We start from the raw sequence: 207,276 nt of genomic DNA on the forward strand, positions 1-207,276 counted from the left end.
TTTTTATCCTTAGGGTATATCCCATTCCCATTAGAAACTTAGAGTCAAATTTACTCTCTTTTGAAGTTCACTTGAAATCATTTGTCTCCATGTGATTAAGCCATTAACTCAGTACACAGATCCATTTATTTCATGTTGCTTTTGATTTTTAGATATTGCTTTTTAAATTTTTAATTTTGTTTCATAATTATGTAAGACATTGGCATGGTTCTAAAGTTACATCTCTAATTCAAAGTATCTTCAGAAAAAAATCTAGGTTCTGTCTCTCTACTCTATTTCCTTCCTCCTTCCATTTTATTTATTTTATGACCTATCATCACATTGTCTTTTAAAACATTTTATTTATTTTATGATCTATCGTTACATTGTCTTTTAAAAATATAGGTACATACATATTTGCCTCCTTCCCCCTTCTTAGATAAACTGTGGTAAACTATGTCCTTTTATTTTTCCACCTTGCTTTTTATTTTTTTACTTAATATTAAATCCTGGAGAATACTTTATAGCAGTGCATAGAAATATTCTTTGTTTTCCCTTGCATTTAAATAGTATTCATTGTATAGATGTATCAGAATTTATTCAGCTAGGCCCCCAATGGGCATCTGTGTTGTTTCCAGTCTCTTGCTACTATAATTACTGTTGCAGTAAATATTTGTGCTTTCATCTTTTTATAGTATACTCTTGGGATAGATTCCTATAAGAGGCAATACCAGCAGAAAATGTTGCCAAACTTTTGGATTTTTGCTCACCTGGTAGGAGAGAAAAGGTACCTCAATGTAGTTTTAATTTGCATTTCTATTATGAGCAAGAAGAACAAGTAAATTGATCGTTTATATCTTTAGCCTGTTTTCTAGAATTGTTAAGTTTTTTTCTTCCCTATTTTAAAAAGCTTATCGTATTATATATTAGGGATAGTAACGCTTTATCTGTATTACAAGTTGCAAATATTTTTTCCCATTTTGTCATTTATCTTTTTATTCTATCTAAGGTGTTTTGGGGTTGGTTGTTTGGTTTTGCATGCAACAGTTATTTTTTTTAATTGAAGTATTGTTAATTTACAATGTTGTGTCAGTTTCAAGTGTGCAGCAAAGTGATTCAGTTATACATATATATGTATTCTTTTTCAGATTCTTTTCCATTGTAGCTTATTACAAGATACTAAGTATAGTTCCCCGTGCTATACAGTAGGTCCCTGTTGTTTCCCTATTTTATATATAGTAGTGTGTATATGTTAATCCCAAACTCCTAATTTATCTCTCCCCACCGGCCCCCCATCCCCTTTGGTGACCATAAATTTGTCTTTTATGTCAACAACAGTTATATTAATGTAGCCACATTTATCTATTTTTTCTTTATGGCTTTTGTATTTTGAGTCATAGTTGTAAAAGTTTTTCCCTCTCTCAGATTGCAAGGCAGCATTGCTACTTTTAAGTCTGATCCCCAGATCAGTAACAAATGTGTCACCTGTATTCTGTTAGAAATGCAGAATCTCTGGCTCCTTCCAGATCTATTGAATCAGACTCCATTTTAACAAGATCTCCCTAGGTAGTAAATTTGCACATTCAAATTTGAGAGGCACAGTTCTAGAGAATTTCACCCACATTTTCTTCTAGAACTGGTGAGGTGGATGAATGGTTCTTAATTGGAAGTTATTGGTGAGCCCTTATCCACAGCTGCTGAGGAAAAACAGTGAAGAAATGAAGCCAACACCAGCAAAGGCTATAAATGGAAGGCTATCTAGACAACGAATATTATTAAATACAGAAATGGAAATCTTTTATTAAAATGGTCTTTAAAAATATATCTTTTGCAGTGCTAGGATTATTTCACTGATTTATCAATTCATCATTTTATGAAACATCTGTGGACAATATATTAGTGAAAAGTGGGCTTTGGTTATTTTCCAAATGAATAGCACTGTCTCCTGCTGTTAAGCTTTTCACAATTCTCATGACCATGGACTTTGCAGAGGAAAAAATAAACCTCTTCAAGTCTTGCTGTACTGCACCAGCAAATTCTATTCCTCTCCCACAAGCGGCAAAGATGGTCATGTGACCTACGCTAACTAAATGGGTGGGTAAAAGATTCCATAGAAAGATTCTTGTGCCTTTGCTTCTAGCACCATGTAGCTGTTTGTCAGTAATTTTCATTTCTGCCAGAATGTGTTATTCAATCTCCTTTGCCAATGGGTTATGTACAATTTACTCAATAAGAATGAACACACTGGAGAATTAGATCTTGACTCAGCTGTTTATAACAGCTTTTTGCATTTTTCATTGTCTTGGAATGCAAAAAGGTTTTACAGGAATGATTAAAGCAGGAATCAGCCATGATAATATGGTGCTGTCATTCATTTTTAATACATGAGCTTGGATTCAAGAGCCACCCAGAGTTCCAAACACTATTAGAGAGAAAAATAACCACTTTGAAGTCCAGAACTGGGCCTGTGGACATGAGGAACAGGCCGGTATCAATTTGACAAATGATTTCTTGCTCTAGTTCTCTTTTGACTTTTGTAGTATTTCTGAAGCAAAGTTCTTAAATTTTAGTATATCATTTTAAACGTAGATTTTAGGTTCAGAGAAAGGTTTAAAAAATGTGTGTGGAAAAACACTTCATAAACTATAAAGCAGCAACTTTATTTTGGTTATTGTAGTGGGATTATGGTTCACATTTCACATCATTCCAAATAATGAAGGAAACTAATATTCCAAATAAGGAAGATTACTTGGTTAATGAGCCTCCCTAAATAAAGTAGCAGCTTTCCACAACTTCATGGAAGGCATAATCAGCCTGACTTTGCCTCACCTGGTGACCTATGCTCGTAGGAACTATTTCATGGAATAGTTCTAGAATTCTAGTTCTAGAGATTTATCCTACAGAAATATTTACACATGTGTGAAATAATGTATGTACAAGGTTATTTTGAACAGCAAAGATTAAAAACAACCTAAATACCCATCAATGGGAGACTAGTTACATAAATTATGGTACATCCACAGAATACCATGCAACTGTGAAAAAATAGGAAGAAGCCTTCTTCATAGTGATTTAGAAATATATCCAAGATATATTGTTAATGGAAAAAGCAAGGAGCAGAACAATATAGAATGCTACCATTTAGGTAAAAGGAAAACATTATATGTACATACACAAACACAAAAGAGAAAATATGCATACATAAAGGAAAAAATATATATATATATACATAAAAAGCAAATAATATTGCTGTGGAGGGGAAAACTAGATGACTGGAGGGCAAAGATGTAAAGGAGACTTTTCACTGTAGACCCTTCTACACTTTGAATTTAGAACTATGAATTCATTACTTATTCAAAATGTTTAAATGTTTAAAAAGTCTATATATACATCTGTACTTGTCTATTTCCTTTTAAAGCACAGTTTCCTATAGATTGTGGAGGAGTGTGACCAGTTGGCCATGTTGCCACCCTTTTGTTCCTTGATGGTTGGAAAATTTCTCCATCAGAGTCACTTCTCTGGGTTATGCATGACCCAGCTGATAGCCCACCTCTTCCCACACAGCTCCATCCACTTTGGCCCAGTTACAGGCTCAGCCTGACCCCAGTCCTAGGATCAAACACACCCCCCTCCTTGGATAAGAAGGTGATAGAAGACCCCTAGTGCCATGCTGGGACCCAGCATCAAGTCGACCCAACTGTTATTTGACTCTTATATGAGGACCAGTAAGGGGATGCCCACATTGTTCCTGACATGTGGTCACCTTCCTTGTCCTGGGTATCCAACCCTCACTGTTGATAATTTGCCCTCTATAGGACTGGGTCCTGCCAGGCTTTTGTCAGTACTGGTTCCAGGGACTGAAGTCCGTGCATCTGCTGGCAGATGTCTCTTAAATAGACTCCCTGCCTGTCCTCCCGCCTCAGTCTCGGAACATTGCCTTCCCCTAGAACCTTGGTCCCCAAGTTCTGCCCTCTGGTTGAGAAACCCCATACCTCTGTTCCCATGTTTGGTCCTCCCATGCTGATCATCTTTGTTTTTCCCTGTCAAACTCTTTAGTATTGTTACCATTATTACTTCCATGCTGTGTTAGACCTGCTGGAATGAATTTTGTCTTTGCGCCTGGAGCTAGGGCACGAGGGCCAAGGTGCAGCCCATCCCCTCCCAGGCTGTCTCATCTCATTGCTCAATACCATACAAGCTGGACACCGGGAGCAACTCCACTGTTAAAAATGTACATCCCTTACTGGAGGGTCTTCTGTGCGTCCTCTAAAATTTAGCCTGATTGAAGTTTTGTTTAAATGTCTATAATCCCTCAGTTACTCATTGGCAACAGACACATTTAATGGAGGCTTAAGATTTCAACTTTTAAAGACAATGCCAAGAAATAGATTAACTATAATCGCTCACCATCACAAGAGATTAGTAGAAGCCATGGAAGGCATTACAGGGGCTTAGGACACTGCTTCTCAAACTTTAGTGTTTATCAGGAGGGAGAGCCCCACCTCCTGATGTTCTGATTCAGTATGCCTGGGGTGGAACCAAGAATTTGCAGTTTTTAAAAGTTCCCAGGTGATGGTAATGCTGCTGGTCCAGGTGTAGAGGTTAAGATGAGAAAACTGAGGTATAGAGGGATTATATGACTTGCCCGAGGTCCCAGAGCTAATAATGCATAGTGGAACCAGAACTTTGAACCCAGGTATTCTTACTCTAGAACCATCACACCATCACTACCTCATTGTAGTCTTTTTGGTGAAAACAAACAAAAAAATACAACATAAACTTAAAATCTAAAGCAAAGCATGATCATTTTTGAAGGATCATTGTGATTTAACACTATTAAATGCATTGAATTTTTGGCAACATCTATTTTTTCAGGAGCCTGGTAGTCTCTGATGCTATTAACCATTAAACATGTTTCCTCTAGAGTTTTAATTATTTTCAATTTAGAAGAAAAATATTTATTGAGCACCTGATATGGTAATCACAGATAGTGATTGTCAACGTTGCACTTCAGAGAAGCCTCTACTCCACTCAGCAAAATAACAAATGATTTAAATTGTTTCTAGTTGAATTTTTAACAGTTTAGCGCAAAACTATAATTTCATTAGCAATGATCCTGTTGAACTAAAAATGTTCCTTGGGACCTTTTCTGCATTTCTCACAGTGGAATCTTTATGCATTTGAAAATTTTGAAGTAAGAAATGCAAACAAGTCAGCAATTGTCCTTACCCTTAAAATAATGTGTCTAGCCAGGTACTTACTCTATCAATTACATGATTAAAAAGTCAACTACAATTCCTTCCCCTATAAAAAGTGCCAGAGTTATGGTACTATCATAAAGCAGAGCAAAAATCTTTAAAGTATCACTAAATTTTACTGACATGTGACCAAAAGGGTCATCCATGCAGATAACACACAAAAAATATAATTATCACTTGTTTTAAGATAATCCTTTATCTATTGATATATAATGTATCTTATAACGTGTAATTCCAACTGACTTCCTCATACTTGCAGCTAAGAAATGGCCAATTATTAATCTGCCTCTGCCTCAGCACTTTATCTTTACTTTACCAACAAAGGCATCAGAATCATTTAGACTGAAAAGCCAGCAAGATTAGAAAGCATTGAGAAATGCTCTTGACACACCAGTGAACTATAGGTAGGCAGGCTCTCTGTGTACATGCAAGCTTTGTTCCATTCCAACAGTGGGGGCATCAGTAACAAATGTAACAAATGTGTTCATTGGTGAAATGGAGATTCTGAATTATTCAAGGTAATTTTCCCAATAAAGTGATCTATTGTGATACCAATTACATGTGTGTGTTCATATTTTCATCTTACTATATAATTGGATCTAGTAATACTTAGAACATTAGACTTAAATGAAACTGCAAAACAAACAGAATGCTTTATTACTGGATAAGCCATTGGAATAGAGATTAGATAATTTAGAACATATACGGAATTTCACCCTCACTGTTGTTCAGGTCACCAAGCTGCACAAAAAAATAAAATTTGTGGGTATGTACCATAATGCAGTAGACAGAATTCTAGGAGCTGCAGAAATCTGCATTGAGGTCCCACATGCACAGAATGAAATACTACATGGCTGGGCAAAGAACAACTTCTGAAGAAAGAATTTCCAGGAAGTTGTAGTCAATCAATTCCCAGAGTTCACACAGGACCAGGGATCTTCAAGTTCTTACCAGCCTGAGTAGATAGACTTTGGTCCCAGAAATGTCATACCTGAGGAGTATGGCTAATCTATCCCTAAAGAAAAGGCTATTATAGACCCACCCTAAAAATTCTTAAAAGAAAGTCTTGAAGTGATCAGACTGACCTACAAATAACATAACTACCTGCCAAAACAAGTCCAATAGTATTTAAAGTAATACGGCAAATTCTAGGACTCAACTGTGTAAAATTCATAATGCCTGACATCCAATCAGAAATTACCTAGCATGCAAAGAAATAGAAAATATAACCCATAGGGAGGAAGATTAGTCAATAGAACCAGAAACAGGAATTACAGAATGATAGGGTTAACAGACAAGAATGATAAAACAGCTATTGTAAGTATTCCCAATATAGTAAATTAAAATTAGGAAGTACAGTAAAAGAAAATATAGGGCTTCCTTGGTGGCGCAGTGGTTGGGAGTCCGCCTGCCAATGCAGGAGACATGGGTTCAAGCCCTGGTCCGGGAGGATACGACATGCCGCAGAGCAACAAAGCCCATGTGCCACGACTGCTGAGCCTGCACTCTGGAGCCCGTGAGGCACAACTACTGAGCCCACATGCCACAACTACTGAAGCCCACGTGCCTGGAACTCATGCTCCACCACGAGAGAGGCCACTGCAATGAGGGGCCCATGCACCATGGCAAGGAGTGGCCCCCGCTCGCCGCAACTGGAGGGGGCCTGCATGCGGCAACAAAGACCCAATGCAGCCAAAAATAATAAATAAAATAAATAAATTTATTTTTAAAAAAGAAAATATAAACAGAATGAAAATAGATATGGAAGATTTGGGGGAAAAAGAGCCAAATGGAAATTCTAGATATGAAAACACAATACTTGAATTTACAATTTCGCTGGATGAGATTAACAGCAGATTAGAAACCACAGAAGACCAGAGACAAGACTTGAAGACATAGCAATAGAAACTATCCAAAATGAAAGACAAAGAGAAAAATGGCTAAGAAACAACACACAGAGCCTCAATGATGTATGGGAAAATATCAAGTGGTTTAACATATATACAATTGGAATCCCAGGAGAGGAGAAAGAAAAGGAACACAAAAATATTTGAAGAAATAATGGCCAGAATTTTTTCCAAAATTGATTTTTACAATCCAATAAACTTCAGTAGGTGAATGAATAAATAAATTGTGGTACATCCAGACAATGAACTATTATTCAGCGCTAGGAAGAAATGAGTTATCGAGCCATGAAAAGATATGGAGGGATCTTAAATGTACATTACTAAGTGAAATCTGAGAATGCTACATATTGCCTGATTCTAACTATATGACATTCTGGAAAAGGCAATACCATGGAGACAGTGAAAAGATCAGCAGTTGCTGGGCAGGGACAGGGGTCAGTGTGGGGATGGGGATGAATAGGCAGAGCAAAGAAAATTTTTAGGATGGTGAAAATATTTTGTATTTATTATAATGATGGATATATGTCATTATACTTTTATCCAAACCCACTGAATGTACAATGCCAATAGTGAACTCTAATGTAAACTATGGACTTTGGGTGATTATAACGCATCAATTGTAGGTTCATCCTTGGTAAAAAAAAAAATTGTACCATTCTGGTGAGTGATGTTGATAATGGGAGAGGCTATGCATTTATGGGAGCAAAGAGCATATGGGAAATCTCTGTACATCTCAATTTTATTGTAAACCTAAAACTGCTTTTAAAAAAGTAATCTTTTTTTTAAAAAACATCATATAAACTCACAGATCCAGATAGCTCAAGGAACCCCACACATGACAAACACAAAGAAAACCACATCAAGACACACCCAAATCAAATCATTAAAAACCAGAGATCAAGAGAAAAATCTCAGCAGTTCTCCGAAAGGAGACTCTCCGATTCATGAAGTGTTAAATAAAGTTGTTTGTATCACCTAAGATTAGAGAGAGAGAAAATCTTAAAAGCAGCCAGAGAAGAAAGGCACATTATGTACAGATGTACAAATGTAAAAATGGCTGTAGATTTTTCTTTAGAAACTATGAAAGGCATAAAAGCAGGTCTTTACAGAGCTGGAAGAAAAAAAATGTTGACTTAGAATTCTCTACTCAGAAAATATATCTCCTTCAAAAATGAGGGTGAATAAAAGAGTTTTCAGACAAACAAAAACTGAGAGGATTTGGCACCAGCACACCTGCACTACAAGAAATGTTCAAAGTTCTTCCAAGGGATATGATACCAGAAAGAAACTTAGATCTACACAAAGGAATGAAGAGTGCTGAAGTGGTAAATATGTGGTTAAATATAAAAGTCATTTTCCTAATTTTCTAATTCTTTTACAAGATAACTGTTTAAAGCAAAAATAATTATGATGTACTGTGGGGTTTATAACATATGCAGAAATTAATACAAAGGCCAGGAGAGAAGAAAGGGAAGTACACTGTTGTAGGGTTCTTACACTATATGTGAAGCGATATAATATTATCTGAGAACAAATTGTGATAAGATAAAGAAGCATTTTGTAAACCCTAGAGCAAATACCTCAAAACAAACAAATAAAGAGAGGTAGAGAATAAGCCAAAAGTGGACATAAAGAGGAATACAGAAGTACTCAACCAATCCAAAAGAAGACAGGAAAAGAGGAAAAAGGGAATAAAGAACAGATGGACAAGTAATAAAACAAAGAGCATATGTTAGATTTAAAGTTAATCATATTGATACATTAAATGTAAATGGTCTAAATGCTCCAATTAAAAGGCAAAATTAGCAGGCAGGTTTTGAAAAAATAGAAAAGCAAAACCTCCTTTATGCTGTCTACAAGAAGCAAAAACCAACAGAGGAGAAGTGAAAGAAGAAAAAGAGAAAGCCAAAATTATAATTGGAGATTTCAACATAATTTCCATAGTAATGATAGAAAAGCAAACAGGAAATTGATAGGAGTAAGGAACACAACATAATCGCTCAACTTGACCTAATTAAAGTTAAAATTAAATTTAATATTTAAATTAAAATTTAAAATACTCCATACAGCTACAGAATACACGTGCTTTTCAAGTGTACATGGATCATTCACCAAAACAGACCATATGCTGAGCCATAAAACAAGCCAATAAATTATAGAAGATTATAATCATAGAGAGCATGCTGCTTAACCACAACATGCTACTTAAACACAAAAATCACAAGGAAATTTTATAACTTTAAATACTTACATTATAAAAGAAGAAATGTCTAAAATGAATGATCTAAGTTTCTACCTTAAGAAGCTAGAACAAAAACTCAACTCTAATTCAATTTTTTAAAAAAGAAGCTAGAAAAAGAACATATGTGACACAAAGAAATTAGGAGAAAGGGAACAGTAAAAATAGGAACAGAAATCAATAAAATAGAAAATGGACTTCCCTGGTGGCACAGTGGTTAAGAATCCACCTGCCAATGCAGGAGACAGGGGTTCGAGCCCTGGTCCAGGAAGATCCCACATGCCACAGACAAACTAAGCCCGTGCACCACAACGACTGACCCTGTGCTCTAGAGCCCATGAGCCACAACTACTGAGCCCACGTGCCACAACTACTGAAGCCCGTGTGCCTAGAGTCCATGCTCTGCCACAAGAGAAGCCAGTGCAATGAGAAGCCCACGCACCCCAACCAAGAGTAGCCCCTGCTTACCACAACTAGAGAAAGCCTGCACACAGCAACGAAGACCCAATGCAGCCAAAATTAAACAAAATAAATTTTTAAAAAAGAAATAGGAAAGAAGAAAAACCCTATATCAATTACCAAAATTGAATTCACAAATAATCTTTCCAGAAAGAATGCTCTAGGCCCAGATGGCTTCACTGAATTCTACCAAACACATAAGGAAAATATAATGCTAATCCAACTAAAATCTTTCAGAAAATAGAAGAGAAAGGAACACTTCCCAACTCATTTTATGAGACTAGCATTATCCTGATACCCAAACCGGTTAAAGAGATTACAAGAAAATAAAACTACAGACTAGTATTCCTCATAAACATAGACACAAAAATTCTTAATAAAATATCAACAACTCGGGACTTCCCTGGTGGTCCAGTGGTTAAGAATCCGACTTCCAAAGCAGGGGACAGGGGTTGAATATCTGGTCGGGGCACCAAGATCCCACATGCCGCGGGGCAACTAAGCCCATGCACTCTAGAGCCTGCTCGCCACAACTAGAGAGCCTGCGTGCCACAGCTAAGACCCGACGCAGCCAAATAAAAAAAAAAAAAAAAAAAAGAAATGATTAAAAAAAAAAATCAACATCTCAAGTCCAGCAATATATAAAAGGATACTACACCTGACCAAGTGGTATTTATCTAAGGAATATAGGTTGGTTTACAATTTGCAAATCAATAAAATTGGTCATATTAACAGACTAAAAAAAATTGTATGGAAATTCCCTGGTGATCTAGTGGTTAGGATTTGGTGCTTTCACTGCCAGGGCCCGGGTTCGATCCCTGGTGAGGGAACTAAGAAAAAAAAATTGTATGATCATATCAATACAAAAAACCCCCACATTTGACAATGTTCAACACTCATTCATTATAAAATCACTCAGAAGGCTAGGAATAAAAGACAATTTCCTTAATCTGATAAAGAATGTCTATGTAAAACCTACAGCTAACATCATATTTAATGTTAAAGAATAAATGTTTTCCCAGTAAGACAAGGAACGGGACCAAAATGCCAGTCTTCACTATTTCTACTTAATATTGTACTAGCCAGTGCAATAAATCAGGGAAAAGAAATAAATGTCCTTTAGATTGGAAAGTAAAAGGTAAAATTGTATTTATTCACAGATGACATGATCATGTACATAAAATATTCTAAGGAATCTACAGAAAAGCCACTAGACCTAATAGGTGAGTTTAGCAAGTTTGCAAGAGATATGAGACAAAAATACAAAAATCAACTATATGTCTATATACAAGTAATGAACAGTGGGAAATTGACATTTGAAAAATACCATTTACAATAGCATCCAAATACATGAAATAGGAATAAATTTAACAAAACATATTCAAGACCTAGACACTGAAAACTTCAAAATATTACATAAAGAAATTAAAGAAGACCTAAATAAATGGAGAGCTACAGCATATTCATGGATTAGAAGGTTCAATATTGTGAAGATATCCGTTCTCTCCAAATTTATCTATAGAATCAATGCAATCCAAATAAACATCCTACCAGTCTTTTTTTTTAAGAAATTGACAAGCTATTTCTAAACTTTATGTGGAAATGCAAAATAACTAGATTAGCCTAAACAACTTTGAAAAAGAAGAACAATGTTGGAGGATTTACATAGCCTGATTTCAAGACAGTAAACCACTGAATATCCATATGGGAAAAAAAAAATGCAGTTTTACTTTGCCTTACACCATACACAAAAGTGAGCTCAAAACAGATCATAGACCTAAATGTAAAACCTAAAATAGAAAACTTTTACAAGAAAACATAGGAGAAAATTTTTGTGATCTTGGAACAAGAAGAAATTTCTTAGATAAGACCCAAGAAATGTGAACTATACAAGAAAAAATTAATACACTGAACCTAATCAAAATTTAAAACTACTGCCCATTAAAAAGCAATAAGAAAATTTAAAAACAAGGCACTGAGAGAGAATATTCCCAATATATAATATATATACCTGACAAAAAATTTGTATGCATAAAGAACTCTTAAAACAGTAAGACAGGGCTTCCCTGGTGGCGCAGTGGTTGAGAGTCCGCCTGCCGATGCAGGGGACACGGGTTCGTGCCCCGGTCTGCGAGGATCCCACGTGCCATGGAGCGGCAGGGCCCGTGAGCCATGGCCGCTGAGCCTGTGCGTCCGGAGCCTGGGCTCCGCAACGGGAGAGGCCACAACAGTGAGAGGCCCGTGTACCGCAAAAAAAAAAAAAAAAAGTAAGACAATCCCCCAATATATAGGAAAACAACTTGAACAGATACTGTAGTAAAGAAGATATACAAATGGTCCATAAAAACATGAAAAGATGTTCAATATCACTAGTTAATGAAAAAATGTAAATTAAAACCACTCACTAGATTGCTAAAATTAAAAAGGTTAACACCACTAAGAGTTGACAAGGATATGAAGCAACTGTAATTCCCATACCTCATTATTGGGAATAAAAAATGCTACAGCTGCTTTGGGGAACAATTTTGCAGATTCAAAGTTGAACATATACTTACTATACAATCCAAAAGAAATGAAAACATACAAACGAAACCACACATGGACTTCCCTGGTGGCACAGTGGTTAAGAATCCGCCTGCCAATGCAGGGGACATGGGTTCGGTCCCTGGTCCGGGAAGATCCCACATGCTGCGGAGCAACTAAGCCCATGCGCCGCAACTACTGAGCCTGTGCTCTAGAGCCTGCAAGCCACAACTACTGAGCCTGGGTGCCACAACTACTGAAGCTCACGTGCCTAGAGCCCATGCTCCGCAACAAGAGAAACCACCACAGTGAGAAGCCCACACAATGCAATGAAGAGTAGCTGCAACTAGAGAAAGCCTGCGCGCAGCAACGAAGACCCAACGCAGGGGAAAAAAAAATTTTTTTCCAATTATTATTAAAAAAAAATAAAACATACAAAGATTTGTGCACAAATTGTGCATAGCAACTTTATTCATAGTGACCAAAAATTGGGAACAGTATGAAAATCTATCAATAGAAAAATGGTTAGACAAATTATGGTATATCCATATGAAGGAATACTATTTGGCAATAAGAAAAGAACAAACAACACAGATGAATCTCAAAACATTATAATGAGTAATAAAAGCCAGACATACTATATGATTCCACTCATGTGAAATTCTAGAATGAGCAAAACTAATCTATAGTGGTAGAGAACAGGCCAGTGGTTGCCTCGGGCCAGGAGTGAAAGTAAACATTGACTGAAAGATTAACAAGGGAACTTTTCCAAGGGCTAGAAATATTCTACATTAAAGGCTGACAAGGACTTCCCTGGTGGTCCAGTGGTTACGACTCTGCGTTTCCAATGCAAGGGACGCGGGTTTGATCCCTGGTCAGGGAGCTAAGATCCCATGTGCCGTGTGGTGCAACAACAACAAAAAAAAGGTTGACAGACTTCACCTCCACGGGCCAAGTATGGTCTGTAGTCTATTTTTGTACAGTGAGCAAAAAAAATCTTTTACATTTTTCTTAGATGGTTGAAAAAATGCGGAAGAAACACATGAACATTATATGGAATTCAAATTTCAGTGTCCATAAATAAGCTGTTATTGGAATGCAGTTGATTCTCTATTCCAATACAACCATGCCTATTCGTTTATGTACTGTCTATGGCTATTTTCAGGCTACAACAGCAGAGTTGAGTAGTGGCAAGAGAGACTGTATGGCCTACAAAGCTAAACTGTTTACTATCTGATCCTTTACAGAACATTTTGCTAACCCCCGGGCTAAGCCATTAAATGCCATGCAGCTTCCACCTTGCTCACTAAAATACTCTCTGAGCCCTGACCTGCCACGTAAGAAGTCCGACCACCCGGAGCTACCGTGCTGTGGGCAGCCAAGCCACAAGGAGAGCCAAATGTAGGCACTCTGGCAGACAATCCCAGCTGAGCCCAGACTCCAAAGTATCCTATCCCAGGCACCAGACATATAAATGAAGTCTCCTGGTGATCCTTTCCCCCAGCTGTTCCAGTCATCCCCAGACATTTCAGTCTCTCAGCTGAGGCCCCAGGCATCATAGAGCAGAGACAAGCTGACCCCACCATGTCCTTTGTGAATTCCTGATCCATCTGTAATAGAATACTAGCTGTTTTTGCCACTAAATTTGGGGTGCTTTGTTAAGTAGCAATGCATTACCAAAATAGGTAAAGCCTACGTTAATAAGAAAAAAATGGATAATTATGAATGTGGTTTTAAAGCAAACACACACACACACACACACACACACACACACACACACACAAACATACTCACACAAGGAACCAACCAGTAAATCTTTTTAAAGATTTTCCCCATTTGGGTTATTACCTCTTAGAGAATGAATTTTCCACAAAATTCCAGCACATAACATCAAAAATATTCAAAGCTCCAGAGGGCTGCCATTATGAGTCATCATGACGCAGTCTGGGTAGAACTGGCAAAGGCTGCCTTTTATTTTTATGAAAAGGGATATGTTTATTTCAGAAATGCAGGACTGGTATGCAATTTGAAAGTAAATGCTATTCACCATATTAACAGAATAAAGGAGCAAAATCATGAGTATCTCAAAATACATTAAAAGCATTTAATATAACATTCGTTCATGATAAAAAAAAATTCTTAGAAAGCTCCAAATAGAAATGGGTTTCCTGGGACTTCCCTGGTGGTCCAGTGACTGAGACTGTGCACTCCCAATGCAGGGGGACCAGGTTCGATCCCTGATCAGGGAACTAGATCCCACATGCTGCAACTAAAGATCCCTCATGTCGCAACTAAAGATCCCTCATGTCGCAACTAAAAATCCCTCATGCCGCAACAAAGAGCTCATGTGCCTCAACTAAGACCCAGCGCAGCCATATAAATAAATAAATAAATTTTTTAAAAAAATGGGCTTCCTTAAAGTGACACCTCCTAAAACCCTATAGCAAACATCATACACGATGATAAAATATTGAAAGCTTTAAAATGGGAACAAGACAAGGATATCTACTCTTACTATTTAATCACCATTGTAATGTAGCCAGCACAATAAAGCAAAAAAGAATAAATAAGAATGCATCGTGTCTAGCAAGGATGAAATAAAACTGTCATTATTTGTTAGCAGCATGATTATGTACATGGAAAGTTGTGTGTGTGGAAGATCAGCAAGGTGCAGCAGAAATTGTTAAAATACACACTGAGTTGCATTTTTATATGCCATCAAAAGCATAATTAGGAAATGACACCTTAAGAGAAATCATTTGTATTAGCGTCAAAAACACTAAATACACAAATCTACCATAGTTGTGCAAGAACTCTACAGAGAAAGCTATAAAATACTATTAATAGTGTTAATAGAAATGTGTGGAAACCTGGACTGGAAGACTTAATATTGCAAAGATAGCAATATTCCACAAATAGCTAAACTTAAGCAGCTATGTATCGTTTATAAGAGCAGGTTGGCCCTTCTTTTTTCCTAACATTGATTTTAATATTTAAAGTTACCAGTGCTGATAAGCAACAAGGATATATTGTATATCACAGGGAAATATAGCCTTTGTTTTGTAATAACTTTAAATGAAGTACTATCTATAAAAATATTTAATCACTGTGTTGTACACCTGACACTAATATAATATTATAAATCAACTATACTTCAAGTAAAAAAAGAAAGAAATTTTTGAAAATAAAGTTACCTGGACTTCCCTGGCAGCCCAGTGGTTGGGACTTCGCCCTCCAGTGCAGGGGGTGTGGGTTCAATCCCTGCTCGGGGAGCTAAAATCCCACATGACTCGTGGCCAAAAAACCAAAACATAAAACAGAAGCAATATTGTAACAAATTCAGTAGACTTTAAAAATGGTCCACATCAACACGTATACACTGATGTGTATAAAATTAATGACTAATAAGAACCTGCAGTATAAAAAAACAAACAAACAAACAAAAAAACAACTAATACTCAACTTTCTTTGGATTATTTGTATGGAAGTATGTTAATATAAATGTTTCAGACATTACATGAAATTTCTAAAAATCTTATATGTTTTGGTATAATGTTATAAGTCATAATTCTAGTTATTACTTTAAAATGTATATCTCAGAAATAACTAAATTTCCTTGTCAACTGCATTATTATGAACTTTCATCAAATCTTTAACCGTGGTCATTTTTAAGTCTTTTGTCATTTACAGACAGTTCTGGGTGTAGTCTGATGCTTTCGCAAAAAATGCTCCTATAAAAGCGTTTCATCTCAAGGAATTCATGGAAAAGACTCTGACAAGTACAGGTTTCTGGTAACTGACTATACTGCTGAACTGAATGAATAAGCATTTTCAGAACTCTAATGGAAAACTGATGAATTCATACACGTGCTAACAAAAGATCAAGATGAAAAAAAATTAATTACATGGGACTGAGGATGATTATAATTTTTGTGACTTTCTGTTTGAATAAAAAAAAAATGGTCCACATCAAAAAACTAAAATCTTAAATAAATAAAATTACCAGTGCTATTATTGAGAACATTAAGATGCTTTCATGTTAAAATGATTAAAATGACATTAGGAATAATGAATGACATGTAATGCACAAATAGACCCCAACACCTTTTTTTTTAAGTATAAAAAGTATAAACAACTATAATGGAAAGTCTGCATCTGTAATGGAAAGAGGCATTCTTCTGGAAGACTCAGGGCTGGGGGACCAGAAACACAGGGCCAGAGGGTCCTAGCAGGTGATCTACTACAAGACTTGGAGGCTCACCACCTACCTAGAAGGATACAGAACACTCCCAATAAAATGAAAGGGAAGTTGAACTGCTTTGGAACTCAGTATTCATTTTCTTTCTAATCGTTCAATGACTAAAAATGCTTGTTAAAATAGGTCTTTATATTCTGCCAGGGAGAGTTTGCCAAGGTTGGCTGATTTTGAACCCAAATATTGCTTAAGCATTTAGGGCAGAGCTCCAAATGTATAGCGTTTGTTTCTCCCCCTTACCAAAGTTGCATCAGGTCCTTTCCAAAGACATCTTAATTTCATTTTTCCAGGAGTATAGGTCACCCACAAAGTGATGCTTTTGGTTTTTGCAATCAGAACGCAAAGGTACCATCCTGCTCCAGGAGGGAGCCCCTATGGTGATGAAGGTCAGCTGAGCCCAAGCCTTAGCAAGGAGCCCCTCCCGTGTGATGGCAGGTTGGCCTGCTGGCCTGGAGAAGGGTCTTCCTTAGGTACCGCTATAAACAGTTTGCTAACCCACTAGAACTCCCGAGGCAAAACTTCATGGAAGAGCTTGGCAGGTACATTTCCCTGTTCCCACCCCCAATGCACCGCAAGGCAGTAGGACGGACTATGAATCTTTGATCAACAGGGTCTAGTTTAGTTCTGGAATAACCGTGAGGTAGAGGTGGAGATACCGCCACTCCTGCACCCAGCCCCCTCACCGCCCCCCCCAAGCCTCTCATTTGCCACCAGAATGACCTTTTTCCTGCCTTCCTGTGGGTTGCTTGACCGTTTTTTTAGAATTCCATTTTGACTTATCTATAGTGTTCTTTGGGTATATCTCTTTGTACAGCATTTTTAGTGGTTGCTCTAAGTATATATATACATAATTTATCAGTCTACTGGTGTTAACATTTTATCATTTGGAGTAAAGTACAGAAACTTTACTTCCTTTTACGACTCTTTACCCTCCCCCATTCATAATATAATTGTCTTAATTATTTTCCTCTACATACATTGAGAACTACATAAGCCAGTGTTATAATTTTTGCTTCAACCATCAAACATAATTTAGAAAACTCAAGAAAGAAAATGAAAGTCTATTGTATTTACCCATATCTTTGCTCTGTTTTTCTTACTTTCTGATGGGCCAAGATTTCCTCTTTTATCATTTTCTGTCTATTTAGAGAACTTCTGTTAGCCATTCATAAGGGTAGGTCTGCAGGCAACAAATTCTCTTAGTTTTTTTGTCATCAGAGAATGTCTTGATTTCCCCTTCATTCCTGAAGGATATATTTGCTAGCTATACAATTCTGCTTAGAATATTCTTTTCTTTCAGCACCTCAAAAATGTTATGCCATTTCCTTCTATCCTCCATGGTTTCTGACGAGAAGAAATCCACTATCGTTCAAATTGTTTTCCCCCATAGGTATCTTGGCATGGATTTCTTGAGGTTTATCCTGTTTGGGGTTTGTTTCAACATCTTGAATCTGTAGGTTTATGTCTTTTGCCAAATTTGGGGGAATTTTAACCATTATTTCTTCAAACACTCTTTCAGCTCCACCTTCTTACTCCTCTCCTTCTGAGACACCCATGATCTGAATATCAGTTTTTTGTTACAGTCCTATATGTTCCTGAAGTGCTGTTCTTTTTTTCTTTTCTTTCTTTCTTTTTTTTTCAGTCTATTTTCTCTCTGTTGTTCAGATTGGGTAATTTTTATTCCATCCTCAAATCCTCAAATTCTCTGACTCTTTCCTCTGTCCTCTATATTCTGCTGTTGAGTCTATACATTGATTTTTTAATATCCGTTATTGCAATTCTTAGGTCTAAAATTTCCATTTAGCTCTTCCTTATATCTTGAGTTTCTTTTCCGAGATTTTTTTAAAAAATTTCTTTCAAGCCTGTTTGTAATTGTTCATTGAAGTACTTTTATGATGGCTGCTTTAAAATCCTTGTCATTAGACTTCCCTGGTGGTCCAGTGGTTAAGACTCCATGCTCCCAATGCTGGGGGCTCTGGGTTTGATCCCTGGTCAGGGAACTAGATCCCACATGCCACAACTAAAGATCCCGCATGCAGCAACTAAGACCCAGCACAGTCAAAAAAAAAATAAATATTAATAAATATTAAAAATAAAATAAAATAAAATCCTTGTCAGATCATTCTAACAATTCTGTCATCTTGGTTGTCTTTTCTCATTCAAATTGAGATCTTCCTGGTTCTTGGTATGACCAGCGATTTTTTTTTTAAATTTTATTTATTTATTTAATTTTGTCTGTGTTGGGTCTTCGTTTCTGTGCCAGGGCTTTCTCTAGTTGCGGCGAGCGGGGGCCACTCTTCATCGTGGTGCGCGGGCCTCTCACTGTCGCGGCCTCTCTTGTTGCAGAGCACAGGCTCCAGACGCACAGGCTCAGTAGTTGTGGCTCACGGGCCCAGTTGCTCTGCGGCATGTGGGATCCTCCCAGACCAGGGCTCGAACCCGTGTTCCCTGCACTGGCAGGCAGACTCTCAACCACTGCGCCACCAGGGAAGCCCATGACCAGCGATTTTTGATTGAAACCAGCACATTTGGGGCAGCATAGCGTTATAAGATTCCAAGTATGATCTAAACCTTGTATGTTAGAAGACCTCCTCTGAAGCTGCTCAGGCAGAGGAAGTGTGCACACTGCCCAGGCACTGCCAGATGGGGGTGAAAGTCCAGTTTCTCCACTCGGGCTTTGTTACTGCTGAGCAGAGGTGGGAGTTCAGGCTCCCCACTAGGTCTCTACTGATACCTCCCTGCCTGGGAGGGTTAAAGGTGCTTCATTACTGTCCTCACTGACGCCGTGGTGGGGGGTGGCATCATAACTTCTGAGCCATGGTGAAAGTCTTGATCCTGCACTAGATCTCCTCTGACACCATCCTGGAGAGAGGGAGAGGGGTTCCTTGCTACTGCCTTGGAGGGGAGGGGGTGAAAGCTCAGGCTCCCAGGTGGTTTCCATTGGCACCAAGGGGAAGGGGGCTCCTTATTACCCAACAGTGATGTAAGTCCCACCTTCCCATTCAGCCTTCTCTGATACCAACTGGGTGGGAGAAATGGATGGTTTGGGGCAGTTTCTTACAGTATGGCAAACGTGGAGGTCCCCACTTGGTCTTTGCTGGAGCCACAGTTTTTGTTCTGTGGTGTTTGCTTGGAGTAGAGCGATAATTGTCTAAAAGTTTTGCTAGGCTGTCCTTTTCTGGGTCTTTTGGCTAGAAAGGGCAGGCTTTTCTTAGAATCTCTCTTTTTTTTTTTGGTCTACACCTGCTGATGTTTCTGGGATGCTGGCTTCTCCAGCACCCAGTCAGAGAGATGTGAGACAAAATAAAACTCTGGGAATTTACCACCGTGCTGTTGCTTGGGTTCTGAGGCCCCTAGCTAGTCTACCTTTTTCTCTCCACCTTTTAGAGTCTTTTTATGCTTATTTTACATACGAAGTCTGCAGAAAAGTACATTTACTCCGTCTTCCCAGAAGCAGAAGTCTCAAAGGTTGCCTTTTCTTTTTCTTTTTTAAGCCATGCCACACAGCTTGTGGGATCTTAATTCCCCGACCAGGGATTGAACCCGGGTCCTCCACGGTGAGAGCATGGAGTCCCAACCACTGGACCGCTAGGGAATTCCCACAAAGGTTGCCTTTTGATATTAAGCCACAGTCAGGAAGTGATTGTGCCATTGCTCTATATTTGGGTTTGGTGGGCCTTTTCTATTGTATGAGAATCCATGTGTGAATGAGGAACAGTCTCAAAAAATGAATTATTGGATTAAAAACAACTTGAAAAAGTGAGTACCTGCCAAAATTTTTCTGTCTCCCTGCTGTCAAGATTATGTAAAATAACAGATCCACTGTTGGAGGCGGGAGGCAGTTATGAACCCAAGTTTCTTTGCATGTTTTTATTGAGGTACAATTGATATACAAAAATCTGTACATATGCATATTTAAACTGCACAATTTGAAAGCTATATATATAGTTTTATATTTAATATATATACGTATATACCTCCAGGAAATCATCACCACAATCAATGTAGTGGGCATACCTATTACTCTCAAAACTTTCCTGGTGCCCCTTTGTAATTCCTCCCTCCAGCCCCTCCCCCCCACCCTTGCCCCAAGCAACCACTGATCTGCTTTAAGTCACTATAGGTTATTTTGCATTTTTTAGAATTTTGTATAAATGGAATATATACAGTATATCCTCATTATTGTCTGGCTTCTTTCACACAGCATAATTAGTTTGCAATTCATTCATGTTGTTGCCATGTATCAATAAGTCATCCCTTTTATTGTTGAGTAGTATTCCATTCTATGGGTACACCACAATTTGTTTATCCATTCACCTGTTGATGGACATCTGGGTTGTTTCCAATTTGGGGCTATTACAGATAAAGCTGCTATGAACATTCATGTACAAGTCTTTGTACGGATGTATGCTTTCTTTTCTCTTAGGTAAATGCGTAGGAGTAGAATAGCTGGATCATAAGGTAGGTATATGTTTAACTCTTAAGAAACTGTCAAATATTTTACAAAGTGGTTGCACCATTTTACATTTCCACCAGCAGTGTAAGAGAGTCCCAGTTCCCCTGCATCTTCGCCAGTATGTGGTATACTCGGTCTTTTTAATTTTTGCCATTCTAATAGGTATGTGGGGACTTCCCTGGTGGTCCAGTGGCTAAGACTCCACACTCCCAATGCAGGGGGACCGGATTCAATCTCTGGTCAGGGAACTAGATCCCACATGCTGCAACTAAGAGTTCGCATGCTGCAACTAAAGATCCCACATGCTACGACTAAAAGATCCCGTGTGCCACAGCTAAGACCCGGCGCAGCCAAATAAATAACAAATAAATATTTTTTAAAAAATAGGTATGTAGTGTTTTCTCATGGTTCTAATTTGCATTTCCCTAATGGTAATGATGATATTGAACATCTTTTTTCAAGTGATTTTTTTTGCCATATATATATATATATATATATACATACATATATATATATATTTTTTTTTTTTGGCTGTGTTGGGTCTTCATTGCTGTGCGCGGGCTTTCCCTAGTTGTGTCAAGCGGGGGGCTACTCTTCGTTGCGGTGCGCGGGCTTCTCATTGCGGTGGCTTCTCTTGTTATGGAGCACGGGCTCTAGGCGCAGAGGCTTCAGTAGTTGCAGCACGCGGGCTCAGTAGTTGCGGCTCATGGGCTCTAGAGCGCACGGGCTTCAGTAGCTGTAGCTCCCAGTAGACAGCTAGCAGGGAAACACAGACCTCAGCACAAGGAACTGAAGTCTGTCAACAACAAGAATTAACTTAGAAACACATTTTTTCCCTAGAACTGCCAGACGAGAACTCTGCCTGGCCAACAATTTCATTTCAGCCTCTGACAACCTGATCAGGGAACTAAGCCACGCTGTGCCTGACTTCTGACCTATACGACTATGAGCTAATAAACAGGTGTTGTCTTAAGCTGCCAAATTTGTGGTGATTTGTTATGCAGCAACAGAAAATAACTACAGACATTTTTTAAATTTTGGTGGTTGTCTTAGGGTTTATAGTACACATGTTTAACTTAGTCTATGTCTAAGTGATACTATACCACCTCACTTATAGTATAAGAACCTTACAATAGTATCCTTCCATTTCTCTCTCTTGGTCTTTATGCTATTGTGGCCTGCACTTAACTTTTACATATGTTGTAAATCCCATAATACATTGTGATTAGTTTTGTTTAAATAGTCAATTGTCCTTTAAAGAGATTTACGTAATAAGAAAAAAATCTTACGTATTTACCTATGTAGTTAACTTTTTCTAGTGCTCTTCATTCTTTTGAGTAGATCCAGATTTCCATCTGGTATCACTTTCCTTCTGCCTGAAGGACTTCCTTTAACATTTCTTGTACTGCATGTGAGCTGGTGATGAATTCTTTCAGTTCTCAGGTGACTGAAAATGTCTTTTTATTGCTTCACTTTATGAAAGATACTTTTCCCAGGTATAGAATTCTAGTTTTCTTCTCATTTCTTGTGTTTGTTGAGTTTCTGGGATCTGTGGGTTTATAATTTCCATGAAGTTTGGAATGTTTTGTCTGTTATTTCTTCAAATATTTTTTCTGTCCTTCCCCCCTTTCAGGGGCTCCAGTTACCATATACTAGACCACTTAAAAGTTATCAAACATCTCACTTATGCTCTTCTAATTTTTTTAAAATTTGGATAGTTTCTATTACTATGTCTAGAAACTCACCATTTTTTTTCTTCTCCAAAATCATAAAGGGCACCTACAAAAAAACCTACAGCTAACATTAGAGTTAATAGCGAAATATTGAACATTTTCTCCTTAAAAGCAGGAGCAAGGTAAGGATGCCGTTCTCACCACTTCTATTCAACATGGTACTAGAAGCCTGAGCCAGTGCAACAGGCAAGAAAAATAAAAGGCATACAGACCAAAAAGGAAAAAGGAAAATTGCCTCTCTTTACAACTGACAGGATTGTTTATTTAGAAAACCTTCAGGAATATACACAACTACTACCTAATTTTTTAATGCACAGATTACAAAGTTAATTTTTAAAAATGCAATTGTATTTTTATATGCTACTAGCAAACAATTGTAAACTAAACTTTAAAATGAATTTCACGTATAATAGCATCAAAAAGCATAAAATACTTAGGAATAAATTTAGTATATGCAAGATCTCTACACTACATAATATTTTTGAGAGAAATTAAAGAAAAACTGAATAGATAGGGAGATAAATCATGTTCATGAATTGGAAGACAATATTGTGAATCTGTCACTTCTCCCTAAATTGGTCAATAGAGTCAATGCAATCTGTATCCAAATAACAGCAGTTATTTTTATAGATATTGAAAATCTAGCTCTAAAGTTTATATGGAAATATAAAGGACAAAGAACATCCAAAGAATGTGAAAAAGAAGAACAAAGTTTGAGAACTTACACTGCATGACTTTAAGGTTTATTGTAAAGTTACACTAATTAAGAGAGTATGGCACATAAATTGACAAATAGAGGGAATAGAGAGCTAGAAATAGACCCACACTTACACAGTTGTTTGATTTTTTACAAAAGCACCAAGGCAATCCAATAAGGAAAGGAAAGTTTATGCAACAAATGATGCCATAATAACTGGCTATCCATATGGAAAAATATTAATGTCAACCGCTACATCACACCATACACAAAAATTAATCTGAGATGGATCATACACCTAAATGTAAGTGGTAAAACCATATATTTTCAAAAGGAAACCTTAGAAGAATATCTTCATGATTTGGGATAGGTAAAGTTGGCTAGCAGGTCACAGATATCAGTACCATAAAAGAAAACATTGATAAATTAGATTTCATCAAAATAAAAAACTCTGTGCCTATACCAGGCAGTTCCTGTTATAGAATAAGTACTCAATAAGTAAATTTGTGTTGAATGAAAAAACAAAAACTCTGCTCATCAAAAGACACCATTAAGGGGAATTCCCTGGTGGTCCAGTGGTTAGGGCTCCACGCTCTCACTGCTGAGAGCCTAAGATCCCACAAGCCAAGTGGCATGGCCAAAAAAAAAAAAAAAAAAAAAAGACACCATTAAGAATATTGAAAGGCAACTGCACCACATCTCTTGCTTAGTTTCTACTAGGCATTTTAATTAGGTGTTAGCATCTTTAGGGTGGAGGCTGTTTCATTTATTGCATCTAATATAGCATTTAGCAGAGAGCAGAACTCCTGTTAGGGTGAACCAGGTTGTGCCCAAAAAATCAAAATCTCACCAGCTTATAACAACAAAAGAATGTTTATCTAGCATGTTGAATGACCAACATGGATCAATGGGGTAAGAGATTCTGTCACTGTAGTTGCTCATGGACCCAGGATGATGAAGCTTCAATCAAAAAACAAGATTTCACAAAATAGAGTTGTCACATGATCCTGCAATCCCACTCCTGGGCATATATCCAGAGAAAACTAATTCGAAAAGATACATGCACACCAATGTTCACAGCAGCACTATTCACAATAGCCAAGACATGGAAGCAACCTAAGTGTCCATTGACAGACGAATGGGTAAAGAAGATGTGGTAGATATATACAATGGAATATTACTCAGCCATGAAAAAGAATGAAATAAAGCAATTTGCCGCAACATGGATAAACCTAGAGATTATCATACTAAATGAAGCGAGTCAGAAAGAGGAAGACAAATACCATATGATATTACTTATATGCGGAATGTAAAATGTGACACAAAGGAACTTATCTATAAAACAGAAACAGACTCACAGATGTAGAGAACAAACTTGTGGTTGCCAAGTGGGGGGTGGTAGAGGAGGGATGGTTTGGGATTAGCAGATGCAACTATCATATATAGAGTGAATAAAAAACAAAGTCCTACTGTATAGCACAGGGAACTATATTCAATATCCTGTGATAAACCATAATGGGAAAGAACATGAAAAAGAATGTATGTAGGGACTTCCTTGATGGTCCAGTAGGTAAGATTCAGCGCTCCCAATGCAGGGGGCCCGGGTTCAATCCCTGGTTGAGGAACTAGATCCCACATGCATGCCGCAACTAAGAAGTCCGCATGCTGCAACTAAAAGATCCCACATGCCACAACTAAGACCCAGCGTAGCCAAAATAAATAAATAAATAAATAAATGAGGGTATATTTTAAAAGAAAGAATGTATGTATATGTATAACTGAATCACTTTGCTGTATAGTAAAAATTAACACAACATTGTAAATCAACTACACTTAAATAAAATAAATTAAACAAACAAACAAACAAACAAAAGAATATTGAAAGACAATCTACAGACTGGGAAAAATATGCAGAGAACATATATCTGAAAAAGGACTGCTGTACAAGAAATAAAAAGAACTCTATACTGTAACTCAGTAATAAAAAGACAAACAACCAAATTAAAATGGATAAAACAATTGAACAAGTACTTCTCAAAAGAAAATAAACAAATGGTCAATTATCACATGAAAAAGTGATCAAGATCATTGGTAATTAGAGAAATACAAATTAAAGCCACAATGAAATGCCACTATACACCTATTTCAATAGCTAAGTTAAAATGACTGACAGCCCCAAATGTTGGTGAGAATGTAGAGAAACTGGAACTCTCAAGCTCTGTATGTGAGAATGTAAAATTGTATAACAACTTTGGAAAAAGATCCGGCAGTGCCTTATAAAACTAAAGGTTTGGTACCCAGTAACCCAGCAATTCCATTCCTAGATAAATATTTACCCAAAAGAAATGAAAACATATGCCTACACAAGATTTGTACATGATTGTTCATAGCAGCTTTATTCATAATAACCAAGATGAGGAAATATCAATAGGACAATCAATGATCCCAGGTGTCCGTCAATAGGAGAATGGATAAACAAGCTCTCGTATAGTCATACAGAATACTCCTCAGAAGAATACTCCTCAGAAGGAGTGAACTGATACATGCAACAACATGAAGAGTCTGCAAAATGTATTGTTGAGTGAAAGAAGCCTTAGACAAAAGAATGCATACCCTATGATTTCATTTATATGAAGTTCTAGAATAAGCAAAACTCATCTACAGTGGAAAACGTCAAAACATTTTTTGCCTCTGGCAGATGGGGTTGGATAATGATAAGAAGGAACATAAGAAAACTTTTGTTACCAAGTCCAAACTCCTACTGCTGTACTTCTTGCAGTACACAGGCCAATAAATTGAAAGACGACTTGTTGGAATAGCAACTTTATTCGGAAAGCCAGCAGACTGGGAAGATAGTGGACTAGTGTCCCAAAGAACCATTTTATCCAAGTTAGAATTCAGGCTTCTTTTATACTTTTTAGATTGGTTGCAAACTTCTTGGTGCCAGAATCTTTTGTTCTAGCAGCTGTCCAGGTAGATCTGGTCACAATGTTCCAATAAGCTTCCAACAAGAGGTTTTATTTTCTGTTCTGCAACTTTTTATCTCTATATGAGTGGGAAAGTATTATACCCTTAAAAGTCAGAGCCTTGAGAATGGGCTATCACGTATATTTCAGGCTACATTCTTTTACAAAGGTGCAGAGCCAGCATGACTAAGCACAGGCAACAGAGCCCAAGGATTAGAGCTAAAAGAATAGACCCAATACGGAGTCCAGTTTGTTCTTCTCTGATACAGTTTCATGAGTGATGGAAGTGTTCTATATCCTGATAGGGGTTTAGATCACTAGTCATTTGTCAAAACTCAGCAAATGTACTCTTAAAATTTGTGTCCCTTATTATAGGTAGATTTTATATATTAAAAAAAACTAAAATGTTCTACTCTAGTTAATTATCTGCCTGCTGAAGTATTTAGGGGGACATGTACTGATGTCCACAATTTAAAGTGCATTAAAAATAAGAGATTAATGGATGGAGGAATGGATCAATAAATTTGTCATAAAACAATCTAATAAAATGTTAATGGTAAAATCTAGGTGGGGTATATCAATGTTCACTATAAAATTCAACTTTGCTGTATGTTTGAAAATTTTAATATTAAAATGTTGAGAAAAAATTAAAAGAACAGAGAAAAATATGTTGTAAAAAGTAAAAGTCCCCCTTTTCCCACCTCAACCTTTGCCCCTTTCCAGAAGTAACCACTATTATTAACAGTTTGGTATGTATCATTCTGAATCATTTTCTTTGAATTTGCATATATGCATATGTTGAAATATAGAGTGATCTGTTTAAAACACAAAGGAGATTATACTATTCACATACTGAGTAATTTGCTTTATTCACTTGACATTTTGTCTTGGAGAGCATTCTGTGTCAGCACATATACATCCGTTTCTTTCTTTTTAATGGCTTTTTAATACCCCATAGACTGTGCCATAGCTGACCCATTCCCCAGCAGAAATTTAGGTTGCTTAAACTTTTTGGCTGTTAAAAACTTACTTTCCAAAAAAGCTGGGCCAAATCACCTATAATAAGGGTCTTTTTAAAATATTCATATCAATGCCTGATTCCCCACACTCTTGCCAACACTGATTATTATCAATCTTTTTCATTTTCGTCTGTCCAATGGGTGAAAAATGTTTTGCATTTTCCTGAGTGTTGGTGAGGTTGTAAGTCTCAATATTTTATTGGCCATTTATGGTTTTTCTTTTGTGAATTGCCTTTTCATATTCTTTGCCCTTTTCTCTATTAGGTTTGACTCTTTCTAATTGATTATATATTCTGGATATAATCCTTTGCCAGTTATCATGCTGAAAATATAAAAATATTGCCTCCTAGTTTGTGGCTTATGGTTTCACTTTCTTTATAGTGCCCTTTGATTAACAGAAATTTTAATTTAGGGATATTCAAATGTATAAGCCTTTCTTTATGGTTTGCACTTTTTGTCTTATTTAAGAAATTTTCTACTATCGCAAGATCATCGAGATATTCTCTTATATTACCTCCTAAAAAGTTTTCCAGATATTTTTTTTTCTCTGCAGATACATAATCTGGATAATAAGAAAACAGGATGACATCATGCATACTGTTTCATAGCCTGTGGTTTTGTCATTTAGCAATAGATTTGGAACATCTTTTCATATGAAAAAGAAACAGACCCAGAGACAGAGATTTGTGTGCAAGAAGTTTATTAGGCAGTGCTTTCAGGATCAGCATGTACGGGGGAAGGGAGTGAGGCAGGATCAGACAGGAGGGCAAGCTAGACAATGGTGCAGGAGCAACAAGGGCTCCAACTTTGTAGCTTAGAGGGCCCCGTAAAGCTGTCCGAAATTGAAGAAAGACAGCTAGGCCTTTATACTCCCGAGTTGTTAGATGTGGCCTTCCCCCACCCCGGGAACAGGGCATGGTATCCTCAAGATAGCTGACAGATGAAGGCTGTCAGCCTGTAGCACTCCCAATAGCTGGGCGTCCTGAAGGGGTATCTGAGTAGCACATCACAGAATCCACCTTGGTTAGGGACACTTTTGACTCCAAATAGCAGAAAACCCGACCAACTCTTGCTAAATAAACAGGAGTCAGTCTCACTTAACAGAAGGTCTACAGTCAGTGATTGCTGGCATCAACAGTATCTGTCCTTTTTATCAGGAAAGCAAAAACTTTCTTAGAAGTTCCCAGTAGACTTCCCCTTCTATTTAATTGGCCAGAACTGGATCACAGGTCCATCCTTAGGGGCAGAGGAAGCTGGGAAAGTGGGAACAGGATTGTCAGGATTTTGTGCCTGGAGCACTGAACATTCATTGCTACCTGAACAACCTCTGGGTTCTATTAGCATAGAAGAAAAGGGAAAGGATATTAGACACGCAGCTAACAAGGCCTGCCACAAATAGATCCCTACAAAATTATTTTGGAATAATGGCATATGGGTATAACTTATTGAAACGATCTCCCTACTGCTGGACATTTGGTTGTTTCCAGCTTTCTGCTATCATCCACTGTACTACAATAAACGTCCTTGTAATTTTGCCCATATGCTCACTTATTCCTTCAGGACGAAATGCTGTACATGTAATTGCTAGGCAGAGGGAATGTACCGTTAAAAAATGGTTGATGCAGATTGCCAGGATGTAACTTAGAAAGGCTCAACAAATTTATGTTTTACTTGAGCAGTGAAGAAGAAGCTTAACCTTACTGACACTGGATATTAACATTCTTATTAATTTTCATCAGTTTTATATTCTTTAAAAAGTACCCAGTTTTAATTCGCATTTTGTATTGATTTTTAGTAACCGTTTTTGCTAAGTTTTGCACTGTGGTCTAAAAATTGTGCTTTGGACTGTCTTAGCTTCCTGGAAAGTATTGAGATACAATCAGTGTTTTGCTGTCATGCTCTGGGGGTTAATTCCAGCAGGCCTGAGTTGTTTTGCTGGTCAAGACATGAAACATACTGATTAACAATGTTTCCTTTTAACCTTGGGTCCAAGGAATTTCAGGGCATTTTATGACCTATAAATTGCACTCTGTATAAATGCAAAAAATATTTTTCAGAGATCACTCGGAAAGGTAAAAGATGGAGAAAAACTCATTTTGCTAATTAATCCAATGAGGAATGACATGTGAATTTAGAAACATATGCCATAGCTATCATACTGGGAAACATGGCAGTGCCATTTTTTTGTTTATTTATTTATTTATGGCTGCTTTGGGTCTTTGTTGCTGCACGTGGGCTTTCTCTAGTTGTGGTGAGCAGGGGCTACTCTTCATTGAGGTGCACGGGCTTCTCATTGCAGTGGCTTCTCTTGTTGCGGAGCACGGGCTCTAGGCGCATAGGCTTAGTAGTTGTGGCGCACAGGCTTAGTTGCTCCACGGCATGTGGGATCTTCCCAGACCAGGGCTCAAACCCGTGTCCCCTGCATTGGGAGGCAGATTCTTAACCACTGCACCACCAGGGAAGTCTGGCAGTGCTGTTTTAAAAACATTTACTGAATATGTAGTTCATGAATAATACATCTCTAACTCCAGATTGTATTTTCTTAGTGAAAAAGGGTTAACCTCTATTATTAGAGCAAAAATAAAACCATAGTGCTATAAATCCAACAAAATAACTTGAATATTTTATTATCTCTAAATATATGAATATATTGTACTAAAATTTCTGGAATAATTTTTATTGTATTTTATATGACTTTTGTATGATCGTTGCATTTTATAATTTTTGCACACATTATAGTCGTGCATGTAAGTACTAAGTATTTACCGGCTCAGAAAAATATTCTTTAAGTCCGCATGCACTTAAAGATATAGAAAAATAAATTTAAATAGTCAAAAAAATTGATATAATTTCTAAATTAATAAGAGTTTTCTCTGAAATACAGAGTAATAAACTAACAGTACTAAAGCATGATGTGAAATTACATGGCCACTACAAGAATATACATAGATATTACAAATTGTTGGAATAGTAAAGATTAAAAAGAGACTACTCAATTCAGATGAGAATACAGATTAAATGTAAGGCAGTGTAGTTCTTCTGTGAACCAATTTAGCAATATATAAATAGAGCATAAAAACTATTCATACCTTTGATTAATAAATCCGTGTCTGTAGTAGTCTAAGATAATAATCCCACGTCTAGAAAAACCTGTATACACAAAGATATTTGTTGCAGCATTATTTGTAATGGTGAAAATTATAAGCAACTTAGATGTCCAAAAGTTGGAGAAGAATTAATAAATGATGAAACCATTAAAATGTTATTTAAATTATAATGTATCTATAAAACAGAATTTAATGAAGCTCTAAAATGGAGTAAGGAAGATCTCTGTGTGTTGCTGTTAGGTGATTCTGTAAGAGATGGTGCTAACTGAAGAAAAGCAAGGTGCAGAAAAGCTGAATAGTAGGGAATATGTTTTGAGAGTATAAATATAGGCACATATTTTCTGATATTTTTCAAAACAAAGCAATGGAAAGATAAAGCAAAAACTAATACAATAAAAGTGGTTTCCTAAGGGGGGGAGGAAAGGAATGTGGAAAGCACAAAGATGGAAGCTAGACCTCTTTGAATATATCTTGTTTTATATTTTTGCTTTGTGTAAAAGATGGCCTCCAAGGATCCCCACCTCCTGGTATTCACATGCTTATAAGGTTCCCTCAACATTGTACCAGGGTTGTTCTGTGTGGCCAAAAAAATTTGGCAGAAGTGATGGTATGTAACTTCCAAGATTAGGTTCTAAAAGACAATATGGCTTCCGTTTTATTCTTTCTTTCTCTCAGATCACTTGTTCTGGGGGAAGGAAGTTGCCCTGTTGAACAGTCAGTCCCATAGGGTGAGGGTCTGAGGTCTGCCAAGAGCTATATGGGTGAACCATCTTGGAAGCAGATCATTCAGCCCCAGTTAAACCTTGAGATGACTGCAGCCCTGGCTGACATCTAGACTGTATTTCATGAGATACCCTGAGCTAGGACCATCCAGCTAAGCCATCCTAGATTTCTGATCCTCAGAAACTGTGAGATAATGAATATTTGTTACACCGCTGTTTGGTTTAATTTGTTATGCAGTAATAGATCATGAATACACGTTGGAGCCATAAAATTGTTTTAAATAATTAAAAAACTGAATATAAATAAAAGGAAAAAAAAAAGCAGTCCTTAAAAATTCAAGACAAAGGGAAACAAATAAACCTAACTATCAAGCTGGTGGCAAAACTACACAGACAATAATTACTTCAAGTAACTTGCAAACAGTATTTTTACCGTACATCCCTAGTGGGATAGATCCTAAGGACAAAAAGAACTGCAGATAAATCTTAAATGACATTCAGCGGTCTAATTGCAAGCAATGATATTGGCGTTGTTACCATGACACCATTCTATCTATATAGTAGAATTAAAGCAAATAAGTCGTTATGTTAACATCATTAAGAACCAAGATTGTATACATGAGATAAAAAAGATACAAACACAAAATCAAAGAAATAAATAAAAATCCTTTGCTCTTTAATTTGGATTGGAAATAGCAGTGTTAATTCATTATTTTTTTTTCTCTAAAAAAAATGTCTTTCCTAGCTCTGTGCACTCAAAGACCTAAAAGAAATAACAACATAATAGCAATAAATACACAGCAACAAATACATATTTGTGGTGACTAAATATAACTTAACACAAATAAACATGCAGATTTCTTTAGGGAAATGGCTAATTTCAATTATGAGGCTGGAAATATAAAAGATGAACCTGGAATATTCTGTCTTACTAGAAGTTAAGGACTACAAGAGTCAAATTAAACGACTAAGGAACCAACTTTTGAGGGTTTCTCACTGGCCGAAGATAGGATAATTTGAGCATCAAAAAGCAAAATGACTGCAAAGTAGTATATGTATTTATACATCAAATATTTTAAAACTCCATGAGTTAATAATGATACTAAAAAATAAATAAAACCTCACTGGTCACTTTTTGGAGGCTGCTGGACTCCAACTTATTAATCATAAAATTGGCAAAGAATGGAAAAAAAATAAACATTTTTCCTGCCCAACTGTGTTTCAGAGCATCCAGGATTTATGGGAAAGTTCTTCATTATAAAAGAATTCAAGCTCTCAAAGAATGTCAGATTTGGAAAATCACCATCTCATGAAGGAATGGTCTGGGTTATGGAAATGCTTTAATAGCTTGATCTAAGTGGTGGTTTCATGGTTGTATAAAACGTAAATATTCTTCCAGCTGTCCACTTAATTTTTATGTATTTTATTGTATGTCAAGTATACCTCAATTTAATAATTTTACCTCAATTTAAAAAAAATCCCCATTATACCTTCCAATGAGGTGTAATAGGAAGTACACAGCACCCTATGAAATATCCTTGGCAAAGAACTGAACCTGAATCTAACCAGGGCTCCAGGTGTAACTAACAGCTCACAGAAAATAAAGAGGACAGAGGGACTTCCCTCGTGGTGCAGTGGTTAAGAATCCACCTGCCAATGCAGGGGACATGGGTTCCATCCCTGGTCTGGGAAGATCCCACATGCGGTGGAGCAACTAAGCCTGTGCGCTGCAACTACCGAGCCTGCGCGCTAGAGCCCGTGTGCCACAACTACTGAAGCCCACTCGCCTAGGGCCCGTGCTCCGCAACAAGAGAAGCCACCGCAATGAGAAGCCCGTGCACCACAATGAAGAGTAGCCCCCGCTCACCACAACTAGGGAAAGCCCGCATGCAGCAATGAAGACCCAATGTAGCTACAAAATAAATTAATTAATTGAAAAAATAAAAAAGAGGACAGAGGAACATGTTAAATGATACCAAGAGGGTACAACAAGACAAATTTAGGGTATGGGACATTCTACAGGACAAAAGATGTGGTTTCTTTGGTGAATTAATGATATAAAAGGGAAAGAGAAACGGGAAGGAAGTGTCATAGATTAAAAGAGACTTAAGAGATGTATTAACCAAAACGATATCTGGATATTGTTTGGGTCTTGATTGAAACAAACCAATTCTAAAAAGTCAGTTTTGAGACAATCAGAATCATTTGAACACGGATGATATTAAAGAATTACTGTTAATTTTGTTAGGTGTGATAGTTGTATTGTGTTCCTAAAGTCTGTATCCTGGTAGATACTTAAGTTTTTATGGGTGAAATTATATGATTTGCTTTAAAATACTATCGGGGAAAAATATGGAGGGGAATAAATGACTCAAGAAAGCTACAGGGGGCTGCCCTGGTGGCGCAGTGGTTGAGGGTCCGCCTGCCGATGCAGGGGACACAGGTTCATGCCCCGGTCTGGGAAGATCCCACATGCCGCGGAGCGGCTGGGCCCGTGAGCCATGGCTCACGCTGAGCCTGCGTGTCCAGAGCCTGTGCTCCGCAACGGGAGAGGCCACAACAGTGAGAGGCCTGCGTACCGCCAAAAAAAAAAAAAAAAAAAGAAAGCTACAGGGGTAATAACTGTTGAAGCTGAGTGATAGATAAACTGGGGCTCCTTAAACTTGTCTCTTTATTTTTGTGTATGTTATTAAGCTCTTAAGCTATTAAGCTTCAAACTCACCCTTCTATCCCTTTTGATTCTAGGGATGGATTTCTACCATCCACGTTTCTGCTTTTCCAACTGCTCCCCCTCAGACTCTGACTATAGTGGGGTGATAGAGGGAGACTGCAGGGCTGGAGAAGAATGAAGGAACTTAAACTCCTTTCTGTTCTTCCTTGTTCCTTCCTGCCAGCTTTCTGCCTCTGTCAGCCTCCCCGCAGGAGCATTTCTTCACCCCTAAACCAGCAGCGCCTTTCAGGTCTACAAGCTGAATCCAGTTTGCAGTTTTCCAACATTCACAGAACGAGACTCATCAAACCCCCATCACAAACACCAGCATGAGGTCTGGGTCCCAGCCCCATGGAGCCCATCCTCTAAGCTTCTAAGTTGTAATAATTCCATTCTCTTTCCTTTGTACCCAAGCCCTGGGGGTGGTAGCAGCTTTCTGCTTTCAACTCCAAGATACCTTAGAGCTCTTTTCACCATTTGAGTTACCTACTTAACAACTTTATGACTACTTCACATTTTTAAATTTGAAATCCTGCCTCTTCAAATAACTAATGTGGCTTCTGCCTTCTGACTGGTCCCTGACTGAAAGGTACACCCATCAGTCATTGGTTGAAGGCTGCTTCCAGGGAGGTTCATTCCCAGCATTTCCTATCAGCCACAGGGGTGGCAAAGTCGACACCTGCAGCAGGGCAGGCTCCAGTGGCAAGACAAAACCCTCAGGCAAAGTACTCCAGGAGCTAGCACTGGAAGTTGGGCCAGTGTGCACTAAAGTGATAACGGAGAGGGAACAAGGGCGGGACGGGTGTGGGGTGTGACAATGTTTGCTACACAGCCAAATGCCTTTATAAAAAATTAATTTCTCATTACATAAGCATTCATTATCTTTGAAAGACACTTAGTCATTAAGCATAAGGCTAAAGTCCTCTCAATCACCAACCCCCATCCTGATTCCCTTCTCTTCCTTCCTCCCTAGAGGTAACCACTGTTATCAATTATCATTTATTGATACATGTGTTTTTCTACATATATATGAATATAAAACATACATGACATTATTTTGTATGTTTTTCTTTTTATTTCATAGTATACATGTCTTCTTGCAATTTGCTTTATTCACAAAACAATTTGTCTTGGAAGTCATTCCATATTATGACACGTAGATCCACCTATTTCTTTTTAACTGCTGCATAATATTCCCTAGTGTGCACATGCCGTTGTTTATTTCACTGTCGGTCTATGTTCACAATTAACAAAATTCTATGATTAATATCCATGTCTCTGTGTCTTTGTACCAGTTTAGGAGTGTTTCTCTAAGTTAGATACAGAGTAGTAGAAATGCTGGGTCAGGGAGAATGCATATTTTTAAACTTGCATTAGATGTTAAAAATATGTCTTCCAAAATGTAGTTCCAATTTACAAGCTGTGATATTGTGGTTTATAATAAGAAGTATAGGACTTCCCTGGTGGCACAGTGGTTAAGAATCCGCCTGCCAGTGCAGGGGACACGGGTTCGAACCCTGGTCCGGGAAGATCCCACATGCCGTGGAGCAACTAAGCCTGTGCACCACAACTACTGAGCCAGCACTCTAGAGCCCGCGAGCCACAACCACTGAAGCCCATGCGCCTAGAGCCTGTGCTTCGCAACAAGAGAACAAGAGCCCACGCACCACAACGAAGAGTAGCCCCCGCTCGCCGCAACTAGAGAAAGCCCACGCAGAGCAACGAAGACCGAACGCAGCCAAAAATAAATAAATAAGTAAATTTATTAAAAAAAAAAAAAAAAAAAGAAATATACAGTTGGTCTTCATCCTCATTTCTAGCTGAGTTCTTAAAATGCTTGGTATTTCCTAAGTGATGAGAGCAACAAAAGTGTCTTTGTTATGTTAATGAGGTGACTCCAGAACTGCACCTAAGGATGGGGGCTGGTTGCCAGGGGAACCAACCTTGTGATTAGAGGGTTGGCACTTTCAGTCCCACCTTCTAACCCTGGAGGAGGAGAGGGAGGGGAGGGGAGCTGGAGGTTGAATCGGTTGCCAATGGCCAATGATTTGATCAATCTTGACTAAGTAATGAAGCCTCCTTAAAAACCCAAACTGGTAGGGTTCAGAGAGCTTCTGAGTTGGTGAGCACGTGGTTATCTGGGGAGAGTGGTGCTCCTGGAGAGGACTTGGACGCTGCTCGTCCTTTCCCTACGCCTTGCCCTAAGGATCTCTTCCATCTGGCTGTTCCTGAGTTATATCCTTTTATAATAAACCAGTGATCTAGTAAGTAAATTGTTTCTCTGTGTTCTTTGAGCTACTCTAGCAAATTAATTGAATCCAAGGAGGGGGTTATTGGAACTTAGCCAGTTGGTCAGAAGTACAGGTCACAACCTGGGCTTGCGACTAGTTTCAGAAGTTGGGGGGGTGGGGGTGAGGGTCAGTTTAGTAGGACTGAACCCTTAACCTGTGGAATCTGATGCTGTCTCCAAGTAGTGTCAGAATTGAGTTGAATTGGACACTCTCCTGGTGTCCGAGAATTATTTGGTGTTGTGTGGGAAGCACCCCCCTCCCACCAAAAAACCCACATGCATTCAAATTGGGTCCAGGAATCCAAGAATGGGTGTCAGTGAAGTGGGATTTGCTAGAACGGCCCTGTCTCATAGAAACTTGTGTTTTGGGAAGAGAAAGAATGAATGGGGGTGGGGAGGTACATCTAACCTTGTTGTTACAAAATTGTGGACTAGTTTTGGGCAGTCGTAAGGAATTTGCTATTCTGCTTCCCCTCAAGGGTCTTACAGATGCTAATTAAAAACTTTAGGTTAATTAACAAGAGAATGGGAAGACACTGAGAGGAGAGGAGACTTTTCTTCCCTATTAGGTGGAAACTTTTAAATTGTTCTTAAGAATAAGGTGAATATTGACTGGGGTGAAACAAAGAGGAATCACAAAGGAGAGTCCTGGGACTTCCCTGGCGAGCCAGTGGTTAAGACTCCGCGCTTCCACTGCAGGGGGCATGGGTTTGATCCCTGGTCGGGAAACTAAGATTCCGCAAGTCACGCGGCGTGGCCAAAAAAAGCACTAGAAATAGATGGAAATTCTGGAATGATAATTAAATAAATAATAGCTTTAAGGAAAAAAAAAAGGGAGAGCCTCGGGGACTCGTCCCAGTAGGGTGGGACTCTTTAGATGGTTATTAAGAAATGGGATGAATAAAACGGACATTGATGGGGTTAAAACAAAGATTTATTTTATTTATTTATTTTGACTGCGCCGTGCGGCTTGTGAGATCTCATTTCCCTGACCAGGGATTGAACCTGGGCCACGGCAGTGAAAGACCAGAATCCTAACCAGTAGGCCACCAAACTCCCCAAAACAAAGGTTTAACATAGCACTACCTAAGGTTGGGTGGGCCAAAAGGACCCCTACTTACCCCCAATATTAAAGGGCCCCAAACAAACCTCAGTCTGGAGAAATTTTAAAATCTGGAAAGCAGGACTTCCCTGGTGGCACAGTGGTTAAGAATCCTCCTGCCAATGCAGGGGACACGGGTTCGAGCCCTGGTCCAGGAAGATCCCACATGCCGCAGAGCAACTAAGCCCGTGCGCCACAACTACTGAGCCCACGTGCCTAAAGCCCATGCTCTGCAACAAGAGAAGCCACTGCAGTGAGAAGCCCAGGCACCGCAACGAAGTGTAGCCCCCTCTTTCCGCAGCTAGAGAAAGCCCACGCGCAGCAACCAAGACCCAAGGCATCCAAAAATAAATTAATTAATTAAAAAAACAAATCTGGAAAGCAAACATCATAATGAGAAACATGACCAGTAATTGCTTGGGGCAGTACTTAGGCCTATTAATCAAGATAAAGATTGACAAAAGGGTCAGGGGCCCTAGGCTCGACCACTCACTGGGGTCCTAAAGCCTTTTACACAAGAGTGAGTAAAATGGTCAGGGGGTGGAGAAGAGAAGTTTCCAGTACTCATTGATATGAGAATCCCATGAACCCATTGGTGAAGCCCTTACTCAGGCTACGATTAGAAAGAGAGAAAGTAAAAATGTAGTGGTCGATAGAATCCTGAAAGTTGAAATGTGTAAGCAGGTATTATGTCAAGAAGTTGTGTCAGCTTTACCTGAATGTTTTGTGGGAATGGCTATTATGTCTGGCTAGGGAACACTTCCCCTCCCTGGTGCTGTAAACTCCAAACCTGTGGAAGAAGTCCTAAGAGAGGCTACACTTAGGAACATAATTGATGATGGAATTAAGGTAAACGTTTGTAGGAGAATTGGTATTTTGGAACAGGCTTTATGTGAAGTGGTGGTGTGTCTTTTACCTGATTGTGTCATGGGGATGGACATTGTATCTGACTGGGGAATGTTCCCCCCACCGAGGATTGTAGAACAGAAGGCACGTAACTCCACTCCTCGAGCAATATTAATGGCACTTGCTAAATGGGAACCAGTAAGACTGCCTGAGCCCACACAGCGTGGAATAGAAGCTGGAGTGCCAGCAGGGACAAATCCTCTGTGCCATAGCCCTAAGTGGAATGTAGACTGGGACTTATGGCAAGAGTGCGTGAGCACTCCCGGCAACAGCAGGGACTTGGAACTAGAGAATTCCCGTCTGAGGGCTATTTACTACCTTGTTATTGGGCATTATTAATTGAAGCTACCCCTATGACTGAAGGATATAAAATGATCTTGAAACCGGAAATACCCACAATGTCTCGGGTCATGTCAGAAACACTCTAAGGGGGATGGAGCGCCCAGAAGAGTTCCAGAACAATACGGAAATGGGTCACACAGGATGTTGTTATTGGGAGAATGCAAGGAGGAGATAGGAGCAGGAAGCCTCTCTTCTCTTAGGATTGACTCTGGAACTGTGTGAGGAGCTGCTGGATTCTATCATCACTTGGACAGTGCCCTGTAAACAGCTCTCGACTGACAGAGAAAGAGCTGCTTGGTTTGTGGACAGCAGTTCCACAGTAAATGGACAACGTCCTTGATCGAGGAAGGTAAAAACAAATCAGCTTGGTGGGCTGAATTGCATGCTGATTTCCTAGCAGTGATGGAAGAATTGAACAATATTGTCTTTGGGTTTTTACTGACACATGGGCACCGGCCAATGGCCTGGCCATACAGTCAGACAGAGGGCAATGGAAACCTGGCCTATTAAAGGGATGCCCATATGGAAATCACTATGGGAATCTGAGGGGTGCATTAAAGGAGGGCGTGTCGATGCTTGTCGGAAGAACCCCCTTCCAGGTCTGGGAGGTGACTGGAATCAACAGCAGATATTCACCCCTGTGTGCTCGCTGGAGGTGGCCAGCTGGGTCCGTGAGACGAGTGGACATGGGGACGCTGCAGCAACACGGAGATGGTCTGGGTCTCCATGAAGTCTTCTTGTTCCCTCAGAGGCCCAAGATGCCAATGAGAGCTGTTCTGTCAGCAAGAGAGACAGAGTGCGGAGGGCTGCGTGGCAGGTTCTGGTGGGAAGGCCTTGACCATAGCTGGCAAGTGAGGCTGAGGCTGGAAGCGCTGGGGGCTCCAGAGGGGTCCCGACAGGCACGATGCTGACTCTGGCCTGGGCTGTGCATACCCGGCGGTAGACGCAAATGCTCAGGGTGTCAGGAAAGAACCCGAACACAAGATAGCGCACCAACTTGGACATCCGAGCATCGTTTCTTCAGACCAAGGAGCACACTTCACCAGCTCATAATGTCCAAGGAGGGACAGTGATGTATCCTCCTCAGAGTTTGATAGAGAGTCAAAAGGGGCAGTTAGAACAGTGGTGGTCTATAACGGGGGATAGAAGCCTGAAGGGCTGGCTTCCACGCCTTCACCACTCACATGAGTGGGGCTTTCCTCACTGGGTAGATCTCTCTGTTTTTCTGGTGGATCTGGGGGGAAGGGGAAGGTGCTGGTATTTTTTCTCCCCACATCACTTCAGCTTTTTCTTCTCCCTACTTGATGTAGGGGTCACAGGACCAGGGCTGATTCCTGAGCAAGAAACTATAACTGTGTTTTTAACCTCTGTGTCAGAATTCCTGAGGGCCTGACGGCGCAGGATGTGCCTTCACCCCATCTGACAAAATTGGGATTAATAGTGAATGCAGCTATATTGCCTGGAGGTAAAGATAGCCCGCTAGTTCTGTGCCTGTGTAACTTTATCTGACTAGATGTGCACTGAGGGGGAGGCGCTTTCTAGACTAGTATTGCTGCCTGCGATCTAGACAAGCACTGTGACCGAACCTAATGTCCCTTCCAAAGGTAGGAAAATTTAGATATAAATGGAGAGAAGGAAAAAATTGTAGCTGAGGGTAAGGGAATGACTAAATAAATGGGTTATGTAATGAGGGACATCCAATATTATGTTAACATCTCAAAAGGGGCTCAGAGCAAGAGGTGATATTGTCTCATACCAGATGCCTGAAAGAATGAAGCCATATACTGCTGACACCGCTCCTGCTTTTGGAACCTGACAAGATCAAATTGAACATTGCAAACCTGAGTGGCCTCTCCCTGTGAGACATTTTCATACGATCTGATGCTGGATTGGGTATTTATTAATGACTGAATGGGATTCTAGTAATAGGCCAGTATCTTTTGACTTTTATGATTGTTTTGCTGTAGGGATCCATATCTGAAGATGGATAGATATCTTTGGTCCCCAATTCTGGCAGTTACTAAAACCTTTGGAACTTCCTAAGTGATGAGAGCCACAAAGGTGTCTTTTATTATGTTAATGATGTGGCTTTTGTACCTAAGAATGGGGGTTGGTTGCCAGGGGGACCAACTTTGATCAGAGGGTTGGAACTTTCAGTCCCACTTCCTGACATCAGGGGAGGAGAGGGGACCTGGAAGTTGAATCCATCACCAATGGCCAATGACTTAATCGATCGTGCCTGTGTAACGAAGCCTGCATAAACATCTAAAAGTACAGGGTTCAGAGAGCTTCCGGGTTGGTGTACATGTGGAGACATGGGGAGAGGGCTGAGCCTAGGGAGGGCATGGAAGCTCTGCACCCTTTCCCCACACCTTGCTCTATGCATCTCCTCCATCTGGCTTCCTGAGTTGTAGCCTTTTATAATAATCCAGTGATCTAGTGAGTAAAATGTTCCTCTGAATTCTTTGAGCTGCCCTAGCAAATTAGTCGAACCCAAGGAGGGGGTTGTTGGAACCAAGCCAGTTGGTCCGAAGTACAGGTCACAACCTGGACTTGGGACTGGTGTCTGAACTGAGTTGCCAAGGAGGGCATGGTTGGGACCTCCAATCTATAGCCAGTTTGTCAGAAGCACAGGTAACAGCCCGGACTTGTGACGGCATCTGAAGTGGGGGTGGGTTGGAGGCAGTCTTGTAGGACTGAACCGTCAACCTGTGGAATCTGATGCCGTCTCTGGGTAGATGGCGTCAGAACTGAGATGACCTGAGTTGCATTCTTGGACACCCTGCTAGTGTCCGAGAATTGCTTGTTTGTTTGGGGAAACCTCCCCACATTGGAAATTGGATCTCAGAGCACCTAAAAGGCAAGAGTACTAGGAGGGTGCCAATGCCCTTCTCACTACAGGACTCAGTAGAGCTGCCTTAGCCTACATTTCCCTTCTGGGACTGCCCTGGGCCCCTTTAGCAGAGGATAACCCAGTGGGGAGAAAGCTAGCTGTTCACCCCAAACACCCCACAAACCACCAGGCATCTTCTGCACCCTACTGTCCATGGGGCTACCAGGGCAGGACTAACTGTAATGCCACAGGAGTCACCAAAGGGGTGCCTTCAAGAGTGGCAGCAGTGTCTGTGGTGTCCCCTGAGAGTAGTCTCAAAGAGACTGTTGATATGGGCTTGTTCCTGGGCCTATGGGACAGCCCCCTAACTACTCCAGGAAATAATTACAGTAAGTCCACTACATACAAACGAGTTCTGTTCCGAGAGCACGTTTGTAAGTCCAGCAAAGTTAGCCTAGGTACCCAACTAACACAATCGCCTATATAGGACTGTACTGTAATAGGTTTATAATAGTTTTTACACAAATAATACATAAAAAACAAAAAATAAACATTTTTACTCTTACAGTACAGTACCTTGAAAAGTACAGTGGTACCGTACAGCAGCTGGTGCTTCTTAGCAGTACCAGCTACATCACCGCCGCTTTTACGCTTGCTTCTGGACATCCCGGGCCTGAAATAAAGCTACTGTACTGCTGTACTCTATACAGTACTGTACAAAGTACACAAAAGCACAACCACCTGTACAGGATGCACGCACGTGACAGTGGACGCCAGACACATGAATTAGCATGCGAATGCACGTTTGCATCTTTGAAAGTTCGCAACTTAAAGGTTTGTATATAGGGGACTTACTGTAGTTACATTTGGGGGGCTCTGAAGTCCTTGCTTGATGCCGGGGCAGAGCGATTAGGTTACCCATAGCTTTTGTTTTATGCCGCTAACAATGGACCCTGTGCCAGTGGGAGTGGCATCTGCAGGAGAACAGCTAGACCTAGGGGTTTCTTTCAATTACCCCTAGGCATACCTGGGGCTGGGATCCACGGTGTACTTGGCCATGTCAATATCTGGAAAAAAAATTTTTTTCAGGCAGGGGAAACAACAAAGGCCTAAGATCTGAGGTGAGAATATGCTTATTGTGCTGAAGGAATGGTCCGAAGGCTGGTTGATTGGGATACAGAGTGAGGGGGGCAAGTGGGATATGGGGTCAGAGATAATGATGGAGATTGGAGAGTACATCAGCTTTCCAGCTCACTCCTGCCCAAGGGTTGTTTTAAACCTCCAAGCTTTTCCAGACTGGGCTCTTGGTTTCTTTGGCAATTCAATTCCCTCAAACCTGGGTAGGCCTCTGATCTTTTTGCTTCTAGGCAGCTTCCCGTTCCGTAACCATATTCAAAGTTCTTTCCTAGACATAGTTAAGTCTGCTTTATGTATTTGCCTCCTTCTTCCCATGCTTTTCCCTTTTCAAATGAATGGTGGCTATCTTGCTGCCGTCTCAAAAAACAGGCTCAGATAAGAACGAGGGACACCACCGCCCTTAATCTGATTTAAAAAAAGAATTTTTAAAAATTGAAATATAGTTGATTTACAATGTTGTGTTAGTTTCAGGTGTAGAGCAAAGTGATTCAGTTATACATATATATATATTTTTATAGGTTATTACAAAACATTGAGTGTTTTTGGTTTTTTTGTTTTTTTGTTTTTTGCGGTACGCAGGCTTCTCACTGTTGTGGCCTTTCCCGTTGCGGAGCACTGGCTCCGGACGCACAGGCTCAGCGGCCATGGCTCACGGGCCCAGCCGCTCCGCGGCATGCGGGATCTTCCCGGACCGGGGCACGAACCCGTGTCCCCTGCATCAGCAGGTGGACTCTCAACCACTGCGCCACCAGGGAAGCCCTGGTTATCTATTTTATACTCAGTCTGATTTTTGCTTCAGGGCAGAGTCCCTCTGTTTAACTGAGGAGTCTTCTTTTTTTTTTTTTTTTTTTTTTTAAGTGAGGAGTTTTAATGTGCCTTTGTGTCAAGTGCTCAAGCAGTCCCTAAGCTGCGGCCTGGTGGCTGATACTATTGCAGCTGTTAGGCTGGTAAAAGATAATGAGTCCAAATGCATTTAGGTTGTATATAACAGAGACCACATAAGCGAGATCAGCATGGTCTCCGCTCCCCATGTCCCTAGTTCCACAGCGTAACACTAAATACAAGGAACCGAATGACAGACCACTGGCCTGCTAAGTCGTTCCGCTGGGGAGAAGCCAATTCTAAACTACAGCCAAGCAGTTTTCTAGACAGCCACGGAAGCCAGCAGCTGAACCATAGCGGAACAGTGGGGAGGGTAGAAAGTGTTGCCTTCCCCAGAACCAGGGAGATGGGTGAGAAATGGCCTTGTGACAGTCTCCCACAAGATGGTGGGCAGAAACTGCCTGGCAGCCCCTCCTGTCCTTATGTCCCGCTGTTCCAGGAGGAATCACAGAGCCTTCTGCCAAGTCCAGTCAGGCTGCTCACAGGCCTTGCTTATGTGACCTATATGGCGATGTGCAAGACCACCAGCATGTCCTAATAGCACCTGTCCTTTACACACTGTCACACAAAGCCTTTTTCGGTCTTCTCTCTTGTTTTTTGGGATTCAAAAACGGCAGCTTTTCTAGCCCTGTATTCCCCAATTTCTTATCTCTGTTCCTTTTTGCCCTTGAATCCGCCAATTCTGGCCTGAGCTTTTCCTTTTCTTGTAATAATACCTTGTTAAACACAGCAAGTAACCATCAATACATACTATTAACATTGCTTTCCATCCTGTTTCCCTAAAGCCATCGGCTCAGGAGGCACTTGGCCTGACTTCTTTTTTTTTTATTTTATTTTTTATTTTTGGCTACATTGGGTCTTTGTTGCTGCGTGCGGGCTTTCTCTAGTTGTGGCGAAAGGAGGCTACTCTTCGTTGCGGTGCGCGGACTTCTCGTTGCAGTGGCTTCTCTTGTTGCAGAGCACAGGCTCTAGGCGTGCAGGTTTCAGTAGTTGTGGCACGCGGGCTCAGTAGCTGTGGCGCACGGGCTTAGTTGCTCCGTGGCATGTGGGATCTTCCCGGACCAGGGATCAAACCCGTGTCCCCTGCATTGGCAGGCGGATTCTTAACCACTGCGCCACCAGGGAAGCCCCCGCACTTCTTTTTAATACAGGTGTTACCTTAATCGAGCATTTTGCTGCCATTTAATAAGACTCTCCATCTTTCCATCCTCCAATATCAGTTTCCCATTGCCCACTGGCTCAACCAAACAAATTTCTTTATTGCTCATTTTAGAGTACTGGGTAGGTGAACAGGTCACTGGGACAGTTCTCCATGCAGTCATTCAGAAACCTAGGCTGACAGGACTTCGCTATCTTCAACACATGGCTACCAAGGTCATCCATAGGGGTAAGGTAGAGAGCAATCTCTATTGTAGCAAGCTGGAAAGGGAGAAAGAATATACGAGTATGCTTGGGAGTTTTACATGGTCAGGCTAAAAGTGAAACATGAAATTTGTTCTTACATTCCGTTGTTTATAATTTCATTGTCTGGCCATACCTAACTGCAAGGGAGGCTGGGAAATGTGCCCCAAGAAGAAGCGGAAAGCCTGGATTAGGTGAGCAGCTAGCAATCTCTGCCGCAGGGTGCTATGGAATAGTGTATTGGCAGTGCGGGTGGTCAGAAGTGGCTGAATTCTGGGTTTATATTGAAGGTAGAGGCATCAGAATTTGTTGATCCCAAGGTTTTTGGCTTGAATAATTCGGAAGAACAGATTTACCGTAAAAGACTATTGAGAACTCAGTTTTAAGCATGTGATTTCTTAGGTGCCTGTGAAACATCCACCTGGAGACATTAAAAAAGCAGTTGGGGGACTTCCCTGCTGGCGCAGTGGTTAAGACTCTGCAATCCCAATACAGGGGGCCCGGGTTCGATCCCTGATCAGGGAACTAGATCCCATGCTGCAACTAAGAGTTCGCATGCTGCAACTAGAGATCCCACATGCTGTGACTAAAAGATCCTGCGTGCCACAACTAAGACCTGGCGCAGCCAAATATATAACAAATATTTTTTTAAAAAAGGTATGTAGTGTTTTCTCATGTTCTAATTTGCATTTCCCTAATGGTAATGATGATATTGAGCATCTTTTCAAGAGCCTTTTTGCCATCCATATATATACATTTGGTTTTTTTTGGCTGCGTTGGGTCTTCATTGCTGTGCACGGGCTTTCCCTAGTTGCGGCGAGTGGGGATACTCTTCGTTGTGGTGCGCAGGCTTCTCACTGCGGTGGCTTCTCTTGTTGTGGAGCACGAGCTCTAGGCGCACAGACTTCAGTAGTTGTGGCACGTGGGCTCTAGAGTGCAGGCTCAGTAGTTGTGGCACATGGGCTTAGTTGCTCCATGGCATGTGGGATCTTCCCAGACCAGGGCTCGAACCCGTGTCCCCTGCATTGGCAGGTGGATTCTTAACCACTGAGCCACCAGGGAAGTCCCTTATTTGGTGTATTTAGACCACTGATGTTTTAAAGTGATTATTGATATGGTTGGATTAATATTATTTATTCCTGTTTTCTACTCATTGTCCTTGTTTTGTGTGTGTGTGTATGTGTGTGTGTGTGTTTTGTCTTCTCTTTTTCTGCCTTTTTTCTTTTTATGAGATATAACTGACATATAACATTATATTAGTTTCAGGTGTGCAACATGATTTGATATTTGTATATATTGCAAAATCATCACCACAATAAGTCTAGTTAACCTCTGTCACCATACATAGCTACAGAAAAAATTTTTTTCTTGTGATAAGGACTTTTAAGATCTGCTCTCCCAGCAAGCTTCAAATATTGCAATACAGTATTATTAACTATAGTCACCATGCTGTATATTACATCCCCATGACTTACTTATTTTATAACTGGAAGTTTGTACCTTTTGATGCCCTTCACCCATTTGCCCACCTACCACTAGCCACCCCCCCACTGGCCCCCACCATCTCTGGCAACCACCAATCTGTTCCTGTATCTACGAGCATGGTTTTATTTTTTAAAGATTCCACATATGAGTGAGATCATACTGTATTTGTCTTTGTCTGACTTATTTCACTTAGCATAATACCCTCAAGGCCATCCATGTTTGTGCAAATGCCAAAATTTCATTCTTTTTTATGGCTGAATAGTCCGTTGTATATGTATATACCACATTTTCTTTATCTATTCTTCTGTTGATGGACACATAGGTTGTTTCCATATTTTGGCTACTGTAAATAATGCTGCAATGAACACGGGGGTGTTGCCTTCTCTGGTTTTAACTGAACATTTTATATGTGACTCCATATTCTCTCCTCTCAGCATATCAGTTATACTTTTTTTTTAGTGGTTGCCCTAGAGTTTGCAATATACATTTACAACTAGTCCAAGTTCACTTTCAAATAACACTATACTACTTCATGAGTAGTGCAAGTACCTTATAATAGAGTATTCCCAATTCCCCCCTGCCCCATTCCTTATAATATTGCTGTCATTCATTTCACTTATCCTTTAGCTATCACACGTATTGAGTGTTGCTATTACTGCTAACGTTGCTATTATTTTTTTGAACAAACTGTTATCTGTTAGGTCAGTTAAGAATAAGAAAAATAAAACATCTTATTTTACTTTCATTTATTCCTTTTCTTTTTTTCTTTTTTTTTTTTTTTTTTGGCTGTGCCACACGGCTTGCAGGATCTTAGTTCCCCGACCAGGGATCGAACCCAGGCCCTCATCAGTGAAAGCACAGAATCCTAATCACTGGACCACCAGGGAATTCCCCATTTATTCCTTTTCTAATGCCCTCCCTCTCTTTCTTTCTTTCTTTCAAGTTTCTAAACTGTGTTATTTTCCTTCTTTCTGAAGAACTTAATTTTAACATTTCTTGCAATGCAGATCTACTGGCAACAAATCCTCTCAATTTTCTTTGTCTGAGAAAGTGTTTATTACTCCTTCACATTTGAAGGATAATTTGGCTGGATATCAAATTCTAGGTTGGTGGTTTTTTCTTTCAACACTTAAATATTTCACTCAATCCTTCTCTCTTCTTGTTTGCTTGGTTTCTAAAGGGAAATCCAATGTGATTCTTATTTTTGCTCCTCTATAGGTAAGGTTTTTTCCCCCTCTGGCTTCTTTTAAGATTTTGTCCTTGGTTTTCTACAATTTAAGTATGATATGCCTAGGTATAGATTTTTTTGGTATTTATCCTGCTTGGTATTCTCTGAGGTTCCTGGATCTGTGGTTTGGCGTCTGTCATTAATATTGGAAAATACTCACCAATTGTAATTTCAGACATTTCTTCTGCTCCTTTTTCTCTTTCTGTTATTCCCATTATGTGTACGTTATACCTTTTATAACTGCCCCCACAGTTCTTGGATATTCTGTTCTGTCTTCTTCATTCTTCTTTTCCTCTTTGCATTTCAGTTTTAGAAGTTTCTGTTAACATATATTCCAGCTCACTTATTCTTTCCTTGGGCATGTCCAGTCTACTGATAGCCCATCAAAGGCATTCTTCATTTCTGTTATAGTGTTTTTTATTTCTAGCATTTCCTTTGGATTCTTTCTTAGAGTTTCCAACTCTCTGCTTACATTACTTGTCTGTTCTTAATGTTGTCCATTTTTCCCACCAGAGGTTTTAGCATATTAATCATAGATTTTTTTGAAAATTCCTGGTTTGATAATTCCAACATCTCTTCCATATCTGAGTTTTGTTCTGATACTTGCTCTGTCTCTTGAAACTGTTTTTGTCTTTTGGTATGCCTTGTAACTTTTGGTTGAAAGCTGGACATGATGTACTGGGAAAAAGGAACTGTGGTAACTGGCCCTTTAGTGATGTGGTGTTAAAGTGTGGGGGAGGGGAAGCATTCTATAGTCTATGATTAGGTCTTAGTCTTTTAGTGAGCCTGGGCCCTTGAACTGTGACCTTCACAAGTGCTCCTCATCCTTTCCCCCTCCCTCCCTTTAGGTGAAACAGGAAGGCTAGAGGGGACTGGAGTTGAGTATTTATCTTCCCTCTTGTAAAAGGCTAGAGGGACCAATGTCCCAGCCTGCATCATTTAGGCTCTAGTAATACCCAAGGTAGTTAGGCACTGTTAAAAAAGTTTCCCTTGAGGGCAGGCCTTTGTTAAGAAGAACAGACTACTCTGGCCATATCTCATAAAGGTTACTTTTCCCTCCCCCTACTGAGAGGCAGGAGGGGATTTTTCTTCAGTCTGCACAAAACATGGTGGAACTCCTAGAGGTAAAACTTATAAAATTATGGGGGCCCTCCTAAGATGGGACCCTCCCCACCCCAACCTGGCACTTTTAGGTCTCTAAATAGCTTTTCCACCCTGAACCTCCAGTGATTTATCGATTACAGTTTAAGTTTTCCTACCTCAGTTCTGTGGTAGGAAACAGAAGCTGTGGGCTTCTGTTCCAAGGCTTCTGCTCTGGTAAACTGTGATTCTGTGTATTTGCCTGTCTCTCCAGTTTGGGGGGCAGCAGTCAGCCCTGTGATCTCAGTTTTCTGACGGATTTAAAAGGAGTTGTTGATTTTCAATCTATTCACCTTTTTTTTTTGTGAGGATGGGAGTAATGAATTCTAAGCTCCTTACATGTTGGATGGAAAACTGGAAGTCAGCATTTTCTTATAAGAGCAAAAGATTAAAAACATGCCAAATATGCATCAGTAAATGACTGACTATCCAAATTATGCTGCATCCACCTAATAGAATACTATGCAATCAAAACAGTCAGCTCTAGATGTCTTAATACGGAAAGATCTGCCAGATAGTTTAAGTGAAAAATGCATGGTGCAGAAAAGAAATAGCATGCTAACATTTGCTGAATGTTCTTTGAAGTGAAAGAATGTTTGTTTTAAAAAAAGGGTACGTATACACACCTATTATTTAAAATAAAGAAAATACAACTTTAAAAGATTAGTGGAGGGACTTTCCTGGTGGCCCAGTGGGTAAGAACCCACCTGCCAATGCAGAGGATATGGGTTCGAGCCCTGGTCCAGGAAGATCCCACATGCTGCAGAGCATCTAAGCTTGTAAACCACAACTACTGAGCTTGCACTCTAGAGCCCGCGAGCCACAACTACTGAAGCCTGTGCACCTAGAGCCCGTGCTCCACAACGAGAAGCCACCGCAATGAGAAGCCCGCACACCGCAACGAAGAGTAGCCCCTGCTCGCTGCAACTAGAGAGAGCCTGTGCACAGCAACAAAGACCCAATGCAGCCAAAAATAAAGAAATAAATTTATTAAAAAAAAAAGTTTAGTGGAAAATACACCAAAATTATAGCAATCACATTTTAGCGTTATGGGGTTTATTTTTATTTGTTTCTCAATTTTCTAAACTCCTTTAATTTAGTTACATTATTTCTATAATTTAAAAAAAAACACTTCATACAGAAAAATCTAGAAGGAAATACTAAAAAATAATAGTGGTCAATGGTTTTGGTGATGGAAGTAAGGCAAATTTCTCCCGTTTGTCAGACATTTTGTAATGTCATCATATTACATTTACAGTAATGTTTGTTGTTTGTGACACACATGCAGGTTTTGTTTGGTTTAAGCTTCTGGTGTCTAGATTAGGTAAACTAAGTGAAAAGCCCTTTTAAAGAACAATGCTCGGACCAGGCCTGCTTCTTTTGGTTATACCACCTATTACACTACCATTTTTAGCACACGTTTAAAAGCTATCATAAATCACTATTTTGATATGCAATCCCAAGTTTGTTGAAGGACTTGACCAAGCAGAAAAGACTGGCTGATTTGGAAACAGTGCAGTTTTTCTCTCCAGTACTTGAGCAAACTAAGTGAGCAACACAGCCGCAAACAGTTATTTTGAGTCTGCAATCCCAAGACCAGAGCCGTGATGTCCTCTGCACTATGTAGTCAACCCCCGAAAGAAGCGAGAAGTCCTTAACATATACACACTACTATATATAAAATAAATAATTAACAAGAACCTACTGTATGGCACAGGGGACTATACTCAATATTTTATAATAACCTATAAGGGAAAAGAATCTTTTCAGATTCTATATATATATATAACTGAATCACTATGCTGTACACCTGAAACTTAACACGACATTATAAATCAACTATACTTTAATTAAAATTAAAAAAAGAAGAGGTTTCCCTGGTGGTCCAGTGGTAAAGAATCCGCCTTACAATGCAGGGTACACGGGTTTGATCCCTGGTCAGGGAAGTAAGATCCCACATGCCGCAGGGCAACTAAGCCCGCGCACCGCAACTACTGAGCTCGCGCACCTCAACTAGAGAGCCTCTGTACAGCAAACTACAGAGCCCACGCGCCCTGGAGCCTGCATGCCACAACTAGAGAGAGAAAAACCCGCACACCAGAACTAGAGAGAAGCCTGCGCACCGCCATGCGGAGCCTGCACGCCGCAGTGAAAGATCCCACATGCCTCAACGAAGATCCCATGTGCTGCGACTAAGACCCGACACAGCCAAAAATAAAAAATAAATAAATTAATTAATTTTTAAAAAGGAAGCAAGAGGTCCTGAAATGAGCCTAAAAATATTGAGAAAGGGGCTTCCCTGGTGGCACAGTGGTTGAGAGTCCGCCTGCCGATGCAGGGGACACGGGTTCATGCCCCAGTCCGGGAAGATCCCACATGCCGCGGAGCAGCTGGGCCCGTGCGTCCGGAGTCTGTGCTCCACAACAGGAGAGGCCACAACAGTAAGAGGCCCGCGTACTGAAAAAAAAAAAAAAATTGAGAAGGGAAAGAATTGATGCTCAGTAGTTGACAAATCATTGTTTGCGTTCTAAAAAGAATAAATCTTATCTAAAAGAATGTGGGAAAAAATATACCTAAGAGCCAAGAAAAAAATAGCTGTTTCCAGCAGTCAAAAATACAATGTTTAAAATACAAAAATAAATAAGCAAAAACAAACCTAAAAACCTCACCAATTTTGGTTGAAAGTAAGCCTTTTTGTGTGTTTGTGAAAAGTTTGACTTGCAGAATATATTCAGAGAAATAACATTTTTATTATATATTAAATATAATATAATTATATACTAGAGTATATATTACCTTTCTTAACAGATGAATTCTGTCTTAGAAGTCCTAAAGGAAGTGAATCTCAAACTTTGGTAGCTTGCAGTACAGTCACCCAGGGGCCCCTCTTTAACTTGCCCTTTCATTCTTTATTCTAGAAAGATCTGTGTGGAACAGAACATTCAAGTCATTCCTATGCTGGTTTCAAATGCCTTAGAGAAGCTACTTTAATAAGTAAGAATGATTTAGGAGTTTAGTATTTCAACAGAATTTTCTAACATGTTCAGAACAACTGTAGTGAGAGACTAGATTGTAGATAATTCTCTCATAATTTTGTTTATACTGTTGATGTCACTAATGCCTTTTTTTCATTCCTCCAATGACAGGGCAAGCAAAAAATTCTAGACAGTTTCTGTCTGAATACCGTGTTTTAATTTAGTAAGATTCAGATTAATAATGCTGTAGTATATGAATTAGTAGCAAATGAGCATATTTGTTTATAAGCTTGTGACATTGTGATTTATAAGAAATATATATATTTTGTTGTTCAGATGACCAAAATATATTTCTCTTATATATGTTTGGTTGTTGTCCATGGTTCCTGGCTCACAGCTTTCAAAATCCTTGGGATTCCCTGAGCCATAAGAGCAATGGGAGCATCTTTTGCCATAATATTTGGTCTCTTGTCCTCAGTTCCTGAAACTTTATTGCTTCAGAGCCGTAAAGGTAAAATGGGTGTCTTGTTATTCATAACAAGCCCCTTTCCCCCACAACTGGGTTTATGTTAATGAGGTGACTGACTTTTGGAAAGCACCTAAAGATGGGGGCTGCCAGGGAAACCAACCATGTGATTAGGGGATTGGAACTTTCAGTCCCACCCCTTAACCTCCAGAGATGGGGAGGTACTGGAAATGAATAGATTGCCAATGGCCATTAAGCTAATCAATCACGCCTATGGTATGAATCCTCCCCGAAAAAGAGGGTTCAGAGAGTTTCCATGTTGATGAACATGCAGAGATTCGGGGAGAATGGCACGCTTGGAGAGGGCATAGAAGCGCCATGCTCCTTTCCCATACCTTATCCTAAGCATCTCTTCCATCTGGCTGTCCCTGAGTTTTGTGCTTTTATAATAAACCAGTGATATAATAAGTAAAATGTTTCTCTGAGTTCTGTGAGCTGCTCTAGCAAATTAATCAAACCCAAGGAGGGTGTTGTGGGAACCTCTGTGATTTATAGCCATTACCTCAGAAGCACAGGTGACATTCTGGATTTGTTGATTGGCTTCTGAAGTGGGGAGAGGAGACAGTCTTGTAGGACTGAGCCCTTAACCTGTAACCCAAGGAGTGGGTCGTTGGAACCTCCAATCTGTAGCTGGTTGGTCAGAAGAAGCACAGGTGACAACCTGGACTTGCAATTGACATCTGAGGTGGAGGGCAGTCTTGTGGGACTGAGCCCTTAACTTGTGGGATCTGATGCTGTCTCTGGATGGATAGTGTCAGAATTGGGTTGAATGGTAGGACACCCAGTTGGTGTCGGAGAACTGTTAGTTGGTGATGTGGGGAAAGACCCTCCCCCCGGCCCCCATACATGTTGAAATTGGTGATCAGAGCCTTAGAGCTTAACAGTGTTGACTTTTTTCTGGGATAAGCAATAATATTTCCAAACTAGAGTAGACTTTGAAGAAACACAAGGAAAAGGAAGAGTTGGTTGAAAATTTGCCTTTTTACAAAACTTCCAGGCTGGCTGAGAGATTTGGAAGGTGTGCTAAGGCAGAAAGCAAGACTGGAGCTGAAGTTTCACCAGGCTGCATGTAGTAAGAATTTAACTTGCTGTCTGACTTGAATTACCAAATGGTTGAGCTGGGTGACTGCAGTGCAGTTTTGATTGTGAAAATGGTTGAGAAAATCAGGCTGACTTTGCAGGTCCATATTTAAATCATATATTTTAGCTAAGTAAGACTTGGAAAATTTGGAATCTTCTGGACAGACACGTGGACAGAGCTGAGCTATACCACTGTTAAGGAGCTCTGAGTTTATTAGAGCTAGCATAAGGGCAGGAGTGAGGCATAATTAGCAGCCCTAAGTCACTCTAAAGCAATTCACCTGTCTTCTCCAGAGGCATGGTTGTTACTCTCCAACAGGGAAAATATGTACTACTTTGGCCTAGATGAAATAAGCGAGACTGTGCTAGTAAAAACAAATTAAAAGGATCAGATTATTTTGCACTGTGGTGGTTTACATAAAATATATGAAATAGAACGCTTCAAAATTTAAATAAAACCCAAGAGATCGAAAAGCTCTAGAGTAAAATAAGTGAAATAATACCCTGGACTGTGTCCAAGTCCTTAGCTGGGAATAAGTCCATTTCAGAGAGATCCTCTCAGAGCAGGATGGACAGGCTATTTTTAAGCATGTGTGTTCTAGGCACTGGTGTCTAAAATTCAATTGAATATCCTTGAGCACAGGCATGTTATCAGCTGAGATCTTTTATGTTGTACCTTGTTCTCCCTAGCTACATCCTCTGCCTGTTGTCATGAAGGAAGATGAAATGGGACCATCTCCTCAGATTCTTAGTTCTCATATTTTTATGTTAAAAATAGTCATTGTGGACTTTCCTCATTCCATTCAAACCACAAAGCCTTCTCTAGGGGACATATTATCAAAGCTCCCTCCTCTTTTATATTAGCTTAGCCATTAACCCAGAAGACATCTCTGCAGGTATGAAGCATTTAACACTTGTCTTCAGAACTTTGAAATGTGTAGCCCTGAAAGTATTAAATAATAACAACTTATCCAGGAAATTCTGTCTATTTTTTAAGGTAAGTGTACTCGTAAAAAATGAATATACTTTCAAGCTTTTCTGGGGGGAGAAATAAGAGTGCATTGGGAAATTTTATGAGGAAATGTCATATAATATAATAAGGCTTTGCTCTACTGAGTCAGAACCAGGAAGTAAAAAATTAGTTTTAAAGCTAAAGGACAGGTGTTAGAAAAGAGAAACCAAAACAAAAGACATAAGAAGGAAGGCCTGGACTATATGGATTTTGAGGAGCTGCACTGTGACATTGAACCTATTCTTTAAACTTAGAACTGTTCATCTCCTATCCCATTAACTGAGTGGAAGGTGTCAAAAGTGGGCAGTCCTGTAGGCCACACCCACCCTGGGAGCCACGGTGCGCTCTGGGTAGCTCCACAGAGCATAGGAAGGAATGAGTTGCTGGTGAGCTTGACTTGATAGACTAAGTCCCCCTAGAACTACTGGTGGGGTTATAGCTTATAGGCTAAAGCATATGAAACTGATTTTTTCCCACTGTAAAAATAAATTGTAGTAAAATATATATAACGTGAAATTTTAAAGTGTACCATCCATTGGCTTAAAGTACATTCACAATGCTGTGCAACCACCACCACTTTCCATTTCCAGAATTTTTCATCACCCCAAACAGTGTACCTGTTAAACAATTACTCTTCATTCTCTCCTCCCCCCAACACTGGTAACCTCTATCCTACTTGTTGTCTCTATGAATGTTTATTATAGGTACCTCATTAAGTGGAATCATACGATATGTGACCTTTTATGTCTGGCTCCTTTCACTTAGCATAATGTTTTCAAGGTCCATCCATGTTGTAGCAGGTATCAGAATTTCATTCCTTTTTAAGTCTGACTAAGAGTCCATTGTATGTTTATACCACATTTTGTTTTTCCACTCATCTGTTGATGAACATTTGGATTGTTTCCACATTTTGGCTATTGTGAACAATGCTGCTAAGAATGTGGGTGAACAAGTATCTGTTTGAGTCCCTGCTTTCAATTCTTGTGGGTATATACTTTGGAGTGGAATTGCTGGGTCATATGATGATTTTAAGTTTAGTTCTTTGAGGAACTGCCAAACTTTTCCACAGTGGCTGCATCATTTTACATTCACCACCAGCAGTGTACAAGAGTTCCAATTTCTCCACATCCTTGCCAACACTTGTTATTTTCCTTTTTTTCTTTCTTTTTTTTTTTTTTTGCGGTACGCGGGCCTCTCACTGTTGTGGCCTCTCCCGTTGCGGAGCACAGGCTCTGGACTTGCAGGCTCAGCGGCCATGGCTCACGGGCCCAGCCGCTCCGCGGCAAGCAGGATCTTCCCGGACCGGAACACGAACCCGTGTCCCCTGCATCGGCAGGCGGGCTCTCAACCACTGCGCCACTAGGGAAGCCCCTTCCATTTTTTGATAATAGCCATCCTAATGGGTGTGAAGTGGCATCTCATCGTGGTTTTGATTTGCATTTCCCTAATGACTAGTGATGTAAATCATTTTTTCATGTGCTTATTGCTAAAAAGCCAGCTGGGATTTTGGTAGGGATTGGGCTGACTGAAGATATATTTGGAGAGTACTCCTATCTTAACAACATTAAGTCTTCTAATCCTTGAACATGGGCTGTTTTTCCATTTATTTTGGTCTTTAATTTCTTTCAATGATGTTTTGTAGTATTCAGTATACAGATCTTGTCCTTCACTTAAATTCATTCATTAGTATTTTATTCTTTTTGATGCTATTGGAAGTAGAATTGTTTTCTTAATTTCATTTTCAGATTGTTTATTGCTGGTACATAAAAATATAATTGATTTTTAACATACTGACCTTATATCCTGCAACCTTGCTAAACTCATTTATTAGCTCTAATAGTTTTTTATACTGGATTCCCCTGGATTTTCTATATACAAGATCATGTCATCTGCAAATAGAAGTAGTTTAATCATTCCTTTCTTACCTGAATGCCTTATAGTTCTTTTTCTTTCCCTCATGTGAGCCACAAGTACAATCTTGAATAGAATTGGTGAGAGGGGACATCCTTTTAAAGGTGCATTTTTGATAGGGTTTAAAGACCTATGTTCAACATTTACCAGTCCTGTCTGGTGACCATGGGCAAATCATTTACCCTTTCTGTTATCTAGACTCAGTGATAGTAATATATGTTCTGGCTATCTCACCGGGCAGGTTCTGAGGATTAAATAAAACAACCATGCACTTAGCAAACTTACAGTGTACATGGATGGTAGTCTACTCTTTAGGAGCTCATAAGCTAGTGGAGAAGACAAGCCATTCATGGAAATAATTACAAAAACAAGATAAAATGTGGTGTGAATTATTAGGCCTATGAATTGTGTCTTGGACACCTTATTAGGTGATTTTTATGGTGAAAACTTTGTGTAGTCTACTGCTATATAGGGAAGTGGTTTCAAAATTTAAGATACTGGTATCACTGTGCTCTCCCAGTGTTACCCTAATCTAGTTTGGATTCCATTTTAACAACTTTGTACTACAAAGTAACATAATTATAGCGTAACTAAATCCAACTCTGTTCCACACAAAATGTTTTATAGGGTTTTGCTACGATTTTGCATGCAATTTGGTGTCCACAAGCATTTTTATGTCAAAAGGATATCCGTGCTTAAATTAGGAGTTGCATTTCTTTTCTCTTCATTTGGGCAGCCGAGATTGTATTGTTCCTTGCACTCCATTTATTTGAGATTAGCCTGATAGGCTTCACGTTGGAATATAAACATGTAGAAAATAGTCCATGACATAATGGATGTCATGGGTTCATAAAGCCCTTCCGGGTTCTAACACTGAATTGTGTTAATGATTTGGCAAAAAAAGGCTAATCTTGGTACACTTAGTACTGCCTAGTGGCTATGCCATCAGTGGCACCTTATAATTTTTTCTTTGCTGCTGTGTTTTAAGGCTCTTACGGCCAAAAGGTGGTCGGTCACAGGCTGTGAAGGAGCCCAAGTGCTTTCAGGTACGGGTGCTGCAGAATCACGTGAATGAATTTCTCAGAGCACCTGCTTCTTTGGAGAGGGAGAAGGTTCCCCACTCCCAACTCCCCCCTCCCGCCGCAGGAGAAAGCCACACCTTCTCCCTATCGGCGAGGAGCAGGTGGCTGGCCCTCAGCACCTCGCACCGTTGCCCGCCCCCCCCCCCACCAAGGTACCCGCCCCATGCGCCTGGCCGGCTCACAGGACATGTAACGAGGGTCAGCTCTGCCGCCGGGACCCCCAGCCACCGCGGGTGCGACCGCCCAGCGCGTGGCATCGAGATCCGATACCCCTCCCCCCACAATCCCGGAAAAAGGGGAGGCTGGTGACGTCATCATCCGGGCACTCGGCGGCGGGGCGCCGGAACACAATGGAACAAAAACAGGCGGCCCAAGTCAAATTCTGAGCGACGCGACTGTGGCTCGCGCGATTAACTCTGTCTTGGCCACGCAACCTGCCAATCCCGACCTCCCAGCTCCTTCCCCGGCGTGGTATGCCAGATCCTTTCGGGCCTCCCCTCCCCCACTTCTGCCCGCCCTGGTGCCGCCTCTGCCCTCACATTGCTCCAGAGGCGAGGGGTATGAAACACAGTTCCTGGCCGTAGTGCGACCCTGGAGGGGCCGGCCGAAAGAAACAGTACTGCTTGAAAAATCTTTTCCGCATTTTCGTCCCTTCCCCCACCCCAGCTCCCCGAATTCCTAGCGTCTCACGCCTGGCCCGGCTTTCCCGGACGCACGCGCCACTCCTCCCTGGCGGAAGGCGGCCCCGGGTGGAGGGGGACCAGAGGGAGCATAAGGAGCAGGTGAGGGAGAAGGGGGGTGGGGTGGAGGAGAAGGAGAAGGAGGGCTGGGGGGCGGGCCTGGTGCGGGGCGGGCCTAGAGCGGGCGGGCTTCGTGCGGGGCGGGGCTCGACGGGGGCGGGGAACCTCAGGGCCTTGGGCGGTGCTGGGGCTGGTGGGAGTCTGCGCCGTCTCGCTGCTGCCTCCACCGCCGCCACTGCTGCTACCGCTACCGCCGCTGCCACTGGCCGAGCGGTTTTGTTTTTTTTTTTTTTTTTTTGGTTTGCCGGATCCGCCATATTGAGGAGGACGGGCAGCCGCGGCTGCGGAAGCTAGTCTCCGCCGTCGCCGGAGCCGCAACCTCCCTGCACCCGGCCCGTCCGGGCCTCTGCCGCGCGGAGCCCCTCCCCGTTCAGCTCACAGGCCTCGCGGGAGGCGGCCGCCTCAGCGCCCGGTGCTTTGCTCGGCGCCGGGAGCGAGGAGCAAGCCGCCGCAAAGCGACCAGGCCCGGAGCGGGGACAGAGGCGGCGACCAGTGGAAGGTGAAGCCGCCACTGCGGGAGGAGGAGCAGGAGGAGGTGACGCAGGAGAAACGCACCGCCCGGAGCCCGTCTGCGCTCAGAGAGAGCCCCAGCCCGAGGCGAGAAGGGGGAAGAGGGCCGCCGCCGGCTGAGGAGGAGGAGGAGGCGGCCGCGGCCACCGCTGCTGCAGGGCGGGCGCGGCGAGCAGCGAATTCGGGCGTCGCTGTGCAGCCCCCTGGTTCCTACGCCTGCAGCCTCTCGACACACTTTGTCGCCCGTCACCCTTGGGCCTGGGATGCACCCACGGTCGGCCTTGTCCTGGGACTGAGCCTTGCTGCCGCTTCTGTGTATCCTGCTTCTGAAGAGAAGACGCCTGTGTCGTGCGGTGGGTAGCTAGCCACGCCGGGACTACGCGCTTTTCCGGGGCCAACAGCTGGATCGAGGGGAGGGAAGAGGGCGAGGGGGGTGTGCGTACGCGCGGTTCCTCCCGCGGCGGCCGCGGGCCGGGCTGGGGGCTTCCCGGCTCTCCCGCCTGGGCCCCGGGCGGGGCGGGCGCGCGCGGCGCGGGGCGGGCCGCGGGGCTCCGTTCCATGCCCAGCCGGCGTCCCGGGAGCGTGTCTGTGTGTTTTGGACTGTAAGGGAAAATGGCTGACGGCTCCGTCCCTCCTCCTCCTCCCCCTTCCCGTCCTGTCTGGGGCCGCGTCGGAGGATGGAGTCTCCGGGCGCGGCGTGCAGCCCCCGCATCCGCAGTCCGGGGCCGGGTCGGCGCCGGGGGATCGTCGCCCCCAGGTCCCGGGGTTTGCAGCCCGGCGCTCGGCGGGCTCGCGGCCGGTTTCCTTCCCGGTCTCGTTCTACTTGACACCAAACGCCATTACTGAGGTGGAGTGATTTGGAGCCGTAGAGCTAGGCCTCGGCTACGCCTGGCTATCGGGCCCGACGACTTGTCCGCCTCCCCCCGCCCTCCTGCGATAACCCGCAGCTTCTCCTGGGCCCTGTGGTCTGGGAGACGGAGCCGGGTTCCGGGTTATCGGCCTCCTTCGCTTCCTTCGCCCTCTTTTATTTACGGAGGGCCAAAGCCGCGAAAGATGTTTTGAGGGAGAAATCGCTTCCAAGCGAGCTTGGACCGACCACCTTTCTATTTTTAACTGTTTCTGCAAAGAATATTAGCATGTACGAGTTTGTTAATGATAAAGCCTTCAGATTCTTGTGATGTGACGCTTCGGGTTTGAGAAACGGTTTATTTTTCATTCATTGTGAAATATTAAGTTAAAGAGTTATGGAGCAGGTGTATACGTGTTTTGCAATATTTGTATGGATTTTTGGGGCGACTGGAACTTACGCAGTGACTTTTAAGATCTTCAACTGAAGCTGCTTAAATTAAGCTTATTTTTTTTGCAAAGTCCATAGTTATAACGTTAATTGGATTTTGCATCGTGCAGTTTACAGGTGTGTGTAATTTCTACAGACAGTCTTTGAATTTAACTGAGCGAGTTCTAGGTTAAATTTTTATGCTTTATTTTGAGGGGAGGGAAATATATTTGTAGCCATGAGTCCCCATGAAACCCATGAGTCTAAGTCTATATAACGTTTGTAAACCTTAACTTCTGAGGAAGAATTCGGGGTTTTTTAGATTAGGAAGCTTTTCAGCAGACAGTTAACCTCTCTTGGAGCTCATTCTCTATTCTTAGTGATTATATGGTAAGGATTCGTTAACCGTGACTAGCTTGGCTTTTTTAATCCGTATACTTGAACTTAAAAATAGAGACTACAAACTCTTTTAGATCTCATTGGTCTACTGATTCAGTGGGCTGCCATTTTGGTTTCAGCAAATGCCTTCCTAGTTCTGAAAGATTTACGTGTTAAATACACAGAGATGTCAACATTTGTTTTCTCAATTTTATAACCCATGTGCTTTGTCATACTTGTAACAGTGTTTGGATTTGAGTGAAAACCAGAAATATTTGAGATTGGTGTACCAAGGGCAAACTCAAAATGTTTCTGATAGCATGTTATGTTTTGTTTTCTCTCATTTAAAAATAAGACTTTTGAACTATATGTATTTTTTTTGCCTTTTTTGAATATTTCTTGCATGAACACTTAATTTGCAATTCTTAACGTGTTATTTTAATGTTCTCATGCCTTTTCTTCCTTTTATTTGCTGACCTTGGTAGTTTCTGAGAAGGAAAATTTCTGGAGGGATTAAATAACACCAAGAACCGTACATGTGAGAATCTAAATTCCTTAGAAAGTAGCTTTGAAGGGCAGATTTTACCTTTCACCAAATTATTGGAATCTCTTGGTGTTCCATAGTTTCCTTGTTTTATCAGTGGAATGCTTCAGTAGGATTTACTTTGGATCTTTTTTCTTCCAGACTCTTGAAATAAATTTTCTGACATCTCAAGAGGATGAGAGATTTTATGAATATCTCCTGAAAGATAATTTTTCTGATATGATATTAATAATGCTGCTTAGTTTTTGAAAATGGATGTTTCTAGTGAATTTGCTAGTCATCAAGTTCTTGATTAGTTGGACACAGCAAGCATTCTTTTAGCTTATTTTTTGTTTCATAAGGTCAATTTTAAAACATTGTTTTTGTACTTAAGTTTCAGAATTTTAATATTGAACCAAACTTTGTTTAAATCAGGTTATATTTCCCCTATTGGTGGTATGTTTTCTGAATCTTGAAATTTTTTTCCCAAAAAATTGGATAACAGGGTTTTAGTTCTCTGAGGATCTGTATTTTTGATAGGTATCGTATTTATTGTTAAATTCTTTTCTAATTTTAACATAGAGTCTAACATTAATACTTGCGAAAGGGTTAATGTGTTGGACCTCAACCCTGACTGCACGTTAGAATCACTGGGCGGGGGTGGGGGTTAAAAAAGTATATACTGATGCCCGCGTCCCATTCCTGGAGACTTATTAATTGGTCTGGTATGGGCCCTGGGCAGCGGTGTATTTTAAAAGGATTATGAGAGTTATGTACCACAGTGTTCATTGCAGCACTCTTTACGGTAGCCAGGACATGGAAGCAACCTAAGTGTCCACTGACAGATGAATGGACAAAGAAGATGTGGCACATACATACAATGGAATATTACTCAGCCATAAAAAGAAACGAAATTGAGTTACTTGAAGTGAGGTGGATGGACCTAGAGTCTGTCATACAGAGTGAAGTAAGTCAGAAAGAGAAAAGCAAATACCGTATGCTAACACATATATATGAATCTAAAAAAAAAATGGCTCTGACGAACCTAGAGGCAGGACAGGAACAAAGACGCAGATGTACAGAGTGGATTTGAGGACACGGGGAGGGGGAAGGGTAAGCTGGGACGAAGTAAGAGAGTAGCATGGACATATATACACTACCAAATGTAAAAATAGATAGCTAGTGGGAAGCAGCTGCATAGCACAGGGAGATCAGCTCGGTGATTTGTGACCACCTAGAGGGGTGGGATAGGGAGGGTGGGAGGGAGACGCAAGAAGGAGGGGATATGGGGACATATGTATACATATAGCTGATTCACTTTGTTATACAGCAGAAAACACAACACTGTAAAGCAATTATACTCCAATAAAGATGTTTTTTTTTAATTTAAAAAATAAAAGGATTATGGGTGATTCTCATGCAGTCAGGGTTGAAAACCATTGTTATTGCTGTTAGCATGTTCTTGTTGAACTTTCCAGTGGATAAATAAGATGGTTTTCTTCTTCAACTGTTTTCAGTTATCACTACAATTGTCATTTGGTGACTTAATTATGTGCCAGCACTATGTTAAACACTCCATTTATCACTGTATATGGATCATATTATTTCCATTAAACAGATAAAGGACTAAGGTCTGTCAGGTTCAACCAGTGGTGCTTCGACTGCTCTGCCATGTTAGTGAAATGACACTGATTACTATTTTTTTAAAAAAATGAGGACTTTTGCTTTGTTTCCTGTACCAGAGAGGCTTTAGATTAAAATTTTAATAAAAATGTAATAGTCTGCAATTTGGGAAGTATCTTGATTGACCAAGGGAGATGCTAAAACTTCGCAGCAAACAGGTTCTTCCCCTTCCATATGTCTCCCAACATGTTCAGGTTGATAGTTTAATTGGTGGGTCTTTTTATGACTAAAATAATGTAAGGCAACTTAACATTCCTAAAAGATGCAAAATCTAGGCATTTCTCTCCCAGTGATCTATTTAAATCATATCCCATAAGTGAACATTTAGTATCATGTGAATTTTTATTATCTCAATTTGAGAATTCTGAGTTTTATTTAGCTTAGTTTAAAGTCAGTGTAATTTTCACAAAAAGTTTTCAAAATGAAAGGTTTTATTTTGCATTTTTGCAATATTGGTTGGTAATTTTATGGAATGAATGAAATAGTAATAACATCTTTATTTGGTGTTTGTTTCTCTTAATTTCCTTGGTCTGTTGTGCTAAATTCTATATTGGGGGGTTGCTAATGTAGAATCTATGAGCATTCTTAATGTGGCACAAGATTTGTCAGAGATCTTTCTGTTAAATTAATGATCACTGTCCTATTTTCTATGTTATAAAGTCTGTCATAAGGAAAAAAGAAGTCATGAAATGCCTGATATTTATGTATATTGGAGTTTGAATTTACCATTCAGTTATTACTGTTGAGTGGAAAGTAATGATCAATGTAATACGCTTTTAAGGAATAAGGTGTGAAAAGGCATACTATTAAGACGAGATATCTCACTTAAATTTATTCTTCAGTGTGCCTGTGCTAACCTTTTGGGCTTCAGTACACTCTCACACTCTACATGCATTTGATAGCCAGTGGGTTTCTAATTCTATTTTCAGTCACTGTCTAACAGTAATTTTCTAGTTCAGCTGTGTATCAGAATCACCTGTGCAGCTTTTTCAAAATGTATTTGCTTAGGTCTTACTCTGGGGAGATTATAATTGAGTAGGTTTGGGGTGGGAACTGGGCATTTAATTAAACTCAAAATATTCTGATGAGCAGCTAGGTTATTTTTTGGCAATTTATTTTAGAAAAAGAGATCTGAGATTCTGAGTTTATACACACACATTTATTTATTATCTCTTACTGAGCATCTTAGAGTTAGGGTTCCAGCTCTAATACTAACATTATTAATATCTGTTAAGGCATTAGCTTCCTTTTCATCAAATATTTATTGGGTATCTACCCTGTGCCAGGCACTGTCCTAGAGATTACTGTTGTCTAGAAGCTTACGTTATATGAAGTGAGGGCCATTGGACTAGCTGGTCTGTATAAAGTCCTTCCTAGCTCTAATTTTGTCATTCCTTATTGTGCTTCGTAGAAGGGGACTGAATTAAGTTGTTATAAGAAATATACTAGTTTTGGTATAAGTTGATGGAACTTTCCTTTTACCTTTCATCTTTTTTAAATAAGTTAAATAGAATTTCCTATGAACGCCAGCCTTCTCTAGTGAGCCCAAATGTCAAGTACAGTAGAAATGGATTCTTTTAGTATTGGCTTTAGAAATAGCTATACTTACGATGCTTTTAATTTTGGGCCAGTAACTACATACTCTGGTGTCACCTGTTCCTCCTGCCATTCCTTTTCTGTATTGATTCTGTCAGTTATCTCTGCACTGCTTGTGTGTTTTTCTGTTTGTTTTACTTATTTTGTTCAGATGCTTTGATTAAATTTGTTCTCCAGATTCTTTTAGGTTGGTGGCATCCGTCTGGTCAGACTCAAGATCCTAAGTCACTGACATATCCCTAGCACCTAGAAAGTGCCTGGCACATAGACATTCAATAATTATTTGTTGGACGTTCAGTTCATCATTTTCTTGTATGATTTCTCTATGTCTTTGGGTTTTGTTTTTCTAATTCTCTTTATTACTTGGAGTCACTTAACTTGACCTAATAATCCTTTTATGATGAGCAGCCCTGGAAGGAATCTTAGATCTAGTCAAACTCCTTGTTTTTCAGATGAGGAACATGGCTCAACGAGGTGAAGTAACTTCACTAAGATAGTGTACATAGACTACCTTCTGTGTGAAGCTATTTCCGTATCTAACAAGTCACGTTAATTATTAAATTCTTTGAATTCCATGACCTTTGTAGTCACTCATATAATTCACACTTAAATCTCTTCCTAATGGATAAATAAGGTCAGGGATTCTGTCCTTTACCTTTATGTATTACAGAGTGCATAGAATAACATTGTTTATTGGGACTTCCTTGGCGGTCCAGTGGCTAAGAGTCCACGCTTACACTGCAGGGGGCATGGGTTCCACCCCTGGTCACGTAGCTAAGATCCCACATGCCATGCGGTGTGGCCAAAACAACAACAAAAAAACCCCATGATAACATTGTAAACAATAACTTTGCCTCAAAGGCAAAATGTGGGGGAATGTTTGATTTCTAATATCTATAACGGCTTGTATCATAATATTATAGCCCCTTTCTGTTTATCCTTTCTGTAACTGATCAATCATGTATGGTTTGAACACTTTAGACCCATATTGGCCAACCGTTATCGAAGGAATTATTTTCCTTGGGACAGTTTTGAGCTGGTAAGTCTTGGATCCCATCTTCAGCTACCTACCTGTGAAGTGGGAAGAAGAAAATTTAGGAAGAGAAAAAGGAGTAGGAGAAACCTCTTTTTCCTGTCCTATTGTGTTCATTTCCTTCCTACTGACTTTGGTGGTTACTGAGAGTTGTAAGTTTAGGTTGTTGGTTACATCTCTCTTTTCTGGTCTTTTTTCTTAGCTGGTTACTTAGAACTTCTACATAAGTCTACTCGATTAACTTGGACAGGGAAATTATATGGTGTTAGACCCATGTTCTGCCTAACAGAGTATTCCTGATCAAGGTAGTGTAGAAAGATTTGGTTGCTCTCCTTGATAACACTGTCAGGGTTCAGAGCAGGGATCAGCAAACTTTTCTTGTACAGGGCCAGATTGTAAATATTATAGGCTTTAGGCTTTGCGTTCTTAAGAGGCAAAATCGAGGTTGTTAGGTAAATTTTTCATTGATGAAATTCAAAATATAATGATAGTTGAGTACAATTAATTGTAATTTAGGTCTAATGAGAAGAAGAGAATTGCGGGGGAGGCCAGTAATACAGTATTTTGCCTATTTGGGGTTTAAAGTTCATATTCCCTGTCATCAGGTTGATTGTAAATGACGCTGTGTGAAATCCATTCTCAATTTTGTGGGCTGTACAAAAACAGGAGGCTAGATTTAATCTGTGACCATAGTTTGGCAGCCCTGGTTTAGAGCAGTGGCTCTCAAACCTGGAGGACTTGTTAAAACAGATTGCTGGCTCTTGCCCCCAGAGTTTGATTCATTAAGTATGGAATGGGGCCCAAGAATGTGCATTTCTAACAAGCTCCCAAGCATGGAACTACCCTTGGAGAATTACTGGTTTAGAGATGAAATCCAGCATATCCTATTTTTTATCAGGCTGATCACTTTGTTTAATTTTTCTTGAATCTTTATTTTGTACTTTGTTTTAAATTCAACAATTACTTGTTAAATGCCTGTTATGTGCTAGGTATTATACCAGGTAACAGGGATACACAAGATGAGCAAAACACAATTGTCCCTGTCATACATACTGGTTAGAAGGAGTTTAAAAATTAATTTCCACAAACCCTTTAGAGCTAGAGTCTGGGGACAAAGAGCGCCATTTGGAAAGCAGTGCAGTGGTGTTTGATACTCATGTTAAAGGAAAGCTAAATTGGAAAGAGGCATTATCAAACTATTTCATTAAATACTTTAACCAATTTATTATTTGATAGAAAGCTTTCTAAAGATGTTATATACTTTTTCTTTATAACTTCTGTCTGATTATGAGATTATTGTAATCTATTCGATTAAGAAAAAGTTTGGGTAGCATAAGGGAATAAAAGCAAAGAGCAAAACACACAAACCCCACCTCTAATAATTCCATCATGTAGAAGTAACCGTATTATTAGATGTTGGATGTGTGTTAGATCAAAGGTTCTTAGCAGTTAATCAGTTTACTAAGTCATGTTTCCTCATGTCCTCTGCCTCCACTTCTGCTTCAGGACTTCAGAGTGTGCCATTTGTTCATCCTGCCTAAAGACACCGTTTTGGGGTCCTTCCTCACTCCGCTGTTCCTTTTTTAGATACTGTTTTGGTAAATACTGCTCAAAAATCTCACCGTGAAGTTGGTTTTAATATAACTTTCCGACTTTCCCACCGTTTAAAATTTTCTTTTCCGCTGTTCTCCATTCACTTGACTCAGGATTCTCCATACACTTCCTATGCTTTCCCACTTCTGTTGCTTTGTTTTTTCAATCTCCAAAGGGGCTTCCTGTTCTTTGCCAGTGGCAGTAACATCGAGAGTATAATTTAACTGTTCTTTGGCCTGTTTCATTTTATGCATTTGTTGCTTTTCTTCTTTGGTGGCTATTGAGGTTTAAGGATGGTTCACATATATACTAAAAGGCCCCAGGCTTTTCTTGTTTTAATTAATTAATTCATTTATTTGGCTGCGTCGAGTCTTCATTGCAGCAAGAGGGCTTCTCTCTAGTTGTGGTGTGCGGGCTTAGTTGCCCCGCGGCACGTGGGATCAAACATGTTCCCCGACCAGAGATCAAACCCGCGTCCCCTGAATTGGAAGACGGATTCTTAACCACCGGACCACCAGGGAAGTGCCGGCCACAGACTTTTTTGAATTAATGTTTTTGTGTTTTTGTTTTTTCTTAGCTATCTCATTTTCTCAGTAATCTTTATTTTCACTGTTGTGAGTCGTGGTTCCAGTCTAATCCTCCCCACCCCACCCCCCAAAAAACGTTCTGTGGACTGGGAAAGGAGGTAAGAGTTGTATATTATAATTGTGACTATATAAAGAGGAAGGATTTCTTAACAAGAACTTTGAGCTCTGATTATTTCTGTACCTTTTCCACTTGAAACATGTTAGTCCTCAGCTGTGATATATTTGACTTTTGTATATTCAATACTTTAATATGCTATAAATACACTTAATACACTTGACTTTTTGTGTGCGTGTGTGTGTGGTACGCGGGCCTCTCACCGTTGTGGCCTCTCCCGTTGCGGAGCACAGGCTCTGGTCGCGCAGGCTCAGTGGCCATGGCTCATGGGCCCAGCTGCTCCGCGGCATGTGGGATCTTCCCGGACCGGGGCACGAACCCGTGTCCCCTGCATTGGCACGCAGACTCTCAACCACTGCGCCACCAGGGAAGCCCATACACTTGACTTCTTTAAGTCAAGTTCAGACTTCTGTCCATTAGCTGAAGTGTCTTTTTATTGCAGGGTGGTATTGCCTGCCTGAGAACTGTTCTGTTTCAGCAGTTTTGCTGTATTTGTACAGCACTGTCTTGTGTGTTGATTTGTAAGTTCAGTTGTATTTTGCCCTTTTATAAGTGAGTGGGAAAACAAAAGTGCATCAGCTGGGGAGCTCAAACCTAATATCTTTGAGATGGGACTGGTTGGGGATATGAATCTTTAACCTTACAGGGTTAGGTTGTGCTCATTGGTTATGTTGGTTGACTTTGTTCAGTGGTGAGTGAAATAATTAGAACGAAACAGGAAATTAAGTATGGCGAGTATGTAATAAAGCTTGTATGTGAAAGGTGAGGTGTAACTAGGGATTTTACAATACTTTCCTTCACTCTGACTCTGAGAGTTGGAAAAACCCCTAGAAACATGTGAATCTATCGTTTGGCTTTGAAATATTTGTCTTCTATCACATTTTCAGGAATGCGTTATATATGAAAGGAGGGTACTGCCTATGCACAGTGTTTGCCTAGACTCTTGTGGAAATGACTACAGAAAGTCTCATTTACTTATATTTAATCTGTCTGTATATATCTGTTTACTGTGTTCATCGTACATAGATAGCAATTAGTTACGCAAAACTCTTTTTTTATTGACTATAGTTGATATACAGTATCAGTGTACAATATAGTTATCCAAAATTCTTGAGAGTTTTTGACTTGGAGCATGCTGAACTAGGGTGAGAGGGATTGTGGGTCTAGACTGAGGGTTGGAGAAGCCTAATGGAGTGCTTGTAGGTGTATTTCTTGTCTCATAACGGATGTCATTATCTGAGCCATATGTCAGCTATCTCAAATTACTCCTACTTGAGGATTACCTTAGTTATCCTCAGTGCATCATGGGAAGAAGAATCACATCAGTGAAAGGAGACTAATGGAAGGATTCTTTGGCTTCTGTTCATCTACACAACCACAAAAATCAGGTTCTTCGAGTACCTCCATTTCTCTTCCTGCTCTCTTCCCAAATACTGCTGAAAACTCTCACCATGTCGGCTCTACCCAGACTAGGTCATTTTGATGTAATTCTGGTTTACTTTTCTGAGGTTATTTCTTGTTCTCTCATGTAATCAAATTATCCATAGTTGATGTGGATGCTCCAGTCTTTCCTATTCCCGTGGCTTTACTCTTGGAACTCCGTCTCCCTTTTGTGGCTAGCCACCTAGCCATCTTCATGAACTGTTTCCTGATTCTCTCCAGTTGGAAGTGGTCGTCATTTTCTCCGAACTCTGGTAGCATGTACCACCCCCCCATGCTTTTCTTTTGGCATTCCACTTTTTATTTTTTAATTGATTTATTTATTTGGCTGCGTTGTGTCTTCGTTGCTGCGTGTGGGCTTTTCTCTGGTTGCGGTGAGCAGGCGCTACTCTTCGTTGCGGTGCACTGGCTTCTCATTGCAGAGCATGGGCTCTGGGCACGCGGGCTCAGTAGTTGCGGCTTGCGGGCTCTAGAGCGCAGGCTCAGTAGTTGTGGCGCATAGGCTTAGTTGCTCCGTGGCATGAGGGATCTTCCTGGACCAGGGCTCGAAACTCGTGTCCCCTGCACTGGCAGGTGGATTCTTAACCACTGCGCCACCAGGGAAGCCCCTTAGCATTCCACTTTTTTTGTTTCTTTATGTTTCTTCAAAAACAGCCTCTGGGAAGGTGGCTCTGAGAAGTTTCCTGAGGCTCAGTTGATAGTGTCTAAATCTGAACTGTCCTTTGTAGGTGGTCAGAACCCCTCTCAGCCTGATTGAGAAGGTGTAGTTGGTAGTAAAGAGCTCTAATCTCGGTCAAAGGGCTTGGGTTATGATTGTAACTACTGCCAGTTAGTGAGCAAATTATTTAACCTAGATGAAATTGTAAAATGAAGGATTTGGACTGGGTGACTGCTATCTTATAACGATTGAATTGAACTCATTTTATACTATTCTGGCACAAGGGGATATAAAGATAAATCCTTACCTCCTAGGCTCTAACGTCTGTTGGACCAGACTATATAGTGTGATAAGTGCTGTACTAAATAGTGGTGTGGAAAATAGAATGGTAAAAGAGATGAAGAGGGACTTCCCTGGTGGCTCAGTGGTTAAGAATCCGCCTGCCAGTGCAGGGGACACGGGTTTGAGCCCTGGTCCGGGAAGATCCCACATGCTGCGGAGCAACTAAGCCCATGTGCCAGAGCTACTGAGCCCACGTGCTGCAACTACTGAAGCCCGCGCGCCTAGAGCCCGTGCTCCGCAACAAGAGAAGCCACCGCAGTGAGAAGCCCACGTACCACAACGAAGAGTAGCCCCCGCTCGCCGCAACTAGAGAAAGCCCGCACGCAGCAACGAAGACCCAAGGCAGGCCAAAATAAATAAGAGAAAAACAAAAATCATTCTAGTTTGGTGTTGAGTGAGGTTTGTTGGTTTTCAAAGGTGCACTATTTTGGTGGCCCTGTGAATTAGAGCAGAGACTTCTGGGCAGAGAAAGCAACTTGAGATCAGGGTTTTTAAACTTCAACACTGTTGATAGCTTGGACCAGATAATTCTTTGTTGTAGGGGTGCTCTCCTGTTCCTCTCTGATCTCTACCCACATAATGCCAGTAGTACACCACCCCCTCAGCTGTGACAGCTAAAAGTATCTCCAGACATTGCCAAATGTGCCCTGGGGGCAGTATTTGAGCGCCACTACTTGAAATGGACGAATGGAAGTGTGAAAGTGTAATGTTTTTACAGAAAAGCTGGTAGTAGAATGTAGAAGAAACACTGGAGATATTGGGAGGGGAGGGGGATTTGGGGATATGACACTAGAAAGGTAATTTGAGTAAGGCTAGAGCACAAGGGACGACCTTAGTGCCGCTTTAGGGCACTTTTGTTTTGCGGGTAATGAGATGGGCCTTCAAGTTTAAGTGAAAGGTAGAGATAATTAGATCTGTTGTTTATTTCTGAAAGATAATTCTGATGGCATCATGGTGGACATGTTGGAAAGTTGGGTAGCAAGGGAATTGAGACAGTATTTGTAAGGGTTTCGCTGAAAGATAAGAGAATGGTTTAGGGAATGGAGTAAAGGAATGAGGTACCTGGGACTCCACTTGTATGAGGATGGTGCTGCTAATTTGACTTCGGCTTCTCTGTCACTGAATGTTATACTTAACTAAAAAGCTAGACACCTTTATTATCTTCCCCTTCAACTCTTTCTCCCCACCGAGAGCTTCTGTCTGTTGAGATCTATTGAAAGGTCATCAGGAGAAAGGAATCTGGGTTATAGAATGACTGTTTTCCCAATGTGGCTCCACTACTTAAACAGTGGATTATCAAAGCACATGCCTTTTTTTTTTTTAACCACCCCCTCCCCCAGCATGTAGGGGACTACAATCTGGCATCCAGTTGAGTGTTAACTGTAGGCTCGCCATGGTTTGTATAGGTGATACTTTACAGCTTTTGAAATAGACTGATATACAAAAATAGATGAATAAAGTTATTGTTTAAATAGTTGCAGTAATCCCATTGGCTTCTATTTTGGAGGGTTTTTTTGTTTGTTTTAAAAAACTGCTCATATTTGAAGTGAAAATAACACAGTCAGTGGAAATGTACTGAATTTGGAATCAGAAGGGCTGTGTTTTAGTTTTAGAATCCTGCCCTCTGTGAAGTCACTTAACAGTGAGGACCCAAAAGGTTATTAGTTACCTGTAAAACCAAGGTGTTGGATGAGAGACGACTTAAGGTACCTTTTTTTTTTCTTTTAAAGTTAGTAAATTTTCTCTCTATCCCTAAAGATGTGGAAAAAACTGGAGTGTAGAGAAGAGACATTTTCAAGTAAAGGAACATAGGAAAGGTTTTAAAAAAGGGTTCATAGGCTTAGGAGTTAGTATTGGATTGACAGGTAAAGGGAGGGATAATGTAATTTGAATGTTTCCCTTGTTTTTCGTGTGTGTGTGTGTGTGTGTGTGTGTGTATAGGGCTTTATTTTATTTAGTATCCTGTGGGTTAATTGTGTTTGCCCAACAGCTTGTAGTGTGAATTTAGGGACTACAGACTTGGTAACCAGGGGTAAAATTTCTTGGCTGGCAGAGCAGCTTAAAGTTTGGTTAAGTTTTCATCTGAAGTCTAGATTAAGCTTTAAGAACGTACTGCTGTTAAAAAGTGATGTGGCCTGCAGGGGGAATAAAATTTAGGGGAGATTGTTTTTTTCTGAATTGAGAATGAAAGTATGTGGATAAACAGAGTAGCAGTGATTTTTGTCTGGCACAGACGGTTTCAGAGAAAACGTTGATAACCTTGTTTTTCATCACTGTAAGAGAAGTAGCAAAAGAAGCCTATCATTTTTATTGTGTATCAGTAGGCCAGTCATTCTTAAACTTACTGGTCTCAGGACTTCTTTATAATTATTGAGGACCTCAAAGAGCTTTTGTTAACATAGGGTTCTATCCATTGATATATATTACTATATTAGAAACTAAAACAGACATTTAAAATTTTTATGTGTGTATTTAAAAATAAAACTCATTGCAAGTTAATGTAAACAATACTTTTATGAAAAATAACTTCCAAAACAAAAGTTAGTGAGAAGAGTGACATTGTTTTACATTCTTGCAAATATCTTTTATCTGACCTAATGAAAAACAGGTGGATTCTCTGTCTCCTTCCTTCAGTCTGTTGTGATATAATACATCATGTAGCCTCTGGAAGAACTCCACTGTATACCTGAGAGAGAATGGCAGTGAAAATGGCAAATAATGTCTTATTATTATGAAAACATAATCTCTGGGATCTGCTGAAAGGGTCTTAATGGACCACACTTTGAGAACCAGTGCCTTAGACTCCCAAGGGAAGTTTGACATTATGTTTTGAGTGGCTTACCTACTATACAGTTTCACTTTTTTTTTTTTTTTTTTTGCTGGGCCGTGCTGAATGTGGGATCTTAGTTTCCCGACTTAGTTCGAACCTGTACCCCCTGCATTGGCAGCACAGAGTCTTTAACCACTGGATTACCAGGGAAGTCCCCAGTTTTGGTTTTTAATTGAGATATAACTTGCATACAGTTTAAGTCCACAAGTCTTAAGTGTGTGACTTGATACAATTTTATAAATGTATATATCTGTATAACTATCATTCAGATCAACATATAGAACATTTCCAGAATCCTAGAAGACTCCCTTATGCGTCTACTCCTCCAACCCCCTGCCCCCCAATATTCTGACCCATATCTTTCAATGAATTAGTCATGCTTGGTTTTGAATTTCATATAAACAGAATAATACAATATGCACTCTGCTTCTGGCTTTTTTTGCCCAACAGATGATTGATTAATTTCTTCTTTTTCATTAAGATGTCATTATTTGAAATATACCATTATTTGTCTATACATTCTACTGTTGGTGGACATTCAGATTGTTTACAGTGTTTTCACTAATTATAAAGTGTTGCCATGATTGTTTTAGTATGTGTCTTCTTTTTTTTTTTGCGGTACGCGGGCCTCTCACTGTTGTGGCCTCTCCCGTTGTGGAGCACAGGCTCAGCGGCCATGGCTCACGGGCCCAGCCGCTCCGCAGCATGTGGGATCCTCCTGGACCGGGGCACGAACCCGTGTCCGCTGCATCGGCAGGCAGACTCTCAACCACTGCGCCACCAGGGAAGCCCTCTTCTTTTTAATTATTACTATATTTTTGGCCGCACTGTGTGGCATGCGGGATCTTAGTTCCCTGACCAGGGTTCAAACCTGTGCCTCCTGCGTTGGAAGCTTGGAGTCTTAACCACTGGACCTCCAGGGAGGTCCAGTATGTGTCTTTTGATGGTCTCTTTGGTATACACCCAGAAGTGAAATTGCTGGGTTATAGGGTATATGTGTGTTTAGCTTTAGTAGATGCTGCCAAACAGATTTCCCAGAGTAGTTGGTTATATTAGTTTAGAATCCTATCAGCCCTGTAGTTTGATGTCATTGTTCCTTAGCAGCATTTAGTACTGTCGGTCCTTTTAAGTTTAGCCATTTGGGTGGAGATTTAGGAATATCTAATTGTGGCTTAAATAACCATTTACCTGTGTTTAATGCCGTTAGAACCTTTTCATATGCTTATTGGTGAATACATCTGGAAAGATCTTTGCACTTGAGAGATTCAATACTTCAAATTAAAATATGGCCTTTAGAAATAAACCAAGAAGACAAGATATAACAAGTGTTGGTGAGGGTATGGAGAAAAGGGAACCTTTGTGCAGTGTTGCTGGGATGTAAATTGGTGCAGCCACTGTGGAAAGCAGTATGGAGGTTCCTCAAATTAAAAATAAAAGCTATAGGGCTTCCCTGATGGCACAGTGGTTAAGAATCCGCCTGCCAATGCAGGGGACACGGGTTTGAGCCCAGGTCTGGGAAGATCCCACATGCCGCAGAGCAACTAAGCCCATGCGCCACAACTACTGAACCTGCGCTCTAGAGTCTGCAAGCCACAACTACTGGGTCCGCGTGCCACATCTACTGAAGCCTGCGTGCCTAGAGCCCATGCTCTGCAACAAGAAAAGCCACTGAAATGAGAAGTCTGCGCGCTGCAACGAAGAGTAGCGCCCGCTTGCCACAACTAGAGAAAGCCCACACGCAGCAACGAAGACCCAACTCAGCCAAAAATAAATAAATAAAATAAATAAATTTTTAAAAAGAAAGAAAGAAACTGGTATGATCTATCAATTCCACTTCTGGTGTTTGTCCTAAGAAAGGGAAAACACTAACTTGAAAAGACATATGCACGCCCATGTTCATTGCAGCATTACTTACAGGAGCCAAAACAACTTAAGTGTCCATTGATAGATGAATGGATAAAGAGATTGTGGTATGTGTGTATATGTTACTCGGCCATGAAAAAGAATGAAATTTTGCCATTTGTGACAACATGGATGGACTTCATAGACATAAAGACAAATATGATCTCTCTTGTATGTGGAATCTTAAACCAACCCAAGCTCATAGATACAGAGAACAGATTGGTGATTGACAGAGGTAGGGGGTGGAGTGGGAGAAATGGGTGAAGTGGGTCAAAAGGTAAAAAAAAAAAAAAAAAAAAGTAACACGTTCATTATCAAAAAAGATATAAACCAGGGCTTCCCTGGTGGCGCAGTGGTTGAGAGTCCGCCTGCCGATGCAGGGGACACGGGAGCTGCTGGGCTCGTGAGCCATGGCCGCTGAGCCTGCGCGTCCGGAGCCTGTGCTCCGCAACGGGAGAGGCCACGACAGTGAGAGGCCCGCATACCACCACCAAAAAAACAAAAGATATAAACCAGGAAGCTTATTCCATTCTACATTCGTTCCACTCTCCAGGACTTTTTTAATGTATCCCAACAAATGTCTCTAAGCTTAGCTCTCATTCTTTTTTGTGTGAAATTCATGGTTATGAAATACATTTTAAAGAATATACTTGCTATTCTGTTCCTTTGGTAGTGAGGGGGCTAGACAGGTGAATTCCTTAAGGGCAGAAACTGAGTGTTGTTTACTGTTCTATCTCTTCAGGGTCTGGTGCGGAATTGGTATTCTATAATGTCACCAAGATAAACAGGTTTGCATAGATTTTTTTTTTACCCTACCTTTAATTATTTAACCAGATTTCACCTATATAAACATGCTTTAAGGGATGGGCAAGGATAGAGATAACTATTGAACACCCTTAAGAATATCCGATTTGTTTAAATAAGATTGCATATGTTTTACCACCAGTGAACTTTTTGTATAGGCCAATTTTTTTAATATGTATGTATAAATTTATTTATTTTTGGCTGCATTGGGTCTTTGTTGCTGCACGTGGGCTTTCTCTAGCTGCGGCCCACGGGGGTTACTCTTCGTTGTGGTGCGCAGGCCTCTCATTGCGGTGGCCTCTCTTGTTGTGGAGCACGGGCTCTAGGCACACGGGCTTCAGTAGTTGTGGCTCGAAGGCTCTAGAGCACAGGCTCAGTAGTTGTGGCACACGGGCCCAGTTGCTCCGCGACATGTGGGATCTTCCCGGACCAGGGCTCAAACCCGTGTCCCCTGCATTGGCAGGCAGATTCTCAACCATTGCACCACCAGGGAAGCCCCTAGGCCAAATTTTCTTTGTTAAAATTTTACACTTGGGGACTTCCCTGGAGGTCCAGTGGTTAAGACTCCTTGCTTCCACTCCAGGGGACACGGGTTCAATCCCTGGTCAGGGAACTAAGGTCTAAGATCCCACATGCACTGCGGCACCCCCCTCCCCCCCAAAAAATAATTACAATGCCAGAGGTGGGAGAACCAAGGTTATGGATGCCACCCAGTTATGCATACCATCAACCTTACTTGGTAATTGGTGCTGGTCTTCTGTTATTTTGAACTACTGTCACATTGACTGCATTAGGCTATTCCGTACTGTTTCTTATGCCTTTTTTGCTCCATCCCTACACACATTTACTTGGCGTACTACTCATCTTTATTCTGTAAGATGCAGCTCAGATATCGTTCTTCTAAGAAGCTTTTGTAGATATTCTCTACTCTCAACTAATTTATTTTCCCACCTTCCCAAACTTTTTATTAAGGAAAAATCAAACATACATAGATGTAGATAAACTCCCATCAACTGGCTTCAATTCATGGCTTTTCTTTTTATGTACCCCCTCCATCTTGAAGCAAATCTCAGGCAGGATTTCATCTTAAATATTTTAATATATTCCAGTTTAATTTAGATGTTTTTCCTTGGTGCTCACGTTGCCCTTCTGTGTTGTAAATTATAGGTTTTTAATTTAGTTCTTAGATATTCTTGTATTCTACTTTGTAAACCTCTCGTAGCAATAGCTAATACTTAGTGCCTATATATATTGTATATGCATAAATTCTTTATGTTCTTACAGCAGTCTTGAAAAGGTAGCTGCTATTTTCCTCATTTTATATTTAAGGAAAACAAGATATAGATGTTAAGGAACTTGTCCAGCTTGGACACCTAGCAAGTGGCAGAACAGGAATTCAGACTGAGGCAGTTTATCTTCATTCTGTACTCTTATTAACCACTACCCTGTATAGTGTCTGAGTAAATGAGTTCTGTTAGTATTTTCCCCTTGTTATTAATTCGGCCTTCTTTTGCCTTGCAGTTGCCAACAGCACGTAGACATTAATTGCTTTTTCATAAAACATAGCTAAAGGGACCTTAGCGTGCAGCTCTCCCATTTTAAAAACGAGGTTCCCTTGCTTTTAGCACTTCTGCTTCTCATTTCATTTGTGATCTGTCAAAAATACTGCTGACGTCTGGCCTCTTTTTTTTTAGTAGTGTCTCAATATACTAAGGGGGGGTGCCATAATTGAATTAGAATGTTTTAGTTTTATATTTTGTATACCACATTTTAAAAAAACAGTTTATTTCCTTTCCCTCCCTCCCTCCCTCCCTCCCTCCCTCCCTCCCTCCCTCCAGTCTTCGTTGCTGCGCCGGCTTTCTCTAGTTGCGTTGGTGAGTGGGAGCTACTTTTCGTTGTGAGGGGCTTAGTTGCTCCACAGCATGTGGGATCTTCCCGGACCAGGGCTCGAACGCGTGTCCCCTGCTTTGGCAGGCGGTTTCTTAACCACTGTGCCACCAGGGAAGTCCCTATATACCATATTCAAAGTTTTTAATGTTTTCATTTTCAGTAACTTCATATAGCTTTCACTTTTGATTTGAGCATCAGCCTTCATGGTATACTGTAGTGTTATTTTGAACCTTTAGGATTAATTGTACACAGACATACAGAGTTGGAAGGATAGCTCTTTTTCATACATCTCTCTTAATGGAGTCTACATATATAAAATCATACTGCAGAATAATGTAAATGTCCAACTAATGAATGCCTAAATAAAATGTGTACCATTCAATGGAATATTTTTCAACTATAAAGAGAAATGAAGTGTACTGATACATGGTACAATTTGGATGAGCCTTGAAGATAGTCATGCTAAGTGAAAGAAGACAGTCATAAAAGACTCCATGTTGTATGATACCATTTATATGAAGTGTTCAGAATAGGCAAATCTATAAAGACAAAAAGTAGATTAGCTTGGGGCTGGGGGTGAGGGAGGAGGGAAGGGGGAATGATTGCTGCTAATAGGTATGGGGTTTCTTTTCTTTTCTTTTCTTTTCTTTTCTTTTTTTTTTTTTTGCGGTACGCGGGCCTCTCACTGTTGTGGCCTCTCCCGTTGCGGAGCACAGGCTCAGCGGCCATGGCTCACAGGCCCAGCCGCTCCGCGGCATGTGGGATCTTCCCGGACCAGGGCACGAACCTGTGTCCCCTGCATCGGCAGGCGGACTTTCAACCACTGTGCTACCATGGGGTTTCTTTTTGGGGTGATGAAAATATTCTAAAATTGATTGTGGTGATAGCTGTACAACTCTGAATAAACTAAAAGCAGTTGAATGGTACACTTAGAGTGTTTTATATAGTATGTGAATTATATTTCAAGACTTATTTTAAAACTATAATATGTAACTTCAAACATTCCTTCAATGACTAGAAGGAATTTCAAATTCTTGGTTTCCTTTTCAAATTCTTTACATTTGTGATTCGATCTCATTGTGGAAGTTTCAGGCAAAAAGAGTACCTACTGGATGCACATTGAAAATGGTAATTATCAATAATGTGTCTGCCTTGCTTAAAATATTGATTAAATGAAATGAAGTCTCTCTTTTCAATGTGTTGGATCAGCATTTCATGATTGGATTAGTTAACTTCTAAAAGTGTTAACTAATTTTGATAAAGATTGGTAAGAGCTATTAATAAATAACTGAGTTTATCTTAATCTGTCCTTTAACAAAGAGTAGACTGATAAGTAGGCATACCTTCTGTGACATTTGGTATGTGACTGTGTCTAATATTTTAAGTCAATGTTGCTCGATTTTATGAGTAGGTTGCTTTGTTTAGGGACTAGAATTTATTGAGACCTTGCACCCTTTGTAAAGATTTAGTAAATAAAGGAATATTTAAGTAAAAGTATATCTTTTCTTGAAAAGTGACCTGGGTGTGTGTACACTATAAATCTCAGTATTTTGAAGGATTGTAATTTAGAAAGTGGTGAATATTAACTTTTGTTTCTGTGGGCAGAACTATAAGCTATAGGTATCAGTGACAAGGGAAATAGACTTTAGACTCAGTAAAAGAGAGACCTTCTTGCTGATAGCAATGAGCTTCACAGTGTTGTAACCAAAAACCTTTAAAGGGAAGATTTAAATGTAGAATTTCCTATAATTGGAGCAGTTAATTTCCAAATCTTAATAGTCTTTGAACACCTCTCCCTGATTGCCTCCAAGATTCTAGCCTTCAAAGTATCTCTGGTGCCCTTTTTGTGCTCAAGTTAGAACAAGTATTTTCTTTTTAAAACAAGTCTTTTCAATTTTATGATATTCTTAAACGTTAGTACATGTGCTTTTGAGTACCTGGATGATTGTCTCATAATCAGGAACCGCCACACCATTTCAACCACTGATGTTAGCTTTGTGTTTTTAACACGTTGATGCTCAGTTGTACAATTTAATTTGTCAGATGAGAGCAACAGAAGCAGACTTAACACAAAAATGATGTGTTGGTGTGAAGGAAAAATGATGTCATGGCAAACCACGTGTACAGAGTGATGTAGTAATTCAAGTAGGAAAGCTGTGTTTCCCACATGGTACATGATAGTAGTAGGTTAGCCGTGCAAAACTCAAAGGAACCTATGCCTTAGCAGTCAGCAGTATGCTGCCATCTGTCACATATTATTAATATTAATAGTTTTGTTTGTATTTAGTTTGCAAATTTGTAGAAGAGCAATAAGCATAAGGAGTTGAATTCTGATTTCATTTATGCACATATTTAAGCAGCATTAAAATAGAAAGTAATTTAAGTTTTTAAAATGCTGTTAAGGTAGAACCAGGTTTGGCAAACTTGAGCCAGCTTAGTATACTGTTGATAGAAACCTGGTGCTTGGAGTCAGATGACTGGAACCAGGACTCCAATTCCATATTTACCAGGTTATTTCCCTATTTATTGAATGAAAAATATACTTATATTTCTACCTAAAAGGGTGGTTCATTTGTCCATTCTTTTACTCAACAGATAATTAGTTTACTTACTGTGTAGCACTGCATAATTTTGATGTCTCTTTGTTACCGGTTTCTTTTTATTTTTTAAATTAATTAATTTTTGGCTGTGTTGGGTCTTCGTTGCTGTGTGCGGGCTTTCTCTAGTTGCGGCGAGCAGGGGCTACTCTTTGTTGCGGTGCGCGGGCTTCTCATTGCTGTGGCTTCTCTTGTTGCGGAGCACGGGCTCTAGGCACACGGGCTTCAGTAGTTGTGGCTCTCGGGCTCTAGAGCGCGGGCTCAATAATTGTGGTGCACGGGCTTATTAGTTGCTCCACGGCATGTGGGATCTTCCTGGAGCAGGGCTCGAACCCGTGTCCCCTGCATTGGCAGGCGGATTCTTAACCACTGCGCCACCAGGGAAGTCCCTGCTGGTTTCTTTAGTCTTCCTATTGTCACGTTTTCTTTAGAGCCAGCACAAATTCTGATACGAACGCTGTGCTGTGAATTGTCTTACAGATGGTAAGATTTGAGTTGAAACTTTTTAAAAAGTAGGGCAAACTTTTGAGATATGGTAGGATTCTGTGTTAATGTAACAGAATAATAAAAGCAGCTATATTAATATAACTGTTGAGGCTGTTCATTCATTTTAAAGTTCAACCTGTGCAAGTATAATATGTATGTCAGGAGCATAGAATCCTGGTAATTTATAATTGGGAGAATACTTTTCCTCTGGACTGATTTGGAGATCATAGGGCGCCTGGGAATAAGAATTGTTGAGCGTACATAGTAATCTAATTAGCATTTCAAGGGAGAAAAAACCAGCACTTGTTAGAATATCTATTATTTGTCGTGTGCCTTCTGTGTACGTGGCACTTCACATACATTCTTCCATTGAAGCTTCCCAGCAATCTCTGAAGGTATTAGCTACCTTGAAAGAGAGAAGAAGATACTTGGAGATTAAATGTGATCTGTTATAGGTATATCTGTTATATTTCAATGGCTGAAAAGCCTCATGTTCTGCAAAAATCATGCACCAAAAAGTAACAGGGCTTATGGGGGAAACAGGATTGAGAGCAAACTGATCACTCAGAAGCTATGTAACTTTGTAATTAGAGCACTAACAAAAACAATAAGAATTTCAATAAAATAAACAGCACAGTTTAAAAGATCCTAAACTCCTGACAAACTATGGTAAATGTAGGACTTTTTTTTTTTTTCTTTTTTAAGGTAACCTAATAGAACCCTTCCATATAGGGAATGGTTGAGGTTACTGAGTTAGGGACACAAGGCTGAAATAAAATTAAAATGCACAAAGGTCAGGAGGAACAGTATACATACTTACAAGACAGAGCATGCGGCCAGACCGAGCCAAGAAAAATGTAGGGTGATGGCTATCTGGTCCAGACCTTTATCCCCAACACTCATGCTGCATTCAGCTGCTGTTACTTGGTGCAAAACATTCATGTGTTGAGGGGGAAATTGCTTATGAAGTAACATGATTTGCAGGCGTGTTTACTGGCCAGTGAGCTAGCCATTTTTTTGTTTGTTTGCCAGTGAGCTAAATACCATTACAAAACTACAGGTATACCTTACTTTATCACGTTTCGCTTAATGCTCTTGGCAGGTAATGTGTTTTTTGCAAATTGGAGGTTTGTGGACACCTTGCATCGAGCAAGTCTGTTGCCATTTTTCCAACATCATTTGCTCACTTTGTGTCTCTGCCACACTTTGGTAATTCTCACAATATTTGAAGCTTTTTCATTATTATATTTGTTACGGTCATCTGTGATCAGTGATCTTTGTTACTGTTGCGAGAAGATTATGACTTGCTGAAGGCTAAGGTGATGGTTAGCATTTTTAGCAATAAAGTATTTTTGAATTAAGGTATGTACATTGTGTTTTTAGACATGATGCTGTTGCACACTTAATAGACTACAGTATACTATAAACATAATTTTTATGTGTACTGGGAAACCAAAAACTTCGTGTGACTCGCTTTGTGATACTTGCTTTATTGTGGTGGTCTGGAACTGAACCCACAGTATCTCCAAGGTATGCCTGTACATGTTTTGTAGCAGAACAGACTTCATATTTACCAAGTCTTTTTTCACTCCAAAACCCTCACACATGTTCCGTCCTCAGTACTAAATTACAAATAGTTGTCTTTAAAGTGTCTCCCCTCCAGTGGAATGTTATTTGAGAGGAAAGAGAACTAATACTTAACTGGACGGCTCTGTCTGACATTTAAAGATAATCATTACCTCATTTAATCATCAACAGCCATAGCCTTGTATCCTCAGGTGAGGAGACTAAGTCCCAAAGAGGTTTGGGAACTTTGCCTAAGGTCACACAGTTAAGTACTAGAGTAGAAATTTAAGTTCATATATTTCTGGTTAGAAAATTGGTTTTGTATACCACACTGCTTCTGGCAAAATAAGTTTGAGATCTTTAACAAGAGTGGTTGACTAACACACTTAATAGGATTGATGAAGTACCTCTGTTTCTCCCCTCTATGGTCTCTCCTCCTATAGCACTGAAATAGAAAGAGCAATGTAGCATAGCAAGGGGATAAGCAGAACGGTTGGTACCAAGGTATCTAGATTTGAAATTTGATTTGCTAGCTTTGTCCCCTATTAGTTACTTCATTTTAGTTAGATTATCTTTATGTACCTCAGTTTTTTGTCTGTAAAATGGTAATAATGAGTACTTACCTTTTGAGATTGAGTATTAAGTGAGTTAATAGATGAAAACTTTTAAATGGTACCTGGCACATGGTGACTGCTCAATAGGTGTTAATTGTGTGTCACTCCTAATTGCTTCTCTCATTTCCTTTTTGGTTCATTCTTTTTCTACTGTAATTCTATACCGTTTTCCTCATTTCTCTCTTCCCCTCCCCATCTCTTCATATCATTGATTTGAAATAGATTAAATATAGTTTGTACTTATGACTATTGATGTTTCCATCACATCCTAAGTTTTCATTGATGTTTTGGGTGAATATGTTTGGATGCCTGTTGTTTGTAGGGCTGGACAGTTTTTAAAAATAGTGATTGTGAGGACTTGTTTTGTTTCTTAAGGTAAGTGCTGTGAAGCTATTTTAGTCTGACCTTTTTGTGTGCCGAAGTTTTTAACATTAAGCAAGAAAAGAAGCAGTGTTACGGTATATTTCAGTGAGAACATCTTACCTTAGTTTTTTTTTTGTTTTTTTGGTTTTTGTTTTTGTTTTTTTGCGGTACGCGGGCCTCTCAGTGTTGTGGCCTTTCCCGTTGCGGAGCACAGGCTCCGGATGCGCAGACTCAGCGGCCATGGCTCACGGGCCCAGCCGCTCCACGGCACGTGGGATCTTCCCGGACCGGGGCACGAACCCGTGTCCCCTGCATCGGCAGGCGGACTCTCAACCACTGCCCCACCAGGGAAGCCCCCCCTTAGTTTTATCTTTAAGGAGAATTCAGAATTTTTATTATTTGTAGATGGCAGGATTTTATACCAGGAAAATCAACTGAGGAGCTAGTAAGTGATTTAAATGATTACCATGGCAAAATATATCTATTTAATTTTCACATGCTTGTGAAATTTCCTTTGGATGAATTCTAATTTCATTCCACTGTGTTCAAAGAATATACTTAACTTTCAGTCCCTTAAGTTTATTGAGACTTAATTTGCAGCCTAGCATATGGTCAGTCCTGGAGGATGTTCATGTGTACTCAAGAAGACTGTATATTCTTGCTGTTGGGTAGAGTGTTCTGTAGATGTCTGTATGATCTAGTTGGTGTATAGTTGTTAAAGTTTTCTGTTTACTTGGTGATCTTCTGCTTAGTTTTATCCATCATTGAAAGTGGGGAGTTGAAGTCTTCTCTTTTTTTTGGCCCGCACCGTGCAGCCTGTGGGATCTTAGTTCCCCAACCAGGGATCGAACCCGTGTCCCCTGCAGTGGGAGTGCAGTGTCTTAACCACTGGACTGCCAGGGAAGGCCCTGAAATCTTTTAACTATTATTGTTGGATTGTCTGTTTCTCGCTCCTCTGTCATTTTTTGCTTCATATGTTTTGAGGCTCTGTTAGGTTGTGTGTGTGTGTATATATATATATATATATATATAATTGTCATATTTTCTTCATGAATGGACCCTTTTATTATTGTAAAATGTTCCTCTTTACCTTTAGTAATATTTTTTTGTCTTACAGTCTTTTTTCTCTGACAAACATATAGCCACTCCAGCTTTCTTATGGTTGCTGTTTTGCATGATGGATATTTTTCCATCCTTTTGACTTTCAACCAGTTTATATCCTTGAATCCAAAATCTGTCTCCAATTGACAGCATGTGGTTGGATCTTTCTTTTTTTTAAAAAAAAAAAAAATTTATTTCGGCTACACTGAGTCTTAGTTGTGGCACGTGGGATCTTCATTGTGACATGTGTGATCTTTTAGTTGCAGCACGTGAGATCTTCTTTTAGTTGTGGCATGTGGACTCAGTTGTGGCATGCATGTGGGATCTAGTTCCCCCACCAGGGGTTGAACCCAGGCCCCCCCTGGATTGGGAATGCAGAGCCTTACCCACTAGACCACCAGGGAAGTCCCTGGATCTTTCTTTTTAAATCCAGTCTATCTCTGTGTTTTGATTGGATTTTATGAGCCATTCACGTTTAATGTCATTATTGATATAGATGGATTTACATTTGCCATTTTACTTTGTTTCTATATCTCATGGCTTTTTTCTTCCTTTCTTCTTCCGTTACTGATTTCTTTTGCCTTAAGTGAATGTTTTCTAATGTATTTTAATTCCTTTTAATCATTTTTTCCACTATGTTTTTTGTTAATATTCTTTTAACAGATTTATTGAGACATTCACATACCATACAATTCATCCATTTAAAGTGTACAATTCAATGTTTTTGTCCTATCAATAATTTTTTTAAATTGTGTTGAAATATATATATATCACAAAACTTACTACTTTAACCATTTTAAGTGTACAATTTAGTGGCATTATTTGCATTCACAGTGTTGTACAACCATCACAACTATTTCCAAAACTTGTTCATCACCCCAAGCAGAAATTTTGTAACTGTTATCCAGTAATTCTTCATCTTCCTTTTCCCCCAGCCCCTGGTAACCTCTACTTTCTGTCTATGAATTTGCCTATTCTGGATATTCATATAAGTGGAACCATACAGTATTTGTCCTTTTGTATCTGGTTTAATTCACTTAGCATGGTGTTTTCAAGGCTTATCCATGTTGTAGCATGTATCAGAACTGTATTTATTTTTATGACTGAAAAATATTCTTTTGTATGGATACACCACATTTTGTTCATTCATTGGTTGATGGACATTTGGGTTGTTTCCACATTTTGGCTAGTATGATTAATGCTGCTATAAACATTTGTGTACATGTTTTTGGTGTGGACGTATGTTATTTCTCTTGAATATATACATAGGAGTGGAATGACTGGGTCATTTGTTAATTCTATGTTTAACTTTTTGAGAAATTGCCAAACTGATTTTCAAAGGTGCTGTACCATTTTGCATTCTTGCTAACAGTGTATGAAGGTCCCACTTTCTCCACATCCTCGCCAGCACTTGTTATCTGTTCTCCCCTTTTTTGGGTGGTAAAATGTACGTAATGTAAAATTTATCAGTTTAACTTCTGTTTTTGTTTTTTGGCTGCACTGTGCAGCACGTGGGATCTTAGTTCCCCAGCAAGGGATCGAACCCGTGCCCCCTGCATTGGGAGCTTGGAGGCTTAACCACTGGACTGCCAGGGAAGTCCCCTCATGGCATTTTTGTGGGTAGCATTGTTTCAGTTTTAAAGACCTGGAAAATTAGCGTAGTTGTTACTGGCCTTTAAGATAGGGCAGCTTGTAAGTGGCAGAGGTGAGATTTTGAACAAGAGTTATGTTTGAATCCAGAAGTTATTTTTTCTTGCTCTTAATCTCTCAGCCTAGCACATTAAGGAAAAAGTATCCAATTCTTATGTGATGGTAGAGAGATGACTGTTAAAAACAGCAGAATAGAGCAGAGTATGCTATGCTGAGACCTGCTGTACCTTCCCAGCAGCGTTGGAAATCTAGAAATATGGGGAACTTAGAGGTAGAAGAAACTGAGAAACCAAGAGACAGAAAGGTGAGAGTATATAAGGGATATGGATGGCAAGCAGCTTGAGGCTTTGCCAATAGAATACTTTGCAAGAAGCAGAAGGTGATTTAGTTCTGTGGTCTGAGAGAAAGGTATTTTCTTTGGGGAGAGGTTTCATTCAGACTGCCACCTTTTCCATTTACTTTAATGTTATTTTGTTGAAAGGGACAGTCCCTTAGTTATCCACAGAATGCTTTTGTCTAGAATAATTTGTCCTTTGACTTTTGCCAGATATTTTTGATTTGTCTATGGATGGAGAGTTATTGGGATGCATATAGATGGAACAATGTTGAGCATAAAACAACACGAGAATATAATTTTAAGATGTTTTAACTCAAATAATCTAATGTTAAAGAGTGCAAAGCAAGAGAGCAGTTAGTGCCGTGTGTGTGTGTGTGTGTATGTATGTTTTTTATTGTGGGAAAAATATATAAACAATTTTAACCATTATTAGGTATAGTTCGGTGGCATTAAGTGCATTAACATTGTGCAACCATCACCACCATCCATCTCCAGAACTTTTCATCTTCCCAAACTGCAACTCTGTACCCATTAAACAATAATTCCCCATTTCCTGCTCTTCCCAACCCCTGGTAACCACCCTTCTACTTTCCTTCTCTGACTGTAGGTACCTCATATAAATGGAGTCATGGAATATTTGCCCCTTTGTGACTGGTTTATTTCACTTAGCATTACATCCTCAAGGTTCATCCAAGTCAGAATTTCCTTCCTTTTTAACACTAAATACTATTACATTGTATGTATATACCAAATGTTTATCCATTCATCCTTGGGTTGCTTCCCGGAAATAATTTTTGAAGAGCGATAGGATTGGTTTAGTGGACAAAGTAATAGAATTAATTTTTTAGACTTACTTTCTATCTGTGCTTTGGTCAAGGCACCTCTTAGAGCTGTGGTTTTCTAATTTATAGGAAAATGCCACATTCTATGTAAAGTGTACGGATTTACCTTAAAAACACCACTTTAATTTTGGTGTGCCTCAGGGTTTCGTCCCCCCTCCCCAACTTGCCCGACACTTGAGAATATATTATGCTATTTCTTCCCACCCCCCAAGATTGTGACCCCCCTCACTTTCAGAAGGAGGTGTGTATTCGGGGGGCTCCCAGATGATGCTAATGAATCCGTCTCCCACTCTTGTGAACATTAACGTTCTGTTCAAGACCCCCAAGTTCTCCTTCAGTTCCTGACTTACAGAGTCAGTTGTCTAGTGGAGGTTTTCACCTCTGTTTCAGTGTCGAAAACTGTATTTGTCGCTGACATCACTACTACCTACTATTCTCTACCCTCCCCTTTGAAAAGAAGTAGAAAGGAAAGGAAACTTGAGTCCAGGATTGTATAAGCCAAGAAAGCTCAGAGCTTCAAGAAGGGAGGTGGGGGTAGTGGCAGCCAGTTGTGGCTAACGCTAAGAAGAGGGCAAACATGGTGAACAGCAAGGGGCACTCATTTGATTATCAGTTAATTGTCAATTAGTAGAGCATTGATGATCTGTGAAGCAGACCTCCCCCACCCCCAAATGTACATATTTACAAAGCTTTGCATGTAATTTTAGGGGAGTTAATCCTCAAACCCATCCATAGACCTCAGTTAAGACCCAGTGGCTTAAAACAGTTTTGATAGCTTAGATACAGCTAGATGATGAGAGAGTGGAAGGAGTGAAAGGGAAGGGAGAAGCAGAGGCATTCTTTTTAAGATTTGGGGGGAAAGGGAAGGACAGAGGTTGGTGATTTTTCATTTCAGTAACAAAGATTCAAGCATATTTATAGGCTAAGAACAAAGTTTCTGGGAAAAGATTGAGGGAGCATCATTCATTGGGGATCATGAGCAGTGGGATCAAAAGAAAGAGATTGGAGCAAATTTGAAGTAGAGAGAATGAAGTTGAATTGGTTAGCTGATATTTTGAGTGGTAAGAAAAAAAAATTTAAACAATTTGCCAGCCAACCCAAAGTGGCTGAAGATTTTGATAGGTGGGTTTTTCTGGGTTTTAAAATTGTCTACTTCACATAAAATTTTTTGTTAGTGTATGTAGGTTGTATAAAAATGGAAAACAAAAGTGAAAGGGAGGGTGTTCAAGCATGTTACCTTTTAATTGTTTTTCCACTTTATGTATTAAAGATTTTTCTGTTTTTAGCCTCCCCAGTACCCGATGTTACCAGTCTTAAGCTTTTTATTATGCCAATTTGATAAGTGAAACAAAATCTTGTTAGAACGCCATCTCTGGGTTAAGTGATTATATTTAAGCTTGAAGTAAATACCATGGACTAAATGGAAGTGTAGTTGCCTTATAACCAAAGATCTATAAATCAGTCAGCTGAGGTTCTCAATCTCGTGGTACATTAGAATCAGTCATGGGGGAGATTTTTTGAAAAGTACTGATGCCTAGGCTTAACTCCCGAATATTGTAATTTATTCAATCTGGAGAGGGGTTTGGACGTCAGTGTTTTTAAAAGCACTTTGGATGATTTTACTACACAGCTAAGAATATAGAATTGAGGGTTTGGTGGTATTCCTCTATACACCTTTGCTAGATTTCTGCAAAGAGGAATTCCATTGTTAAACAGTTTGGGTCTGTAGCCCTGTCATGGCTCTGGGAGTGCCTGTGGCCAAAACCTTCCCAAAAGGGGAGAGTCAAGGTCATTTGACAAAATAGGTCGTATTGGAGGAGTAGTATACAGTTAACAATCAGATTTTATTACTTGGTTTATGTCTTAAATACATTGTAGGAATGTGTATATTCAAGGCATTGGCAAATTGAAGACAGTTTTGCCACTCCATAATTGAATTGAAATGACAACTAAGTGAATACCTTGATAATGTCTCTGGAATCCCAGGAAGAAACTGAAATATCATAAGGCTATACTTGTATGTTTTCTTGACATAACTGCTGATGTACTATTATCAGTTTATTAAGTTAAATATAGTATTAATGAAACTTTTCAGCTTTGTCCTCTCTCTCATTTATATAGCCACTTTCTCCTGACTAGATTCACTGGTAATATTAAATTCGAACAATTCCTTAGTTCATGTTTTTTATGTCTAAAACAATGTGCTTTTTTTCTTCTACTTGTAGGTTATGCAATGGTCTCTGCAAGATGGTTTATTCTTGAATTGGAGCTTTTTAAGACTGACAAATGCTGGTACTTCATCTTCTATAAGTGGACTATAATTTCTTTTTTCAAGACAACTACATAAGCAGACAAAATTGCAAAGATCTGCCCTGTGTCGAGTATGACAGCCACGACTCGTGGCTCTCCAGTAGGAGGGAATGACAGCCAGGGCCAGGCTCCTGATGGACAGTCTCAGCCCCCCCTCCAACAGAATCAGGTAGGATGTTTTAAGATACTAGTTAAAGCTACATTGGTGTGTCTGTTATGGGATATTAAATAATGGAGCATGTTCTGAATAATTTGTGAAGTAACCATAAAACTGTTATTTTAAGAAATATAAACATAGGTCTTACATAGTAACAAACTCAAGTGCTATAGATGGTGATGCTTGGGTATGCAGGTCTCCCCCCCCCCCCCCGCTTTTTTTTTTCCTGGTGTCTTATACTATCAGTAATCATTAAAATCAAGTATTTAAGCCCTGTGTCAGTTCCAGAGCAAAGCATTAAATCATTTGATGTAGCCTATGGTTAGAGTATGGACTCGAGTCATATTGCTTGTGTTCAAATTTTAGCTTTGCACCATGCTAGCTTTATGACTTTGGGTAAATTATATGACCTTTACACCTCAGTTTTTTAGCTATAAAATAAGGATAATAATAGTATAACTACATAGGATCATTAAGAGGATCAAATGAAATAATGTTTGCAAAGAGCTTAAAATAGATTTCGGTATCTAGATTTTTATGCTGGCCTCAAAACTCATAATATTCTTCTTCTATTCTCTGGATGAATTTGTATAAGACTTCAGTTATTTCTTCATTAATTATTTAGATTTTACTGGTGAAACCATCTGGCCTGGGGCTTTATTTGTGGAACGGTTGTAATTGCAGATCCAACTTTTTTTTTTTAAATAGGGGAATTTTCTGATTTTTTTGTTTTTCTCGTGGATTTTGGGAATGTGTTTTTCAAGGAATTTGTCCACTTCATCTAGATTGTCAAATTATTGGAGTAAAACTTTATAATATCCTTTTTTGTTATCTTTTTAATGTCTTAGGGCCTGTGGTAACATCTCCTTTTTCATCTCTGATACTGCTAATTTGTGTTCTCTCTCCTGATTACTCTTTCCTAAAGGATTTATCAATTGCATCAAACCTTCCCCCAAACTAATTTTTGGCTTTAACTCTCTTCGCCCTTCCCACTTACATGCTTTTTTTGTGTGTGTGTGGTACGCGGGCCTCTCACTGTTGTGGCGTCTCCCGTTGCAGAGCACAGGCTCCAGACGCGCAGGCTCAGCGGCCACGGCTCACGGGCCCAGCCGCTCCGCGGCATGTGGGATCTTCCCGGACCGGGACACGAACCCGTGTCCCCTGCATCGGCAGGCGGACTCTCAACCACTGCGCCACCAGGGAAGACCCCACTTACATGCTTTTAACTCTTACTTCTTGTTCCCTTAACTTCTTTTGGGTTTGGATTGCTGCTCTTTTTCTCATTTCTTGAAATGTAAGTTTAGATAATTAATTTTCAGCTTTCTATTGTATGTAATTTTATACTGGGACATATTAAACCACATAAGACAAACATTAAAACTTGTGATATGCGGCTCAAACAGCACTTAGAGGTGAATTTGTAGCTGAGGTGCATGCATGTGAATCACAAACTTGCTGCTTACAGTTGGTACATGTTTGTGTAGAATTCTGTATGGATAAGTTTTTAGGCAAAAGTACTGTTATTGTAGAGTACTTACATTTGTCATTTGTGGTTAAGTTCTTATTGTCCAGCTATTATAGATTACGTATTCTCTCTCTTACAGGTATGATAGGAAAGAGCTGTGTGTGTGTGTGCGCGCGTGCGCTGGTGCACTTTCCCTCCCTCCCCCCTTCCCCCCTTTCATCCTCTCCCTCTGCCATTTTAGAGAAGTGAGCAAGTCAGGTTTTAATGTTTTTTTCCCCAAATAAATGTCAACTTTATTCCTTTTCCTCTCCAGTTCCCACTTTTGGAACATGTAATACTTAAGAATATGGCCACGAGTCTTGGACAGAGTTGTTAAGTCTTTCCTGTGTCATAAATTTGTTAGCCAGTACTCGTGTTTCTTTAAACATAGTCTAAAGTTTGTGTTGGACGCCAGAGATTTATATTTTTAAACCAGGAGCTTGTAGCTTGAGTTCCAGTATCTTGCTCTCTTCTGTTTCATACCTGCATCGTGCATGGACTTTTAACATCTTCTGCAGTGTTTGTGGTTTGCATGGCTTTAGACAGAAATTAAACCTCTAACCTTACTTTTATTTTAAGGTGTACTTGATAATTCTAAGAGCTCTTAGGTTTGTGATACTCAGCTTAATATTATGTATCTGCATTATGTCCTCTTCCTTTAAATAGCTCTTTACATTTTTGAGGATGAATGATAATTAAAAGAAAAAAGGGAACAAACAAATTGCATTCTTTTGGTGGAGGGGGCGCGCGCCACTCGGCTTGTGGGAACTTAGTTCCCCAACCAGGGAATGAACCCGGGCCCTCAGTGAGAGCACGAGTCCTAACCACTGGACCGCCAGGGAATTCCCACAAATTGCATTCTTAACTATCTGTAGAATCCCTCTTTCACTTTCTTATTCTCTACTTTTTAATGTTAGGATTTTAGTTATTTCAGAAGGTTTGACACTTACTGGACCAAGAGGAAGCAGCCATAGCATTAATCACTACCCAACTTACAGCTTACTTTGAAAATGCTTTTTCATATTGGCATAAAGGGAATTTCTAAAACCAATCAGATTTTTCACTTAATCTGTAATAGTTTTTAAAAGAGTGTTTCCATAGGAGAGAATTTTAGGCTCTAGTATATATAATAGTAAAGCCCAGTGATAAATGAAACAGCCTTGGCAAAGGCCCTATGGGATGAACAATCTTGGGAGATGTTCATGGGAGGGTGCAGACTTTCTGGAATGGAATTTAGTAAAATATATGTCAGTAGCCCTAAAAGAAATAATTTATACTGTTGTTGTAGTAATTATATCTCCAGGGTTCTGTCCTAAGGAAAAATTGAAGTTCAACACAAAGATTTATATATAAAAGATTCAGTATAGTTTTGTTTTATGTTAGCAATAAAAATTGCAGAATGCTAAATGTCCCTTAATTTTGTTTAATTAATACTATGTGGCCATTAATCAGCTCTTTAAAAAAGATTGTTTATGATGTGGGAAAATACTCAAATGTTGAATGGAAAAGGACACAGACTTAAGCAAGTATAATCCCAATTTTATTGAAAATTTATACATATATAGACAGGATTTTGGGGGGGTCACATAGAAGAAAAAATGCAAGGAAATAACTGAAAATGTCATTGGTGCTTATCTGTTGATGTGGTATTGCGGGTATCTTAATTGTTATTTTTGTCTTTAGGATTTCTGTGAGCATGTATATAATACATATATACCAGGGGAAATGGGCCTTTTTAAAAAGTAATGAAGCAGACTTCCTAAGTTACATACTTGAAATGCAAATATTTTTATTGGGCTTCTGAAAAAACTTGAATTCTGTTCTACAGATTTTTGCCTTGAAACTAGCCCTATAGCACCTGCGTAGTGTTCGCCATCTTAAGTAAAAGTTTGCTATTTACTTGCAAATTGGCTCTATGAGTTCATATATAAACTTTGTAAGTAGAATATATTAATGGTATACCCACCTGTCTTCAATACAAGTACTTATTTATGCATCTGTTCAATAAATGCTAAAATGATAGGGAAAGGGGCCTTCTTTAAAAGGGCCATCAACCTACAGTAGGTAGAAAATTCAAGAATATACGAGTAAAAGTCAGCTTAAAATTTAGATTAGTCTCAATTTGAAACAGAAAAATACTATCTGCTTTCAAAATTAATAAGGGTCATAAAAGTTCATTCACTTAATTGTGGAAATATTGTACACAGCTAAAGTATGGGGGGAAAGAAAAAGAAGCACAAAGAATGAAGAATGAAAGAATAAAATGAGCCTTATTAGTTGAAAATGGTGTGACTTATTTAGAAACCACAATGAAGTTTTAATAATTATTTGGATAATAGTTGGAGACTAGGGGAATTGTGGAATAAAATTTATTTTTTCTCTTCAGAATGAAAAATAAATGTTATATCAGAAACTTTTTAATCTGTAAAATGTGTACAATAATTTCTATCATGAAGGGCTCATATAATGGGAAATGTGGGCGGAGAAGCAGTATACACTGTGGATAAGAACTCAAACTTTAGAATTAGACCTGGATTCAGATCCTGACCACAGAATTGGAGCTTATTGTCTGAGTTTGTTTTTTTCATCTGTTAAGTGGCAGAAGAATACTTCCTTAGGCTCTTGAGGATTAAATGAAATTATTTTAAAGCGTAGTAGCACAGAGACTGCCTGAAACATCATAAACTTACAATGATCATATCTTCTTTAAAAGCTTACATTATTTCCCCCTAATCTGTGTTGGTGTTTGAATTTAATTAAGACTTCATCACCTGATTCTTCCAATGAAAATTCCCCGGCAACTCCCCCAGATGAACAAGGTCAAGTTGATGCCCCACCACAGCTTGAAGATGAGGAACCTGCATTTCCACATACTGACCTGGCAAAGTTGGATGACATGATCAATAGGTGAGTTGATTTTGTTTTGCTTTTTAAGTGTGTCATACACAGGAAAAACAAAAGTATTTCAGCTCAGTGATTAGTACTAAGAAAAGAGGAGGAGTGGATAGGAATATCCCAGTAACCATACTGCCTCCTTAAATAGCCTTAACATCTTAGTCATTGCCAAGTACTTTGCAACCCATGGTTCTTAATGGATTTAAAAAATGAAAGGAAGTAACAGTGTCAATAAAGTGTTCAGTTTAATGATGATCACCCTAGCTGGTGTGTTACTGAAGTAGAACCGTATGTGTGATTTCCCGTTTTTTTTTCTTATTAGCATGTGGGTTACTGGATGACTTTAATACTTTTTGCATGGCCCTGAGGTAAACCAGGTCATAAGAAGATTGAGTTCCTCAGAGCCTGCCCCTTTGTGAACCCTTGATTAGTTTGAGACATTTAACCATCTCAGCTATTTGCTTCTCCTGATCTTCATCTCATGGGGGTGGTTCAGAGTATACATTTTCATACTCATAGTACAAACATTCACCCACACCCACCTCCCTGCCCCATGCTTTGATTATTTGGAGTAAGACTCTGAGAGTGTGAAAGTTTAAGCTTGTGTGTATGGGAAGGAAAAGATTTAAAGAAGATAAGGGAAGAGCGTTTCAGGGAACCATCCTGCATGTCTGTGGTCTTCACCAGGCTGTGAGCTCAACAAGTGAGTCCTAGGGAGGTGTGACACATCCCTCCAACCCCCCAAAAGAAAAGTAAGGAAAATACACTTATAGGCACTTACTTGCCTTAGTAAGTTTACTTTTAAAAAATCAGTTAACACCATTACATATATAATGTCAGGGGAAATAGAAACCCTTTGCGTTTTTTAAAAAACATTCTGATTACATAAGTAATATAATGTAAGTACATCTTGTTAAACATAGAAATATATTATGTCAATAATGTTCTTTGTAATTTCCTCTGTAGATACACACCTCCCAACCAAAAGTTGCTACTAACAATAAGGTGTACATTCTTTCAGGTTGTCTTTGTGTTTATTATCATATGTGCTGCTTTCTGTACAAATATGGAATTCTTACTATAATACCATTTTATAACTTGTTTTCCTCACTTCATTTATTTTAAATATTTTTCCTATTAATATATATTTAACTCATTGTTTTTAAAGGTATATTTGAAAGAACACATTAAATGTGATTCTTTTGGCGGTTGCCTGTAGTAATGGCATATAATGAATTAGTCAAACAAACAAACAGTTGTATAAAGTTGTAATGTCCCTGCCCATTCTTTGTAGCAGAGTTATCATAGCAAAAAGTTGTACTGTTACTTTTCAATTTTTGTCTGGTGGTTGCTGATGATAAAGTGGACTTCTTACGCTCACTCAAGGGCAAAGTTGCATGTTAGCAAATCTGCAGGGGGAGAGAAACACAAGTGATGTTTTTTTATGTAAATAAAAACAATGAGAAAGGGTGGTATACATTGGTTTCTAATAGATTATGTGGTCATGGAGCACTTTTTATCAAAATGGGGTTTTTTGGAGCACTGGGTAAGTTGGGTGGTAGTGAGGGATGAAGGGGTAGGAAGAGGATGGACTCCCAGATGGTTGGGCCGCTGGCACTGGGAGCAGAGAAAGCACCACCTGGGTGTATGCTGCATCGTTGTTTGAGGGAGGAGGGTGCCTGTGGAGGCATAAAGACTTGGAGACCTATGTCTAACTTAACCTTCAGGAAAAGTTGAGGCAGAAATTAGTCATTTGCCACCTAGATTTTTTCTTCTTTGTGAGGAAGTGGATGGACAACTAAGAGGTTCATCATGTCTCCTTTAACCTGAATTCTGAAAGAGCACTTTCCTATGAACTCTAACAATAGGTATCCATTTAAGTGATACTTGATTATTATAGTAGTTTTATATTCTAGTGATACTTGATTGTTATAGTAGTTTTATATTGTGTTATTAAAATAATTTTATTTTCCCTTCTCTCATTGCTATATCTTTTGTTTGTAGAGACAACAGATGATGCTTAGTCCCACAAAGCAGATGTTCTGCCAACCTTGTGGTTTTAATATTTTAGTTTCATTTTAATATTTTCATGGTGCACTGAGTGAGTAATTGTAATTAGTAACTCATTTATAGTGCCTCGTTCAGTGTTCAACCAATAAACATCTTTTTATGTTATTAAAACTCTTAGGCCTCGATGGGTGGTTCCAGTTTTGCCGAAAGGGGAATTAGAAGTGCTTTTAGAAGCTGCTATTGATCTTAGTAAAAAAGGTAAGTTTAAATGGTCTTATGCTTTCCATAATGTATGCTACTAGCTAATAGTTTCACTTCATGCCTGAAGACTTTTTCTGTGTATTCCTAGACTAGAACATTTAACAAGTTTTCTTGCTATGGCTTATGATTTGTCCCTAGAGCAAGGGTTCACTATCCTTCGGACAGCCTTCAAGGATGTTTGTGAACTCTCTGAAGTTATACGTAAAATTTGTATATATTCATATTTAAACTGTTTAGCTTATGTTTTGATTATTCTTTAATACACAGAAAAGGTTTGGATTTTCTCTAAAAGAAAAAAAGACCTGAAAGATGAGGTCCTGTGTTTTTTTAAAAAAGTAACCCAATTAAAAGGAGTCATGCTGTTATTCTTGTCTAGAAGTCAAAGCTTAATTTTGGAATTAATCATCATTTTTTTTCAGTGACTAGTTTTCTTTAGGTGCAATTGAATTCTCTTAGCAAAGGGCTACTATTGTAATATCTACTCATTTTTAAGGCATTGGAGATTAAAATAAACAGCAATAACATTTCAATTTCTGAAATAGGGTAGCCATGGATGTGTTCTAATTATCAATAGGAATCATCACAATTGAAATTAAATGTTGTAAAAATTATTGTCTTTAGTACCTTGCTTAAGTCTGTCTCATTCCACGGCAAGGGTAAAATTTCCTTTGTCTTAGAGTAATTACCCTCCTTCATTTAAGGAACGTGTTGTTACACCTTACTAATCTTAGAAAACCAATCTAATGAGCTATGAAAATGCATTATCAGATAACCATTGTTTTCACCACTCAGATTTCTTTTGTTCATTTACACATTTATTCATCAATTCAGCAGATTTTTGAAGGCTTCTGTCCTAGACATGTTTTAGGTCCTGACTGTACAGTGATAGGTAAAAACACACAATGGTATTTCATTTAATATCATTGACATTCATTGGAAATGCAATCCCCTCCTCCTCCCCATATTTCTTTGGGACCATGGTTTATTTTAATTTTAAGCAAGGTTCAGATTTTTTAAACTACAGTACTGGGCTTAAATGTCATGTCTGTTGTACAGCCAAAATCGAATAATACTCATATGTTCAAACTGAATGGCTTTTCATTTTGTCATCAAGAGTTAAAGTTTATTTTGTGTGTCTGGGGGCATGTAGCTCTGTTGCCTTTCTGAAATCAGGTGAAATTAAAAGAAAGATATAAAGAAGCATAGATGTTGAGCCAGTGGAAGAGACTAATACGGAAGATGATAATTTATCTTTAATCGATGAAACTCTTCTGTAGAATAGCAGAATAGTATTTGATGTCAAATGGATAATGTACAACCAAAATGAGATTTTAAAAATAGTTAAGAAACGTCATTTTTTAAAAAAAATTTATTTTGTTTATTTTTGTCTGCGTTGGGTCTTCATTGCTGCGTGCGGGCTTTCTCTAGTTGCGGCAAGCCGGGGCTACTCTTCATTGCAGTGTGTGGGCTTCTCGTTGGGTTGGCTCCTCTTGTTGCGGAGCACAGGCTCTAGGCGTGCGGGCTCAGTAGTTGTGGCTCACGGGCTTTAGAGCACGGGCTCAGTAGTTGTGGCGCACGAGCTTAGGTGCTCTGTGGCATGTGGGATCTTCCCGGACCAGGGCTTGTACCCGTGTCCCCAGCATTGGCAGGCGGATTCTTAACCACTGCGCCACCAGGGAAGTCCCCGAGAAACGTCATTTTAAAAATTTTAAGATTTCTTGTCAGGGAGTAAAATACTGTGAAGTATTTAAATCCCCTATCACATGGTACTCATAACCATTTTGTATTTAAGGTCGGTCCAGTGTCATAATTTGAAATAGTTTTGATTCATCTTAATATTACTTGGATTAATGTACTCTTATACAGTTAAGTATTTTTGAAATTCATTGAAGATTATTTTTGTTTCTGAATCTGTTACCTTTTTGACCTCTTATACATAATGCTGTGAGTTTTGTTCCAAATCTAGTCAGCATTTGTTAGCTGTTACTGAATATTTTACAATTATTTTTATCTTATAATTGGACACTGTAAGACAACCAGAGAAATATTTTGTTTACATTAATTTTTCTCTCCTTTTCTTAGGCCTTGATGTTAAAAGTGAAGCATGTCAGCGATTTTTTCGCGATGGGCTAACAATATCTTTCACTAAAATCCTTACAGACGAGGCAGTGAGTGGCTGGAAGTTTGAAATTCATGTGAGTCTTTCATTTAAATTTTGAAACTCAAATTTATATAGTGATGAGTGTGTTTTCTTATATAGTATATTTGGTTATATATTTGATCCATTAATTAAAGGATTTTAAAATGAGAAACTTTAAAAATTTATTAGTTATAATTTCTGTTGAAAGAAGCATGATCATTTAGAATGAGTGTGAGATTTAGAGTTAGAAAACATTGGTTTAATCTGTCTCCTTGGTTCTCAAGTGCCTTGTGACTTTTGACAAGTGACCGTATTTCACTGAAAATATGACAGTTGTGAAATGCACCACTCACTCACTTTATGTACCACTGAGGAAGGAAAACACCCAAGATGGGGAATCTGTTATCTGAGACACAAAGGGTCAATGCAGAGAAATAAACTTAACATACAGAAAGAAACACCAAAGAAACCTGCACATTTCAACTTTGGCACCTGGTAGAGGGGGAAAAAATCTCTTAAAAACTTAAACCACAAGCTAGTATTCAAACAGTTTTGAAGCCTGAATTCAAATCAGAGTTGTGATACAAAAAATATCAGATGGGGAACTTAAAGTGGTCTCAGGTTGGTGGTGTCCCCAGATGACTGGCAGAAACCAAGACAGATCTCTACAAATACCTTCAGTCTAGGGAAATGCACTATACATTGATTATGTGATACAATCAGATTCCAGAGATCTTAAAAAGTGATAAGAAATGTGCATTTTTAGATTGAAGTACCATAATTACTCCAAGTCTCTGTTCTTGTTTATAATATGGAAATATGGTTATAAATTGTGAAGCAGGGCATATTTTTATGCCCTGTGAACTATTTCTCAAATATAACCATAGCATAAAGATACCAACATCTTCTAATTCAACATGTAAGTTTTTAAGTATAGAATGGAAAGTTTGGGAGTGGTATCAGACTTTTGCATTGAGGCGTAGATAGCAAACCTACTCCACCTGGGATATTTGATGATACATTGTTTAGATTTTAGAATTGTTGCCTCTAGTCAGAAAATTGCATAGAGAAAGCAGTGGTAATTTGCATCGTCTGGGGACATAGAGCAGTGCCTACTTCATTTTGTAAGTCATTGCAAATAGCTTTTGAAATTAGGTACTATATAAATTATAAAGTAAATGCTAATTTCTTTTTTGATATATAAATTTGATCCCAATATTAGTAAAATTAAACATAACTCAAAAATGATCGGGATAGCACAATTGAGAGGTCATTATTAAGATATAATTAATCAAGGGCTTCCCTGGTGGCGCAGTGGTTGAGAGTCTGCCTGCCGATGCAGGGGACACGGGTTCGTGCCCCGGTCCGGGAAGATCCCACATGCCGTGGAGCGGCTGGGCCCGTGAGCCATGGCCGCTGAGCCTGCGCATCCGGAGCCTGTGCTCCGCAACGGGAGAGGCCACAACAGTGAGAGGCCCACGTACAAAAAAAAAAAAGATAATTAATCAAGATCAGAAGATATTTCTGTTTGGGATGGTTTGATCTCATTAATTATTCTTTATATAACAGAGGTGTATTATCAACAATACTCATCGCCTGGTGGAGCTATGTGTGGCCAAGTTGTCCCAAGATTGGTTTCCACTTCTAGAACTTCTCTCCATGGCCTTAAATCCTCATTGCAAATTCCATATCTACAATGGTACACGTCCATGTGAATCCGTTTCCTCAAATGTTCAGTTGCCTGAAGATGAACTCTTTGCTCGTTCTCCAGACCCTCGATCACCAAAAGTGTGTTGGTTTGTTATTTTCAAAGTTAAATATTACAGTTGTTTTGCTCTGCTATAGAACTTTAAATGATCTGAACCTACTGTTAACATGGAGGAGGTTAATTTCACATTGCTCTTAAAGGGATTTTGCATTATTTTGTAATTTTTTTTTTTTAATTTAAAAATATTTTTGGCTTTCTCCATGTAGTTAGTCCCCATTGTCTTCTGCCCAGCCTCTTGGGAAATAGTCATAATTTGGGTTGGTATGAAACAGAGCATATTTTTCCTTTTAAATAAGAGTAGAGTAGGAGATTACTTTTTTGACCAAGGCCTGGCTAATGTGTCATAAAACTATAGAAATTACAAATGAAAGCAAAATAGCAAAACTTACAAATATCAATGAAATATATATAGTATACATAAACGTAAAAGTTCTCCAATGTAAATTTTCTGTGCCAGCATAAACAGAATGTACATTTAAAAATGCATCCCTAAGCTGTACTTCTTTTAATTAAATAATTAACCATATATAATTTTTAGAGTTTAGGAAGACTTTTTAAATATTGATGACCTTATTTTTTAAAAAAAGGAAAATTTGAACATATATATATATATTGTTTGGTTTATTCTGTTAAAAGTGGAAGTCATCAAAACTTACTGAACTGCGAGCTGAGAGTTTCTGGTATTTCCCAAGGTTCCTATTGTTGCCACTTCAGGCTTTTTTTGTTTGAGTAAATCAAATTAATATTTAAATAATGGCAATCTCTAAAATATACCTGTATTTTTTTTTAATTTTACCTAATTTTTTGCTCTGTAGGTCAATAGTAATCTGTAAGAGTCTCAGAGAACAAGTTGATTTAGGATGGCTTCTGGTTGAAGACATTTTTAAATATCTTTCTTTGAAGCCTAGCTTTTCTTGAGTATTATTAATTTTTGAGTATTCCTAATTGCGTAAGTGTACAATGCAGCTGAAAATACATGAGATTAGCTTTAGCCTGATTCTTTACTTTGTGCACATATATATACTGTGTTATATATACATAACTGTTGAGTATATCAGCCTAATTGTCTCATTCCAGTTACTGGAGAAATAAAAATACATTACATAATAAGTATGTACTTTCTTAGAATTGCTGAATGCTAAAAGGGACCTGGTGAATTAAATGCTCAGATTTTTATTATTTTTTTTTAAATAGCTTAATGATTTATTGCAAAATGAGCATCCACGTAACCCACTCAGGTCAAGAAATAGTACATTGTCACTCCCTGGAGGCCCCCCTTCCACACTCCCTCCCAATCATTGCCCCCTCTGGCCTTCCTAACGTTAAGTAATGTCCTAACTAATAAAATCATTTCCTTGCTTTTCTTTATAGCTGGACTCAAGCACATGTCCATAATCCCTGTAGTTTAGTTTTGTCTATTTAAAATACCTTATGAAAATTAAATTGACATAAATTCTTTTGTATCTGACTTTATCTCAACAGATTTCTTTGTAAGAATCAGAGTTTTAATTGTTTTGATTTAGCCTTTTAAGGCCAAATAAAAAGGAAAACATTATAATGAACTTACATAGAAATATATGGTAGTTGATTTATTTGAGAATTTAATTGATTTAGAGTCTCATAAAAATCATATCAAAACTACCATTAGTGTCTCTTTAAAGCAGTTACCTTTTACTTAGCGTTTTCCCTTTGTCCTGAACACTGCTTTTTGTTTGTTTTTGAATAGCTGTAGAAATTATTTTTGCTTAAGACTTAAGTAGAGAAAGTGCCCCTTTTTCCCCCTCTTGTTTTTCTTCCCTCAGTGACTTGCAAAATGTGGCCTTTTAGAAGAAGGCAAGGAATTAAACGTTGTCTTAAGTACGTGACTTTTTAGATACATTTGATTCTTTTATCTATATAAGCTTTTGATTCCTTTTTAATTTGCCTATCCCAGCTGCACTGTACTTGTGAGTTACTTGCTATCCGTTAGAGAAGAGGTTGAAAGATAATTCTTACCATTGTATTGTGGTACCTCTAAGATGAGAACTGGGTGTATTCACATGAGTCAAAACAAAGCATCAACCAGCATGTTCTAGTTAGGAACAAAAAATAGAATACCAGGGATTAGTTTTTCTTTGGCTTTAAGATTATTGTAGTTTTAGGGTGTTTGTAGTTATTCACAACTACAACAAAAAATAAATTCAAACAATATCTTAGGTTACCAAATATCTTTTTTTTTTTTTCTTAAGAGTCTTTTTACCCCCTTAAATTTTTTAAAATAGACCTTCAGATAATAAGGTATTCTCCTATGGTGGAATCTCTGAGATAGAAGCGTGGCTTCTAATTCCTGTTCACCAGCTATATCGTTACAAACGAACAACTGTGCCCTAGTGATCTATACTACTACTTATGCTTTTCTCACAGACAGGATTACTGTGAACAATATGCAATATTCTGTGTCTTTTTTTCAAAGATGGTTTTACATAATAATTTTATTGAATTTCCTGTTTCTAGTATGTTTCAATCAAGAAATTACTTCAGATAGCATTCCCCCCCCCCCGCCAAAAGCAGGAAGTTAACTTTTTTATTAACTGTATTGTTGCAGGGTTGGCTCGTGGATCTTCTCAACAAATTCGGCACTTTAAATGGGTTTCAGATTTTGCATGATCGTTTTATTAATGGATCAGCATTAAATGTTCAAATAATTGCAGCCCTTATTAAGTAAGTTATGTTTTAAAATTAATCTTCAGTGCATTATAGAAATTGCTACTTAATTGCTTGATTAAAAATTGTTGCTTTTTTCAAATGTGGTTTCTTCTCTTTAGCTGGTAACTTGGATTTTTTATTTTTTAAAGGAAATTACTCTGGTTTATTTTATTTTATTATTTTTTATTATTATTTAAAAAAATATTTATTTGGCTGTGCCGGGTCTTTGTTGCGGCTCGCGGGATCTTTGGTTGCAGCATGTGGGCTCTTAGTTCCAGCATGCAGGATCTAGTTCCCCAATCAGGGATTGAACCCGCACCCCCTGCATTGGGAGTGTGGAGTCTTAACCACTGGACCACCAGGGAAGTCCCCGGATTGTTTTAAAGTAATAGGTACAGTCTGAGTTCAGTCCTAGTTGAATTGTAAGAAATTGAATATTAAAAGAGATTTTTGTCTCTCTTGTTTCAGACCATTTGGACAATGCTATGAGTTTCTCACTCTTCATACGGTGAAAAAGTACTTCCTTCCAGTAATCGAAATGGTTCCACAGTTTTTAGAAAACTTAACTGATGAAGAACTGAAAAAAGAAGCAAAGAATGAAGCCAAAAATGATGCTCTTTCAATGATTATTAAATCTTTGAAAAATTTAGCTTCAAGGGTTCCAGGACAAGAAGAAACTGTTAAAAATTTAGAAATATTTAGGTTAAAAATGATACTTAGGTAAGATATTTACCTCTTGAAATAATTATTTATGTGAATGTTTAGAATTGTATTTAACACTGAATTTCTCTTACAGATTATTGCAGATTTCTTCTTTTAATGGAAAGATGAATGCACTTAATGAAGTTAATAAGGTGATATCTAGTGTATCATACTACACTCATCGGCATGGTAACCCTGAGGAGGAAGAATGGCTCACAGCTGAACGAATGGCAGTAAGTCCTTTGATTCTACTTTCATGAATAAGTCTATCTAAGGCAAAAATCAGAATAGCTCTACTTAAAGTTAGTAATGTTAACATTTTAAAGTAAACTTTGAAATTGGGAGGTGTTTGGATTGATCTACAACTCTATTAATCCTGAGAACTTTTTGTGATAACATGGTTTATTATTTGGTATATTTGGTGATATGTAATTGTTTGATGATAATGGGTAGCTTAGCACATCTTTGATAAGCTTACTGCTGAATGTAGGTGTTCTGAAATAATTATTAGCTTGTCGGGTGGGGGGTTGAAATTGAGTAAATAAAGGTGATTTGGGAAATAGATTGGGTAGTATCTGGTAGCTATTGAATGAAGTGGCCTATTCATTTGATGAATTCCACTTAAAGATTTTAAAATAGGAAATAGAATTATTGGAATAAGATACACATGAGTTAATGTTTTGTCATCATTATAAGGACTTCGATTAAGCACTTACATTTACATCATTTTGATGTTGAAGGTTTAGGAAACTTTACCCTAGATAATTTGCATATATTATAGTTAAAAAATGAATAAGAATGCTACTTAAATATTGGTTGAATAACTTTAGTGCATACTGTCTGACAGTACTGAGGAGACATCTGTAAAAGAACCGTCCTTGACCTCAAGGAGGCCTCAGTTTAATAGGAAAACAGTGATTAGAATGTGATAAAAGGTATGTGGAGGATGCCTAGACACATTGGCCCTGTGTTAGGGGGTCAGGTGGTAGACATCTAGTTTTGTGTATCTGATTTGTCTGTTCACCTTGTGGAAAGTCGAGCACAGAGCTACTCAGTGTGGTCTGAGGTCTGGTTCTGGTCCTTGAGCTGTTGCCAAGGCTAGATGAATATGGCAGATGGCATTGAGTGTTTAGAAACTTCTGTGGCAATTTCATATTGCCACATTTTAATGGTATTCTACAAAAATATCTGTCTGTAATAGATTAGAAGTAAAAAAGGGCCTTTACCAGCTGAGAAGTGTACTTCTTTTCTCTAGCACATTTTGGGGCCAAATACTTTTTATTCTCATTAAATTGAATAGTGTAAAATCATACAGTGTGGACTGTTACCTTTGTATTGTATCATGAGTTAGTTTTCTTTTGCTGATTTAAATATTAAATAAATACCTGTCAAGCAATATAGCATATAGTGTTAGAGAAACACAGACTTCGGTAGCTTTCAGCCTTGATTCAGATATTGGTTCCAACACTTCTGAGCCTGTTTGCTTTTCTGTAATAGGGTAATACAGCCCTCATTAGGATTGCTGAGAAGATTAAAAAGCTAATGGATAAGCAATAATAGTGTAATTGGTTAATAAATAAAAGTAAAAAGCACCTTTTCACCCAAATCAAAACTGGTATAAAAAAATCTAAAGATCCAAAAATAAGTCCTATAACCCACCATACCTAAACCATGGTGATCGCTACATTTATTTATTTATTTAAAATTATTTTATTTATTTATTTTTGGCTGCGTTGGGTCTTCGTTGCTGTGCACGGGCTTTCTCTAGTTGTGGCGAGCGGGGTCTACTCTTTGTTGCGGTGCGTGGGCTTCTCATTGCGGTGGCTTCTCTTGTTGCGGAGCACCGGCTGTGGGTGCGCAGGCTTCAGTACTTGTGGCTCGCGGGCTCTAGAGCGCAGGCTCAGTAGTTGTGGCGCACGGGCTTATTAGTTGCTCCGCGGCATGTGGGATCGTCCCAGACCAGGGCGCGAACCCGTGTCCCCTGCATTGGCAAGCGGATTCTTAACCACTGCGCCACCAGGGAAGCCCAATTGCTACATTTAAATAATAATTTTCTGAGTAAATGCTGGAGTACAATCTTTTTAATGATTTCACTGTTTCTAATTCATGGAAACATTTCTGTATGTGCAAAATTAAGTTCCATGAAATTATTGTGATTTTTCATAATTTTGTATCAAAAGAACACATAACCATGTTCCATTAGTGCATTATATTTTGAGTTGTTTTGTTTTGTTTGTTTTTTGTTTTGTTTTTGTTTTTTTGCGGTACGCGGGCCTCTCAGTGTTGTGGCCTCTCCCGTTGAGGAGCACAGGCTCCGGACGCGCAGGCTTAGCGGCCATGGCTCACGGGGCCTAGCCGCTCCGCAGCATGTGGGATCTTTCCAGACCAGGGCACGAACCCGTGTCCCCTGCATCGGCAGGTGGACTCTCAACCACTGTGCCACCAGGGAAGCCCATATTTTGAGTTTTTTAATTCCTGCTAATGTTTAAAAGTGTGAACAGGGACTTCCCTGGTGGTTCATTGGGCAAGACTGCGCTCCCAATTCAGGGGGGCCCCGGTTTGATCCCTGGTTGGGGAACTAAATCCCACATGCATGCTGCAACTAAAAAAAACAAAAGAAAGAAAAAAAAAACCCTGGAAGCTAAAAGTGTGAACAATACTTTATGTATATATTTTTAGAAGCTTTGAAACAAGTGTTTGAATTCTATTTAGGAGTGGATACAGCAGAACAATATTTTATCCATAGTCTTGCGAGATAGTCTTCATCAACCACAGTATGTAGAAAAGCTAGAGAAGATTCTTCGTTTTGTCATCAAAGAAAAGGCCCTGACCTTACAAGATCTTGATAATATCTGGGCAGCGCAGGTAAGGAATTTAAGATGGTGGCTCTTTGGTTTGTAAAAGAAATGTACTAAAAACTAAAGAAATGGTAGTAGTTGTAGTTAAAAGGGATGAAGACTTACACTGTTTGACTTTCAGTATAGGTAAATGCTTATTGTTTACAGAAGTCCTGTCAAGAATCCTTTTGAGATGGCCAGTAATATTTTTAAAATAAAAAATATTCCAACATCTACTGTATGTATTTGGTAAAGGTTGGCAATTTGTAGGTTTTAAATAAGAGGCAAACGTAAAATAATAAGAAATGTCTATTGAAAGAGTATAAGACATCCATAATTGGTTTCTTCATATACTGAAAACAAAGAACTCTGATGTCAGGAAAGTTAAATCACTAGATTATTTATAAAATCCTGTAATAATCCGAAAGATTAATAGCTTTTAGAAGGATAAGTGATCTTTGGTCTCAGAGATAGAAACTATGTGATTCCTTTGATTATCTTAATGACAAGTTTCTATTCATGGATCACTTAGGAAGTATTGATGAGTTCTAGATTACAAAGCTTTGTTCATTGAGTCTGTAGAAACCAAGAAAGCATTCAGTTTTGCCTTTGAGTGCTTAAGGTTCCAGTTTTGAAACAGTACCACTGGTGGGCCTTATTCTCCTATTTGCAATGTTAGAACTGGCATGTTAAATTCAATAAACTGTAATAAAAGTTCACATGAATTCCCAAAGTCTACATTAACTATGTATGTCAAGAAATTGAGTTGTCAGGTTTTAGATGGCAGTTCTAAAACATGTAAAATATTAGGAATTTTCTTAGGTTACACAGTTAGTCGGAGATGGGAATACTTTATTAATAGTTTTCCACAGACAGTGTATGCTACTTATTGCTGTTCAAATTTTAGTATGCTCTGATTTTCTTTGGTTTTTCAATAGGCGGGGAAGCATGAAGCCATTGTGAAGAATGTACATGATCTACTGGCAAAGTTGGCATGGGATTTTTCTCCTGAGCAACTTGATCATCTTTTTGATTGCTTTAAGGTAATAGTTAACATAGTAGTACAGTTTCATTTTTAATAGAATTAATTCATTAAGTCTATGAATGGTTCTTACCCAGTAAGTACTTAAATGGAAATCATTAAACAGTTTCTAGTGTAAAGGAATTGACCATTGTTTTCTTTTTCAATGAGATCTTGATGTTCATTTTTATAATAATAGTCCTCATAAATAAGGATTTTTTTTTTTAATTCAGTTGTCAATTTGGATTCCTTTCCCCTAGCAGTTTGTTTTTATTATAGGTTCAAGTGAACTGTAGGACTGCAGGGAAGGATTAATTGGTGGCAATGAAAAATAAAGAATCAACAGCAAGGACTACCAATACCTTAATAGTCTGGGGTGATATGCACAGGCGAATTGGAAATGTAATTCATGGACTTAATGGAAATGTAATTCAAAAGGTAGCCCAAGAGCTCCTACAGTCATATCTGCATTGGTGCCATGATGCACTTTTTAAAGCCATATTGTGTAGTGGTCTCTCTCCAGTTACTAGTGCTGGGTTTGTAAAAGCCAAGCGTTTGGTGAATTTGTGGATTAAGAACACAAGATGTTATGGCAGTGTTCACATAGGGGCATTCTGTTAACAACTGGCATTAGATCACGAAGGTATCTTGTTAAAAATAACAGTTATAACAGTTATACTGACTGCTGGTGGGAACATAAGTTCCTATAACCACTTAGGCAAATAGTTTGGTGTTTCTGGAAAAGTGTAAGATTTTCATGACTTAATCGGTTTGACTTCTGAATATATACTGTAGAGAAACTCATGCATATGTACACCAGTATACACAATCAACATTTGTGGCAGAATTATTTATAATAGCTAAAAATTGCTATGTAAGATGGATACATTGTGGAATGTTCATATAATGAAACATACCAATGAGAATGAGCAGATTTGAGCAGCTCAACCACAAGGGTGAGTCTAATAAAGAGAAGGTTGAAGAAAGGAATGAAGGCACACAAGAATTTCATATACCTTGATTGCATTAACATAAACTTCAGAAATAGACCCAGCTAGCTTCTGGAGTGCTGCTTACCATATTATATTTGACCTGGGTAATAGTTACATAGGTGTTCACATTATGTAGTATAATGTGTATGTTTGTACCTTTCTTGATGTGTATTTCACAATTGAAGAAAAAATAATACCAATTACTGGCTTCTACTTAAGACCAATTAACTCTGAGTTGCTAGGAATGGGGCCTGGGAGTCTGTATTTTAAGCAAGATTCTCAGATGAATCTTAAGTACATTAAAGTTGTAAATCACTGCCTTATGGAAAAATTAAGTTTGAAGTACAACAAAGGCAGCTAAGGAAATAACAGAATCAGTTATGGTGGGGTACTCTAAAGTTAATTGCCATTCATTTTTAATTTTGAGATGACTTATGAAATGATGGTACATGACCAGTGATGGCCATGATGGGAGGAGAAAGAAGAGGTTGATTGTTATTACATTCTCTGGACCCTCCACCCCCTCTTCTAAGAGTGGTCTGAATACAATAATAGTCTAAATATAAAAATAATTCCATCATCTATGCTCCCCCCCTTTGGATTAATAGATGTTTATTGAGCACTTACTATTTGGTAACAAGCACTGTTTTTTGAGGTGTTGGTAAAACTAACGTTCTTATGGAGTGTGTCTTGAAACTTTCTACTAAAGATGATTCAAAAGAAGCATGAAGTCCAGGTCACTTTGCAGTTCTTTATAGAGTGCAACCAAATGATTTCAAAGCTTATTGATTAGACTTATGTACTTGCCTGGTCTAGCTGGTCTAGTTTTTCAATGTTTGAGTTCTAATTAGGTGTTCGTTCTTCAAAGTGGTTATACCAGTTTACAGTCCCATTGAGATTTTCACATCCTTGCCAGCACTTGTTTTTGTCAGAATTTGGGAGTTTTGACAGTCTGCTTGGTATGAAATGTTACTTCATTGTCGTATTGGTTTTTATATCCTTGATCACTAATGAAGTTGAACATCTTTTCATATGTTTCTGTTCTCCTTTTATGTGTGTGTGTGAAAAGCCTGTTCAAGTCTTTTGCCTAATTTTTCCCTTTTGAGTTGCTTGTACTTATCGGTTCTTAGGAATTCTTGACATATTCTGAACGCTAGTCATCTTTATCAGTTCAGGTGTTGCAAATTGTGGTGGTTGTGTTTTTTTTTTTTTTTTTACTCACCTTATGGTGGCTTTGGATGAACAAATGTTTATTTTTTTAAGGAAGGAATTTTTATTTATTTATTTGGCTGCATTGGGTCTTTGTTGCTGTGCGTGGGCTTTCTCTAGTTGTGGCAAGTGGGGGCTACTCTTCATTGTGGTGCGCAGGCTTCTCATTGTGGTGGCTTCTCTTGTGGAGCATGGGCTCTAGGCGTGCAGGCTTCAGTAGTTGTGGCACGTGGGCTCAGTAGTTGTGGCTCGCGGGCTCTAGAGCGCAGGCTCAGGAGTTGTGGTGCACGGGCTTAGTTGCTCCATGGCATGTGGGATCTTCCCAGACAAGGGCTCAAACCCGTGTCCCCTGCATTAGCAGGTGGATTCTTAACCACTGCGCCACCAGGGAAGCCCTGAACAAATGTTCTTAATGGATTCTCCTTTTCATATTTAATGACTCTAGTATATGTCTGTTAGAGATAAGTACATGAAGAAAAACTTCACAATATCGTTATCATACCTAAAAACTAATAATTCCTTAATATTCTCAAATAGTGATGAAACTTCAGTTGCCTCAGATTATACCTTATTTTTGGAGTTTGTTTGAGCTAGGCTCCATAGTTTGTAATCAGTTGCATATGTCTTTTAAGTCTCTTTGAATCTACAGTTCCCCCCTTTGTCTTTACTTTTCCCTTGTAAATTATTTGTTGAGGAAACTGGATTGATTATTGCTTTGTTGTATATCAAAAGTATGGTACAGAGCCTTTTTTGCTGTTGTTTTGCTAGAATATATCATAGGTGGTGATGTGCTCTTTAGGAGGCACATAATGTTTGCTGCTCTGTCTCTTTAAAATGTTCTTATTGTAATACAGTCTAATATTTCAGTCTTGTCTTACATTCCTAGCAGCTTTCTCTTATTCCTTTCATAATTTTAAGGGGTCTAGGAGGAATTAGAAGTATGCACTCCAGTTGACTTATGACATACCCTGTATTTATCACATTGTAAATGTCTGAGTAATAATTCCATTAAAAGGATCCTCTGTAATTTACTTAATCATCCTCCTGCTATTTGCCATTAGGTTGATTTCAGTTTATTTTCCAATAAACACTGATTATCAACTTTATAACATACACCTTTTCTCATGTTGTTTAGCAACATCCCTGACCTCTACCCACCAGATGCCACCAGCCTGCACACATACCCCATTGTATAAACTGGGCATTTAAAAAGTACCATTTTAGAGAGGGTTTGTTTTTTTGTTTTTTGTTTTTCCATTTTAGAGTTTTTAAATGAGTATTCTGTCTTCTAAATTGAAATAGCATTGTATCATTTCTGTTCTGTGTAAGTCTTGGATAATAACAGACTTTGTTATAGACTTCTGTTTTTAAATGCGTGTAACGCACATTGCTCTATAAAAGGCTTTTTTCATTTATTATGAAAATCTTTGTATATCAAGTTGTCTTTAACATCTTTTAATATAATTTTAAAGGTGCAAATGACAGACTGAATCTAAGGCAGTAGTTTTCAACAGGAGGCTGTTCTGCTTCCCAGAGATGCTTGGCAATATCTGGAGATATCTTTCGTTGTCACAGCTAGGAGGAGGAGTTGCTACTGGCTTCTAGTGGGGTAGAGGCCAGGGGTGTTTTTAAACTTCCTACAGTGCACGTGACAGCCCCCCCACAAAACTGGAAAAAGAGTTTTCCAGTCCAGAATGTTTGTAGTACTCATGGTTGAGAAACTCTGATCTACGGTATTTAACTGTAAATTGGAGATTCTTTTGTTTTTCCTGGAATTTAAATCTGTCCTGTCATCGCTCAGATACCACTTGAATAATGCTGTGCTTAGCTGTGTTGTCTTTCTGATGAATATAGTTTATCCAGTGACAATTTTAAGCAGTGACCAATAAATATGTGTTGTTTCCATATCATTTAAAAAATTTTTTCTAGGCCAGTTGGACAAATGCAAGTAAAAAGCAGCGAGAAAAGCTACTTGAGCTGATACGTCGTCTTGCAGAAGATGATAAAGATGGTGTGATGGCACACAAAGTGTTGAACCTCCTGTGGAATCTGGCCCATAGTGATGATGTGCCTGTAGACATCATGGACCTGGCTCTCAGTGCCCACATAAAAATACTAGATTATAGTTGCTCCCAGGTGAGGTTGTGCTGCCTTGCTCACTTTTTGTGACCCTTCTCGTTCACCATGAGGATGGCTTAGATATAGAATAGTTCCAGATTTTTCTGACATTGTTATTTTTGAAGTGATCTTCAAGAATTGACATACTTTGTTCATGTAAGTCCACCTTCCTCTTAGGTCTCTATGTCTAAGTTTTGTGCATCATCTAAAAGCAGTTTAGTCTTAGTAGAAAGACAGTATAAACAAAACAAGTAATATAGTGGTGGTAGTGTCAGATGTATGGTGCTGAAATACCAGTTTCAAATATCAGTAGGTCATATAAGATACTAAAGTTGATTATGGACTTTAGAGGTAAGAGAAGTTAGGTTTTCTTTGCTTCTTACGGAAATTAAGAAGAATTAGTAGAACTTCCTAAACACTAAAACATTTAGTGCCTTCCCTATGAGCAGATCACACAACAGCTTCCCTACATTCTAACTTCTAGCATGTGTATCTTTTTAATTCATGGTAAAATGAATATTGCTGAGTAACTAATTTCCTACGTGTTAAAACTATTTCCTATACTAATGAACTGAAATTTAGATAAGAATTAATAAGCTCACGTAGGTGTTTTCTTTTTTTTTTTTTTTACTGCACTTGTACTAGTAGTTCATTAAGTATTTAGTATACCAAATAGTAATAAGAACCTTGAGTTTAAATTATTTCATTAAAGAGAGACACAAACACAAAATAAAAATAATCTGTACTTAAAATTGTTAGGTACACAAACCTACATTTCTGATTATTATTGACTCAGGGAAGGAGTAAAGTATGAGAAGTAAAATATATCTGAAGTTATTTTGATTTTATAACATTAATTTTTAATTGCTTATACCTGCTTCTGTCTCTCTCCTTGTGTGTGAATTTATTTTTGGTGAATTTTTTTCACTCGGTTGCCGTACTATTTTCTTGGTAAAACATAAATTTTCAATGTTCCTTACTATGCTAAAAACAAACCCATACAGAGTAACAATTGGAGTTACACGTTATTGCTGGATTTTATTATGTGGTAGACTCTCTTAATACATTGGATAAAGCTAAATGTCTACCTCCTGGCAACTTAAAATCAAACTTTTCAGTGTGCTTAATACCTTTCTGTAGATATATCTGAATCCGTGTCATGTTGAGTTTTTATAATAGTGTTTTACTTTTGGGAGTTTTGGTAGTATATGTGGAATAAAAATGTACTTAAAAGCAGCTCTTTATTATTCTTTACTGCAGTTACAGCATAATGTGTATGATGCTAATCTTAAAAGCTCTATTTTGTAATTCTCAAGCTAATTTGAAGGTGGAATTCTCCTGAGTATTGACCTATATAAAACATTGAAATTGTTTTTTAAGGACCGTGACACACAGAAGATACAGTGGATAGATCGCTTTATAGAAGAACTTCGTACAAATGACAAATGGGTAATTCCTGCACTGAAACAAATAAGAGAAATTTGTAGTTTGTTTGGCGAAGCACCTCAAAATTTGAGGTAAGGCTTTTAGCAGAAAATTTCAATATTTTTATTTATGTATTTTCTTGAAAAGAAACGGCATTGTCAGTTGGTGAAAGCGAGTTTTAAAAAAGAAAATTACAGTGGGGTGACAGGACGCTTACACATGGATTAAATTTGAACAAAAGAAGATTCCTTTATCATATCCACCTCTTTTATTGATGAGGAAGTAAGACACAATTTAGTGATAAGTATCAGAATAAAGATGATAATATTGCTTTCATGTTATCTTTTCCAACTCTTATAACCAGAAAGTACAAGAACAGATTATTCCAGTAACTAAAGTTTGGCATGTAAGATATTTAAAGTCGGCTATTTAACAAACTTTAGCTAAAATAAATCAGAAAGTATTTTTAAACTATACCTGTCATCTTTCATCATTTGAACATACCTGAAATCTAGTGTTTGAAATTAACTTTAAAAACTATTTAAAAAGCCAATAGGTTTATTTTACTGTGAAAACTTCTGTAGTATGTCATTTCAAAGTTAATAAAACGTTAAAACAATGCAAAGTAAACCAATTACGGAAATATAATGTCTGTAAGAAATATATAATACGGATTAGGGTAGATACAGGCAAAAAGGGAAACAAAGCAGGAAGGATAAAATGCAGTGAGGAATGAGATTAACAGATACAACACATGCCACTGAAATTATCTGGCATACTTGATGGAAATAAGAGATAATTCTGTACTTTGAATGCCTAATAAAATTTTAACAAAAGCACTGTCTTTGATTAAATTCTCCACTACATTTACAACATAATCTTTGTGGTGCTAATGTTACAAGAAATGTTTCTATTTTATAATTCTGGAAATAATCATGTAAACTTGTAAGTGCTTTGGTACTACTGTAGTATGGGAGAAGAAATCAGTCATTGATTTTCCCATAGTGTGAAATTGGAGAATATTAATGCATAGTTTTTGTATGAAGGAAGAATAGTGGAATTAATGTCTTATTTTTGAGGCATTGATTATTTTCTTGTAAATAGCTTAATATTGTCATTAAAGAAAATAAATGGCCCAAAGTTAATTCTCTTATAAAGGAAACCATTTTAAGTGTTTAAATTAGTATCTTGGAATTTAGATTGTATAAGCTCTTTCGATTACAACAGAGTTTAATTGCCTAATTATATTGTTAAGTTCTTCTCGTTTCAGTCAAACTCAGCGAAGTCCCCATGTATTCTATCGCCATGACTTAATCAATCAACTTCAGCACAATCATGCCCTAGTTACTTTGGTAGCAGAAAACCTTGCAACTTATATGGAAAGCATGAGACTATATGCTAGAGGTATGTATTGTAAGCTAACATGAACTATGAAAAATAACAGCAGTTTCCCTTACCAGCGTTTTTTTTTTTTCATCAGTTACCTTAGAAGTGACAACAAATGTATTTTTAAAGATGCGAGGTAGTTGATTTTATAAACTGTGTTCCTTTATGAACTTGTGATCCACTTTTACTCCCAAATCTTACACACTCTAAACTCCAGGCCAGCATTTCAAGGCTCTTTACTAAGTGCTTGCCTTACCCACTCTCCTTGTTTAAATTGATTTATTTTTCTTCCCTGCCTGGGAGCTCTGCCTGTCTATACTACAATTGGTTGTTACCTTCCTAGGTATGTACCTGACTCATTTTCATCCTTTGTTTCCTTACTACCACCACCTTTATCTTTTCAAGAAAACTTTTGTCTAAGTCTGTTCTTGCAAATACTATAGTTCTTTTGTAATCCTAAGTCCATGTTTCATAAGTTCTTCAGACTTTACGAATTAAAAGTTTATAAGAAAGAGATCCGAGGCTACTAGAATCCACATGTTTACATTGGTTTCAAAGTGTGAATTTGTTTTAACATGTTAAGGTAAAGATTTCTGTGGTGTCAACAGTCCGTTTTTAAGCGCCTGCTGTATGTGGAGCTCTGTTTCAATGTGCTTTTGCCCTCTGACAGTTGTGTCTGAGTCTGTGTGCTAGGGTACAGATGGGCTCTTAGTACATATTCCTCTGTCTTATGCCAAACTCATAGGCCCCAAAATAAACCCCAGAACTATCTTGTAGGTTTAAGTTTCTTCACATTGCCATAGAAAGAAAACTTTATATTACCACAGAGATAGAATTGAACATAATGGTTACTGAACATACCACTCCTTTAACATGTTATAGTAGAGTCTGCAGAAGCCAATATACGTATTAAAAATGAGGATATTTCTAATACTCATTATTTGAAGAGTTAGACTCTTGGCATTGTTGAATAAAATCCCAGCCAAGGTGCTTATAAATCACAAGGTTTTTGCTTTGCTTAACACTTAAGGTACATACATACATTCCCATATATAAAACTCAGATAAACATAATTGAAAAACTAAGCAGCTCTCAAGATACCTGAACTGATTTTGTTGACTCTGTTCTTCCATATACCACTCTGGGCCAGCTGAGTCCTCCTAGTTAATAGATTGCATAGCCGGTTTAAGCATCAGGCAACTGATAGGCACCAGGCAATAATCTTTTATCATTTCAGTCCTAAGTCCATCTAAGTAGCATGATAGAATAATCAGGACAACATAGGCATGCAACCATATGATTTATATTATGTACCAAATGCAAACAAAATCTGAGAGAGGCAAAAGAGGTTTGCATGTAGTACTCCCAAGCATTCAAACATCTCGGCTCAGTTTAATGTTAACTCACATTCTGTTATGATGCCACCTCTTCTTGATGGTACAAAGCCCTCACAGATGCCAATGCAGGCCTTCCCCCCAAATGAAGCCTTAATATAAACCACATGTGTTGCATTGCTAATTTTTACTTAATTTATTTGCATGTGGTATTTCATTTAATTTCATTGTCAGAGGTTGAGAATCCTGCTCTCGAGGCTATCAGGAGATGATACATGTACAGTTCAGCCTCACTAGGGTTTTCTTTTCCTTTGTAGTCAAATTCTACATGAGTCATTGCTTCATCTCAATTTCATGGACTGAATGTCTTCAGGCTTCAGTTTCCCTTCTTATATTGTCTGTATCTTCACAAAGTAAGAGATGTGAATCTGCATAGCAAGATTGCCTAGATTTGAAACATGACCTAACATATTAGGTGTATGACCTTGAACAAGTTATTTATGCTAGAATAATGCCTGGTACATAGTAAGCCCTTGAATTCTTGTTGCTACTGATATGTTCCCCTGACTTAATTGACACCATACCTTCTAACTATCTTTGATACTTTTTCTTCCTCTATTGTAGTAATCTTCTGATTAATACTGATCAGTCTCCAGATACTTAAATATGGGAGAGAAAGTAATTTTTAAAGCTAGTAAAATTTTCCTTGTTAAAACAAACTTTTCACACCATTTGGAAATCGATCAACCACCGATTTCCAAATTTGCAATTCAAAAATAAATTACGTTTTAGCCTCTATATAATAAAAGTGTTGCATGGATCCCATTAGGTATGAGACATTATTCAGCAGGATAACATCAGGCTTCTAGTTTACTGATATTCTCAATTTCTGATAAGTATTTCACCAGTATTATTTGTCCTGCCAATGTTTCATCTGTACTAGTATCTTAAGCTTTGGCCGGGTGGGGTGGGGTGTGTGGCGACATTTCCTCAATAGTATGGTCAGCCGATTCTGCCTCCTGTTTTAACATTATTTAGATAAAGTAATGAACTTACTAAAATTATCTTCAATATTTACTCATGTGTTCTTATTGCCTTCAAGCATTGGTGCTTACCAAGTCATTTTTTAAAAGTTTTTTATATGCATACAGCACAGTATAAAACCATCTCTCAGTTTTCACTTAAGGTTTACCTTATTGGTAGGATAGACTTTGTACTGGCTTGAACACTTATAAAAGTTTTATTTACCATTTTTCCTGGTTTCTGGATAGAGTTGGAGGACTTGTCTTTATTGTAGATCACATTTTTGCATTCTGTCTTCTGAGGACTGCCACTTTCAATTACCTCCTCATATACAAGGAAACCCCAATAAAATTAACAACTGATTTATCAGAACATTGGAGGCCAGAAGGCAGTAGGACAACCTATTCAAAGTGCCAGGGGCAGGGAAGGGACTTGACAACTAAGGACCTTACATTCAACAAAACTGTCTTTCAGAAATGAAGGCAAAGTAAAGACATTCTCAAACGTTGCGATAATTTGTTGCTAGCCAACTTGCCTTTGAAGAAATATTAAAGGAAGTAATTAGGCTGAAAGCAACTGACAGCAGACAGTAATTCAAAGCCATGGGGGGGGTGGAGGGGGGAATAGAAGACCTGAACAGTATAAACCCATAAACTGTACCTAAAAGATATCTGTAGAATACTCCACCCAAAAACAGCAGAACGTACGTTCTTCTCATGTATACACAGAATATCCTCCAGGATAGACCATACTCTAGGCTATAAGCAAGCCTAATTAACTTTAAAAGCATTGCAATTATACAAGTAGGTTTTTTGTACGCAGTGGAATTAAATTATAAATTAAAAAGTAAATTTGGGAATTTCATAGGTGTATGGAAAGTATACATTCTTTACTAACCAGTGGGTCAAAGATGAAATGCCAAGTGAAATGAGAATATGCTGAGATGAATGAAAAAGAATAAAATGTCAAAACTTATGGAGTGTTCCGAAATCAGTGCTTAGAGGAAATTTATACTGCAGAATTCCTGTATTAAAGAAGAAAGATAGCAAATCAGTAACATTTCACCTTCAAAAGGTAGAATAGAGAAAACTAACCCGAAAACAAAAAGGAATTAATAAAGGTTAGAGCAGAAATAAGTGAAATAGAGAAGAGAAAATCAATGAAACTGAAAGTTGGTTCTTTGAAAAGATCAGCAAAATTTACAAACCTTTAGTTAGGCTCAGTTGTGAAAGTCAAAAAGGAGAGGCCATCAGATCACTAACCTTAACAAAAATTTTAAAAATAAGAGAATGCCAGATTACTGAAATTGACTCAAGAAGCAATTGAAAATTTGAATAGATGTATAACAAGTAAAAAGATTGAATTAGTAATCAAAAAACTTCCCACAAAGAAAAGCCCAGAACCAGGTTTAGTGAATTTCATTAGTGAATTACTGAATTTACTGAATATTTAAAGAAGAATTAACACCAGTCCTTCACATATTCTTTCAAAAAGAGGAATACTTCCAGGCTCATAGTATGAAGCCATTATTATCCTGCTACCAAAATAATACAAAGACATCAAAAGAAAATTGCAGATCAGTATACCTTGTGATATAGTCAAAAGTTATCAAAAAAAACAAGCAAACAGAATCCAGCAACATACAAAAAGGATTATGCACCAGGGCCAAATGGAATGTATCCCTGTAACACAATGTTGATTTGACACCCCAAGTCAATTGTAATATACCATATTAATAGAATAAAGGGCCCAAACTATGAGATCATCTCAGTAGATGCAGAAAAAGCATTTGACAAAATCCAACACCTTTGATTATAAAAACATTCAGCAAACCAGGAATAGAAGGAAATTTCCTCAACCTGATAAAGGGCATCTCAAAAAACCTACAGCTAACATCATACTTAATGGTGAAAGACTGGCTGCTTTCCTCTTAGGATTAGGAATGAGACAAGGATGTCCACTCTAGTCCCTTTTATTTAACATTCTACTGGAGATGTTAGCGAGATCAACTAGACATGAAAAAGAAATAAAAAGCATCCAGATTGGAAAAGAAATTGTAAATTATGTCTAATAGATAACACCATCTCATATACAGAAAATTCTAAAGAATCTGCTAAAATCTATTAAAACTAATAAATGAGTTCCCCTAGATTGCAGGAATTAAGATCAATATACAGGAACTTCCCTGGTGGTCCAGTGGTTAAGACTCCACGCTCCTGGACTTCCCTGGCGGCACAGTGCTTAAGGATCCGCCTGCCAATGCAGAGGACACGGGTTTGAGCCCTGGTCTGGGAAGATCCCACATGCCACAGAGCAGCTAAGCCCGTATGCCACAACTACTGAAGCCTGTGTGCCTAGAGTCCATGATCTGCAACAAAGAGAAGCCACCGCAATGAGAAGACTGTGCACCGCAACGAAGAGTAGCCCCCACTCGCCACAACTAGAGAAAATCCACATGCAGCAACAGAGACCCAATGCAGCCAAAAATAAATAAATTTAAAAAAATAATGACAAGAGCCAGTTCATGTTAGCCTTAGCCATAAGCTAACTGATCTCTTTATTTATTTAGAGCTGAATGTTTATGGGCAGAACCACCAACCATCTTGTTTATGTATAAGCCCGGAAACGCCTCTGTGGCGAAGTGTAGGGCTCCTCTATTCCTATTTAGCATAGAGGGATCTTCTTACTTCTTGACTTTTCTTGATTATTGTTTGGCTTTCATTGAATGTTTTCAAATCTCTTCCCTATGTTCAGGGTCCCAGCTCTTGATAAAGTGCTGCCACCTAAATAAAAGGGAGAGGATGCTAAAACTAGTGGGTAAAAGTTTGATAGACAAGCTATTTACATAGTCTCAAAGTATCTCCCCACAAATTAATTAAAAAGGAAAATAGTAACTTTACAGTGGAGAAAGCTAGTGGAAACCGCATTGACCAGGTGATCAAAGTTGACATGAATACTGCCGCAGAATGACATACGCTGTTCCTCCTGATAATGATTCTTTGAGGAGGATATAGGGTTACTCCTGTGGTACTCTTTGTTGCCAAAATGCCTAGCCTGAATCTAATCATGTGGAAGCATCAGAGAAGCCCACATTAAGCAACATGCAACAAAATTGGCTCATAGTTTTATAAAAGGTCAAGAAATAAAAAGAATGTTGAATTCTCCAGATTAAAGAAGAATTAGCGTGACAGCTGAAAGCAGTGTGTACTTAATCTTGGATTTGGGGTAAAGAAGGCATAAATGGACATTACTGGTAAAATTGGAGATATTTTTTGGTTATCTTAATTTGGGAGGGGGGCAGTTGGGCAAGGATGCTCCTGGAATTTAGTGGGTAGAGGCCTGGGATGCTGCTAGATATCCTACACTGCTGCATAGGGCAGTTCAACACAGCAGAGAATTATCCAGCCCCAAATGTCAATAATGTGCTGTTGAGAAGCCTTGGGTTAGATAATACAATACTATTGTATCAGTGTTAATTTGATAATTGTGTGTGGTTATGTAAGAGAATGTCTTTGTTATTCGGAAATGTTCATTGCAGTATTTAGGAATAAAGGGACATGTCGCCAAGTTACTCTCAAATGGTTTAGAAAAATTACACACACATATACATATATGTGATGATTAGTTAAGCAAATGGGGCAAAATGTAAACAACTGGTGATGCGAGTAAAGGTCATAAGTGTTTCTTATATTATTTTTTAAACTTACTTTTGAAATTATTAAAATTTCCCCTAAAAAAGAACCTGACAGACAAAACTGTGTGTAAACTCCTTGTTAAGGAAAAAAGTCCATCATTTATTCAGGTACTTTGACTGATGCTCTGAAAAAGAAAATTGCTACATAGTGGAATAGAATTCTTCTCAGTTTCTTGAGAAAACCTCTTGAGAAGTAGTGCTTCAAGTCCTGAGCCCTGATGAAATTGACTTTTTTTGGGAGTAGACAATATGTGTTTAGGACTTGGGTAGATAGCAGTATTATGTGGAAGTAGAAAGCAGGTAGTCATAATACATTGGGCTGCTCTTCTTCACCAAAGCATCAAAAGATGTTTCTAAACATTGTAAGCGGTCCATCTTTACAACATGTTAAGATTTTGTTCAGAGAAGAAACCTCACTGTATTTGAAGACATTTATTGGACTTCCCTGGTGGCGCAGTGGTTAAGAATCCGCCTGCCAATGCAGGGGGCACGGGTTCGAGCCCTGGTCCAGGAAGATCCTATATACCGCAGAGCAACTAAGCCCGTGCGCCACAACTACTGAGCCTGCGCTCTAGGGCCTGCATGCTGCAGCTACTGAGCTGAGTGCTACAACTACTGAAGCCTGCACGCCTAGAGCCCATGCCCCGCAACAAGAGAAGCCACCGCAACGAAGAGTAGCCCCTGCTCACCGCAACTAGAGAAAGCCCGCGTGCAGCAACAAAGACCCAATGCAGCCAAAAATAAATTAATTTTAAAAAAAATTAAGACATTACCATTACTATGTCTAAAGCGTCACACACAACCAGAATTCTTTGGCACTAGCATACACATACCATAAGATCCAGGGTATGGAAATATCAATAATTAATGCTAATTAAATTATACAATTTCTTTTTTAAAAAATTACATAATTTCTTATTCCTGCATAACTTGCATCAACTTTCTGGAAGAAATGTCACTGATTCCCAAGTAGTTGAAAGCACGTGTTCAGAACATTTGCTTCAACTTTCTTCTGCTCTAAGCCACAAATTAACTTGACCATTTCCAGATCATATATGGCTTTTTCCAATAAAATAAAAACAAAAAAACACTGTCCAACGTGTTTTTAGGACCGGAGGTGCTTTTAAAGATTTTTTTTTTTGCTCTGGTCTTTCATTGCAAACACTATGAGACTTTTTTCTTCCATTGTAGGGTATACTCTAATGAAAGTAAAACCAAAGGGTTTACTAGCTTTATTTTATTAAAATTTTTTTAAGGAATTTCCAAATTAAGCTAGGCCTAGTGACCAATATATACCCATCATCGTGCTGTGATAGAAGGGTAGGTTTTCTTAAATTTATCTGAGAATGTTCAAGGCTTTCATAACATGCTGGTGGTGATTATGGTATGATAACTTCATTATGTAGAGTAGCATCTTGCGTTAACTCTAACTTCCTAGATAGAAGTTGGTAATATGATTTTTTTATAACATAGGCCACTCAGGTCAGTCTTAGGCTGTAATCAGAAATTCATTATGTATGAAAATTGGGCGAAGGGGTTGTATGAAGAATTATTTTTGACAGCACATTTAACAGACTATTTTCTTTTCGTTATGTGAAAGGAAAGGTTATTTTGGTTGGGAAAAAGGAGATGGGTAGAAACTACCAGTAATCAGTAGATTTCATGTTGCCTTTTAGTGATAAAGGATTAATGACTTTTTAACTGACTTCCTTTGATTAAAGTCAGCAATGATATGGATAACCATGTGTATAATGCAAGATTTTTCTTAATTTGCAGACCATGAAGACTATGACCCACAAACTGTGAGGCTGGGAAGTAGATATAGTCATGTTCAAGAAGTCCAAGAACGGCTTAACTTCCTTAGGTTTGTTTTAAACAATTGGTGTTGCTCTTTTTAAGACAAATAAAGAATACCAAGTTGATACGCTGTATGACTAGGTCTTTGTTAGGTGGCTCTTGCCATATTTTATTTCCCCATGTGGAAATCATTACATGAAAGTCACAGGACATTTCCCTATGTGTTCATTATTAAATATTTTTAAATTATTGGCTGAGTTCTAACTTTTCTTCTTTGACTGCAAAGACGTATTTTGAAGAGAACACATTTAAACCTTTTGTATATAGACTTCTGGTCTTCATATTTGTTTATATTTATTTTTAAAGAAGAGATTTCCATATTTTGACAGAACCAGGTAGAGAACCATATTGACCTTAATGATATCATAGACAGTAAGGAAATGGGGAGAAAAGGCTGTTGGACCAGCACCCCAAAAGAGTGATTGAGTTCTTTGGTGCCTCGTTTATCCTAACAGTGGCTGACAAAGGCAGTCTGGAGTCATAGGTTAACAACATTATTCTGATGGGGATGAAGAAAAGAGGTTTATTCCCTTAAGCCAAAGTTAAATGTAGTCCAAGGCTTGATTTACTCATTGATGTTTAGATTTTAATGATTATACACTTGTAGATTTGAAATTGTTCATGATGAGAGGTTTCTTGTGAATTCAGAAACCACATCATATAGCAGAAGAGCTTATTCAGATCATAAGCATGCTGAAGGAAATGCCCAGATTATCAGTGCCTCAGAAAATCTATTGCATTTGTTATTTTGATACACTGGGGAATTTTCTCCTGGGCTACATTAATTATAGGCTTACGTTTATTGAATTATGTGCTTACTTGGAAGCATTGACATAAGTAGGTACATTAAGATTTTAACTTGAGGGAAAACTCTAGACACCAGATTTTAAGAAATTTGGCATTTGTTTAAAGTGAAGTGGTTTTGTGTGTGTTTTGTTTTTCAACCATCTAGATGGAAGGACCTTCCTCCCCAGATTGAGAATCATTGCCATAGTGAGCCATTGTTATTGATTGGTGTGTGTTGTATCTTAGATTGCCTAGAACAGAAGGGTGGTTATCAGCTCTTTTGCTAAATTAAAGTTTGGGATCAGAGAACTTGTTTTTAGTCCTTGCTCTATTAGTACCTATCTATATGACCCACAGCAATTCTCTCAAGGGATGGGAACCGAACTTGACTATGTATTTGGCTTGTGTTAAATGCTTTACATAGCAGTGCAGGGAGGCAGGTATTATCCCAGTTTGATTAATAAGAAAACTGAGATTCGCATGGCTTAAACTAGCTTGTTTGAAATCACACAACCAGTATATCATAGTGCTGCACTACTCAACTAGGTGTATCTGACTTAAGTCTGTGCTCTTTCTATTAGACCAGTGATTTTTCAAACCTACAGTGGAGACTTAGGGCTTCTGAGGAGCTTCCTCCAAGATTTCTGGACAGGCAGTAGAGGTTTTATCCCCATTTCTCACTTCTTTCCTCCTCTTCCCAACAATTGAAACATCTCTGCTTTTATTTTTATACATTGGCCTTCCAAATGGAATTTTTGCTTGAAGAAAGTTTTCTGCTGCTGTTTTTAAAAAACAAAACAAAACAAAATACAACTCAAAACTGAAAACAACTGTATTTTATCATATTGGACCTCAGTTTCCTATCTGTAAATTAGAGGTGACAGGGTTAGGTGGGACAGGTGCTAGAAGCCCTCTTTAAGCTCAGCAATACTATGAAAATATCAAAGACACTAGAATTGATAACTCAAAATGCTTTGAAATGAAGAGGGAACCTTAAATACATTCACCTTGCTATGTAATTGGGAATGGAGCCACCATTACATTAGCTAAAGATTGTGTTAAGTTCTTCAGAATAAAATGAGATGTTTATTCTCTTGTCATTCAGAGATATGGCAGACAGGGTGGGTGGATGAATGCTAAAAGAAAAAGAAAGCTAACTGAAGAAACTAGTTGAAACAGAATTCACTTGAACTAAACCTATAGTCCCAAAACTAAAAAGACCCTCGAGAATGCCACTGAATAATTAATAAGCATCCTGTTGAGTTTTGACATTAAAAAGTTTAAAATATGTCAGTTATTCTGTTCAGTGTGGCCAAGTACTGAGTGATGAATATTAGATCATCATCAAATATTAAAATTTAAGCAATTTTAACTCTTCAGCATTGATAAGTTGGTTATCTATAAAGTCACATAATAGAATATCTCTTTCTCCAATGATACCATATAAGCACAATGCTAAATCTCAGGTAACCTATTAAACATACTTTCAAAATGGCTGGTTTCAAAGATGAAACTGTTTAAGTTCAGGGAACAAATCTTTTTTTCTCCCAATGTGTATCCTTTTATTTTATTTTTATTGAAGTATAGTTGATTTACAGTGTTTCACGTGTACAGGGAACAAATCTTTTTTTCAGTTTAGGTCCAGTGACGTAGCAGAGTTCCTGGCACATTGTAGGTGCTTAATATGTGCTTGTTGAATGAATTAATATCTAGTATTTTTTAGTAATAGATAAAAATTAAGAAATAAGTTATTTTAAGATGTTGATAAAAACTGACATCTTTTTACCTTTAGTTAAAATATAATTGTGATAAATGGATTATTTCCCATATATAGACACAGATTGCCTTTCAGGATAAAAAATTATGTAGATCTAATTGCTAATTTTTTATGTTTTTGAAGATTTTTATTGAAGGATGGCCAGTTGTGGCTCTGCGCTCCTCAGGCAAAACAAATATGGAAATGCTTAGCAGAGAACGCAGTTTACCTTTGTGATCGTGAAGCCTGTTTTAAGTGGTATTCCAAGTTGATGGGTGATGAACCAGACTTGGATCCTGATATTAATAAGGACTTCTTTGAAAGCAATGTACTTCAGCTTGATCCTTCTCTACTGACTGAAAATGGAATGAAATGTTTTGAGCGATTCTTCAAAGCTGTGAATTGTCGAGAAGGAAAACTAGTAGCAAAAAGGAGAGCATATATGATGGATGATTTGGAATTAATAGGATTAGACTACCTTTGGAGGGTAAGTGAAAAGTAGGAACTTTGTAAGCAGTGTATCTGATGTAGTTTTTCAAATAGGTAAGAAATCACATTTGTACAAATGAATTATATGTATGTATGCTGCTCTGATGCTTGTCGCAGGAGGTAGTGATAGTTCATCTTTATCTTACTTTTCTCCCTCCCTCCCCCTCCTTCTGCCACTGTTGTTCCTTTTGTCTTGGCTTAGAATCTGTCTGTCCCAGATGTGTTTAGAAGTGAATGCACTGACCATACAGATCTTTCATGCCCCTCCATGAAAGTTATTTTCTTCCCTTTTTTAATTTAAAGTAGACCTCTGTTTCTTCTTCAGCATTAATTTTAGCTTACCCATTTAATGCTAAAATAGAGGACAGAAAAAAAGACTTTATTTAGAAAGGATTATGAATGTACACTTTATCAGCACTGTTTAACTTGTGATATTTTTAGATACCTGAGTAAAATATTATCTACTTAAGGCTAATTTTTCCACTAATTTTTCCACCTTTCCACCTTTATAGTATTTATATATATATATATATATTTTTTTTTTTTTTTTTTAGTTGCGATATGATTGACATACAACACTACATTAGTTTCGGGTATACAGCATAATGATTTGATGTGTACGTATTGCAAAATGATCACAATAAGTCTGGTTAACATCTATCACTACACAGTTACATTTTTTTTTCTTGTAATGAGAACTTTTAAGATTTACTCGAGAATTTCCTGGTGGTCCAGTGGTTAGGACTTGGTGCTTTCACTGCTGTGGCCTGGGTTCAATCCCTGATTGGGGAACTAAGATCCCAAAAGCTGTAAGGCTTGGCCAAAAAAAAAATTTACTCTCTTACCATTCACTCTTTCAAATATGCAGTTACAGTATTATTACCTATAGTCACTGTGCTCTGCATTACATCCCCAGGACTTACTTATTTTATAACTGGAAGTTTGTACCTTTTGAACCCGTTCACTATATGGCAACCATTAATCTGTTCTCTGTATCTATGAGTTCATTTTTTTGTTTGTGTTTTTTATTTTTTTAGATTGCACATATGAGTGAGATCACACAGTATTTGTCTCTCTCCGTCTGACTTATTAGCACTTAGCATAATGCCGTCAAGTTCCATCCATGTTGTTCTAATATAGTATTAATATATTATTCCTATCTTTAAAAATCTGATCTGTTCACAGCAGTTTATATTGTTTTCTGGATATGAAATATTTTTCTGCAGACAGACCAAGTTGTTTACTTTGGTATTTGAGTATTCAGACTTTAAGTACGTGGTTTTCAACATTTTTAAACAGCAGAGACCCTTTTTAAAAGTCAAAATTTAGATAATACTCCAAAATGTAAAACTAGTTGAAGTGAGAAAGGAAAGCGTGATTTTTTCTTGTGACTCGGTCTCCCTATGCTTCACTCCCTTCCCCCTCCCAAGCCTATTACAGGGTTCATCCCTAAAACTCGTCATCACTTCTAGAGTTCTCTACATAGTTTGAAAACCACTGATATGATTAGATGAGTGATGAAGATCTATACAAATGGGGTAGGGGTGGGTAGCCTTTTATGGTAAGCTGTATTTCATATAATCTTTGTTTCCTTTAATTTGAATTCCTTCCTTAATATCTCACCGCTTGGCTACCAGGGTGTTGAATTGCAGGGTTAAATAATACTAATGACAGCATATTTTATTCTTAGTAAAATGTGTCTTTCTTTCTTAACTTGATTTATTCAAAGACTTGAGTTTTGCATTTGTTATATTTTTGGTCTGTTTTCTCACTTTAATTTTACTTGATTATCAAAGTCGATGTTCCCTTTTAAATTACTGAATGCTGTATTAAAAATAATGGAAGGTATGGTTAGAATGGAAATGCCCAACTAAAGTATTTCTTGAAAGGTATTTACACTTGAATCTTTTTGAACCTAGGTGGTGATTCAGAGTAATGATGATATTGCCAGCAGAGCTATAGATCTCCTTAAAGAGATATACACGAACCTTGGTCCAAGGCTACAGGTCAATCAGGTGAGGATTGACATGTATTAAAACTTACACGAATTTGAATTCTGATTGAAGAACTGTTGCTAATAAGAATATTTTTCTTTACTTCAAGATTAACTAGAAATTGGTTTTGTTTCAATTCGTATTATAAAAACATACCTAAAATATTTAGTCCACATTTCTCTCCTACAAAATGCTGTCTAAATGAGTTTCATCTTGATATAATTACCTTGAGGTGATTATTTTGAGTATAGTTATGGTAGGAGATTTCGGCCAAATTTCTTTCCATTCTGACACCTAATCCTGAAGTTCATGTTTTGTGTATCTAGTTTATACTTGTTAACTTAAATAATGTTAGCTTCCTTTGACAAAACAGTGTGTGTTTGTTATTGTTGTTTCTATTTTATTGATGTATAGTAGATTTTACAATGTTGTGTTAATTTCTACCGCACAGCTAAGTGATTCAGTTATATATACATTCTTTGTTTATTTTCTTTTCCATTATGGTTTATCAGAGTACATTGAATATAGTTACCTGTGCTATACAGTAGGACCTTGTTTTTATCCATTCTGTGTATAGTAGTTTGCGTGTGCTAATCCCAAACTCCCAATCCATCCCTCCCCCACCTTCTCTCCCCCTTGGCAGCCACAAGTCTGTTCTCAAACATATTTTATTATCAATTATCAATATAGATTCTCTCGTTAAATAGGATCATGGTTAAATGAGATCTGCCTTTAAATTGTTGCCATCTTTAATTAGATTAATGTTTTATTAATATATATGAAACACTTTATATACATATAAAACTTGAACTGTCTTTATTTGGCCCATTATTTGTAGGTGGTAATACATGAAGACTTCATTCAGTCTTGCTTTGATCGCTTGAAAGCCTCCTATGACACACTGTGTGTTTTGGATGGTGACAAAGACAGTATTAATTGTGCAAGACAGGAAGCTGTTCGAATGGTTCGAGTATTAACTGTGTTACGGGAGTATATAAATGAATGTGACAGTGATTATCATGAGGAAAGAACAATTCTACCTATGTCAAGGTTTGTGAATAACTGATGTACTAGTGCTACTTCTTAATTATTTGACATTTTCCTAGCCATTTGATTTTAAAAAGTGATGATGTACAGGAAGAAGGAAATTTTTCATTTTTTTGAAAACGTTAGTGTCTTGCTTTAAAACAGTATTTGTATCTTAACAGAATTTTTTTTTTTTTTAATAGTAGGCCTTTTTTGTTTTGCTTTCAGGATCTGTTTTTTGCTTGTTTTTGTTTAGGGCATTCTCAATTAAATCTAGTTTCTTCTTTTTTTTTTTTTTTAACTTAATGGCTTTCTTTTTTTGGCTGCGTTGGGTCTTCGTTTCTGTGCGTGGGCTTTCTCTAGTTGCGGTGAGCGGGGCCTGCTCTTCGTTGCGGTGCGCGGGCTTCTTACTGCAGTGGCTTCTCTTGTTGCGGAGCACGGGCTCTAGGCGCGCAGGCTTCAGTAGTTGTGGCTCGCGGGCTCTAGAGCACAGGCTCAGTAGTTGTGGTGCACAGGCTTAGTTGCTCCGCGGCATGTGGGATTTTCCCGGACCAGGGCTCGAACCCGTGTCCCCTACAATGGCAAGCGGATTCTTAACCACTGCGCCACCAGGGAAGCCCTCTAGTTTCTTCTTTTTATTCTGGTTGGTCTTTTTTTGTTTGGGGGTTTTTTTGCCACTGACTTTGTTGCCTGTTAAGTGTTGCCAGGGGTATTTTGCCGTTGAAGTGCTTTGATGCCATTCATTTCCACTGTTAAAAAGAATAGCATAGTCTGGTTGCAGAGTAATTGGAGAGAACTCTTAAAAGCTGCTTTGACAGATAGCCAGTATAGCAAGAGATATTTTAAAATGGTCTACTAACATTTCTCTCTTTTTTTTCTTCCAGTTTTATTGAGATATAATTGACATACAGCCTTTATAAGTTTATAATAATTTGTCTTGGTACATCATGAAATGATTACCACAATAAGTTTAGTGAACATCCATCATCTCATATAAATACAAAAGAAAGAAAAAGGAAAAAATACTCTTCCCTTGTGACAAGAACTCAGGATTTATTCTCTTACCGGCTTTCATATATAACATAGAGCAGCGTTTATTAATCATGTTGAGCATTACATCTCTAGTACTCAGTTATCTTATAACTGGAAGTTTGTACCTTTTAACTGCCTTCATCCAATTCTCCCTCCCCTGTCCCCCCCCCCAGCCCGGTAATCACAAATCTGATCTCTTTTCCTGTGAGTTTGTTTGATTTTGAAGTATAATTGACCTACAACACTATGTTCCTGGTACACAACATAGTGCCTGAATATTTCCTTACATTACAAAATGATCACCATGATTAGTTACCACCTGTCATCCCATGACTCATTTATTTTCTAACTGGAAGTTTGTACCTCTTAAAATTTCCCTTACCTAATTCACTCATCTTCGGGTCTATTAACGTTTCTCTTAAGATTTCACCATTTAGTATACTCAAATAATACGTATAATTTAGAGATATTTATAGAATGTGAGCCATTAGTATTTGAGTTCTCTTTTTAACCATGAAATTATTAAAATTGCTCCTTGAATATGTTTTTTTTTTGTATCTTACCTGCAGGAAGATAATATGCCAACATAAATATCATTTTGGGGATGACTTGACATTAGTTGGGCTTTTATAGCATTAAAAATAAATGAAATGTTACTCATGTCTGTTGTAATGTCTTATAACTAGATACCTGTAAACTATAGGTCCAAGAGTAACAACAGTGAAATATGATTGTTGTGTTTTGAAGATTACTATAATATTTGTAGTTAAAAGGAGCAGTAAATATTTTCAAGTTCCTAAAAATAATGTGTCTTTAACTCACTTTCTCTTGTTTAGTAAGAAAATATTCAATTTTAAATTGCTAGCTTTATTTTCTTTGCAAGAAGATTTGAAAATCTGCTGAATATGATGATGGTTTCCCTTTTTTTTCCCCCAGAGCTTTCCGTGGTAAACACCTTTCTTTTATAGTTCGATTTCCAAACCAGGGCAGACAGGTTGATGACTTGGACGTATGGTCTCATACAAATGATACAATCGGTTCAGTACGACGATGTATTCTCAATCGTATCAAAGCCAATGTAGCTCATACAAAAATTGAGCTCTTTGTAGGCGGTGAACTGATAGATCCTGCAGATGATAGAAAGTTGATTGGACAGTTAAACTTAAAGGATAAATCGGTAAGTATCTATAATTACCAAACTTTTCAAGAAAAGCAAACCGGGGACTTTCATTTTTGTAGTCAACATTTCACTCAGTAAATGTTAATGGAGCATCTGTTATGTGTGAGGCTCTGTATTTTCTGTATTAGGTGTTTGAATTATAACACTAAATAAGACAGGCATTATGGTACCTATAATATAGTAGAGGAAAAGATTTCTGAAAACAAAACTATTTAAGTGGTTATGTTAGACAACAGTTATAAATTATATTTCTAAAAATATAATGTGTAGTTTTTTGTTTTTTGTTGGTATGTCACTAACTTCTGTTTTGTGTATTTTTCCTTGTCTTTGGTACTAACATAGTATATCATTTTCAGCTAATTACAGCCAAACTTACACAAATAAGTTCCAATATGCCTTCAAGCCCTGATAGTTCTTCTGACTCCTCGACTGGATCTCCTGGAAACCATGGTAATCATTACAGTGATGGTCCCAATCCAGAAGTGGAAAGCTGTTTGCCCGGGGTGGTGAGTAGATAGTTTTGAGCTATTGTATGCAAGGCATTTTGCTAGGTTATTTAAGAATAAAGTATACAGAATAGTTCATTTTTCTTGAACTTACAATTTAATGTGGCAGAATATCAAATAACTGTACATTTAACCATAACTTGAGAATGGATCCCTTTGAAAGGTGATTGTAACCTGGTTGAAATTTAAAACCACATTTTGTATAGATACAGTGTTGTTATATTTACATAAAACTAGCCCATTATAACTGTTGAGTTTATTGAGCAAAATAACCACTGTATTTTGTATTTGTACCACAAAAATGAATTCTTCAGAACTGTTTCTGTAGGAAAATATCTGCAGTCTTTCTTAGATTGTCAGTAACATATCTTGTTTCTAAAGAAAGTGATTCCTTCCTTCCTTACCTCCCCACAAAAATTTTAATGGCTACAATAATACCAGCCACTCCAGTGTCAGAAGGATTGGCTTTGTACAACAGTTGCATTAGGAATTTAACTGTTAGCGGGCATGGCAGCCGTTTGTTTATACAGAGTCTGACTTGTATGTACAAGAGGAATAGTTTAACAAAACAGTAAAAAAGCTGTCACACACAAAGTACAGGAGGTGGCTTGGATAATGTATTCAGTCTACATTAGGAAGGATTTCTAAAAGTGAGATGATGGGGTAGGCAGACCATTTCAGGATAGAAATGACGTAAGCAAAACTGTGGAGATAAACCAACACATTTATTTGGGGACTCTTCTTTTGGGGAGGTGTAATTTACAGGTAAATATTTTGTGTATTTTGTATTCTAGATAATGTCACTGCATCCCAGATACATCTCTTTCCTTTGGCAAGTTGCAGACTTGGGTAGCAGCCTAAATATGCCACCTCTTAGAGATGGAGCAAGAGTACTTATGAAACTTATGCCACCAGGTAAGAAATTTCTTTTTAAATGATAATAATGTTGATAAAGTACATGTTGGACAGTAAAGGGGTATGTTAGCAAATTCTCTTCCTAGATGGAAAATAACAGGAGTTGGCAAACTATAGCTCACTGGCTGCATCCAACCCACTGTGTGTTTTTGGTACAGCCCAAGAGCTAAGGATGGTTTTTACAATTTCTAATTGCTAAAGAAAAAATCAAAAGAATAATATTTTGTGACTTATGAAAATTATATGAAATTTAAATTTTGGTGTCCATAAACAAAGTTTTATTGGTGTACAAGCCATGCTCATTCATGTACACGCTGTCTTAGCTGCTTTTGTCTTAGCACAGCAGCAGTTGTGGCAGAGACCATATGGCCTGCAAAGCCTTAAGTATTTACTCTCTGACCCTTTACAGAAAAAATTTTCTGGCCCCTGGACTGTGTTTTGGGTCATGTGTCATCTATAGCATTGTTCCTTTTTTATTCCTGGGAAACAACCACTTTCAATTGGTAGCTCTTATTCTTATCTATGTCTATACTATCTGTAAATAATACCCTCATACAACTGTTCGTCAGTTTTAGATACCTACTGATTTTCTGTTGTATAAATGAAAACTTAACTCTTCCACATTCTTCCAATTTTTTCTTTTCTTTTTTTTTGCCACACCATGTGGCTTGTGGGATCTTCGTTCCCCAACCAGGGATCAAACCTGCAGCCCCTGCAGTGGAAGCATGGAGTCTTAACCACTGGGCTGCCAGGGAAGTCCCTCTTCCAGTTATTTCTTAAATTCATATTCAGCATTTGTTTTTTCAAGAGTGTGTGAAAAGTAGTTTGCTGGATTAATGGCAACTTTTTTTTCAGGGTTTAATAATTTCCCCTTTTTATTTTCTTGATTTTCTATACACCTATTACTAATTCTTTCCACATATTCTCTAGTAATCTCTCAAAATAATTTTCCATTATTATGTGTATTATATAATCTGTCGGCTCCACTGCTGTTCTGGAACTTTTCGTCTGCCTCCTCTCATCTGGTTGTTCGCTACACAGCTACCATTTGGGGACTTCTTTCTTCAGCTTTCCTATGGTGGATCCCTGTTCACTGGCTCCTATGTCTTGAGCCTTTCTTGAGGGGCTCTGTCATTTTGCTGAAGCACACCCTCCTGCACTTATTTCAGAAAGGGTACGTGGGAGGTGGTTTTGTTATTCGTTTCTGAAACATTGCTAATCTGAATGCTTAACCTTCACATTTGATTAGTAGTTTGGGTATTGAATTCTAGCTTGAAAATTTACTCAACTGTCTAGCTGGTAATGTTGCTTGTGTGAAGACCAAAGCTCTCCTGAGTTCTATTCCTTTGCCTTTTTTTTTTTTAATAGTTACGTATGCTTTTTTTTTTAACATCTTTATTGGAGTATAATTGCTCTACAATGGTGTGTTAGTTTCTGCTTTAAAACAAAGTGGATCAGCTATACATACACATATATCCGCATATCTCCTCCGTCTGTCTCACTCCCATCCTCCCTATTCCACCCCTCTAGGTGGTCATAAAGCACCGAGCTGATCTCTCTGTGCTATGCAGCTGCTTCCCACTAGCTCTCTGTTTTACATTTGGTAGTGTATATATGTCCATGCCACTCTCTCACTTTGTCCCAGCTTACCCTTCCCCCTCCCCGTGTCCTCAAGTCCATTCTCTATGTCTGCGTCTTTATTCCTGTCCTGCCCCTAGGTTCTTCAGAACCATTTTTTTAGATTCCATATATATGTGTTAGCATACAGTATTTGTTTTTCTCTTTCTGATTGACTTCACTCTGTATGACAGTCTCTAGGTCCATCCACCTTGCTACAAATAACTCAATTTCGTTTCTTTTTATGGCTGAGTAAGATTCCATTGCATATTTGTGCCACATCTTCTTTATCCATTCATCTGTCGATGGACACTTAGGTTACTTCCATGTCCTGGCTATTGTAAATAGAGCTGCAATGAACATTGTGGTACATGACTCTTTGAATTATGGTTTTCTCAGGGTATATGCCCAGTAGTGGGATTGCTGGATGGTATGGTACTTCTATTTTTAGTTTTTTAAGGAAACTCCATACTGCTCTCCATAGTGGCTATATCAGTTTATATTCCCACCAACAGTGCAAGATATTCCTTTGCTTTTGATCTTTGTTTCTGGAAGTTTTGGTTTTATCATTGAGTTTAGAACTTTCCTGATGAAATGCCTTGCTTGGTATAGGTCTGCTTTGTGATGGGTTTTCAGTGGGCCTGGAGATTCCTAACTTGTGAGAGATTTCTGTTCTTTCTTTGCTAATTTACTTCGTGTTTTGCTTTTTGTGGATCTTTGAGATGTCTTTGACTGTGGTGTTAAATCTACTAAATCTGATTTTCTTGCCTTTCCTTTCTCCTCTCATTAATTTTATTCCAGCTTTGGGTGGTATCCTTAACTTTTTCCAGCTCTTCTGTTGACTTTTTGTCCCCAGATATTCTAGTGTTAAATTTTCAAGACCTTCCTCCAAGTGATCATTTTCCGTAGGATTTTTTCATGAGCACATTTCAGTGTTTCTACTCTAATATATGTGTTTTCCTCTAAAATTTAACATTCTACAAAGTTATGCACTAAAAATAACAGCTTGTGGAAAGAGAGAATTCAATCAGATCATTCAATCCTATACAACTTAAAAAAATGTTTTTTTGGAAACATTTACAACCTTACGGAAAAGTTTGAAGTACAATTTGAGGACTTCAAGAACCATTTGAGAGTAATTTGCTGCTGGTCTGATGTCCCATCATCCTTAAATACTTTATTGTGTATTTCCAACAAGCAAGGATATTGGCATTCTACTATAAAGTAGAGCTTTGCCTTCTCCCCGATTAATTATGTGTTATCACTGTTTACTCATGGATTCTTATTTTATCTATTGGGTTATAGCCATTATAGTCATTATTTATTTTGATGCTCAGTTGTCCCAGGTATGGTCAGTGGATATGTACCCAACTCTCTTTTTTACATAAACCCAGTGCTTTTTTTAATATAGCTTCATCATCCTTTGAGTACTTCTTTCTGGCATAAGATATTTAAAGTTCATCTAGTACTTTCTCTATTCCAGCCCTAGAATCAGACATTTCTCCTTTTAGTGAGGGAAGATATTTAGAAACCAGAATGTGAGGGCTAAATTGTGCTCATTACTACTGGGGTGTTCTTGTGGTCTAGGCATTTTCATTGGACTTAGGAAGTAATACACACTTAAACACACACACACGTATGTAAACACATTTATATCAAAAAACAAACATGGGTTCATACTGGTACTAATCCAGCTTTTTAGTCTTTTGCATTCCATATTTGTATCTATTCTCTACATTAGTGAGATATCTGCTTCCCAGCTTCATCGGTCTATTGGGGAGGGAGGTAGAATAGAAATTTGCCTCTTAGGCAGATTTCAGGCACTCTGTTTTTAAGTCTTTGATTCATCTGTACCTTCTCAATTATGTTCTGTTTTCATATCCTTAACTTTTCCAGGACTTGGTGGAGTGCTGATTTATAGGTACCCTCTCCCTCTTTCTCTTACCCCCCAAGAAGCACTTCTTGGGTTCAGCTAAGCCAGCTATCTTCCATCCCCTCTACACCTTCAGTAATTTGCTGACATCTCTAATGTTCCTTCAGCTTTTAACTTCTTTATCCTTCTGAGTTTATGTATTTTATATTAATTTATTCTCATTTTAGTGGGGTTTATGGATGCGTTGCTGACAAATGCAGTTCAATAATTGGCCCAGATAATTTTTTAAACTGTTGTGTTTACATTATCTCCTTTTTCTAAAGTAGACACCGTCTGACCTTTCCCATCCAATCTCACTTTCTGAGTCATGTGGTACAGAATCGATTCAGATGTTAATTAGATTCTTAAATAAGGCTTTTCTTTTTTTTTCTAATTGAGTTTTTATTTGCTCTGTTAAGAAGGCTTTTCTTAATGATTTAATTTGATCCTTATCTGTTGTGTAGTTTAGAATTTGTATTGTTTTACTTACTAGTATTTGAGTAACAGCTGTTGTTGCTTTATGTACACAGATTCAACATTTGAAAAGGAAAACCCATCTCATAATCCCTCCTGACCTTGTGATTTGAGCTTAGTGCCACTAGATGGCGAGAGGGAGCTCTTGCCGAGCAGCTCAAGCAGGAAACTTACGAGGGTGCTTTTATCTTATTTTATATAATCGAAGTATAGTACCTAAATTTGAAATAGCCAGCTTTGAAAATGCCAGTAATGATCGTATGACAGTAGACAAATCATAGGCTTTGGACTCAAATGGACTTGAGTTCAAGTCCTGCTTCTTCAAGTTGCTACTCCATGGCCTTAAACATGAGTTTTCTTAGTTTCTCAGAGCTTCCTTACCTGTAAAACTGAGCTACTAATAACTATTTCATAGAATTCCATGGATTAAATGGGGCCATGTATGGAAAACCCCTAGCCTAGTGACGGGTATTTACTCACTATTCAACAAACGTTAACCTACTCTTTGTCACTGTGGTTGTTACACACATGGGCGCACACATTCTTCTTTAAGATAGGAAGCAGGAGCTCTAAGAAAAGGAAGTAGTTATAAATTCTGTTTCTAACATTTGGGTAATCATTTAGTGTTTGTGCACACGTGCACATATTTTAAAAGGAGGAAAAAACAAGATGGAATTAGAAGCTTTTTAATTAGTCATTGACTTTACTTTTGTTTATTCTGAATCTTTGCCTAAAGTCCAGTGCCTCCAGTATGATTTGCTGTTAAACTTAGAACTTCTACAGTAGTCTCTGTAGGTAATTTAAACTCTTGTAATTTAAACTCCTCAGGAGTTCTTGTGACCTTTATACGCATCAGGAAAACAGGTTCTTGCTTGATACAGAGAAATTAAAATGTATATTGCTTTACTAAGCAGAATGAGTTGCTTTTCCTCTTCAGAGCTTCCTTTTTCCCAGGAGTTTGGTCTAACTCATATCTTAAAATATGGCAAAATCTGTTATGAGCACTTCACACTTGTTAACTCATTTAAACCTCACAACATTCCTAGGGAGGGAATTACTATTTTTACTTCTATTTTAAAGATGGGGAAACTGAGGCACCGAGAGATTGTTCCTTTTGACCAGAGACACACAGCTTAAAGGCAGTTCTAAGATAATGCATGCAGTTGGGCTCCAAAGTTTGTACTGTTAACCTGTGTGTTACTGCTCAACGTTTTCTAGACTTTCTTATACTGTGTTGCTATAATCATTTAATTGATTAGGCTTTATTAGGTATCTCTTCAAAAAACTAGAAAGAAATAAACTAAAATCCAGGATTTATGGGCAGTTTAAATTTGTTGTCTCTATTTTCCATATTTTGTTAAATGAGCATGTGCATAATCGAGGACCTAAGATTATTTAGGTTCATGAATGCTGAAGCTGGAATGGCCACTAGTGATCATTTGGTTCAGATCCCTCAAATGAATAAACTATAATCCAACAACATTAAATGATTTGCTTAAAATTCAGTGCTTCCTTTTCTTAGAGCTCTTGTTTCTTTTCTCCTATTCCCTTTGCCCTCCCTCCTTCACTCAGAATTTTTTTTTTTTTTTTTTTTTTTTTTGCGGTATGCGGACCTCTCACTGTTGTGGCCTCTCCCGTTGCGGAGCACAGGCTCTGGACGCGCAGGCTCAGCGGCCATGGCCCACAGGCCCAGCCATTCTGCGGCATGTGGGATCTTCCCGGACCGGGGCACGAACCCGTGTCCCCTGCATCGCCAGGCGGACTCTCAACCACTGCGCCACCAGGGAAGCCCCACTCAGAATATTTTTAAACTAAGCAAGATATTTTCAGATACAGCATATGGATTGGTTTCTTTTTAGAGAGTAACTTGGATCTTTATTGTTTAAAAAAAAAATTGAGAAAACCTAAATACCCAGTGTTAGAATTAAACTAGTGTACTGGCAAAAGGACTTGTCATTTTAATCATCAATATAAAATGATATAGGGGATGGGTATTTAATGACAGGAGAAGATATTCACAAATGTTTTATTATTAAAACTGAATATTTCATTTAGTTATATGTCACTCTCCCTTCAGAATAGGGAAAGCCAACAATTTTTAACACAAAATGAAGTTTTTTTGATATTTCCAGGCCTGTAAAAATTAGCTTACCCTAAGGAAATTATAGTAATTTTCAGTTATCTTTATTCTTCAAGAAAAGCTTTTACTTAAAAAGAAAATCTTATTTATCGAGTGGTACTTTAATCATAGGGCATTTACCTTGGAAATAATTTGATTATTGAAGTACTTTCTGAAGTAAGTTTGAGTGTTTGGTAGCTAATAATGGGATTGTTTCTTTTTTACTGTATCTTTTTAGTGTGATTTAAATGAAACTCATCTTTTAATATTATCAAAAAAATCTTCTTACTTGATGTGCACATTAGGCACTGTTCCCTTTTTTTTTAATGTTTGCTTTTTAAGGTTCAGTTTCCAAGGATACCAGTAAGCTTCTTTCATTGTAGCAAACCAATTAATACAGGGGTCCCCAACCCCCAAGCCACGGACTGCTACCGGTCTGTGGTCTGTTAGGAACCTGGCCGCATAGCAGGGGGTGAGCAGCAGGCCGGACCAGTGAGCAAAGGAAGCTTCATCTGTATTCACAGCCACTCCTCATCACTCTCATTACTGCCTGAGCTCTGCTTCCTGTCAGATCAGCGGCAGCTAGACTCTCATAGGAGCCCGAACTCTACAGTAAACTGCGCATGCGAGGGATCTAGGGTTGAACGCTTCTTAGGAGAATCTAATGCCTGATGATCTGAGGTGGAGCTGAGGCAGTGATGTTAGTGCTGTGGGGAGCGGCTGCAAACACAGATTATCGTTAGCAGAGAGGTTTGACTGCACAGAGACCATAATAAATCAATTGCTTGCAGACTCATATCAAAACCCTATCAGTGGGTGACAAGTGAAAACAAGCTCAGGGCTCCCACTGATTCTGCATTATGGTGAGTTGTATAATTATTTCATTATGTTACAATGTAATAATAATAGAAATAAAGTGCACAATGAGTGTAATGCGCTTGAATCATCCCAAAACCATCCCCCCCACCCTGGTCTGTGGAAAAATTGTCTTCCACGAAACTGGTGCCTGGTGCCAAAAAGGTTGGGGACTGTTGAGTTAATACACAGTGTCATGGAAGCTAACATAAGTTGGAAGGAAGAGCTTGTCATATTTCCGGTTTTTTATTTTCAATAAGAACTACTTCCTTTTGAAGTGTGTTGTAGTTTTTTGGTCTCTAGTGCCTGAGGAAGACATGTTGATTTAGGTCTCTGTGTAGGAGGAGACTGCTTCCTTCGTGTTTGGGTTGAGTGATTAAAGAGCCCTGGTTGATTGGGACTTTTTTTTTTTTTTTTTTTAAACCAATCCAGATCTGGTTATGTCTTGTGAAGTTTGAGCCTGTAACTCAGCTGAATTGATTCTTATTCCATACTAAAGTAGTCTTCGGAATATCAAAAGTAAAATACTATGAATGCATGAATTATGTTTTATTTTAGACTATGTATCTTTTTTTTCTTACAGATAGCACAACAATAGAAAAATTAAGAGCTATTTGTTTAGACCACGCCAAACTTGGAGAAAGCAGCCTTAGTCCATCTCTTGACTCGCTCTTCTTTGGTCCTTCAGCCTCACAAGTGCTATACCTAACAGAGGTTGGTTTTTACTTTTTGAATTTATTCCATGTTCTTGAAATTTGACCTTTTATATGATAATGTGAAGAACATGGATAAAATTGTAATGAAATGTTTTTGAAAGAATTTCAAAATATGGGGAAATTTTAAACCAATGATGATGAGGAAAATAAGAAATTATCTTAAAATCTTTTAATACAGTTCTTCTACTTTTTTCCAGGTAGTCTATGCCTTGTTAATGCCTGCTGGTGCACCTCTGGCTGATGATTCCTCTGATTTTCAATTTCACTTCTTGAAAAGTGGTGGCCTACCCCTTGTCCTGAGTATGCTAACCAGAAATAACTTCCTACCAAATGCAGATATGGAAACTCGAAGGGGTGCCTACCTCAATGCTCTTAAAATAGCCAAGCTGTTGCTAACTGCCATTGGCTATGGCCACGTACGAGCTGTGGCGGAAGCTTGTCAGCCAGGTGTGGAAGGCGTGAATCCCATGGCGTCGGTAATACAGACTTTTTAAAAATCTTTTTGTAATAATAGATGGCAACTTTTAAAGTTAAACTTCTTAGAAACTCTTAAGAGTTGCTTATAGAGTTCAGAGTTGATTCAGAATGTTTTTAGTTCCTTTCCAGTGGTTCCTCATTTTAATGGTTTCCTTCTATTGAATTATATTTGTATTAAAATTACAAATGCTTTTCACTGACTCTACTCTGAGAGGGCAGTTCTTCCCTGTTCCCTTAAATCCTGTTTGACTTTTAAATTTTTTTTTGACGTGTAGTTGACTTACAATATTATATTAGTTTCAGGTGTACAACAAAGTGATTTGATATTTTTATAGCTTATACTCCATATAGTTATTATAAAATATTGGCCATATTCACTGTGTTGTACCTTACATCCTTTTTTTTTTTTTAATTTGTTTATTTACTTATTTTTGGCTGTGTTGGGTCTTTGTTGCTGCGCGTGGACTTTCTCTAGTTGCCGCGAGTGGGGGCTACTCTTTGTTGCGGTGCGCGGGCTTCTTGTTGCAGAGCACGGGCTCTAGGTGCGCGGGCTTCAGTAGTTGTGGCTCGCAGGCTCTAGAGCGCAGGCTTAGTAGTTGTGGTGCACGGGCTTAGTGCTTCCACAGCATGTGGCATCTTCCCGGACCAGGACTCAAACCCGTGTCCCCTGCATTGGTAGGCGGATTCTTAACCACTGTGCCACCAGGGAAGTCCCCACCTTACATCCTTATAGCTCACTTATTTTATACCTAGTAGTTTGTACCTCTTAATCCCCTTCACCTATTTTGCCTCTCTCCCCTCTGGTAACCACCAGTTTGTTTTCTGTATCTGTGGTTCTGTTCCTGTTTAGTTATATTTGTTTTATTTTTTAGATTCCATGTATACATGAAAATATACAGCATTTGTCTTTTCTTTGTCAGACTTATTTCATTCTTTTTATGGCTGAATAATATAATATTCCATTGTATACACACACACCACATCTTTTTTATCCATTCATCTGTTGATGAACACTTACGTTGCTTCCATATCTTGGCTATTGTGAATAATGCTGCTGTGAACACTGAGGTGCATATATCTTTTCAGATTAGTGTTTTCATGTTCTTCAGATATATACCCAGGACTGGAATTGCTGGGTCACTGTTTGCAGATGATCATGGTACTATTCTATACGTATAGAACCCTAAAGACTCCACCAAAAAACCATTAGAACTAATAAGTGAATTCAGTAAAGCTGCAGGACACAAGATTGATACACAGAACTCTGTTACATTTCTATACACTAATAATGAACTATCAGGGAATTGAAGGAAGCAGTCACATCAAAAAAAAACCACCTAGCAATAAATTTAACCAAGGAAGTGAAAGACCTATACTCTGAAAACTATAAACGTTGATAAAAGGAAATTGTAATACAATACGAAGAAATGGAAAGTTATCCTGTGTTCATGGATTGGAAGAATTAATGTTAAAATGTTCATACCCAATGCAATGTATAGATTTAATTCAATCGCTATCAAAACTTGTGACATTTTTCACAGAACTAGAACAAATAATCCTAAAATTTGTATGGAACCGCTAAAAACCCCAAATAGTCTTTCAATTATTCTATTTTATTTTTCGGCCTCACTGCACTGCTTGAGGGATCCTAGTTCCCCAACCAGGGATTGAACCCAGGCCCTCGGCAATGAAAGCACGGAGTCCTAACCACTGGACCACCAGGGAATTCCTTCCTTCATTTATTTTAAATCTACTAAAAACTCCATGTGAATCTCTTCCTAGCTCGTATCTGGCATATATACATATATATATACACACATACATACATACATACACACACACATACATACATACAGACACAGACACACACAGACGGTAATAAAAAAGATGTACAGTTGACCCTTGTACAACACAGGTTTGAACTGCTCGAGTCTGCTTATACATGGATTTTTCAATAAGTACTACAGTACTACATGATCCTAAATTGATTGGAACCACAGATACCCAGGGCCGACTGTAAAATTATGTGCAGATTTTCGACTCCTAGAATGTCTGTCCTCTTAACCCCCATGCCGTTCAAGGATGAACTGTAGTTGATTTAGCCTGTTGCCAGCCTCTCTTCCCATCTTGACAGTCTTAACCTCCAATTCTGAACTTACTTTGACTCGGTTTTTACCTTGATCCATTTTACCAAAGGTTCTCAAGACATGCCAGAATTCAATGCCTATTTATGAGAAGTCAAACTACACATTTGACTTGTTTTATATGCATCATAAGTGATGGTTTACTAAGTTACCAATAGAAGATAAAAGCTTCAGGAATATAGATTTTCTATTTTAAGAATGAATGGCTTAGGCCTTGAGATTAGAATATTGATTAGATATGTGATACTATAATAATCACATATAATTGAGATAATAGCATTTATAATTGTTTTAGGTGTGATGATGATACTGTGGTTATGTTTAAAAGGAAGAGCCCCGGGGCTTCCCTGGTGGCACAGTGGTTGACAGTCCGCCTGTTGATGCACGGGTTCGTGCCCTGGTCCGGGAGGATCCCACGTGCCGCGGAGCGGCTGGGCCCGTGAGCCATGGCTGCTGGGCCTGCGCGTCCGGAGCCTGTGCTCCGCAGCGGGAGAGGCCGCAGCGGTGGGAGGCCTGCGTACCGGGGAAAAAAAAAAAAAAAGGAAGAGCCCCCTCTTTTAAAAAAAAAAAATGTTGAAGTATTTACAGATGAAATTTTATTTAGGATTTGCTTCAAAATAATCCTGGGGTGGGGCCTGGATGGAAAGTGAGGGGAGTCGTTAGACAAAGTAATTTTGGTCCTTTGTTCATAATTGTTGAAGCTGGGCGGTGGGTACATGTGCGTTCATAATCCTTTTCTCTCCATTTTCATTAAAAAGGGTAATGAACAAAAGTGGCCCAAGTCTTAAATTGTTTTGCATTAAAGGTACCACGCTTACTAGGATTTTTTAAAAGTGGTGTTCTTCTTAAGATAAAAACAGATTATTATCGTAATCCCTGACACAGGAGCTTGATGAAGAACACAAAATATAAATGCTCCCCTCTTTCACTTTTCTCTTTTATTCAGAAAATGTGCCACTGTGTATACAGAGGTACATAATAGCCTCTAATCTCAAGGAGCTCACAGTCAATAGGGCGCTAAAGGCAAAATTAGTAAAAACAGACTTGTCTTAAATACTGTTGTAGAAATACTTAATATGGAGAAGAGTTAGGACTTGAAAGGCAGTCAGAATTGCCTGGCTAATAACGACTTAAAAGTAATCTTGGGCTTCCCTGGTGGCGCAGTGGACGCCTGCCGATGCAGGGGACACGCGTTTGTGCCCCGGTCCGGGAGGATCCCACATGCCGCGGAGCGGCTGGGCCCGTGAGCCATGGCTGCTGAGCCTGTGCTCCGCAACGGGAGAGGCCACAACAGTGAGAGGCCCACGTACCACAAAAAAAAAAAAAAAAAAAAAAAAAAAGGTAATCTTTTTTCTTTACAGGCTTAAAAATTTGGTCTGGTACCTTTTATACATTAGTATTTTTATTCTGTTATTGATATTCCTTAATTTTTCTTTTCTAAAAAGAGTTTGATGATCAGGGTGAATGGGGAGCAGGGTCTGCCCAGGAGCATGTATGTGAAGTACTTTACTGAGTTTCTAGATAGGACTGCAGTTTATCACTCACCTCTACAAGTTATGCTGAATGCAGATGCAGATACACAAGTTGGATTAATCTAGAATGGGGGTTTGCAGAGGGATATGTGGCACTCCACTACACAAGAAAAAGAGGAAGCCCACATTGTTGGCAATGCAAAGAACTTTTTGTGTAAGTCACACGGATTCTACAGTGTACTGAATATATACAGAAGGGAGGTCATCCTGAGGGAGTGATGATGAGTGAGGAGCAAATGATTGGATTTGGTTATGTATGCAGCATTAAAGTAAAATATTTATCTTTTTTCAGGTCAACCAAGTTACTCATGATCAAGCAGTGGTGCTACAAAGTGCCCTTCAGAGCATTCCTAATCCGTCATCTGAATGCATGCTTAGAAATGTGTCAATTCGTCTTGCTCAGCAAATATCTGATGAGGTTAGTATTAAATTTGTAAGGCTGGAATTCTGGAAGGTTCGTTTCTTTCACTTTTGACCCTCTCATTATGTAGAAATAACCCTTATCACATTTTGCGGCTTAATTTTCCTAGGCCCACTCACTTTAATTACTGACTCAGTCTAGATAAAGTTCCCTTAACATGAATTTTACCTAATGATAATATTAGTGCTTTCTGGTTTTAATCACCTTTATGTACAATGAACAGCATCCTTTTAAAGCATATAATTAAGTGAAATTTGACAAATACATATTTGTGTCACACGTCCACCACAGTCGAGACACAGAATGTCTCCATCACTCTTTCCATATGCCCCTTTGAAGTCTCTTCCTCTTCCCTGTCTACCCCTGGCCTCAGATAACCCCTGATCTTTTGTTACTATATAGTAGTTTTCATTTTCTAGAATTTTACACAAGTGGAATCATGCAGTGTGTGTTCTTTTATGTCTGGCTTCTTTCACTCAGAATAATGACTTTGAGAATTATCTGTGTGGTGTGGACCATTAGTCCATTCCTTTTTATTGCTGAGTAATATCCCATTATGAATATTCCACATTGTGTTTATCCATATACTTGGAAAAGGACATTCTCTTTCTTAGCTATGAATAAAGCTGCTGTGAACATTCTGTACAAGTGTTTGTGTGGACCTAAGTTTTTATTTCTCTTGGGTAAAAAACTAGGAGTGGAATGGTTTGATCACCTCTGTAGTCTTTTTAAGGTTCTTCTGAAAGTAGTGTAGAGCCAGATAATAACTTGGAGAACATACTTTGTGGTATTGCTGTTAAACGAAATAATGGGACAAAGGCAACTTGGGAACCTAAAGACAGTGGTACTACTTCACAGCCATTCCTGTTTCCTTTACAGGGAGAAACATTTTTGCTTTTCTAGTGATTATTCCACTCTGATACTGTGTCAACTGTTTTGATTACTCATTATCTTGCAGGCTTCAAGATATATGCCTGATATTTGTGTAATTAGAGCTATACAAAAAATTATCTGGGCATCAGGATGTGGGGCATTACAGCTAGTATTTAGCCCAAATGAAGAAATCACTAAAATTTATGAGAAGGTAAGAATTATCGCAGAAATATATTACCTTTAAGAAAATGTTTAATTGTGCATGAGGCTGAATTATTATGTCTGCCATCTTAATATAAAACTGTCTTTTTCTACTTCTCACTAAAGTCAGGTATAATTATTTCATACTGAATTTGTTTTCTCCTATTCTCTTTATTCTTTTTTCATCTTTTTGTCCTGTGTATTTTGGTTTAGGTAACTGTCAGTTGTGATATCATGGCATTTAAGTATTTTTGACTCTCTTAAAGCATTCAAGAGTGTCAGCCAGTTAGGTATCATCCTTGATCTTCCATTAGATTAATCAAGTTATTTACAGAAGAGAGACTGTGTTTGACTCTTTGATTTTCTGTTATATATACCTGCCCCTGATAGCCACTGCTGCATATTTAGAAGGGGAAATTAAGTTATAGGAGCTTCCCTTTTATGGCCAACATAACTGTGATTTGCCTGGGATATATGTTGATGTCCTGTACTGTTGGTTATTCACTCAGCTAATATTTGAACGCCTGTTCTTTTTCAGGCATGTACTATAAATATTACTTATTGATAACTTCAGTTTAGAATTTATTAGCTACCTACCCAAGCATATTTTAGGTCGTAAAACCTTCAGACCTTTCCTGAACAGTTGTCTGAGACAATTGCTTTTGAATAAAATGGCACTATAGGTAAGCTACATAATGGGACTAGTCAGAAGTTGGGTACTCTGACTGCAGTGCCAGAGTGGTTCTTGAGGAAGGAATGATTGTTGGTGCAGAAGTACACAACTTAGAAGGTCTCTAAGAGCTTGGGGGACAAAGAAGCAGGTAATATGCTCAGTGTGCTCCTTCAGCCATCCTTGGGACGCAGCAAAAGAATAGAATTAGACTTTTATCATCTGTTTATACTCATTTCCATGCTATTTCAAAGGGGCCTCAAGAGTTGTAGGTAAAGAAGCTGAGGCCAAGTGGTTTAAGTGACTAGGTAAGTTTTAAGCACTAACTTGAAGTTTGTATGAGATTTTTCTTAAATATATGTCTAGGTAATTTGTCCTTGACTATAATTTTGCAGACCAATGCAGGCAATGAACCAGATTTGGAAGATGAACAGGTTTGCTGTGAAGCATTGGAGGTGATGACGTTATGTTTTGCCTTGATTCCGACAGCCTTAGATGCTCTTAGTAAAGAAAAGGCTTGGCAGACATTCATTATTGATTTACTATTGCACTGTCACAGCAAGTAAGTGTCTTTTTTAATTGTAAGAAATTTGATCTTATTTTTTTAAGCAGAAATGAATGAATTTATGTTGGCAGAATTTATCCCAGGAATCAAATATTTATTGTCTCTATAGCACACTAATGTTTAGGAAATTTTTATTTAACTGTGTTTTGCCTAGACCTGAATTTGTTTGGTTTTACTGTCTACAAAATGTGAACATTAATTCTCGAAGTAAAATTAATTTTTCTGTAATTCCAGAATTTAGTTTCACCTAAGAGGTGTGTGTTTTAGCCCATTTAAAAAATCTGGCTTACAAGATTTAAATTAAATAGGACATTTAGCTTCCTTTCTTAGATACCTAGGGCCAAGTGTTTTTTTAGCGAAGTTGTTAAGTCAATGTGGAATTCACAAGGCATGGTTATGGTAAGAACTTTTGCATTTTACACTGAGAATAAAGACCAATTATAAAGTCCTAGTTTTTCATTTTTAGAGCATTTATTCAATGACATTAATTTTGTTTTGGGCTTCTTTTTGTGCAAGTCAATCAAATTTGTAGAAAATTTAGGTTTTCCATCCTCTTATGTCAGTCTAAATCTTGACCTTCATAAGGTAACTTTTTAAACTTGAGCTCTAATCAGTATCACTGTTATATGTAATTAATCTATCTCGTGTACATTTTGCAAAAAGACACAGGAAATGTTCGCTTTGTTTATTCTTTCACATTCCATTCAACAATTGACAAATCACTGATGAAAAGTTAGTGTAAAGTCAGAATAAGCACTTGGCTGACATGAAGCCCAGTGATAAAGTTTTTTTCTTTTTTGTTTGTTTGTTTGTTTAAGTGTACGTGGTGTGATGGAGTAGTAGGTTCAACTGACTCCAGGGCATGCTGTAAAGTAATTTAGTGGTCTCCAGTGGGAATCTCTGTTATTTTAGAAGTTCCTTGGTAATTTCCTTGAAGACATCTAGTTCAGCCTGTGTTCTTTGGTGGGATCCCCCCCGCCCAAATAAGCTTGAGCTTGCTATCTCTTTGAGAAAACTTTATCATCGTTGGACAACTCTGTATGTTAAGAAAGATAAATAGGTTGAATAAGTCTGGAGGAGAGGAAAGATGATTAGCCATGAGTTTTGATGAAGTCAGACCTGGAGGTACAAATTTCTTAATCTATGCTCATTTTTTTAAATTTTAAACTAAATTAGGAACTTATGTCACTTTCTTTGCTACTAAATATCAAGGAACTTTGTTTAATAAGTTTTCTGCCTTTTACTTTTATGAAAATCCCCATTATAGGAAGTTAGAACCATTTGACTCCTCTTCTTCCTGAAACTTGTGCACGATGAAGTAAAAAGTACCGTACACAGCACTTCTTCTCATGCCTCTGTTATCTTGTCTTTGACAACAAGGGGGGTCTTCTAAGGTTAAGATCTTTTTTGAGCTTTAGGTATCTGACTTTCTTCCCTAGTACTGACTCTCACCCTGCCCTGCAGTTTTAGTTATATATGTATGTATTTATTTTTGGCTGCTTTGGTTCTTCGTTGCATGAGCAGGCTTCTCATCACGGTGGTTTCTCTTGTTGTGGAGCACGGGCTCTAGGCACGCGGGCTTCAGTAGTTGGGGCGCACGGGCTTAGTTGCTCCGCGGCCTGTGGGATCTTCCCGGACCAGGGCTCGAACCCGGGATCTTCCCGGACCAGAGCTCGAACCCGTGTCCCCTGCATTGGTAGGCGGATTCTTAACCACTGCACCACCAGGGAAGCCCTGCCCTGCAGTTTTAAATCATCATATTATAAATATCAGAGTACCGGGCTTCGATACTTGCAGAGTATATCTTGCAAAATATGATCGTGTTGTTTTCCTGCTTAAAATCTTTCCATGTCTTCCCATCGTCTTTGAATTAAGTGTAAACATTTAAATTTGGTTTATAAGCACTCCACAATTTGGCTCTTGCTTCTACGCACTCGAAAATTTCAACTTCAGGGCCACATTTTCCAGTAAGTTTTCTTTATCCCCTAGAGGTCTCCCAGACCTCTGTTCCTATTAGAAGAGGTCTGCTTCCACATAACAACACTGATATTTTGTTGTAATTGCTCGTAATTGGATTTGAATTCCTTTAAGTGGATTTGTTTTGTTTTTTTTTAAGCCTCCTCCAGCACCTGTTGCTTTATACTCTGCCTGTTTAACTCCTTTATGTTACCTTGATGATCCATGGAGGCATTTGAGTTTGCCACTCCTGGCATAGTGCTTTCAAGGCACAGCTGAGTATTCTGGTAGAAGAAGAGAAAGGGATAATGCAGAAAAGGAGATTAGTAGGCGTCGGTTTACAGAAGGCCTTTGATGCTGAGATCCAAGTAGTGTTAGATTTTAATATTGTAGGCAGTCTCACTGATGAATAATTTATCAAGTACCCATTATGCACCAGGCAGTGTTCTAGCTACTGGGAATATAGCAGTGAAAAAAAACAGACAAAATGTCAGCCTTCTTGGAGTCTGTATTAAAGGGGATGGGGAGTGGGAAGAGAAGACATATGGGAAAATATATAGTATGTTAATAAATGCTATCAAGAGAAATAAATCAGGAATGGGGATGAGTGGGGAGGCAGGGTCATTGGAGTTCAGTTTTATGTAGGATAGTCAGAGAAGACTTCCCTGAAGTCTCTGGGGCTCTGAAAGAATGAGGTAGTGATCCATGCAGTTAATGGGGGAAGTGTGTTGGGGTTTTGGGTGGGGGTTTTTTGTTTTTCATTTTAAATTGTATTTTTTATTTTGTTCAGCTTTATTGAGATATAATCAGCATATAACTGTGTAACTTTAAGGTGTACAAAGTGTTGATTTGATAGTCATATCTTGCAGTATGATTACCACCATAGCCTAAGGTTGGCTAACACCTCCATCATATTTCATTTTAAATTTTATTTCATTTTTTATATGAGAAATACATTTTGGTCATCTGAATGACCAAATATATTTTTTTTAATTTTTATTTTCTAATTGAGGTATATATAGCTGCTTTACAGTGTTTCAGGTGTACAGCACAGTGATTCAGTTATACATATTTCTTTTTTCAGATTCTTTTCAATCATAGATTATTATGAAATACTGTATTTCCTGTATTATATAGTAGGTCCTTGTTGTTCATCTATTTTATATGTAGTAGTCTGTTAATCCCAAATTCCAACTTTATCCCCCCCCCGCCCCCCCCACCCCGGGGGAAGTGTGTTTTAAGCAGAAGAAACAACAGATGCAAATGTCCCAAGGCAGGAACATGCCTGACATGGAAAGAACAACATGGAGCCGAGTGTGGCTAGAACAGCAGAGGTGGGGGAGTTGTAGGAGGTGAGGCCAGAGAGGCAATAAGCAGCCTGTAAGGATTTTATAGATCATTGTAAAGACCTTAACTTTTACCCTAAGTGAGATGGGAATCCATTGGGGTTTTTTGTTTTTTTTTTGGTTTTTTTGCCGCGGCATGCGGGATCTTAGTTCCTTGACCAGGGATCAAACCTGTGTCCCCTGCATTGGGAGCACGGAGTCTTAACTACTCGACCACCAGGGAAGTTCCCCATTGGAGGGTTTTGAGCAGAAGAATGATATGCTCTGAGTTAACATTTTAAGTTTATTCTGGTTGCTTTGCAGGAAAGGCACTTAGACTATTTCATTAATCCAAATAAAAGATGAGAGAGTCTGGAAGTATGGCAATAGTAGAAGTGGTGAGAAATGATCAGATTTTGAGTATGTTGTGAAGATACAGGCAACAGGATTTTTCAGTAGATGTGTTTCTTTTGAAGCATTACCGAAGTCTGCGTGTGTGAGGGAGGGTTCATCAGGAACTGACAAGCATCAACTCTTTATAGACCCTCACTCTATTTGGACCGCATACCTTTTTAAAAAATAAACTAGGGCAGTATGAATGACATATACCTCTGAAAATCTGGTAAAAGTTAGGGACCTTCTCCCCAGCAAAACCAAGTACTCCTGATGTCAGTTTACTTGAATTCCACCAAACTTAACCCACAAAGCTTCTAAAGGTCCCTATGGTTTATAGGACCATGTACAGGTTTCAGAAACCTAAAACATATCCAGGAGGGAGGCTAGTACACAGAATGTATACTGTCAAGTTCTTACATTGAACTAAAAATTTGTTTCTAAGCTGTCTATCAGCTAGCACATTGCCAGAAACAGTTATTCACCGAATGTAGTTTGTACGATAGACAAATGCTTCGTTAGCAGATACTTTTTGAGCATCTTCCATATGTCAGATGTTGTTCTAGGTTCCAGGAACTCATGCTTCAACAAAGCAAAGCCCTGCCCTGAAAGAGCTTACTTTCTAATGGAGACAGACCTCCATTTTGTAAACAAACAGTATTTATACATCTGGTAACTGGTTCTTAGCACCTGTTATGTGCCAGGCATCATTTTTCATTCTGGAGGCACAGTAGTAAACTAGATGATGTCTTTGCCCTCTTGGAGCATTTATTCTGGTGAGATCTGTATAGTATACGTATTTTTTAAGAGACCCATGATGCTCAGGTAAAATTCCCAGTACTGTGACCAGAGACAAGTTTTTCCCATGGGTAATCATAGAATATTGTATAATACGGTGGTTCTCAATCTTTAGCACATGTTAGAATCACCTGAAGGCTTTATTAAAACGCAGGTTGCTGGGGCCTGAGAAATTGCATTTTTAACAAGTTCTCAGATGCTGCTGATCTGGGTAACATGCTTTGGGAATCACTAGTATAATATCAGGGACATCTGTAGTAGCAACATCCTTATTGTGTAATTGTAACAGAATTTCTACAGTTGTTCACTCCAGAGCACAATGGAATAATTCTGTGGAATGCCCAAAAGATGCTTAAGGCTTACTGTACAACTCTTGTACCTAGAGGAACATTTCCAGCCTGTTCCAAGAAAGGGGTGTTAGAAGGTATCCCTTGAACTCTTCAGTGACAATTTGAGGTTTTAGTTCTTGACACACAGCCTAAGTTCATCTGTTAAACGTTGCTGCTTAAAGGGGTGTTACGTATTCTTGTATTTTTACTTTTAATTTACTTACCCCTTAACCCCCCACCCCCACCCCGAGAGACAGCGTTGGAATCTTTTTTTTTCTTTTTCTTCATGAAGATAATATATTAAATGTGAAACATTTTTTTTTCAGAACTGTTCGCCAGGTGGCACAGGAGCAGTTCTTTTTAATGTGCACCAGATGTTGCATGGGACACAGGCCTTTACTCTTCTTCATTACTCTGCTCTTCACCGTTTTGGGGGTGAGACATTTTTTAATATACTTATCATTGTGATTCATTCTTGTACATGGAACAGTCAAGAATTCATGGTTTTAGCTTGTATTAAAGTTGGAGCAGTCTATATTTATTTTTAAAATATTAGTAATTTCCCATCCTATGTTAGTCCTTTACTCTAGTTAATTCTGGGTTTTTAAAAAGTGGATTCTGAACATGGACATGTAAATTCATACTATTCTACTTTATTGTTTCAGAGCACAGCCAGAGAGAGAGCTAAACATTCAGGCGACTACTTTACTCTTTTAAGGCACCTTCTTAATTATGCTTACAATAGTAATATTAATATACCCAATGCTGAAGTTCTTCTCAATAATGAAATTGATTGGCTTAAAAGAATTAGGGTAAGTTGCATTTAATACTGTGTTTATCATCAATAAATAAGATATTTTATTAATAGTTCATAGTTTTGAGCATTTTGGTTAAATGAAAAACAACAAAGAGTAATAAAAAGGACCAAAGAATATACTCTGTGTTGGTGGATATTACTAACTCATGATTCCCAGAATGAATGCGTAAGTAGTTTTGTCAAATGCCTTGCTTTAAGACTTGAGACACTGATATTCAGCTTCTTCCATTTTCAAATGGGCCCATTTTGCAAATTTTCATTTTAAAAAGTATTCTTGAATTGTTTTCATCAAAAAATGAGTCTGATAGACTAGCACTTAATTTAACTTTTGATCTTAACACCTGATACTTTTTACTTAGAGTTGTATGAGAATTTATTTCTGAAGAGATTGGTATCTTTTAGCCTTCAGATTAGCATTTCTTCTACTAGTTTGTAAAGCCTACTTCTAGAAAGTTCTGAAGAGAAAAAAATCTCTTAGAATGGAAAGGTTTGAAGGAATTGCCTCTGTCTAGCTCACTCTTGTTCTGACATCTCACCACCCTTTTGTAAGTTAGGCATTTGATATTTTTCTTTTGCAGGATGATGTTAAAAGAACAGGTGAAACGGGTGTTGAAGAGACAATCTTGGAAGGCCACCTTGGAGTAACAAAAGAGTTACTGGCCTTTCAAACCCCTGAGAAAAAATATCATATAGGTTGTGAAAAAGGAGGTGCTAATCTCATTAAGGTAAGTTCTGTCGGCTTGGTCCTAAGCTATGTATCATTAACATTCTACATGTTCATTAGCAAATCTGTCTGGTTAATTTATGGTATCATGTCTTGGGTGTGTTTTCTTGATCATTTCTCTTTTCTACTTTTAAAGAATATAGAGGTAACAGTAACTTTTAAAATACCATTTCTAAATTTTGTACATGAATAAAATTTCAGTACTGTGTGAAGTAAGTAAGCACTATTTAATTTTTCTGTTTAGAAAGTCTGAACTTTTTACTTCATCAGACTATTCAGAATGAGACAGACTTCTATTATGTAAGACTGCATATTTACCATGTTTCTTTGATGAGTTTTTTCACATAACGTGGTAACTCAAGGAAACAAAAAGTATCATTTTAGGAGATTTCATTTTTATTCAAGATGAGCTTTGGTATACATGTGATTAAAAGAGTAAATTTACTTAATGTGAATTTTTGTTAAGTGCTATAGTCAGCTCATTCTTGATGAGTTTTTAACCTGAGAAATTAGGTTTGTTTGTTAATTGTAGTAAATAGTCTTTTGAAGTGGGATCTTTTTATTAGAAAATCTAAGTTTTCTGAAATGTAATGAAATCTTGAATTCTGACAATTAATTTAACATTATTTCCTTCCAAGAGACATTTCTTTCTTTAAAAAAAAATACACACACATACGCATATAAAACTTTACATGTATTTTTATATAAATATGTATCATTGCTAATACATAATCCGTTTTTCACCTTTGTAGGAATTAATTGATGATTTCATCTTCCCTGCATCCAATGTTTACCTACGGTATATGAGAAATGGAGAACTGCCAGCTGAACAGGCTATTCCAGTCTGTAGTTCACCAGCTACCATTAATGCAGGCTTTGAGTTACTTGTAGCATTAGCTGTTGGCTGTGTGAGGAACCTCAAACAGATAGTAGATTCTTTGACTGAAATGTACTACATTGGCACAGCAATAACTAGTAAGTATTTTAAAATACAAAGTTCTGATGACAGTTCTCTAATGTGTTCAAATTCTGTTTTCCTTTTTTTTTTTTTTTTTTTTTTTTGCGGTACCGGTACACGGGCCTCTCACTGTTGTGGCCTCTCCCGTTGCGGAGCACAGGCTCTGGACGCGCAGGCTCAGCGGCCATGGCTCACGGGCCCAGCCGCTCCGCGGCATGTGGGATCTTCCCGGACCAGGGCACGAACCTGTGTCCCCTGCATTGGCAGGTGGCCTCTCAACCACTGCGCCACCAGGGAAGCCCTGTTTTCCTTCTAGTAAACATCTTCAACTCATGTTTTGCTTTCAGCAACTAGTATAACGTTTAAGACCATTACAAGCAATGAGTCCTAATGTAGAAAAGTTTTCAGATGTTTGTTAAATGTCTTCCTGTAAGTGGTACAAGTATTGAGCAACAGAATAAATTTCATTTCAGTCAAATCTGGACTGAAATCCAAACTCCAGAATAATAAACAGTCAAAATAAATTTCAGAGTTCAAACTTAAAAATTCAAATTACATGCATTGGAAAACCTTTCAGGCCCCCACTTTAGAAGCTCTTTAATGTTATTTTCATATGAGTTCTAAGAAAATCTGGTTTTAAAGAGAAGAATGTGAGAAGATAACATTTTAGTGCCCTTGGTCCTCAGCTAATGCTCACATGAAGCCCATGAGACTGTAGATCTTACTGATATAGAACTGAAGCTCAAAAGGGATGAGGGCAATATGAAATGACTGAGACAGCAGAAATAAGAAAGCAGACCACAGTGGAGGCTCTTCTGTTTTAGGAGAAAACCATTTATCTACAAAGCTTAAGAATATAATTGATTATGGTAAGTTTTTAAGAACATGTCAAATTATTTTTTGATATGTTATATTTTAGAATATAAGGACTTTTTAATAACATTTTAGGAGATTCTGATTAAAGTTCTTAAAACGTTAGACAGTTATTCTATCAAGTTTGTATATAGTAGGGTGGGGGTTTTGTTTGTTTTTAAACAAATCCACAGTTTTATTTATTTAATTTTCATAAGTTTAAACCCTCAAGGGGTACAGCAGCACACAGATTCTGTGGCTAGTGGCCTCAGCAGGAAGGTTGCTTTGGAATTTGACACGAACCAAGCCACTGTTTCCATGAGCACAAGTTACCTTTCCCCAGATTCTTCTGGTTTTGTTCAGTTTGCCACCAGGAGTCACTGTTGTTCTTTGCTTTGTACACATGAGCATATCTCTTGCCCAAGTAGAATTCAGTTTCATCTTGGGCATAAACACCTTCAGTTTTAAGAAGAGGAACCCTCTGGTTTCACAGGACCCTGCTTATAGCCAGCAAAAATAGAGCCTTGGACCACAGCCTTCCAGACCTATTTGCTGTTTTAGAAGTCCTGTTCCCAGTGCTCCTCCACAGGCTCCAAGACGGCAGAAAGAGAAAGGCCACTTGTTTTTAAGTAGTACATTTGTGTGGTAAAAATTTCAACTACCAGAGAAGGATGTATTCTAAAACATTTTTCCTGCCCATTCCATTCCCCTGGTCCCCTTCAATAGCTGTAACCGTTATCTTCAGTTCATGTCTATCCTCCCAGAATCTCTGAGTATGCAAAATCCACATACAAAATCTTTTTTTGTTTGTTTAGTTTTTTAACCACAGATTGGTGTGGAGTGCACAGTGTTCTTCACTTTGTTTTCCCCTTAATATATCTGTGATCATTTCCTATCAACACATAAATATCTAAATCCGTTTATTAGCTATATACCTTTCAGTTCAATATACTATATAATTTATTTAATTGGTCTTATACATGATGATGTTTACATTGTTTCCAGGTTTATACTAGGTAGAGGGAGATAGGCAGTGATTTACAGTTCTCACAGAACTCAAATCCACTATCTCGTTTGCTCCTCAAAATAACATGGTGATTATAGGCAAAGCACGTCTTACTACATTTATTAAGAAGGAAACAGAGGCTTGCCTGAAGATGAAAGAGTTGGTAAGCATCAGAACCTGGATGTGAACCCAGGTGATATCATAGGATTATTTAAAACTTAGTAAGCTATCATATGTTGATATATTTGTATAACATTTCATGCCAGAAGGAGTTTGAAGGCACTTGAAAAAAACATAAAAGTAGAAGAAGTTAAAGTTCATAATGACTAAATTATAATAAAGTTAAAAGTAAAGTTAACATGTAGAAATTAGCCTTGTATCATCTTGTGAGACTGCCATAGAAGCAACATCAGATAAAGCATGGGTTCATAGATGGTGGGGTAAGAATCTATATAGTGGTATGTGTTGCTGTGTATCTTCAATTGGTTGAGGGTGAAATGCATACCTAGAGCACTATTTCAGGTGGCTATAGGAGTAGTGGAATTGTTGGTAATGTTAATTTATCAGCTTAATAAAGTCTAAAGTGGGCAAAATGTTTTTATTTGTGCTGCAAGAATCTTTTGTCTTCTCTCAGCTTGTGAAGCACTTACTGAGTGGGAATATCTGCCACCTGTTGGACCCCGCCCACCAAAAGGATTTGTGGGGCTGAAAAACGCTGGGGCTACTTGTTATATGAATTCTGTGATTCAGCAACTCTACATGATTCCATCCATTAGGAATGGTATTCTCGCAATTGAAGGCACAGGTAGCGATGTAGATGATGATATGTCTGGGGATGAGAAGCAGGACAACGAGGTAAATTTTATTTAGCACTTTTGTTTTCTGTGTTTGAAGTTCTGATACGAGATACTGTTGTTCTCTCTTAGAAAGCGTTAGACTTTCACTGGACCTGTTGGCAAATATTTGAAAATAAAGCTAGAATCTCCTGGCACAGACTGCTACCTCGACATAGTGCTCACTACCTAACAGGCTTGCAACTACAGTTAATGTTTATGATAGTTTATACGTTTTAACGCAACAGTTAATGTACTCACTTTTGGGGGGTTGGTATAATTTAGAGTTTGTATAATGATAAGAACCTTCATTTTTAGTAATAGTCTAAATTATACTTTTACTTTTCTATTTGATATTTTAATTGTGTATCTCCATTTATTTGTGCCAAGATATGTGCTATGCCAGTTTCATTGTCTGTGTTTACTTTTAGATTACTTTTGCATTTCTCCCAGATCATAACTATTTTTGCTTAGGAAACAAACTTCTACTTGTGACAAAATGTAGACTCCTACCAAGTATCCAATGCAGAATAAAGCTGTGAAAAAATTAGGTTGTAGTGGTGGATCAGAGTTGACATAACTATGGCATCGTTCTTTAAAGGAGAGACTATGGCCAGACTTAAGCTGTGGTCATGTTTGTGTCCACGCTGTATTTCTTTGTTTTTATTTGACCTTTTCCTACTCATGGTGTTGTGTTGGTGAGAGCTGAAGAGAGAAGCCACAGCATGCTCTGATTGTAGTAAATGTCTTAAATGGTTCTTTTCTCATTCCCTCTCTTCAGTCACCGAACTATTTGCTCTGAGGTAGTTTATCACTTACAGGGAGGGCTTCTGAAACATACACTAGACCCCAACTCTTCCCTAGGTCTGCTGAACCGCATCATCCAGGGTTTGGGGTCTGAGCATTTTTACTTTTTTAAGAAGTTTCATAGGCATTGCTCACACCATATACCTAGTTAAGAACCACTGCTCTGGGTGAAAATTGGAGTTCAGATTCTAGTTCTGTGATTCATCACATCTCTAGGTTGTTGAGTTAAGCACAGTAGAGATAGCTAATTGTACCAGCAGACAAAGTATGATACAGTTCAAATAAGGTATCTCAACTTTGCTCTCATGGTACCCTCTGCTCTGTGTTGTGTCAGCACCCCATTGCACTGTGGGGTGTTTTGGTTTTGGTTTTTTGCCTGTGTGCTTTTTTCCTTCCCTAGACTAAGTTTCTCGTGGGCAGGGACTGGACATTGTCTATTTCTACATCCACGTCCCACACAGAGTTCTGCAGCCACCATTCTCTTTCCATCTCTATAAATTTGACTATTCTAGGTACCTCATATAAGTGGAATCATACCGTATTTGTTTTTTTGTGACTGGCTTGTTTGACTTAACGTAACGACCATTTCATAGCATGTGTCAGAATTTCCTTTCTTTTAAAGGCTGAATAACATTCCTTTGAATGTATATACCACATTTTGTTTATCCATTTATTCATCAGTGGACATTTGGGTTGCTTCCACCTTTTTGTGGGCGGTGGTGCACACGGCGTGGCCTGCGGGATCTTAGTTCCCGACCAGAGATCGAACCCGCTTCCCTTGCATTGGGAGCATGGAGTCTTAACCACTGGACCGCCAGGGAAGTCCCTGATTCCACCTTTTGGTGGAATTCAAAATTGTGAATAATGCTGCTCTGAACATGGGTGTACAAATATCTCTTCAGGACCTTTCTTGCAGTTCTTTTGGGTGTTTTACCCAGAAGTGGAATTGCTGGATCATTTTATAGTTTTATTTTTAATTTTTTTTAGGAACTGTTTTCTACAGTGGCTGCACCATTTTACATTTCCCACCAACAGTGTGCAAGGGTTCCAATTTCTTTGCACAGAACTTTTTCATTTTCATGAGGTCCAGTATGTCTCTGTTCTTTTGTTGCCTGTGCATTTGGTGTCATATCCGATAAATCATTGTCAGATCCAGTGTCGTGAAGTTTTTGCTCTATGTTTTAGGAGTTTCATAGTTTTAGCTCTTACATTCAAATCTTTGCTCTGTATTGAGTAAATTTTTGCGTATAGTGTTAGGGAAAAGTCCAACCTTATTCCTTTGCATATGGATATCTAGTTTTTCCAACTAATCTTAATATGTATATTGTATTGAATGTTTACAAGTCTGAGCACTCTATATACATTGTCTCATATAATTCTCACAACAGCTACATGAAGAATATGTTAACCCATTTACACATGAGGCACTTAATTGCTCAAAGTTACTTAGCTTATAAGCAGCAAAGCCTGCATTTGTATCCAGTTCAGTCTAAGTTAATCACTACTGTATTTTGCTATATTACCTACCTCTATGATACTTAGTGAGGGTTATTCCTTTATGACAACTCTTATGTGAAAGGGGTGGGGATATAAACACTGATACTGTAAACTAAAATTTATAAATTGAAAGTTAAGTGCTTTGGAAATAAATAGAAGTACAGGTGATTTGTTCACTAATCGTATAGCATTTGTCTCAACATATTTTTACTATACTTTGAAGTTAGGTTAGCTCATTAATGATAACTTTTGGTTTCTAGAGCAATGTTGATCCCAGAGATGATGTATTTGGATACCCTCAACAGTTTGAAGAGAAACCAGCATTAAGTAAAACAGAAGATAGGAAAGAGTACAATATTGGTGTTCTAAGACACCTTCAAGTCATCTTTGGTCATTTAGCTGCTTCTCGACTACAGTACTATGTGCCCAGAGGATTTTGGAAACAGTTCAGGTAAACTATGGATGAATAGTAATTGGGATACTGCTTAAACCTTTATGACTATCTCATGACACTAACATTAAACTTCTAAAGCCTATACTGGAAGGCACTTTTATGTTTAGTATTTAAGGAGTAGTAATAATCAAACTTTACTTCGTAGTTAGGTTTGTTTTCTCATTGTCCCCAAAGGAGGTAGAAAGTGTCATAGTAAGAGGCAGCATTCTTTAGTCTCTTCAGATGTTAATAATTTTTTATTTTGAAAGCTTCTAATATTTACATAAGTAGGGAGAAGAGTATGAACTCTTATGTATTCATCACTCAACTTCAACAGTTGTCAACTCATGGCCAGTCTTATTTAATCTACACTGCCATCTACTTTTTAGATTGTTTTGAAGCAGATACATAATTTCATCCATAAATGTGTCCGTGTGTATCTCCAATGTCTTTTTTTTAACATGACCATGATACTATTACGTCTTATAAAAATTCCTTAATATCCTTGTCAATGTCTGATTTTACCCAATTACCTCATAACTTTTTTACTATAAATTTTTTGAAATCATGATCCAAGTGAAGTCCATATGCTGCAGATGTTGACATGACTCTTTAGTCTCTTCTAATCTTTTTTCACCCTTGTAGTTATTTGTTGGGGAGAAAAAAAAAGGCAGTTAGCTCTGTAAATTTTCCCATCTGGATTTTATTGATGGGATCCTTGTGGTGTTTTCTGTTTTCCTCAGTCCCCTGTATGTCATATAAATAGGTAGTGAGAGCCAGAGGCTTGATCAAATTCAGGTGTGATTTTTCTTTTTTTTTGGAGTAGATAGTCAAGGCTTGCTTCATAGGTGATAACGATGACCTCAGTGAGAAGTACATAATGTCTGTCTGTCTCTGTCTTATAACAGCCATTGATCATCATTGCCTAAATGCAGCATTTCATGAGGATTACAAAATGGCAACATTCTAATTTTATCATTCTTTCATTTTTTAGCTAGAGGAGATCTATAAAGGAAAACTTCCCCATAGCAACTCTTTGGCTATTCTAATGTACAATTTTATAGGAAAGGTGCGATAAATACGTTGGGTTTTGTTGTTGTTAATTTTAAAAAAATCTTCGATTATGTCTTGATCTTATTTCTCTGGCTTCATTTATTTCATTTGTTTTTATCATCGCCTATCATGTCGTGCACTGTGCTAAAATACTGTAGCACAACCACATATCTGTACTGTGTATGAGAATGCTATAATCCTTCATAGCATTGGGTTTTTTAAATACTTTTTTTTTTTTTCTGTTTTTTGGCCGCACTGCACGCTTGTGGGATCTTAGTTCCCCAACCAGGGATTGAACCTGAGCCCTTTGCAGTGAAAGCACAGAGTCCTAACCACTGGACCACCAGGAGATTCCCGTAAATAATACTCCTTAGAATCCCTTCAAGGTATCTCCCAGACAGCTGAGAGCAGGGGAAGCAAAGGGTCACCTGACACTGCCGCTCTTGTCCACCTTCCCTGCTTCGATCAGAGCAGCTCCCCTTTTGCCTACAAGGATACTACTTAGATTTCTTTTGAAACCACTGCTTTATAATACAATGACTCACCGTATAAATTCCTCTAACTAGGCCCCCTACTTAATCCATACTTATTGGCTTGCATGCACCACCCTCCTTCCCAGCTCTACTTTTGCTCTTTTGGTCCCATCACCTCTCAGCACCTCTCAGCACCTCTCATCTTCCTCTCTGACTATTCCCGTTCTCATTCTTTCTCTAGCTTGTCTCGTCTCTGCCATAAGGCTTTTAGCATTTCTCTTCTTCCTCTTCCAGATTACTCTCAAGCTTTTTGAGCTTTTGTCTTAAAATCTGTCATTCAGTTATAGTTATTGCTTATCTTATAATGCCCTTGCATTTTTGACTTCTCAATTAATTACTCCCTATGCTAGTGGAGCTCGCGGTTTGTCTAGACTAGCACTTTTGGATTATCCACACTTTAGACACATAATATACTCTATACATAGTATACCCTAGATATACATGTGGGTTACTTAACCACATTTCCCACCCCCGATTTTTTATATTGAAGAATTTCAAACCAACAGAAAAGGTAAAGTAGTATAATAATCACCTTTATGATATATACTCTTTACCCAGATTTACCAATTGTTAACATTTTGCCATATTTGCTTATATGTATACTTGGGTTTTGGTTTTTGTTTGTTTTTTCTAAACGAGTTGATAGTTGCAAATATGACACTTTAACTCCCCTACATGCTTCAAAATGTATCCTCTAAGAATAAGGACATTTTCCTATGTAATGTTTAATACAATTATCACATGCATGAAATTTAACATTTAGTAACACCTGATATTCAGCAATATGTATTTCCATTTCCCCAAAATATTCTTTCTTTCTTTTTTTTTTTTTTTTTTTTTTCCAATTCCAGACTGGTATCCTAGAAGGAATCACAAGAATTTGGTTGTTACCTCTTTAGCCTTCTCTAAAATAATCTCCCTAACTTGTCATGACCTTTATGGTACTTCCTTGATTTGTATGATTATTTCCCCATGATTAGATTCAGGTTAAACTTTTTGGCAAGAAAACTACATAGGTGATGTTATTATATGCTTCTCATTGCATTCAGAGGCACATGGTATCAGTTTATCTGATTATTGGTGATGTTAGCTTTGATGCCTTGGTGTCTTAACAAATCTCTCCATTGTAAAATAGCTTTTAACAAGTGATATATTTGATTTCTAACTCACTATATGCAAATTTAACAGCTGAAATATAATTAGGGTGAGATTATTTGCTACATAGTAAAAGTGTTACAAAGGAATTTATTAAAAGACAGTTCCTCTTGCATACTTAAAATAAATGTGTCATATCTGTTGCTTGAATGAATACACTTATATTCTCAATGTATATTACGCTATAAATACAAAATTAGATGTCATAGTTTCCAGCAGTGCCTAGGTTTTATTAGTATCACTTCTCATTTTATCATTCACATAATTGATATTTTCTTTTCTCAGGATTGATTTACCTAATTTAAATCCTCAGATTATTCAAAAGAGATGAACTGTAAAACAAGTCAAACCTTTCTCTTTTCGGTTGGAAAAGTCAATTTAATTAAGAGTAAATATTATCTTTGCACTGTATCTGTAACCCAAAATTTAAGCAAAATGAAAGAAATGAAGTAGTAATTATCTGCGTAAGAGTGGGATCAGCCACCCAATTTTAACAGCGTCTTCAGTTGGATTCAAAATGCATGCTTATACTATATTACCTACAGAAACCATCCTTCCTGGAGCTATACTGTCCATCCAGCCACACCAGTAGTTTCATGGTATTTCTTCCCCACTGAAGTACCACTTTTACTATGAATCTCACTTTCTTCCCCACAGCAATTGATACATAAATGGCATTTGTTTTTTTCTACTTCCTGTAGTTGAAGAATAAAATCTCAGTTTTTGTAGTGTCATTTGTGGTTGTATTGCTTTTTTCCTGAAAAATATATTGTATATATTGTTTTGGGAGTGTCGCACATTACATATTTTACTCCATTCATTTCTTAGGCTTTGGGGTGAGCCTGTTAATCTTCGTGAACAACATGATGCTTTAGAATTTTTTAATTCATTGGTGGATAGTTTAGATGAAGCTTTGAAAGCCTTAGGACACCCAGCTATGCTAAGTAAAGTTTTAGGAGGTTCCTTTGCTGATCAGAAGATTTGCCAAGGCTGCCCACATAGGTAAGTGCTAATTTCATACTTAAAGTGTATGTTGTACTGTTTATTTTTACTATTAGTTATGTACAAAAGTGAAGTACGCTACCGATTACTAAATACCTGAGGCTGGATGAATTACATATTGCGCTATACCTTACTACTGTGGGGGGGTTTTGTTTGTTTTCTCATTTTATTACAATGAAGTTTAAGAGTACAGAAAAGTCTCATGAACTTTATGGGTCTGTTTGTTTTTGTCAAATAATATTTGGTTCCTTTAACTCCACCTAAGCTCTTACTATTTCATACTCTTACGTGTTCTTATGTATGATCATGCCTAAGAAAATAAAATGGCATTTTGCATAGCTACAGGTATTACTTATGAACTTGCCCTTTATCTTAGAATTAAAATAGTTACAATATTGTAAATATGTTAAGTTTAGAAGATAACAGGCATGGAGCACTATTTCCTATACAAATGAAATACTGACTTTGAAAATAGCATTGATTACTGTCATTGTCTTTAAGGTATGTTTCCCACACAAAATCTTTATAGCAAAAGTTGACTAAACAAATTGGGTTTTGGTTTTTTTTGGTTTTTGGTTTTCTTAAAGGGGAAGTTGATTAAGGGCTCTTATTGAAAATAGTTAAATAGCTATTAAAGTTCATTACTGATAGATACACGTTTATGCCTATTGTATGGAAGTTTTACTTTGGAACTTCTCTTGTATGTTGTCAATTAATGTTGGTTTGAAATCCCTTCTCACCAGACAATCATGGTAGGATAGTATTTTCTGCAAGTCTAAACAGCATTATATACAGTCATAGGTTGTGTGTGTATGTGCTTTATTTTTGAACACAGGGAAAATGATTGAGGGAGTGCTAATACTATATGTAAATGCTAAACTACTCATTCTGGATAAGGCCATAAAATTGTTTGCATAGACTGGGCAACTTTTTTTTTTTAATGTCTTCATTGGAGTGTATAATTGCTTTACAATGGTGTGTTAGTTTCTGCTGTATAACAAAGTAAATCAGCTATACGTATACATATATCCCCATATCCCCTCCCTCTTGCGTCTCCCTCCCACCCTCCCTATCCCACCCCCCTAGGTGGTCACAAAGCACCGAGCTGATCTCCCTGTGCTATGCGGCTGCTTCCCACTAGCTGTCTATTTTACGTTTGGTAGTGCATATATGTCCATGCCACTCTCGCTTCGTCCCAGCTTACCCTTCCCCCTCCCCGTGTCCTCAAGTCCATTCTGTATGCTGGAAGGTTACATAAAGGGTCCTGAGACAATCTGTTTTAGGGTATTTATTTATCAAGAGCAGGGGTTAACAAACTATGGACCATAGGTCAAATCCAGCCCTGCATCTGTTTTTGTAAAGTTTTATTGGAACATACCCACTCCTTTACTTACTGTCTGACTGCTTTCACTATAACAACAGAGTTGAGTAGTTGCCGTAGGGACCTCATGGCCCCAAAAAGCCTGTAATATTTACTCTCTGGCCTTTTACAGAAAAACTTTGCTGACTTCTCAGCTTCAAATGTCGTAGTTTTTAACTGGAATCATAAAATCTAATTTCTCTTTTCTCTTCTATGGGCTGTTCCCCAGTTATAGTAACAGTTTGCTTAATACTTCATATTCCATTCATGTCACTTATAAATGCCTTTATTTGTGTACCTTTTTCCCCTAACTAAATTGAAAAGCCCTAAATATGAGGGACTGTCTTAAACATTGACTATCCCACAGGGCTTTAAACATGGTAGGCACTCAGTGTATTTGTTGAGTGAATGAATTTAATGGTTGAGAATGAATTCCTCACATCCCATGTTCTAAATGCATGAATATGTCTCACCAGAAATCTGAAAATTCCTTTGGTAGAAAATTGCCACAAGGTGGGATTGTGGCTCCTATTCAGATTGCTTATCCCGTATTCATTTGTGTGTTTAAACTTGTGCTTTAGTAAGGTTTCCATTACAGAAGAGGAGAAACATTTAAAAATTCAGCTCATTAATAGATCTAAACAGATGATGGTGGAAGCAGCATGGTAAGACTATAAAGAGATTGAGCTGTGAAACCAGACAGACCTAGCTTGAAAACACCATTTCACCTAGTAATCTTGACCAAATTCACATTCTGAATCCCACTTCCCTCATTTCTGACGTGGAGATGGTGATAGAGAAATATTTGTCATGAAGACAAAGCACCTGTTATATGTAGTGTGTAAACAACCTAATGTATGCCCAGCAGAGGATAAGTGACCCATAAATGGTAACTCATTTATTGGTAACATTTTATGACTTAATGGGTTTTGTGTTATGTTATAAAAATTGCAAAAGTAGTTTTCATTGAGTCCATAACTAAATAAGATGTTTAGAAAACTAAGGAATAAATTCTCTGATCATTTCTTAAATAATATCTTTAGATACGAGTGTGAAGAATCTTTTACGACTTTGAATGTAGACATTAGAAATCACCAAAATCTTCTTGATTCTTTGGAACAGTATGTCAAAGGAGATTTATTAGAAGGTGCAAATGCTTATCATTGTGAAAAATGCAATAAAAAGGTATGAATTGCCCAGTTTTGTTTAAAATAATTATGATTACATTTAATGGGTTTGGAAGAATGGTTGTTTTTGTTTGTTCTCAAAATTCACCCTCTTTATTCCCTACCCTGCTTTGTTATAGTGGTAACAGAGAGGTAGTTAAGATAACTGACTTAAAGGTCTGTCAGGTAAAGATGATTGAGAGAAAGGTTTGTCAGGTAAAGGCAATTGAGAGAAAATAGTGCCAGAAGGGCTAGGGAAAACAGGTAAAGATAAGAGTGAATCACTTTAGAGGTCATAGTAGCTTAATATCAGTCTCTTGTCTGAGTTACACAGGCACTTTTCATCCATATTCAACCAACCTGCTCTTGAACTCCTCGAAGCTACAGAGCTCATAGAGGAAAACACTTCTCCTCTCATGTCCAGAGTTGCTACCCAAGACCAAGAAGTTTGCTGAAGCCAAACCGTTAATTACTTTAGCCACAAAAGATTTCTTCTACCACCTGTGTTTTTTAAACCACTTGGATCAGATTTTTAGACTCACTTGATTGGTTTTTGCCTGTGGGCATTTAACAGTTCTTTAGGAGAGACAATTTACGCATACATATGGTAAATAATGTGTATCTTTCTGGGCTCCCAAGCCCTCTCACCTGTAAGTCACCTGTATTGTTTTGACGTTACATACCACTTAGAGAGGTGTTAAAATCTAGAGGTTGAGATCATGAGCTGTAAAGCCATACTCCCTGCCGCTCACAGCTCTAAGACTTGAGGCAAGTTATCTCTTACTACTCCTAATTCTCATCCTTAAGTTTCAGGGTTGGGAGCGTTGGGAGGATTAAACATGTTACTACTTGGACAGCACTTAGCATCATATAACTTGGTACCTAATTGCCCAATAAATATTAGCTGCTACTATTATATTTCTGTAGTTTGCTCACAGCAAACTTCATTAAAATAACAGTAAATATCAAACAAGTAATAATGGTTAGATAGCACTTCCAATATAGAAATCAGACAGCGAATAATGTCTATATCACTAATTTTTGCAAGTTGTAGCAAAAGGCATCAGCTACTTCGTATTAGTTTTAGTGAACATTTTAAAAATATCAACTGACAGAAATGCTCTGATTATGTTCATTATCATGTATTTGTTTATACTTAAAATTTCAGATTAATCCTGAGAATTTAATAGTAGTTTTAAATTTTGTGGGTTTTTTGCAGTGGATTGTAAGAGAACATGCTCTGTTCATTTTAGGTTGATACTGTAAAGCGCTTGCTTATTAAAAAATTACCTCCTGTTCTCGCTATCCAACTAAAACGATTCGACTATGACTGGGAAAGAGAATGTGCAATCAAGTTTAATGATTATTTTGAATTTCCTCGCGAACTGGACATGGAACCTTACACAGTTGCCGGTGTTGCAAAGCTGGAAGGAGATAACGTAAACCCAGAGAGTCAGTTGATACAACAGAATGAGCAGTCTGACAGTGAGCCAGCAGGAAGCACGAAATACAGACTTGTGGGGGTGCTTGTACACAGTGGTCAGGCGAGCGGGGGACATTACTACTCTTACATCATTCAAAGGAACGGAGGAGATGGCGAGAGAAATCGCTGGTATAAATTTGATGATGGAGATGTAACTGAATGTAAAATGGATGACGATGAAGAAATGAAAAACCAGTGTTTTGGTGGAGAGTACATGGGAGAAGTATTTGATCACATGATGAAGCGCATGTCATACAGGCGCCAGAAAAGGTGGTGGAATGCTTATATACTTTTTTATGAACGATTGGACACAATAGACCAAGGTGATGAGTTGATAAGGTATATATCAGAGCTTGCTATCACCACAAGACCACATCAGATCATTATGCCATCAGCCATTGAGAGAAGTGTGCGGAAACAGAATGTCCAGTTCATGCATAACCGAATGCAGTACAGTATGGAATATTTTCAGTTTATGAAAAAACTGCTTACGTGTAATGGTGTTTACTTAAATCCTCCTCCAGGTAAGTATCAAGAATTTAGCTTCTTAGTAAGAAAGCATACCTCTTCTTTTACTTGCAGGGTTTCTTAGCAGGCATCAACATGTTTGTTTTCTTTCTTTTTGGTTGTTCTAAAGTCATGTTTCAGATGACTGTTACCTTTGAGTGGTATATATTGTCTTGCCATTTAGAGACAGAGGAGCTTTTGTTTGCTACAACAGTTTGGTTTTTTTACTCAAGCATTAGTTGAAGGGTGCTTTACTGAACTACTAAGAATTATTTCATAAGTAGCCCAGGGGTTTTAACATAGTACTTGGAAAATTGTTGATAATGCAGATTTGTTTTTTGAAAATGAAAATGGAGTTTGAGCACAGAAATTTGTTTGACTATTTTTTAATCTACATTTTATTTTTAGGGCAAGATCACCTGTTGCCTGAAGCAGAAGAAATCACTATGATTAGTATTCAACTTGCCGCTAGGTTCCTCTTTACCACAGGATTTCACACCAAGAAAGTAGTCCGTGGCTCTGCCAGTGATTGGTATCATTGCTTTGAATTTTCATTCCTATTATTACTGGCATTTAGTTTGGTTCTTTAATATACTGCTTTATTTTTTCCAAGACATGATAATCTCATTTCATATTTGGAATGCAGAATTTAAAAAATCTTGGTAGTGATAGTGAGAGAAATCATATTTAAATAATTACTGAGTGGTGGGATGAATTGGGAGATTGGGATTGACATATATACATTAATATGTATAAAATAGATAACTAATAAGAACCTGTATAAAAAATAAATTTAAAAAATAATTACTGAGATTAAATACCACCTTTTATTATTCAGAAGTTGGCTTCTGCTTCTGTTACCTTGTATCATATCTTTGACATCTCTGTACAAAACATTACAGGATGATACTTAAAAGTCTAAGCTATCTAATCACAAAAGTATTAACATTTTAGCTTCCCTAGATTAAATTCAGCCATAGATTAAAAAGGTAGAAACTTAAAATGAGTTTAAGTTTCTAATTGTATAAATTTAGAGGCCATTATAATACCTCGATTTAACAATATTTACTTACTATTCTAGTAGTAAGATGTTAAGGGAATGGGGATTATTGTTTTGTCATTGAACCTAGGAAGAGTTTGGTCATGGATTTGTAGAGGACTGTATAAGTTTTCATCTATTTATTTTGTCACTCTGTGAGAATAGACCAAGTCATAGTATTTATCTTTTTAATATTAGTACTAGAAGCTACCATTGCTGGTTCTCTCCCTCCAGTAGTAAAAGAAGTTCTTTGATTTTTTTTTTTTTTTGGTTTGGTTCCTAGAGACCCATCACTATACTATAGGAAACATGTTACTGAATCGATATTCATAGATTTTTGTTTGGTTTTGTCTTAGGTATGATGCATTATGTATTCTCCTTCGTCACAGCAAGAATGTACGTTTTTGGTTTGCTCACAATGTCCTTTTTAACGTTTCAAATCGCTTCTCTGAATACCTTCTGGAGTGCCCTAGTGCAGAAGTGAGAGGTGCATTTGCAAAACTTATAGTTTTTATTGCACATTTTTCCTTGCAAGATGGGCCATGTCCTTCACCTTTTGCATCTCCAGGACCTTCTAGTCAGGTAATTGCCCAGTTAACAGAAATAAGTTCTGTTTCCTGGAAGTTGAAGTCACAAATATATGTGCATCTGTTTGATATATTTACCTAACAAACGTGCATGAGCACGTAATAACCAGATAGTCCGATAACTCAATGTTTATATGAGTTCCATTAAAAGTACTTCCCAGCAGTGAATAGTGACTATTGGCTCTTTAAAACATAGTGGAATTTTCTGTTAATTCAGTTACATTCAGTGGCTTAGTTATACACTTAACTGTTACATAAATTGTATATAAATTTAAATGGACTTCCATTTGTTAAAGCTTAGAACAGTATGAAGCCTCTATAATGAAATCTACATTGGATCTTCATCCCCTTTCCTAAAAAGCAACCCTTTTTAATCATTTCTTGTGTGATCAGTCCTTCCAGAAATTTCTGCCTATATTTAAAATGTATATGTGCATGTCCAGTTTTCATGCAAAGAGAATTATATCGTACCTGCACCTTGTTGCTGAAAAACAACCAATGTTTTATCCTTTACAGGCTTATGACAACTTAAGCCTGAGTGATCACTTACTAAGAGCAGTACTAAATCTACTGAGAAGAGAAGTTTCAGAGCATGGGCGTCATTTACAGCAGTATTTCAACCTGTTTGTAATGTATGCCAATTTAGGTAAGAATTTAAGTTTTCATAATTCTCTTTTAATGTATTAAGTAATGAGGTCATGTAAGTCACATGATGAAATATAACCTGGTCTAAAATAGAAACAGTGTTCCATAAAACCTATTGTGAATTTTATTTGAAACTTTTTTTTTTTACACTGCACTTTTCACCTTGTACTTTATCATTATTTATGCATGTGTCTTATCTCTGCACCAGACACAGGTCAAAATCTGTATCTTAATCATATTTTTATCTCCTAAAGTAGTGGTGCTAGACCTTTTTTTTTCTTAAATACTGATGCCTAGGCCCCATCCCAAACCAACTGAATAAGAATTCTCAGAGCTAACACAAGGAATCCACATTTTCAAAAGGTCCCAGATGGATGTGTAATACTCACCAAGTTTGGGTAAAGGACTTAGTCTGTACGTAAGTTTTTGTTGACGTAAACTAAATTAAAATCGGGGATAATATAAGTATTCACTTAAATTACCTGTTATTTATGTTAAGTTCTAAACCCAAACATCCCTGTCATTCCAGGTTTTTTGTGCATGAACTTACCAATCGCCAGTTGATCCATGGCCCTTTTAACATAAGCAACATTCTACTTTGCGTTTGTCGTCTTTTCCCTTACCTTCCCATACTGGAGATGCTTGCATATTTGTAGTTGAAAAGAATATTTACGCAAACAAGCATAAGGGGAATCTGTATTTCACACTTAGAAATGCCAAATCTTAGGTATTTATAAAAATCTCACTCTGTTCAACTCCCTTTTTAGGTATTCCCTGTTCAGAAAACATGGATCGTTGGTCCATAATCTAATCTAATTAAAATTTCCCTGCTAAAAGCAAATATGGGTCTATAAACTTTAATACGAAATCCTTAGGACCAGATAGATATGCTTTGTGGTTCAGACTGTTTGGTTTTAAGAAAGGTAAAATAGCCCATATGCCCTGAATTACATAACATCCCTAGAGCAGGGTCTGAAACAGCACTTTGTAATCATACACGTAAATATTCACACTGAGAGGGGATGATTGAAGACTGTGCATAGCCTCTTGTCAGTTCAGGCCAGATTTTCACAGCAAGTTTATGAATGAACTTTGTTTATATTGATGTTAAGAGCTGTTTGAATCTCAGGATTTCAGATAAGGGATTTGTGGATGGACCTGTACTTATTATACTACTTGGAACATGGCAATAAATAAGACACCTATTTTCTAATGGAGTATAGAAGCAAATTAAAAGGTACTTGCCATAAAATATGTTTGTGGCTATAATGGGGAAAATACAAAGTGCTATGGAAGTACATCATAGGGGGAGTGTGGGGGACTTAGTGGGGAAGATGTGGGAATTGGTCGGTTGAGTTTTTCCATCCAGAGTGAACAGCAGGTGCAGAGACTTGGAATAAACTCAGCATGGCTCATTGGAGGAAATGAAAGTTATTCAGTCTGACTAGAATTGATGTAATATGGGGATGGCAGGAGTGGTGAGCAGAATTTTCTAATTGTGCTATTCTGTCAAGCCTTGTGAGAGATTCTGGACTTTATCCTGAGAGCATTGATGAGCCATTGTAGAGTTTTGAATAGACATGGCTTCTAGAAAGATCCAGGCTGCAGTGTGGAATGGATTATTGGGGAGTAAGACCAGAGATTGTTAAAGTAATTTATAGATAGAAAGTTGTTGTGGCTTATACTGAGGAATGGCAGTGAGCGGGATACAAGTAGTCAGATTCTGGTGCTTTTTATTGGAGATAAGGACAGTAGGATTTGGTGATTGGATATTCAGGGAAGGGGAACACGGAAGAGATGTTAAGAATGATGCCCAGAATTCCAACTTGACAAACTGAGCAGGAAGTAGTGCCATGTACTGAGAGGGGAAACACAGGAGGAAGAACGTGGACAGGGAATTTGAGTCTTTGTGACACCCAAATAGAGATGTCCAGTAGAGCGGTGATCTATTTGTCTGGAAATATTTTGGAATCAGCTGAATGAAAATAGCTGCAACTTGAAGCCATTAGAGTGGGTTTGATCATCCAGGGAAGGCATATGGTGTGAGAAGATAGCCTGACGTGGGAACTTCGAGGACCATCACTTTTGAAGACAGGAAGGAGGACTCACAAATAAGAAGAAGAGGTAGAAAGAAAATAAGACAGGAACCCAAGAAAGGAAATGGTTATGGTTTGAGAACTATTCCTTAGCTTTAAACCAGAAAAGGGGGCAGAAGCCAAATAGGCATGGATTGAGGACTGGGAAGACGAGAAAGTAGAGGGAACAAGTTTAGGCGTCAAGAAGCTTGGCTGAGGAAGAAAGGCAGTTCATAAAAGAATTCTTATTTCTCAGTTTTCGTCATTCACCTAATGATGAGGATTGCAGACTAGGCAGTTCCCGAGACTCCCCAGGCCATAGAAGGTGTTTCTCTTCCTTATGCCTTGTAGGATTGGAATGTCATAGTCACCGTTTAACCATTTCAGTACTTAAATCCAGTTATACTAACTCAGTAGATTTTTGGTTCTGATTAAATAATACTCTGAATGCTAAGTAAAAGTGATCTTCTGATCATAAAAGTTGTAGAAAAATATTTTATTATGAAGCCCTTCTGTCCCAGTTCTTTCCTCTCATATAATTCTTCCCCTCTCTTCCTGCTTCTCCCTTCTTTATTGTAGGTGTGGCGGAGAAGACACAGCTTCTGAAATTGAGTGTACCTGCTACCTTTATGCTTGTGTCTTTAGATGAAGGTCCAGGTCCTCCAATCAAGTATCAGTATGCTGAATTAGGCAAATTATACTCAGTAGTGTCACAGCTAATCCGATGCTGCAATGTCTCGTCAAGAATGCAGTCTTCAATCAACGGTAAAGTCAAATACTCCATTCTTTACATTGGTTTTAAAGTACTGCTGGCCATATATAGTACCTGATTCAAAGTAATTCCAAAGATATTTAAAAATAAAATGAGAGTCTGAAAGTCCATGCTTTGGAATATTTTACAATATTTTGAGTCCTGCACCTTTTTTTCATATTTAAAGGGAATCTTTCTGTCTACTTGCTACTGAGGTTGGTACCTTGTTTATGAAGTAGTTTTAAGAATTAACTTTTATATAAAGAAAACGCCAGTGTTGGCATTTCAGTTTTATATTTTATCATCTTGATATATGTGATCATTATAATGCTTAATATTACTTTCTTTGTTGTACTCAGGAAACTTGATTTAAAATATTATTTTCATAAAATAAAAAATTCATAAGCTATTTTCTGTGGTGAAAGCTGAGTATTATTGTAGAGAAGCCGATTAGTTTTTCATTGATGACCAATCTGTATTCTAGGTAATCCTCCTCTTCCCAATCCTTTTGGTGATCCTAATTTATCACAACCTATAATGCCAATTCAGCAGAATGTGGCAGACATTTTATTTGTGAGGACAAGTTATGTGAAGAAAATCATTGAGGACTGCAGTAACTCAGAGGAAACCGTCAAATTGCTTCGTTTTTGCTGCTGGGAGAATCCTCAGTTCTCATCTACTGTCCTCAGTGAACTTCTCTGGCAGGTTAAAGGAAAATATACATTCATATGTCTCTATAATTTGATTTGTTGTTCCTTTATTTTATATTTTTATTTTTTTAATAGTTTTTTTAATATAATTGACTTTACAATTATATTAGTTTTAGGTGTGCAACATAGTGATTTGATATTTTTATACATTACACATTACAAAAGGATCACCACTGTTGCTGCTTTAAAATAAGTTCTTCACCATGTCTTACCTGTTTTTAAAGGTTGCATATTCCTATACTTATGAACTCCGGCCCTATTTGGATCTGCTTTTGCAAATCTTACTGATTGAGGACTCCTGGCAGACTCACAGGTAGATACCCTTTTTTGTTCCTTGCCCAGCTTTTAGAGTAACTGAAATTACCAGTCGGCACATATTTTTTTTTTTACCTCTTGAATATCTAATAAATGTATCTTAAACAAAACATAAGACAAGAATGAATAAAAAGGTCCCCCCTTCCTCACAGTTTTATTTCATTTTTTACTTTTTGCTCTCATTGCCCAAGCTGCATACTTAATATACTAACCTTTCTCTTTCAATTGTTGTGTTTTTTGTTTGGGGGGATTTTTTTGTAAATGTTTCAATTTCATTAATGATGCTCTAGGGCTATTTTAGGATTAGATTACGTTAGTTTTAGAATTACATGAGATAACATTTGGTTATCTAAATATAGTGCCTTCAGTAAGTACTGTCAGTTCCCATTATTCATGGTAGTTACGGTCTGAAAGTCACTGTGAACACTGAATGAGCAAATACTAAATCATTGCTCCTGGGGGAAAAACAGGATTAGGTTCTTGCCAGGCTCTGGTTACTTTTTTTTTTTTTTTTTTTTGTGGTACGCGGGCTCCGGACGCGCAGGCTCAGCGGCCATGGCTCACGGGCCCCGCCACTCCGCGGCATGTGGGATCCTCCCGGACCGGGGCACGAACCCGCGTCCCCCGCATCGGCAGGTGGACCCTCAACCACTGCGCCACCAGGGAAGCCCTGGTTACTTTTTTCTTTTTCAACCAATCAATACATAACCTTTTTTTAATGTGTGTTTCTGTTTAAAGACACCTTATTTAATATATATTGCTGACTTATTAACGTTGAATTCACAATAAATCGGGTCTGAACAAAGCTTATCTGACATATATTTTCTCTGCAAAGCACATCACAGCCTTCTTGGGCTTAGAGAACATTAGACAGCACTTCAGCACTACACTTTTTTTTTTTTTTTTTTTTTTTGTGGTACGCGGGCCTCTCACCGCTGTGGCCCCTCCCGCTGCGGAGCACAGGCTCCGGACGCGCAGGCCCAGCGGCCACGGCCCACGGGCCCAGCCGCTCCGCAGCATGCGGGATCCTCCCAGACCGGGGCACGAACCCGCGTCCCCCACATCGGCAGGCGGACCCTCAACCACTGTGCCACCAGGGAAGCCCAGCACTACACATTTGAGGCCCTTTCTAAACAGTGAGATCAACACAAAGCACAAAAATGTGAAAAGCTGTCACTGAAATAGATGGGAAAAAGGATACTTGTTTACAGTATGAGCTAAAACAAGGCCGAATATCACTTTGTTCCACTTCAGATGGGAACGTGTGTTGGGCAACTCAGATGTTTTTGCTACTCTGCATGTGACTGCAATTGCAAAGAGTTGATTTTTACCATTACAGATAAAGTTTAGCAAGTAGGCAAAACTGCAGATATGGAATCCTTGAATAAATGAGCATGAACCATAACTAGTTTTTCAGTATACGTACGTGAGGTTTAGGAGTTAGCAATTTTTTATTTATTTTTATTATTTAATTTTTAAATTTTATTTTTAATAATTATTAATTTAGGACTAAGGTTATCCAGCTTAGCTGTCCCTTAAGCTTCCTCCAGAATTCCTCTTTTTACGTAAAAGCTTAATACATTATCCTTAATCCCAAGAGCAATACAGATGATGATGAACTATGGAATTAGTTGGCAACTTTGCCGGATTTTATAACTTCCCTCCCTACATGGACAATAGTGTAAGAGTTTATGTTGGGAAACAATTGACAATCTATATAACAGACTGCCTCCTGTCTGTCAGTGTAATAATTAAAACAGAAACCTGGGACTTCCCTGACAGTCCAGTGGTTCCATTACAGGGGACAAGGGTTCAGTCCTTGGTCGGGGAACTAAGATCCCACATGCTGCACAGCATGGCCACACAAAAAATAAATGAATAAATACATTCATACATACATACCTACAAGTTTTATAACAACAAAATGCTTAAAGAGAAATTAAAATCTTGAGTCTTAGTGGGGATTGCAAATGCCAGAATTCATGAAATAATATTTTCAAATTATTCACCAGAATTACCATCATAGATTTCCAACAGTTGAATTAATATTGTAAAAATAGCATTAAAGCAGAAATCAATTTTCATTAAACACAAAATTTAGTAGTTCTAAAACTATAGCTGCTTATTTTGCATACTACCAGTACTCTTCTCAATATGATCAGAGGATCTGAAACTTAAAGAGTTGGTTGAAATGGAATCTAACTTTTCATTATTTTCTTTTGAAAATATTGTAAGCATTTATAGCTTTAAGCCAATTAGCCACATCTTAGTTCTCTTGTTTCATTAGAGCAAGTAATAATGCTAAAGGCATGTGTGCCGGATTAAACATGGGAATTTGACTTTTGTGTAATGATAAGATTGTTGTTATGAGTCCCTGGCACCAAGCTTGAAAATAATTTTCTCATAGTGGGCTTTTTAGGTCATTTAGTAAGCAGTGTGTATTTATGGAGCATCTCCCGTGGGCCTGGCACCGTTAAGCATTGGGGAACAAGGGAGGGAAAGGTAATATTGATAAAAACGGCATTTGAAAGCAGTTGATTCATTATCACTTGACAAAACTGAAGGTAAAAACAGAATATACACTGCAGTGTTTCAGATTAAATAGCAGGAAGCCTGTACATGGTTGATTGTGTGGTCTGAAATGATTAAACTTTGCAAAATTACAAAGTCATGATTTCCAAACAAAACAGATTTTATAAATGCATGTAATACAAAAAAACAAACTTGAATTTTGATTTGGAACGTTCTATTAAGTAAAATATAAGGTATACAGAAGGTTTTTTAGGTATTGTTTCTTTATTGAGATAAAATTCACTTAACATAAAATTCACTATTTTAACCATTTTAAAGCATACAATTCAGTGGCTTTTAGTACATTCACAATGTTGTGCAACCATTACCACTGTCTTATTCCAGAACATTTTCATCACTCCAAAAGGAAAATCCAAACCCAATTAAGCAGTTGCTCCCTAGTCCTCCCATCCCCCAGCCCCTGACAACCACTAATCTGCTTTCTATCTCTATGAATTTGTCAGCGCATAGGCAAAATATCCAGGACTTGCCTGGACATCTCATATGAACGGAATCATACAATGTGTTCTTTTGTATCTGGCTTCTTTCACTTGGCATAATGTTTTCACATTCATCCATGTTAGAGTACATATCTGTACTTCATTGCTTTTTATGGCTGAATAATATTCCATTGTATGGGTACATTACATTTTGTATATTCGTTCATCTGTTGGTAGATATTTGGGTTGTTTCCACCTTTTGGCTGCTGTGAATAATACTGTTGTGAACATTCATGTACAAGTTTTGTATTTCTTTTTAAGCACCTGTTTTCAATTCTCTTGGATATATAACTTAGAGTAGAATTGCAGGCAGGTGAATTTTTAAATATTTTTTGAAAATTTGTAAAATATTCATAACAAAATTTACCATTTTTAAGTGTACAATTTGGTGGAATTAAGTACATTCACAATATTGTGTTAACCATCACCACTATCCATGTCCAGAACTTTTTCATCATCCCAAACTGAAACTCTGTACCCATTATTCTTGCTTTCTCTGATTTTTGCCTATTCTCTAAATACCTCGTATAACTGGAATCATATGATATTTGTCATTTTGGATTGGTAATAAGTTGGTACTAGGAGGCCATATGACCTTGGGTTGCAAGCCTTTTAACCTGTTTTTCTTATCTGTGTTCAAGGGTTTAAGAAGAGGACTTATTGTCTAGCATTAGATTATGTAACTACATCAAAGACATTTATTGAATGGCACATAGTAGGCACTCAGTAATGTTAGCTGCTATTTGATTTTAGAAGTTTTTATTTATCTGGTTCTCTTTCAGAATTCATAATGCACTTAAAGGAATCCCAGATGACCGAGATGGGCTCTTTGACACAATCCAGCGCTCTAAGAATCACTATCAAAAAAGAGCATACCAGTGTATAAAATGTATGGTAGCTCTCTTTAGCAATTGTCCTGTTGCTTACCAGATTCTGCAGGTGAGGGTCTCTCTCCCTTTCTCTCTCTCTCTCTCTCTCTCTCGCTCTCGCTCTCGCTCTCGCTTGCTCGCTCGCTCTCTCTCTCTATATATATATATGTGTGTGTATATATATACACACACACATATAATTTTGTAGAAATCTGAATCAGAATTAAGGATTCTGTTTTAAAAGAAGAGAATTATGAGAATTTGGAGTTGTCGTTTAAAGTTACCTTTGAAAAGCATTCCAAAACCTTTTACATATATAGTTTTATTTTCTTTTGAAGGGCAATGGAGATCTTAAAAGAAAGTGGACCTGGGCAGTGGAATGGCTTGGAGATGAACTTGAAAGACGACCATACACTGGCAATCCTCAATACACTTACAACAATTGGTCTCCTCCGGTGCAAAGCAATGAAACATCAAATGGTTATTTCTTGGAGAGATCACATAGTGCTAGGATGACACTTGCAAAAGCTTGTGAACTCTGTCCAGAGGAGGTAAAAAAAGCCGCCAGTGTGCAGCAGATAGAAATGGAAGAAAGCAAAGTAATTCTTCACTTTATAGGCCAGTGTTTATGTATTAATGATAATGGTAAAAAAAATTATGTTGAAGTTTGTTTATATGTGGTCTTAATGAGGGAGCCTTCTTTTAGAGAAATATTTGTGAAATTGCCTGAATCTAGTATTTCTAAGAGAACCCAAATCAGGTTCCTTTCAGTTACTTTGTTTATCTGTAGTAAAAGAAAAGTTGTTAGTGGGTCAGTTTTTTAGATTTTAAAGATTTTATTTCAAATAGAAAAAAAATAAAACTAGAATTTGGCTACATAATTCTTTATCTTTAAATATTTAAAATCAGGAGCCAGATGACCAAGATGCCCCAGATGAGCATGAGTCGCCTCCACCTGAAGATGCCCCATTATACCCCCATTCACCTGGATCTCAGTATCAGCAGGTATATTGGGCTTGGTTCGTGTTTTTATTCCCTGGAACCAATCTTTATGCTTTATTTAAAGGATGGCTAAGTGTTTTTTTTGCGGTACGCGGGCCTCTCACTGCTGTGGCCTCTCCCGCCGTGGAGCACAGGCTCCGGACGCGCAGGCTCAGCGGCCACGGCTCATGGGCCCAGCCGCTCCGTGGTATGTGGGACCCTCCTGGACCAGGGCACGAACCACTGTGCCACCAGGGAAGCCCAAAGGATGGCTACGTTTTTTGTTGTGACTGTAAAGTAATAGAGGGATTATCTAGACTAGCTTTGGGGGCATGATCAAAAGAGGAATGGCTAGCATGGGGTCACAGTGTGGCATGTTTGAGCTTGCCCCTGTGGTGTTTTCCTGGTCAGATGTGTGCCCTTACTTGTACTAGTAGATGACGTTTGTAAAACTGTGATTATTCACGTCAATATAAAATGATAATCAATATTTAGTATAATGGATTAAGACGACATTTCCTGTTAGGCTAAGTGTGCGAGTGGATTTTGAAGGCACTAAGATATGACAGTGAAGGAAGAAGTGTTTGCTTATTACTTAGCATAACCAAGACTTCAATGACAGTAAAAATTGTTGGAAAAAAATCAGGGATTTGACAGATTTCCATGAATTTTTCTGTGAAATCAATAACTAAATAAATTTAGATGAAGAAACGTTCTAAATGAGAGCGTCTCTTTCTAAACCCCAGATGTGACTAATTCAGATCTTTTGAGGCAGTGGTCCTTAAACTTGCATAAGCATGGGAATCCCCTGGTGGGCTGTTGCAGCAGTGCTAGGCCCCACCCCAGCGTTTCTCATTCACTACATTTCCAACGAGTTCCCAACTGCTGCTGCTGCTGCTGGTCTAGGAACCATGCTTTCAGAACCATTATTTAAGCATTCTGTCTTATATTTCAGGGTCGAAATAGAAGCATGCTGACTAGAAATGTTGAATATGACTGGAAAATGCATATTCAACGTGTTAATTTTCGTAATAGAAATTCCAGAAAGTTAAAGCCTATGATCTTCTTGGCTTGACTGGTGGGAACGTACAGAAAAATGAGTTCAGGGGTTTAAAACATTAAGGACCCAAATCCACAAGGAGAAGAGTTACTTTCCTCGGCCGTGAGAAAACTCATATATTAATCATGCCTGGTTAATCCATTATTTTCAGTGTTGTTTTCTTTTCATTAACATCATCCTGTGTTCAGGGTTGTTGCTCATGCAGACCTCATATGATCATTCAATCAGATTTCTCATATGGGAGTTTCAAGGTGCTCAGAAGAGTGAGGATAGAGGTGTTCCAGCTCACAGATCCCTTTTCATGAATATTTTTTACCACGAGCAATAATGGGCTGTGTTATCCCTTATTTGTCAGACTTGAATCTAAATAATTTTTGGCACTTAAAATCACTTTGGCCAAAGAATTAAACAAACCTACACTGCTTTTATTTGGGGCTTTGGGGTTTGAATTTAGGCTACCTTTTCTCTTTCAAACCACTTTTTTTTTTTTTTTTTTTTTTTCTTTTCCATCATTAGCCCAAGTGTATTTACTCTTTTTAAGTCCTAGGAATAAAAGAAATGTTTACATTTCTACAAACTTCAGCCTGTGATCTTTAAAGTTGAAGTTTAATATATGAAAAGTTTTAACATGCAGATCTCTTCTCCCCTCCCAGAATAACCATGTGCATGGACAGCCGTATACAGGCCCAGCAGCACATCACATGAACAACCCTCAGAGAACTGGCCAACGAGCACAAGAAAATTATGAAGGCAGTGAAGAAGTATCCCCACCTCAGACGAAGGATCAGTGAAATGCACATGATTAACTGGTTCCATCAAGACTGTGCACCCAGGCCTTACAGTCCAACCTTTTTCTGTGTCTGGCTAATATTTAAAACTAGAAAAACTATTCCTAATCAACATGGAGTGGAAAGTTTATTCACTGTCTTACCTGCAGAAATTTGCTGTCAATATATAACCCGCCTGCAGTGGAAAGTGTATAGTGTTTTGTAATAAATGGCCTGATGCTAATGTGTAAATGGCAAAGGTGTATATAGTATATTAATGTTTGACTGTTAATTCTTAAGCAAGAAACTTTTTTCTTGATGAGACTCACAGATCTACAAAACCTACAAAAGTTATTTCCTTGTTATACCCATTGCACTCTGCAACCAGTGTTGCCTGCCTTAACGGCAGTTGGATCAACTCCTTTACAAAAACAAAAAAGAAACCAACAGCAACAAACCAGAGCCCATCCATTTCAACCACACCAATAGTTTCATGTTAATTCTTTGCCACTGGAGTCAGTTTTATTATGAGCAGTGAAAGGCTGGTAACCTTTAAATTATTTGGTTGATGTGGAAAACTTGGTGATGTAACATTGTTTCTAGATCTTTTTCATTGCCTTTTTATTCTGAGGTTAGGTTAATCACTTTGAAGCTATAGTTACGCTGTAACATGTAGCATGGCTTCACACCAGGTTAGTGTAGCCAATGAGGAAAAAATTACCATAATGACAGCAGTTGTCCCAGTGCGACAGCTGTATTGCTCAGAGCTTTTCCGTCTTACACCTAGAATATAAAATATAAAACAAGGAGAGAAATGTGATAAAACAGGTGGTTTTCAGTTACACATATGTTGCTTACATCTAATGTTTGATAGTTCAACCTCTGGGTGGGATAAGGAAACTTAAGTATCAGTAATGGGAATTTTAAAAGATTTAAAACAAATATGCAAAAATTTGCTATGCCAGGATGCTTGGAGCATAATAGAAGACTGTATTTGGTGTGCTTGTTCTGTTTCTTTGGTAGAGCTTATTAGGAGAACCTTTTAAAACTTTCCTTCTGCTGGATCCCAGTGAAGTGGAAGTCAGAATCCTACAATATTTGGAGTACCACTGCACCAAGATGTCTGGCTGAGCTTCTGCTCAGTCACAGTTTTACTTGAAAGCAAGAACTGTCCTAGCTCCTTTTCCATTATTCCAAAAATTTTAACATTTGAAGCAGGGTCTAATTAAAAAGGAAACTGGTTAGTTAATATAATTGAGGTATAATTTCAGAATAAGCATTTAATTAAAGATAAGGAACTCATCAGTTAATAGAGAATTGGTGACTTGAATGTGTGTAATTTTTTGGAACCTGTCTAAAAACCAAATACCCCTGCAAACAGATACAGTCCACCCTATTCTATTTAAATATTTTGCTGTTTTATTTTATAGAAATTATTTTGCTGAATTCACAAATAGAATTTGATTTAAGAAGAACTTTTTGTCCTGTGGTGTGTTTTGGTTTTTTGGTTAATTTTTTGTCTTTTTTTTGTTTGTTTTTTAAGGACTGCATATTAAAAATAATTCTGTGCATAGCATGCCTAGGCATGACACTGAATTCAGGAGTTCAGTCACATTGAATTTTTGTGCACAGAAAGATTTGACCTTTGGCCCTTTACTAAAAGACTTAGAGAAAAACAGGATTGTTGACACTGTAAAAGTTTCCTAACATAATCTTGTACTTTTTGTATGTTTTTTATATACATGTATATTTAATGAGCACAAGCTTGGTTGTATTTTTTACAATTCAGTTAATAGGCAAATGTTTTGTCAAAAAGGCTATAGTTGGAATTGAACAAAGCAGAAACAAAATTGAGAATTGTGTTATTTTGTGATTAAAAGGGGCAGGTATTTAAGATAAAGCTTTGGATATCTTATTTGCAGTACTCTGTAGTCAATCTGTGCTTCTAGGTTTTCTGTAATATTAGGAAATTTTGACACCGGATAGATCCTGTTTTTACCTTAAGTATATTACATCTGAGTTTGTTAAGTGTGAGCCAGAGTCATACACACTGTGTGCAGTTCCAGTTGGTAATTTTAATTTAGAAGTTCCTCAATTCCAAGCCTCCTTAACAATGAGCAGAATAGGCTAAATTTATTTGGACAAGTTGCTATCATTAAATATACCATCTAACCATCTGAGATGATTTTTGTGTTTCCTGGTCCTTAACAAAAGTATGTAATATACTTAATTTTAAAATGAATGACTTCCTAGACATGAAAAACCTGACATTTTAAAAGGCTGTGAATTTTTCTCCTTGGAGGGAGATCCCACTTTCCGTTGCTTTGAATTTACAAGTCCCCTAGTGCCAGGTGAGGGCTTGTGAATCCTTTCCCCCTCCATTTGAGGAAGAATGGTCTGTGTTGTGACCAGGATCTAGGAGAGGTGAATGGAGAGTGTTATTTTTGTTTGTTTGTGCAAATTATTTTCTATATTTAACTCTTAAGCAAGCATTAATGTATAACTGAAAATTTTAAGATGCATGTTATTGTAAGAGCAACATAGTGGTGGGTTTTGAGGTCTTTTTCTGAACATAAATGGCACATTTTAAACTTCCAAGTCTTCAAAGTGCCTAAAGATTATTTAATTCTCCCTCAGCTGATTTCTTGAGCCATATATATATTTCCTACTTTACATGTTTGTTGCGGAATCACTAGTCTTCCTTTCAAAGAAGTACCCCCGGAATTCTAAATGGCATGATTACTTTATAGAAGACAGTAGAATCTGTTAAAAAGACTGAAGATATTTTCATTGTTAATCTGTGTGAACAAGGGCTTTGCCCTATTGGATCTAAGTATTTCAGTGCACAACTTGGTAAGAACCATATTGCTGCTGTTTCTAAGCCCTCCACCAACCAAATTTTCATGTTCAGCATTGTAGAGGCAGAAATAAGAACATAATCATATTTGGGGTTTTTGTCTTGGTTCATTTTTCTCTCAATGATAATTTCCCAACCTTGTCTCTTTTAGCTGTTATATGTACAAATTTAGAATTAAAATGTTTTATATTTTTTTCATGATTAACATTTATTAGTGAATGATAACAACTTAAGTATTTAATCCTAGTAGTGGGTTAAAAAGATGAGGAGCCTTTTTTATTTGAATTACATTTGTAAATGAAAGCAAGTCTGTGAATACTCAGATGACTACTCCAAAATAGTTCCTTTCCGTTTTTTCTTAGTATTTTTCCAGCTTACGTTCTCCCGTGAACTCTTACTTTGCTGAATTTTGTGGTTACTTTGGTGGATATATCCTGCCTTATTTAGAATTATAACTGGATTTTTTTTTTTAATTGCCTTTTCATAAGTGCCCAATTTTGGTCTCTAGTTTGAAGGTACTACATACTGCCGAGAAAGTAAAACACCCCTCCCCTCCCGCCAGTTCTTGTGTTACTGAGCAAAACCATTCAGTACTGGTTTCCTAGCAGGGCTCAACCAAAATTGGTCCTGCGCCTATGTGAGTGTTTAGTGTTTGAAAATAAGGTTTTGGGTGTGGTAAATCACTACAGAAGTGCTAAATGTATTAAGAACTTGCTGCCGATTGTATTTACGATTATTTTAGATTATTTTACATTTGCAGAAATGTAGCCCTTTTCCTCCGAATTTATAGGTGTAAGAAAAAAAGGGGGAAAGGTGCACCATGTTTTAAACTTGCAAATGAGTGAAAATTTTTTTTCATTTTGAAATCCAGATTCCCAAGAGGAAATTTCACCACCCAGATCACATACTTCTCAGCCTTTTACAAGCCAACAGACTGACTGAAGATTGTCCACAGTTCCTAAGATTTAGCACCTATACAAAAATAAAACTTTATAAATTAAATTTCGGTTTCCCCTTTTATTTATTAAAATAAGATTTCTAAACGGAAAGTAGAGGTGTAATCGATTTAAAGGGAACTTTAAAGGGGAAATGTTTACAAGTAGAGGAATTCAGCCCTTATTTTCTATATTCGCATCTAAGCCTTTCAGAAATGGGATTGTGATCTAATTGCTGGCTTAACTGTTCATTCTAAGACCAAGATTTGTCAAACACTTTGGTGTTTCAAAGTTCATTTAAATCAGAAATAAAGCAGGTCACGTATTTGACGGGAGTGATAGAAGTGAAAATTCATTTAATTCTCTAGCAAATTCCATCTGCTCTGCTTTTGGGTATCTGAAAAGTAATTATTTGTTGCCATGTTCCAAAGAAATATGACTTCCATAGAAACCTGTTGGTGCTTCCCTACAGCTGGGTTACTGCAAGGATTACTGCTAAAGAAAAAGACATAATCTCATTTTCCTCAAACTCTGTTATTATTTTTTTAAGAACCAGGAGATTAATAAACTAGTGTTCTGCAGTTGGAAAACTCCAGTTGGATTAAACTGTTTGAATTTTAAGTATTTTTAGCCACATGAACACGACAATGAAAATCTGGCCACTAATATTTTGAACTGCTTCCTTGTAATCTGATAATTTACAGGTAGGTAGAAAATTGACAGTTTTTATACCTCAAAGTTTAAAGTTGGGGTTATATCAAAGGTTTTAATAATCTTCTTAGGTTGTAAAGTCTCAAGGGAAATGTTCTTAAACCACACTAAAACTTTCCTCCACAAAACAAATTACAGACCCATACAAAAATCAGTTAATTGTTTTAAAGACATACCACTGAGATTACACAGCTCAAGAGTAAAATGGAAATGCTTTTAGTTGTCATCTGAAAACAAGGTCGTCTTGTTGGGCTCCAACAACATTTATTTAGAGATAGTTTTTCATTGTGGTGGGCTTTTCTCGAGTTGCTTATTTTTCCATTAACCTGCCGAAATATTAAAACCCTATTTTTATGTGTAATTAGTGATATACTTGTAAATTGGCCACTTTTATGAAGAAAAGGCTTGATGGAACTGAACCTTTGAGGAGTTGTCGGTACTGGCCAGTAGGGGCAGACCTCTGAGACGTTTCTGTGTCGTGGCTTCCAGTTCCTTTTCACGTACCTGACTTCAGACACCGGGCCGACTTTCTGGCGCCCCGCGGTGCGAATTCTCCAGCTGCCCCGGCCTCGCTGCCTTCCCTTCGCCACCCTCCTGCCCCAGAGTGAGCCCAGCGGGGGCCACCCTGCAAGATAGAAGTTATTCATTTTCTATTTCTCTTCAATTGTATAGATGTAAAAATATTCAAAACGGATGCTTTGGACACGAAAGTTTTTCCATGAGTCCTGCGGAGGGATTCACCTGCGTGAGGATTCGGAATGTATTCTTAGAGTTCCCATTTAATTCTTCACCCATTAAAACACTGGGTGCACCTTCTTTGGAATTCAAAAGTAAAGATACTTTGGAGTCTTAAATCTGGTGCTTTAGGTGGGACCGGGGAGAAGGAAGTATTCCTATCGTGAAGGTTCGGAATGTCCTTCCCTTCTGACTTACTTAAGAACCGCGTGCACCACAACTGTCACCAAGGAAGAGTGTCTGCGGGATGCCAAGGCAATAGGTCAATGCCTAGGGCTCAGTGTGTGTTGAGGAAGAGCCCTCCGTAATCCTTTTTCCAAAGGTCTCTACGTTTAGGATGCGTCCCTGAAGGGGATGTAAATTACTGTGTTCTGTTGGGTGAACAGGGAAACAGCTTTTTCAAGCTTGTGTGTTTAAAATCTGCTTAAAGTTGGTGAGTACCTTCCCTTACTGGAAATATTAATCAGTAGTAGTAGTAGTTAGTTCTTTCAGCCATCTACTTTGAGAATGTCTTAAGCATTTAGTATAAATCCTTTCTCAGCAAAATGGGCCTTATGCAGATTCCCATAAGGCTGTGTTAACCATATCTTCCTTAGGAAGTCTGACTAGGTCAAAGGCTAAGACGGTGAATTTACTAAAGAGACTTACTTAAAAGCTTAAGTTACTAAGTCAGTTTTAAGTACCAAGCTCTTAGGTTGTAGGTAGCCTTCTGTATTGCCCCAAGGTTGGGATTTTTAATTAAAAACCAAAAATTCAGATTTGCAGTAAAATGTGAACAGATTTGCCTTTCTAATTTACTGAAGCTTGGCTTACTTAACTGTCACTAGTAATATCGGTGCTTAGATAAACTGGATGTTGAGTTTTTGTTTAGCACTTACCCACACAGCATTAGACACTTGAGATGATAGGCTTCTTACACTGAGGTTAGCAGATACTCCATTCTTACAGGGAAAAGAATCCAACAAACTGTTTTGGAAGGAGTGCAGGCTAGAGTAGAATGTAGTGAGTGCTGGAAAAACCTTACACTCATGGTAATAAACGAGAAATGGCTACAGGATGTCCCTCTCATTGTGTTTTTGTCTTTAGAAAAGCATGATGCCAAGTAACCAAGAGCAGCAGTTATATTTTCAGGTGCTTTTCAGCAGTGATAACTTATCAATATGCAATTCACATTTAAGTCTTTTTTTTTTTTTTTTTGGTTTTGTTTGAAAGGAAATGTTTTTATTTTATTTAAATTATTTAATGATAAAGGCTTAGTGTTTCTTAAGTATTGTTTACAGAATCAGCCTTAATTTACAACTTTAAAAAAATGACTATGCTTTTTAACATTTTTATTGGAGTATAACTGCTTTACAATGGTGCGTTAGTTTCTGCTTTATAACAAAGCAAGTCAGTTATACATATACATATATCCCCCATAGCTCTTCCCTCTTGCTTCTGTCTCCCTCCCCCCCCCCCTATCCCCCCCCTCTAGGTGGTCACAAAGCACCGAACTGATCTCCCTGTGCTATGCGGCTGCTTCCCACTAGCTATTTTACATTTGGTAGTGTATATATGTCCATGCCACTCTCTCACTTCGTCCCAACTTACCCTTCCCCCTCCCTGTGTCCTCAAGTCCATTCTCTAGTAGGTCTGCGTCTTTATTCCCGTCTTGCCCCTAAGTTCTTCATGACCATTTTTTTTTTCACATTTAAGTTTTTAATCGCTGTTCCCCTGTGCCGAAGTGTGACGGGCAACAGTCATTATAAAATCAGTTTGAGGCCGAAAAGAAGAGTAAGAGAGAAGCCGATTTAACTCTAGAATGTTTACATTTAAATGCTTTCTTTAAAGTCAAGAATGAACTGAAAATATAAAGCTAGAACCAAAGGAAGACATAAATGTCATACCTGAATCTCCTAAATACTGAGGTTCGAGGTTAGGTTGGTTTAAAAGCAGTTGTTAAAACGTGACCTTCTAAATTTGGCAGGTGAATAAGGAAAAAAAAGTAAGGTTTTTTTGTGTGTTCTGAATTTGTTTACAGATGTATTAAATCTGAAACATAGTGTTACATTTTGAGTCTAGGTTAAAAGAGGAAATACAGCTGCCTAAAATAATGTCCTGTATTTTATTTTATTTTTGCGGCACACGGGCCTCTCACTGTTGTGGCCTCTCCGGTTGCGGAGCACAGGCTCCGGACGCGCAGGCTCAGCGGCCATGGCTCACGGGCCCAGCCGCTCCGCGGCATGTGGGATCTTCCCGGACTGGGGCACGAACCCGTGTCCCTTGCCTCGGCAGGCGGACTCTCAACCACTGCGCCACCAGGGAAGCTCTCCTGTACTTTAAATTATTCTCTACATTAACTGTAGGTAGACCTTTGCCATGCATTTAGTGTGAGCTCCCATTGAGGAACAGCTTTAGTTAAGAATTTGATGTGGGGTTACAACTTTGAGAACTGAAATATGCCTTTTACTTTTTCTTAGCTCTGATTTGAAAATAAGTACACTTTGAAAAGCTATACTCACACATTTCTGGTAGCTCAGATGAGGGGTTTCTTGTAGCCAATTCTTGGAATGAGAAGAAAAGATGCTAACGTTCTCTTCAAAAAACGTAGGTCCCTGGGGAAAAGAAAATGGCAACTCATATTTCCAAGTGACAGCAGGATGTATCCTGACCCAGCACCGCTCCCTGCCATGTCCTCGGCAGCTCTAAAGTATGGATGTCATGGGCCCCAGTGGGTGACTTCAGTCCAACACCAAACAGAAGAGGTAGCCTGTGAGCTGTGTTCTTGCCCAGTCAAATGGCAATGCCTAGAACTAATAAAGCAGTCTTTGTATACGGTTTTTAAGTTGGATCTCAACTATGAATTTTTCCTCCATTAAAAAATAAAAAGCTTGTTTATTCATATTACCCAACCATGGTAATTTTGATTAAAGACGTACCTCCTTATAACCCTTTCTGGAATGGTCTGAATTCAAACTCCACATGGGTAGCCTCAGACCAGGGATTTTTCTCATTTGCATTTCACTCTGGTCTTTGTTAAAATGAGTTTCCCATCATGGGCTTCCCTGGTGGCGCAGTGGTTGAGAATCTTCCTGCCAATTGAGGGGACACGGGTTCGAGCCCTGGTCTGGGAAGATCCCACATGCCGCGGAACAACTAGGCCCGTGAGCCACAAGTAATGAGCCTGCACGTCTGGAGCTTGTGCTCCACAACAAGAGAGGCCGCGACAGTGAGAGGCCCGCGCACCGCGATGAAGAGTGGCCCCCGCTTGCCGCAACTAGAGAAGACCCACGCACAGAAGTGAAGACCCAACACAGCCATAAATAAATAAAATTTTGTTTAAAAAAATGAGTTTTCATCAGAAGTTAATTTTACTGTAACAGTCATTCCGAAATAGTACTTAGCAAACATGTTTTGGGCCCCGAAGAAATAAATGAATGTAGCCAATTAAGGAGGTGAGGACGGTTATCAGAACGAACAGAGCACAAGCTCTGCGTGTCAAGCACACTTCCCTCTCAAACACAAACTCTTTCGATAATGCCTTAAATTGCATTGTCTCAGTTGCTCTCTTGATATGGGGGATTCAGTCCCAACTGCATCTCTGGAAAGCTCTGGTCTCTGTCAGTAAGTGCACAGTCTTTAACCCTGTGTAAAGTCATTTGTGTTCGGTCCAGAAAAATGCTAGGGTCAGCATGTCCTTGCTGGGGGTTTTCTTTTTATAAGAAAAGCCAGTTTTCTTTACAGACAATGCAACCTCCATGTTTTAAGAAAGGCAACCAGTCAAATCTTTCAGCTTCAAATTAAAATCGAAAAAGTGTAAGTTTAGGATTTCTGTAAATAAAATCTTACGTTGAGCTTGGTTACCTGGATAGGTTCGATATGGCCCAAAATAGTTTGTTTGTATTGTTGGCTTTTTAGTTGCTTGTTCGTATTTACTTTTTAATATCTTATTCAGATTCTGAACATAAACACATTCAAGGAATATTATTTTGTCCAACTTTGTCTACTTTTCTTTGTATTTGTATTAATTTTCTGTGAAAATGATTAAGGAATTTCCCTGGTGGTCCAGTGGTTAAAACTCCACGCTTCCACTGCAGGGGGTACAAGGTTTGATCCCTGATTGGGGAACTAAGATCCCACATGCCGCGTGGTGCAGTACAAAAAAGAAAGAAAGAAAGAAAAGATTGAACTCTTTGCTATTCCAGTGCTCCCGTAGACTTGAACTTGCTTTCCTTTTTCTAATGTTATAAAATCAAGGAACCAGCAAGGGCTGCAGTGGCCCTTAAGAAAGGCCTGGAGCCAGCCAAAAAGAGCAGAGACACCTCACATGAGTACAGCTGGTCACTAGGTCTCCGGCTCTGCTCTTATAATAAGCCTTTCCGTATCAGTAAATCTGTAAACAAGTCAGAGGATAAGAGAATTTTACATTGAGAAGAGAGGAATCTTCTCAATTTTTGCTATTTACTGAAATGTACGTATGACACTGTTGGACATGTGACAGGTATCCCAGGAACATGGATGTAGGACACTGGAACGTGACAGGGGTCCCAGGAGTACCTGATGATTCCTACTGAGTTGGGCGAAGAATCTGCCCAGCCTGAAGCGGGCCAGCCTCACCGGCACACTCGTCCCGAACACAGTCCTGATAGCTGGGGCCGAAGGGCCCTTCCAACCTGGAAGTTCTTCTCACCTGTTAGAGAATCAATCTTAAATTTTAAAAGAAGGAGAAAAATACAGCCTAGTCTTAGCTGTCATGATGGAAGCAAACCATAACATATGCTTGCTAAAGAAGATATGAGGGTATATGTATACGTCTAGCTGATTCACTTTGTTATAAAGCAGTAACTAACACACCATTATAAAGCAATTATACTCCAATAAAGATGTTAATTAAAAAAAATGCTTGCTAGAAAGCAATAGGCGGTCATAGAATTGTCCTGGTTTTGATTTATTAGGTTTAGGTACCTGCTACCAAGCTGCTGTCAAATAGCAAAGAGAACTATTTAATTTCACTTCCTTATTTTGTTTGCTTACCATCTCATGGAGGATGGGGGTAATGGCAAAATAATAATAATAATTGTAGTAATAATAATAATAAGCAAGAAGTAAGTGAGGGACTTCACGTGTGCCACTGGGGCATCAGTGCCAAGGAGTGACTGTGCACATGTAAATGTAAGTATGCATATGTGGACTTAAACTCATTACCTTCAAAACAATCATTTTGAGTGAACATGGGGGAATTCCCTTGTGGTCCAGGGGTTAGGACTGTGCTTCTACTGCAGGCCTGGGTTTGATTCCTGGTCAGGGAACTAAGATCCCACAAGCTGTGCAGCCAAAAAATAAATAAATAAAATTAATAAAATAAAAATTTTTAATTGAGTGAACATTGGAAAAGAAACTTATGGCTAAAAACGAGGACAATCAAAGGAAATCTTGTGTACAATTCGATAATATCCAATCCTACCATGAAAAAGATGCTATTGTCAAGTTGAACTGGCCTAAACCTGGCAGAATTAAAGCTACAGACCGAAAAGGAAATTCCGTTTATATTGAAAGGCCATTTACAGATTGTGTTGTAATCTAAGCTATTAAAGTTTAAAACTTTAGCTCTAAAACTGCACAAGGATCCTAGTCTATATGTTATCAAATAGTTTTGACCCAGTTTTCACAAAAAAGACTAAAAAAAATCCAACAACCCAGCAGTGTAAACACAGTTTGGGGTTATCCATAGGATTGTATTATAATACTTATAAGTATACACAGAATGACTTTTGCAAGGTAGTGGTGTTTCAAAGCTGAGGGCTAACACTGGACTGGCTGAATGAGGAACATCTAGGGAGCTTTTTAAGAAACCCAGTTCCTGGGTCCCACTCTTGGAAACTGAGTATAGGTGTGGCAGGCCCAGGAATCTGAAACATTTTTTAAAGTTCCACATGTAACTGCAGTCAGGTTTGAAAACCATTTCCATAGTGTACTGCTATTCTTAAAAATAGGAGGGGTGGTGGTTTGCCAAACTTTATAGAGAAGTAGACAAACACCCAGGTACCTATTACCCAGAACTGGCATATTTGCTTCAAGTATTATTTTCGTTAAAAGAAATCAGATACCAGGGCTTCCCTGGGTGGCGCAGTGGTTGAGAGTCCTCCTGCCGATGCAGGGGACATGGGTTCGTGCCCCGGTCCGGGAAGATCCCACATGCCGCGGAGCGGCTGGGCCCGTGAGCCATGGCCACTGAGCCTGCGCGTCCGGAGCCTGTGCTCCGCAACGGGAGAGGCCACAACAGTAAGAGGCCGCGTACCGAAAAAAAAAAAAAAAAAAAAAAAAAGAAATCAGATACTGGACTTCCCTGGTGGCGCAGTGGTTAAGAATCCACCTGCTAGTGCAAGAGACATGGGTTCGAGCCCTGGTCCGGGAAGATCCCACATGCCGCGGAGCAACTAAGCCCGTGCGCCACAACTACTGAGCCTGCACTATAGAGCCCGCGAGCCACAGCTACTGAAGCCCGCGCGCCTAGAGCCCGTGCTCCGCAACAAGAGAAGCCACCGCAATGAGAAGCCCGCGCAACGCAACGAAGAGTAGCCCCCGCTCGCCGCAACTAAAGCCCACGAGGCAGCAACGAAGACCCAACGCGACCAATAATAAATAAATAAAAAGAAATCAGGTACTACAATAAAGCCCCGGTTTCCCCACGATCCTCAGCCCCATTCCCGTCCCCTGCTTCAGAAGCCACCACGGTCGTGACTCAGGGCACGTCCTTCAGGCTCCGTTTGTGATGGTGCCCAGCCCTGCTGCCAGGTGGCCAGTACAGGAGCCACAGCAACCTGACACTGGGCATTTCACAGGCAAGAGCGGAAGTCGGGTTTCTCCAGAGAAGGAGCACGAGGATCTTACTTAAAGAAATCCACGAAAAAAGAAAAAGATTTGGTAAATTCAGGAACATCGACAATGCATCGTGTGAGCAAAACGACCATAGTGTAGTATTTTCTAGGCAAAGGTGTCAGAGGCCCAAAGGAATTGACAGTGTTTCTCCAGAAGTGGTCACAGGGTTCAGGGTTAGAAATGGTTTTCTTCTCCATGGACGTGGGATATGACATGACTGCTGATGGAAGAAGGTTTCACATATTGAGGTATGGGGAAGTCATTCTGGCTTATACACGATTTAACTCGAATTTCATGCTAACTAAAACAGCCTGTTTGTGGCTTATGAAACATACATTGTACATCTGTTTTAATTATTACAGAGAAGGGCACATTGACTAGAAGTAAAGAAAGTCCATGTTACAAATAAAGATTAAAGGCCACCCTTCCTGGGATGCTCATGCTGGTACTCCTTCGTTGATAAGACTCCCTTCCCATGTGCTGATGCCATACTGACTTGCTGTATATGTGCTGATCTGTTTTTTTTTTTTAAAACCTTGAAGGAATGTATCCCTGACCCGTTTAATGTTCTTTGTTCTGACAAGATATAAAACTATGCTGAAAACCATGCTCCTCTGGAGTTATCTGAGAGGCTGTCTCCCGGGCTATAGTCCTCAGTTTGGCTCAAATAAAACTCTTTTCTATTCCTATTATAGATTGTTTATTGATTATTTTTGTCAACACTGCCTTCCCCCATTCATAGAAACAAGATTTCTAGTCATCTGATTTTTCTCACCTTGGGAAGAGTCCCATGGGCAAGAAGAGGATGGTTTCTTTGCTGAATGTTCCTTTTTAGAAAAGGAAAGTACTGAGCCCAAGCTTTGCAACTAGGGGCTTTGTTTCTGCCCAAGACAATTCCTCTAGCTGTAAGGCTGCAATCCCAGCAGCCCGACTTTGCAATATTCCCCGAACAAATAATGACGAACGAAATAGCACTTTAGCCATCTGTTCGAGTTGGTGCATTTTGCCTCTGGTGTTTATAAACCTGCTTCAATAAAAAGCAAAAACAAAGCCCAGAGTTTAGCAAAAGGCATGGTTGGGTAAGCAGCCAAAAGCAATTTCCATCTCAGAAAGAAACACAACTTAATTTATATTTAGCCAAGGTGTTTTGAGAACATGTAATTTGCTTTCGAGCAACAAATGCAGTGTGCTCTGGTGTTGCTTAGACACCCCTCCTTTTTGAAGAAAAGCAAAGAAAACATGGGCGTGTCACAACTTTGAGGGTATGCTTTTATGTTTAAATTTGGCTTTGTTGCTGAAATTAGCAGAAAGGATCTTCTGGAACATTGGCCTAACTAGTTCACCAAGCGATTCTTGGTAACGCTTGGGGGACGATTTTCATGGAGGACCAATGGCAGTTAGCTTTGCTCTATGTCTGCATAACAAACATAAAATCCAGTTCTATGTTTGCATAAAATCCTGTGGGGATTTTTCCCTGTTGATTTGCTAAGTGATATCACAAGATAGTATTATATTTATTTGCTCTCTTCTACAGGATAGGAAGACATGAAAAGATTGGATATTTCAACCTCAGCGAGCAGGACAGCCCTAATCCTCATAATCATATGAGGTAGACAGAATATTCTCATCATACACATGAAGAAATTTCAGCTCAAAGAGCTTAAGTGACTTTTCTGGGGTTGCTCAGCAGGGAGAGAGAAAAATGAGAAATTGCCTTCTTTGTATTAAACTATTGCTCAAATAAACAAACAGGAGGTAGCATTTCAAACGTACTCCGTGGTTTATGAACGGTACTGATGGCTGTGGCTCCTGTGTCATGACTGTTGACTGCGTAATCTGTCAGCATTTAACCATGAAATGTTTCATCTGCAGAACTGGGGACAAAAATACATGGTTTTATTTCTTTTAAGAGATCACTGGCGTTTTCATGGCTGTGCCGGATACTATTTGTTAACCAATTCTCTCCCCACAAGATTAATGCTACATACCCAGAGGAGAGAATATTGAAGATGTTTTTGTCCAGAAACAGGTTACACTATCTTCAAAGGAAACAAAGGAAAAATTGAGCTTTAAATTTGCACAATGTAATGTGTTAAATATATTGCAGTTAGAAAAACTGCGCTGCAGGGATTAAAGTTATTAATTATTGGCGAGTAAATTGTAATAAGGGTTATATTTTTAAATATGTGATTTTTTTTCTTCTCCCTTCTAAATTCACTACCAAAGCAGAAAAATCTAATGAAATTGCATAAAACTAGAAATGCAGAAAATAAGATAAGGAGAACTTCTGTAGCTTTCATGGCCTCTGATAAATGGGCTCTGCAATGCTGCAGATTCCACAGAAAGCGCCACTTAGACTTTTTTAAGTCATTTTTTAACAATGAAAACCCATTTAAGAATTAAGCCCTGGCAGACAATTGTACTTAGTCTTGCTATGGTAAGGAATATTCTCGCCTGAAACGACAAACATAAGGGAATGAATTCTGAAGCGTCTCCTAGATCATATGGTTTCTCCAAGTTTTCTGTACCCTGTGTCTGTTCCTCCTCTGCCGAATCATTAATAAGTTCCCATATTTGACATCTTGCTAACCCCCTTACCCTCCTCTGGTCCTTTCTGTAAGTCCCTCTGTACTAGTAGCCAGAACACAGTGGTAACTAACAGTTACCACTGTTAGTTAACAGTGCTTTCTCAGGGGTTTGACTCCAGATGCAAACTCAGGCACCTAAGAATCAAAGGAATCAAATTCTTTGTATCATAGCTTTAGTCATCTAGGACACGAGTGATTTAGTTAATAGAAGTGTCAACCACACAGTAATTTAAGTTACGATCTGGATGTAAAAATCTGCCTGATAACACATAAGCACTTATTTTTGTAATATTTTTTTAAAGCCCCCAAAAAGAATGATTCCAGTAGATTCACTCTGGGGTCCCTTAAGGACCTGTTAGGAAGCCCTCACTCCCTGGGGACAGCAGCTGTTTTGAGCACTGGCCTTTATGGCTACACCTTAGAAACCATCTGAGTTCTGACTGAAATGTACAGTTTGCAATATATTAACAAAAAGCAGAATTCTTAATAAGCTGGTTTCCTGTAGTGCATCAAAACAAATCCAACTGATTGATCAAAGGGGGAGAGATGAAGCCTACTGCTTGTAATAAATGGTTTTATGTTCTTCTATTTATCTATACCTTCAGCCTATCAAATAATTTTAGGATAAAAAAATTAGAAAGCTGCCTCTATGTGACCAGTTTTCAATTCTGCCGATAGTAACATTTTAGTAACTGGCAAGTAGCACCGGTTGCTCATGAGCATAAATCTACTTGATTGCACAGGCATGCTCCCCTGGAAGAAAATACATATTCCCCCCACAGGACTCAAAGTTATTTTCATTTGGAATGCAAATACAGGCAGCCCCTAAGCATTATTTTTCCCCATAAATTGGCTCTTGCAGGGGAAAATAAAGGTGGCTCACACTAATATACTAATGTAGAGATTTCTAGAAGCTATAACATGTTCTAATTTGAGCAGTATGATTTCTAATTAGCCAAAGACCCTATGAATGCCTGACAAAGAAAAATGGGCAGAAGGAGGGTAAGGGGTGCTGTAGGCCAAAGGGTACAAATTTGTAGCTACAAGAAGAATAAGTTCTGAGGCTGTAATGTACAGCATGCTGACTGTAGCTAATAATACAGTACTGGATACTTGAAAGACAGCGAGGGTAGATTGTAAGTATTCTCACCACACACATACCCAAAAAGAGTTAACTATGTTAACTATGTGAGGTGATGGATGTGTTAATTATCTTGATCTTGGTAATCATTCTATAATGTGTACGTATATCAAATAATCATGTTGTACACTTTAAATACTATTATTTTTGTCAATTATTCCTCAATAAAGTTTTTTTAAGCAAACTGGAAATCATCTATACTTCAATTTGAAAAAAAGCAAACTGGGAATACCAAGGCAATGTACAGATTCAATGCAATCCCTATCAAATTACCAATGGCATTTTTCACAGAACTAGAACAAAAAAATTTTAAATTTGTATGGAAACACAAAAGACCCTGAAATAGCCAAAGCAATCCTAAGAAAGAGAAAAGGAGCTGGAGGAATCAGGCTCCCTGACTTCAGACTATACTACAAAGCTACAGTAATAAAAACAGTATGGTACTGGAACAAAAACAGAAATATAGATCAATGGAACAGGATAGAAAGCCCAGAAATAAACCCATGCACCTATGGTCAATTAATCTATGACAAAGGAGGCAAGAATGTACAATGGAGGAAAGACAGTCTCTTCAATAAGTGGTGCTAGGAAAACTAGACAGCTACATGTAAAAGAATGAAATTAGAACATTCTCTAACACATACACAAAAATAAACTCAAAATGGATTAAAGACCTAAATGTAAGGCCAGGATACTATAAAACTCTTAGAAGCAAACATAGGCAGAACACTCTTTGACATAAATCGCAGCAATATCTTTTTGGTTCCACCTCCTAGAGTAAAAACGAAAGTGAAAAAATGGGACCTAATTAAACTTAAAAGCTTTTGCACAGCAAAGAAAACCATAAACAAAATGAAAAGACAACCCACAGAATGGGAGAAAACATTTGCAAATGAAGCAACTGACAAGAGATTAATCTCCAAAATAGACAAACAGCTCATGCAGCTCAATATCAAAAAAAACAAACAACCCAATCAAAAAATGGGCAGAAGATCAAAATAGACATTTCTCCAAAGAAGACATACAGATGGCCAAAAGACACATGAAAAGATGCTCAACATCACTAATTATTAGAGAAATGCAAATCAAAACTACAATGAGGGGCTTCCCTGGTGGCGCAGTGGTTGAGAGTCTGCCTGCTGATGCAGGGGACGCGGGATCATGTCCCGGTCCAGGAAGATCCCACATGCCGCGGAACGGCTAGGCCCGTGAGCCATGGCCGCTGAGCCTGCGTGTCCGGAGCCTGTGCTCCGCAATGGGAGAGGCCACAGCAGTGAGAGGCCCGCGTACCGCAAAAAAAAAAAAAAACCTACAATGAGATATCACCTCACACCAGTCAGAATGGCCATCATCACAAAATCTACAAACAATAAATTCTGGAGCGGGTGTGGAGAAAAGGGAACCCTCCTTCACTGTTGGTGGAAATGTAAATTAATAAAATCAATCACTGTGGAGAACAGTATGGAGCTTCCTTAGAAAACTAAAATAGAACTACCATATGGGGTCTTCCTTGGTGGTCCAGTGGTAAAGAATCCACCTTACAATGCAGGGGACGTGGGTTTGATCCCTGGTCAGGAAACTAAGATCCCACATGCTGCAGGACAACTAAGCCCACGTGCCACAACTACTGAGTTCACAGGCTGTAAACTACAGAGCCCACGTGCTCTGGAACCCGCACACCACAACTACAGAGCCCATGCGCCCTGGAGCCTGTGTGCCACAACAAGAGAAAATCTGCACACCACAACTAGAGAGAAGCCCATGCACCACAACGAAGAGCCCATGCGCCACAACAAAAGATCCCGCATGCCTCAACATAGAACCTGTGTGCTGCAGCAAAGACCTGACAAAGCCAAAACTAAATAAAATTTTTAAATAAATAAATACATAAAAATGTAAAAATTCTTTGGAAAAAACACAAACAAAGCTACCATATGATCCAGCAATCCGACTCCTGGGCATATATCTGGAGAAAACTCTAATTTGAAAAGATACATGCACCCCAACATTCATAGCAGCACTATTTACAATAGCCAAGATATGAAAGCAACCTGAATGTCTATCAACAGAGGAATGGATACAAAAGATGTGGTACAGGGAATTCCCTCCTGGTCCACTGGTTAGGACTCTGTGCTCTCACTGCTGAGGGCACAGCCAAAAAAAAAAAAAAGATGTGGTACACATATACAATGGAATATCACTCAGCCACAAAAAAGAATGAAATAATACCATTTGCAGCAACATGGATGGACCTAGAGATTATCATACTAAGTGAAGTCACACAGAGAAAGACAAATATCATATAGTATCACTTATATGTGGAATCTAAGAAAAAAAAAGGTACAAATGAACTTATTTACAAAACAGAAATAGACTCACAGATTTTGAAAACAAATTTATGGTTACCAAAAGGGAAATGTGGGGGAAAGGATAAATTAGGAGATTGGGATTAACATATACACACTACTGTATATAAAATAGATAATCAACAAGGACCTACTGTATAGCACAGAGAACTCTACTCAATATTCTCTAATAACCTATATGGGAAAAGAATCTGAAAAAGAATGAATATATGTATATACATAACTGAATCACTTTGCTGTATACCTGAAACTAACACAACATTGTAAATCAACTATACTCCAATATAAAACAAAAATTAAATTAAAAAGATAAATTAAAAAATTTAAAAGCAAACTGGGAATCATAATTGAAGAAGGAAACAAGATAACCAGATGAGAAGATTCCAGGGGTCCTGGTAGGGAGGTCAGGGAAGAGGTTTCTAAACCTTAGGCTGGTCCCCAAACCTCATACTCTGAGCACTCCTCTGGTCAAACTGAGGAAGAATGAGAGAAATTGGGACAACATTGTAAGATTTTCATAAGACTGAATTTGCTCCATTTGGAAGACTGCCCTATGAGATTATAGGATCTTTGGATCGTTTTTTGGTAATTATTTTTTAATTTATTTAAAATTTTTATTGAAATGTGTATGTGTGTGTGTATATCTATATCTATTCCTTTTTTACATTCTCTTCCATTATAGGTTATTACAAGATATTGAATGTATTTCTCTGTGCTATAGAGTAGGTCCCTGTTTGTTATCTATTTTATATAGATGGATCTTTTGAAATTTAAATCTCCATCCTTATATGGTGAAGATAGTAGTGGGTGGTTGTGTTTTTTTGTTTTTTTGGTTTTTTAATTCTCTAATTGGTTCAACACAAAGTTGGCAAACACCTTCGAGATGACAGTAAATAACTGTTTCTCCTAAATTCATAGTCAGACAAATGTAAGTAAAATGAAGCAGAGGAACCACTCCCAATTAAAAGAACAAGAGAAATCCCCTGAAAGAAAAAACAGTGAAACAGACCTCTCGAGTCTACTAGATCCTGAGTTCAAAATGGAGGTTATAAAAATACTGAAGGAGCTATACTGGTTCAAGATGGCAGAGTAGAAGGACATGCTCTCACTCCCTCTTTCAAGAGCACCGGAATCACAACTAACTGCTGAACAATCATCAACAGGAAGACATTGGAACCCACAAAAAAAGGTACCCCACATCCAAAGACAAAGGAGAAGCCACAATGAGATGGTAGGAGGGGTGGAATCAAAATAAAATAAAATCCCACAACTGTTGGGTGGGTGACTCACAGACTGGAGAACACTTATACCACAGAAGTCCATCCACTGGAGTGAAGGTTCTGAGCCCCACATCAGGCTTTCCAACCTGGAGGTCCAGCAACAAGAGGAGGAATTCCAAGAGAATCAGACTTTGAAGGCTAGCAGGATTTGATTGCAGGACTTCAACAGGACTTGGGGAAACAGAGACTCTACTCTTGGAGGGCACACACAAAGTAGTGTGTGCATTGGGACCCAGGGGAAGGAGCAGCGACCCCATAGGAGACTGAACCAGACCTACCTGCTAGTGTTGGAAGGTCTCCTGCAGAGGTGGGGGGTGGCTGTGTCTCAACATGAGGACAAGGACACTGGCAGCAGAAGTTCTGGGAAGTACTCCTTGACGTGAGCCCTCCCAGAGTCTGCCATTAACCCCACGAAAGAGCCCGGGTAGGCTCCAGTGTTGGGTCACCTCAGGCCAAACAACCAACAGGGAGGGAACCCAGCCCCAACCATCAGCAGACAAGCAGATTAAAGTTTTATTGAGCTCTGCCCACCAGAGCAACACCCAGCTCTACCCACCACTAGTCCCTCCCATCAGGAACCTTGCACAAGCCTCTTAGATAGCCTCATTCACCAGAGGGCAGATAGCAGAAGCAAGAAGAACTACAGTCTTGCAGCCTGTGGAACAAAAACCACATTCACAGAAAGATAGACAAAATGAAAAGGCAGAGGGCTATGTACCAGATGAAGGAACAAGAGAAAACCCCAGAAAAACAACTAAATGAAGTGGAGATAGGCAATCTTCCAGAAAAAGAATTCAGAATAATGATAGTGAAGATGATCCAGGACCTTGGAAAAAGAATGGAGGCAAAGATCGAGAAGGTACAAGAAATGTTTAACAAAGACCTAGAAGGATTAAAGAACAAACACCTAGAAGAATTAAAGAACAAACAAACAGAGATGAACAATACAATAACTGAAAGGAAGTATACACTAGAAGGAATCAATAGCAGAATAACTGAGGCAGAAAATGGATAAGTGACCTGGAAGACAGAATGGTGGAATTCACTGCTGCAGAACAGAATAAAGAAAAAAGAATGAAAAGAAATGAAGACAGCTTAGGAGACCTCTGGGACAACATTAAACACAACAAAATTCACATTATAGGGGTCCCCAAAGGAGAAGAGAGAGGGAAAGGATCCGAGAAAATATTTGAAGAAATTATAGCCAAAAATGTCCCTAACATGGGAAAGGAAATAGCCACACAAGTCCAGGAAGCACAGAGAGTCCCATACAGGATAAACCCAAGTAGAAATATGCCGAGACACATAGTAATCAAATTGACAAAAATTAAAGACAAAGAAGAATTATTGAAAGCAGCAAGGGAAAAATGACAAATAACATACAAGGGAACTCCCATAAGGTTAACAGCTGATTTCTCAGCAGAAACTCTACAAGCCAGAAGGGAGTGGCATGATATATTTAAAGTGATGAAAGGGAAGAACCTACAACCAAGATTACTTTACCCGGCAAGGATCTCATTCAGATTCAATGGAGAAATCAGAATCTTTACAGACAAGCAAAAGCTAAGAGAATTCAGCACCACCAAACCAGGTCTACAACAAATGCTAAAGGAACTTCTCTAAGAGGGAAACACAAGAGAAGAAAAAGACCTACAAAAACAAGCCCAAGGGCTTCCCTGGTGGCGCAGGGGTTGAGAGTCCGCCTGCCGATGCCGGGGACACGGGTTCGTGCCCCGGTCCGGGAAGATCCCACATGCTGCAGAGCGGCTGGGCCCGTGAGCCATGGCTGCTGAGCCTGCACGTCCAGAGCCTGTGCTCTACAACGGGAGAGGCCACAACAGTGGGAGGCCCCCCCAAAAAAAAAAAACAATTAAGAAAACGGTCATAGGAACGTACATATGGATAATTACCTTAAACGTGGATGGATTAAATGCTCCAACCAAAAGACACAGGCTTGCTGAATGGATACAAAAACAAGACCCATATATATGCTGTCTACAAGAGACCCACTTCAGACCTAGAGACACATACAGACTGAAAGTGAGGGGATGGAAAAAGATATTCCATGCAAATGGAAATCAAAAGATAGCTGGAGTAGCAATACTCATATCAGATAAAATAGACTTTAAAATAAAGAATGTTACAAGAGACAAGGAAGGACACTACATAATGATCAAGGGATCAATCGAAGAATTAGACAATTAGAAATATATATGCACCCAACACAGGAGCACCTCAATACATAAGGCAACTGCTAACAGCTATAAAAGAGGAAATTGACAGTAACACAATAATAGTGGGGGACTTTAACACCTCACTTACACCAATGGACAGATCATCCAAAATGAAAATAAATAAGGAAACAGAAGCTTTAAATGACACAATAGACCAGATAGATTTAATTGATATTTATAGGACATTCCATCCAAAAACAGCAGATTACACTTTCTTCTCAAGTGCGCACGGAACGTTCTCCAGGATAGATCACATCTTGGGTCACAAATCAAGCCTCAGTAAATTTAAGAAAAGTGAAATCATAACAAGCATCTTTTCTGACCACAACGCTATGAGATTAGAAATGAATTACAGGGAAAAAAACGTAAAAAACACAAACACATGGAGGCTAAACAATACGTTACTAAATACCCAAGAGATCACTGAAGAAATCAAAGAGGAAATCAAAAAATACCTAGAAACAAATGACAATGAAAACACGATGATCCAAAACCTATGGGATGCAGCAAAAGCAGTTCTAAGAGGGAAGTTTATCGCAATACAATCCTACCTCAAGAAACAACAAACATCTCAAACAAACAATCTAACCTTACACCTAAAGGAACTAGAGAAAGAAGAACAAACAAAACCCAAAGTTAGTAGAAGGAAAGAAATCATAAAGATCAGAGCAGAAAAATGAAACAGAAACAAAAAAAAACAATGGCAAGCATCAATAAAACTAAAAGCTGGTTCTTTGAGAAGATAAACAAAATTGATAAACCATTAGCCAGACTCTTCAAGAAAAAGAGGGAGGGGGCTCAAATCAATAAAATTAGAAATGAAAAAGGAGAAGTTACAACAGACATCACAGAAATACAAAGCATCCTAAGAGACTACTACAAGCAACTCTATGCCAATAAAATGGACAACCTGGAAGAAATGGACAAATTCTTAGAAAGGTACAAATTTCCAACACTGAACCAGGAAGAATTAGAAAATATAAACAGACCTATGAGGACTTCCCTGGTGGCACAGTAGTTAAGAATCCGCCTGCCAATGCAGGGGACATGGGTTCGATCCCTGGTCTGGGAAGATCCCACATGATGTGGAGCAACTAAGCCCACACACCACAACTACTGAAGCCGCGTGCCTAGAGCCCGTGCTCCACAACAGGAGAAGCCACCACAATGAGAAGCCCACACACCGCAACGAAGAGTAGCCCCCACTCACAGCAACTAGAGAAAGCCCATGCGCAACAATGAAGACCCAACGCAGCCAAAAATAAAATAAATTAAATAAATTAAAAAAATAAAAAAATAAACCAACCTATCACAAGTAATGAAATTGAAACTGTAATAAAAATATCTTGCAACTAATAAAAGTCCAGGACCAGATGGCTTCACCAGCGAATTCTATCAAACATTTAGAGAAGAGCTAACACCTATCCTTCTCAAACTCTTCCAAAAAATTGCAGAGGGAGGAACACTCCCAAACTCATTCTACGAGGCCACCATCACCCCGATACCAAAACCAGACAAAGATATCACAAAAAAAGAAAATTACCAACCAATATCACTGACTAACATAGATGCGAAAATCCTCAACAAAATGCTAGCAAACAGGGCTTCACTGGTGGCGCAGTGGTTGAGAGTCCGCCTGCCGATGCAGGGGATACGGGTTCGTGCCCCAGTCCGGGAAGATCCCACATGCCGCGGAGCGGCTGGGCCTGTGAGCCATGGCCGCTGAGCCTGCGCATCCGGAGCCTGTGCTCCGCAACAGGAGAGGCCACAGCAGTGAGAGGCCCACGTACCGCAAAAAAAAAAAAAAAAAAAAACACTAGCAAACAGAATCCAACAAGACATTAAAAGGATCACACTCCATGATTAAGTGGGATTTATCCCAGGGATGCAAGGATTCTTCAATATATGCAAATCAATCAATGGATACACCATATTAACAAATTAAGGAATAAAATCCATATGATCATCTCAATAGATGCAGAAATAACTTTTGACAAAATTCAACACCCATTTATGATAAAAACCCTCCAGAAAGTGGGCACAGAGGGAACCTACCTCAACATAATAAAGGTCATATATGACAAACCCACAGCAAACATCATTCTCAATGCTGAAAAACTGAAAGCATTTCCACTAAGATCAGGAACAAGACAAAGGATGTCCACTTTCGACACTCTTATTCAACATAGTTTTGGAAGTCCTAGCCACGGCAATCAGAGAAGAAAAAGAAAGAAAAGGAATACAAATTGGAAAAGAAGTAAAACTGTCACTGTTTGCAGATGACATGATACTATACATAGGAAATCCTAAAGATGCCACCAGAAAACTACTAGAACCAATCAATGAATTTGGTAAAGTAGCAGGATACAAAATTAATGCACAGAAATCTCTTGCATTCCTATACACTAACAATGAAAAATCAGAAAGTGAAATTAAGGAAACAATCCCATTCACCATCACAAGAAAAAGAATAAAATACCTAGGAATAAACCTACCTAAGGAGGCAAAAGACTTGTACTCAGAAAACTATAAAACACTGATGAAAGAAATCAAAGATGACATAAGCAGATGGAGAAACATACCATGTTTTTGGATTGGAAGAATCAATATTGTGAAAATGACCATACTGTCCAAAGCAATATACAGATTCACTACAATCCCTATCAAATTACCAATGGCATTCCTCACAGAATTAGAAAAAAATTTTTTACAATTTGTATGGAAACACAGAAAACCCCAAATAGACAAAGCAATCTTGAGAAAGAAAAACGGAGCAGGAGGGATCAGGCTCCCTGACTTTATAGTATACTACAAAGCTACAACAATCAAGACAATATGGTACCGGCACAAAAACAGAAATATAGATCAATGGTACAGGATAGAAAGCTCAGAGATAAACCCACGCACATATGGTCACCTAATTTATGACAAAGGAGGCAAGAACATACTATGAAACATACATACACCACCTAGTGGTGCTAGGAAAACTGAACAGCTATATTAACAGAATGAAACTAAAACATTCTCCAACGCCATACACAAAAATAAACTCAAAATGGATTAAAGACCTAAATGTAAGACCGGACACTATAAAACTCTTAGAGGAAAACATAGGAAAAACACTCTTTGACATAAACCACAGCAAGATCTTTTTTGACCCACATCCTAGAGTAATGAAAATAAAAATAAACAAATGGGACCTAATGAAACTTAAAAGCTTTTGCACAGCAAAGGAATCCATAAACAAGACAAAAATACAACCCTCAGAATGGGAGAAAATATTTGCAAATGAAGCAACGGACAAAGGATTAATCTCCAAAATATGCAAACAGCTCATGGAGCTCAATATCAAAAAAACAAACAACCCAATTAAAAAATGGGTGGAAGACCTAAATAGACATCTCACCAAAGAAGACATACAGATGGCCAAGAGGCACATGAAAAGATGCTCAACATCACTATTAGAGAAATGCAAATCAAAACTACAATGAGGTATCACCTCACACTGGGCAGAATGGCCATCATCAAAAAATCTACAAACAATAAATGCTGGAGAGGGTGTGGAGAAAAGAGGACCCTCCTACACTGTTGGTGGGAATGTAAATTGGTACAGCCACTCCGGAGAACAGTATGGAGGTTCCTTAAAAAGCTAAAAATAGAACTACCATATGACCCAGCAATCCCACTACTGGGCGTATACCCAAAGAAAACCATAATTCAAAAGGACACATGTACCCCAGTGTTCATTGCAGCACTATTTACAATAGCCAGGTCACGGAAACAACCTAAATGTTCAACAACAGATGAATGGATAAAGAAGTAGTGGTACATATATACAGTGGAATATTACTCAGCCATTAAAAAGGAACAAAATTGGGTCATTTGTTGAGTCTGTCATACAGAGTGAAGTAAGTCAGAAAGAGAAAAACAAATATCGTATATTAACGCATATATGTGGAACCTAGAATAATGGTACAGATGAACCTATTTGCAGGGCAGGAATAGAGACGTAGATGTAGAGAACGGACATGTGGACACAGTGGGGGAAGGGGAGTGTGGAACGAATAGGGAGATTAGGTTTGACATAAATACACTACCATGTATAAAATAGATAGCTAGTGGGAACCTGCTGTATAGCACAGGGAGCTCAGCTCAGTGCTCTGTGTGACCTAGATGGGTGGGAGGGCTTTCCAAGAGGGAGGGGGTATAGGTATACATATAGCTGATTCACATCATTGTACAGCAGAAACTAACACAACATTGTAAAGCAATTATACTCCAATTTAAAAAAAGATAAAAAACAGTTCATCATTTTAGTTACATAAAAAAGAAAAAAGTCTACAGGGACTTCCCTGGTGGTGCAGTAGATAAGACTCTGCGCTCCCAATGCAGGGGGCCCGTGTCCAATCCCTGGTCAGGGAACTAGATCCCACATGCATGCTGCAACTAAGAGTTCACATGCCACAACTAAGGAGCCTGCCTGCTGCAACTAAGGAGCCCATGTGCCATAACTAAGACCCAGGGCAACCAAATAAATACATAAATATTAAAAAAAAATAGGTCTACAAAAAATAAATGCTGGAGGGGGCATGGAGAAAAGGGAATCCTCCTACACTGTTGGTGGGAATGTAAATTGGTGCAGGCACTATGGAAAACAGTAGGGAGGTTCCTTAAAAAACTATAAATAGATTTACCATATGATCCAGCAATCCCACTCCTGGGCAAATACCTGGAGAAAACTCTAATTCAAAAAATACACGCACCCATGTTCATACCAGCACTATTTACAATAGCCAAGACATGGAAATAACCTGAATGTCCATCAACAGATGAATGGGTAAAGAAGATGTGGTACATATATACAATGGAATATTCAGCCATAAAAAAGAACGAAATAATGCCATTTGCAGAAACATGGGTGGACCTAGAGATTATCATACTAAGTGAAGTAAGACAAATATATCACTTATATGTGGAATCTAAAAAATAATACAAGTGAACTTATTTACAAAACAGAAACAGACCCATAGTCAGAGAAAACAAACTTATGGTTACCAAAGAGGGAAGGGGGAGGAGGGAGGGATAAATTAGGAGTTTGGGATTAATATATACACACTACTATATATATTGATAAAACAGATAAACAACAAGGTCCTACTGTATAGCACAGGGAACTATATTCAATATCTTATAATAAACTATAATGGAAAAGAATCTGAAAAAGAAATACATATATATGTATATATAA

General features: G+C 38.3%; 1 protein-coding gene and 1 pseudogene across 2 annotated transcripts; one reads left to right on the top strand and one right to left on the bottom strand.

Moving 5' to 3' along the window:
* The first annotated feature begins 58,411 nt into the window (after nt 1–58,411).
* USP9X (ubiquitin specific peptidase 9 X-linked) lies at nt 58,412–182,918 on the top strand. Of its 2 annotated transcripts, none has more exons than XM_029240274.1 (45): nt 58,412–59,025; nt 89,104–89,357; nt 93,611–93,756; nt 95,933–96,012; nt 98,098–98,210; nt 99,725–99,943; nt 102,508–102,623; nt 103,077–103,328; nt 103,405–103,543; nt 106,023–106,175; nt 107,086–107,190; nt 111,299–111,505; nt 112,868–113,004; nt 114,168–114,316; nt 122,126–122,213; nt 124,893–125,235; nt 127,157–127,252; nt 128,070–128,281; nt 130,226–130,466; nt 130,826–130,975; nt 131,770–131,890; nt 139,451–139,581; nt 139,781–140,059; nt 144,029–144,154; nt 145,116–145,241; nt 146,297–146,463; nt 151,594–151,702; nt 151,933–152,079; nt 152,663–152,809; nt 153,561–153,783; nt 156,259–156,479; nt 159,022–159,212; nt 162,764–162,937; nt 165,341–165,482; nt 166,717–167,470; nt 167,862–167,985; nt 168,849–169,074; nt 169,596–169,725; nt 172,379–172,564; nt 173,035–173,255; nt 173,485–173,573; nt 177,429–177,585; nt 177,854–178,066; nt 178,425–178,520; nt 180,210–182,918. In XM_029240274.1, exons 2-45 carry the CDS (start codon nt 89,262–89,264, stop codon nt 180,345–180,347), a joined length of 7,680 nt encoding a protein of 2,559 aa, XP_029096107.1. In that variant the 5' UTR covers nt 58,412–59,025; nt 89,104–89,261; the 3' UTR covers nt 180,348–182,918. The 2 variants fall into 2 exon arrangements, with proteins under 2 accessions (XP_029096107.1, XP_029096108.1); XM_029240275.1 differs by having other exon boundaries at nt 114,183–114,316.
* LOC114906385 lies at nt 154,838–155,507 on the bottom strand (annotated as a pseudogene).
* Nucleotides 182,919–207,276: the final 24,358 nt, after the last annotated feature.

The sequence above is a fragment of the Monodon monoceros genome, unplaced genomic scaffold (assembly GCF_005190385.1).
Source record: "Monodon monoceros isolate NGI ecotype Baffin Bay Population unplaced genomic scaffold, NGI_Narwhal_1 Super_Scaffold_22, whole genome shotgun sequence".
NCBI classification, from domain to species: domain Eukaryota; kingdom Metazoa; phylum Chordata; class Mammalia; order Artiodactyla; family Monodontidae; genus Monodon; species Monodon monoceros.

What these genes read in the sequence shown, in the direction of transcription:
- USP9X (XM_029240274.1), top strand. Translation starts at nt 89,262, where the DNA reads ATGACAGCCACGACTCGTGGCTCTCCAGTAGGAGGGAATGACAGCCAG. An exon ending in TTGGATGACATGATCAATAG is followed by an intron (nt 93,757 to 95,932) that starts GTGAGTTGATTT and finishes TAAAACTCTTAG; the next exon opens with GCCTCGATGGGTGGTTCCAG. An exon ending in CATTGGCACAGCAATAACTA is followed by an intron (nt 153,784 to 156,258) that starts GTAAGTATTTTA and finishes GTCTTCTCTCAG; the next exon opens with CTTGTGAAGCACTTACTGAG.